General features: G+C 40.5%; 4 protein-coding genes across 5 annotated transcripts; 2 read left to right on the top strand and 2 right to left on the bottom strand.

Moving 5' to 3' along the window:
* Positions 1–6,737: 6,737 nt before the first annotated feature.
* EPHX1 (epoxide hydrolase 1) lies at positions 6,738–18,725 on the bottom strand. The gene is made up of 8 exons (XM_009954334.2): positions 18,546–18,725; positions 16,469–16,649; positions 13,996–14,223; positions 12,810–12,939; positions 12,115–12,329; positions 9,600–9,708; positions 8,498–8,623; positions 6,738–6,963 (listed from the first exon to the last, which is right to left on the bottom strand). The coding sequence occupies exons 1-8, from the start codon at positions 18,723–18,725 to the stop codon at positions 6,738–6,740; spliced, it is 1,395 nt and encodes a 464-aa protein (XP_009952636.1).
* A 19,028-nt stretch (positions 18,726–37,753) lies between these two features.
* On the bottom strand, positions 37,754–43,899 carry SRP9 (signal recognition particle 9). The gene is made up of 3 exons (XM_086460650.1): positions 43,793–43,899; positions 40,973–41,041; positions 37,754–38,852 (listed from the first exon to the last, which is right to left on the bottom strand). Exons 1-3 carry the CDS (start codon positions 43,862–43,864, stop codon positions 38,733–38,735), a joined length of 261 nt encoding a protein of 86 aa, XP_086316776.1. The 5' UTR covers positions 43,865–43,899; the 3' UTR covers positions 37,754–38,732.
* Positions 43,900–43,915: 16 nt separating this feature from the next.
* On the top strand, positions 43,916–174,253 carry ENAH (ENAH actin regulator). The gene is made up of 16 exons (XM_086460366.1): positions 43,916–44,372; positions 52,703–52,862; positions 126,262–126,427; positions 127,858–128,035; positions 138,490–138,501; positions 138,866–138,950; positions 154,035–154,354; positions 155,554–156,354; positions 158,190–158,497; positions 158,748–158,884; positions 159,296–159,350; positions 159,684–159,732; positions 163,205–163,271; positions 169,899–169,977; positions 172,994–173,051; positions 174,216–174,253. Exons 1-16 carry the CDS (start codon positions 43,916–43,918, stop codon positions 174,251–174,253), a joined length of 2,970 nt encoding a protein of 989 aa, XP_086316492.1.
* A 41,550-nt stretch (positions 174,254–215,803) lies between these two features.
* Positions 215,804–228,332, top strand: LBR (lamin B receptor). 2 transcript variants are annotated; one of them, XM_009955486.2, is made up of 14 exons: positions 215,804–215,833; positions 216,332–216,512; positions 217,778–217,966; positions 219,695–219,778; positions 220,416–220,593; positions 221,182–221,378; positions 222,157–222,211; positions 224,028–224,222; positions 225,547–225,650; positions 226,063–226,188; positions 226,285–226,453; positions 227,661–227,741; positions 227,844–227,966; positions 228,093–228,332. In XM_009955486.2, the coding sequence occupies exons 2-14, from the start codon at positions 216,348–216,350 to the stop codon at positions 228,251–228,253; spliced, it is 1,827 nt and encodes a 608-aa protein (XP_009953788.1). In that variant the 5' UTR covers positions 215,804–215,833; positions 216,332–216,347; the 3' UTR covers positions 228,254–228,332. The 2 variants fall into 2 exon arrangements, with proteins under 2 accessions (XP_009953788.1, XP_086318025.1); XM_086461899.1 differs by lacking the exon at positions 224,028–224,222.
* The last annotated feature ends 36,202 nt before the right edge of the window (positions 228,333–264,534 follow it).

The following is a 264,534-nucleotide window of genomic DNA, read 5'->3' as shown; positions in this document are numbered from 1 at the left end:
CCAGAATTTGTTGCTGTCTCATAGCATTACTGCTGCGTGGTTGTGAACCTCCAGTTTTTTTGTGGTGACACGGAACGGTGAAAATCTGTGATGGAAGTTAGTGACTGTTCTTGAAAGGTGTCTATCTGTTGTGCTTCTCAGATGTTTATTAAAAAAAAAAAAAAGCTGCAATACAGGAGGAAGACTGGGAGCAGAAGAAACTAAGAGAGGTGTATTTTTGTACACAGCTTGCCTGCCTTCTGTGTGAAAATCTTCCATGCATTTGGTGGTGTTTTATACCTGGCTTTTCAGATCGATTAGCTTTATTACAGTCTGCTCTCCTGAAATGTAAAGCACCAAGTTGTTTCTTTCAAGTGAAGATCTTCCATGTCAAAACTTACGTTGAATTCTAAATGACTTTTTTCTAAAGCAAATTATCAGTGTTTTTCTATAGACATAGAGAAATAAAACCAGCAGCTATCTCCACAGAGGAAAATGGGAAAGGAAGTGATTTAAAGAATTGCTAAGTACCATAATTTGGTTGCAGGCATTGAATTTTTTCGTGATGGAGTTCTAGCTTTAGAGAATGGAGTAGGGTTTTCTTATTGTTTGTTTGACAACTGTACCTTCAGAATTGTTCCTAAAATAGGAAGAATTCATTTCCTTGTGAGACCAGAAATCAGAATCTGCTGGGAAGAAAAGGGCAAAAATTGAGAAATCAATCAGTTGTGCACCTTTTAAGAGGAATAATTTAAGCAATTATTTCTGTTATTTAGCTTCAAAATGAAAAAGACACAGTGGTGAAGTTAGGAGAACTTCAGTATCTGTGTTTTGCAGTGGGTTCTTCTGCTCAGTTCGTGTGAGAGATGACATAATCCCTCTTTGTCTCTGTTTTTTTCTGAACCATTAAGAAAGCCGCCTGATCACTGCAAAAGGCTTTATCAGCCACAAAAGGCTTGGGGTGATGCAAAAAAAAAAAAAAATCCATTGAGACAAAAATGCAGGGGTGGACCTTAGTTCCCTTGAGGCTGTACGAGAATTCCTAGAACTCAAGAGGTACAAATGTATTGGATACAAAAGCACCCCCAACAGTGCAGGCTTGGTTGCAAAAGAGCTTAAGAACTGCTGGAAAATGGAGCTGCTCTTAGACTTTCCTCCCTTTGGGGAAGTTGGAAGGTTAGTAGGGGCTCGCTGAGCAGAGGTGGGATCCTACCAGGCAGCAATGGCTGTAGCCCAAAGTGAGTGGGACTGCTTAGGCTCGGCTGGAGCGAGGGATGCCGTAGTGGGAAGAATGCCAGCTGGGCTAGGCCTTGCCCTCTGCAGAGGAAGACGTTGACGTCCAGCGCTTAATGGATACCTCGGGGTGGGACACGTCCACATACTCTTGTGCAATGGACAACTAGGAATGGAGCAACGGTAGGTGGATCGTGTTAAGAGGGAAGGACGGGGTATTTACCAGGGAGCCAGTGGCAGCAGGACAGGCCAAAGTTGTTTTTTCCGTTGGGAGTGGAGTAGATACCAGTGGGGGACCGGTCAGGGACTGGGAGGAATTTCAGAGTTAAGGGTGCAGGTTTTTTCCCACCTGCCTCCAGGGCCTGGCCCCCCACCCCAGGCCCAAAGCGGGCTGCAGCTGCTGCTGCTGCTGCGAGGGGCGGGCAGCTGGGCCGTGGCCGCCGCCAGAGCCCCCGCTCAGCCTCAGGGGCAGGCGGCTCTGCGGGCAGGGTGCCGGGCCCCTTGCAGCTGCCGGGACAGGCAGCGTGGGCGAGGGGAAGCAGCCCTTGCCCTCCTCGCACCTCTGTCGTGCTGTTGAAACAGCCGTCAGTCAGTCTGTAGGTACAGTTAAGTCTGTCACGTGGGTATCTTCGACGCGGTGGCCGGGCGGTTGGGTGAGGTTTGTCTTCTCCTGTTTCTGTTCACCTTTTCTCTGTGCTGTGCTCCCTCTGCACTGATCATCTGCAGTGGTCTGAACCGTTGCTGCAAAGGAGGATTATCTTTCATTTAAGAAGATGGAAACTCATTACTTAAACCTCATTTTATTGTTCATCCTATCCTCAAAACTGCAGACATTCAGTTACTAAACACAGGGAGAGCACGAGCATCCTTAACATCTTAAAATCCAATCAGGAAGGTATTTTTGAAAACTGACGTTTGGACTACATCTAGCAAGGGGAAAGAGCTGTCACTCAGCACAGATCTGTTTATAAATACGGCTCTCAAGACAACTGACAATTGTAGTGGGGCTAATTCTTCTAGCAGCATTGGCATAACACCATCAGGGCTGTCTGGCACTGCACAGGATATTTCTTCCATGAAAGAAAACTAATCCTGAGCAAGATGGTTTTAGTGTGAGTTATGTTCCTTAAAGTGCTATTGCAGCAAGTAAAACAAGTGGCATCATTTCTCAGTGTTTTAAAATGAACTACCCTGAAATCAATATGGATTTATTCCTTGTCTCTTCCCACAGTATCCAGAAGATCTTTCCATTCCTCCTTCAGCCAAAAATGTATCTTCATTTAATGCATATCATGTATTGCACCTGCTGTAAAACAGAATGTACGTCTGATTGACTGTCTTGAACTGATCAGTCCCTGCCCCCAAGCAATTCTGGCTGACTCGGTGGTGATGAATAGTGCCCCTATGGATTTAGAGCTAACTGCGATGCCAGACTTAACAGATTCTATGTTTCACTAAATAATGGTTTCACTTCCTTTTTTGTATGAAAGTGTGATTTCTAGTCATATTTTTTTCATTCATAATCTGAGTAATGCCTGACTGTTTAATTTACATGAAGTCTCGCCTTGTTTAGTTGTATAAGATGTCCAAAGGCTGCCTATAGTGGCTTGGATTTTTCAGGGCTTTATGGTTTGTAGTTTTAAAAATCAGAAGTCAAATTTGGTTGTAGTGGGAGTTACACAGCTCCAGCTAGACTGAGATGATGACCTTACTAGTGTTTTTCCGTACCAGAAGCAGATACCCATGGTTCTGAACCTCTTACCCAGACTCTTTGTGGGCTGTAACTGGCTGATTAAAAAGCAGAGTTTAGGTCAGCTGCTTCTGGTTTCCATGTGGGATAAATGCATGTTTTGGAGCAACTTTAGGAAGCAGTCTTTGAGCAGAGACTTTGGGGCAACTTTGGTCCAGCAATGGAACTTTCACCAAGAAATGGCTCTGGAGCAAAACAAACTGTTTTGAGCATCAGAGTGTCACCGGATTGTGGGTTCTCCTGAAGACTCTGGCTACCGTTCCAAAGAACCTTATTCCCAAGAAACAGCTCAGCCAGCCCAACAGCAGCACCTTTGGCCTTGTTAGAGGAAACTTTCTGTCTGAATGGCAGGCGCTCAGCTGGCTCACTCCAGTAAGAACAAGTCTAACAGAGCAGGGAGTCTGTCCTTGCTGCTTATTACTGCTGCGATAATCTGATACGCAGTTACTTGCTAACAGAACTGTTACAACTATTTCTGATTATCTGACCGACTTTTGCACTGCTGGCTGTAGTAATGTACCAAAAAATTGCCCATTAGCCAATAGTAGAGTGTGAGTCTCGATTCACTCAGGGTGGTTACCAAATCCAAATCTCAGGCTTGTGGGAGAGTTGCTCCCTGCAGGAAGAGATGCACTAGCCCACAAACACTTCGTTAGTATGAAACTTTGCACTACAGGCAGTGGGATTGGCTGCACTTTGCTAAAACCAGATGATTATTTTGAAAAAGGGGAGGGGAGTTGATGGCAGGCTTTACAGCTGGCACATAGCTGAATTTTGTACTCTCATGTTGTTGAAGTGTTTCCCTGAATCTTTGTAGCTAAGCGCAGATAAGTGAGTGACGAACAGCTGCTGATGGCTGTGGGCTTAAGGTTTGAGAAGTGTGACATGGGAATTCAGAACAACCTTTCCTATATGAGAGGTGCTTAGTTATCATTTGTAAGCTTCTAAAGGCTATAGCCAGCACCTAATCAAACCCATTTTTTGTGCTGGGTTTAGTGCCTTGGTGCCTGTCTTCTACTCAGTAGAAGGGGCAGGATGGACAGCTCGTGTTTGGAGTAGGCTGAAGCGTGCTTACCTGGCGTGCAGAGCAGGGCAAGGACATGCTCGTTTACTGCCTATGCTCATTTACTGCCTCTGTTGGTTACCGCTCTCTCAGATTGCTGAGGCATAGCTAAAACCAGGAAGGTTCTACAGGCAGTTGCTTTTGGTCCGGCTCTCACTGGTGACTGAGCCTGGACGAGCTGCTGTAACGTAAGACCATAGAGCAGGGCCCTGATGTGCCTCCTTTCATCAAGGCTGGGCCCCTTCAAGCAGAACTGCTCCAGAAGGGAGAGAGGAAACGCTCCCACTGCCTTTATCGGTGGTGTGACTGAACAGCCCTGGGGAAGCGCCCGGTTCTATCGGCACAGGGCGGCGCTCCGTAGCACCGCAGCACGTGTTTGCCTGTGCATCAGTGAGGAGAGAGGATGATCTCCAGCTCTGAAATGGAAAGCCACACAGGGGGCAGAAGTAAGGCAAAGACAACTGGCCAGAGATCACAACTTGTGCAAGAGAGGGAGCACAGTGGTGCCTGTAAACAGCTGTTGTCAGAGGTGAGCGCCAAATGTGCAACTTTTTTTCAATATACTGCACCCGAAACAAGTTTGGAGATGGAAGGGCTGAGGGATCTGGGGCTGTTTAGCCTGGAGAAGAGAAGGCTGAGGGGAGACCTTATGGCTCTCTACAGCTGTCTGAAAGAGAGCTGTACCGAGGCAGGGGTTGGTCTCTTCTCCCAAGTAACAAGCGATAGAACAAGGGGAAATGGCATTAAACTGCACCAGGGGAGATTCAGGCTGGATATTGGGAAGAATTTCTTTACTGAAAGGGTTGTCAGGCATTGGAACAGGCTGCCCAGGGAGGTGGTGGAGTCACCATCCCTGGAGGTGTTTGAGAGACAGGTAGATGTTGTACTTAGGGACATGGTTTAGTGGTGTTGGTAGAGCTAGGACAAAGGTTGGACTCAATGATCTTGAAGGTCTCTTCCAACTGAAACTGTTCTGTGATTCTGTGATTCTCTGAGAAGAGTCTACTTTAGACAAAGTGAATTATTCTGTATTTTCTTCCTATCTCTTCAAAACAGACTGGCCTGAACCACACAGTATTTTGCAAACAAGAACAGAAATTTTGACTACTGAAAGCATTTATGAGTAAATGTAGAATTAGTGCTCTGGAAGCAGTTAGCTGGCATAAAGAATTCAAGTACAGCTTGAAGGTCTAAGGCAGCACCGCAGTTGTACCTTGTGGAGACCCGAGCGCCACCGTGCCTTCCTCTACGGGCACCCAGGAGCAGCAGCAGCGAGGCAGAGGAAGGGCAGCGCGGGGTCTCGTCTCCAGGCTGGCCCACAACCCATCTGCCCTAAGGGTTTTCTGCCATGGCGTAGCAGGTGGCTTTGCGCACTGAGATTCAAGTATGTCCAGCGGGAGCGTTGACTTGCCTTCTGTGAAACAAACTACGTGCTATCCTTGAGTCTAAAGCCCTGTGGGCTGGAGCAGGGCTCTGCTGGAAGGACTCCTACTTAACAGCTTCCATTTCAATTAACATGGTGCAATAATACTAATCCATGCAGGTGTGAGTGGTGGATTATATTTCCCCACGCTTGCAGGGGTAGGGAAGCGTATCAGAAGTGACTGGAGAACAAAACCATACTGAAATCAGTCATCTGGATACAGTTTAAGGGTGGCTGAAGCTCAACTGCACACACTAGGGACTGTTGCTGGCAAAAACATCGAGCCCTTCAAATTCAATTTTCTTTGAGCCGTTTGCCTTCAGGCTGACCTTTGTAACAGCTGCAGTACAGAATCGATAGTTCTGAATTGATGCTTCTCTCTGCTGTCCCCAAGCAAAATCTGTTATTCAAAATTTTAAAAGAAACACACAGGTATTACTCAAAATTTTAATGCAAGCTTCTTTTAATTTGGAATTAATAAAATGTTTATTCTTTAATGAAAGGTATTTACAGTACCCTGCAGAAGCAGTGCGACGCCACAGTGTTTTGAGCCTATCCAGGGGCTGTGCTTTTAGTTGAGTCCAAATTCAGTGCAGAGGTAGCTTGGGCTGTAATTATTCCCACCCAGCCCTTCCTTCTGGTCCGGGCTGCGAGTGCCTGTGTGTTTCAGCTGCTTCTCGCCTGTTGCTGTCCCAGGAGCCTGGCGCAGGGGAGCCGAGCTTCCCCTCACAGCCAGGAAGCTGCTTTAACAGCCCAGGCTGGAAGAAAAAGGCAGCCAGGGGCAGCCAGCTGGCTAGTTTAAAGGTACTGTAGATCTTCAATGCTGATTAACCGATGCCCTCATGCAAGCTGGGTCTTGCCAGGCTGCTGCCCCTTTTTTACATGAGGAACCTCACACCTACGCCAACTCAAGTTTTACTGCTGCCCTGAAAAAAAGCCCTTCATGACAATTAAACGGTTACTAGTTACGTTATTAGTTGTAAGGGCTGTTTTTCAATTTCAAAGCAAAGAGTCGGGAATACGACAGAACAGGTTTTAGAAGTCTGCTTGGGGGAGAAGACATCCAAGTAATCTTTGTGCTACTTTCTTAGCCTAGCTGAACAAAAAAACCCAACCCCAAACCAGAAGGTCCCTGCGGCAGTATCTCATCGAGAGATCCTGCATTTTTCTTGCTGTCCTCTCTTGCATCTGGTCAAGAATAAGATCTAATTACATGGATTACAGTAGACTTAGTAAGGCCTGTATATGTGCTAAGCTATAAGCAATTTCCCTGCTGTTTGTCAGGGGAGTTATTCTCTTTTCTTTCTCCAAAGTTGCTCTTTTTCTACTTTCCCAACAAATTGCAGAATATCTTCAGCAAGAAGTTCAGGTTCTTCCAAAGCTGCAAAGTGGCCACCTCGAGGCATGAAATGGAAGGAAACTATGTTGGTGTATTTCTTCTGGGCCCAAGCCTGGGGTGTGTGCATGATTTCATTGGGGAAGGAGGCAATGCCAGTAGGTACTTGTACGGTGAGCCTGAGAAAGGAGAGAGAACAATTTTCATCTTTCAAACACTTAACTCTGCAAGAAATGGGAAGTCCCAAGGAAATGCTGTTCTTAAACAGTGGGCAAACTGTTGTTAGGCAATTCAAATGTGACTTCCACATCCTAAATGTGAAGACTAGACAACACACCCATTCCTGGGGGGAAAAAAAATAAAATTTTTGCATATATTGATATTAAGGCAATTTTGCAAGGGGTTCAGGGCCTGGGAGGTAGGAGCATGGAAACTGAGAAGAGAGCCCTGGAAGGTGATGTGTATCGAGTTTCCTCATGTGCATTCACGGCTCCAGAGCCCTGTATCGAGGGGAAAGCACACAGTTTGACAAGGGCTGGGGAGAGATTTACAGTGAAGATTACAACTAGAACATGTTGAGCCTGGCAGGACAACTGGAGGGTAGGCAGGGGAAGAATTACCTTGAACGGCTGCAAAGGGGGAGGAATAACAGAGATTAAATCTAGACTGTTCAGAGGAAACATTTCTGAACATGAGACCTGACCCTGTAAAGTAGCTCTTGCTTTTAACTGGTACCAATGCACTCTACAGAACATTTTCGCATTAGTAAGCGTAAGGAAGCAACAGGATTTGAGGGGAAAAGCATCTTAGAAAGTGGAATGATCTGTGCTTGTTATAAAGAGAGCAACATTTTCTAGGTTTAAATATCCCATACACCTAAGCTCCATGGCCAGATGTGACAGACTTTAAAATTTAGATACAAAAATTGTTGGGCACATGACCACTGGAAGCCTGAAAACAGGGAGCCTAATTTTACATAGGACTTTGAGACTCTCTCCTCTAGGTCTGTAGAAGCTCATATAGCTCATCTCACGTAGGCAGAAGCGGAGCAGGATGCTGCCCACAGTGTAGCCACAACAGCTTCAAGAACTGAGTCAGTTTCCTGGGAGCACCTTTTCACAGCTAAATAAATGCCACGGCAGTGAGAGGTGGTTGCAGATACCTCAGGGCAGGTTTAAGCCTTTGCTAATACTCAAGCTGACACAAGTAGATGCAACCAAGCTGCTGTCTTAAGTGCCTGTGCAGCAGGAACATCAAATTAGCATTTGTCAGTATACTGAAGTTGCTTCCAAAGGTAGGACTTAAATCTTTTGCAGAAAAAGGCAAATTGTGTCCAGAAAAGTACTAGAACTACAAATAAACTGTAAACAAACAAACCTGACTGCGTGACTCAGTCACAGGCTGATGTAGTAACTGAAGTAAAGTCTGGAAGGACTTGCACATGCTTTTGCCTAGTTGGGTAGACTGTGAAGGGGAGGTCCTCAAGCGGCGCCTCCAGTCAGATCTCCCTACTGATGGTTCAGGATTCTGACCTAATTACCGTGTTTTCCAAGCACAACACCGTACATCAACTAACAGACCTGTCCTGTAGAGGAACACTGCGATACAGCATTACTTTTCCTCAGCATTCACAAACTTGCAGCAGTTATAAGACATGAGCAACCCTAACATTAAGTTCAGGGCAAAATATTTAAAGAAAAAACCCACACTTACCTTTCATGTTTCTGTGTGCCTATCCCCTTCTGCACATTTTCTTTGTAGAAACGCATTGAGGAGACTATACAGCCTGACACCCAGTAGATCATGATATTGGTGAGCAGATCATCCAGGTTAAACTTCCTGAATAGGTAAGCACAGAGATTGCTTAGTTAGAACTGAACACCATTTTGTGTTACTTTAGCAGGGAATTGACTTGGGTTTGGTTGTAAGAAAAAAAAGTTAAAGGAAAAAATAGTTAATTTGGTTAAGAAGAGTTGAGAGGCGAGGTGTGCTACTCCCCCTCTGTCAGTGACCAATTAAGCACGTTAAAGGCTTTCAGGCACAAACTGGGAAGTGACGTTTTAACTCCTACACGGAAGGCAGACTCCAACAAGCACTTGAGCAGCACAGCTGTCTGCACTGTCCGTGGACTGGGAGGGCGGGAGCAGAAGAGCACATGGAAGAGCTTGTGCCATTTATTATTCGTAACCTGAAATGCTGCCGTGAGCCTTCAGCAGAGCCATCGCACACCACGTGCTGTAAACGGTGCACGTTCCGTATCAGCATTAGCTGTGCCGGGCAAACACCCCATTCGCATCGGTGGTCACTGGACCTTTCCGTAACATGGCCCTTTGCCCCGTTCCTGCCAGGTACCCCTCAGCCGTCTGCAAAGCGGACTTCATCTCAGATTTCTACCCGCACTAAGAACGATCCTTGATTAGCAAACGGCAGGTAGATGAAGCAATGCTGATCAATCTAAAGCAAATTCATACAGAGTTAAGTATTAGTGTTAAAAAGAATCACGAGTTCTGTTCCTTAGCATCTTAATGCAGGTTGAACTTTCGTTTTTCTGTCCTAAATGAGATTCTGCCACCGAAGTCAGTTTTTAATACCCAGAAGTTGCAGGGTGTTATCTCTTTTCTAGGAGAAAAAGGTGGGAAGGGAGTCCATCAGCCTTCGTGGCCTGTTTGTTTGCTCCTTTGTGTGCTGTACTACACCATTTGTAGTCACTACAGGCTCCCTAGGAGGTCTGAGGCGATCAATTCAAACAAAGTTCTTTAGCTACGGCTCTGGGCTTAGCCACCTCACCCAACACAGCGTAAGAGGAAACACTTACCTCTCTAGTCCTCCATCCTCTAAATTACGGAATTCCAGATCAGTCCACGTAGAGAACTTCTCCAAGATGTACGCGGCCAGTCCTACAGGAGAGTCATTCAAACCACAACCTGAAAAGGAGAAGGAAAATTTAACTACCACTGCGATATCTGACTACTGAGCTCAGACTGTTGTAGAAGTGGCCCGTTATATATAACACAGGGTAGATAACGTTACAGAGCTGTTGCAGCAGCTGCGTTCTTAAATAAATAAATAAAATAGTAGAACAAGTTGGAGCCCTTTATTGCTGAATCATAACCTGACAGTATCTGCAAACCAACAGGCTCCCCATTAGCTCACACTGTACGGTTTTTGAAGTGCTGCAACAATATTGGATTTCTGCTGGCTTTTTTTTTTCTTGTAAGCTAATAAGATTAAGCTGTACATGCCAAGTATGGTTTGCTTCCATTAATCTGGAAGCCGTCGTGCATTAAACAGCATTACAGGGCCAAACCCCACATGCCTACACATGGCCAGGAGAATTTGCACCATTATCTAACAGCAAAAACATTTTAAGGATTATTAGAAAGTCATTAAGGAAGAACAAGGTTTTACTACAAGGTCCATCTTCTCAGTTAGCAATAACCAACTACCTTCATGTAGAACAAGGCTTAATATACTTTTTATAGTTTGTTTTGCTTGGACAGAAAAACACACCTGCCCCTGGAACTTTGCTAATACAACCTAGTGCTGTGAAATACAGGGACCATAAACTGTCCCAGCTGCTCAGAAAAAGCTTTTCCTGAGGAACAGCAATGTATTTGAAGTGGAACTCATGCAACCCAACCTTCCTGAAAGATGCCTAAGGCTACAGCTAGCACAATTTCTTCAGTAATTGCTATTGAAACATATTACTTGTTTGATAAGTGAAACTCAACTATCATTGATAACCAAAATACCAAGTGTTTGAAAAAGTTACACTGAGCACGCTTTCCAGATCTGCAGAACTAGGTGAGCAGTAGCCTGTTCTCATACACTTACTGAGAACAGAAGAGTACATCGGTTTACATACAGGGAAAATTGACATTGATCCGAACAGTACTTTGAATACAGGCCCTGCCTAGTGCAGTCACTTGAAAAAGAACCTGCTCCACGCATGTTTCCCAAGAAGTAAGTGTAAAATCAAATCCATGCAAGCCAGTTCGATCAAAAGCCAGCTCTGAAGCAATCAACAGTACAGGATTAGCAAGTGTAGTACATAGATCTCAAAAGCCAGAGACAATTTCCTCGCTTAGGAGAGCGCACAAGATAGACCTGTACCACCAGAAGTCTCAGGACGGCTCTGGTGGCCTCCATGGCTGTGCTTCTTCCAGCTGCCCTACGCTCCTTCTACAGAGTGTTCTATCTCCCAGCGGGAACCTGCCACCTGCCACACTCCTCTCTGCTTTGTCCTCAAAATTGCAGGAGTGCTCCTGCTCCAGCTCCCAAAACATGAACCGGCTGCTGGTTCCCAGTCCGTGCAGTCCACTCTGCCAGACCATACAGCACTGGTAGGGACAAGAACCAGCCAGAAAACCACAGCAGAAGGAGCATGGCTAGGCATCTTTTAGCTACTGGCTCCCCCATCTTTTCTTAAAGAACAAAAGGAATTGGAGACTAGTAATTTTTAGAAACCAAAACTCAAAGGAAGCAATATTATTTAAAATCCAAATATCACTTTGCCTGCACATTTTAAGGCTATACTGGCTTGTAGGTAAGCTTAGGGAAAACCATTAAGAAATCATTTCCTTAGCTATGTTTTTAATAAAACCCCTGAGTGAATTGCTGCTGCACTGCACTAAACTAAAATATATTCAGTATTCTTGACTCAGTTGCAAAAGATATTTTTAAAATAGAAACAGTTAATACTCCGATACTTAAAGCAGTCAAGCAATCTGAGTGACTAGCTCACCTAGAAAACACACTTATAGGTACACTTTTTTTTTTCCTTGAAAGTCTGCAAATGATTCAGAACAATGAGTGAAAACAAAATTTGATTTTACTTTTCAGGTATTACTTACGCCTATAAATAAGCTACATTGCCTGCTGAGACAGTTAAAAGCTTCTCATCTTTTACATCATTTGAGTGTGATCCATTCTCTGGGCAGAACTATCTTCTGCGCTCAGTGTAGCTGCATTTGAAATAGAATTACAGTCCCCGGTGACAGCAGAAGTGGAAAAGTATTAAATAAACTATTTTATTTGCAAAAACTGAAACAAGGTCAGTGGCACTTAGAGCATGCCCTATTTTTATGGGTGGATTTACCGCTTCTACATACAAAAGTCAGTGTAACGCTATATACCCACATGTAACCTTCTCTGACCTGGATACAGAAAAGGAGCCCACCTTTTAACACCTCTAACCTTCCTGCTTCAATGCCCCAAAAAAATATTTTCTACATATTTTAAGCAGTACGTTTTGTTCGTATGAAAGCAGAACTAAACCAAACAGACTAAGTATTCTGAGCTGAAAAGGCTGGTTTGTTTGTTTCTTTTACCAACAGTATCAGGCTTTGTAGCCTGTATGTGCGCATAGCCAGACTCCAACAAGATCCTGTAGAGCCCTTTTTCCAAGAAGGGAAACATCCGTCTAACATCTTCATCCTGGAAACCGAAGAGCCGTGGAAGGTGGCGGCCCAGCAGGATGGAGAGCAGGTGAATGAATCCCATGTTTGTAACTGAGGCTAGATTTAAATGGAGGCCTTTCACATGGCTGCAAACAGAAATGGAAAAAGCCCCCACAAATTAACAAAACCAAAATATGATTCAAAGTTGTTACCTTTAAAATGGTATTAACAAAAATGTAATTCCGGCCCGCTATTACATCATGACCTTAGCTGTACTTTGTAGTGGGGCTTTTCACCAAAAATGAGAAGTCAAAGGGGCAACTGTCAGTAATCAGCACCCACTTCTGGGCACTAAGCCACAAATCCCCTTTTGTTACAAGTACCTATCCCACTCCAGACCCCAGTGGGGAAACCACTGCACAACTGTTTGAAAGAACAGGTATACAGTATAAACCAAAGCGTGTAATTTTGGATCACTGCTTAACACTGAGCACTGAAGGGAGAAACTACACACTCCTTGTATGAGGACTTGGACAGGAACTCTCAAGTGCACAGGAAATAACTGTTCAAAGCCTAAAGCAGCTTTGCATGCCAATCATGCAGCAGTGTACCAAAGGGGTACTCACCTGGGAGCTATCTGGGCCAGATTGGTGCAGATGAGCCAGCCCCAGTCACCACCTTGTGCGTAGAACTCGTTGAATCCCAGTCTGAGCATCAATTCATAAAAAATAGAAGCGGCACTTACAGAATTAAAGTCTGCATTAAAAAAAAAAAAACAAACAAAAAACAACAACAAAACCACTGTTGTATTAATTCCAGCTACACTTCTGACTGTGCAGCATTTATTCTCCCCATAAAGGTAACGTCCAAGTTCCTAAAAAGCCAAGTCCATTTTTCCTTGCCTGTCTGACAGACTATATGCAAGCCCCTGTCACATCATCCAGATGAGGTCTAGAGAGCAAGCAGAAACCATGAGGAGAAAGTCCAGCCTTCGTTGCAGACTAGGGTTCTCCTAACGCCGCCAGCTGCCCACGCGCTTGCCCCCCCCACACAAAGGGGTTGCCAGGCTCCCTTTAAACCGTAGTCATACCCTGGCTGAGCCCTGCTGAGGCACTCAGCATCGCCCAGGGAATGTGCTTCCATTTTGTCTACTGTGAGCACAGTCTCAACTTAATGACAGCTGGAAACTTGCAAGTTTCCAGTAGTAATGCCCTTCACTGAACGCTGACCACATAAATCATAACCAGGGAAGTAGAGAAAAGCAAAACCAACCCTCCCCACATTGTTCATCTGCACACATAATTAAATACTAAACTCGGTATCACTTTAAATACTACCTTGCTCCAATTTGTTGCAGCTTGTGTTTGTGTAACTCAGAGCACAAGCTGAACAAGGAGGTATTTGGCTGCAGTCTACCACATAGATACACAAATTGGTTTGTTTCAACTGTTGCTTCTCACCTACCTGTATAATGCTGTTGAATATGGATTCCAAACACGCAAAAGGAAGAGTAACAAATTAAGTTTACTCTTCCTGCTCACCCACACACAATTCATTGACTCAATTACAATTCATGAGTTGTCACTTCATAACTTTTTAGTCCTTTGTAAATTATGGATACATTGCTCCTGAAACTACTTAGTGGTGTCACCTGAAGTCACACTCTTATCTCCCTCTTCACACATAACACACAGGATCTTTGTTTCTACGCTGGGAAAAGAAGAAGTGCCAGGAGTTACTGTTCTGCTAACAGGGACTGTCTCGCTGTGAGACTAGGCTTGTGCTAGTTCAGTTTCTTTTCACACATCATACCTTTTTTGTGGGGTGCTTCTGAGAAACCATAACCAGGGATAGATGGGCAAATGACTTCAAAAATGTGTTCAGCACTGAGGCCATGGCTTGCAGGATCCGTCAGGAGAGGGATAATTTTGTAAAACTCGTAAAAGGAGCCAGGCCAACCATGGACCATTAATAATGGCTTTGCAGACTGGCCTTCAGGCAAACAAGGAGGCTTTACGTGAACAAAATGGATATCAATGCCTGTAAAAACAAAATAATTAATTAACATGCCCAAATTTACCATGACACTGAAACTAATCACAGAACAGACTATGAATAAGTCTTTTCTGAAGTCCTTTTTTGGTGAGCCTGCAAACACACTGCACTTCTCTGGATCCATTTATCCAAGGACCTTTATAATGGGCAATTAAGCATCATGGCAGCCAAATGAGGTCGGCATATTTCTGGTTTAAAACAAATTATCAAATTAAGGCATAGAAGTGAAGCAATCTACTAACGGTAACACAGTGACTCACACAGCTTAAAGGCAGAAGAGATGATTACATCATTTAGTCCAAGTGCCCTTAAATTTCACCCAAATGTCCCTACACGGCACCAGATAGGCTTCAGCCAACCACAGATTTTTCTTCCTGAAAGGCACACAATTGCAACTTGAAGGCTTCAAGAGACAGGGAATCCATCATAACTAGCAGCTGTTTGTTTGGGGGTGTTAATCACTTTCCTTGTTCTGTGCATGCCTTACTTTCCATTTGAACATGTCTGGCTTCTGGCTTCTGCCTCCAGCCGTTGATCCCAATGTTACAGCAAAAGGAATTTAAAAAGCCTTCAGTAAGTATTCTCTGTCTATGGAGGCCTCCTGTAACCAAGTCACACATCTTAACTGCTGATAAATCGATCATGCTGAATCAAGGATTTGAAAAAGTGCCCTGCTAAAAGCGAGCTGAGGTGCTCAATTTTGTAGTTTTCTGCCTTTTGTCCAAAGCTTTCAGTATCTCTTTAAGTGAGTAAACCAAACCAGGAAACTGTTCTAGTACCAGTCTCCTCGTTGTTAAGTGAAAAGGTAAAAATTGCAGTCCTGTTTCCTTTGTGATCCTTACAGTATGTAAGCAGTAGGTTTCACACAGGGTTGCACTAGTTGCCTCAGGTGAACTGCTTTTCCTCAAAGCCATTCAGGGCTTTGCTTTCCAGGAAACAATAACTGGTTCTTAGTAGAGCCTCAATGCCTCATTTCTTGATGTAGTTAAGCACATTTTACTGACATCAACTCCAGCTCGACAGCAATCCCACTCTCTTTCGCTGACTCAGATTTCCCCATCCTTGACAATTCTGTGGATTTCTGTATTCTCTGAAAAACTTTCAAGTGATGACAGAAGCTAGGAATCTGATATACGGCATGTTTGGTCTTGCCTTTTCACATTTTCACATCTCATCTCTGTAATCATTCCTAACATTGAAACTTCTCTTCCTATTGCTACACATAGTGCATTGTCCTTAGCTTCTCTTCCCTTTCTTGTCTCAGACGATATATCTTTTTTTTTTTTTTCCTAAGGGAAGACTTTTTGCTTTTATCTTTCTCAGCACTAACCATGTTGTATACATTTAAATAAAATCTTTATGTTCTAACCACTATGTGACAACTGTTTATTGTCCCAAATCCATTTTAAGCATTACAGTGAACTGCCCTGATTGAAATAACGTATAATTATGGTGCAAGTAAAAACGTAATAGCATAATCTCAAGCTTGTATTTTGCCATCACGTGAGACAATTGCCTGCTGTGCTCTGAATCTACAACTGTACCCCAAAATGACCCCAGCACAACCCTAACTCAAGCATTTAAAATGTCCGGTCTAAAACGTCTCCAGCACCAGCAGTGCTCAGCTCAATGGCCTCTTTCAAAAGGTGTCTGTGCTTTGAGTGAAAAGACAAACCCTTCACTCACTCACACCTGGCAGCACGTCAGCCCCAAGGAAAGGCATTCTGCATTTCTAGGCCTATGAATCCTTGCAACGGTGCAGCAGAGCACACCTGCCCTGCCAAGCAGGGACAACCCGAGCGGCCAGCACACCCAGCTGAGGAGGGCTGCCAGACTGATGGCATCATCATGACAGCAGCAGCTTGGGAACTACAAGGAGCAAGAGGAGGCATCTGTGGGTATTTTTGCGTGATTGCACGCAAGTCAGGGAACACATGTACATCTTGAGATCCCGTTCTGTTTTCAAATGCCCGTGCTTGGCTCCTGTTGACATCAGATGACAACCGATCCATGCACAAGGGAATTCCATTTGTCATTCTTCATCCTAAAGGCTTCAGTTACGATGAAGGAGTTTCTCGCTGCTCCAGCAGCGGTGCCAGTGATCCACGCCGTGGCAGCCAGGGACAGAAAGTCCACGCGACACAACCATTGCATTCTTACCACTGAGATCCCTTGTGGACAAGATTATGTATTACTGTTTGCTTATTTTCTAAAGGAAAAAGACACACACCTTGAATCTTAGTTTTGAATTGTGGGTACTTGTTGAGGATTTCAACTTGTTTCTTCCAGTTGAACTGGTTTTTCCAGTAGGAGACAACCTTCCTGAGATACACGGTGTTAGTCCCATAATTGAAGCAACTGCTCTCCAGTGGCTCAGTGAATCGAGCCTGGTCAAGTCTCCTGAATAAGTCCTATAGGAAAAAAGAAAGAAGAGACATTACAAGCACTTGTGCCTGCCACCCTGTGCAAGCTCTACCGTGCGTGGTTTCTAGTTATTCCCAAGTGAAACAAGAACAATGAAAATAGCATCTCTGATGACATCTGTGCATTTTGCTGATGCTTCATAGCTGTTCCAATTCTTTTTCTCCTCCAGATGGCCACCTTCCTCTTCCATTTACAGCTGTTCTTAACACTCTGTGTCTTTGTTTTGCAGGGCTGGCTAATCTGTTTGCTAGGCTGATAACCACCGAGGACAATACACTCTTCTGACAGTACCATGGCTTCACAGTTTAAGTCTTGTTGCTTTTCCACGGTACCTCGTTCCCCAGGTTACCTGTGAGCCCAACGTCACAGTCAATGCATGGATCTGGCCCAGACCTTTTGCTCTCCTTCCCAAACCAGGGGGCTGGATGTCTTCACTGGGAAACATTGCGAGGGATTTCGCATAGTCACAAAGTTGGTGAAACTAGACTGGAACTGAAGTTTCCTACTCTAGAATAACTATGGAAGTGACCTTCCCAGTGCTCTTCGAGGTTACAGGGTTTACTGATGATACTGCAAAATGAGTCCAGCATCACTCAGCTGGCAAGGACAGCCAAGAGCCCCTTCCTACTGCGAACAAAGGCACAGAATAGTTGCAGATGGAAGGCAGGTCTGGAAATCTAATCCTGCTCAGACCTCCATGGGGTTTAAACCTGAACAGCATTTTCTAATATAGCAACAGAGACACAGCGCTCACTCTGACAAAGATGAGTTAGGTGCATGCACTGGCTCACGCCTCGCACTGAACGGGCAGTCTTGGTCTAGGCAAGATGTTAGGCTGTCAGCTCACTGTTTTGGCACTGTTTTGGCATTTAACAGTGTACTGTTATGAAGTTTTTTAACAGTGTACTTAAATGAAGTTTTTAACATGTCTTTACATACACACTTTTTGTCTGTGCTCGACACCTTTTAAAAATGTTTTAGTAATGTACACTAGCATAACTTTAACTCCTAGTTTACGTAAGAATGTATTTAGAATCAGTTTTCTACCAATGGATTATGTTGCAGTAGCTGTCATAATACAGAATTGCATGTTTCAAAAACATCTGTAAGTTAGAAATTACCTAGCTTTGTGTCGGCAGTGTAAGGCGAAAACATACTGGTGATCAATGTCCATTGATATTACTAAGGAGGGCAAACAAAGTGTTAAAAAACCCAGGCCTTACTGAGAAAATAGGAATCCATTATAAATTAATAATATGAGCAATCCCATGAGTACTGTTTCAATCACTACTCCACACAGATGTATGAAATTGTGCAATCCCCAACTTAAGCACACACAATCAAAATCTTGCTATCTAACAAATTCTGCAACGTATCTGTTTACTGTAATTACCACTGTGCTATTAGTGTTGACCAAAGCAGATCATTAATTACAGAAGAATCAGCATCCAACACAGCTGCAAACATAAAGCAGTCAAGAAAATGAGATATTCATAATTGCTTTTGAAAGAAAAAAAAAAAAAAAAAGACATTGTTCTTATTCTGGTCTACACAATCAAACTGAGGAAAGTGCACAAACAGGGACGGAGAGTTAAGTAATCTGTAATATGATTTTTATGTTTATTGGGCTTTGCAGAGTAGGTTTATTTACTAGCAATCTTGCAACAGCCAGCTGAGAACAAAATTGTATAGCAGGATGTGAAATCTGCCTATGCATACCTATCTTCTGAAGCACTGAAAAATCCCTTCACCCAAGGCCTGAATGTGATTGCTCATTCTCATAAAAGTAACTACTGGTTCAATTTTAAAATTATTTCCAAACAAGTTCTACATTTATTTGGCCATTTCTTTCTTCTTTCTCCCCAGTATAGAGATTTGCTTACGCTCAGCTCTTCTTCTGTAGTTTCCACCTTAAATGGCCAAATAGTTGTATCTTCTTCAGCATCGGGCTTTTGTCCCTTGCCCCACCATCCCTCTTCGAAGGGTAACGTCTCTTCTTTCTTCTTGGAAAATAAGAAGTAGATGACGATTGTCCCCAGAACCAGGAATACTTCAAGCAGCATAATGCCTGCAAGAGAAGGACAGAACTCTGGTAAGCCCAACCAGATAGTTCAGAGACATGCGACGTGCTTTGTAAAGACTGTAGAGGTTTACTCGCTTTTAAAGATAGGATTCGATCCACGTGATGTTCTGTCACTCACAGGACATCAACATTTCTGAAAAATTTCAGAAATAGGATGTTTTAACCTACAGAACTTAAATGGAGGCGGAAGTAAGTGTTTTACATAAAAGACACTTAGTAAAAACAGAACTCAAAGCAAGTCCAGAGATCACATGGCTTGGTAATTAAATAGTCCTCTGATTAAACACGCCACTCTGGCTTCCTCAGTGGCCGCTGATTGCTGCTGAACTTCAACTTCAACTGCTGCTGAAGGAGGTGACTGTGGATATAATTCAAGTTTAACGCTTTCTCTTCCTCTGAAGACCTAGATTTCCCACCAATTCCAAAGCAGAGCATCTCTTCAGTAAGGCTCACATATCTATTGTTACAGATTTGGAAGGAAAAAAACCCCAAGACATATCTAAAGAATAGAAAGTGAAGAGCGTGAAGGCAGCCACCTCGTGCCTCCCAATCAGCCTGGGGGAGTAGGGCAGGGATATATTTACACAACCCTTGAACAGCAGTGTAAAGGGTAGAAGGACCTTCCCTTTCTCCCTCTGAACAGGGAGAAAACAAGAGACCACATGCATGCTCTCCTAGCTCTAAAACAACCTTTCCCAAGTGAGAAAATTCAGTCAAAGTGAAAAACAACCTGATTTCACAGCATATCTGCATAACCCAACTGCAGGGCTGCTGTGCTTTAGTCAAACAGCACAGATTCACCAAAAAAAAAAAAAAAAATTAAAAATCTATGTGAACGGTTTCATGTTGCAAGTAGAAAAAATAGTTACTCAGACTCTCTTTAATAATTAATGTTTTCAAGTATCCCTTTAAGTATGAGAAATGTTTGTAACATGGTTTGGGGAACAGTACTGTCATCATTTTAATGCATAGTTTTAAAGAATGTCATGTTTCCAACACTCTTTTGCTGGAGAATTGAGAAGACATGAAGTATTTCAAAACTTCTGTAAGGCAAGCAGTATTTGTGACACAGAACAGTGTTCATTCTCTCCAGAGCTGGAAGGTTTTGTTGGTTTTGCTGCTGCAGAGTAACTTGATGTTCTGAAATTGCTCAAAGGTATTCCTGGATCAAAATGGGCATTGTAACACAGGTTAATGGGAGTTCATGTGATTGTAGCAGGAGTAAAATTGACCTGTCTTGTAAGTGCCCTTATGTGACAGGACACATTTTAGCCAACCTCTTGAGTTTAATTTTCTAATGCCTGACAATGAATAAATAAATAAATAAAATGGTCAAAATAAGCACCCACTGAAACATTTGTAGAGAAGTCAGGCACTATGCAGACAGGACAGCAAGCTACAGAAATATATTGCTTAGACATGCAAGTGCTACAGCCTTGAAAAGTGACCTGAAATTCCTTAATCCTCAGAGGCTAGAGAAATGGCAATGATAGGCACTGAAAGAACTTGATCTGTTTATTCATTTCACTGGTCTTTCCACAATTTCTGTTGTTTGAGGAGGTGCTAATTTTTCTCCACAATGTTCTCTGAAGCACATGACAACAATCTTTTCCCACCTCCACTAAACTCAGGCCATAACTTACCCCAAAATTTAAAAGTTTGTCCAATTTCAGCTTGCCTCAACACATAAACCAATGCAGTCTAGGAGCCTCCAGAGCACAATTAAATTTTACTGCGAAGCAGAACTGGAGGGGCTTTTAGAAACCTCAAAACACTTTACATAGAAATAGTACCTGCCACAGTATTTAATAGCATTTCTATTACTAAGTCTTCACAGAGAAGAACAGCAACTTCCCTGAAATCACAGCACAACTCAGGCCATGTCTAGACTACAAAGGTTCACCAGCATAACTATGTAAACACCACAATATGAAAAATTCAAACTCTTGGCCAACTTCAGGATGTTTACAAAGCCCCATGACAAGCACCCATGCCAAGAGAAACGAGAGCTGCTGTCAGCACCAACCCCGTCGTTCAGGCAGGATGGCTGGGGTACCTAGAAAAACAGAGGACTCTTTCTCCTGGCATATGCAGTATCAGCACCATCACCTCCACCAACACGGCAACAGAGGCACAGCACCTAACACAGAGCTGCTTTACCCTGGAATGGAATCCCCAGCCATTCTCTAGCAAGAAACTCACACGTCCTAGGTCACTGCAGTATCCAGGTCTACAAAAATGTTTATGCTTCCCCCATCTCCTCTCAAGGAGACTTGAGAAATCAGAATTTTTGCAGCAGAAGACATGGGAGGGATTGCATGTAAACATGCGTACCTTGCATTTGCCCTGGACTGTGTGTACAAAGAACTCACTAGGTGAAAAGATCCCCATTTTTCCAAACAGACTTTAGGATAAGCTTGTTTACAGTCCAGCAATAAGCACCAAAATCAGTTTCAGGTCTCACGTAAGTTCTGTCTTCTAGCATGGAGAATTGGGGCTGGTGACAAATCAATTTGCATGAGATGTCATTTTGACTTAGAAGAAGCCATCTCTGATACTGGTTGGATTATTTTTTGCTAATACAGAGGGATCCCAAGTTGCTCTCTATATTCAATCTCTTTCAGTTCCCTTGAAAGTGCCTGTAAAATTCCTAATTACCACGAACATAGGGGCCTAGAGCTCCAACTACACTACATTTTTTTCCAAGTGCATAGGAGGAAGAAGAGAAAGGACAAAGTGCGTCAGCAGCATTTTAACTTGCACCAGTTCACAGCACACTCAAAGGGGTTGCTTTGCTGGTGAAGAGTTACTGGAACACAGCACATTCCTACCAACCTCTCCAGCCTGTGCTGAGAGGAAACCACTTAGAGCAAACACACTCAATGATTTCCCAAGTTTGCTATTCAAGCCAGTTCTCTAAAACTCCTGTGTGTTGAGAAACATAAAGCTGCCTCAGTCGTGATGCATCTGCACTAGAATTTCCTCCCCTAGTCACTACTGAGCTGTTGCGAGATGGAAGTTGTTAGCCCCTTACACTTCTTCCATGATACTGCAGTATAGCACCACAAATGTGGAAGGAGAAACAGGTACAATAAAACTTTTCAATACTTGCATTTTTCAGAGATGTAAACAACAAAGTGCTGGTGTTTTTATTCTCCGAAGTCTCTCGATGCAACCATGCTGGCATGTTCCTTTTAAAAATGACTACTTCAAAGGGAGTTCATGTTTTGGTTTGGCTTTTTCCTCTTTTTATGCCACCAAAGGCAAGACCTTAGAAGGAAATATTTCCATTTATTCCATGGTCAAGTACTTAGGCTCCAAGACTTTGCTGTACCCCAGGGTGGATACTGTTTGTACACAGCACTTAAATACCTTAGACAGTACTTTTATCCTAAAGAGTCCAAGGAAGAATGTTTTTGTTTTGCTACTTTAAAAACAAGTTTTGAAAGAAAAATGTTGAAGTGTGATGGATCCAGTAAATAGCCCAAAAAGTAGCTGCTCTTGAGGAAGGCCAAGTGCATCTCAAGAAATACACTGTTTGCAAGAAAACCCCAGAACTTCCTTACAGTATCTTACTGCTCCTTGTTGAAAACACTCTTGTTTTTTTCAGCATTTTTTGCATTTTGGTTTGCACTGTCCTCTGTTCATGCATTAACAGCAGAGCGAATAGCTCCACAGGAACAGAGTGATTATTATTTACATCAAAGCTATGTCCTGTCTCATGCCCTGTCTTCATCACTATCCAGTAACAGATGCCCCAGAAAACAGGGCTATTTGTTTTTTAGAGAGGTCATCTATGAAACAGCTTAATGGTAAAATCCCCATCTTGTTCTACTAGTAATCATTGACCTTTGCCTTGCAGCATTAGAATCCATCTGAAACATGTTATCGGAGAAATAAGCAACTGGAAGGACTTTCAACCTAACATCTGGAAACCTGTTTTGGCCCAAACACTATACAGCCCAGCTACTATGACTTGAATGACACACAATACCCAAACTCTGAGTGGTGCTATGAAGCTGTATCAGTGCAAAACAGCTAGCGCGTGGGTGAGGCACAAGCTCTACGAGACCGTGCTGCTTTCAGACACAGGCCAGAGGTGATCATGGTTTAGAGTTCATAACATTTTCTCTCCAAGGCTGGTTTACTAGCAGATCGCAAGGTAGCTCAGAGCACTTAGCACACTCTGATGCTGTCAGATACAAGGTTTATTGATTAATAATTACTCTGCAGGAGAAGTAACAGCTCAATTTAGAAGTGATGTTTCTGTTTATTTTTGTTCAGTTACATAAACTCCCCCATTAGGTTTGCTGAAAAGGCACCCCTCTGCCACAGCGTCTTTGTTTACAGATCGGTTCATTTGAAGAGCAGCAATTGCAGGTGACTCCTCCCAACAGATCTGAAGGCAAAACAACCCACTGAAGGACTTCAAAAACTCATGGCACCTTAGCAGTGTCCCCTAGCGCCGACAACCCAAAAGGGACTAAGACATGGCATAGTCCCAGAAGCTTCATCCTCAGTCCACGTCCTGCCATCTCTGGGCATCACATTTTTGTCACTATGTAACACCAGAGACAGACAGAAAACCATGAAGTGAAGATGTTTGTGTAAGAAAAACTTCCTATTTATGTAGTTTATGGAGCATTATGACAACCTGCAAAATAGCTTAGCAACGCAGGAATTGCTTTGCATACAGCTGATAACATCTCCCAGGTGAGCATAAAATGATACTTTTGACGTTGTAGGAAAGAAGGAGAGGTAGGCATCCCATGAAATAAAGCATCCTACGCAGAGAAGCAAATCAAAGACAGGAAATCAAATCCACAGAGTTTCTGGCTTGTCTCGATAAGAAATTTAGCATTTACATTTTTTATTGCCATAGGGAGGTGGCACACAATGCTATCTCCAAAACAGCAGGAAGAGATGATATCATCCTGCTCCACAATCTTTTTCTAGACTGTTTGCAATCAGGAATTAGCCAGTACAGCAGGAACTTAACTAGCGGACTACAACCAAGGAAAGGGGTCACCTCCCCAAAGAAGGAGAAACTACACTCTCCCTCCCAGGGGGGCAGCTATGCCTCTCCCAGGAGCGGGGCACACTGCACCCGGAGCAAGGTTGGGGTTCCATCACCACTGAGGAACACCCTATGCCTGCAGCAGAGGCACTGCCACCTTGCAGCTCTTCATCTGCTTTGCCCCTTGGACAACAGTAACAACCAACAGAGAGCCAGTCTGTGGCTCTGGGGGTACCCGTATGCATCGCCCAGGACTTGTACTTACGGCAGTTAGTCCCCGAGGCACTTCACTCCAGGGGAGTAGCTGGGTACCTTACACAACGTATTCCCACCTAATTTCTCCTACGATATGATGACGGTCAAGTGGTATCATCTCTTCAGTACTACACTGAAATCCAACAGGCACTGAGACCCAAGCCTAGCTAAGCATAAAACAAAAGTAGTGTGGGAGTAAGTTCACTTGTTACCCACTTTGCCTCACCCAGAGGAGGCATATTTATGCAACCACTGGCCGGTCAAAGATCATATCAGTCATAATTTAAAACACTGCATGCCACATTTTAAAAAGGAAGATGCTCAATTTACAAGAACACATATTTAAGCAACATCACTTGCTCTTTCAAATCTGCGCCCAACATATTCTTACATGCTGCTTAAAAACACGTCTTGTTTATCTCAGTTTTCCTTACTTTGCTCCTATTATGCTTGAACAAACCCACTTCCTTCAAAGAGTCTAAAAAAATACTTTGGGTTACATAAATGCAGACTGGCAGAATCCGACCTGGGATCTGTGTGATACCTGTTATTGTGACCTGATGACTACGACCATGATTCAGGGCGAAGGAGATCTACTCTCCATCTGCAGTAATTTCTGTTTAGGACTCTACAGACAGAAGAGCTGCTAAAGGATTCTTAAATCAGCACTGTTCAGTCACAACAATTAAGGATGCAAGAACTATTTAAAATTTCACAATAATGCATTTGATAGCTACAAGGTTAAGGTTAGATCATGCAAAGATTTTATCCTATTTATCCTATCCAGCCTTCACCCTATTTATTGATCCTCAAATTCCAACAACAGTAGAAGAGGTTTTTTGCCTGAGTGCAGAGAAGCGACAGAAGCCTGGCATACAACTCGGGGGTGAACACAGCTGAAAGCGGGGTGTCCTAGACAGAGCTCTGTCAAGTTACATGTTACAGTTAAAGAAGGGAAGGATATCATGCCGTAAAGTTTTTAAAACGGTTCATAGCCACTGTCCAGCCAACTGAGTGACACACTCCAATAAAAGAGACTCCAAAGAACATCACTTTTAATTTCTAATGTCAGAAAAGAAATTAAGAATACCACATTGTTCTGTTTTGCCTTCCACCAGTTTCCAGCAATAATGAGGTTAACCTCCTCATCCTATGCCAGTATCTGCATTTCACAGAGAGGGGTGGAAAAAAGTGCAGATGAACCAAAAGAGTTAGATATTACAGATAAGGAAATGAGATCGAGGCCATTGTTCCTCAGGCCTTAAAGGAAATTCGGGCACTATTTTTAGCTTCACTAAATCCTCCAGTGTACCAAAGAGTAAAAGTCTGCCCTCCTCCCCTGTGATGGTATTATGGCCAATGTTTTGCCCAGTCTGATCTCCAGACAAGACTCAGATTCATCCCGTATGGCTTGGTGGTACGGCACAGCGTGTGTCCTTCTGTTTACTGTGGGATTTTCCATTAGTCTAATTCTCTTAAGGTTCTTCCATGAAATCAGAGAGGGAAAGATCTTCTTTAACTAGCAGCTTTACAAGCTTTTTGTATTAGCACTGTTAGAAAACTGTGTTACTAAAAGCTTTAGTTATTAACACATCCAGAATTGCCATGTATGTGGTGCCTTAGAGAGAGGAAAAAAAAAAAAAAAAAAGAGCACAAACAGTGTGAAATCTTGCACTCCAGAGTATGTAAGAACAAAGGAACAAAGTACACAACAATCTTTCAGTTAAAAGAAAGTTTGGAGATAGAAATGATGAATATAAAGACTGCCAGAGGAAATTCCTGGCAAACCGCAAGACAGTAAGATGAGGTGCACACTGTAAATTTAAATTAGGATCATGACTCCGAGTAGTAAGGGCAGCATGTACAAAAACGTGTATAAGAGTGTAAAAAGAAAAAAAATATTTATTTTTTTTTTTTATAAATTGTGACTATGGAAACAGGAAGAGATAGAAACTTGTTATCTCTCTATAAAGACTTCATTCTCAAAGAGAAAAGGAACTTCGGATGATGAGAGAGGAGGGGAACAGATGGTAGTCATCATTTTCTGTCAAATAACTGCAACACCAAAAGGATGTGCCAGAGTAAACATGTAACAAGAACAATTCTTGCTACTTCATCTCTCTCTTAATAACAACTAAATATTTAAGAACTCTTTGGATTTCAGGCCTTCATCTAGAAAAGTGCACTACCTGTACCCACCAGATTAGAGCAATTAACACTCGTGATGAAGCAGCCAAGAGGACTACATCCTTCAACAGAGCTTTATTTTTGATTCATAATACATAGCCTTCAACCTGACAGAAAGACTCATCTTCCGTTAGACAGCAAAGCATACCCAGGCTACAGATGCGGTGGGCAGCCAGGGCATACAGAACAAACTGGTAAAGTAACAGTTACATGTCTTCACTGCAGAGTTCAAAAGAAGAAGAAAAAAAAAAAAAAAGAAAAATTGACTGCTGGGTGCAATAAATACAAGAAGAATTGCTTGAGGTAAAGAAGGAATGAAAAAAAAGATTGCTAAGCCTTTATTCATCTTCTAGATTACACCTAATCATCTCCAACAGAGATGTTTCAAAAAAAAAGTTGGAGGAATGTCAGAGAATAGCTCGCTTTTCAGAGAAGAAACCTAGAAAACAGCTCCCATTCTTTACCCCAGCAGGATCCCTCCATAAACATGATCACTGATAATTTTGTCATTCTGGCAAATGCATTAGAAGACAATGTCGTACACTACTGTAAAAACAAACTCACAAAGCATGGCTGCCATGATTCCCACAAAAATATTCCCAGCCCTGCCAACTGGAAAGTATTTAATCAACAGTGTGCTTAAATACATAGCAAAGCTGATAATGCCTCTTAAAAAAAAAAAAAAAAAAAAAGGCAAAACAAAATCCAGGGTATATTGAAATCACTGTGTTAGCCATCCTGCCTTGTCTACCACGACCAAGACACTAAAGCAAATTCCATTTTTGAAGTAGATTTTTTGTGCTTTACTATTTACACAAATACCCATTTACAAACACAATGATGATTTGATGATTTAATTAAAAATAATGTGTTCAGAGGAAGAATCCAGGACTTTTTCAGCAGTAGTATTCAGAAGGGAAAAAAGTATTTTCAGCATTAATTATAAGCAGACTAAAGCTCTTCAGAGAGAAGCAAGATGCTCTACTTTCCAAGTGACTTTTCTTTAGGGACTTACACAGTAATTAGAGATCTATTTGCCACGTTTGGAACTCTCACATTAAAGACGACTGCCCCGGTTCTAGGACTGTGTGTTGCACTGAGAAAACACTCTTGCAGGCTCAACGAAGCAGTGCAGACTCTACCACAGAGGTAAGGCTTTACGTCTGCTTATCTGGCCACAAAATTTGAATACTCCAACTATAATACAAGAAATGTGCATAGGAATATCTAAGATAATCAATTCATTTTGCCTAGAGCTATAAGCTATACTTCACCTACCACCCCCATCCCTGCTTTGCTACTTCTCCACTGACAAATTACTTGACAAACTATTAGTGAAGAAACAAGAATTTCTGGGAGCATTACCATTCCGGAATTATTACCCCAAACCTTTTTATTTACCTGTTGCAATTACTGAGAACTAATTGCCCATGTATATTCTACTAAGAAGCCTGAACTTGTTTCACAATGCTTGCCATAATAAAACATTGCAGTTCAATGTGTAAAAATACCAGGTAAGCCTGAAAGCTTTTCTGAAACCCTAGACAAACAAACAGGCCAAAAACATGGTATTACCCCACGGAATGACCAAATAGAAGAAGTACAGTAGATCAACAGGGGGGAAAAAAGGCCCTTTAAAACACCTAGTAATCCAAAATCTATTTTGGGCAATTCATACAGACAAACTGCATGTGGATTCTGGCTGTGCTGGTTATTGCCAACCGTGCTCTATTTTGAATTATTTACTTCAACACCATGACTGTCCCTATGAAAAAAATAACAAAATTTGGAAGAAATAAAAAACAAGCAGAATTTAAGCAAATCATACACAAGTTTTTATGTACAAATTCAGGCTGGAAAAGATGTAGAACAACGTCATAAACTTGACACTGTGCCAGGACCTTCCCCACAAAGACTTCAGCTCTGACAAAGATCTAATCCTTGTCCTTGGACAACTCCAACTGTGGATTGATTTTCAAAGCTGCCTAATTGCTTTTGGTGCCTAGATCCCATCGATTTTCAGTAAGCATTAGCAATTTGTGCACTCAAGTCTCAGTTTCAGCTTACTTCAGACAGGAGTAATATCCGTTTCAGAGGAGAAGCATGGCATCTCAGAACAATGGTGCCAATCAAAATATTAACCCTGCATTTGTGGTTGTGTAAGTAAATTTAAGACACTGCCTTCTAAGACTGATCCTTTCTCGCAGGTTCACCTACAATAACTAGGCAAGTTCTCTCATTCTACACAAAGCTATACTATGAAAATAAGGGAAGAGAAAGCAGCCTAATTCAATAGAACTGGAAAATTAAGCAATATGTACTTAATTAGGGTACGTTTTAACTGCAGGGCAAAGACAAAATCTCAACCAAATTCTGACCAACTGAGCCAAACTTGAGGAGCGAGTGCATCATTTGCTTAGTTTTTGCAGATTCCTCAGTTATGCAACAAAAACTTTAAAAGGTTCTCTTCTCATCCCTAAAACGCTTGTTCAGCAAAAGGAACTATGTATATGGTACTCAAACAATTTTCAGTTTTGGCAAATGACCCATAAACAAAACCCAACCAATCAAAAAAAGTCCAATTTCATATCCCCATTTAGAGAGGAGTAAAAAAAAATCAAAACCAAAATCAGACTAAACCATTTATATGCCAACAGTTAAAGCCACTTACTCTAACTTACTGGGGAAACCTGGCCAGATTCCCAATGAACACTGAATAAAATTGTTGCTTCCCTAAGTATTGTCAGCAGCAAGGCCAGCTTATCAGGAACTTTGAAGTGGACAAACAGCCCTGGCTCCAGCAAGCTGCTGGGGAATGTCACACCTACACTCCCCCAGAAAAGCCGATTAGGGCCTTCCTGTTCCCGAAATCAACCCAAAAATCCCCACCCGGCCCGCTGCTATTATTCAGGCTTTAACAATACCCATTGTCAATGGTATTTTGATACTACCAGCTGGCAGAGGAGCGCACGCTCTTTAAAACAGCGGTATGGAAGACGCGTAGGCGCAGAGCCCACTTTCAAGAGCGCGAGTCCCCGCTCCCTCTCTCTCGGGGTTCAACGTCTGCAGGCTTCGGCAGGAGACGCCGCACACAGAATAACCTGTAAAAGTTATTTCATTTACGGGACGGAAAGCTCAGGCCCGCGCTCTCGCTTCACTCCCTCCTCCCTTGGCGGCGCGGCGACGAGGGCAGGGGCACCACTTCACCCCCTCAGGAGGGCCCCGCGGTGCCCGCCCGCAGCGCGGGACGGCCCTCAGCTTCGCCCGCCGCCCCCTCAGCCGCCGGGACACGGCGGAGAGCGGGAGCGACAGCCGAAACGCGCGTTAAACGCTGCGGCGGTCCCGCCGGGCGGCCGCGGTAAGGCACAGCCCCACCGCTGAGGGGTTTCGCGCCTCTCCCTGAGGCGAGGCAGCACGACCGCAGGCCTCCCCTCGCACCCCGGCCGGCAGCCACCCGCTGTTACCTGCCGCGGCCGGAGCGGGGACTGCGCACGCCTCGCCTCGCCGCGCTCGCCGCTGGGGCCGCCCACCGGAGCGCCGGGAGAGGGGCCCGGCCGGCACCGTGCCCCTCCGTCCGCTGCCCGCTGGGAGATGTAGTTCCCTGCCGCCGCGGCGGGGAGCGCCGGGCCGCGACCCGGGCCGCAGCTGAGCGGTGCGGACCGGCCGGCTCCGCGGCCGCCGCAGCTGCGGACGGGCAAGGAGACGGCCGCGAAGGCTTCACCGCCCGTGCCGCCGGCCCCAGAGAAGGGTCGCTGCCAGCTGCCGCCCCCAGAGCTGGTGGCTCCCTGCCCCGCTGCTCTGACAACCGGGCCGTGGGGGCCGACGGGGCTCCCCCGGGCTCCGAAGCGCAGGTGGTCGCAGGGCGTTACAGGCCTGAGGCCAGCAAACACCGACTCACTGCTGTAACGCCAGAATGAGGACTCGGCCAGGCAGCAGGTAGCTGTTGAGGAGCGCCCACGCGAGCCTCCTTATCGGCCGGTCGGGCCGGCACTCGCTGCACTGTACCGGGACTGACTCGGGAGAGACGCGCCCGGCCTGCTCCACCTCCCCGCTGCTGTCCTGGGGTGCTTTTTCCCTGAACCTCTCTTGCCCGAGGCCTGACAGAGAAACCAGAGCAAGCCTCAGAAGGTCAAGCTGTAACAGCTAATCCCATCAGTAAGAACATAACAAGCAACTTAAATTCCTTATTGGCTCCTCGAGGTTTTTCCATTCAATCTCGGTTTTCATCTATCACAGCCTACTGCTTCCTCACAGGGGGCAGTGGAAGGGGAGGTGCTGATCTCCTCTCCGGTGTCCAGCGATAGGACACGAGGAAATGGAATGAAGCTGCATGAAGTGGTCACAGCTCTAAGCCTGGCAGAGTTCAAGGAGCATCTGGATAACACTCTTAGTCATATGGTTTAGTTTTAGGTATTCCTGCAAGTAGCAGGGAGCTGGACTTGATAGTGCTGATAGGTCCCTTCCAACTTGAGATATTCTATGATTCTAAAGAAGAGAAAGGAAAAACATTAGCAACTCCATGGTCTGGTGTTCCTTAAAGTTATTTTTGCTTTAGAGTCTTGAGCTGAGGCAGAGGAACATTACACAGCACTATATCCACCCTTAAAGCAGCTGGAATTTGTTACAGCAAAGAGAAATCAGGGGGAGGATATGGCCATGACAGAAACTTAAGGGACTACTGGTGTGACGGGAACTGCAGAGAGTTTGACAAAGATTGATGTAAGCACAGAGAAACTGACAACAACAGATGTGGTTGAACAGTTTTTATCTTACAATATAAGCAATGATTTTTAAAAAGATATTGATGACAAATTATTATGGGGAATTCCTGATATCTAATCATTAGGAGTTGTAGACTGGTCATCAGCCAAATAAAACAATGTCAAGTAATATGCAATTTGCATTACAGAAAAGTAAATGAATTGCTACAATCTAGGCAGATACTCCAACACAAGAGTTTGAGCTGAAGAATCTTCTCATTTGCTAAAGACTAAGCACTCTTTTTGATATCCAGAAAAACTATTTTCTTATACCATTATTGGATAAGGAAGTTGGTCATGCATTTATTATTAATGCTTCTGTGACACTGTGTGAGCTGGCACAGGCAGGACACAGGAACAACAACAAAACCGTGGATGAAATGCAAAGGGAAAATTAATTTTTGTTACCTTGCCAGCCGGGGGACATCCAAGGCAGCACCTGGGCAGAGGCACACAGGTGGGAACACAGGCACCAGAGCTCAGTCCATGCTAGAGGATCACTCAACCTGCTGGTTTTGCCTGTATTGCAGGGATTCGCCCACATACAGTTTACCACTGTGCTTTCATCTTTCCCACGGCAGGGCAGGAATCTCGGGCATGTTCGATAGGGTTCCTCTGAGCCTATCACAGGCCTATGTTATTGAAACACAGATGTTCTACTTGTCCAACTCACAAGGCTAAACAACAATTACTGTGATGTATGTGTTTTTCTACACCTCAGCTGCAGGTCACTTGAGCATGTTTATAACACTCCTTGCCAATCTTCTGTAATTTTCCCACAGGCACCTACACACCTACTCTTTGCGGAGAATCTCCCTGTACCAAAGCTCAGATTTGAGAACGAAAACCTCTATTAACACCCACAAGTAGAAGATGGTAGGGATGCAATTGTGTAACAAGCCTCTTCCCCCAAGCCAACCAAAAAGCCACTATGATCAGCTATATAGAGGAAAGTAAGAGGAACATGTCTTAAAGATCTAAAGAGAATAAGTTTAAAACAAATGAAAAAGAAAAGAACGAAGTTTAATACAGAGGCCAAAAGAATGAGGAAGGAAAACACTCTGATCATGAAATCAAAACAGTCCATTCTGACCACCAGTGAAATCATATCCCATAGGCGTTTCCACATTTGTGTTTCAAGCGTTGGCCACCTAGACGTATTCTGGAGGCACCTTAAGAATTTATTGGTTTGCAGCTACTGCACACTGAACCATTACTATTACAGTCACATACGCCTTTCAACATGCTGATCCCTTCTTAAACCCCTGCCCCAACATCAGCGCCTTAAGAATGTTAAGAATTACAACACAGTTTTATAAATCCATGATATAATCTTCACCTTGTATCGTGTGTTCAGTTCTGGTTGCTCCATTTGAGAGGCTTCCAGAGTGTTACAGGCCTCTAAGGAGAATATCAATCTACAATCTTTGGTTCCACACTTTCTGTACCATTCATATGAACTAGAACAATACAGAAACAAATCCAGACGTACCTAGTTTTTAGGTAAATGTTGTATGGCATGTACCTTACAGAGCATTTAGTGGGACAGACAGGAGCTTTTTACCAGGAAGCTGGGAAATTACAAGGCGCAAGTTATTTAGGCTGTGGTTCCACGGCCTAAGCCAACCTAACTGCTGGTGCTTTTGCTCCCATCGTTCTCCTCACCCCTCTCGGGAGCTCTCAACCCTTCCATTTCACCTACTGTAGCACTCATTTGATGTTCTGTGAAGCCACCTGAGCCTACTAACCAGGCAGAATACCAAGCCATCAGCTCTCCAGAACACTAAGGAGTTTTCTGATGCACAGGTAGATAGAAATGGTTCAGCTGAGGCTCCGAGGCACACTAGGATCGGTGCCACAGAGGCAACAAGGATCAGCTCCCAGTTGTTATCGTGACCAAAGCTGGTACAGAATCCCAGTCTTTGCACATTTATTAGGTGATCAATAGGGAATATTGCTGCAGTGGTTAAGCAGCTGCTTGCTCTGTTAAAAACACAGTTGGTTATTTGCATGTTTAAATATAGTCATGTGTTATGTGGGTCTGCTGTGTGACCAACACAGAGAAAGGTTTCCTCTGGGCACAAACAAACAATCCCTGATGAATCTTCTTTTTTTTTGTTGTTTGGTTACTGCCCTCAGCCGTACAATAGCACTGCCACAGCAAATGTGTTTAAAACAAATTAAATAGAAAATCCCCAGCCGCCAATCACTCACTGAAAAGGTCAGTTTCCCTCCTGCCCCCAGATTTCCAAGGTATATTTTATGGCAATTTGAAGTAAGACATTGACTTTCACACGGACGTGTCTGAGGCATTAGTTCATCCTCCTGCCTCCCGACTCCTTAAAGGAGCAGATGCCTTCGGGAGGTAACATCTTTAAGCCACACACAGAGTTCGCCAGAGCTCATTTGTCAGTGCCCTTAGGCAAGCCTTTCATCTTCCAGCCACATAATGGTAGCAGAACTGTATTATAGATGGCTGCATTTACATGCATGAGCAATCCAGTTAAAAATATATATTTTCGCTAGCCCATGCGAAAGGCAAATTCTCATTTGCTCACTACCAGCCAGCAAAGCCATTCAGTACATTTCCAGAAAACTCAACCCCCTCTCCAAGAAACCAGTCTTTGAAATCTTGCTGTAAACATATGCCTATAGTCAGGAAGATTCTGCTTAGTAGAAGCAGAACAATGCAGATTAGTCCTTTTATGAACAGATACCACTTCTAGACAAAAAAAATGAACCAAACATGCAAACACAACTTCAAAGGAAATACAAAACGCAATCTTTCCCGGACCTGTCCGTACAGCTGATGTTTTACGTTCTAACAAAAGGACTAAGAATCCCCACAAAAAAAGGGGACAGAAGAACGTGAGCACACAATCAAAACTTGCTACAAAAACAAAGCAAAATATCCTCAGAGCTCGTCTTGATTCAAGTAGAAAACACTTTCATAAATACCAACATTACTATTTAAGAGAAACACTATACTCTTAGTTTCATAATAACGACAGCAACACCTAGGAGCTGTCTGCATGGGGAGTACTAATGGGTTGACCACACTGGTCCTTGCTAGAAGACTGGCCATTGCCACGTAAGAGCACTCAGAGATGGCACTCATGACTTAACTATTTTCTGCCATTCTAAAAACATCTTCCATTCCCATTACTGGACTCTGAGAACACACACCTATAACTGACTTTGGCACAGCCTAAGAAAATAAGCACATACCTTCACCAGAAACAAAGACTAAGTTCAACAATAGGGCCTGTACTTGCATGAAGGCAGTTAACTGCTATCACACTGTGACCATGTTTTTATTGGCTCAGTTCCCACTGACTTCAGTTTCACATGGTCCGGTTTAAGCCCCCATTCCCCTGGGAGCATTTAGTCTGTCAAAACAGTTACAGGACCCATACAAGTTTGCAAATAAGCAGGGGTTAGCAAACTACCATGCTTTGTATTCTGCTGAGCAAATAACCTGCTGCTAAAATACTGTGGTATCATTCTCATCTCAAAAATAACATTTCTACAGACTAAAAAAAGCCCATTTCTGCCTTCACTGCATAGTGATTCAAATTAAATACTTCAGCCCAGCATAAATATCTGGAAGCCAGTCTAAAGAGTCTACTTATCGTAAAAGCAGTAAGAGATGAAAGGCATATTTTTATGTCATCCCCAGCAAAGACAATTCGACTCTTGCTTGTATTTAAATACCAGTCCCTGAACTCTCAAAGCCTTTGCAAAAGATAGAATCTTCATAAACAGTTGTTTTGAGTTATGCAGCATCTACCTTCAAAGGGGCATCAGCTTTTCAGAATAGGCACCCCCACATCTTGAAAAGCAAATCACTAACTTAAGCAAAAAGCTAGATGTAGTTCTTCATAGACTAGCTTCCTTAAAAAAACAAAACAAAACCAAAACTGTTACCTGATAACTTTCTTGACCAAAACAGCATTGTTTCAGTCAATTACATTTAAGTTACCTCAGCACAAAGCATTGTGCAAAGAACAGTTTTCAGCTAAGCTCCTCCCCCCTGCGGTCACCCACTAATGCCCACAGACTCTGGATGGAAATGGGACCTGTGCAGAACCTGCAGTCTAAATGAGAATGAGTTAGACAGAACACCCCCCCCATTTGCTATACATTAATTTTTCCACGGTAGGCCACAAACTTAATTTAAAATGTGGCTACAGTATCATTTCTGTGGTATAATTTTATCTCCTCCTCAGCCAGGAACAGAAGTGAAAAAAGCTGAGGTGCATTGGGGGACAACAGCGTGTTTCCGTATGAAGCTGCATGAAGCGAGAGGATTTGTTCTGCCTACGGCAAGCGGGCTAACGCGCCTTCCAGCTGACGTAACCCTTTGAGATCAACCTGTGGTAATAAGTGATCGTCTAAGTCTTACTGACTGCATCTGGCAGAAACCAGGGTTTCTTCACATTTATTACAGCAAAATGCTGAATATTGACTACTTTTATACCACAGGAAGGAACTTACTGAGATGAAATATATTTTGACAAGTTAAAACATTTTTTAAAGCACCTGCTTGGCTTCAGTTCCATTTACCATTTTGACAGACTCAGGCACCAAAGCATCCAATTTTCCAGAATAAATCTGTCACTCTCAAAAGTGTTAGGTCGGGACTCCAGTGGAAACAAAAGTGTCTTTCATAAGGACCTCTGAAACAAAGACCTGTGACAAAAACTCTCACTTCTACAGATAATTTAAGGATCTTCCTGTAATCCAGAATACACTCAGAGAATGGACTAGATACAGAGAAGCTCGGGGTTAAAACCTCTAAAGGAAAATGGAAGTGATGTAGTTGCACATGAGAGCACAAAACCAAAGTCAGCTTAAATGCTGTGCACAAAGGATTGAAACTAAGACACTGAAAGTGAGAACACCAGAAAAACAAGAATAAATTCCATAGGTAAAGTAATCCAATTTCTTCGCCTAATAACAAGACCTATATTCTCTATTAAACTATTCTCACAGAACAATTACTGAAGATAGCTAACATGCAGCAACAAAATTAGCTATAGGAAGGGAAATATCCTCCTCCTCTTCTTTTTTTTTTTTTCCACTCTGCTCTGCTCCACTGCCCCTGCAGAGGTGGTTACCTGTCTGTAACGGCACAGGCTGCCCACCTGCTCCTGCGCTGCCCACTCGCAGCCTGGCACAGGCACACGCTCCCAGCTGGTGACTAGAAGCATTTGCTGATGCGCTGGGCTGCCAAATTCAGTGCTTCCCATGCACCGCGTTCCATCACCCCTCTGATGCAGCAGCCCCATTAACCTGATTTTTTCATCACATACCAGTGGATACATTCAGGTAGTTGGCAAGATGATGGACTAACTCACTGAAAGCCAATTAGGAAAGGGATCGGTGTACGTGTGCACACAGGCGCGCTCTCACCAGAAGTGTAAGCACAAAAAAGCAGAGCTTCGAGTTCACACCGCTGTTCTACCACCCCATGAACACACTATCGAAGCTGCTGAAAATTCCAGGATACAGTCAAGAAGCACCTGTCTTTCTAAATAAGTTTCCAAAAGCTTTTTCTTTTTTTTTCCTCCTTTTGAACAGCAGCTTTGTCAAGATTCTTGTGTGTTATGACTGCACAGAACTGCCCTAGTTTTTCTGTGAGTATATAGAGAACAAGCTTAACACCACATACTCTTACGGAAGTAGCATTAATATTTCCTTATGGCTTTACACAAGTAAATTCTGAATTCAGAAAACTAGAAATCCATTTCCCTGCCTCTTTTGCTTGACAACTGCTACTCTAATATATAGTGCTGCAACCACCCCCCTCTAAAACCCATGTAAGTACATAGCTTAAGCCTTTCAGCCACTTGGTACACCAAGTCTGTCTACAGTCCTTTCTCTCTCTCATCCTCCATGCACAAGCAAATACCACTCAAGCTTTTCTGTGCCTCAGCTCACAGAAGACATCTACATGCCAAACCAATTTATAAGATGTCCAAACATTACACTAAAATAGCTGCAGCCTTTTCACCTGCCAATTTAACAGCTTAAATCCTCACTTCATATGACTTCATGTAGCAACCATTCGTACTGCAGAACACGCTTTGGACAACAATGGTTAACTACTTAATATACTATATTGCAAGTATTAAGAAAATAATTTGGAGCATCAAGAAAAAGCATTACAGTATCTTATTGAATTTTAACTATGACAAAGTTTAGCCTTCTCTATGGATTTATTTGTATTTCAAAAGCCAATACAAGAAAAAGAAAAATGTTACATACGTACCAGTCAGTCCTGTAGACTAGAATTTGAATAGTCACTGGGCATTTAGCACTGCCGTATTTTCCAACAATATGCAACATGGTATGTTCAGCTGAAAGGCTGGGCTAATTGCAATATTCAAGCCCGGGTTTTTTTTTTTCCTGAGCCCATGGCAAATCCAGGAACTCCACTGCTTCAAGCAGCTCAATTACTTTTATGAAGTGACAGCAGGTAGCTATTTCAGTACATTGTTTTGTTATATATAAATGCCACTACAGACAAAGCTCTGTATGGTTCTGCTTTACTTTCGCAGCTTGGTTTAACCCAAAACATTAGTCCTGGCAAAGCCTAGTTATACCAATAGCATAATTACATTAAAATATTCAGCTGGGTTTAAGTACACAAGATCTAGTCAAAGCAAGTATCAATTTCAGCCACTGGGTTTTCAAGCGAAAAGCCTTTGGAAAGACAACTAAGGCTTCTACCGCCCTGCCAGAGGTAACAATGTGAAACAAGTCTAAGCCACAGGAGCACTGGTCTATTTTTGACAGTGGTATTTAAGTATTTATTAAGCTGGTTTTCATCCATTTGTTCAGTTGGCCAACATCCATCTGCCCCACGTAACATTTGAAAATACACAGTTAGCAAGCTGCTAAAATAAGGAATTTGGATAGTGTTTGGTTACATTTTTCCTATTGACATAATAGGCAAGAGCTCCCAGAATTTGTCTGGCCAATACTTCAACTCTGCCTCAAGCAAGGATGGGAAAAGGTCCCCCTCCTAGTATAAAACGGTTCAAGTATAGGAAAAAAGCCACTGACAATTTTTTAATAACAGTATTTGCGTAAGTTTCTCACCGATCTCCAGCAATATTCAAGCGAAGTGTTACTTTAATTTTTAAAATACAGAAGTTTAATTATTTAGCCAATATAACAGTTCTACAAACTGCATCACAGCTCTTAGACCAAGATCAATACTAAAAGCTAAAATCTTGCTAGCGACGGTGCTAATACAGATTGGCAATTTTAACATTTCAGTTCAGAAAACATCCATTCTTCTAAACCCCACTGATGTATATCATTTATGTAAATATTTATTAGATCCAGTCATCACGCTACAGTATTAGTCAGGTTAATAAACCTTCTCACTGTGAGAATACACCAGCATAAGGTATGAACACAAGGAAATCTGTATGAAATTTTATAGCAACTTTCCAGAAATATGCTCGTGGTCCATCAAATTCAGACTGTAGATTTAAAATATTTACTTGTCATCTTAGCATACCTAATGTGTAAGAATAGTTTCTTGTTGATTCCCAAAAATAAATATAAGCTTTCAATTGAAAGCATTTATTTTCCTAGTTTTCCAAAGTGGAGTCTGGGGGGGAAAAATGCTTCAGACTTGTCATCAGTCCACTTCAGTACATAAAAGCATCTTCTGTCCCAGCATTCGTTCAAATCCAAGAGATATTTTCTTCCAGTGAAATATGACTGGAGCACTCATTTTATTTCCAGCAATTCAGTCTGTTTCCATGGCAGCACTGCGGGATTCCTTCGCCACCATGAGTCGCATTAGCTGACTGTGGAATTTCTCGATCTTCTTTACGTCTTGCGCCTGGTCTGTTCTATACAGCAAACACTGGAAGAGAAAGTTGCTCAATATCAGATTTCACTTGAACTTGTTTTATTCTGTTTATAGTTGCAATGAATTTGTACTTAAATTCAAAACAAGGTAAGTACCTAAATGTTCATTTGTGCCATGCTGTTACCACAAGGCAGCACCAGCACATATCTACCCTGCTTTAAAACACAAACACATCTGTGTTTACATTTCAGTTTCTCCAAAAGGCTCATGCCTTCCAGCTTGAAAACAGAGAAGCTCATGATATATCCTAGTTTCTTGTCTCTCTCAACAAGGGTGCTAAAACTTGGGGTTTACAGCTATCTTAAAGACAGACAAAAGCTGTTTGTGTGGCCCAAAAACAGAACCAGATTTTAAACCTGAAATTACTTTCCTATTCTCCATATTCTGAAAGTCAGGTTATTTTGCCTTTCAGTCCTTAATGTGACACTGCCAGTGACATACAATCAGTTCAGTATTTCCCACTGAAGAGGATCCCCTCCCCCAAGTAAAATCTGTTTCTAAGACAGTCCTAAATAAGGAACATAGCGTCTGATTTAAGATGAAAAGGAACTCCTTCATGTGACAAGCCTGTAAATGGAAAAGAAATAAGAGTAATATGCCAGTGACTTATCACAGAAAGACTGCTTAGGGTTGGTTTTGGGATGTTGGGTTTTTTTTTTGCAGACCAAGTAATTCCTTACACCTGTACAGCTCAGTATGACTGCCCAGGCTGATTTAACAATGAAAAAAACCCCCAGAACGTTCCATTCTTCAGTGCCATCAACACAGCAAGTTTTGCCAGCATTAAATTCCTATTTTAATTCAGAGACAAACAGTAGGAAACAGTTTATTTTTTCCTTCAGCTATATTAGTTCTACAGACTGAGCATGAAGGAAAACTTCCCTCCCCACCTTTAGGAAAAAAAAAAACAAAAAAAACAAAAAAAAAAACCCGAACACACAACAAAACCAAAACCCAAAACGAAACCAATCCCCTGCCCTGCCACCAGTGTAACCTGCTTCCAGTCACGGAAAGCTGTAAGAAGGCCTATACCTGAAAGGAGTTCATGTTAGTGAATCACCTCACTCCAACCTCCCCTGGGGAAGATTTCAACTAAATTGCCCTCCATTTCCCCCTGTTACCAGTGCCCCAAACTCAACACCTCACCCACTTTAAGCCCTATTAGCGTATCAAGGGGCGTCACCACTGGAGTTTCACATCTCTCCCAGGTATTGGAAATACCAGTGCCAGACTGCTTTTCCTCGAAAGAAGGAACCTGATTTTTTCCAAGTCTGAAGGCAAGAGAAGGGCAGACTACTGTTGCATATTCCAGACTTCAGAAAAACAACAACTTGGCTACGACATCACTAGCACCAAGAACCTGCTGCTGGCGTGCACATACACTGATGCACTTCGACCTGCTGCCCACTCACCATCTCACATCCTATCCCCTCCCACGCTCCTGAGCGCCCTCCCAGACTATTCAGAACAAGGGCAACCAATAAGTGCAGCTGCTCCATCTCCACGGCAGCAACCCTTGAAAGGACACCACGGAGTTCCACCTCATGTACACGTTCCATGGTTTTTACTGAATGCTTAACTGACGCTGTAACCGCAGTGCAGAAAATGGGATCTCTGAAGTGCAAGCGAACCTTGCCATTCAGTCTCACAATCACTCCGCTGTCTCACAGTCACAAAGGAGGACCTTAACCTACAGCTGGAAGTCGTCACCACTCCGAGCAAATAAAAAGGACCACAATGACACTAGTAAAATCATCTGTTTGAAGATGCTCCTGAAATGCTTCAGCAGAAGCTACCAATGTTGTTCCACAAAGCATTTTCAGACAGAGAATTTTGTAGTGCTCATTATCCTTGTTTTCATAGAACCCTACACCAATTATGTCGACACCTGTAAAGAACATTGAAGCATCAGAACTTTTCCTGGACTGCGCAGTTGAACCACAGGTCAATGTCAGTCACAGACACCAGCAACTAAGAAAGGCTGAGCGCAAGTTTTTTAGAAAACTGTCAGGCACTCCCAAGGCAACAGCTAAGAGCTCCCAAGCTGACTGACAGCAAAATGCAAGTCTGAGAGGTACAACAAGCCCTGAAAGGGGAATATGTTCTGTACTTACAGCTACATCATCTGTTACTTTGATGCAGAGGTTCCCATCACAGTGTCGATATTTGAGAACAACTCGCACCTGAAATGACAAACATTTTAAGAATTAACATCTATAGCTTACAATTCTCAGAACATATCTGAAGTAAACCTGCCCAAACTCAGGATACCTTTTATTATAATTACATACTACTTCACATTTTCACTACCTCTGTGGTGGTCACTGATCCTGCGGCCAAGATGGTATTCAAGTTGAACCATCACATTTCCCTGCCTAGCACGTTAAACTGGTATTACAGCAGCATCACGAAGCTAAATATCAGGCATGTTCAACACCACTGTAAATACAGCAACGACAGATGCAGAGACCTCAGCGTCAGGCAAGATAATTCATAACAGTCATGTCGATACAAGACACCCCCTCACCGTATATCACACCTCAGAAAAACTACCCGGAAGCTTGTGTTTATGAACTTGAAACACTTAAAAAAATATATATATATATATATAGTTCTACATGAAGACTTGTAAGGGATTACCCAAGTGGGGCAAGCTCAACATTACTACTTTTTCTTCTATGGTACCTAAACTATTAGGTAAAAAAGTCATATTTCCAGTCACTACAGTTATTTCAATAGCTGCACTGCAGGCAGATTTGAAGTGTTCTCACATTTTTGCAAGTGGAAAGGGACAACAGAAAACACTTTTAGAGTAATTAAAAATCAGAGGACTGAAGAGATTTCTTTCAAATTAAATAGCTTTTAAGACTCAATAAGGCTAAATTTAAAGTCTGAAAGCAAGCATTCAACTTCTCACTAAAACAGTTACTACTGTAGCCACCCGCCCTGAGCTGTGCAAGTCCACAGTCCCTCTGGACTCTCAAATCACCAAAGTTCTCAAAGTCACAGTGATAAAAATCAACATCCTCAGCAACTGGCTGAGCATTAAATGTTTCCTCCTGAATGAAGAGCTGGCCACAGAGACTTTGTTTCTACTGTTTCTAGCCTCGGCTAGCACCAGTAACTAGGAACAAAGCAAGGTGTCCTTCCGAGAACATTCTGCACTCAAACTATAAACAGGTCTTTGTTGTACAGAGTGACCTGTGCTAACGGTCAACAACCTCCTTGACTACAAAATGTGTTTTGAAATTCCTGCTCCAAGATGGATCTCACCACAGATTTATCCTTCTTGTTTAACAAACTGTCATCTTCTGACCGCAACAGCGGTGTAACAGGCCATCTCTTGACTGAGCAGGCCCAAAAGCACAAGAGAGGCTGCCACAAACAGCAGGCACAGACTTGACAGGTAACTTGCTCCTGCAAAAGGCAACACCACTCGCTGCCTAGCCTCACCAGCCCACAAAGATCACACACCCATCTCCCACAAGTCCTTTTCTTCCTTCAGTTTCCTGACAAGCCCAAAAAAGGTCTTCAGGCTAGTTCTCCAGCAAATTAAAAGGAGGGTACTCATGCTGTGACTCTGGGGCCTACATAAATGCCTTCTACTGCCAGGGATGGGGAGTGGTTGCCTTTGGAGGGCCCTTAAGAAAAGGGGAAAAGCAAGTCCTGGCTGCATTGACGTCCCTCCTCTTCGGTTTAATGGAATGTTACGGAGCATAAGAAGCTAAAACAGGGCAATTTTATTGCCAGTAGATAGGTGGCAATTACACATGAAGTGGTTTGCTATGGTAATTAAAGCCAGACACTAAACACTACTTCTGAAGGTTCCTCCATGTCCCCTATTTCTGGTGAAGAAAACGAGGCCTTTTCTACTGAAGTTCTCAGGCACAAGTTCCACATTACCTTTTGTGCTGCTTTTTGGCTGAATTACAATGCTTTTTCTGAAAACTGAAGTTACTTTTTAAACATTTGCACAAACTACACGCCCAGAAGAGCTAGCAGAAACAAAAAGCACATATACCAACAAGTTAATTCCTACAGCAATTACTCTTTAGGAAGCAAACACCTTCCAGTCTGATATGATGCTGCAAGTGACAATGCAGGATAAGAGTTAACAAATGCTTTCTTTCGATTTTTAGGAAGACAAATTCAAAGACTACAGTCTTAAATGTTGTGAACTCATACAGTAAACCAATTCTCGATACACTCTTCATTCAGCAAAGCGCTTAATCCCCGTTTCTAACACACGGGCACACTGCAAATAAGCACTGAAGTTCGGTTCTCGAGGTTCATACCTGTCGCTGATACCAACCCCTGAAACACCGTCCCCGACGTACGTTTTTGGGGTGTTAAACGAGAACTTTCTCCCGTTTCGTGGAAAAGGAAGGTCAGGTGCGATACCAGCAAGTAACCCCTTCCCTGCTGCTGCTCCTTGCCTCCCCCGCGCAGGCCGCTAGAACCACACCTCGAGAAACTCTCCCAACCGGTTACCGCCGGCCGCCGCCAAGCGCAGCCAGCGGCGCACAGCCGGGCCCACCCTCGGGAGCGGCACAGCAGCGCTCCCTGCGAGACGCCGCAGCGGACTTCGCGGCCCGACTGGGACACGCGGCCTACCCGGGAGGCCGCACCGCCCGGCTCCGCGGCGGGCTCCACGGCGCGCCGGGGCTCAGGGAACCGCCTGCCTCCCCGGGCGGCCAGAGCACACCAAGAGAGAGTGCCCGAGCCACGAAGCCGCCCCCGCCAGCGCCCACCGCCTCACCAGAGGCGCTCCTCCCCAGGCCTACCGCGGGCAGCAGAGGCCCGACCGACCATCCTTACCGACCGTCCTTACCTCCCGCCCTCCCGCCCCCGAGGCCTCCCGGCCCGGCCCGGCCCGGCCCGGCCCGGCCCGGCCCGGCCCGGCCCGGCCCCCACCCCACCCCAAACCACCCCACCTTCATGGGATCGGCGAGGTAGAGCTTCTCAGCAGCGCGCGTGAACTCCTCCCAGGCCTGGTAGTAGGGCATGGCGGGGCCGACCCGGCGCGATGCTCCGCTCCCCCCGCCGCTGGCGGCAAGATGGCGCCGAAGGCGGGCGTCGCGTCACTGCAAGCTGGCACCTCCCATTGGCCAGCGCGAAACTCTCGCCCAATCGCGAAGCGGATGAGTCAGAGATTCCGGGCCCGCCGGCGGAGCGCGGCCGACCGGTGCAGAGAGGGGAGCCCGGCGGGCGGCGCGGTTGCCACAGCGACCCCGCCAGGAGCGGCGGGCTGCCGGCAGGAACCCCCGCCCCCAGCGGAGGCGGAGGCTCCCATTGGTGGCTGCGCCGCCGCATCGGAGCAGCGCGGGCTGGCGGCCCGCCGGCCCAGGGTCGCGGGTTCGAGCCCCGGCGGCGGTGGAGGGGCAGCTCGCCCGCTTGGGGCTGGGGCGCTCCGCAGCGGCGGCGGCGCCTGCGGGGCTCTGGCAGGCCAGGTGCGGGCCGTCTCCGCGTCAGTCGCCCAGTCTGAGGCCCATGGGCGGTGTTTGGGAGGCGCGGGTGGGCCAGCGTGGGGGGTGAGGGGTCCGGCGGGGGGGTGAGGTCGAGGGCCCGGGCCAGCCCTGGCCAGGCGGGCAAGGGGGCCCTGAGGGTGAGGTTAGCTCGGCTGCCGTTTACCACTGAACCTAGCCCAGGTTTCCCCAGGCTGGAAGGTCCTTTGTTAAGCTGGAGGTTGTCTCCGTGCGGAACAAAAGGGGACGTAGGAGCAGGTCGCTGGCTCCTCTGGGCCGCCGGGGCAGCCGCGGGCATTTCGGCGGGGCGCTAGGAGTAAAGCTGCTGGTTTCAGAAAGAGACTGAAAGTTTATAAAGTCGTAAAAATCCTGGGGAACCCTGCATTTCAGATATATGTGTGTGTGTATAAAGCATTTACATAAAACTGACTAAAATTAATTTCAAAAGAGAAATGAGGAAGTCAATCTACGATTTCTCCTGTCGCATTTTAAAATCCCACCTCCTGAAGTAAGCTGTGATTTTTGTTCCTTAATTGCACAAAGATTGTAGCTCAGCCAGTGCTGAGCTCTGACCACGTTACATGGCTTGTGTAACTGCTGCAATTACAGTAAACACGTGAAAATTGCAGTCCTCTATTCTGTATTTCATGGGGACACACTGAAAACCCAGAAGCTCCTGAAAATGACTCACAACTTCAAGTCAGTTTTACTGAAGTGAGCAAACCTCAATAGTGTGGCCAAACAAATAAACTGGAAGTTTAGGGATAGATCTGCATGTAAGGGGACGAATTATGCAGACTGTTCCAGTCTCCACTAGCACCATAGGGAAATACTAGCTGTAGTTTTTGTGAACAAAAAAGGCACAATAGGCACAAGGGAGAATGAAGAAACATGGCATAGAAATAAAAGGGTGGATGGGAGATAAGGGGAGAAAAACGAGAATGAATTTGCCTGAGTCAGTAAAGCAGAAAATAATTGTTACTGTGGGGATCAACTCTGAAAAAGTCCGCAGTGATTAGACTGCCAGACTTTAATAAATTGCGACTTGTGGGTGTTATGTGGTCTAAACAATTCTGTTAAAGGGTTTTGCACCAATATGAGTCCAGGCTATGAGCAGTGGAAAGACTTAGGACTTTTTTTTTCTTTCTAGAACTGCTCACAGAGTTCAGACGCTGCTGTGTCTGGGAACCCAGTGTCAGAAACTTAAGAGCTGTCTTTCAGAGAGGCTGATAATCAACAGCTCTGATTAAAGGTGATGGGTGTATTGACAGAGCCTAAAGCAATTATCCCAAACACAGAACATAACCTGGAGGGAGTGCTTCTCCAGTATCTTAGGTTTGGGGTAGCCATTTGTAACAGCAGAGTAGGAATTGCTTTTGGTGGTGTTTTGTAGACACGTAGGGGATGCAAATACATGAGAATGAAAGGTGTAGGGGGCACAAGCCCTGTAACACATGTAACATTTCACGGAACCATTGCTCACCAAATTTGGATCCAGGTTTTCAAGTGGGACATGGATATTTTCTTTCAGAAGAAGCAGTCCCAGTTTTGCGCTGTCCAGTCAGAATCAACTTAAGAGTTGCTTTTCAGAGGATTTTAATTTTGACTTAAATGTTCGGGACCTTTTATGTGTTTTTTGACACAAGAGCTTCTTAGGAGCTTGCCAATGGCCAGTTATTAGCCCTGTAATTCACGATTTCTGCAGCTGAGCTAATGCAACAGAGCAAGATTAGAAAACAAACCCATTTTGGTATTTCTTTTTCCTTAACCCAGATGATTTCTGTGATCTGGTTTAGGATGCAGCTTCTAAAACTATTATATATGCACAACTTTGGTGGTGACAAACTGCAGCAGCCAGGGGAAAGAACAGGGAGAGGGATTTCGTAATTGGCCTAACCTCTGAAGGAAATGTGATGTGTCGCTGTGACAGTTAGGTACAGCCTGAAACACAATTCTGCATAGCCTGTTCCTGGCTGCAGATCTTAAGAATTTCGTCTTCCCTGCCACCACCACCACCTCCACCTATGGCCCCATGGTTCTGCTGCCACAGCTATTTGTAACTCTGTGCTGGGGATCAAACCAATGCTTGGATTAAAAGCAGCACCGTTTTTATTAACACATTTTTTTTAACCGAGATCAATTTGTTTTTCTAGTTTACTGTGTGGCCTTACGTACTGTTGTGCTGACACAGCTGTTGAAAATGTACTTTTTTTGGTGGCAAGACAGGATATGGGAATTCCTACTGTTTTTCCTGGCTTGCCACCAGAAATGGGGGGGCTGCATGTGAAACCCCCAGCTCCCCTGAAAGCAAGTTCCGTTGCTGAAATCTTGGCAATTAAAAAGAGAGGCTATTTCTGAGCATCAGGGAATGCCTGAGACCTCTAGTTAGTGTGCTGCTTCGCTCTGTTGTTCTCTTGCTTGGAGTACAGAAAATTTTCTTGACACGTTTGAAAAGTAACTTAGACCTCTGCAGTTATTCAGCTGTATTTGATGTATGTCCAAAACTGTATTTTTCAAGTGAGTTCCAGCGAATGCAGTAATAGTAGAAATCTTTCAATGGGCTTTTTGTTTAGTGAAATAAAATGAACAGTTGTTTATCACTCTGTGGAGTGTTTGGTATCCAGCCAATAATAATTTAGTAGTTAGTAAGAATTCTGCTAAAACATACATACTTATCTTGCTTTCTTTTCTTGAGTTCCAGCTTTCTTCCATGCAAGAAATCATTCCAGTGGTCTTAACGGCCATTCCATCACTTGTAAGTGAAATCTGGAATGCTGTAAAACCTCATTTACCCTTTCCTCAGTCTCTCCTTGTATAGCCTGGTTATATTCCCTAGACCACCTTAGATAATGTCTTTTTTAGCCTGGATTTAAGGCCATAAAAAGCTATGAAGCAATAATGTAAGTACTTGTGTGATGGAGATTTTTCATGCATTTTTTCCTCAGGCCTTTTCCCCTCATCCAACCTGTATGTACATGATTAATGATCTCTCTTTGATCAAGCTTCTACATGCATTGCCACTGCAAGTTCTGCTTTGTGTAGTTACGTTCAGGCATCTGGATTCCACATGGTAATTTCTTTAGTTTTTTATCTAGTGTCTCTTTTTGCATAAATGACAAACTGAAAGAAAACAGTAGAAAAAGACCTCGCATTATATCTTAAAATATCATCCAGAGAGATCCCGAGTTCTTGCAACTCCTCAAAGTTCATGGAAGTTGCAGCTGCTCAGCATCACTCAAGGGTAGATATTTGGTTTCCTGTTCTTCACACTAATGCTTTTATTCAATCTACAGCAGGTGCCATATTCTTATTTACAAACATATTTTTCTTTCTTGGATAAGGAATTCAGGTAAGAGTATTAAATTCATTAAAATAGTTATCTGTCATCATGACACACTACTGGTGGGTAAAACAAGCTGGTCTTCCCAGTTAAAAGCAGCTTTGTATAGAACACTGGGCATTATCATGCTAACTTATAGATATGATGGGAAACAATAGGACAAACTCCGATCTCAGTTATGCTGCTGTAAATCCAGAGTCATTCCATTTATTTCCATGGATATTTTTTTTTTTGTATCTGTAATAGTTTAATTAAGTGGAGATTTTGGTGCTGAGATGATAATCCTGTTCTTGTACTAGGAGCAACATAAAGTCAGCACACTTATATAGGTCTAAAAGAGTGTTAATGAGGAGTTAGTAACAAGGCAATTATTGCTGCCAGGAATGCTTAATGCTTAAAGAAGGAGATATAGTCATTTCTTTCAAAATAGCTTCAACCCAGCCCTCAGTAAAGTTAAGAAGAAGGCATGGGCATGGTGATTATACATTCCATTCTTGTGTGTATGGTCTAAAACAGCTTGGGATTTGTACTGATGCAAACTTCAATCACATGGGTTATTATTTTTTTTAAAGGGCATTTATGTGCATAAGGATGCAGATAGATCTTGAGTACAGTAAGATCTGAGGTCTTTGACATCTCACTGGCTTCTGAATCTCTGTACCCATGAGAACCAAGTCTGCAATCAAAGCATTTTGTGCTCTTGGATGGGTTATAACATGCCAAACCGAACCACAGGTTTTCACTCCACAGCTCCTGAAGGAGCACAAAACATACTGCTCCTTTCTATGGGTTTCATGTTTTAAATAGCTTGGCTAATGGTTTTGCCAGGTTGAGCCATACATAGTTAATTACATTAGTGCTCATTTTCTATTTCTTTTGCATACAAGCATCTTATCAAGTGATTCAGCCTCATACTGTCCTAACAGGATAATTAAATATTGGTGTCACTTGGTTGTTAAAATACAGTTCATGACAATTAAGGCTGTATGTGGACAGCAAGATTCTGGGGCCCTGTCCCGGTGCCTGTCCCAGCCAAGTCACAACTTCAAGTCAGGACGAGACCTGGGTGCCTGTTACTATCCTCGTTCTTTTTCCCTGGTGCCCTTGCTCCTGTGAAAGGAAACACACCCCAAATGTGTTCCTGATCAGGGCCGCTGGGTAGCCTCCAGTCTTGGGCACACCATGATCCACACTTGCTATACATTTTAGCCATAATCTTTCCCAAGGCAGCATGGTTTCCCAGTTTGCTTTAACCATTAGAAAAAACCCTGTCATTTAATATGGTCTAATCTAATCTTACTGCATTGGGGAGCTTATACACGTGCGTGTCAATAACCATTACACTAGCAAGAGAGCTGTCCCTACATATGGCTGTGTTGCCAGCCTGGCCTTAATAGAAACTGCCCTTTCACATTCGGCTGCTGTTCTGACAGTGTTCTTGTTAAGCTGTTCACTTTTGATAGCTAGAAAGATGCATCCCTTCCTGTTAAGTGGTCAGTTTAGACCCTTCAGCGTAATAACGTATTTAAATTAATGTGCTGTCATGCAAGAGACATATGTTAGCGAGCAGGCTCTGTACTGTCACAACATTGACTGTTGAGATTTGAGAATGAAATAGCAGTCCTCATGATGGCCTTCAGGGAAAAGAAGAACACATCTGGCAGCCAGCTCATGAACCGGCATTTGAAGCACTCTGGAAGCAGACAGACACTCTCAGCATTAACTACTCATAGATTTTGTATCACCATTGCATGAAATTTCTGAGCATAATTAAGATGGGGTTAGATCATCTTCTGGCGCACATGGGAAGCACATTGATTTCTTACATTAATCTTTAAATAGAAAAGCTTTTTATTTGATAGGCATGTCTTAAGGCTGGTTTACCTGTGCTACTCATGCTGCCATGGCTGATGTAATTGAAGAGCACAAACCGCCAGAAGGGGCAGGTGAGATTAGATGCTTACAGCGATACCTTCCCAAGTCCTCTGGAGCAGTGTAGCTGCATCTGGGGTGGAAGGGCTTTTTGGTACTTTTAACTAAGTTGACTTCTAATTCTAAACTACATGTTTTCAGCCCAGATCAGGTGGAAATTACTTCCTTCTTAGTTCAGCCTGCAGAAGGGAAGACACGAGCAGTTCCTAGTCTGCTGTAATGCTAAAGCTTGAACCTCCCTGGCAGGTGAACCCTGCAGACTTCTTGCTGAAGTGAAAGAGTAACATGCTTCCCCTTTCCCCTATGCTGTTGTGAGGGCAGCAATATGCAGCTGGTGGGAAACTGTAAATTTTGCTGTTTGAAAAGTAAATTCATGCCTAAAGTTGCATGACTTCATTCAAGTGAACTCTTGATTTAGCTGTGTCAGTAAAGGAGGCTGGTAGTCCCAGCCACTTGTCATTGCCTTTTCCCAGGAATTAATGCCCTCTCGTGATGTGTTTGCAGAGATGCTTCTGTGAGTGCCCCTTAACCCACTTCAATCAAACTGCGTTAGCAAAAACCTCCTACTTAATCCATTTAAGCTAAGTCTGGCTCAGGTTGACCAAAGTAGGTTAGGGGGTATCCACACGAGCCACTCTGCAAGCAGATCTGAAGAGGTGGTAATTTCCACAAGAAGAAGTAGGACGGGCTGAGCAGGGGGAGTGGATCTGAATCAGCAGCTTCTCCCATCCCCTCAGCTGCAGGCAGGAGAGGACGCCAGCCACTGCCCCGTGCTGCGCACACACACAGGCGTGTTGGGCAGCTCAGCTGGCAGGCAGAACTTGGGAAGCCACAGCCATGCAGCTGTTTTCCATCTACCCCTTCCCATAGTTACAACAGTAGAAAAACTCTGTGGAGAGCAGCTGTTGCCGAGAATGCCCAGCAGATTAAAGCCTCTGCAGGCTCCTCAAGCTCTCCTGTTTGAGCGTTTGTCCCTGGTCAAGAGTTGGTGCAGGTAAAGGTCCAAATTACGGTTAAATCAGTGTCAAAGTGGATTCTCGGCATTTACATTGCCAGTCCCTGAAACAACTGCAAGCACACACATTCCTTTGATGTCTACAGTATGGCAGCTTTCTATACAAGCTCTATATCTGTCTGATACAGAGCTTGTGTAGCTCTTGAGCTCACAGGCCCACATAAAGCATATGTAAGAGCTGGGATCTGTGCTGGGAAGGGCTTCCTTGCTCCCAACAATGTGCTGCTGTTACGATCTTTGCCATGGAGGTTACAGGTATTTATCTGGCCCTTTCATTGGCTTGAGTCTGCAGAGAAATTTTAACCGCAAATCTGTAAGTTTAGCATTTTCATAAGATTTGGAGTATATTAAAAATACAAAAGGAGATCTAGGTAGTGTGTAGGAATGGGGGCAGGGAGAATATCTGTATAAATTACATGCCAGTGCTGTGACTTTCTGTCAAGGGGATAACTACTAACAAGATTTGAAATGTGTCCTAACAATTGCATTCTTCCTGAGGTGTTTTTCTCCCTCCATTAGCAACTTCTACCAATCTCTTCTTCTTCTTTTATTTTTTATTTTATTTTATTTTATTTTATTTTATTTTTAATGCATGTGAAGTAAGGCAAAAGTTGAAGTGATCTTGCTGCTTCAGGAATAAATGACAAAGTTCCTCCTTCTTTCAGATGAGGCAGAAGTTTAGAGGTCACACAGATACCAGAAATGCATATGTGAATGGAGAAGGAAGTATTCACTGCTGTCATCGGATTAGGGCTGGCAGAAACATGAGGGGCCTTCAGGCAATTCCCAGTCTGCTGCTGACCCTCCTTCCATGTCTGCCTGCCTTTTACCTGCTCCGGGCTGGGAGGGAGAGGAACTGGGAACAGCAGCTGCATATTTTCTGAGGAATCTCTGTACTAGATCTCTGTTTATAAGGATTCAGCCAATCTGTGTCCCCCTTATGCAGCACAAAGAGCTGAGGCAGGGTAGCGCGGCTGCTCATACATATTTCAAATCCTTTTTTTTTCTTAGGGTTGTTTTCACTTTTATTTTGAAACAGTTAGGGTAAATCTGGCTGCCCTAAAGCTAGCTCCTCTTCTATATAGTTTACTCTTGTTGATTTAAAAACAAGAATCATGAGAAAGATTTGCCAGCATAGCATTTGCTATGCAAAATTTACATGCAGCTGCTTTGAACTAAATTCCCAGCAGAAGTGAAAGGATTTTGAGGCTTCCAGATCTTAACAGACTACTGTTCTTTTGCAGACAGAAATCTGTATGATATGTACTTCTCCAGAGATCCTTTCCAGCCAGCTAGGACTGTACTATCCTTCTCCTACCCCACTGAGACATATTACCAGCTTTTGGGAGGGGATCCTTCTGGACCTAGAAAGTTAATTAGCTTTGCTTACAAATGTCTGCCACTGAAGTGACTGATTACTTCTTGGATGGAAGGAAAACTCTTGTCTCTAGAGTTAAAACCAGCAAAAACATGCAAATTTGTGTAAATCTTGATCCTGAATTCTCTTCTGTAATGTGGGGCAACACTCTTCTCCATATCTGGGGAAAATTTTACAGCAGTTTTAATTCATTTTCTGGAGTTGTAGGTTGAATCATAAATCTAGTCTTATAGATTCATCTCTAGATCATCTATAGATCTATAGATCATATAGATCAAAAACATGATCAGGAGTGTTTGAAAGCTGTTTGCAAACCAAATGCTGGTAATTTCAAGTAAGATAGTCTTGGCCTGCCTGACTCCAGCCTGACCAGTTTCACAGAAGCTGAGAATCCGTTGACACTGATAGTTTTTTTGGGCAGTGAAACCATGATCTAATCCAGGGCCAGAGCGGTAAACAAGTGGTTTGCTGTTTAGACATGTAAGGTAACTAACGCAATTAAGATAATGCAGGCCACTTACGGGTGAGGTGAAGATGTCTGGTGTGTTGACACAGGAACCTCCTCACTCCTCGGTGGCAATGCTAACTTCAGCGAGTGGATACTTTTCTCCTTAGGAGCAGGATCAATTTGATGCCTCATAAGTCTTACTAGGTATTCTGTTCGTTCCTCAGAGAAGTATCATGAGGGTTAATTATTTCTCTGCTCTGACTCAGACAGTGATTTTGTGCCAGAGGATTCTGGCAGTAAGTATAATCCTAGTGATACCCTCAGTGAGGAAACCATTGTTAATGATGTTGATGAGGAAGCGCTAATGGAAGCTGAACCAGAGCCTGATATAGAAATTGAGAGACCTAAGGCAAACAAAGGAAAGAGGTTGGAAACCTGGCTGTTTTCAGCCTTCCGCAGCAGATCTTACAAAAAATAACTCTTTGTCTTCTTCCCCCTCCCCCCCCCCCCCCCCCCCCCCCCCCAACCACAGGCTGCAGAACGGCTCTCCTGAGGCTGAGCTGTGGTAAAGGGAGGGAGGAGATGTGCTGCTGAAGTGCTGGTGCCGATTGTCATTCCCCAGGGAAGACGTACAGCAAGGAGCAGGTTTCAAATAGAGTGTCTCTTCAGCAAAACCGGGCTACCAGATGGGTGCTGAGGCCCTTGCTCACCCCAGGCTCCAGCAAGGCATCGCTCCAGAGCCAGTCGGCACTGTGAATTATAAATACATTGGCTGTGTAACTCTATTTAGGACCGGTGCTCTGGAGTTAGATGTTGCATGAATAAAACATATTTTCCATAGTGTTTTTCTCTATCAGTATTTTATAAACTCATGGTGAGAGACCAGTGGTACCTACCTGCTGTGTAACTGCGCTGTGAGGGGCAAAAGGGCTCCCTGCACCAGCACGCAGAGTTAAGCACAGCTTAGCCCTTAAAAAGTTTCCGTTGTCCCAAAGAAATTATTTTCCTCTCCTAGTCTCGTGTGGTTTCCAAGGCCCAGTTTAAACACATACAATGACATAGGATAGATAGCTATTTTCCATACATGGCATTGGTTGTTCAGCAGGAAGCATTCATTGCTTTAAGACAGTACTGAAAGGGATTCTGTTCTGCACTCCAAAAGAGAAGCAGGCAGGATTATCTTGGGTCACATCTTTCTTCTATTAGTCAAATGGTGAAACCAGACATCTGAGTTGTTTCAGTCTGTGACCTTACCCTGTGCTTCCTGACAGATCTCACAGCTTTTCAGTTGTCCCTAGTTTATATGCAGGCTTCTTCGGTCCCCCTGGCAATCAGCATTCTTTCTCGAGCTTTTTCCTGGTATCTTGGGCCCTTGGGAGATCACAGCCTCGCCTTGGTTTCTGTGTGGCTGCATAGCTAACCACTCCAGTAATTCACTGCCTTAGTCTGGATCCCTCCACTGAACAGGCTTAAAGGTATTAATGGCCTTCTCCAATGTTTCTTGATGCTATTCAGCCTATACAGCGTTCTTTCAACTTGCATTCTTCCTGGATGCCTCCAGAAGCAGAACAGCAGGCTCCAACATTTCCTGACACTGTGGCCCTTTATAGCAACCAGCAGTTTACACATTTGTCATTCAGCTCACAATCTGCTTCACTGTTTCTGGCATCTTACGGTTGCTCTCTCATTCCCTAACATGCTATAGCCTTCTTCAGGCTCAGCAGCTGCTCCAAGAAGGTTCCTAAGGCTGGGGAGCTTTTTGCTAAAAACATTTTTCAGATTTTCTCTCATGCTCTCTAGCAATGATTTTTTTTTCTAGTTCATGATATAATATGGTTTTCCTTGGCATATTTCTAATTGCTTCTTCATTTACCTTTATTGGTCCCCAATCTCCAGCATTATTCCCCATGGAGTCTGGACAGTCTGTGACTTTATTATTTCAAACATCCTTGTAGCTATACCCAGCAGTTGCAGCCCTTCTTGCTGCAATTGCATTCAGTAACATACCCTTGTGTTAGCTGGCTGTCTTTTGTGTCCCCAGCAGTTCTCAGCCTTCTCTGCTTTTCCTCGTCGTCCTGAGGCTTGCATCTTGTAGCATTGTGAGGCTTTCTCAGACAGCTCTGTCATGGTGATGTCTCCTCTGGTTTTCTGTATCACCCTGGGACCTTTCTTGGCATACATATCTTATTCAACTTCCCTTACATCCCACAGCACTACACAGGCTTTTCCTACATCCTCAGCAACTTTCATGGTACTCTGATGTCCCCTGACTGTTATCTGGCTCTCTTTGATCTTTCCCAGCTGAATCGCAGCACACTCTTAATATCCCTCTCTATATCCTCTATGATCTTCACAGGCACCTCTAGCTTGCTAATGGTTATTTCCACATTCTTTTTTAAGTTTGACTCAATACATTTATGCTCATCTACAAACGTTCACAATCATGCAGCCAAAAAGGACTTCCTGGTCAAGTAGCGGTTCAAGGGTTTTTTTACTTTGTTTCTCTGACAACATTCTTAAAAAGAATATATGTAGCTGTCAATGAATTTTGAGAACAGGAGGTTGTTACAGCATTTGCAGGAATATATATGAGCAGTCTGAGGCTCTTCTACTAAGTGACTAAATTAAGGTAAGGATTATACCATGGTGAGCTTGTTCCATGTGTAAAGACCCTGCAGAGAATAAGACTGGCAACACTCTCAAAAATTTCGTCCGTAATAACAGTGCCTTTGCTTCTCTTTAATAAGATGCATATCACTGTTCAATGCAAATTCACCTAGTTAATTTGTAAAGTACTTGAAATATTTGGGTGATGGGTACTCTGGAAGTTTAGACTGTTGCTAATCTTACGTTAGTCATCTCTACCCATAATGATTAATAAGAAAACCCTGAGCTGGATATGATAAAGCAATTTTTACTCGCCTGATAGATGGCCTCAAAATCTGTTTGAGGTTCAAAGTTTTCAAACAGAAAAAAGAAAACAGATGCTGAAGTTTACAAAGCTGTAGAATTGGCTTCATTCTGATATCTCCTTTTTTGAAAGTTTACGAGCATGAGATAATACAAGTTACATTTCTTATCAGCTATTCATGTCATAATATCATCATCATCAGACTCATAATGTAAGCCAATCGCACCCTTCTACATGGATATCATTATGGAGTGAATATTTCTTCATAAACTTCCCAGCTCTCAAGCATGTTTGTATACTTTGACTCTCTCCTTGTCCCCAGTGCTTTGATTGCAGTAAGAATCCTAAAATAAGTTTATTCATGTTGTTTGTCTTGTGCAAACATGCACACCTATTCCTGGCTTCCACTTACAAGGATTACAAAAAATTCCACGTGATATAAATCATACAGTAGTGCATTGCAGTTTTATTTAGTTCCTTAGTCAACCATGCTTTTAGTTATACCCAGCAGTAGACGCCATGTTTAACTGTGCAAGGGCTACATGCTTATGTGCTTACTTTATTTCCTTTACTGCTGAAGTTCTAAAGCAGTCAACAGCACTCTAAATACGGATTTATTAGTGCTTACGTACCACTGAACTGCAGGGGAGGGAGGATAAAAATGTTACCGAGTACAGTGGGGTCAGTTTCTTTTTGCATGAAAAGACTGTGTAGCAGAAGGGGAAGAAGCTGAACCTGGTGCCAGCTATTTTTGCACTAGCCAAGTCCTGTCATCAAAACTGCACAGGGGCTGTGCTAACTTAACTCTGCAGTAGAGTGAGGTTAACTTAAACTTCCAGATGTACACTTCCACAGACCCCTGGTCCTTCCTTTCCCCTCTCTTCACTTTGCTCCCCGCAGCCCGTTCTGGGACAAGTGCAAAGCCATCTCAGCCAGGTGGACATCATCAGGTGCTCTGTGATGGTTGTGACTGCTCTGGAGAGCCTGATTCCGCCAGTATCCAAATTCAGTTATGGCCTAACTGGGTATAATTTTTTCCTTTTTAACATGAAAGCTGAGCTTGACCTGATGGCTTTTAAAACCTGGAAGATTTGAGGGGAAAGGAAAAAAATACTGAATATAGTCTCTATTACTTTTGCATCACATAGATGTTTCTTCTACTGTTTTTCCTTAGTATGAATTTCCTCGGTGTGAAGGATTCCCCTGTGGGTGCAGAGCATGCATGACCGCTGTCTTTCCAGATAGAGGCTTTCATCATGAAGACTGGAGAATATCCATAGAATAATTCAGACTTAAATGGACCTCTGGAGGTAATTTGGTCCAACCTCCATTCCAAGCAGGGCCAAGTAGATGAAGCTGCTCTCTGATAATCCTTCTCTGATAGATGGCCCATGGTGAAAATAAAGCCTTCATGTTTAGATTAGAAAAGCAGTTCTTAAACTTCTTGTGAGCATAGACCTCTCCTGAATAATTTGTCTCCCCAAGATTTTCCTGAGTGCAGCACTTCTGCCCAGACTAGGGAACGGCTAACTTCTGCTAACTGATAGCAACAGCTCAAATTCCTCCAAGGTGAGGGAGTGAGGATTATAATTTGCTCATTTGAAGTGTGAAGATCCATTTCTATCCCTTGGAAGAACTGCACTGCAGTGAGCAGTTAGATGAGCTTGCATAAGTACTTGCAGCCAGATCTCATGGCCATATCCTGCAGGAAATGAGCAGCATCTAAGTAGATTAAATGCTGTTCTCTATATTGTTTTTTACGATATATATTTTTTCTTTCTGTAATTTACCTAAATTTATGGTTCATACTTCTCTGTTAAGAAGGAAAATATTTTTTCTCTCTCTGAAATGTTTCAGACTCCTCATGATTCTGTTTAAATCTTTTTTCATTGGAAAGGATACTCTGAACTATCTTTGGCCTAACACTGGCTAAGTACCAGAGTCAGAGAACTGCTGATTAACAAGCAGATTGAACATGGGCATTGCAAAATTAAGTTTTCTATTGCTTCTTATTTGTAGTTTGCTTCATGGTTGATGTAGCAGCATTACCTCTAGCAATGCTCATTCTCTCTTCAGCCTCTGTATTAGTATTTCTCCCAATAAGTGGGAAATCTATTTTTGTGAGCATCTTGTGACAACTGGCTCAAGTGACATAAGCCACTGAACAGCTATTGAACAAATCTAGGCTAGATTCGGAACAGTAAATTAGAGGGAGAAGTCTCCACATTCAAATAGCAACAACAGATTAGTCTGGACCAAATTTTTGCCCTTCAGCTTCTACTTTGCGTGACAACTGTCCACTTAAAATAGCGTCGAAATGAAAAAGAAAGGAAGCTATGAGAGTACTTTCAGTCCCCCTGCAGAAGGCATTGGATCACCCCTAATGCATAATGCACAGCCTCTCCGAAAGACAGTTCTCAGTGTCCACAATGTTATAAAGCAGTTGGGAAAAGAAAGGGAAGAATAACTTCTCCAAATGCAGCTAGAGAAAGAACTCTGAGAGAGCCCTGGATATAATTACCTGAGCTGGAGTCCAGCCAGGAGAATGCTGAGCTAAGGAACAGTAAAATCCTGACTCTGCACAAGGGATCCAGACAGATTTAAAAGAAACTGCAATAACAGAAGTGGGATTTGAGCATCTGGGAAGACGTTTGAGAGAGTGAATGAATACAAACTAAGGCCTCTAGGGAGTCTGATAGGAAACAAAAGGAGCAAAATCAAGAACGGAGGAGTGTAATGGTAATATATGTGGCACTGACTGTCTTCTACTCCATCAGTGCTACCTGGTAAAACTATATCTTGTACATGATCTAAGAGAACTAACTTCTCTGAGTTCATTTAACCCTCTACCCAAGCCAAACTACATGAACAAGGATGAAAATAAGTCAAGTTATCTCTGTTGTGTTCTTAAATAGCGATGAATAAGAACTGAGTCAGACCTGATAAATATGGTAAATCCTTAACGTAACACCAGGTTAATTAGCCACCATTAAAGGAAAGCTTGTGCAGGAAGAAGCATTTCTCTCTGTTGGGCTGCTCCCCAGCTAAGGAGACCTGATCTCAGCCTGGAAGGATTTTACCTTTAAGCCCAAATCCCTTAAAGGATGGTTATTCTAACACTTGGCCACTATTTCTTGCCAGCACTGGTATCAAACAAGAATTTCAATTTTCCTTCACTCATACTCTTTTACAAAGTCCTCACAACTCCAGAGCCAGCAAATTGATATACCCAACAGAAGGATGATAAGGGGTCTGCTATCGACTTTCATTTTATGGTCCTATTCTGTTTTTCTTAGTATTTGCTGGGAGCTAAAAGCATACTCATGCAGCTACTGTTGATCAGACCATGCACAAAGCTTTTTGGTACTTCTGAACTGTTCTCATTCAGGCACTCTAAATGGTTTATAAGGTTTGTCAAAGAGAAGTGGTTTAAAAAGGAATGCAAATGAAAAAACAGAGAGGTGATGGATGGGAGCAGGGAAAGTGGTCCAGAAAGCAGTGTTAAAAAGAGAAAACAAGGGGGGTAAAAAAAAAAAAAAAAAAAGAAAGGCTGGAGGGAAGGTGGAACATGAGGAAATCCAAGTCAGATAGAGTCTGGGGTTTGAAACTGCATTCTTCCCACTGGCAGGTTTTTTCTTACTGTCCCTTAGCTCTTTCTTTTTTCACACTTCTTTTCCCCCAGCTCATTTGTTTTATGTCAAGAAGCTTATTTGTCTTTCCTGGCTTATTTGTAGTGCATCTGGATTTAGGCATCCTGATAATTCAGTTCCTCTGAAGACTGTGATCTAAAAATGAATGCTGGGATGGATTTTGAGCTAATTTAAACTGATAAACATCTGATGAAGTGCCGTTTAGCCATGTAAAATTCCACTGCTTGAGCAAATGCATAAACAATTAACATTATTCCTCTTCAATGTGTCAGAAAAAGAAATCATCTGCTCCTTCCAGGGAGATTATTTTAAATTTGAAACACGTACCTATAACTGTCTATATTTTGCAGTTTTGAAAATCTAAGCATGGAAATGTATTATGTTAACACATACCACACTTCAAGAAATTGTCTTCTACTGAGCACATTATTTTTGAGAAGTGGGAAACCTCTCATTAATTTTATCTGCCTGAATGTATTGGTTTAATTGTGTTTTATTTGTTTCTATAATATCATGTGTGCTTACTGTGCTTTAGCAGACAAATGTAAGCGGGGGTCAGAGTGCAAGCTCAGACAACAGTCTGCAATTTTCAGCACGCTGCAGGATTCAGCATTTCATTAGTATTTTTTGGTTTAATTTTATTATTAAACACAGAATGAGAGCACCATAGAACTGATTCATTTTGGTCACTGTTCTTTTATGACTGGCTTGGAATTGAAAAAATATATTTTAGAGACAGCTTTGCTTCTGATCTCAGGGAAAGCACGGGTGGGAATTAGTTAGGCGCTGCTACTTTAAAAAAAAATGCAGATAATTAGAATTCAAATTTTAATCATGGTGCCCTTGAAAGCAAAACAAAATCAGTAACAATCTGAAATCATGTCCCTTGCCACTTTTCACTCTAGTCAGAGGATGCCTGATTCCTACTAACGCCGAGAGCGTTACTCCATGTTGAGAGATGAGCTCTGGTGAATTTTGCTGCAGCAGCTACAGAAGTCATTGCCCCAGGCTTCCCACCCGGCTGCTTTGCCGGAGGTTATCGCCAGCCAAGCAACGTTGGCAGAAAAGAGTATGTCACACCTCAGTTTCTTCGTGGAAAGCCTGGTTGTCTACTTAACTTTCACCTTGACTGGATTTTAAACTGGATTTGCACCGATTCCCCCATAGAGGCGGAAGCACAGGCTTCCTGCTGTGCACTCGGCCGTCAGGTGGAAACCTCCATTAGAAGGATGGGGCAGCTGAGAGCAGCAGCTCTTGATGCTACCACAGCAATACTCATCTGTCAGTGGTGGGGGAGCCAGCAACTCACTGGTGTATGGCAACTTTGTGGCAACAGCAAATTAGGCAAGAAAGCAATTAGGGACTTGAATGGCAAAATAAACATAAATACACATGTATAGAAATAAGAGAAGGGCAAAATGCTTTAAGATCCAAACAAGAATTCACAAGGTGAGTAAAAAGCTACAACTCGACATCTTCCTTTTCTAACAAATATTTTTCTCTCACTTCAAGCTACAGTCTGTGTTCTGCTGATTTGCTTTATTAGAAAGGAAAAAACCTAGAGAAAGCCACTGGATGAGCTGTGGGCTTTGCAATAGGAAACAGAGACTTTCACGTGTGTGTCAGCAGCTGCAATGCTGTCTGGGTGGATTTTGATTGTGTTACCAGCTAATGCAGTTCACTGTCTTCTGTGAAATGGCTCACTGATGTCAGACCAGGTCCTACTGACAGCTAATGCTGCTTTGCCACCAACTGGGCAGTCAGAGCAGAAAGGACAGAGGATGAACAACCAATGGACATCGAATTATAAAATTGCTTTCAAAATGGCAACAGATAAATCGAGTGGGACAAATAATGGGAATAAGCAGAAAAAGGTTTTCACTTCCATTGTCATATGCACGAAGGCCAAGTGCCACCACACCAGTGGTGCTTAGGCCTTTCGTTATCTCTGAAGTTACAAGAATTACACTTGGAATAAAAGTGCAAGGATTCTACAACCTCCACTGGATCTACCACCTGCCATTAGGGTAAAAAGCTATCATCAATTTCAAACATTGGGAGTTCAAAGGTACAGGCATGCCAGCCCTAACTAGCTGGTGTTAGTTCTTGTCCTTTAGTCCAACTGGACACCCAATGTTTAGATGTCTAATTTCTTAATTCGTTATTCACCTTAAACCTGACTAGAAGCAAAATACATTTGTCCAGCAAACTGTGCAGTTGCTCTGGGAACTGCTGAGCTCCTGCCTTTTTGGTGTGCTGTTGAAAATCAAATTATATAGCTTTAGCAACAGAAGTATAATTAGGGTCAATGGAAAACTGTGGATAGGATAATATTGTGGATTCTGCAAATTTTATCATGTTGCTCCATAATATGCCAGAATGCAGTAGTTTTATTGCTCCACAGGGCATTACCACTGTCAGTGAAACATCCCCTGCTTCCTGATGTGGAACTGGTCCTTCTGTGAGCACATTGCCAAGGCTGGCCTCAATATACAGTAATCCGCAACTGTGCTCCTCCTGGAGTCAATGGCAAAGCTCCTGTTGACTTCTGTAGGAGCTGGGCAGGCCTAGGCAGGGGAAATAGGGATGGATAAAGGAGATGATAGAGCAGAACTGAGGAGAAAAGAAGGCAGGTTATCCCGTTTCATTATAGTCTCTCCAGTTATCACTGGATCTCATACTGATATCACTAGGAGGTTTGTTCATAGATTAAAATTATGCGGTAACAAAAATTTAATCAGTACTTACTTTCCTGTTCTCCATCACACTAAGAAAATCTCCACTCTAGGCTACTGCCACTTCTGCCTCTGGGCTCTTAAGTTCCTCCTTTTCGTCCTCAGATTTTCTTCTGCTTATCCCTCATCCCCTCTGGACATTTTTCTTCCAGCCATTTCCAGATCTTGCCTCTGGGGGAGCTTCATTCTCTCCCCTTGCACCCTTCCAATCCCTGAAACAATCACCTGTGGGCAGGCTAATGTCTGACTGGGATGTGCCGTTGCTGGTCCTTTTAGCCAGGAGAATACTCCTCCTGAGATCATTCTTTCAGGATGTCAGCAAACTCAGGCAAATGTTACAAGGCTGATATCATAGTTGGAAGGCCGCCCAGAATCAGTTTTTATCAAAAAAATAATAAAGAAAAATAAATCAAGTTTAAACTTTTGTGACTATAGAGGTGGTCTGAAGACGTAACACAGGTTCAAATAATTACAAAGATAGTGCAAGATCCAGGCTCATGCTTCATTCCTTGTGACAGAAGAGGGAAGTAAAAATGGAGAAGGAAAAAACCGCTGAGCTAATTGTGGGAAAGAAGCACAGAAACAGAGGAGGTGGAAAGGAAAACAGAGATGGAGAAGTAGAGAATGCTCTCATTTTTACTGAAAAAGTGTGAAACAAACAAACAGAAAAGAAATACAAGCCTAAGGAGCGAAGAAAAAGTAAAAGGAAGAAGAGAAGGAAGACTAGTGAGATAAGCTGGGGGTTGGCGAATTCAGTTTCAGCACTGCAGTGAAAAGTTCCAGCTATGGAATTACAGTCCAGATTCTTTAGATTGTAAAGTTGTCCATGAAGAGACTGGCTCTTCTCTGTGCTTACACAACACCCGCCGACTTGGGTCCTACCACCACATGAATACTTTCTAATGCTAATAATAAACGGCTGAAGTAATTGTGCACCAGGTGACTTGGACGAACCTCTGCATGAGGTGGCAGAAATATAGACTGTATAAAAATGGAAGTGGTCAAAGCAGATGAGCAATGGCTGAGCTCCAACTCTTGTATTCTTGTATTTCCTATTTTCTGAATGCATTGGCATTACAAGTTCCCTTCAAACTAGTTTATGTATGTACATATATACACACTCTCTCTCACACACACACACATGTATAAAAGAATTTCTTAGCTTTTAAAGGAAGGAAAGTTGATGTCCTCTCACATGTCACCACTTCTAATTCCCTTTGTTTCACTGGAAGGGCTGGAATTCCAGATCCACAGATTGAAGCAGAGGTCAATGGACAGCTCTTACTATATAGAAGTGTATCATCCTCTGTGCAGGCTGCAAGGACACAAGGCATTCACTTTTTTAGTGGATCTCGGTAGGAAAAATAGAAAAATACTGCAGGTCAGAAATGCTGGATTCTATTCCAGATTCTGGGAGGAACACACCTAAGTGCAGAGTCAGCTCTTAACACAACTTTGAAGTGTTCAGCTCCTAGTCCCCCGAGCTTTTCTACAGTCCCAATTTCTCCTCCTCTTACCCTTACATCTCCCTGTCTCCATCCCTGTTTCTCAGTCTTCTTTCAGCTTCACATTTTAGTCCTCACCATTGCCACATTGCAGCTGCCAGTAGTTCCTTCTCCTAGTCCTTGTCTTAGGCCCCCCTGCTTCCAAGCTCCACGGGTCAGTCCCTGGTACTCCAGGTATCCTCTTGTATCTCACCTCAGGGCTGCTCCACCTGCTCTCCCACCCAGCTCTGTGTCATGCCACACAAGTTTAATCTGAGCCTGTCCATTCCTGACTGAACAAGCACAAAGCAATTTTCAGAGGTTGGCCAAATTGCAAGGCTCGTGGTATGAACAGCAAAAGGTGCCTTCTTGATATCAGCATTCGTGATCCCTTTGTCCTTCAGAGTAAGGATAGGCTAGGATTTCTACAGAAAAGGATGTGAATGTTTTTAAGGCAAAACAATATCCTTCTTTCTTGCCTGGGTTACTTTCGCTAGAATTACCCAAAAGCATTCAGGTGAGGTGGTTACCCAGCATGGCAACTTTCATCCGTTGTAGTTAGTACTTGCTAATATTGTAATACTGTAATTCAGCCAGCAAATGGTGACTTAAACAGAGAGTGTAAAAACCTCAGCTACAGGAAGCCTTATCTTTATTATCCATAATGTCACAACCTACTTTACAAAATAGCTACGTCTACTTTGAAAATTGCAACTGAAGACCTTGGTTTACCTTAAACACATTTACAGTCTCTCAGCCTTCCTAGGAGGGGGAAATTATTACCATGCGGGCAGAAATGGAGGCACAGAGGCATCAAAGGGCAGTTGTGGAGTGCCACAGGGGGGTACCAATGGGAGGGAGGAACAGATCCCATGTTACTCTGAATTCCCATCACACGCTAAATATCATAATTCTCTCCCCACAGTGTCAACTGGTTTAACAAATTAACAGTAACTGAAGCATAGAGTGTTCATTACAGGTGTGCGAGGAAAGGCAGTCATCAGCGAGGTCTTCCTGTGCTATAACCTGGAGAGACACATGCAGTTCTTTCCCCAAAGACACTTACAACCCCTTAGGATGCTGTTTGCTGTTCTATCAGTTGTGCCAAGAGTTAATTCATGTGTGACAGAGCCCAACCTACTCAAACATCCTTATGACTTGCAGGATCATGGCTTAACAAATGAAGTTAAAAATTAACTCATGATAGTTTTTTGCTGACTTCACCTCACCATCTTATTTATCGTTTAGCACATGACCATGGCCGTCATGGATTTACGTATGAAACATAAGAGAGGTTTTTTTCCTTAGATCCTGTATCCCAAGTCTATGCGTATGTAAAAGAGAGGAGCTCTGTTTTCCAAGTGTGAAAAGGAAATTGTTCTAACATGAGACATACATCATCGGCATCCCTTTCCCTTTGTTCCCAAACATGGCAAAGAGCAATAAAGCTGTTTGTGGACTATAACGTGACATCACATAAGAATACACAGTTCTCATTTTTTTATGCATATGTGTGTATAACAATCTCAGTGCAGGAATCCAAAGAATTAATGGTTTTGAAGTACTGAGCAACAGCAATGTATAAAAGGTGAATGACACACAGCAAAGGAATCTCCCTTCAAATCACATAGCACATGAAACCATTCTGGTCTGTGACAACTACACCACTACATTTTTTCCATGTTTATCCAAAGTAGCTTAGTAAGCATATCATTCATGCCATTCACTAAGTCTGTGTACCAAAATACAGAGTATGATGACCCTACGCAATGTCTGCAGGGCTTGTAAGCTTGTCAGAAAGGGGGACTGGCTGACGTTGCTGCTGCTGTAAAGTATTTATTTCAATTAATTTTTGTGAGAGAAGCAACAGAAATAGCTCCCATTCTACTACAGCTATTCAACTGCTATTTTGGTGGAATTATACCTGTGTAACTTTCCTACAAAAAGAGGTAGGAGTTATGCACATGTTCTGTAAGCTAATGAGACTTCAGAAAAGGTTGTCAAGAATGGCACAAGGCATATCTATTATTTTCGATTCAGAACCAACCCATTTATCTTTTCTGTTTGCTAAAAAGGGCAATTTCAGGGTTTTTCTGGTGACTGAAAAAAAATGTAATGCTAGATGCAGGCTTCCTTCTGTCCCATATGTCTTAAGTGTACAAAGCTTTTTTTAGAGAATAGCTTTCTTTCAGGGCAAACCAGTTCTTACTAAAAATAATTCTTATGAGATCAGATAAAATGAGAGGAATGTTGCTGGCAGATCCCGGTGCCTTATTTACAAAAAAATAAGGCTAAATCAGCCTAATCCAGGCCTGTAATACAAGGAGAGAGCTGAAGAACCTTCCCTGTTCCCCAGGGCCGCGGTTGACAGCCTGAAAGCTGTTTCGGTAGTTGTGGTCAGAGGATGTAAAAGGCCCATACAGATGGCTCCTCTGCTCTGCCTTAGCCCTGGGACTGGCCCACAGACACAGGCACGGCCACACGCTCGGGTTTTTGAAAAGGCACAGGGACAATCTGTATGCCCATCCGGGGACCTGCAACCACAAAGCACAAGAGCATCTCTTAGATTAGTAGGACCTACCCAGATAAACATCTGTTTAAGTTTAAAAATTCAGGTCTAGCTATGACAGAACTAGAAATACAGCAAGGACTGGCTGCATGCACAGAGGTGATTCTCCCTCCAGCAGGTCTTGAGGTTGCATCCAGTATGAAAGTAAAACTTAGGTGTTAATGTCCTCTTGACTTTGAACTTCACAGTCCTGTCTCCTCTTCCTTCATACCAATGACTTCTCTCAAGCATTTAGTATTGAACAATGCCAGGCCCGCCCTAATTTCTGGTGTTATGTATTATTTTCAATCTTTTTAGCCCATTAGTGAGGTAGACAGCAAGCCCCTGAGGCAGGGGCTTGCATCATCTGTTAAAAAAAAAAAAAAAGCTCAGTAATTATTTATGATTCATTTGTGGGACGAGATTGCAGCATTTGCGTACATTATTTAATAACAGATATGGACCACAACTGTTAAGCAGACAGACAGATCCAGGAAGACTGAAGGTGATTTTGCAGATTGCATGTGTTGTCAAATACCTACATCACTCAACAAATTTACTGCGCACGTACGTTCAAATCAAGCCAAAGCCTACTAGTTGCCTTTTAGTTGCTTAAATATTTGTTCACACAAAGCATTGTGAATTGCCTATCCGCATAGTTACTTGAACTGCATCAAACTAGACCAGATGCAATTGTGTGGTCTGGTTTTACATCTAGCTTTCTTTACTCTTCCTTTAAGAGCAAAACTGAAAGGTAGGAGAGGCATTGGGGTCTTTTTCTCCAAACAATGCATTTCCTTATAAAGAATTCATTGACTTACTGTGTTAAAAAACTGTCCCTCGATCAGGTTAATTTTATTTTCAAACTAGAAGAAGAATCCCAGGATCCAGTTGTTCATTTATAATTCAGCACTAAGCTAAAGAAACAAGAGCAGAAAATGCGTAGTTGTAAATCACGCTAGCAGCCACAGAACAACATAATGCCGAGCAGCCATTTTAGGTCTTCGGTTGCTTTATACTCTTTCCACATAATGAAGCCTGTTAAATGAATCCTTATGGGAATCATTCATGAGGTTTGTGTTTTGTACATGAAATTCCAAGTACAAGAGATTAATTTTGCAAATTAATGGTCTGTATTTTGTAAAAATTAATTCAAGGTACTTTTTTTTTGGAAAGGCTTCTTGCTTTCTACGTGTAACAATAGTATTATCCTTTTAATAAAATTTATACCTGTTCTCTCTGGAAAAAAAAACAGATTTCAGTGGGATTATTTCAATCAGAAGGAATAAAGGTGGCAAACACAATTCCTGGTGTATTTTCTTCAGAAGGATTCCTAGATAGTCTATAGCTAGATACATGGACCGGATCCTACCTTCTCCTCTATTGCAGAAATCTCTGAAAGAAACAAACTGATGCTGTTTCATTTCAATCTTCAAAGTGATGCCCTAACAGTGAATGGAATAGAGGCTCTACCTAGTAAACGTGTAATTCTAGCCCACTTTTTTCCTAACACTTTGTTGATGAAATTACTATTCTCTCTCTTCCCAAATTTTGCTTGTGGATAGATGCATTATTTTTCTCAGTAAGAAATAATCCAGGTGTCCAATCAACCCAAAGGTTGTGCATTCATTATGTCTATTTAAGTCAATTAAAATGGTGCAGATGCCCCTTCTATTTGATGATTTGCTTCCAGAGAAAGATTAGAGAATTAATTAAAATACACAATCTAATTGAACTGAAATCATAAGATTTTGTTTCTAGGAAACAACTTATGAGCACAGATGAATCAAAAGTTGTGCATTTATATCTAAGTATAGAACATATCATTTCAAGCCGCTTCACCAAAGTTTGAGTCTGAGGTTAGTTTTTCAGACTGCGAGTCTAATTTCGTTTCAGAATGGAGAGTACAGCTTAAGATTCCCAACACCCAGAAACCTGGGTGGGGGCGTAGTGGGGGAAACATGTGATTTTGGTTTCAGTTACTTTTAGATTTATTTCTGTTTATGAGATCAGTTGTCTATTTCTAAAAGTGTTTTCATTTTGGCAGACTCCTCAAATGAAAGGATTATTTCAAGACATTTCCTGTTGAATAACTGATGTTGCTGCTGCTGAGAGGTAAAGGAGACATATACAATGCTGAAGGGAATGTATGACAGCGTCATGGTAATGATAGGCATGAAACCAAAGACTGCCAAGATCTTTCCTTCCATCACAGAGGAGCTTAATGGGCAGCGCAGAGGGAGAACACAGTGCATAGCAATAGCAGATCTATCCCTCCAACCTTTTGGTTGAGCTCTATTAGCCATGTATTCTGAGCATGGATTATGATTTTTGTTTCATGTGATCATAGCTTCTAACCCTTCCCTTTTCTTGTGCAAAGATTCCCAGTCAGCTTTGCAAGGGATCTATTTTTGGTGAGCACAGGGATCCTTCATCATTTATTTCCGTTGTGCTAAAGACACCAGCAAAGCAGAATTCTGCATGATACTCCCATTTGGACAAAGCCATGGTAAAGTAAAATAGAAGTAAAAATTCTGTCTTTTCAGGTGAATGTTCCTAAATCTTGGCATTTTGATGAATTCTGGAAGACCACTGTACCCAACTAAGCATTCCTGTCTTCCCGTACTAATGACCAATGCTGTGCATTTACTCTGTACCCGTCTAAAACTCTTACCCGATTTCACAGTTGTAATAATAAATTTGCCATTTAAACAAAGAGTTTCTTTACATAATAACAGAAGAGACATTGAAGATGCCATACTGGACAGTTAAGATGAATCTTTTTTAAATTGCCTTGTGGATGTTCTGCTCTCATGTTTAAGTCCTTTGAATACACTTGAACAAACCTTTCCCTGGTTCTTACAGTCAGTCAGAACTCCTTCATATAGTTGCTGTAAGAATGGAGTAGCTGGGTAGAAATCCTTAAATGAGGGAGGTCAGCATCTCAGGAGAGTACATCTGCAGAACTTGATAGGTAAAAACTAGGTTATGGAAAGGTCTGAGCTTTTGAGGAAAACCTGTTGTGAAGGATTTAGCAAATGTACATAGTAGAATATAGGAACAGAAACACTGCTTGAGAGCCCTCACAGAAACCAGTAAGATGTGCAAGAGGTGAAAGTCGGAGAATTTGAGGGAGAAACGCTTATGAAGCTCAGCAATTTTGTGAATTGCAGCTAACTTCACAACATTCATACAGGAGGAACAAAAGCTGCAAGGCAGTCTCTTGTGCGCTTGTTTAATGTAATTAACTAATGCATTTTGAACTACTTTTTCAGTGCAAAGGGTCTTAATATAGCATAAAATTCAGATGTAATCAATGTAAAAGATCTTCATGTACATGAAAGTACGAGCTGCTATGTTTGAAACCGAAGGGAAGAAGAAATGCCCTGTTGTAAGGTCAGAGCTTCTGTGGGTCAGAGTCTCATCTAATTTGCATGTGCTAAAGATCCAGCTCACACAGAAAGCAACATGCTCAGATACTTGTGTAGCATATAAACCAGCATTACATTGTCATGGGTGAGACCGTTATGCAGAGATAATGAGGAAAATTTGCTTATTTCTATGAGTTAAAAGAGCCATTCCAAAATTTGCCTGAAAATACTACAAATGAAGAGCTTTGTAGAGTAAGTTCATTGATTGAGTTGTGCTCAAGCAGAGCTCCTGTGTCCAAGACCTTCTTGCAGTCTATACCAGGCTGATCTTCATGAAAAAATCAACTGCTTTGGGCGTTCCTCAGTGATCCATATGTAAGTGGAGGCAAGAACATCTCTTGCTTAGTCAACATAGTATTTGTTTACTAGGGTGAAATTTCCTACATCTCCATACAAGTCATGGTCAAAGATTCAAAATCAATGCTTTTAGTCTCATTTTGTTCATGTGTGAAGGCATTGCTTCCAGTGATGCGCTTTGATGCAATACGATCTGATTCATGTATAAAATACCCCTAGGATTCCGGCTAGTTCATCTTCCATGCTTTAGCTAGCTCCTCTTCATTCCCAAGCACAGCCTGCAGCAGCTTCCAGCCTGCTCTGAGTTACCACAAGCATAGTCAACCTGAAAGGACTATTAAGGAGCAGGAATCCCTGCACTTTGGTTGGTTGGGGAGCACATCTCCCCTTTCAGCTGTCCTGCAAACACACCATCTATTTCAGGTTGTGGAGAAGCACATAAAGTGAACAGCCGTTTTTGTCAAATGAACCTTGTAATGTGTCTTTTTTACAACTTCTTTTGAGTTTCTGTGATTAAGTTAAGAGAAGGAAGGGTGACGCATAGCAGTTTTATCAGAATATATAACTGGCCTTCTTTGGTTTTAAAACCAAAATTAAAATGATAAATGCAAAGCCCACCTCTACAAAGGCAGACAGACTTTGGTATTATATTTTCTCTGAGAACAGTCTTAGAATAATGGTCTATGAAACACTACTATATGGTATTTCTTTTAAAAAAACCCTACACATTCCCTGTCTTTGTAGATCCACATACTGTTTTTTTCTCAGGAAAAATGCTGATTAACTCCTACAGGGTTTTATCAGATTTTTAGCATTATAACCTCATCACCTTTTTGCTAAAGTAACACTTGTTTTTCTGCTTTTGTTCTCAGCCATTGCTTCAAAGGAGCACACAAGGATTTTCCTTGTTGATGGTTTTTAGGAACAGGCTTGCAAATCTTGCATTGCTTCTCATTTAGTTCTGCATTTTTCACCCTATCAGTCACCTCCTGTGGAAAAGGACAGGCTTCTAATCTTTCTAGCATTTCTTGTCTGTTCTCTTACCATCACATCAGCTCATATTACTGATGATTTTATGAATACACCAACCCTACCAGATGCTGATGGTTATGGTTGCTACCAGCTTAGGATGGTTCTAAACCACGAACAGGTAAGAGATGGAAAGCTTTATATTTCTTTGCAGATATGCCAATATCCTACTTGTATGGTTGTTTTAATAATAATAATAATTTCAAACATTACAAAGCTGGCACTTCCCCTCCACCCACTAGTGTAGTCACAGCAGAATGAATGGTTCATTGTTGTAAGAGTCATTTTGCTGCACAAGGCAACCTCTATTCACAATTAGAAGGTTAGAAATGTTCAGCCAGTCGTGACAATTAAATAAAATGATTGTCTGAGCATCCCTTAGGGTCATAAATCAGCCTGTCTTCACACAGTTGGTGCTACCTGGTTTTTATTATAAATCCACAGAATCTTTTAGTGACAACAATCCTAGTGGAAACAGCGTGGTGAAATGTGATTTCTGTTTCCATGTCCAGAAGCAAAGAGCAGTTGGCTGCGCTTTGAATAAAGACGTTAGTTTTGTGCACCCAGAACTAGAAACATCAGAGGAAACTTAGAACAAAGCTGGAAAATGATAGTGGAGGCTTTTGAGAAACTGAGCTATCTGAAAAATCTTGTTTAGTGACACAGAGCAGTTGACGTTTTAGGGATAGCTGATGTCTGAAGAAGCCCTTGATGAAATTTACAGCTATTTAGAAGAGAAAAATACAGGGAAGGTAGAATTTATCTAAGCATAGTAAGCCTAAGAGAAACAAGCAAAGTTTTACAAAGAACTTCCTGACAGTGAAATGTATTCCAGATAGTATAAGGTTGGTTTTTAAACAAAACTCTGGAAATGGTCTAGTGGGGAATGTTTCCTTATGGGTCTTTTCCTACCTCTTATTTATTTACATTCTCCAGAAAAGCAATGCTTTCTTACTATCCAGTTAGAAACCCCAATATTCAGTAAGCATTTGAAAAAGACCACATTCCTAGGAAAACCTTTAGTGTTTAATGTAGACTCTCCAGCAGCTCTTTTTAATGAGTGGTATGGTTGGAAAGCAGTTGGTTGACTGCAGTACTTGAATTCCTGATGGCACGATGCCAGTCAGAGGCAAACAATCGGTATGAGTTGTTTAGAAAATAACCTGTGAAATAGGAAATAGGGTATGAGACGGTTCTGTTCTGTTTGAGGCTGGAAGGGGCAGGAGAAAATCTATCACTGTTTGTGTGGTTGTACTTGTGAAACATGGGAGCTGAACTAACAGAGGAAGTGGAGCATAAATACTCAGCAGAGAGAGTGATTATTGTTGAGATACAGATCCCTAGTCCTGGAAGTGTGACTTAGGGCCAATTGCAAGGAATTCCTTCTCACTGATTTTACAGAGTATATCTTAATTTTGAAATTGTTGCTAACTAGTTATAGTAATAATAATGGCATGTGTTAGTGTTGTAATCTCTTAAGAGCTCATTTCTTCACGTCTTTTTATAGAAACACTAATTCATTTGGCAAACATTTTTTTGATGTTCTTTCTAAAATACTGAAGAAGAATATTTTTGCAACTGCTGCTTTGTGTATTTTGGGTCTCATGCATGATTTATCACTTACTAAATTTGAAATCCAAATTATGGAGTTGGCTATAGCTATTGCCAGAAAGCAAAATCTGCAGTGCTGGAAAGGACTAAAGAGGTTATCATCATCTTACTAAGCTTCTACCTTTATTGGAACAGTATTTGTACTGTAAGTTACTTCCAGCTTTGTAGTCCACAGGTGCTCACTCACAATAGCGAAAGTGTTGTCATTCATCTATAATTGGGACATTATTTTTACTGAAAGTTATTCCAACTTTGCAGTCAGTGGAAACTAACCAACTATAGTAAAAGTGTTGTCATTCATCTATAACTGGGACAGTACTTTCATCGTAAGTTATTCTTCCAAATTTGCTGTGAATGGAAACTAACCAGCAATAGTAAGTGTGTTGTCAGTCATCTAAAATAGAAGGGAGGAGAAAGGAGAAAGATGGTCAAAAGACAGAACATATTTGCAATGGAGTCAGAGTATTTCCAGGGTTTCACAACACATTTTGCAATTGTTTGTTGGTTTGGGTTTTTTGTCTGTTAAAGACAAATTGCAAAGTGAAAGGTAGCTTTAAATTGGTGAAATTTGGTACAGGCTTCTGACTGAAAGGCTGCACCAGCTCCTTTGGCATCTGTCTACCTGAAGTCGGACAGAATGAAGGGGTATGGCACAGCGAACATGCTCTGGTAAAGTCAAGTCTCTGCCGGTGTTAGTGTCAAGAAGTGAGATGAGTGGCTGCTTGCAGAACTCAATGCATTTTCAGCTACAATGCACCAGATAACTAATACCAGCTGACTGAGCTCAGTACTTTAAAGCTAGCTCCGGTATGTGAGACTGTGGTGTAGACATCCCTTTAGAATAACAGCTCTTTTAGGCAAAAAGCCTGCCCTTTTTTTTTAATGCTACAAGTGCACTGTAGGCACTTAAAAATTCTTAATAATAACTAATTAATAATGGCCCCAATCCTTGGCTGTGGTTGAAGAACTTAAAACATAACTCATCTGGAGTTGTAAGAAAAGATGGCTCAAAACAATCTTAACCAAATCCTGGGCCAGCTTTGTGCCTGGACTTTCCTCCAGCATAAGATAAAGCAGCAGAGTACAATTTGTTCTAAGACATTAGCAAGGGAGAGCAAAGAACATAATGAATAAATTTTATTGGTAATGCATAAGAAGAATGCAGACTGGTGGCAAATAAGACCATTAGGGGATAAGAGTATAAAATTAGATGGAAAGTAAGAGATGAGATTGGTCTATCGCAGTGGTCCTAAATCAACATGTCATCTCAGAAACCACAAAAGTCAGCAACTGAGTGGAGGTGAATGAAAGACAGGGGTCAAAACAACAATCATAATTTATCTGAGTGTCAGAAAAGCATTTTTACAGTTAGTACACAATGCATCGATTTACACTTGATAGACAGTATTTACACAAAAAGAGACTTCAGCCCTCACTGAATAGCCTGCAGCACAATACCAGTTATTTTCATGATAAATCTAGGGGGAAAAAACAATCCCTTTTTATTCAAAGAATTTTCACTTAAATATGAGAGTCTACTGGGAACAGACTGAAAGACACATACCATACTCCAGACTCATGTCTACAGAGGCTTGTGGTTAGATTTGCTGATGCTATTTGACGGTACAAGGGGCACTATTAGGAACCTTGGTGGAAAGCTGCACAGTGGAAAGCTTCAGCTGTTGTTTTCATTCCTCTTTGGAGGTGCTCGATGGAAGATCTATGAAATGTTTACTGCTATAACAAGGAGCAGGGTATGCTGGTAGGAAAACCGAGCTTCACATTCAGGAGTCAAAGGACTGTGTTTGATAGCAAAAGATTTGCTTCCTTTCTGGTGATGTTGTTTTGCCTTCTTTACAACAAACCAAAAATATTATACCATTAAGAAAAGACCTTGCTGGCTATTGTTGTCGTTATCTGCTGAGTCATGCCAATACTTGTTTATTTTAGCATTCTTTAAGAATTTTAGAGATAGTTTACTCCACCTCCCCCAGAAGACGGCTGAGAAATACTGCATAATTTCACAAATAAAATAAAGCTAAAGAGTTCTTGCTTGAAAGCATTTCCTTTAATGGTCTGCTATGCAACACTTCAGCAGTTGGCTGACTCATGGCTACCTGAGATTGAAAATGACTTGGGGGCAAGGGAAAGAAAGAAGGGAACAGGAAGAGTTACACTGGCCAGTATATTTTAACTATCTATATAGTAGTCCAATCCTCATCTTGTTCAACTAACCATGACCTCATGGAATTGGTTCAGGCGTCAGCTCTGTGTCTGGTCCAGAGCAAAAGATGTATTTATAAATTAGATTAACATAATCAGTGATGAGACTAATACATTAAATGACTTAATTCACTTCTGTTTTGATACACTTAGATGGTAACAGGAGCACACTGTCAGAGCCATTTTCTTTTAGTCCACCATTTTTGGAACGCCCTTCACTATCACCAGAGAAAAAGCTCATGCTTTGTTGTTGCAATTCTCTCACTTCTATTATATATCAAATTGCATTTTCTTTCTATACTTCTTCTATGGAAAATAATCCAAACAAGTGAAATTAAAAATATTTTCCTACATATTCAAAAACCAAATTCTAGACACATTGAGTAAAAAGAATAATAACCTTCAAAAAACCAAAACCACCAGAAAAAAACACTTCCCCCCGCTCCAGAAACCTCTCTGACTGTGTGCCCTGCATTATGCTATTTACAGATCATCAAAGGAGGCCAAAGTCCTGCTGTCCTAGGACACCAACTGCAGTAAGACATATGCAGATCTCAGCTACTTTTTCCTCTTAAATACAAACAGACTTTCCAAAGAAACAAAGACTGTAAAGTGGGAGATTGTTTGAGGGAAGATGGGGGAAACCTCACAGTGAGAGGAAGGATTACGCTGTTTTCTGAACCTTTTGGATTCCCTGAATGTCTCCAGAACATTAGTCATGCATCTTCCTCATGACTCTGTATTAAGTGTGATCCATGCGGATGAGATGAGATGGACTCGGCTGGTTTTGCTCAGGAGTAGCCTGCCAGGCCTCTTGCATCTGGCTGATACTAAACAGAAACACATTCTCTTCTGTTTTATGCCTGGGTGAGCCATTTCTCTAGCATTCAAAAAAGCCTTCATTAGTTGGGTTGTTTGGAGAGGAGGCACACCATACCACTCAACCTGAGATGGCTTAGCCTTTGGAAGCATCTGAGTTCCAGTCCTTGGTTGCAGCTAAGCAGCTGAAAATGCAAGGAGGAGGGCTGCGAAATGGCTTTGGGGTATTCTGAGCCACTTGGATCCAGAGGAAGGAGGGCATGAACAGGGTCCTTGGACATGGCTTAGAAGAGCCATTACGTGGCCCTGTCTCATAAGTTGTCAGGGGCCTCAAGTTATTAGTGTGACACCACCAGCTAGGAAGGCTTTCTGCCACATTGGTTTTATCTTTGCCAGAAGAAGGGAGAGCGGTGGGAGGTGGTGCGGAGGGCATTAACACCCATGCTGGGCTGCTGGAGGAGGATCCCATCAGTGAGAAAAATAACGGCAGAATCGCACAAAGTGACTTGGACACAGAACGATTACAGCTTGAGCACACGTGGGCCCGCTACAAGAGATTACAGATTTCTCAATGCATAATTCAGTATCATAAACATGTACATGACACTAACTCACTCTTCTGCTAGACTACTTCAATTTCTTGACAATAACATCGCTAAATTGACCTGGAAAGAAAAAGGCAGTCAACATTTATAATTGATTCCTGACCTATATCATTTTGGCTCCCCTCCTCCTCATGTAACTGCTAATATGAGTTCCTGCAGATTTAGTATTTTGTTACAGATTAATTCAATGGGATTTTTGACTAAACTAGCATCCAGAATGACTCTGCACTTGGGTGACACCTGCGATGCCAGCATGCAAAATGATTCTTCTGGCTTTTTTACAAATTCTGTTGTACCACAGAGTATGTCTTGAGAAATCCAGCTATGACCATATCTGATTTGGCTAAGAACACTAGGTAATATAACACAAATAACCATAATAGTTATTTTGCGAGAGTAACAGCTTCTGGCTATTTTCATTCCCTTTCAGGCAGACTTGTAGCCCAGGCATACTTTCATTGTTTTTTATATACCTGTCACAGTCCAACTTCTTCTAGATTTGACTAATATGACCAAACAGTTGTATCAGAACAGTCACATTATGATCCGGATTTTTTCTGGTATAGAACAACTAGAATCTTAGAACAAAATCCTTCTTTTTCCCACTGCCTCTGCCATTCCTTCTACTGATGTATCTGCTGAAGCCTATTAGATACATATCTTAGGTATATCTATATAGATACATAATCAGTTAGATATAGATCTTAACATTTGTATTTGGCTGCCCTCAAGATACTTCTCACTGTCCGAATGGCTTGCTTTTCAAACCTTTTGTTTGGAGGATGTTCTGGTGATAGGAAGCCCAGATCTTAGAAAAGTCATGATTCTTGAGGAACAGAGGTCCACTGTCAGTCATTGCAGTCCTCAGTATTTGCTGGCAGCAGTTAAGGTAGATTTATTTATCAGATTCACTAGTGTCCCCTTTTGCAGACTGCGTTTACGTTGTTGTCAAAGGTACCCACTTAATTTTTAAGAGTGTGATGCTGATTTTCTTCTGATTACTCATCTGCATTTTGTGATTCACCTCTACTGCAACATTTTCATTGACATCATCCCTATGCCAGTAAAAACATGTTAGTTTTCTTACTAAACTGTTATTCATTAGCTTCAGTTTCAGAGCCTGTCCTTTTTCCTGTGTTAGTATTTTCTAACAATTGACCATTTTTTTCATTGACTAGCTCCTCTCTTACTGCGTTACTGACACCAGGAATTGCCAGTGGATATCATACTGATCAAGGAAGAGGTTGCATGCCCTGTCAGGTAGCTGAGGTTCACAGTAAAAAAGCTTAAATGTGTGAAACTTGGATCAGAGATTTATAGAGAAGAGGTATATACATACATATATTTCTAAAATTCTTTACCTTTTTGTATCTAAAAGTCTAGAAAGTTATAAAGAAGATACATATTTTTATTTCTCATGTAAAATACATTTTTAATAACTAAATCATAGAAAATACTGGTATTTGTTAGGGAAAAATGAAATCGGAGATGCAAAAGCACTCAGATGCCTTAACATCATTGGGAATTGCAGGCACTTGCGCATCACTTCTGTGAATGGAGACGAAGGAGAACGGGTGTTCGGTGCCTGGCAGAAACAGTACCGTGCGCTGGGTCCGCAAAACGGGGCTCTGTACTGAGCACAGACGCGGGGCGGCGGGAAGATGTAAAGCTGAAGTAACGTTCCTGTATCCCTGAGAACCTGCCTTAGGCCACTCGCTTCCGAGGGCACAGCGGGGCCACGGGGAGAGCCGCACAAACCCAGCCGATCCCAGGCAGTGGGCTGGCTGCGGGGGGTGGTCTCTTCCCTCCACGCGGGCTCCACCGAGTGCGGTGACTTGGCCGGACAGAGCCCGGCGCAGGCAGCAGCGGGGCCGGGCGAGGCAGGGGAAGGGGCGGCTGACGGAGGTGCTCACAGCCGGCCTTGGCGACCCCGAGGGGGGGCCGGGACGGGGCTTTCCGGGAGCCCAGCCCGCCCCTGGCCCGCCCCACCGCGTCTCCCGGGCGCAGGGTCACGGCACGGGTCCCGCCGCCGGCACTCCCGGCGGGGCCCACCCGAGGCGAGCCCGTTTCCCCTTCCCCCGGCCCGCGGGCAAGGGCCGGGAGCCGGGTCTCGCCGCGGGGCCCTGTCCCACCTGTCCCCCGGGACAATAGAACGGGGCAGCTGCGGAAGGAGCTGCCGCGGGCGACCGCTTCTGTCGAGGACGGGCTGAGGAGCGTCTCCCGGGGAGCCGCCACCTCACCTGAGAACAGACAGACGGTCGGTCAGTCCGCCCGCCCGCCCCCACGCGGGGCCGCCGAGCCCCATTCACCCGCCCGGCCGACAGCGCGGTGGTGGGCGCGGCCTCCGCGACCCGCCCCTTCCTCCCGCCCCCCCACCCCCCCCGCGTCCCCTGCGCGCCGCCGCCGCCGCGCCCCCCGCCCGCCGCCGCTCCCTCCTTCCCTCCCTCAGCCCCGCCGGTGTCTCCGGCCTCCCCCGCGCTCCCCCCCCGCCCTCCCATTCTCCTCCTCCTCCTCCCCCCCGGCCCTTCCCGCGCGTTGGTTCGCTCCTCCCCGCCCCTTTCCCCCACCTCTCTCGTCCCCTCCCACCCCCCGGCTCCCCGCGGTGGTCTGGCCCGGCCCGGCGGCGGAGGGAGCGGCGGAGACGGGCGGGGAGGTGCTGGCGGACGGGGGTCTCGCTGTCCGTTGACGCGCCGGCCCCTGCTGAGCGGCGAGGAGCGGGGCGGGGGGAGAGAGCGGAGCGAGCGAGGACGCGGGAGCGGCTCCCCGACCCCGGGCAGCACCATGAGGTGAGGGGCCGGCCCCGGAGCGGGCGGGCCGGCGGGGGGGTGGAGGGGAGCTCCGCGCCCCCCGCCTTTAACGGTCCGCAGCTGTGAACGGGGGCGGGAGGGAGTGTGGGGGAAAGGCGCCGGCCGGCGGAGGGGGAGAGGGCCGGGCTGAGGGGAGCCCCGCGGTGGGGGAGGGGCCCATTGTTAGTGGCGGGTGGGGGGAGGGGCGGCCCCGCCGGCCCCGTCCCCCGCGGCGGCGAAGTTGCGCTCGGGGGGCGGCAGCGGGGCCCGGGCCGGGGCGGGGGGCGGCGGGGGTGGCCCCGCTCCGGCGGCAGCCCGGGGCGGTGCGCACCGGCACGGCGTGAGCCCCGGCCGCCCGTCTCCTTTCTTTCCCTCCGGGTGGTGGTTTTTTTTTTTTTTTTTTTTCCTTTTCCCCTCCGCCTCAGCCGCGCGTGTTGCATTGCAGCAGCAGCTGGGCTTTTCCCTGTGTAATCAATAAAGAGGCGTCGAGGCGGGGGGGGGGGTCCCCCTCTCGGCAGCCGGGAAAGTGTCGCGTTTGGAGGTTTCGGATGTAAACACAGAGGTGGACGCGGCTGGGGCGGGGGGGGGGGGGAGGAGGTAGGTGCCCGCTCGCCTGCTTTCCCGCCGGGGACTCCCGCTCCCCGCCGTCTCATTCATTGGGAGGCGATTTTCTGTTTCCCTGGCTCGTCCGTGTCCGTCCCGCCGTGTCCCCCCCCCCCCCCCCCCCCCGCTCTTTTTAGTGCCTGTTCTGTTTCCATAATCTTCTTTCTGGATTGGTGCAGGACCCGGTGAGAAATGCGGCTCGGTAGCCCCAGCGCTGGTCTGGCTGGTCGGGGACGTTGTGTTCCCTGTAGGCCTGTCCCTCCTTAAACAACCTGCGAACCGGGCTACTCTTTTTCTTGTGGTTTTTTTTTTGTTTTTTTTTTTTTTCCCCTCTGGAAGATGCCGGCTGCCTTGCAGTTGGATTTGAACCTTCTTTGTCTTAAAGATGACTGAAGTCGTGAGGTCCTTTGGGGTACAGCGCGGCAAGATTTGTGTGATGAAAATCAGCAAATTCCTCTGCTGCATAAAACTGACGAGCCGTTAGAATTCACTGTAAACTACAGTAAAATCCTGATTACGTTTTTTGAACTTTAAGGCTTCCCCCCACCCGATGTGTGTGCGCTTTCAATGGAAAGGGTAGCATTGCAGCGGGAAGCATGGGAACAATCTCCCTGCTGTTTTGTTTAGAATTGTGTTCCTGTATTTCCCTCTGGTTTTCTTTGTTAACTGTAGGTATTTATGTCCTATGTTACTTTAAGCTTTGTTTCGTCTTGTGATAATTTATTTTCACTTATTCATGTTGCTCATGTAGAAGTCAGATACCCTGCAAATAAAAAGTTAGAAAACTTACAGTTCGTATTCAGATCCTTTAAACAGAGGGGGTTTATTTTTAAAATTATCATCTTGATGGTCGTTAACACAACAAGTGCTGTTCATCTAGCAAGAGTTGGCATAAATATATTCAGAAGCCCTGTATAAATTCGGTTTTCTTACTGGCAAAAAGTACTTTAATTGTGCGGGTGATGCTGAGTGAAGTAAGCTATACCAGCAAGACTACTCTTTTGCTGATGTAACTGTATGTGCACTAGGATTTTTGCCAGCTTGGAGGGAGCACAGGTATGTCTCTTAACCAGCGTAGCAGCAAAGTGTCTACGTTGAACCTACCCTTAGGTTGCTTATTTAGATGTTTGAATAGTTGACTTGAAGCAATTAGCAAATACAGGCAAATGAATGTATGACAGGTCTGAAACTTTCTACCTGCTTGTGAGTGCAGAGCATTAAGCTGGTAAGAGGGAAATGTAGTTGCAAGTTGGATGGATGGTCGCTCTGAGTGGTCACTGAGTAGTTCAAAGACCAAGAATGCTCAGTTTCAGGTCTTTCAAAAAAAGCAGCAAACTGTACCAATTAAACTACACAGGCTAAGAAAAATATGTGGTTAAAGAAGTATTTTCTCTCTATAGAGGCACTATTAAATTGACTCTGTTTTGTTTAATTGGTCTGACTCCAGTACAATGGCAAGCTTTCACTGCACGCTCTCTCTTTGGACTTGTTTAGACTACAATTGACGGTATAGTTCTGAAACATGTTTAAACAGTATCTTCATGCTGTACTTTGTTCAGGCAATGCCTTTTAATGTCTGTTTGCTGGTCAAGGCAAGTTGTGATGGGGGAGGAATGACAAGGTGGATGGGACAAGTGTTTCATATATAGTTCCTCTATTTGCAGGTGGTGTTAAATCTTAGCAGTTAAAACTAAAAATAGAGGTTTGACACAATATTGATGGTCTCCTGGAATGCATAAACTGCATTCTGCCGTTGCTGTTCTGCAGGTGAGTATGCAGTTGGTGCTCCAAATAGTACAAAAATGAAATAAATGCTAGAAGTCATTCTGAGATGAGGTGGGAAAAAAAAAAAAAAGCCCTCAGTTTGTTCTGTCCTTTGGCACATACGTCTTGGAGACCATATTCTTCAGCCATTGCAAGCCTGAACTAATTCTGATGATTTTGTGTTAAGATCTTGCATCTTGTCTGAGTGGTTAGCTGGTCAGTTACCAAAGACCAAACTGGTTTTCCTTATGTCAAATAAACATCACTGTAAAGAGCATCTTCATATTATAAAATAATCAGCAATTCAGTAAGACACAAACATCAGTGGTACACAAGAATTAATTCTTGCAGAAGTCTGTTTTGTATTTGAATTAAAATGATATGCTATTTGAGTAGCATCTGTTAGGGGTTTTAGGTTGCTGATAAACTCTGAATATTAAATATCCCAGTTAAATGGTGTAGCTTAAGTATGAAGTTACTTGGTTCAGGAGCCAGCTTGAATAGGGCTTGTGTGTATCTCTCTCCCCTGCTTTAGGTAAACAGTTGGTTCCCATGAACACCTGTTGCTCTTGTTGTGCTGTGGTTAGCTGACTAAGTGCTGCTCTTCATACTGTTTCCTGAACGCGCTTATTTCATAGCAGGTATCCAGGAATAGGCATATTCGGTGAGGTTTCCATTTACTAGTTGACTGGAATGTGGTGGTGTGGAAAAGGTACTTAAGATCTAGGTAAGAGCACAACTTGGTGTCCCGGTTCTAGAAATAGCATAACTTCCCATCGTATTTGTACAAGAGCGTGTGTGAACAGACTTTTATTGAAGCATATGTTGAAATCTGTATTACAGAAGCTGATAAACGTAACTGTACTGTTAGAGCTGGGATTCTATGGTGAAGGTTAACTGAATTATCTTAAATTTTTTTTTTGGTATCTAGCTCATTTTGTATGCTAACTCCAATAAAAATAAATGAGCTTTCCAAGATACTGACTTTTTTTTAATCAAACTGTACAGCCTTCTCTTGGGATTACTACATCCATTTCTTTGTGTGGGAAAGAATTGTTTTTCATTAGTGTGCTAGTCAGAAAGCAGACTGCTTAGTCTGGTTTCATTACTCAATCGCAGGAACTGAGAAAGAAACAGTATTTTCAGAATTTTGAATTCTAATATTTCCAGACCCTAATATATTCGCTTGTGTTTACAATGGTCTACAATGAATTTCATATGTGTGAATGTTCATTCTGTGTTTAGATAGGGCAAGCAGCTAAATTGTTACAGATTTTGCCTTTTTAGAAAATCATGTCATACCCTCACTTGTGTTTTCAAGGTAAAAAGATAGCTAAATTTGTGGTCTCCAAACCATATTAAAATTTCTACCTACTTACATTCCACAGCTTTTCTCCTCAAGTATGTTGCTTTAGGATGTAATTCCTGTTATCATTTAAAAGTCAGTGTATTTTGTGCCTGGGTTCGTAAGCCTTCATTATATTTTAAATGTTGTGCTAAGAAATCCAATACCATACTCTCTGGGATTTTTTTTTTTTTTTACGTCTTTAATACATGAGTGAAAGCCTACAGCAGAACTAACAAAACATGCACCTTCATTAGGACTAGGAATTCTTGAAGGAACCCACGCACGTTTCCTAGGCTTTCCAGAAAAGTGGGTATACAGGAGCATTGTATTATTAGTGACAGTAGTATAGTTCAGTCTGCTGCAATAACTGCCGTTATTTAAGGTAGTAAAATACTGAAGTAGAAAAGCCATTAATTTCAACGGTGGCATTAAGTTATTGTGTACATTGGTATGTAGGGTAACATTTTGGAATTGTGTCTTTACTTTAGTTTTAATACTTGCACGAATAGGTTAGTTGAAGTAGAAAGCTTAATTTAGTTGAGAAGTATTTGACAAAATGTTGGGAGTGCAAGCAGGCAGTTAAATTAGACTGGATACGCATAAATGCAATCAATAAGGTCCCTGAAATTGCTTGTATCTCAAGAGTAAAATTGGTGGTGTAGGCAGATTTTGTTTTTCAGGTGGTTACAAGAATTCAGGTTACTTTCCTTGTTCTTAAGTAAACTAACAGATGGACTGAGTCATCTGTCTGATAGAATTGCAGTCTTTAGCTAGCACTTTGTGACAGTTGCAAGTAATTTTTGGACTGGTTGTTTCTGCCCACCTGATAAGGAATCTGGCAACTGTTTTGCCCTCAAGGTCTCTGGATAGTTTAGTGAATTATTTTGATAGTAAAAGTATAAGTCTTTAAAAGATTACCGTGTGATGGGAGGGTGCGGGAATTGGAATAGGTTTTTTTAGAAAAAGCTATTTATGACCATCTTAGCAGTTATGTTGTCAGTCTCTAAAAATTAGAAGTGGTCTAGGAGTGTGTATAATTCAGGAATGCTCTTTGGAAAGGTATGTACAAGTTTTTTCTTGACTCTGATTCAGAGCTTGTTGTTGGAGGTCAAAAACCAAGACTGAGTTAGTTAGGGTCCTACATCAGACCATGATAGCGTAAAAGCCTTTTTTCTACACTTCCATAAAAAGGAGAGGAATTACTGTTCCAGCACCTGTTTCAGTGGATGCTTTGCTAGCACACTTACACCCTAAGTGGCGTATCTCGGTGCTGCCTTAGGCATGTGATTGGAAATATGTGGTAATGAGGACTGCTTCTTGCTGTGCTGGTGCATTTCATGACGAACTATTATAGAAGTAGGTTATTGAACCACTGGGTAGAGTGATTTGCTTTCGTTACTAGAGAGCAAATGTATTTTGTGAAACAGATACTATTCCCTTCTTTACTTTGACCTTTCATCTAGAATTGCTCTTGACAGTTCATGCCTGCTTCCACTCAGCAGTGTAGAAATACATGTGCCAGCTCTCTAAACATCCAGACATATTTAGGTTTTAAGAGTGCTTTGGTGTTGAGAGAAAGCAGAAGATACCTGCTTTTTATGTTTGATTCAAAAAAAAATTGACTTTTAGTAGTAGCTACGAGTAAATGTAGCAGAGACAGAAGTCACACGAGCCTTATTGAAGAGCTTCAAGGTGTATGAGTAATTTTGCATGGTGCCTACCTTACTCTCCCACGCCACCTTTCCCTGTGGGTCCTTGTGAGTTGTGTAAAACTTCCTTGTGTTCCTGGGCTGTTTGCATCTCTCTTGGGATTGATACAGGAGCAAAGACACTTTGGTATCTGTCAGTATTTAAACCTGCCAGATGGAAGAGCCAATGTCGTGTCCCTGCTGTCCTTCCCCTGCCCTAACTTCCCGTGTGTTCTCACAAACGTGGAAAAGAGCAAGGTTTGCGTATAGGTTTTTTTGTTGAATAATGTACAGAATCTTTTTTCCCATTTTAGAAATGGCTGCACTACCTTATTTTAACTTTCAAATTTTCTAACTCAAGAAATAAAAATATATTATCTGAGTAACTCAGTCTGCAGTAGTTTTGCCTCGTTTTAAAATGCTCTCTACCAATACAGGTTTTAGAGGAAAATGTTGAGTGTTATTTCAGGTACTCTTAGTTAATTGTTCTAATAATTGATAAGCCTCTCCCCTGTTGTTACTGTTACAAGTCTCCTTCCCTGTAACTGTTTCACGACTAATGTTTAAAAAGTTCCAAAAAAAATGGGAAAATCATGCTTACCGCCTTCTGACAGTGTTATGCATGTGCTGCTCCTGATGTTACAGTTCTGTAGACACTTACGGGCAACTGATAGAACTGCTCCTTGGGAGATGATGTGACATTTTCCTGGGTTTACTGTCCAAATGCTAGTGACAGCCTGGTGGAGAAAACGGGACTGCTCAATATGATGTGAGATGAATTGTCAATCTAGTTTGGTTTAGCCTTTCCAGTTGAGCTGCTAGCACATGTTTTGGGAATCAATGCACAAGTTAATGTAAGTAAGTTGAAGTAAGATTCTCTTGCTCTCTATGGGTAATCTTTAGGCAGGGCTCATTAAAAGAAAACATGGTTAAAAAAAAATAATCTGCTCTTAGTTTCACATGTTGAAAATCCTCCAGGCAAAGCTGGCTTGCATAAAGGAAGAGGAGTAAAAACTATTTCAGTTTAGTCCACAACTAGTATGCTTCTTTGCTGATTGTGTAGGTTGGTGTTGTGGTTTTTCCTTTTTTTTTTTTTTTTTTTTAATTATGGTAAAGAAGGGTGCTGACACCCAGTGAAGTATGGGGGAGAGAAGTGGAAACTGATTGCACTCCAGAGGGTGATACAAAAATGCCACTTTGCTGGACTGGTGTGCTGCCAGAAATAACTCTCTAAACTTGTAGTTTGCAGCACAAACAAGATTGGAAGGATTTTGTTTAAAATGTTCTCTCATTCTTTTGTTATTCTTCACAAATTTGGAACGTCTTTTCTGTTTCCTGAATCAGGTTACAAAGTAATCTATGTTTATTGCAAATTCCATAAAGAAGGGGAGGTGGTTGTATACTAGCCATGTAGTTTAAAGGAGAAAAAGTTCTGAAACTTGGAATTTAGCAGAATAGCAAAAGAACAAGAGTAATCATAGGTACAGCTAAAGCCTCTGTTATGCCTTAGTTGCAGTTTTGTAGCAACCACAGAAATACTTAATTTTTTTTTTCTAGAGGAAATCTATTTCTATGTATGTGTCATTCTTCTTAAAGCAATTTCCTAAAATATAGTTTAGTACTTAAATTTTTTTTGGCCACTGATTGCTGTCATTTCATTGCAGGTTATCATACAGTGATACCAGAAGCACTTTGAAGGGCGGGTAGTTAAGGGAATGTTTTATTGTGGTCTCGTCTGGCTACTGGTAAATGGTTTTATATTTCAGTTCTATAAACCAGTATATATCTTCTTATGTGGTCATATCTGCTAGAATTGTATATTTTCTGGAGACTTCCATTGGAGTTGCATTTTTTTTCTTGTTGTATGGGATTGAAAATGCAAATACTAAATGGGAAGATGATTAGGATTCTGTTGTAGTTTATGTATTTCCAACAAAACTTTCAGTACTGCTGTATTAGTGGTATTTTTACTGGCATTGGTGGAAAGAGGTGGTTGGTATTTTTAGGTTCCATTCAGCTTTCTGGTTGGCTTTGCAAATCTGACTTAAGCATATGCTCTGAGTAAATCTGGGCCTTGAGCCTGGTAACGTTGCTGCTTAAAATCACTACCTCTTGAAATATCTTTTGTTAAATGTAAGTGTTTTTCAGGTACCAAGCTTCCAACTCTAGGCCAGTGAGAATTTTGCTTTTCTAGCTACTGTAGATGTTCATGTCAATGTGTTACAATGAACAATATACACTGCTACTTGTTTTGAGAACTTGTTTTCTCTGTATATTTTCCTGTTCTATAAAAATCTCTTTCCCCTTCTTTGCTTTCCTTTAAAAGCTTAGAGTGTTTTTATAAACAGTGCATAGTGATGTGTACACCTTGTGCTTGCTCTCCTGTGTTGAACTCCTGTTGATATTTGAGGGAAGTATATGATCCTTTTGGTGGACCTTGGTCTGTTAAACAATACTGACTCTTCTATAAAAGTACTCAGTCTAAGTTAATGAAACAGATTTTTTTTTTTTTTTTTTTGCTTGTTGGATTTGTACTTAAAATGGAGCATGGTGAAGCTTTGCTAGAAAACTTGTACTGTGTTCTTGAAGATGTTTACAAAGCCAATTTTTAGAAATTGCAGTTGGGTACCGTGGATTAAGTTAAATGGACTTTACAAGTTCAGAATAAACATTGTTATCTATTGTCTGAAATAGATGGTGTGGCCAGACTGACAAAACAGTGAAACCTAATCCAAATGAACCTAATTATGGCAGAGATAATAAATCAAAGTAGTGAATGACAGCACTGTTACGAAAATGATTAGTGCTGAAGCTCAGCATTTGTGTTTGTAAGTCTATCACTGAACATATTACTTAAAGCAGGTGTAGTTTCGTTGTGGTCATGTACTAGGCTAGCAGAAATATGAAATTTTTTTAAAATTACATTTAGAGGTACTTTTTTTGTAGTTCAGAATATTTCTGCTTTGATAGAAGTCTCTGAATACAGTCAGAACTCAAGAAACTACTATTATATTTTAATTTATTGTTATACACTGGTGTATTTAGTTGAATCACTTTGGTGGGAGTAGGACAGGAGGATGGTGCAGGAAGTAGCTGATACTTTGTGTCTCCATTTGGTGTGTATAGGTATATGAAATAAACATATCTTGAACACAGGACTGCCTTAGTCAGGTATGAACTACCTGGTCTGAAACTGAGTGTGGTGACAGTGGTCACTGTATATAGTAGTCACCACTTTTCTCTTGGTAGAGCCTGCTGCTTGAGGGGTGACTCAAGACATGAAAGGCCTACCCAGTTCAATTTTGTTCTGACCAGGAGAAGGCTGAGGAGATAGGTTCATCTTAGAAAGCCAGCAGGAAATCCATGTCTAGTCGTGGTAGAAGGAAGAGCAGGTGAATGGCTAGAGTACTTGAACAGTAAGTTGTTACTAATAAACTTCATCAGAAGTTGAACCTGGTACTTCAGCTGTTCCTTCAGTGTTACAAGTTTTGGAGGATACTTGAGAATGAGGTTTCGTAGCATGTCAGTGGTCTCGTTGGGTTTTTAGCTACTGAGCGGAAATGCAGTAGTGAGTTTCAGATGAAAATTTTGAGTTGAGATTGAGGAAGACCAAGGCATCAAATACATAAAAGAAGTAAATTAAACAAAATTTGCACCCTAAAGATCTTGTCCTGTAATCTCAAGGATTGTGGTAGTACCGTTGTTCTAGTTTCCACAATAGTGTGATGAGTCCGGTAGCCTTTAGTTTAGTGATCAGTTCAGTTAACTGCATCATATATGAATTATTCTCAAAATTATTACTGCTGAACTTTACATCTGACCTTACAACTAAGTTGTGAGGTGAAGAAATCTGGACTTCTGGGTTCAGGGACTTAATTTTGTGTTTTGTCAATATCTCTGAGTAGTCTTTTCATAAAGTTTGGAAGAATAATGGCTTTTTGGCATACTATATAGGTTACTTTAAAACCAAAGTGTATTAAAAATTTGGTATATGTTTTATTTGCTGTACATTTCTTATTCACCAATATGTTCCTGTAATTGCCGCTGTTTCCAACAGTAGCTAAATCCAGGAATGGATGGCAGTAAGATAAACACAAAAGTTGTCTTGCAGGTTGTGAATACTGTTGCTGTAGCTGTGTTGCTCTAAGGGTATAAACAAGACAAAGGTTTTATAAGGAAAGGCAATATCTTTTATTAGATCAACTGCTGCAGTGGTGAGGAACAGGACACGGGCAAGCTTTCAAACATTCAAGTGCTGAGTTCCTGAGAAAGTTATTCAATTCTTTGGAGACACCATGTGGAGATTTTGTACTGTGTGGATTGTTGCAGACGCGTTGCAGATACAGGTAAATGTTGCTGTGCGTTTTATTTTTTATAGGTAGGTCATAGTTTTGATGTCTGACCTAGTAACAATATTTGGTATAATTCTTATTTCAAAGAGTAGGGAATTAGGTGCTTGAAAACAGGTAAGCAGCTGTAGGATACTATTTAAATTGCCATTTGTTTTTGCATTACTCTGCAAAATGATGTCTGCATAAAGGAAGTGGAGATTGCATTGCAGAGAAAAATGTCAAAAAGTAAAACTGAAAATACTTTTCAAATGAGGCTGTTCCTATGTAAAGTGTGAACATGTATTTTCCTTTGAAGCATCTGACTACTGGGAATCACTGAGAGAAAAAAAAATTCTCAGAGTGCCTTGTTTGAGAAGGCAGTCTGTGTTATTTTTGTGGGAACGTGGTCTTGGTCACTAGTGCAACTTGTGTATAGTAAATCTGTAAGATGCAGATGAAAGTGGGTTGCATTGCAGGGATTGCATCTTTAGACATGACTAATGCCTAATAATACTTAATAGTAGGACTTTATTTTTGCCCTGTTGAAGTCCCTAGTTAGTCATCACAGGATAGGAGAGTGTGCAGTTAAGCCAGTTCTGAATACTCTGAATATCTTACCTTCAATTCGTGTGTATCCTTTTCTTAGGGCAGTTGGATGCAAAACAAGCAACTTGTCCTCTTGCTCTCCTCCCTGCCCCGAGAATAAAAAGAAAACACTGCTCCTGATATGAACCGTTAACCTCTGTGTGCTGCCTGTGTATGAAGCTGTTCACTTGTTTAGGGTTTCCAATATTTGATGCACAATCTTCACCTACGATCAGGTATCTGATTTCTGTCTGGTCCGTTCTGTGGGCTCACTAGTTGTGAATAAAGAGGGAGAGAAGTGACTGTATAGTATGAGAAATCCTTAGCTGTTTTGAATTGGGAAGTGTTTGTAAGCTTGTTGGTTAATGGTATGCTGTACGTTATCTGGACCTTACATAATAAGGCCTTCTAACTTTTTTCCTTAACTCGTTCTTCTAAGTATATTGCACATATTTTGTAAGTGATGTTAGGATGAAGACTGAGCTGTCAGTGTAACTCTTAGGAATGCTTTCAGGCTTGGTGATCTATGTAGTAGTAGTCTCTGTATTCAACATCCATATATTTGAAATCCTGTGTGTTTTCCTTCTGAATTGAACTGAGCTCCCTGTCTTCAAGTACGTCTGCAGCTGGGATGGGCGTAGGGAGTGGACTCACCCCAAAGCCCAGTCAGTAGCTATTTTGGTTGTAACTCTCATGGTGCTTACCATGGTCTTGTCTGGGAACGGGGAGGGTATTTAAAAAAACCCTAATGAAACAAAAAACCTGAGAGGAATCTCCCCAGTTTGGTGTTGCGTATTTTCATATAACTTACCATGTAACAGTGCATCAATTTACTAACCAGTTGAGTGATCATAATTTTCCTGTTCTTTGGGGAAGGTGGAGAGATTTTATGCAATTCATGCTGTCTTACAAAAAACTTTCTCTCCTATTAAGAGGAACACAGTTTAGATGTCCACACATAGTTCAGCTTCAGAATTCATAACAGAGCTTAAATTCGAAGTAGTATGGGTTGATGCTTATTTTAATTCTTTGGTAAAACAAAACCAGCCCCCCAAACACACACACACCCCCCCCGCAAAACTATTTAGAAATAGAGCAATAGGCTTTTCTTCTAGAATTTGAGAGCTTTAATTTTTTTACTTAGTACGGCAAAAACCTGCTAAAAAAGATGAACACATTCAACACTAAAGAATGGAAATTTTATGCATCTAAGAACTTTTTTGTGGATATTACTATGGAATTAAAATGTTGCTGGCCATATGCACTGTAGCAATTAATTTTCTTTTAGCAGCACCATACCCTACAACCATTTAAATGTACAGAATCATTTAAATGTAAAACAGAGTAAGTGTTGGACATGGCATCTGTGGTTAGATTGGTGATGAGGGTAATGTTTATGCTCTGGATATTCTGTATCTCAGGAAGACTAGGGTTAACTGTAGCTTGGCAAGTAAAAAAAAAAAGTTCCATATTGTTTTTCTGCAGTAGATTCCTGTTGCTATGCAACAAACAGAATGTCACTTAGTACAGGATATATTAAATTTGTATTCCCGGCACATATCTCTGCACGTTCATTTTATACTGTAATGGGAGGGTATGGTTCTGACTTCCTGTAGGGCTGTAGTATGAAGTGTAGATTTGAGTTGCTATTCTGGTGCTTGCTGTAGCTGCGGTGACGTCAGCGTGCTTGCAGAGCCTTTCTTTGTTGTCGCATGGATGGGACACCTGTGCAACACAGTCAGGCTTCCAACCAGACAAAAAGGGGTGGTGGTTATCTTCCCTGAGGTGGGGTGGTATTGCCAAGCAACATGTTAAGACTTCAGAAGGGAGAAATTTTTTGTATGGAAAAAATCTTAGGCTATGAATTCTGAAAACCTTTAAGTACGATGCAGAGGAAGTTAATGCAGATGGCAGTGTGTGAATCTTTAAACCAAAAGATCCAGTTAATTTTTAATGATTAGAATTAACTTTGCTATTTGAATATGTCGATACCTCCCCTCCCTACCTCCTCGCTCCCCCCAGTGCTAAACCCAACCAACCTCAGCATCCAAACTCTTCATGCTTGCTCTAGATGGATTCTGGAATAAATGTTTAGGGCGTGTTTGCGAAAATTACCTTCAGTGGCTCTGGAACCAGTAATTAAGTAATGGACAAATGACAACATCTGGTAAGGCACTAATTTATAATCTAGTTAGACTTCTGTAGTGGAAAAGAAGGCAAAAATAATATTTGAAAGCTAGAAGGATGTTAATGTGATCTTTGCTTTAAAGGCTATAATGCAATATAGATGACTGAAATACAGAAACTTGAAAGCTGTGGATTTTTAATACCGTGCTTTTAAGAATAAAATGCATGCATTCTGTCTTACGTGCTGTGACGTTTATCCTGTATAATAATCCATCTTATTTTAAGCAGTTCTCTGAATTTTGCTGTGGATTTTGAAAACCAACTTAGAAAATCTAAGCTGAAGTTAAGTTGGATATTAAAATTAGCAGGTCAAATACTGTCCCTTTTTCTGCTCTTGGAATTGATATATGCCATTGTTTAACATCTCTTTAAATTGTCAGTCTGAAGCAGATTTGTAAGTAGCTGGGTTTTTTAAGGTGATTGTAAATTTATTTGTGTGGCTTCTTAGTGAAGCAGAAGTCAAAAGGAAGAGTCAAAATGAAGTTAGGAAAGATTCAACACATCTCAGTACTGTTCTCTTGCTCATTTTGCCAAGGGGATGCCTCTAATATATTAAGCATCATCAAAGGAGCAAGCAGCCTTTAAATAATACCATTTTCTTTCTTGTAGTCTGCTTCTGAATTCAGAGCTCAATGCCAGAATGTTCTCCTGTTCCCAAGCGGACCTAAAAGCCATTTCTCTGTCTATACAAAGAGAACCCGATGCAACCCCAAAAAAACCCTCTTGTGGCATTCTATACTTGGCGAGATCAAACTTGCGCTCTGTTACAGAAATGGTTTAAGGCCATGGATGGGGATGCTTGCAGGCTTTTTGCTTTCTGTTTTGGGAAGATGAATCTTTGCTTCTGTTGCAGAACTGTTTGGCGCAAATGAGAATACTGCCTGTGGCTTCAATGCTATGGTGACTTGTTTTAATGGTATCTTTTGGCACAGGAAACAGTAGGAATTTGTAAAACTGCTTCCTCTTCTTGCGGATGGGGGCAGAACATAATTTAATAGCGAAGCTAACAGTTTTATCTGGAACTTTAATGAAATGAACATATTTTAATGTGTTGAATGGAGAAGTTCTAGAATATGACAGAATATTGGAATTTCCTTCAAGTTTGGTAACAGCTATGATTTTGCTGACAGCATCCAGGGCTAAAGAAAATCTCCACAGAAATTTTCCAAGTATAAATTTGGGATGAAGGGGTCAAATGATGGAGAGCAAAAAAATTAACATCTAGGAACAAACGCTGTTTAAATTATTTTTTTCTTGTTTCCCTCCAGTCTTTTCTTCCTTTTATTTTTTTACTTTGAGGGGTTTGTACTGTTGTGCTTCCTTGTATAATGGAGTACGATCGAAAATGAGCAAAAATTCAGCAGGTAAAGCAACAATCCATTTGCATGTTAATGGTTGCCAGATGAAAGTAATCTGTGTGGGTAGTGCATACTATTTTGATTTTTTTTTTTGAAGCTCAGGTGCTATGCTGCTATAAATAGTGTTATTACAAAACAGCTTTTCATATCCATCATGTTCTCCCCAAAATTGAAATTAAATTGGGGCAAATCCTGTCGATTTGATACAAGTAGTTCAGAGTTCTGTTTGGCTGTTGGGAAGAAATTAATACATTCTTTATGTATGTGTGCTCAGTCGCACTAACCTACTGGCTCTTGGCCGTTACTTAATACCTGTATGCATACACTATATGCAGAATTGTGTAAAAAGGATGTTGAAACATGTGAACAATTATTTGCTATTTTCCCTCCCCTACAATAGAGGCCAGATTCTGGTTTGCAGGAAGAATTAGGTTGTGGTTTGAAGGCTGCTTTATTCTGTTTTAGATTGTCTTTGTTGCAGAAGTTGGAAAGTCTCTAATGAATGAGGTAGGGATCTGCTTGAAGAGAAGATGATTTAGTGGTCTCAGGTCAGTGTTCTCCTCAAGAACTGACTGCTTTTTATTTTTCAAAGAGTTTCTGTCCTTTGGTGCTAGTGGAGTTGTTCAGAGTTGTCAGGGATGTTTGTTAGCTGTGTTCTGACTTGTTTTCTTACTGGCTACCTTAAGACTGTGGATCTGATCTGTCAAAACATTAAATTATTCAGCATATACTTTAATCCTACAAAGCACAGAGAACATTATATGGCCATTGAAGACAAAGGGCCCTAGATCATCTTGGATTAAATGATCAACATCAGAAGACTCAGCACACCCAGTTGTTGTGCTTCAGCTCTCCAGTGGAGGAAACAACTTCCCATCTGTTTCTCCTTAACTTTTTTCCAAAAAGTTGTTATGCTAATTTCTTAAAAATAAGTGTGTTCAAGTTTGAAGCTTTCAGATGCTGTATTTTATGACACGGTGCTTAAACTGCGAGTAACTTCTGAATTTGGTATTCAGAAAGTTTTGATTAATGTGCAAAAAATGTCACTACATATTGAATAATGAAGAAGCCTACTAGCTGTTCATTCCTTAGTCCATCTATCCTAAGTCAGAGGTAGCCTGAGAAAAAAGGTAGGAGGGGTGGGAGGAGTAAGTATGTAAGACCTTTTTAATGATTTTACAACCATAAGTCACTCCTTCCTCTCATACATAAGCAACCAGAACTTTGTCGTTCTTAACTCTTGTGTTTTTTTGACTCTGAAGGTTGTTTTTTTTAAACCATATTAATAGTGTAATGTCTCATGTTCTTTAAACATTGAAATAATAAGCCAAACATAGTGTGCCATGATATGGGAACATAGATTTGGAACAGCTAGATTTTCAGCTGCATGTACTACCTAAAATCAGTGACACTCTTGTGTAGTTCTTGTCCTGCTGGTAGAGCATGCACGTGAAGGAAACAAACTGTGATTACAACAGTGTGTGCTTACCAGAGAGGAACACCGTAACTCCAGGAATCCATGTTCTGCTTATACTGTGCTTAATCAGAGTCACTAACTTCAACCAAACTAAGATCCATCAATATTTATCTGTCAGTTTTTATGGTAGGACTAGGGGGATCCTTGACACTTAGCTCATTGTTCTTGTGGTTTTTGTGGGTAACACCATGTGGCTTTTTCTGAAGATGCTTTGAATTGGTCTGTGTTGCTCTCTCCTTTACCATATAACTAAAAGACAGGTAATGTCTTATAGAATGGGACAGTCCACTTGGGTGACTTCTTTTAGATACTTGGAGGTGTAATTGCTCTATAATGGGTGATGAAATGGGTCGCTTCTGTGTGTTTTGTCTACACGGCAGATGCAGGCCTGGTTGTTAAGGAGGGAGGTGGTGTGGTACCCTCTGAGCAGCAAGGAACAGGTTTTCAAAATAACTACATGCTCTCTGGCTTTACCTTGGGAGGCTCTCGGGCGAAGGTGATGCCAGGGAGCAGTCTGGGCAGACAGATTTTTCTTACAGACTCTGGTCTGTAGGCTGCAGTTTGAGCACTTTGTTCACTGGGTTGTATCTGAATGTAGACCTGAACTTTTTTCCTCCAGTCACTTTTCCAGTATGTTGGTATTGTTCAGAATTCTTACCATGTCCTCCTTCCTGCTTGCATCTTCTTCTGGGCTTCTGTCCTCTCTGATAGCAAGCATTCTTTTCCATCTCTCTATGGTCCTGCTGCAGCACAGGCATCACAAAACTGCACTTCGTGTGTTTTCTCTGAGTGTGGCTATCTGAATATGGTTTTCAAAACTCCTTTCTGCTCTCTTTACAGTAATTTTTGTGCAAATCTTTCTTATGAAAATGCCATGTAAGTTCTGTCAAGACCAAGTCATACTACAGCATCTGCTACTTCTCCCCAGTAACTAGCATAGGACTCCAGAAGACTTAAAGGAAATTAAACTTGTTTGGCATTATTAGTTCTTAAGTAACATTGAAGATGTATTTGTTATCTGTTAGCAGGTTTTTACTACTAGTTTGTGGTGCTATTTTTCTTAGGATTCAAGTTAAAACATAGGCTCTTCATAAACCTGACAGCTTGCTTCCTTCCTCGTTCAGAACCTCGCATCTGCTCTGAGGTAGCCACTGGGCCACAGGCTTCTGCAAATCTGATTGATTGACATCCTTTCATGGCCTGAGGTTCTGAATACTAGCTGAAAATACACTGGTATTCAGGGAAAATTTTAATGAGTCTTTCCTCAGCTTGGAATGGAATTTGTTTAGTGTAATCCTAAAACTGAGGCTTGTAGCTATGATATTCAGGGTTTTTCTCACAGGGGAAAGAAATCCATAGTAAATGCAGACACAAAGTATACAAAAAAGTAATCTGTCGTAGTTGAAGCTTGCAAATTTTTATACAGTTGAAAACATGAGCTTTGTGGGAAAAAAAATTAAAAAGGAGCAGAGTGGAGCAATCTGTTGCTAGCATCACTGATAGTATTGCAGAGAAAAGACTAAAGGGTGAGAATGGGACGGATTCCCTGGTAATTTCAAGACATCGTGTTGAGGATTACCTTCTTGGGGTCCAAGTAGGGTGTAACAGTTTATGGTGTAAGATGTTGGGCTACAGCCTACTGATAATAACCTAAAAGAGGGGCTGAAGTTGATTTTGCAGGAGTAACCCTCTTTTTACCATAACCTCCTGTCTTGCTGTAGTTACACAATTGTAGTATGCTTCAGATTTCATTCTCTTACCCCTGGCACCTGTGTGTTACAAGTGCCTGATTAAAATCCTTTCAGTTTGACCCAGGTTGTTGTTTGCTGTAGTGGATTGTAGCCAAGTCCTGTACTGAATCTAAAATGCTTGAACTTGCTTTGACTTTCAGAAGAAACTCCAAGTTTTCATCGGAATGAGGTATATCATTGTACAGAATTCTACATAGTTTAAAAACCTTCAAGGAAGTCTAGTGCATTAGAGAATATTGTGTGACTTATAGTCAATATGTTCTTCTCCTACAGTATAAGCTAATTGTTTTTCGAGCAAAATGTTTTACTTGCAAATAAATCTCTGATTGAAGCGGTTTTGTTCTGTACTGTGAGAGTTAATTTTGCTGAGATGTAATTAGCAGTAGTCGTGGCTTCTGCACCTAACAAAAATAGTACCTGAGAAGATAGGCGCAGTTTGCTGTCTCTGTACGTGGCTCATTTGTGTTTCATAACAGCCTGAAAGTGTTGGAAATACTGCTACACAGTGTTATCAAATACTCATTTTTCTGTGTAGCTAGTTGGTACACTTAGGGGATAAGCTGTTAAACTGGTAATCATGGATTGATTACTTCTAGAAACTAGCTGAGTTTTCATTTAAAATTGTCAGTACGACAACTTCTGTCTGCCAAATGGCTCAAAAACATGGAAACCTTTTCATTTTGCTTTCCTTTTGTGTTGCAACAAGCTACTATTTGTAGTTATGGTCCTTTCATGGAGTTCCTTTAAACTACTGTACACTGCTGAGTATCTTTAGGTGTAAGTAACTTCATGCTGCTTGTCTCCCTATCAGATGTTAGGCTTAAAACGCTTTGTGGGTAACACAGAAGAACAGATCAGAATGGAAATGGGAGTGGGGAGAGTGTCCAGTCTTCTTATCCAGCTTTAGCGAATGCATGTTCAGAAAGAATTTAACTTACTGTACTATGTGAAATCCAGAGGTGTGAGGTAAGTGACTGTTTTTCCTAGCAGTAGCATCACATTCCTTTCAAAAAATGAGTGCTGCTTTTCAGTCCCACCTGTACATCTTAACTAGTGGGGCCAGCAAAGGCACAAATGAAAATCTGAAACAGATACTTGCATTTTAAACCTCTGTCAGTGTAGTGCTTAATGAAACAAATGCTTTCTCTGTTCACTTGGCAGTCAGTGTCTTTCTCTTAACTCAACCTGCCAAGTCTACTTTCCAGATGATTATTGTGGGGTTACAGATGCCTGTAGATGGGATGATCAGGAGAACATCTATGAGACCATCTTTATAGCTTGAGTTTGTAGCCCAGAGGTGGTGGAGCTGCTACCAAAAAATTTAATAGGGTAAAAAGGACTTGATTGGTAGTGCAGTTTTCAAACTTGCATGTAGCTGTTCCTGTTTTGTGTGTTTCACCTTAATAACTTAGCTCCGTTCAGGGTTTTGGAACTTAGTTATGCTTGGTCAAAATAAATGTTATTTGTGAAGCTTGTCAGATGTGTGCTTTGTCTAAACGTCACTAAATGCTGATGACCAGTGTCTAGCAATTGCTAAGATTGTAGTTCACTGCAAACTTTGGAGAAATTAGAAGCAGGATTGTATTTTTTGTCTAAAAATGTATTTTTTTTGCTGTTATTTTTGTCTTAAAAGTTTTGAATTGAACATTGTTATTATTGAATGTTATATTTTGTAATGCCAATTAAAACTATTTTTAAAATGCTGTTTTATTCTTATAAAGATCTTTAATTTTTTTTTTCTTCTGTGATTGGGATTAACTGGACAAACTTCAGCCAAACTATGAATGCTAAATTCAGTTTGCAATTTTAAAATTTTTTGATACATCTTATTTGCAAAATAGGTTCTTGTCTAAGACGGGAGCTTTTGTTTCGTAGCTTTAGAATGCCTTGATCTACACTTTAGGCAAGGCTTGGTCAACTCAAACCACTTTAGAATCTATTTGCTTGTGCTCATTTTCAGAGATTATAATCTAAAAAGCCATTTTAAAAAGTGGCTGCAGGCTACAGAAGCCCAAGACTTCCCCCAGTATTTCCCCAGTTCGGGGAGAACTTCAGTGACAGCCTACGTACTCCGTGTGACGATGGTGAAAAATGCTGGGATTATTTGCAGCTCTATTTGATCCGTGGTATGCACTGCATCTATTGTTAGCTCTCCAGCTGAAGCAAGAGCAGGAGTTGTTTTTCTCTTTTGACATTCTCTGTCCAGACCTGCTGCACTGCTGTATCAGTCTTGAGTAGTTAAGGGTGATAGTATTGGCAGGCTTCCCATCCTTTTAGTAGCTGTGGAGGAGCTGAGATGTGGGAGACCATAACTTAGCATGGGTGGTTTTGCTTTTAAATTCTTGAGACGACTGCAGGCAGTATATCTCTAGAAGCCTATAAAATTCCCTGTGTTCAGCTTTCCTGTTCGGTTTAGAGTCTTTTGGAAGTGTAAGTGCTCTTCTTGGATAATTCTTTACCACGGAGATTAAATGCTCTGTGTTTGTCTGTGACAGTAATGAGGACAAGATTGTTCACATCTAGCCTCTAAATACAACAGCGTCACTAATCCACATATGTGTGCTTCTTGGCTGTTGCCTGTTGCAGAAGAGATCATAGTCACCTTTTTTCTTCAGTGTAAAATTTGGATACTGAACTCTTCACAGGTTCATGGGTTTGTCTCAAATTCAGTCTTAGACTGCATTGTACTTAAGCTTGTTGTCTTTTTAAATTTCTCACATCTGATAACATGCTATTACAGGGGCATATTTCTGATGTTGCCTGATGACTAGAGAACTGAGCCTTTAGGGACTTGATTTGGGTTGATTGCTTTGTTATGAAATATTAGATAAGATTGTATCAAAACTAATAATAATAGATTACCTATGAAATCACGCAAATAGGTTTGAAAGCTGTTGCATCTGACATTAATGTCAGGTTAAAAAAAAGAAAGCTTGCAAAGATTTCCCCAGTGTTGAACTCTGGGCACTGTGGCTGTTTATTTAAACTGGGACTTCCTTCTGACTACTTAAAAACAATAGAAAATGAGTCTTAATCTAAAAGACTTTGCTTCCTATCTTAGATTTAACTCCCTTGATAACAAACCAAAGAAAACAGGATATATAATTTAAACAAGACAGATTTCCGAGTGCTAGGATTCCCTGCCTGTGGAAAGAGTTAGGTTTTGTGTGTACTAGACAGATTTCAGTGTTTAAAGTAGCATTAAAAATGAGAGAAATGTCCTGTTGGGGCAGACCAATGGTCGATCTAGTCCCGTGGTCTGTCCTGGAGAGTAGCAGTAGGAGAAGCTGCTTGGAAGAAGCTACCTGCAGCCACTTGGTGATCCCTTTTCCTCTTCCTCTGCCAGCACCCTAGAATCCATTGTTTGAGGTATTTTGGAACATGCATGTTGATTTCTTTTATTTTTTTATTTTTTTAAAGAACCTGTTATCCATGAATTCTTCTAATCCCATTTTAGCTTGCTGATCTTATCTGCCCCATAACTTCCTGTAGCAACGACGTCCAGAAATTCACTGTCTTTGTATGTAACTCTTTGACCTTTAAGGTGGTAGGGATTGATGTTTAGTCAAATTAAAAGTTCAAATTTGGCAGCTGGCTTCACTTTCCCCCCTCACTGAGTTCTGCTTCTGTTAAGCAGTCTGTTTTATGGTATGTAGTACAGTATAGTGAATGTATTTCTTTGCAAGTGAAATGAAAAGGAGGAGAAATTGTGTTGCTTGTGCTACTGTATGGCCAAAAGAGCATTGTTAACTTTCCTCAGTGTGGATTAAGTGGATATGCAGATACAGTAGTTCAGACTATCAAATAGCACCTTCCAATTTATTCCTTTTAGCAAATAAAGGTCTGCACTAGTAAGGAAAGATATTTCTAAACATTTTGACAATTTTGACAGGTTACTTTAGTGATTGCTCTAGCAGTTTGTAATATTTTTATGAAACTGTTTCTATAAAAATATTCTTTGTGAATGTAGCACAAAGGCAATATATGTTGCATAATTTTTATGGCTGGAGGGAAGAGCTTGAAACTTGTACAGCTCCTGTGTATGACTTGCATTACGCAAGAACAGGGCTTCCTTGCAGCTATTGCTTGAGGTCACTGTCCTGCTGTGTACATTGTTTGTTACTCATGTTACAGGTCAGCATAGTTTTGCTTGGTTTTCTTTCTTCCTTTCTTTTTTTTTTAACTATACCTAGGTAGCTGTGTTTAGAACAAACCACAGAAAATGGAAGTAGCAATCCCATGACATAGAGGAATGTTAAATTTGCAAGCTTAGTACCTGTAATGCAGAAATGCTAGTATCGAGTCTTTAAACTCACAGAACCCTTGTATATCAGGAGGAAAGTCAGTAGGTTTTTATGGTGTAGTAGTATCAGTTCACTCTTTCACATTCCTCCTTGTTATGAGCTGTAAAAACCAGACTGGAGAAAACATGGTGACCTCAGAAGATAGTTATGGTGACAGCACTCTATATAGTGTGACTTTTGTCATGCTACTTGACACTTGAGGTTTCGGTGTGTTTCTTGCCTGGGAAGAACCCCCACCCACCATCTATAAAGTCACAGTTAAAATCTAGTGAAATGCTTCAAATTACTCCTCTAAAGTTGTATGCTGGCTATTACATTCTTTTTGCTTATATTTGTGGATTGGCATACTTTGCATATCATGAATGTTGGGATTACTCTGGGAATTTTACCATAAATTTCTGGATGTTTTAAGTATTAATCTGACACTAATGAAGGTTTTGGTCTTGATTTCTCTCTTACATACTGTGTTATCATGAACTGAAATAGTACTTCAGTGATGGAAGGTGGCAGTTTTGTGGGCTTTGGAAATTGAAGAGGTTAACAGTCTAATGTTGAAGTACAAGTGAGAAACTGATGAGTAACTCTTCCTGATTTTGTTCTGGGGAATCAGAAATGCTGTTTAAAGAAGTCCACATCTAGTGTACACACAGAAGGTGTATTTTATTTACAGCAAAATCCTTATTTATTTGTCTTGACAGTTGCTAGCTGTAAAGAATGAACATAGCTGTATGTAAGAAAACGTAGTTGTGTTCTGGTTCATTCAAAATTCAATTAAGTTTCCATGTCAGGACCAAGAGCTGTCTTTATTTACACTTGTAAAGCTTCTGTTGAAAGAAGTGGAGGTTATGTACTTTAAATTTAGGCCAAACTAGGTTCTCTTGGATGTTTTGGAACAGTGAATGATGCAGAAAATGCCTTACTTGTGTTGTATGTTAGAATTGTGAAGGGGTAGCACTTAGAATATATGCTGACCCCAAGGCGGTGCCTTTATAAGTAATTTGCATAGAATGCGGTTTTAAGGTGGGTAACTTTTCAAATACATAAAAAGTCAGCCTTTTGTCTCCTTTAAAAACTGTTTTGAACTTAATGAATTATCTGTTTGATCCAATTAAGATGCCAAACTTTGTATTTGACTGTTTTGTTTCTCTGTGGTATTTTTGCAGACAGCTAGCTGCAGAAATTAGAGTACTTAGGTGTTTTGAACGTAACTTCTTTTCATGTGCTTTTGTTGTCCTGGGAAGCAAATGTCTTGACTGAAAAGGTGTTAAAAGTGTGATTTTTTAATTTTTTTTTCATAAATTAATGTGCTATAATTTTTTTCTAATAATTGTTTTCATAGACATATATAATACCATAACCTAGATTAAAGTATGAAAAAATACTGCAATAAATCTGAATTCCTACTAAAATTGTAGTGACAACAAATTGGTACTGCAATTCTGTTTATAGCAACTTGCTATTATAATTGAATCATTTGGTTGCAGTTGATATTATCACTGGAGTACTCAGAATTGAATACTGATGAAAGGCAGACATGATTCTGGCTGTTGTTGCCCCATAAATGTTGCAGAGAACAGCATTTCTTGGCTGTTGTGATTCTGCGTTGGTGTAGTGAAAACAAACAGAACAAAGTGTTAAATCAGAAGAAATATTTTTCCAATAAAAATCAAAATGATGGGATTGTTAAATGTAAGTATAGACATTTCAGGTTCTAGACTACTAAACCTAGACTACAATACTAATCATTACAGTACATATTTTAATGCTATGGTTTTCTCTTCAGAGAAAGTGCTGGTGTATTGAAATTCTCCTTTGTAAGTGTTCTTGGCTGTTGGCAGGCTTGTTATCATCCAGAGAAAGGGTCTGGAGGGAGCTTTCAGTCACAACTGCTGCCACACCCAGGCTGCTCAGCCTAGGTATTAGGAGAAGTTTCAGTGGATTCTGCAATAGCTCACTATTTAAGTAGACAACACTTAAAACTATGCAAAATGTGGTAAAAGAAGTGTGTGCTTTGGCTTCTGATCATAAAGAAGCTTCAGAGGCATCAGAAACTGAGAGCAACTCTTTGTTTAAGATATAGGACATAATGGAAAGTTATTTTAAACAGCCTCAGGGTCAAGAATGTGGGGCTCTATAAGGCAGGTTTTTTCCTGCCAACATTGATTGCTTTAGAATAATGAGTAATGTTATGATATCAAAAGTATTTTAAGTACTCCTGAAAGTTTGGGGAGAGAGAACTTTCTTTATTCTTTGAAGTAAAGATATATTTTTCCATTCCAGCCATGTTCATGCAAACTCAAGACAATGTATTCACTAATGCAAGGTAAAAATTGGTATGCAAAAAACAAGGACCTGTTGTCTCTCAGATTGCACTTTAAGTCAAGTGACATGCACAGGGCAGGAATTTGAGCAGGCATTCTGCAAACAGACCTTGTGTACCATCTGACAGTTTTTTTAATTCAGTTTGTTAAAATGTAACCTTCATATATGATATATGCTGAAGTCAAAACTTTCAATAACCTAAGTTTGCTGTACGTATCTTGATGACTGCAAATATTGCTGATATATGCCAGTTTTAAGTCTGTCTAAGCTTCCATTAGCAAGTATTCCTAAATATGCGACTTTGTATATGAAAGAGGAGCATGGGTAGCACCAACCTAACTCTGGGACAAAGAACATCCATGCGAACTTCCCTACACAATTTTCATCTCTCTTTTCTTGCAGACAAATTCAGCCCAATCTATTACAAAAAGAAGAAAAGAACGTTCTTGTCATCCTTTATACATATTTATGCACCCAGCACGAAAGGGCATTCACAGTGGCTGAAGCTTTGGAGAGCAATCAGCAGATTTCAGAACCAACACCAAATACCACAAACCCAAAATGCTCTAACTTTTTTAGGAAGAGCGAGTTAATAGTTGTTCAACCTTCAGCAGTCAGTTGTTTGAATCTAATTGTCAGAGTTGTCTCAAGGTGTTAGAATTTATCTGAATACTGTAGGATTACAGAGAACTAATGCCAGATTGATTGATCAAGCATTTGTTACTTACTGCTACGGCAGTAGTGGCAGCTAGAGGATAAACATCTGAAGTTACTGATAACTGAAGTTAAGTTAGACTTAAATATGGACTGCAGCATCTGAGAAGCTAATGCATGTATGCTGCTGCAGATGTGCTGCAGAGACGGCATAACCTCTGGTAAGGTGGTGAACAGACACGATGTGGCCGTAGCTGTAATTGCCAGGCACCTGCAGAGGTTTGTGCTGGCTAACATCCTTGGGTTTCTAAACAACTCAAATACAACAGAGTGTTTTAAGCATTTCGGTAGCAAAGTTGACAGTGCACTACAGGTGAAGAGAAGCTGTACATGCTCAGGACTTTAGGAACTATCTGTACCTCAGAACTTCCAAAAGAAGCAGATAAAGATCCAGACTGAGGGGAAAAACTTGCACTTTCTTATCAGCTGGGACAAATACCATTTGAGTAACTGCAGTGGAATGAGTTTCACCAGGCACCTTAGTAATCTGAAACAACTGAAACTTTACTAGAATAATAGTAAAATGAAAATTACCACTTTTACTGTATTAATTGTTGTGAACTGCAACCAAGAGTCTGTTCCTAGACAGTTTAGGGATTGGTTGTTTCATTTTAAGAAAAAATTACTGCTAAACACTAATGGGTCTAGAAGTGATAAAGACAGATAACACTTGATGTTCAGTATTCGTCCTCACCCTTCTCCTTTCCCAATCACTCATCATTTGTGAGGGCCACCTGTAAGGTTATGTTGTAGTGCCATGTGGAGTATCTCCTGGTTCTCAGAACAGTAATGTCGATGCCTACTATGAGGGAAGTTAAAGGAAGAATTTCTGTTTTGTTTCTTCCCTCCAAAGAAGTTACCGCTACATGTGCTAACATACGTAATACCTGAAACTTAGAATGAGAACCGAACATAACTTGTCTGAAATCTCTAGGACGAGTGCTGCTTTTTGACCTTGAAAACATACAATTTAGCCTCTTTATCAGCATTTGAGAAGCACTGAATTAGGACCATTATTGTGCAAGTACTGCCCACTCTTTTGGGGGGAGGAGTTGGTTGGTTGTCAGCAGCCCTGAAAGTATTTGATGTGTCTTGTGGAAGTCATGTATCTAAGGAGGCAGAACATTCTGCTTTAACCATAAAGAGCTCAATCTGTGATTTGTTATCCTGGGACTCAGAATTAATCAGGTGCCAATTCATAATTTACCAGGAACATTTCTAGACATGACTGCATTTGAGGAAGTGTTTATCCTGGGCAGATAAGCCAAGTACAAATCAGTTGGAGAAGGGTGAGAAAAAACAGTATCCTTGTAAGGATATAAAGCTGCGTCTCCCTTGTGTTGATGAGGTATTCTGAATTCAGTGTGTATTTTCTGAGAAGATTCTTTTCTATTTCCTAAACTAATAATGTGAAAGGGTGAGTGTCTTAGATCCTTACTCAGCTGATTTCTTACATATAACTTTGTCTCTTGAATGTTAAAGGAAGTTGGGATATTCTGGGCATCCAGCTTTTTTACTGCTACAGATGCTGAGGGCTGTGATGCAGAGCCTCAAATGACACAGCTCGGTGGTTTGGGCCACCAGCTGGTGCTGGAATTGCAAATCGATTAAGCTGTAGCTTCAGATCCTGGTAAACTTATGCATGCTCCTTGGGTGTTTCTCAGACATGGGACAGGAGCCATGGTCTGGGAACATCCGAGCCAGACTCATTTGGCTGATTGGTTCTTACTCCATACCTTCCGAAACAGCAGCTTGCTGATCTGAGAACAATAAAACCAGCACCACCTAAGCGCTGCAATACTCTTAGTAACTCTGCTGGATCTTGACCTTACTTTGCATAGAGCCAGTGTCGGTTTCTTCCGTGGCAGGGTTCACCCGCAGCATGTACCTGTGAGCCAAGTGAGCTGGGGTGGCGAAGTCGCTGGCTTGCATTGCTGCCCAGGGGGTCTGTACAAATGGGTCCTGTCCCTTCCCACAGAGGTGTCAGAAAGGGGTGCTTGCAGCTTCTGCCTGGAAGCATGCTCTGGAGATTGCAGGGCTCAAGGGCTGCCTGCACATAGGGACGTTCCTAAAATACAGAGTTGAGAACCAAGAATAAAATAAACTTGCCTTGATGTGTCTAACTTTTTCAGGATCTTCTGTGAGACTTCACAATATTTCTAAATAGTCTGTTCTAGTATTTCATTGCTGTTACTGTTAGGGGAATTTTCCTGTTGCTCATTCTTGTTCATGGAGGAGGTTGCTAGTACGTTCTCAGGTTTTTTCTTCTGCATGGAACGGTTTCTCTTTTATTTTGTAACCCGTGTGTCTTTTTTGATGCACTTCTGCCTTTCCAAGTGTTTCCCCAATTTGTATGTCTGCTGTAGTCCAAAGTGTACTACTTTGTGCTTACTTTTTTACAAAGCTAATTGAAATTACTTTTTCCTTATCCTTTAGATTTTACATCTGTCTCCATTTTAGTAGTTACTTCCATGGTAAAGTTTTAGATATCAAACACATATAAACCCATATACTTAGTGTGCAGTGCTTTTTTTTTTTTTCTTCTTTTTTTTTTTTTCTCCCAGAGTAGGCTGGGTAAGGATGAAAGGTAGTACCTGTCTCTTCTATATAATCTCTTGTCCTTCCTGGTAGCAAGGTGGTACTTGACATATAGTCTCGTGTGTGCCTGCATTACCTGAGCCAGGTTATTACAAACAGTTCCCAAATGACCACTGGCAGTAACAACTTTTTTTTTTCTTTCTGCATATGCTATTTCATGACAAGCTACTCGTCAATAGATTTCTGGCAGAAAAGGTTGTAAAGTGCTAAATCTCATATTCTACAGGTGACTGGGAATCTAGGTTTTTATGAGCATGTTTTTCATACTTTGGGGAAGATTTGCCTCTCAATAGGAAGTCCTTGCTCTTGGCAGATTCTATTTGAATTGTTTTGGCTAAGCCAGTGTTAACATCTCTAGATCTTATAGCATGAATGCTGGTTACTTAATGGAGGTGAAGAAACTGTTTTGTACATCTGGTTTTTGTACAATTCTTTTTTTACCTTTGTATAAAGGTATTTCCTATTGGCTTACTCTGCTATATAAAATACTTAATTTGTATTTTGATGAGTCTGCTCCATAAACTGAATGTCTTTACCTGATGCCACAGTCGTTCTGGGTAGTTCAGGGTGCTGCTTCACCCCCTTGAAAACTTGCTTTCTTTAGCTGTTGAGGTGAAGGAAGCCGCAGTGCTCGCGGTGGGTCCCACTGTATGCTGTATTTTGTGAGGAATAGTGAGCAGTATTTGGTCCATGCCCAGACTTATCCAGTTGCTTTGCTCAAAATGTGTTGACTACTTTTCTGACCATTGTTAGGCAGGAAGAGGTAAGACTGCATGCTGGTTCTTGTTATTGTGTTTTCATTTGGATATTTTTTTAAAGTGACTATCAAAGTTTCGGGCTTTTTGTGTTGGTTTTGGTGGTTTTTCTTTTTTTGAGAATTCTTGCTCCTGTGAACATTTGTGTGTGCATCTACTTAATTTAACAGATATTAGTTGTTAAAGAACATTGCCTGATGTCCCTGCTAGCAGAGGGAGCTGTGTTGTCACATCTAGATTTAGATAAACTGTGTCCTGCTTTGAGTGCAGATGATGCTGTTAGTCTGACTGAGTACCATAAGGAAAACAGCTGCTGACATTCAAACCTCTGTTTTTAACAAGGCCTGGATTTGATTAGACTGCCTAGGTCACTGGCAGCCTTTGATTGCTGGAATAAAAGCTGAAGTAACTTGTTTCTAAACTAAACCAGAACTTTGGATTATTCAGTGGATTGTGCTGATGGGGTAGCTAGCCGGTTTGCTGGGTTTTCTTTTCTCCTACGGTCTGAAACAGCATTTCTGTAGCTTTCTGCTTTGTTCACTCACTGCTGGCAATCAGAACCTTGAGTCCCCCCTGCTTGTTTTTGCTTCAGATGAGTCCATTTTTCTTAATTTAAATTTTGTAAAAAGCCATGAAACCTTTCTGAAGCAACTTGTGTGTTGGTGCTGAAGCAGAAGAGCTGCATGGAGTAGCATGTGCTTCTAATAGTTTATGCTTACATTATCCTCTCTGGCATGCTGGTAGATGGGTTCAGAAGTAGTGTGCGGTCTGACAAAATATGATTAGTCTGCACTTATTGGTACACGTAGTGTCTGGGAAACCCTGATGTAAGTCTTGAAAGGCTTTATCTCAACAGTCTTGCTTGATAGCCTTTGGGAGCGCTTTTTTCAAGAACAAATGACTTGCAGCCCTTAAGTACTTAAGAGGAGGGAGAACAAGCAGTTTACCTTTCTGCTTTTAAAGATAATAATAAACTTTAAAAACAAAATGAAAACCCCACAACTAATGTGCTGATGTAGGGAAGAAAAAAGTTCATAGTTCATAATGGAAAAAAGTTTAAAGTATATAATTTTCTGAAATGTGTAACAAGCTTCTTTAGTGTTTTCTGGAACATTACCTTTTCATTTTATGCATGCAGAAGTGTAAACTAAGTTCTGTTGACTTTGTTTCATGTTACATTAACCAAATTTTATTGCTACATTTTGTCACATGCTTTTTGAAAAGTGGATTTGGACAATTGAATATGCACAAATGGAAAATGGGTTATGCTGTATTGCAGACCAGCTAACTGAGCTGTGGTTCATATGGCATATAAATGATAATAAAACTTACCTTTTCTCTGCGTCTGCCCACAAAATATATATTTGAGGTTGGTAGTGCAGTCTGTTTTTCTTTGCTTACCTTAAGTTTACAGTTGATCACATAATGTATTCCAGAATATGAATGCTTAACTAGTCTGAAAATGCAATGTTGTGTTAAGCCTCTTGTTTTCTGCATTGCTTACCTAAAAGAGTGCTTTTGTGGGGCAGGTAACAACTGAAGATAACTAAATCTTGTTGAGTGTGTAGCTGGTGTTATCAAACTGATGTGTGCATACTATGTGACTATAGCTTGAGTTAAAAACATCTCTTCCCTGCCCCCCCAACCCAAGATAAACAAAAACAACCCACCAAAAAAACCCCAAATGAAAATCCCCAACTGCCTCAAAAACTCTTTGTTTGCAAGCAGAACCTGAAGGCACTGGTTAGAGAGTAGGATTCCCAAAGCTTCTGTTAAGAGGGGAGATGCAAGACACTCCCTGTGTGGTTTAAAGATTAAACTTCTGAATGGACCTTTTAGAAGGGCATCATGACACTGGAAAAACCCAGCCTAGTAGTAAATGCTGCAAATAGCAGAACTTTGTCCTGTGGCATGAGGATTAAGATATCTTAGCACTTACATGACTGTCATAGACAGTAACATGATAAATTAAAATGCTGATGAAAATAATGCAAGTTTGCCCGTAAATGATAGTTTCTAAGATGAAGTTATAGCTGGAGAGGAAAGATAATACAATGGTTGGACTGTTGATCTAGAGTAATGAAAGCCACGTCAAATTTCTAGCTCCGTAACGGCCGTCTTGTACAATGAGAGAGGCCCATGGGATGCCAGCTGGATTGTGCTGCTTTTATACTTTAAAATAGCATTTTCTGATAATTACTGCTGGATTAGCTGAACTAGTGAAAATCCTTGTTCAGATAAAGCTTTCTGGCACTTGCAGTTAGCACAAACCTAAACAATGGATATGCTGATAAGGAGTCTTAATTTTCTACTGTGGGCAAAATCGTTCTTCAACTCACCTTTGTGTTATAGTTACTCCACTAAATAATTTATTAGCACAAATAATAAATGAATACATAATTATGCTTTTAAATATTCTTTTTCCAGTTGGAGCTTACAAATGATTTTTTTAAAATTTCTGTGGTTGGAAAGCAGTGATTAGTATAGGTCTCTAGCTTTTTATTCCTCTGATGTATTTTTAATACTTTTAATATTAAAACTGCGGAATAAAAGTCTTAATTGGCTAGAGCTGCTGTTCTGTTTGAGCTGTTTGTATTGTTGCTTTCTGGACTTAATTTATACTTTTAATTTAATGAGAAGTATTTGCTTATGTAAATATTCACTGAAGAAACTTAGGTAAGAAATGATTAGCAGAAAAATTATGTACAATGTAGTAGTAACCTATGCACTACTTTTGGTTTAAATACTGGGCTTTCAATGTGAGATAGGATATAGTAAGTTACACTCCTTAAGGAGGAGGGGATCAAATAGCTGACATCTGCTTATAACTAATAATAGAAAAAAGTGTCTAAACATCTCTTCCAGTTTTTATAGTAATGTAATAAATGCACTTAGATCAGGGTTTTTTTTATGTTACTGCTGTTTTGAAAACTTTATTTTCCTGTTTTTCTAGTAAAGGAAGCCAGTAACTACTTTTCTCCCTGCCCTAAAAGAAAAAAATATTTTTGTCAGAACTTTAAGGGACTTCCTGAGTAGTGCTGATAATACCATTGTGTATAAAAGACTTATACAATGGAATTTTTTGATATAATGCATTATGTGTACAATATAACATATGAAACTATAAAAATTCGTAGGCTTTTTTCTTTGGAGTAATGTTGTCTGCAGATTTAGCTCACTCTGGAGTCAAATCTTGTGCCCAAATACGAACAGAAATTCCCATGCAGAGGTTTAGATTTGTTGAATAATTATTTGTGCTTGTTCATGCAGATATACTTAAACGTATGAATTGTCATGTCTGGGAAAGTTTTAAAATGAAAGGACTCCTGGGAAATACGATCTCCTTTTGCTGCTATCACCAGTAGATGTGATGCAGTTTGTCCTAAAATGTGGGGGTAGAGGTAGGTGGTGGTGTAATGGAACAGTTCTTCAAGTGAACATGGATATATCCTTATTACTGCAGATCTTGGTCTCTAATGGATTACCATATTTAAGATTAAAGTTACTGTGAAACAGAGTTGACTTTCCAGTCTTAAAATTCAGGTTTTGTCTCAAAACATGAGCATTTGCAAAGTAGAGAGACAGCTGAATTGACTAGGAATTGAGACAGGGAAATCAAGGCAAACACAGTTTCTTACTGTTTAACTTGGTAACCTTTTCTGGTGTGAGGGCAAATACCAGTGACAATATTTAAGAAGCTAGCAAACAAAACATCCTAAAATGGGGGAAATAAAGTATTGCAATCGTAGACGATAATTACATTGTCAAAAGGTTTGAAATACTAGAAGAGCTGCTCTCTGGAGAAACAATGTGTAATATGATGATGTTGACCAATTTTATAAATTTATGAATTGGCATAATAATTTAGTCATTTCTTATATATGTGTGTTGTCTGCTCTGGAGTGAGATTGCTCTTTGTGTGCTGTGTTGTGGGGGGTTTTTAGGTTGTTCTTTTTTTTTTTTTTTTTTACAGTGTAACCACTTTTGTAGAGTTTTGATAATAGACCTATTTTAGAGAGCCAAGATATGTTGAAAAATAGTTTTTGTTTTAGTCATTGAGATGACAACTCAAGTGTCCATTTATACTAGCTACTCTGCCTGGATAAAAGCCCTTCAAACAGGTGTTTAGAGCACACGTCTGCATTGGTACACCTCTGTTCAAGGGCTGCGTGCTTACTGCCACTTAAAATCATAGGATGGTTTGTCTCGGGAGGGACCTTGAAGACCACCTAGTTCCACCCCCCCTGCCATGGGCAGGGACACCTTCCACTAGACCAGGTTGCTCCAAGCCCCATCCAACCTGGCCTTGAACACTGCCAGGGAGGGGGCAGCCACAGCTTCTCTGGGCAACCTGTGCCAGTGCCTCACCACCCTCACAGTGAAGAACTTCTTCCTAACATCTAATATAAATCTACCCTTTTTCCATTTGAAACCATCACCCCTCATCCTATCACTACGCTCCCCACCTTTCCTGTAGACCCCCTTCAGGTACCAGAAGGCCTCTAAGAGGTCTGCCTAGAGCCTTCTCTTCTCCAGGCTGAACAACCCCAACTCTCTCAGCCTGTCCTCATAGGGGAGGTGCTCCAGCCCCCAGTCATTTTTGTGGGCCTCCTCTGGACCCGCTCAAGCAGGTCCATCCCTTTCTTGTGTTGGGGGCCCCAGAGCTGGACACAGTACTGCAGGTGGGGTCTCACCAGCGCAGAGTAGAGGGGCAGAATCCCCTCCCTCGACCTGCTGGCCATGCTTCTTGTGATGCAGCCCAGGATGTGACTGGCTTTCTGGGTTGCGAGCGCACGCTGCTGGCTTATATTCAGTTTTTCATCCACCAGCACCCTGAAGTCCTTTTCTGTGGTGCTGCTGTTGATCCACTCATCACCCGGCCTGTATTTGCACTTCAGTGTAGACGCTTAATTTTTATTGCAAGAGATGCATGAAATAACTGACATTGTGAAAAAATCAAATAGCTTCTACTCAATGGTTCATGGTGCATCTAGATCATCCCTTTTTCTAGGACAGAACATTAGATGTAATGAATGCACAAATGTTAATGTTAATTATTAAATAGATTGAATTAGTTACTGCTTGCTGTTCAAAGTTAAAAGTGGGTCACCAAGACTCATCATACTTTTGCAATGATTTGTGGCACAGATTTTCATATTTCTGCTTGTGTTTTTCTTTGGCTACTGATTTGGAGAGGAAGAGTAGAACACTTTAAGTCTTTTGCTTATAGCCTCATTAATCTAAAAGTAACCTGTCCCTTCTATTAGAATGGCAGTAGCACATATATTACAGGACAGAACCATCTGAATCCCTCCACCAGCTCCTGAAAAACAAATTTCTTTTTAAATCAATCATGGCTACCATTAAACAGTGGTAGGTTTTTGGTTGGGGTTTTTTTGGGGTTTTTTGTTTTGGTTTTTTTTTTAGATCAAATCATCTTTACGACCTTATTGTCAAAATCATTAACTGATGGAGCTAAACTTCAGACTTTGGGAAATGTGAGATTTTTTTACTGTTTGTTGTTAAATAGCACTGAATGAAAGATATTCAGAGGAAAAATGATCACAGTTCTGAATGATTATAGGTTAATTTAAGCTGTATTTAATGGAAGAGTTATGAAAGTGGGTTTGTAGCTAAGGGACTAGATTTTAAAGACAAGTCTTAGTACCTTGAGGGAAGTGTATTAGTAAAAATTGCTGGAAGAAGTGAGGAATTGGTGTGTGTGGGGAGTGAAATCAGGACTTCTTCAAGTTAGAGGCCTAAATCTTGACTGAGTTGAAGTCAAACTTGGAAGAAGGGCTTCTGAAATAGCTGTGTAAGTAACAACTTCAAGAAGGATATTACTGATAAGTAGGGTATAAGAGGAGTGAAAAAATAATTGCTTGTTTAAAAAGTGATTCTTGGAGATTAAATGATGTGGGAAAGAAATCAGTTATTAAAAATAGGGCTGAATTAGATTTACCCAAATGTAATTTGGATCAAAGAGGAGTGAATGAACAACTTGCTATTCAGTGAGTAAATGCAGTAGTTTGGCATGAAAGTTGAATTCATATTTTAATGTAAGTGATAACTTTGACTGTGTTCAAAGGCAAATGTAAATAAACCATAACTGAAGTGGAAGCAGAATGCTTCCAGATTGCATCAACTTGATGATAACCTCTCCTTGAATTGTGGTGGAATTTGTATGTGGAAACCCATGCTTCAAAAGTGGAGAAGAGCTCTACTGTATGTAGATAGGTGTGTAAGTAGAAATATAGTATTCCTTTGTTTTACAGATTATCATAAATGTGTATACTGAATACAAAACATGAGAACACTCACTAGATCTTCCTGTACAAGGAAGCAGTTGTACTAGAGTGATTTTTACAGATCAGTGTTTGCTTACTAGACTGTGACTGGTCTTGGGGCTGCTCAAGAATTCACTGGATTAGAGTTCCTTGAATAAGGCCCATAACTTTGCCTTGTCCTGGAGCCCTCAGAAGTAAGGACAGGATTGTCAAGAAGTGTGTTTATATTTGAAGTATTTTGTAGTACAGATTTCAGAAATTCATTAATCTTACATGCTTTGTTGGGAGGAGTGCATGTAAGAAGTAAGGCTTGTTGCAGGAAAGGCTGTGCCTTTTTGTCTTGTTGACCAACCATAAGTGATTTTACCACAATGTTATTCACTTTTGTTGTCTCAGGAATAATTGCTAAAAATTGTAACATTTTGTTTAACATTGATTTAGCCTAATTTTGTCTATTTAAGAGAGTTCTACAACTTGTTAATTTAGTATTATCAATTATGCTTCTAGTATTTCCTGTTTGTTTTGTTTTAAAGGCTATTTTGGTGTATAATATCAAATCTAAAAATGTGAAGTGTGTGTATTGAAAATATGTGTGTGTGAGACATAAGGAACTGGCATGAATATTAGAGCAGTTTACTAAGGTGCTGTGGTAAACTGCCAGTTTACTTAAGTCTTTCGAGTAGAGAAAATTGTTGCCTCTTGCGTATGCTTTAGAATACATGCATTGCTTTCTAAAGAAGAATGAGATAGAGTAGAATACATATGGCACAACACTAAGCTTTTAGCAGTACATTTATTTTAGGGAACAAAGTATTTCAAGATTGACTTGAGAAAATTGAGGTGTTGCTTTGTCTCTGCTGCTTTTTGTGAAGAACAGAAAATAGCGCTTTTCTAGGTATGGTATAGCTTTTCAGAATACTAGGATTACTAACACGATGAGTGTTTCTCTGGTTTTGTATAAAAAATATACAAATATAAAAAGAGTCTCGAGGTACTGAAAGAAAGTTTAGTACCCTGGTTGTTTTTCTTCTAATTTTATAATGGTTTTAGAAAATGCCATTTGTCTTTAGGAAGAATCTTTGTCGTAGTCATAAGCACATCTGTGATGTTTAGTGTCATCCAGCATCATTGCTTGGAAACAAAATAATTTGACTATGATGCGCTCTGCTTTGGAGGTGCTAATCTTGCTGCTAGTTGGTAGTGGTGGGGGTCATGTGTGATGAGATGGGGATGGGTGAGATCAGGAAGCACTGACACGGGTGAGGAGCAGGAGTTAGTGGGTTTGGTGATGAGGCTAGGTGGTCTTATCTGGAGGAGTGAGAATGGCACCTGTCTGGGATTAGGGGGTTTGAGGAGTCAGTCATGTTAACAAAGAGCTGTGGAGTAAGGGCAACCCCTAGGGCAAGAAAGCATAAAGTAGAGGAGGGAGGGAGAGGGGAGGTGAAAGAGTGGGGCAGTTGCAGCAGGTAGCACAGTAGACATGAAAAGGGAAAGCATTGCGTGAGAAACAGAAGGAAGGGGAAGATGTGGAGAGCTTTGGCATACAGGAAAGCTGGACTGATCTAATCAATTAGTGTTCTCTTGGAGGGAGGAGGGGAGTAATGCTGTGATCAGCCTTGACAGGTGTTTGTCTCTTCTGAAAAAGAATGGCAAATGAAAGGGGATTCTAGCAACTCCTTTGTTAACTGTCGTGGAGCATAACCACAGTTACAATAAACTGCTAATGTTTGACCAAAATTTGTTCTTAAAGCTTTTTTCTTCCTTTTCCTGTACATGATGTACACCTTCATTTTTAAAAACCACGTTTTACTTTTTGTGCCTTACTGCAGTGGGAGTACTAGTTTTGATTCCCTTCTATGCATCTGCTGGGTGCTTGAAAAAGGGGAGGGAGGGGGGGAGTGAGTGGGCCACATTAGGTTTATGTAAGTATTGCATATAAAGTGTTTGGAGTAGTCCTTCCAGTTTACTCTGAGCAGTGTCTCAGTGGAAGTAATGTGCTCAAATTTCTCTGTCTCCTGTTACTATACCTCTGATAGTTTTGTGGGGTATTTTGGTTTACTTAATAGTAGAGAGAATGATGAGAAGTTTAGGAAAATTGGTGAAGACTGAAAAATTGGTTGGCTTGATGTAGAAAGGAAGATACTGAGGGGTCTGCTTTCTCTTGGCTCTTTACTTACGAAATCTTTGAGTTCAGTGGTTTTTGTTTCACTCTCCCTTATTCCATCCATAGTTGAGAACTGTTATGTTTTGTTTCTTTCACAATCAAATTCAGTGAATTATTCTGCTAATCATAACAATCTAAAAGTTTAGTAAAATGCTGTTTTAAATATTCAGACATTTATTTTGTAGTACTTGTCAGCGATAGAAATACTATGTAGTTTATATAAACCTTGTACTTTTAGACATTGAACATTAGAGGTACTACTAGTGTTTAAGATCTTTATTTATAGGCTACAGAAGGAGAGGCTGGTTGCAACTTGCAACTGTGAAATGCATGTTGTTATTTTTGGGAAGAACATTCCAATGAAACAAGGTGCTAAGGCAGTAATTGTCATAAATAAGGTACTTAGGATATGTCTGCAACTTAGTGGAATCTTCTCAAAGGAATTTTATTCCTTCTAGAGCCATAGAATGACTTAGTCAAGATGGGAGCTCTTGCAGTTCATCTGCTCCAGCCCACTGCTCAGAAGGGGCCATCCTCTAAGTTAGGCTGGCTTAGTCGGGGCCTTGTCCAGCTTAGTTTTGAAGTCTTCAAGGATAGAGATTCCACAGCTGCTCTGGGCAGCCTGTCCCAGTGTTTCACTGCTCTCTTGGTGTGACTTTTTTTTTTACCTGGTTGAAAGCTCCTTTTTTGCAGCTTTTGACCATTACCTCTCATCCTTCTGTTGTGCACTTTTGAGACAATTCTGACTCTGGACTCTGACCCATTGAATAGTTGAGAATGGCAGTTATGTTCCTGCCTTAGGTTAAGACTGAAAAAATGCAGCTGTCTCAGCCTCTCCTCAAGCATGTTTTTCTCTAGCCCCTTTTTTCTCAAAAATCTATTTGATTTGCTCCAATTTGTAAAAGTCTTTCCTTCAGCTGGGGAGCCCAAGGCGCAGTATGCCAGATAGAGTCTGAGTAGAGGGGAATGATGACCTTCTACAGTGTGGTGGTTATTTTGTCCCAGATGCAATTTTTTGCTCTTTGCTTTAAATTTCTTGAGGTTTCTGTCAGCTGTTTTCTCCAACCTGCTGAGACACCTCTGAGCAGTAGCTCTACTGTCCAGCATATCAGTCTATCCCAATTTAGGGAAGGCCATCCACAGACTTACTGAAGTTGCATTCTATCCTGTTTTTCCTGGTCACTAACAAGGATGTTAAACGGTATCAGAGCCAGTATTGACCCCTGGGGAATTCACTAGTAATACCTTACCAGTGAGATGTCCCTGCTTACTGCAACCCTTTGAGCCTCTGGCTCCGTGAACCTTGGTTTGTGCACTGCTGGAGGATGGCCATGTCATTTCCCATTTTCCAATTGTCAGGACCTTGTCTTGATAACCTTGTAAAACCGTTAGGCCTCATGATGTCACCACCTAGCTACCTCCACCCTTCTTGGGTGCATACTGTTCAATTCAATAGACTCTCTGCATCCAATTTTTCTAACTGGGACCCTAACTTAATTTTCGTCCACCACAGGTAGTGCTCCAGTACTTATGCAGACCAGGGAAGACTGAGAATAAAACTTGCCAGCGGAGGCCAAGGCAAATACGTGTTGCCTTTTGTGTGTCCTTTGCAGCTAGATAACCTGTCTCATTTCTGCAGTGGACCCACATTTGCCTTGATTAATTCCTGTAAATGTCAACTCAGTGTTTAAAAACAAGTGCTTGATTAACAAAATGCGATTTTTACTTTCATATTTTTAGGTGAAACTAAGTTTTAGAATGCACTTCATACAAGAATTGTTTTTGTAATGAGCTGTGAATTGCATATTCATATATTAACATTGGGCTTATAATGTCTCAATCAAAGATCAGCCACGTTCCCTTTACACAGCTCTGCATCAGAGGCAGCCATTATATTAAATAGGTAATGTAAAAATGCTGCTATCTCACTATTCCAGGAGGAGATGGGCATTCTTCATCTAAAAGTAAAATGAGTTACATGATCCACAGCGATGGTAATGTAATGATAGATTCTGTTGCAGTGTGTGTTTGGGAACTCAGATTGCCCAGGGAATCTGAACTCTGAAAGCTGTGATTTGTACCATGTGTCGAAAGCTTAAGAAATAACATAATAAGGTCACTTTTTGTTAAAATATGTATAGAAGATAGGAAATGTATGTTAAGTGGGTTTTCACAGGAAATCATCAACTGTCAGTCTAGTTACTGAAGATGATGATGTTTTTCATGCCCACTTAAAAAGGCTTTCCACAGTATGACTGAGCTCAGATTCATGAAATTACATAGCAAGGAAAGCATCAAAAATAGACTGTTTGTAGGAAAGAAGTGATATATCTGGCTAGCTTTTGGCCCTGGTCTTTAAGACCTTTAAGTTAAAAGATTTGAACTTTTAAATCTGTCATGATTGTTCCTGTTAAGTAAAGGTATTGATTTTATGGCTGTTAGCTTTGTTCAATTACAGCAGACCACTTGTGCTTACAAATTGGTTCATTCCCAGATTGTGCTGTAGAGCTTGTTTTCCACTAGCTTTGTCAAAAGGTAGACAAATTGAGAAACTGATTTTTCATAAGAATCTGTCTTGGAGATGGATGAAAGATCATGGTAGGCGTCTTCTCTCCTGTTGTTCGAGTAAAATGGCTATCCAGGCAGTATTAGCCTTACTGTGGCAAAACCTTTGGCTTGCAGTGCCACTGTATGGAATCCGCATTGAGGAAATGTAATCTATTTAAATTACTGCACAGATTCTGCATAACCTTTTAGTATAAGTAAAGTAGTAAATGCCCTTGAGAAATATGTTTAAAGAATCAGTGGAAAAATGGATTTGATTATAACAATGCAGTATTTTCAGGAAAAATATCTGGATAAATTACCAAAAATGCCATGTCTTAGAGAACAACCTGTGTAAAAGGATAAAAGAAAACAAGAATATGGCTGAGTGCATGGAGGAAGCATAAACTGAATTATCTTATTTCATGGTTCTATGGAGGCTAAATGTAAAACTTTATTTTACCAGTGTGAAAATAATGGCTGGAAAGATTGTTGCCCCTCTCAGTGCAAACACATTATAATGAAATAGGCAGCCTCTGTGTAGTTCTGATCCCCCCCCCCCCCCAGCATCTTTTGGAAACATTTATTGAAAAAAGTCATCTTTATGGGATGAAAAAAATAGAAAATTCTAGAAGAAACTGGGAAAATACTGGTTTTGTTTCTTGCAGGCTGTTTCATGGAAAGTCTTTATCTCAAAGCTAAATAATGAAGGCTTTTAATAAAGTATTTCTGTGAAGTTATCACCAGGTTTGCATACAAGGCAAGGACCAAATCTTGTGTATAGAATTCCAGTGTATCCAAGCTCTTACTTCTCCATCTCATAACTTGGAATTTTAATTAAACCTGGTATTTTTTTGATGGTCAAGTTTGGACAAACTTTATAGTCTCTGGTTGTTCAGAGTAAATTCCCCACTGAGATTTAAAACCTCATGTTTTGCTTTAAGCATCTAAAGTATTGTCTGTATTAAGGCTGAGCATGCTATTTAGACATGTCTAACATTCTAGTGCTGCGTTGTTTTCAGTCCAAAATTAGTTATGAGGGACACCTTGAACCTGAAGTGCAAGCTGTGGAAAGTTGTTCCTCTTAACAGACACAAAAATAGATAAATAACTGGATAGTACAGTAATATGAACAAGTAAAGGAAAAAAAATTCAAGGTTAGCAGGTAACCTATGGAAAATTTAGTGATGGAGATATTTGTCAGTTGGATCATGTTTTATTTTAGGTAGTTTTGAACATCTGGTTTTCTAGAAGGCAATGTGTATTATGGATGATAAAACTTAAGAATTTTATTCTTCCTTTTTAAAAAGGAAGACAGCAAATAGTTGTTACTTTTGTCTGCTGAAGTAATTGGTTAAAAAATGCACGTTCCTTTGTATATTAAACAATTGTAGTTTCTGTTCCTGTTTGAAAACTGATACCTGGTTTTGGGTAATCATACAGTCTCTTCAGTTTAAGATTTGAGAAGTGACTTCTTGTACTGGTTAAATAGTTCCTTGTCTGAAATATATACCTGCTAGGTATCTTAATGTCATCTTCAGTTTGAGATGAAAATTGGGAGGCTGGCTTCAGGGAGTATTTATGAATTTAGGTTTAGCATGGAGATTGTAACAAAATAAAATGAGGCAAGTATGTATAGTAATATATAGTAATATATTAATATTATAGCATATTATGTTATTGCTTATTATATATATGGTTAGCCATCATTAACTAGTGTCATGCTATTCAAAATCCATGGTTTTCATTCTGCTGATATTAGTTCCTGTCAATCCTTTGTGTTTATTAAGATTCGTTTCTGTAGTATGGCTACTTCTTGTTTTGACTGTCATTTTATTCACTCTTGGATATCCCTGATGACCTTTGAGGGAGTAGGTGAATTTTTATGTGAATCAACATATGACAAACCTAGAGACAATATCAAGTTGCCAACTCAAAATTACTTTGTCCATTGTATGAAATACTCTTATGTTAAATATGGCGTGTGGAACTGTGTTGAAAAAGAAATAAATCCTGGGCTTACAAGTTTGTAATTCTATGTGAAAAGTAGACTTTCATTTGGCATCAAGCTGTTGTTTTAAGTAATACTTCTTTTTCTGCCTGAGTGTCCTGCAATGATTTCCTTCACCCGTTTGATATTCATCTGCTGCTCTGGAACAAGCTACAGCCGCAGAATTGTGAAGGAACAGATTTGTAGCAACAAGAGAAATTTGTTCTGGAAATTGCACTTGCTCCAAGAACAGACTACTGTTAAATTAATGTTAAATGCTTTTATACATGAGATGAAAAGCAATTTTCTTTCAGTGGAAGGTGCTCATTGAGCAAAGAAAGTTTAGCTTCAATAAACTGTGTACCAACTAAAACTCTGGAATGGAATGTTGCAGAATTCTGTGCTGAAAGCAAAGCACCTTTGCTTTGCCAGCTGTTAGTCCCTGTGTTTAGATTCTGTTTCTCCTGCTCCTCAGCAGTAGCAGTTTTATTTCTAGTTTGGACTTTTCCATGCAGGGTTTCCCTCTGGTTCTGGTGTTGAGCTAATCTGTATTTTGAGTAATTCGTGAGAAGAAAAAAGTGGGAGAGATGAATGAATCTCAGTTATCAGAGAGAAAAAAGTGGGAGAGATGAATGAATCTCAGTTATCAGAGACAAAAAAGTGGGAGAGATGAATGAATCTCAGTTATCAGAGACAAAAAAAGTGGGAGAGATGAATGAATCTCAGTTGTCAATCAAAAGTTTTCTAGACACAGGCAAGTAACTCATTAGCAGGAGAGCTGTCGGGGAAGCAGTCTGGAGCTACTGCCTCCATGTTCACCTCCTATTTGAACAGCGACTTGTTTTGAGTTTGACCTGCTAAAAGAAATCAACAACCACTCTTTCCTCAGAGGTTTATAGTGTCCTAAGAAGAATCTGTGTGAAGACCAGTCAGATAAATCAGCTGGTCTCAATTTAGTCTTATTCTAAAACCTGAATAGCAAGTAAATTCTGTACTAGCTGAAGCATTGGAGTGGGCAAGCCACATCCTGTGAAGCTGGATGCAAGTAGCATAGCATGGTGTCATTTCTTCTGCTGTACGAAGCGCGTAATGTTCCCCCGCAGCAGCATATTCAGCTAGGTTTTAGTATTTTAGTAATGCAGAAAAAGTTGAGGTTGTTACCTTTCAACTGAGGATGAGTTACAGAGAAAATTAATTTATTCTAAGAACTACTATGTTAACCCTTGCTGAGCCCAAACGGATTATATTTTTTCCTGTTGGTGGCGTGAATGCTCGTCTAGTTGGCAGGAGGAGGTGGTTATACCTAGCTTCCTCTGAGATTTGCTTTTGGCTAAAGTTCCAAAAAAAAAGTGAAATTAAAGCAGTGGAGTGAGTTAAAAACTTAAGTGACCCAAAATTCTTCCCTTCTACACACTCACATCACTGCCCCCCGCCCCCCCCCCCCCCCCCAATCCAAACACCTTCCCCTACTCCCAAAAATAAATAATAAACTATGTAGTTAAGTTCAGTCTGGTTCTCAGCAGCCTATAGTGTGAGAGGCATATTTGAGGGCTTTGGAAACATTTTTGTTAACTTTAAGATGCTGACAGTAGCTTAACTGTTGAGATAAGTCAAATGAGCAGCTTAGAATACACGACAACTTTGTCTAGAAAGTGTCTGTTGTAGTTAATAGAAAGTAGTGGTACAGTACAGGGTATGTTGTAGGAATTTTTGCTGTTGATTGGTTGGTGTTAGTTTAATAGTGAAGTGGAGAACACACATTTTCACTGACATGGCAGTCGGGGGTCAGGAACAAGCAGGGAAAATCATCTTACAAAACACCACTGCCAAGATATAGAACTTGATATCTGGACCAGCATTTAGCTACTTTTTCAAAATATATTTTAAGATGTTAGTATTAGAAATGTTTGGAGTTTCTTTCTAGATTTGTGCCACATGGTTTGAAAATCCTAAACAGGCGTTTAATGAATCAGCGTCTCTTTCCATTCCTTCTGCCCCACAAAGGCTGCACATTTAAGAACATGTTGTTATGTTTCTGTAAATTGAGAACATAGCAAAGGAAAAAAAACCTCACCAAAAACCTACCCAAAAAATCCCAACCCTGTATCACCAGAGGAAGCAGTAGTGGGATATGATTTTCAAAAAACTTCATTGTTAGATCACTGACAAAAATAACAAAGGTTGAGAATCAGAGCAATCACAGCTTTTCCTTGCTCTTGTTAGTATATTTAAATGATCTTTTCTGTGGCTGTAATCGTGCTGTTTTGCATACAAGTTTGATCATTTAAGTCTGTTTATTCTTTTTAGTTTTTGAGAGAGGAAAACCAAGCATCCACTTTTTGGGGAGAGGGAAAAAAAAAAAGGCTTAGGTCAGCAGACTGCGCACTGGTGTCACTGTGCATTGAGCTTAAGAACTTGGGATGTGAAAGAATGAACGCATTCCATCTGGGCGAAAGAATGATGTCTGTTAGGGTTCAGTTTGCTATGGTTTTTGAGCTTTCCGTATGATCTCATCACTGGAGGAGGAAAATATATTCTCCCATAAGAATAATCTTATGATTCATTACTACTGTGGTTTTTTTGTGTGAGCCTTCCAAGTGCCAGACCTCCCCCCACTCTTCCACCCCAAATAAAAACCAACCGCCCTGTCTCTAGCTTTATATGGTGTTGCTGTAGGTGGACTTATCCACAATAATGGTTTGCTTTAACAATCAGAGCCTTACATCCTTACATCTTTGTCTAGAGAAAAGAACTCTTCCTAACATGTTTATGCAGCTATTTGTTAAGCTTTAAATTTTGGGAAGAGAGCTCGTACACTTTGTTTCCTAAGGTTTGGTAAGGACTATTTTGCATGAATGTTACCCTTTATAAATTTTCCATTTTCTGCATATAATTTCATGTGCTTAGTTCGGTAAGTTTATTTGGGAACAGACAATTTCTTAATTTTTCTTGGTTAATATTTAGATTGTCACTTTAGTTTCCCCAACCCGCTGCCCTAATAAGTTAGCAGTCAGCTCTTTGAGCAGCTGTGTGTTTTGGCAATAGCATTTGAAGCTGGAGATGTATTCCTTCGCTTACTCTCCTGCATCCCCTAATGAACTCTCATGTTGGGAAGGTGCAGGCTAATCCAAGTGTAATGGATTCTGGAACCATTACACCAGTACAGCACACCAGAAAAAAAGAGAATTTGTAGATAGGCAAGTAAACCCTGTAGGATGCTTTTGAAGGTCTAATGATGTGGCAAATAGATGAAGACCCTTTTTCTTTTCTCTTGCAACGTGACTGTAGATGAGTTGTTTATTTCCCACTAGTGCTGAAGTAATCTGTCTGTAAAAAAAAAAAAAAAAGAAAAAAAGGCATTTGTGATCAGATCAAAGTGATTCTGGTGCAGTAAGGTAAGTCATCCTAGCATCCTACGGCCAGTTCCTTCAGTCTAAGGGACATGTGCATTATAGAAGACCCTGTGAACTGTGAAGAGTTCGTGTATAAATACTGAGATCAGTGAAGACCTGTTTCCTGTTAGAAGTACAATAGGGATGTGTAATAAGCTTGAAGAGCAAGAAATATGATAACTGATACTGTTCTGATTCACTTGGCTCTTGTTCCTTTGAACTGAAGCATAAGTTCATATATATTTGTAGAAGAATACAAAGGGCACTGGCTGAGGTTCTAGTAACAAGTCTGTGTGTTAAACTTGGTATTTTCTTAGGAAAAGGTGGATCATGGAAGGAAAACTAAACCTTGTTTTTTCACTAGACCTGTCAAAGTAGTAATGAGCTAACACCATGGATTTTTGCTTTGGTGTAGCCCTTTCAAGTTAGTGGAGTTCAGGTATGCCTGATCTTTAAAAAGTGGATTTTTTTAAAAAGACTTAAATACTTACTTTACGGTGTCTAATTGCTATAATATACTATATGCTACTTTCGGATATTAAACTATCAAATGGTCATTGAGGAGCAGACCGAAAGGTTGTTCTTTGCCAAAGTTCATGCCTCCATGCTTTTCTTCAAAACAAAATGCCATCGCTTTAGAGTGCAGAACTTTTTACTAAGAGAAAGAAATTGAATTAATCTCTCCTACATCTTAGTAACGTGCAATTATTGAACCCCAGAAAAAGGGTAGCACACTGTGATGGTTTAATTTGTTTCTGGTAGTGATAGCTTCGTTTTTCCATCTTATTGCTGCAGTCTGGTAAGCAGAGTGATGGGTGGTGGGAACTGTTGGCAGGAGGGGAATATGTCACCTTCAAATTCATACCTGGATATGAAAATTACAGACTAGGAACATTAAAATTTTAGTTATAGGATTTGTGTGAAATGAAGGCAGAAGGCTTATTGTGTAGTGATTGAATAGGTCAGCTGGAAATTGTTTGTATTTGTCATTTTTTAAAGTACGTGAATCATCTTGAATCTTTATATGGGTAAGAATAATCCCCTGCTATTAAGAAAATTCTTTTATTTTAAATGGGGCATGAAGTATTTCAGATCTAGACTTGTGTAATATTTCCAGTTACAAGGCATAGCCTGAGAAGTGGAACTAAAAATAGTTTAACGGTTGTTAAAAGCTAGAAATTCTACTCAAGGTCATCTTATTTGCACTTACATGAATTGTGCCACTTGAATGCCAAATAGTTCTAAAATGAGTAGGGGTTTTGCCTTGTTAAGTTAAATAAAATGTAAAAACCTTTTTTTATAAGGCCTTAGGCCTGTGGAAGGATCATGGCAGGGCAAAGAGTGAGAACGCTCTGAATAAGAACGTCTGAACTTGATGGTCTGTCCTACTAATTAAGTCTTCTGATCACTGTACCATTACTCAATCACTCTGGTTCTTCATTGTAATTGGAACATATTAGCTTATACTCATAGTCTCAATTTTTAATAGGATCTAGATGATTTCTTTTATCTGTCTGACACATGATTGAGATGAAGTTATTTTTTGGCAAGAACTCTGCAGACCACGTGGCTGTGCTTCCAAATCAGTATCTAGGTCCTGTCACCAATGGTTTATCATGCCTGTGATTGATCCAAATTCAAACGTAGCAAAAATTTGTTTGGGGTTCAGAAATTTCCGAAGTTTTCTGTAATACTGTTATGCATTTTAGAAAAATGACTACTGTTTGTCATATACTTTGTGAACAGTAAAGAATGTTTCTAGGTTTGAACTTGAAGATAGCTGTGTGCCAAAATACTCTAAAAATAAAGAAATCCAGTAGGTTCCTGCATTGTCCTCCCCTCAGATGAAGGAACATTCTTATTTACCTGTGGCATATTTTTAATGGGACTGTGAAACACCTGAAACTTGTAATTAATTTTATTTTCTTTGCGTCTAATCTTTCTTCTTGGATCAGATGTGGTTCTTTTGGTCTAAACTGTAAACGATGCTTAGAAGAGAAGCAGTGTCTGTATGTATATCACAATTTTACTATCTCTGTATTGAACTAACTTCTGGCTAGAAAAAGGTTGGTCTAATTAGAGGTGGTTATTCCATTCTGATCTAGTTGTTGAATAGGTGATGAGACTAGAACATGTGTGTTTTTGAGAATATATTTCTGCATCTGATCTTGAATCTCTTGCATGATCTCAGTATTCTCTCTCTCCTCCTCTAGCCTTGAAGAGCATCCCAGTGCTGAGTGCTTTTCTAATCATTAAGAGTGCAATGGGAAGTGTGACAGAAATTAATGACATTTTTGAGAAAACATAGCAGTATTAAAAGTTAACAAAACAGCTGGATACACGACAATTTTCTTGTGCTGGGAGATGGAAATAAGATATTGGGAAATTCAGCATGGTCCTTTAAAAAAAAAAAAAAAAAAGAGAAACAAACACAACCCCCTCCCAAACCAACCAACTGACCAATAAAACCCCACCAAAAAAAACCCCAAGAAAAACTGGGGGGAGTAGTCTTCTCCCTCCCTCGTAAAATATGAAGAAATATTTTATTACTTTCCGTTTGTAATTTATGAAGAATGCATGTCTTCAGCCTTCTCAGTTTTCCACATGGCAGGCTACATTCCTTGCAAGCCAGGCATCACGTGCTTTCTATAATGTTGGATGTGCTGGAGTGGTATGTTCAGAGAATTTGACATACTGATAAGAAATCATTCCTTTCTATTTTTATTTCCTGTGTGCATCTGGACATTTCCCATAAAGACAACTTGTGTAGTGTCACCCTCTCCTCTCCTAATAGATAATGTGTTTATGGTATGTTCTGCTTTCTTGTGTTTCTAATAGGATGATGTTCATGATATGCTCCCTTTTAACTTTAGGCTGTGCGTTACCTTCCAGATGATTATGATAATCGGGATTAGCTACTGATAGCAATCTCCTGATGAAATCTGCTTTTCATTAATCAATAGAACCTGTTCTCAGGGAGAAGATCTTCCATCTAGGTGTTAACTGTTGTAAAATATGTCAAAACCAAAAAGCAGGTGATTTTTCTTATCCTGTATGTTTACTTCTAGGTATGTTAAAAGGCGCAAGGACCTTCTAGTCCTCATTTTTTGTAGAAGTAGTTGCTGCTGCAAGATGTACACTGTATGAAGTTAGTGCAACTCCATATTCTTTGTTCTTCTGTCTTTGCAGAAGACTTGGTGTATGGTTATGGCATTTAATTAAAATTCATCATTGATGGTGAGGGGAAAAGAGGGGAAAATATCCCTGCAGGGGGAAAAAGTGAGAAAAAAAAGAAAAGGAAATCTCTTCTTATTCTCTTTCGTTAGTAGTTAGGCCTGTTTGTCTTGACCACAACTTTTCAGAACACCTCTAAGCCAAATGTCAAAGCGCTAGCGTTTTTGTATTTAGAAAGGTGGATGTTTCAGCAAGTTGCAAGGACTATTGTTTTAACATTTTGAGTTTAAAAAAAAGTTAACCAAAAAGATGATTTGCCATAAGTAACTGTTCTACTCTAAAATACTTGTATTTTAACAGTGAACAGAGTATCTGCCAAGCACGAGCTGCTGTTATGGTCTATGATGATGCCAATAAGAAATGGGTACCAGCTGGTGGATCAACTGGATTCAGCAGAGTTCATATATATCATCACACAGGCAACAACACATTCAGAGTAGTGGGCAGGAAGATTCAGGATCATCAGGTAAGCGGATCTGTCAAAATTTGGAATAGGAATCTTAAACTATCTTTGTGATTGTTTTTAACATTAAGAAATATGTCTTCAGTAAAATTATGGGAACTGTAAATAAGAAATTTTATCCTTTTGAACTGAAGTAGCAAAACTATATTATGGCTTTTTCCCCATAAACTAGGCACTTCACATTTACGTACCTCCAAGGCGATAGTCCTTGTGCACTCTTACCTTCCTACAGAAAGATATAAAGGCTAGTGGTGTACACAGAAGTCATCTGATTCTCTTTAAGGCAAAGTGGCAACCTAAAACCTCTTCTTCCCCACTCTATGCTGTTAGCTGCAGTCTATGTAGGTACTAGCAGTTCTTTTGTAGCTCTTGCTGTATTATGAAAAGTGGGATACACAGTATCTCATTTCCCCAGATCATTTAATTAAAAAAATCTTCTAATGTTTGGTAATGCTGATCATCTACCACTTTGAGAGGTTGATAAGGGAGCAATAAAAATTACATCTTAACTTCCTTGATGAAGTTCCTAGGTCTTGATTAAATGGCAAACTTAGACTCTGTATTGAAATATGCTCTGCCTTGTAATACTTGGGGTGGTGTTGAACAGCTAATCTTTTGGGTCTGCTTCTATATCTATTTTCGTCTCTCCCAGCATTTCATAAAATTCTTTTGGTCTGTTTTTGTTCATTTGTTACACACCTGAAGCATAGACTGATAATATCCGATGTGATTTGTCGTTAAACAGTTATTCCAAGTAATAAATGGTCTCTGTCTGAGAACAAATGTGGGTTTTTTCTCCCGTTATTCAGGTGAAGAAGGTGAGGTGATAGTTATCCAAGTGCAACGGGATCCTCTTAGTGGATGGCTTGTAATAAATGATTGTCCTGCTAGCTAGAATTTATCACCTTTTGTGTGAGCCATAACAGTCTTGCAAAATGATACCTTGTTATGCATAGTCAAGTGCACATAAACTGCTGCTGAAAGGGCTGCAAGCTAAGGGATGTGGCAGCCACAGGGAGAAGCTGGTAACTTGGTTACAAAATATAATTCTAACAAGTATTCTGAAGTTAATGAAAAACTGAGTTTCTGAAATCTAAATACATATTCACATCAAGTAGTCTGCTACTAAAAGTCAGAACTGTTGATATTACTACACTGCTGTTACAAAACATCGCTGTGTCTTTTGAAATGAGAACACTTAAGGTACAAAATTTGATACAAAATACCTCACTAGTCCCCTTGTGTATTCTCGTCACTGATTTCATGTGGCATTGGAATTAAAACTGAAAAGGTTATGTGCTTCAGCACTGTTATTGTACAGATTATGGGTCTTGGATTAACCCACGTGATTAAGGAACGAAATCTACATGAAGCTGAAACTTGTGATGAAACAGCAATTTTAAACCTAAGTAATTTTTTTTTAATGATTACAGGTGGTAATAAATTGTGCCATTCCGAAAGGGCTGAAATACAATCAGGCTACACAGACCTTCCACCAGTGGCGTGATGCTAGGCAGGTGTATGGTCTGAATTTTGGCAGCAAAGAAGATGCCAATGTCTTTGCAAGTGCCATGATGCATGCCTTAGAAGTATTAAATTCACAAGAAGCTGGTAAGAGACTTTTAACTTTTTTTTTGAATGTTCAAAGACAGACATGGGAAAAATTCAAATGTTTATGCATGAATTCACTAAGTCTTGTTTCTAATCAGGATTCAGCCTCTAGCCATTTTAATTATTTGGGTCTTTTGTCTACCTAATTACTGGTTCTTAATAGTGATTCTCAACTTGACTACCATCCATGTAAATGCAATTCCTAACAAGTAAATTGATTTTCATATTATATATTACATATAGAAACTTGCTGACTTTGAGTGGTTTTTTGCCCCCCCTTTTTTTTAAGGAAACAATGAATGAAGAAACACATACCTCTTGGTCAGGGTACTTTTCAGAATTTCTAGAGACATCCAGCGTTGTTAATTTGTATTGGTATTTTTACTTCTCATTGAGTTAGTACTGTTTTATTATGAAACTGTTAGGTTTTTTTTCCCTCCAAACTTAGCAATTCAGGTCATCCTCTTTGGCAGTTGTTACCGTACAGAGTTCTCTAGCTTGGAGACCTTGGATCCAGGGCTAAAATTTGGATGAGCACATATAACATAGACAACAGGATCTGTCATTTAATTTGTTTGGAGAACAGGGTGACAGAGGGTTTAAAACATTGGTGGAAAAATGAGTGGGTTTCAGTCTTCAGGTGATGTCTGTGGTATATTCTAGATAGGCTCTACATACAGCAAACTGATCAGTTTAACACTGGGACACACACAGAGAGCATTTTTATTTTAAAAGAGACTTTTGTGTTCTTGTAACCAAATAGAATTCTTTTGTCCTCATTAAACTTTAGAGATTGCCTGTGTAACAAGAGATAGTACTTCTGTGCCAGTTTTCTTTCTCTGGTCTAGAAGACAGGCTGTAGATAACCTTACTAGGGCTGCCTCAACTACAGCAAAAAAGGGTGACTTTATTAAGTTGCTTTTCATTCTGGTAGTTGTTTCAGGAGTTACCTTTTGAAACTAAGCTGTCTAGACCAAGGATGATACATTCTGTGGTGCTTATGCTGTTATGCAGCATATGAGGCCAAAATAGAAGGGGTAGCTAGAGGTATAAGGGCTTTTTTTGCCGGCTAAAATAATCCAGTTGTGTATCCCATTCTCCTACCTCTCAGCTGGACATTTTCTCTTCTAAATCCCTCAGTTCTCTGTTCCCTAAGGGTTACTTGGTTGTAACCATTTCATGCATTATGACTGTTTATTATCTATCTCTCAATCAATATTTGGGAACACATGTAGTGTTGGTTTCTACTCATTTGGTGTAAAGTCTGAAAAGGCCTGATTTATGGTAATTACCACAAGTTGAGGGTTTTATGTTGGTTATTTCCCATTATCTGTACTTGAAGAGTTTGATATAAGTTTCATACAAGTGTGTATGTGCAAATGTATATTTTCATCATTTCATTTAACTCCTCCTCCCAACACTAAAACTGAGCTACTAGAGAGGCTGAAATGACATAGGCAGGCATGACAGTGCTCTTTTTTTTAATTAGTGTATCTGTGTTTTCATTTCATGGATTGTTGTGGTTTGCCTAATGACTAGTTCTCTTGCCGCTTTATGCAAAGTATATGAGGGCTAACAGCTACTTTGTTATATTATTCAGTAGTAGAAATTTTATTGAACTAAGATGCCAATTCAGTTTGTGAAGACTTGGATAAAACTAAAATTTCTTTAAATGGAACTTTAGTAATACAACACATCATTTGAACAGTAGCTTAGAATCAATGTAATTCCACGGGAGCAAGCAATTCAATTAAGATAACTTTTTGCTGTTGCATCACTCCAGTAATTTCTTAAGGGGTGAGGGGAGCTGAGCTTTGCAATGAGTCTAAAAAAAAAATTAAAAAATCCCTGTGTTTAGAATTAGGTCCTCTGCTCATTCCAAATTGTGAGTTCTTCCAAATAATTTTGCCAGTTGTCTTTTCATTGATCTCTGAAGTGACCCTGCAGTTTGAGTTTGTCTGCTTCATTCAATTTAATACCAATTAGTCTCTGATGATTGGGGGGTTGTTTTGTTTTCAGGTGGATTTTTGTGTGACTCATTTCATGACTCGAGTATGACTAATATCATGTCCTGGTTGCTGGCTACAGTGCTGTAGTCTGCCTAGTTTGTTCTTAATGGTTTTGAGATATAGGCCTGACAAGAACATGAATTAGGCTGTGTAATTATGTTTGATAGTGACTGGTTGTAAACTTTTAAGTTTTCTGAATTGTAAGATGGCAGCTTTGTTTCTCCTTCTGTGATTTGACTTGGTAGTAGTAGGTACAAGTCAAAATGCATTGATTGGCTGATAGTCAGAAACTAGCTGTGGACACCATCAGCACAGGAGGAGATAACTGTTCTTCTGTAGCTTCTGTCAGCCAAGGTCTGTAGCTGTTTAAGATTAGGGTCACTTACCTATTTCACAGCCATATAGGTGCTCTAGCTTCCATCAAGGTGAAATAAAAATAAAGCTTAACATTATCAGCATTGCTTCAGCAGACGTCTGAAGACCGGTAGTTTTGCATTACTGCTTGTAAAAAAAAAAAAAAAATCCTAATTATGCATATAGAATTGCTTCATAAGCCCATTACCATTTCCAGACAGTGTTTAAAGATAAATGTTCATAATATATCTTAAAATACTGTCAACGAGTGTTCCAAAGTTTTCTCAACTGGGAGGTTTGTTGGTATATGATGTACATATTACTTAATTTTTCTGACCTGTATCAGAGTAAGAAGTAAACTTGATCAAGTACCTTTCTGAATATGCTTGCTTCGATAATGGAAATAGCATACTAAGTAGTTTGCAGTTTAGAAACTAAGTGGACTCCTTGCTCAAAGCTGAATGCATTTCTTTTCTCTCTAGTTGGTATAATTTCCTAAGAGTAAAGCTAGAAATTAATCTTGGTGTTAATTTTTTTTTTTTTTTACTAGCATCTCTGACATAGCTGAATATTTACTTAGGTCACTGACTCTGAGGCTCTAATATTAGATCTTCATTTTAGGAAATGGACTGCAACTGCCCCCACCCCTCCTTTTTTATAAATTAGCCTTTTTTGAAAAGGTATTGAGGGGGTATATGTTATGAACGGAACTTGTGCTAATATGTGAAGATCAGTGCATTATATATTGTTAGTTTTGTTTCTTTCAATTTGTCTGCTAGACTTTTAACATACACAGTCGTAGTTGGTATTCTGATGATACTGCTTCAAAAATCTGTGCCTCGAGGACAACTTGTCTCTAATAATTTATGTAAATTGCTGTGTCTCTTAGTACATCTAAAACAGTGTATAGTATCTCCAACTCAATTAAAAATAAAGAAATCCCATATAGTAACTTCTTTTTTACTCTGGAATTGCTTACAATTAAAGTTTGATTCTTGCAGAATCCTTATTTTCTGCTCTTGTTTTCTCATTTTGGCAATTTCTTTCATTAGCTTGGTTATTTTAAGTTGTATTTTATTCATAAAAGGAAAGCAGTTTCAATGTTAGCTGAACATACTGTTCAGGAATTCATAAAGCTGTAGGTGGATTTTAAACTTTATGCAAGAGTTCTCAGAAATATAAATGACTTCTGAGGAATAGTAAAGATTTTTTGTTTGTTTGTGAGTTAGCTGTTACTTATGGTGCTCTTGCTCATTTAAAAAAAAAAAAAAGAAAAGAACAAAGTCATATAATCTCCTTCTCTTGCATATATTTGAAGAATGTCATTTCATTGGTCTTTGGCAGTTGGCATTCCCAGCTGTTCTACTGCTGCCATCGTTTGAGGCTGGTTAATTTAGAATCTCCCTCTAGTGGACACACAGAAGCAGAGGCGAAGGTAAAAGTCAAAGTTTGCATTCTGTTCTGGTTTGAATGATTGCATTAGCTAGTAGTTACTCAACCAGACCCTGTTTTCCTGCTGGCTAGACGAACAGATTGTAGGCCACCTGCAAATCCAGAAGAGAAAGACAACAGAGGACTGCACTTTCTCCTGGAATTTTACGGTAGACTACTAATGCTACAAGCTCCTGCCTCATACTGTTTAGGAGATGTATTGAAAATGAACAAAGATTTGTTTCTGGCACTTATTTGGGGGCATTTTGGAAGAATTGCTCCTTTCATTGAGTAATTGTCCAAGGTGGTCAAAAGTTACGCCTTCATCAAATGACAAGTATGTGTCATCAGTTTAAGAAGTCATTTGAAGAGGATTTCTGGCTTTAAGGCTGTGCGCAGTGTGTTCAGGTATTCAGTAATTGGTCTTAATTGTCTGAAATAAAAATAGCTGTTTTCTGTGAAGGTTTTGCATTGCATTAGAAGGAATATTTTCATCTCTGCATTAAGTAGAGCTCATTGCAATCAAAGTGACTCTGGAATGAGAGAAAAGCCTCAATGACGGGAAATTAGATGGCTGAGAAAATTCTCTGATGTGTGAGAAAATGGATTATCCTTTTGAAGGGCAAGTAAGGGAAGTGTGCGTCAGGAGATGGGAGGAACAAACGGGTATCATACTCTGTTTTACTGCAAGAAGTACCTTCTAGTTCAGCTGGAATTGATGTTGTTTTGTGTGGCATTTGTCTTCAGTCTCAGGAAAGCTTTGCTAACAGAATAAGAAACTAAGTATGAAATTTATATATGTGTAATTTGCATTTGGGAAGGTACTTTGAGTTGTTCATTGCAGAAGATGAAAGCGGCAAAAGAACTGAAGGATGTCATACAACCGTAAATAAGTCTATTCTAATTTTTGCTAACAGAATTACATATATGTAAGATTTGTGATGGTTTTTTGTACTAATCATGAACAGTTATATATTGGTTCTTGAAAAGATTTTGAGATATTTTGGATATAAAGGCTAGGAAAGGCTTCAGTGGAGCTGTTTCCAGGTTTACTTTATTTTGTTAGCCTAATCTTGGGAAAAAACCTTGAGGTTCAAGTTCATTGAAATTATTAGTAACCTTAGAAGGTAAGTTGTCCAGTTTATTTAATAATGAAACCTTTATGGGGAAAAAAGATGCATGCTTTTTCCACAGCTGTATACTGATGTGCTGGTTTTATTCTTACAGCAAAGACGGTTCATTAAATTTTGCTGATAGGGGAATGCACTTACTCATATCATAGACTGAATAATTTAGTGGTTTTTGGAAATGCAAACTGGAACAAAAACTAGGGTTGCCTAATTGAAGTATATGTAGAGACTGTAGAAAACTGAAATGAGAAATGTATATGCGGGGCTGGGAGTGATCTCAGATGCTTCTCCTCATACTGTTTTGGTTCATGTGATGGTAAAACTTGTTTTGAGGGGGGAAAAAAAAGAAATTCTACTGCAATGAAGTAGTTATGCTGTGTTGGTACTCCTTGGCAAGCCTCTGGAGCAGGCTGTCAGTGCTCCATGTCAGAATGGGAGTAACACGATGTGGTGTTATTTATTACCTGTGTGTCGGAAGTTGGATATCGTCTCTGGTTTTGCTAGTTTTTTCTTTTCTTTTCTTCCCTTTAAGTGTGGGATTGATTAAAGAAATTTTTTTTTATAGCTACTAGATTTTATAATGGCTAATCCTGATTAATATGCCAAAATATTGACCGAAAGGAAGTTTTAACTGTTTATTGGACAAAATACTGGCATTTTAGTTGCATATAAGTTTGAAAGCGTAATCAGTGTTAGTTGTGGTATTTGGAAATGAAGGGAGAGTTGCTAAGTTCTCACTTTTAAGAGTTGCCTCCGTGGTATTTCTGATTTGTGTGGTTCTTCGGTATTAGTGTTGTATCAGGTGAAAGCATTAAAGTTTGGGTGGGCAACCCAAAGAATTTCATTAAAATTTGGTGGCTGGTCTTAACTGCATGGCAAGCATACATAAAGGTACGTTAATTTTGTGGATAAAGTTTTGTTTAATAAACATTGGGGAACGTTAATGTATTTTTCTCTTGAAGGTTCATATTGTTGTCTTAAAAATATTACCAGTAGAAGTCATAGCTGTATTAAATCTGCTGCTTTCTGGGAATAGGGTGTTGTCATAAGATCATGAACAGAATTGTGGAAATACAGCTTTGTTAGGCTCATTTCTGTAGCATTATACACAAACAGTGACAGTCATAGTCTATGACATTGCTATTTAAAAAAATTTTGACAGAACTGGGGAAAAAAGTAGCAAGTGTCCTGCAGTAGATGGTATTGATATATTTAACTTTCCATACTTGCTTTAAGATTGTGATACTGTAGTTTCATTAAGCAACCATAGTACTTTACTGCTGAAGCTATGTCTGTGCTTCCCACTGCATAAAAGCCTGCTTGAGGTCACCCAGCAAGCTAGTGCTGAGCCAAGCCTAGCACCCAGGTTATTGGTCCCCTGTTTCTAAGGCTCTGCTGGCATTGATAGGAGACTTCTCTCTACTTAAATTCAAATGTATTTGAACAAATATTTTTGTTATTCTTGTCCCCTTTTACCTTGATCAGGTAAAAGTGCTTGTGAAGTGAAATGGAAAGCATTTACTTTCAGTATAGAAATATAACATACTTACTACTGTGCTAAAATAAATCAAATCTGTAATACAAGTCTCCAGGTTTTGAGGAGTGGTTCTGTTTTGCTTCTGCTGAAGGCTGGTTAGTGACTTTCCCCGGACTTTGTTCTGTAATGTCCTAGAGCAGGACAGGCTCTTGAATAGGAGGAGCTAGAGACAAGTGAAAGAGGTTACTTCACCATAATAATTTTTCTTATTATTTCTTAGCATAGATCTTTGGAAAAGCCTGCTTTCCATTCATTCAGAAAACCTTTAAGCATTTAGTAAAACACTTCTAAAAAAAAGTTCTTACATTCTGTAACAGAAATAGGTCTTCGCTGTGGTTTTAAACTCTCTCCTGGGGTGTGTCCTTTGCTTAGTAGGTGTACTCAGACTGTCCTTAATGAAAATCTTTTCTGAAGATTATAATTAGTCAGTATCCTTATCTTTGTAGGATACACATATATAAATTAACTTGCTATCTGCTTTCAGTCCATTTTTCCTTTGAAAAGTCAGTCATACTTTGATTTGGACATCAGACTGTGTAATTGGAATGTTACTTAGTTTTGGCACTAACATAGTGAGAAATGAAAGGGTAGGAGCTCTTCATTACTGAGTTGTTTATATAAACTGTTTCTCTGGGGGAAAAATTGAGATCTTTCCCTCAAACTAAAATTCTCATGTGTGATAGTTGACCACATTTTTCTAAATGTACTAGATTTTTTTAAAAATTAGATTTTGCCTTTTAATTCTGTACAGTAATTGCAGGAGTGGGGTTTTTTGTATGTTTTGGCTTTCTTGAACTTCAAGATATGTGGGGTTCTGAGGAAGATTTCTCGTGATCCAACTGCCAGCGGTCCCCCCAAAACTACTTTGCATGTACTTGTGTTTCCAGCTCCCAGGAAAGCTTGTCCAGCCAGATGAAAATACATATTGTAGCTCAATGTATAACCTGTAGTACATGTATTGTTCCAATCTTGAACAGTAAATACTTGGGGTTTTTTAGGGCTATTGCCTCATAGGAATGTGATGTCTTCAGTGTCAACCACGTGCTATGTCAGCACTGCAAGTACAAGGCAGGTGACATTAAAAGAAGTGGGATGGAGAGTTTGGTATGAAACTCCAAAGCAAACAATGTAATTGCAAGATTGGAGGAACTGATGCACCAAAAGGCATCGAGGGAGGAGAAACCATGTGTTTCCATCTCCAGCTTGCTAATTATACTTTCATAGGGTTGTGCAACTGAAATTAATTAATCTCTTGAATGGAGATGCAGAGGTAAGAAGTCAATTTGAGGTGAAAATGAAGTCAAGGAGTTTGATAAACTACAACTCTGGTTGTTGTTTAAAAAGGTGGTGTTGGGGATGCTTCATTTGGATCAAGCAGCCCCCAGCAGTCTGATGTTATTCTCTGAGCTATGCCAGCGTAGTAGTTTTTGTGACTGCATAAAGAACCAGAACTGGTCCTGATCTAGCTGTTGAAAACACTTCTTGCAGGCTTTTTTCCCCTGGGATTTTTAATGTATTGGATTTCCAGTCCATCTCTCACTACACAGTGGCATGAACTGTCACAGAGGAAGGGTGATGCAAAGGTGAGAATAAGCTGAAAAACAGAGAACATTGAAACTGGAATGGCTGCTGAACAAATTAGTATGGAATTATATCCCCTGTCTGTTAGTGTGCTGCAGAGTGCACCATCTGTGCTTTCTTTAGAAAAAGAAAGATGTTAGGTTTTCCTTAGAACTCAGAATGAATAGACCATTCAGCCTCATCTCTTACTTGGCTTGTACTGGTCTCTGAAGATAAAGTGAGCCTGTAGAAGGATCAGACTTTTTTTCCAGGCAGTATCTGTGAATATTTCTTCTGGGGGTTGATGTTTCTGAAGTATCTTGAACAGTTCAAAAGCCTCTGAGAGCGCTTTTTATTAGCTAGCTCCTGCTTACTTATCTATTATACTATCTGTCCCACTATCCAGACAATTGTGTTTTAGCAATGAAGTTTTGGCTTGCTGTAATAAATTTCATAGGATGAACCACTTTTCCACCTGGTATGTACCTTTAACTTGCCAATGTCCATTAGCATGGTGGTTGTTAAAAATCTATGCTTGCAGAGAGGAATTTGTCAGAGAACAGGCCAAATCCCTTGGTAGCTGAACTTTTTTTTGTTGAAAACCTTTGGTATACTCAGGTTGCATTTCAGAATGGCAAAAATGAGAAATACTAGAACCACCACATTAATTGTTAGCACGTAATCGTGTTTGTGTCTTGTATATATAGCTACGAGAGCAGCACATAACTTACTGGAGTAGGGTATCTTGGCTTGCTGATGGTTGTGTTCTGCAGAATTGACAGAAACATGGTTTTCTGACAGGCAGCAGTCTAGAACAACGTCTGAGGCTGAGAATAGGTTTTCTGGTAGCTGGGCTGGTTGAAATAGTCAGTGCAAGTGAAGCTAAATGGTTGGTGTCCAGTGCTGCTAGCAAAAGAAAGAGTTGGGGGGACTCTGGTAAAAAGGTTGTAGAATGGTGGTCCATACTGAGCTAATGCACACAATAATACCTTGTTCAAAAAAAAAAAGGACCTAGCACCTTTAAGCAGCAACACAGCTGCTACTGGATTGTGGCTACTTCTGAAAGCCCATGAAAGGCTGCAGCACGGTGCAGACAGCAAATAGCCTGGCTGCTTGGGAGCTGCCCTCATGGCTTAATGGGCATAAAAACCTTCCACCTGTCATGCAGGGGAGACGCCGGAGGAGGATGTGTGACTTTGGAAGTTTTAAAGCAGAAAAGTTTTCCAGATGAGTGATGACAGATGTTTCTTCTTATTGATGACTTAATTACCATTGTGGTTAAACCTTTTGCATTAAAGATAATGCATACAATTATGCATAAAGTGTATCTGTGGTATCTCTTGGAGATACTTCAGGCAAAAATAGTACAGCCAGGGCAACATCATGTACTTGTGTATGAGGACCTAATGCTTTCTGAAAAGAATAAAGACGAGACAACCTCTGTGGTACACTTCCTGCTTTTTATCTTCTAGAAGTATGTTATTGTGTTGCTTTTTAACTCTACAGTACAGTAAATAGTACATGCTTTTATAATTTTCAGGATACTCTTTCATAACTTTCAAATGTTGTCTTTATGACCACGGTGGAAACAGTACTCTGCTGTTTTGAGTAAATGAACCTTTTTGTATAGCCTTTAAACAGGGCACTTATTTGCTGAGTCTGAGGCATATCGCCTGTCCTTGATGTCTCAGTATATCACACATGTTCTCTTCATGTTTTTGGATGACTTTCACAAGTTCAGGTGGCAAACAAATTTTGTATTTTGATATTTGAGATGGGGGAGATCTCATTATAACTCCATCACTCTAGCTAGTTTGGTGGAATCTCAGCAAGAAATCACGCTTTTGCTTTGGGACCTTTTCAGAACGCGATACGTTTTTGTTGGTTTTAATTCTGCTTGCTTATAAATTCCATAATCTTAAGTGTAGCTATAATCTAAACAATTTCCTGGTTTACTGCCCATTTTTACAGAAACAAATGCATTCATGATCTACTGTATTCCATTCCACACTTCTTCACCCTTCACTTGTTAATTCTTTTAAAATGATTTTGTGCTGTAAATACATTTATGAGGAAAATGGAAAAGCCTCTTTGTTTTTAGATGAAGGATCTAGCATATACTATTTGAAAGATGTGTGATTAAGAATTGCCCATCAGTAGAAGTCAAAGATAAATTTTCATGTCCTTCTCTTTCGCATTTCTTGTGCTCAGCAGAATGCACAGTTTATACATTTGTTACATGCCTCTGTTCCTTTGGACAAGTACTTACTTATCCAAAAAAGAATGTCTTTGATCTGAGTTGACGAGGTAAAATCTAAAATTTTGGCGTGACCTGTAGAAAAATACTGTATCTTCCTTCTCTCGATATGATAAGCTTCTGATGTTTTTTCTCCTGTTCTTTTGTTGTTTTTTTTTTTTCTTTCCAATTTCCAGTGTTCTATTTAGGTGAGTGTTTTAATTTTTTGAGCCTTTTCTGTTCCTCCAAGAATACTTGTTCATTGTTTTAAGAAAATTTCAGACTTTGAGTGCTTTTCAAAGCTTTTGTCAAGTTCTATTGTATATAAAATTTATTTTGCATTTCTGTGAAACCTTTTCATCCTTGTGAAATAAACCCATTCTGTGAATATGTAAGGTAGCATTTGTTGCAGTTTTTGTTTGCTGTATTATGTTGTTGAGCTTGTTTGGCTTAAAAAGCAGAAGTAAACAGCTCTTAAAATGTCATGTGATGGCTGGCCTTTTTCCTTGATTTTGTGCTTTTTTGCATAGTAAAAGTTCAGATCATTAATTTACTGTCTGTTTTCGCTTTTAGGTCCTACATTGCCTCGACAGAATTCACAGCTTCCCTCCCAAGTGCAAAATGGTCCATCACAAGAAGAACTGGAAATCCAGAGAAGGTATGGTATTATAAGTGAACAGCTGTTCAGTTAAAGAATGTAGTACCTCTTCACTAATGATGAGAAATTAAATGTCAAGGACTTACAGTTACTCTCTTACATTAGGGCAGCATTTGTATGTGTGCGGCTTTCCTGTGTAAAAACTTTGATTGTAGCTAGATCCCTTGTTTGTGATCTCCACCCAGTCAAACAGTGCAATTGCTATTGTCCTGTCATGAAACAGTTGAAGATCAGATGGGAAGCCTTGGAAGATTCCACTGCTGTCATTTTCAGCCAGACTAATTAATTTTCCAGTGACTGTGGTGTCTTCAGTTTTTGACACGCGCTTATAAAGAAGAAAGCAGTGAGCAAGGAAGGAAGTTTTAACTTTTGGAAGTAGAGAATTAAATCATTGTGGAGAATGACAGCTTTTCTTCCTGAATGTGGATGCACTAGATCAAAATATTGTATTGGAAAGCTTGTTCACCTTTATACTGTATTAGTTCTTTAGCAAAGAAACCTGTCATTTTCTGCTGTTAGTGTATACATTTATGGAACCTTTAGTAGTTTAACTTTCAGCTGTGGCAATATTGGTTATATTTGTGCTGCCCTCAGGGAACAGTCCATGTTCCCCTGACCAGCTGGCACTCCTCCAAGCTAAGCTGTTCCCTTCAGTGAAGCCACTGTACCCTGTCCCATTCCTCGTGGGATATTTTTCAGACCTGTAGCATTTTTGACATCTGTTTTTTTTTTTTTCCAGTTCCTTTTAATAATCTCTATGTATGAATCATGTGCCCAAGTTCTGGGAACAAACTTTCTAGTTGCTGTGTTCCCACTTCTGTTGTGTAGCAGTGTGGGTTAGTGCTGTAGGTTGAGTGTCTGGGATATGGTTTATGAAATGGCAAAGTATTCTAGGACAGTGGTATCAGACTGGGTTCAGTGAAAACAGCAAGACCTTGGGCTGGCCCAAGCATACTGCCTGTGGTGCAATCCTGGATTATTTTACTGTGAAAATACTCCCAGGAGATTAGCTGTTCCCTTCCCAAAGGGATGCTGGGAGTGATTGAGGTCACATGCAGTACAGGTGCATGGAACAGGATCCTTGAATAAATAGGAGGTGGTCCAGGTGTAAATGCACTTAATCGCTTTCAATGATACCTGGAAAAATATTTTAACATGTTGGGTCTAATTGGCATTGAAGTTTTTTTCTATTTTGGTATTTTGCATTTAGTTTGTTTATGCAAAGGTGAGCAGAACCAGATTACTAATTTGGGGGTAATTCATATTATAGATTTCATTAACTAGCTATATGTGTTGAACAGACTTTTCACATCAAAAACTGGTCATACTTGTCCATCTCTCTTCTGCAGTATGTTCTTAAATCTAGACAGGGATGGCTTTATCTGAAAGTTCCCTTGTTTAAAAATAAATAGCAAGAAGCTCATTACAGATATGTCTATTTACATGCAAGTCTGTCGCGATAAAAGTCCTTTATGTCACTTCTTTTGACAGACCTTTAAAAAGCTTTTTTCTTTTGATTTGTTTTTTTGTTTTGTAGTAGTGGCTTTTAATATTTTTTTCCCATCTGTTCCTTTAGAAGGCTGTATTAATTGAAGTTTATAATGCTGAAATACTTTTCAGAGAAAGATTGTAGATAGATGTGTCTTCAGAAAAAAGTGCTGCCCCGTATTAAGAGCTCTGCAAGTCTCTCTTGAAATGGTTTGTGTATAAAGGACATAGCAGATGGCATTCTTATGTCTTCACTTCCTCATTTGATCAGTGTGCTCTACTTGTTTTCATCTAATATAATGTCCTCTTTGAAGTCTGGTCCTTGTTTTTATTTGTTTTCTCCCCAAAAAAAGGATAGAGAACTGGAATGAGTGTTTACTCATGTTGCTAGCAAGCCAGGTTGTCTGTGGAAAGCCTAAGAAGAACATGTGATTTTGTTAAAACTTTTCACGAATGCTTGTCTGGTCTCTTTACTACTGCAACTATATGGTTATAATACAGTTCAATTAACTCTAAGCTAGAGTAGTAACTGTATTGCAGCTTTCAGACTGTAATAACAATAGTCTTACTACCATAATGTAGAAAGTAGTAAATAGTTGGGAAGAAAAGGTTTAAGTATTACTTTTAACTTATCTACAAGTGACATTTCCAGTCTCAGTAAAGGGTAAAGGCAGCGTGGGCAGGATTGAATTCTGTGGGGAGCAGTAAGACTACAGGGAATGCAAGGGAAGGGAATAAATGTTACTGTGTAGGAAGGAACATGGGGTTTGTGATGGATCAGTAGAAAGGCAGGCTTTGCTAAGTCTGTTGCTCATGAAATGTGTCTGGGGGGTGAGGGTTTTGTTTAATGTGTGGCTTGATAGTAGTTGTCTTTAAATGCTGCTCTTGTATCCCTCCCGTTAGGTGTACCTGGATTCAGGAGTGTTTGACTGACTCCAATGTTAACATCAGGAAAATGCGTTTTGAAATTATGCCAAGTCTGAGAAAAAAACTTTGCTTATGTAAAAATTAAAGTTGAAAAAGAGACCCTATGGAGGTCATCTAGTCCAGTCCTCTGCTCAAAGCAAGGACTAATTTTGACGTTAAATTACGTGGCTTGTAGCTTCAGGGTTTTCCTAGGCACAAATAGAAACATTTCCTCAGAAATGTTTTGCCAAAGGAGTGACTGTTGAAGAATAGCATATTAAAAAGGAGCTCTTCAACTGAGCTGATGTTTTCCTTCACTTTTAGAAGCAGTGTTCAGGAATCATGGGGAGATTTGGAACTGAAGAATTAAATTAGACCATTGCCAACAAAAGTGTATTATTTTGGTTCAAAGGTTTTTCTCTATTTTAGAAAGGATTTAAATACCTTACATTTTGAGTAAAAGTGCAAAAACAGTGCTACTTTATTTTTCTGCAGAGCTTGTTACTTGAATATTTGCTTTGTTTACTGTGCAGGGATGACAATCTGTAAAGCCACTAGGACCAGATGTGCGATCTAAAACATTGAGGTTTTTATGAAGCAAGATTATATATATAAGGTGGTCAATGATATGATTTTGTCTGGTGAATTGATAACTCTGTTACTGTCTTTTAAAAAGCTTAACAAATGGCATATGCTTTCCCTGTCAGGGAGTACCTGACGATAACTGTGATTTTTCCGGAACTTGAACTCATTTAGGTACAGTAATAACAAGCTTTAAAACACTCCAGCTTCCATTTTCGATCTTCAAAAATGAAGGGATTGTTTTCTTATATGGGTTATTTTTCATTTTGTCAGGGTGGTAGGCAGGCAGTGTTTATAAATTCCACTGGTTGTTTGATAATGAGCCAACTTCAGTTGACATATGTATTTGTTAATAATTTCAGAGTTACTTAATGTCAAATACCATTTTAAAATACAAGATTAGTTCATGGCATGCCTGTGTGTGCTACTCCTGCATGTAAATTTACCTTCTCTTCCAGCCATGATATATTGTCAGGAATGTGAGTCACTGAGTTGGTATCTAACATGATGCTTGGGAATTTAATGAGTTAATGTTTATAAATAACATCAAAATCATCACTGCTTCATAAATAGAGCAAGGACACCAGAAGCAGAGAAATGGTATAGATTGTAAGGAATAATGAAGGTGTACAAGCCGCCTCTTGTCCTTCAGGGACGTAATGGACCAAAACTTGACCGACTTCTGTCGTAAGTACTGAAAAATGTTGGAAGTTTACAAAATGCAACAATGGAATATTAGGGGGTTTTGTAATTGTTAAGTACTTCAAGTTTGCTTACAGTTTTAGTTTATTTCATGAGTTGGGATGATATTGTTAAAGAAAACTTGGTGTGTGACTGCTGGAAAGTAGTACTGATATGGTGTGGTTTTCGTAACATCTTTTGGAAGGCTGCTTAGTTTTAGATAGTGCAAGTTCAGAGGCTGACAAGGGTAGCAGTTTCTTATTTACTAACAAACTTAAAGGAATGCCTTTTATTTTACAGATTAAAAGTGGGTTTTTTTTGAGATTTTGCTAGTCTTTTAACTATGGTAAAAGAATTTTTTTTTCTCCTGTAAGTTAGTAATTATTACATATATAATTCCTGAGCTATTTTGAAAACGTGTAGAAATACTGAAAGGCAAAAAAAAACAACTGCACCCCACAATTCAGTATCAATGTAGCTATAATAATTTAAAGGAAGGAAAGTTTGCCTGTCACTTTCTAACCCTGGTAGCCTAGTTTCTACTGATTTCCCACTGCCTGTAATCTTTCCCTAGTTAGTGGCCAGATGTACTGTTTCCACTTTTCCTTTGCTCTTGAAATTGTGCCATTTATCGAACAGCGTATTTTGAGGTAGTAGGATTTCCTTAAAGGCATATGGATTGATTAGATTATAGCTAAGCAAACAGTTCTAATCTGAGATAGGCATAGGAACATGATAGAGTGGCTGGCTTTTTGGTTTAGGGTATGAGAGTGGTCAGTGGAATACTGTCATATAATTGTATTGTGTGCTGTGCATGTTACAAAATCTGCATGAAGTTTGCATCCCAGAGACATGGTTTAGATGGTATCAAAGGGTTTTTTAATGCCTAACTTAAGAGTTTCCAGCAGATCAAAGTCACATCAGCGTAAACTTTTCAAGTTAAGCTTGCTGAGGTAGTTTCATGGGACAGCCTGCAGCCATTTGGATCTCTCCAGCTTCTACATTGCATAGTAGGATGGGAGACAAAAGGAGCCAGAAGCAAAAAGACCCATCAGTCAGTGTTGTTTATTTCATCCTAAAGACTTTGTGTTTTTTTTTTTCCTTGCCCTCAATGTTCTGGTATAGTATGTTCTGGTATAACATAATAATGACTTTTGTCTTTTTTTGTCTTTCATTTTCTTTCCATTCAGTTTCTTCCCATTCACAGTAAAGTTTATCTTAGTTCTGTCAAGTCTAGCTTTCAGAGACTTAATAACTGGCTGTATGGAGAGGTAATGGGTGCTGTCTGGTTACACACTGAATAGCTGTAGATGTTGGGTAACATTGACATGTTTTGCAGACTGAGAAGAGCTCTCTTCCATTAAGCAGTCTTTTGACTACATTGGCAAAATTGCTGCCTTAATTGCTGCAATTGAATATGGATGTTGTTTGAAGGATGGTTCTGACAAGTATCTTAGTTAACACTTTTAAAAATGTCTCTTTGAAATCTTGCTCTTTCTGCAAAATTTTCAGTTCTGTGGTGGTTTTTTTTCTGTTTAATGTAAAACATGAAATTGGGATTAGAATCTGTTCTATGTGTTTTCAGATTTTTGGTTATTGTGGTTCCCTTTTATGAAATTAGCTCTATCCCAACCATACTCACTATAATATACCATTGAGAGGGAGTTGCCAATGAAAATAGATTTTTCTACTGAGATCCTTATTTTTTTTTCTGAAATTTTATGTGCACAGATGATTTCCTGTGATCTGACTTCTGCCAGAAAAGTTCAAATGTTCTGTTAGTTTACAGAATGTATTGAAAAGGTGAGGAAAACTAGGCTTGATGAGGTTTGGTCAAAGAGCATTAATATGTCTTTGAGCTCTTTGTCTATTAGAACACCTCTATCTTATAACCTTTAGATTTATAGTTTTCTCTTCAAGTCTTTTTCATGGACGCTGGTTCTAGTTTTTGCTTGACTGATAAAACCTAGTTCTTTCTCTTATTTTCTTATTTCCAACTAATGCTGTTTGAGCTTATAACATAAAAGCTTGTTGTTAGACCTTAAATCCCTTTTGATCAAGGAAATAAAAGCCTGTTAGTTTGACTTTGGTAGGGTGAAAAGCTTTAGAACTACTTTTGAAGGAAAGAATAACTAACCAGGTAAAACATAGCACAGTAAACAGTACCTGGATAATATTTTCTTTTGCAAAAGCAGGAGGGCTGTTCATGCAACGTTCCTGGGCTTCAGTAAAGTGTTTGATGGATACCAAGAGGGAATTTCCTAGTTAAGGTAGAAGAGAGGAGGATTGCTGTGGAAGTGTTGGGGGCATAAGAACAGGCAGGTCCTCCTGCATCAATGGGAGTGGGAACAATCAGATTCAAATTCTATTTGGTGTTTTGCTGAACAAAGCAAGTCCTTGCTGCTGATGCGAGTTGAGATACTTGAGTACAAAGTAGAACAGGAGGCATTTGACGATGCAGCAGGTTTTGATGATCAAAATGGAAGGCGAAATAATATGTAGCAAGTGTCCTCATTTTAGACATTTTTTTAAGGGTGAAAACCTGCCAACTTGTAGACCAAATACTAATGTTCAAGATATCTTAATACTAATGTACGGGGAAAATCAAATCAACAATATAGAAGTGTTATATGCAGTGGTGATTGATCGGGGGAAAGCTGCTTGAACATTGGAAATAGCTATAATGACCTCTAGATTTTCTTAGTGTTTCAAAATCAGGAATCCACATAGTCAATTAAATGCCTTTATAATTTTGCATTAAATTAGATGTAAAGTGTTATTTCATACAAATTTTAAAAGAAAGACATAATTTGAAAGAGTCTTACCTTTCACTACTGTTTAAAGAACCAGAGATCCACCACTGTTGAAACTGGAAGCTGAAACTAGAGCATATACATAAACTCACTTCATAAACCTCTTGCCTTCGAACAGTCAAACTTTGCAGATCATCTGTTTCTTGTTCATTTTATCAAGTTGACTAGCTTTTGTCTGGATTTCTCTGAAACTATGTGCAGTATGCTCAGGTAGAAGCTGTCCGGACTGTCTAGCACTTGGAAAAAAAAACACCAAAAATGCTAACTTGGTAAGAGTTTTAGTGAGAACATACAGCAAGAGCTCAGATTAGATGATGCAAAGTGCAGTTTGTGCAACTGAGAGAGTTTAGGAAGATGTGACGAGGTTAGATATTGATTGCTTCTGCTGAGGGTATGTTACTGGTGCACCAAGTGTACTTTTTATTCATGAAGACTCTGGTCTTGGGAGGCTGCCTCTGTTTGGAAATTTGCAATGTGCATTGACATGATTTAGTCTATATTTTCTCTTTGTAAATGAATTACAAAATTGGAGGGTGGTGTGTGTTCATTCCATGGTACATAAGCATTAATGTGTAGGCCCTGAGGTACGTATTCATTAGGTTTACGTGACCATACAGGAGAGTGAGCTCTGTGGTAAACGCTGGATTTTGGAGTGATGAATAAATATTTAATATTAAAGATGGAAGAGCAAGTTTAATGTTGATACTCAGTTTTTATTATTCAAGTGAGTTTCTGCAAATTCCAAGCACCGTAGCAGACATACCTTTCCCTTTTCTGAACTTGTGCAGAAGATGAACAGAGGATTAAGCTAAATTAAAAATAAACATGTTAAATACTTTTTAGGTTTTTTTTCTATAAATGGTTTGAACGGTGATAAAGTAGGTCGACTGTGTCTAGTTACAACTGATTGTCTATAGAGTGCATGCAGTTCCTTGCAGTCACAAGGTAGCTGCTCTTCTGTAGATGACAACGTGCTTCAGATGGAGCTGAGGTCACCCTGCATCTGGCGCTGGTGCCTCTAGCTCAGCTCTGCATTGTGTAGCCTGTTTGCAGCCAGCTGCTCTATTTGTTGCAGTGACTCAGTGGTGGGAGGAGAAGAGCCATCATGTGAGATGTATTCTAGTAAGTAGTGACTGTTGCATTAGATAATGCTATCTGTGCCCACATGCTGGGACTTTCAGCATTTTTGAATAAAGTTCCAAACATTAGTGTCTTGTTTATTGCTCTATAGGTTGAGGCAGGGTTAGAGGAGCCCGTACAAGAGCTCAGAGCAGCCTTGAAAGCTGAGGCATACTGAGACTCAAGGACTGGAATACTACAGACATTTTCTCATAGCGCTAGTCATCGGAATGAAATTTTTAACTTGGTGAAAGTATTTTAGCGGTTAAACATATTTTAATATTTATTTAATTAGTAAACATGAGTTTAATGGCCAGATCAACAACATAGTTTGAACAGCTGCATTGGTTTGGACTGATGATTCCGGGTTTAATTATAGTTGATATCATACGCTTATTTTTAGAACTTTGACATAGTCATGTTATTCCTGGATTTATTGTTTATGTTGGGTTGTAAAAATTTAAATTTTTTAAAAAACTAGTGAAGCACAGAATGAAAGATGCATACTTTGTGAATACTTTTATATGATCACGTTTGGTTTCTTATACAGAATGTCTTAATGGTAACTTTCAGATCAGGATATAGTACTGCAATGTTTTAAGCTAGCAATTGTCTAGCAGCCTTTTGGCTATCATCTTTGTGTCTGTCTTCTGCCATGCCATATTTGTTTTAGAATAGGTAACAGCACAAGCGAGAAACTGTTTTTCAAAAAAGCAGAGAACACCGTGTGGGACACAGACCTGAACATGTCCCTTCAAGAGAATCTGTTTCATGATTTTTAATTCTGGGTTATTTTTTAGCGGTTCAAGTGATGTTTTTTGGTGCCCTTTCAATACACTCAATTATTAGTGATTTTTTCACCCTATCCTTGTTGTTGTTGCACCTTTAAGCAGGCAGAACAGGGCTAGTATTCCTATTGATCTTTCGGAGTGGTTTGATGCCCTGCTTTGACACCAAGTTTTTCAGCCAAGAAAGAATGGAATATGAAATTGGTGTGGTCATAAATGATGACTAACAGCTGTCAAATACTGTGTGTTATCTGCCTGCAGCTGACTTCTTCACTTAATGCAGCAATTACTTCAGTCAGGTCTGTTCATCAAGATATTTTGTTTCCTGCAGGCTTTGTTTTCTACAGTGAGTTTTAACATTTAATACTTCAAACCAGTTTCTGTTCATCTTGGAATGTCTGTCAGCTCAGTGCCTGTTGAATTTGGACGTGATACAAAGATGCTTTTGTCTGTACTGTTCATGGAAGTACCTCTGTTTTTAATGTATCTGGCTTCGTGACAAGAAGCCTTTTGGGTTTGTGGCTGAATTCTATTATTCAGGTTGATATATGGTCTTAGTGGAGTTTCCTATCATCTTTTTAGGAAAAAATGCAATGGCTTGATCTTACATCCAAGGGCAGAGCAAGCCAGTGTTAGAATCCTGAAAATTTATGTGAACATACAGAAAAACTTCCACTTGAGGAAACCAGGTGACCTGCCAGAGCAGACAGATACTCGCTTTTGCAAACTGTTTCAGCAAGGATTTGTTACTTGTAGGTTTTTTTTTTCTCTTGGTGCCCCTGTGACAGCAGCTCTGTTTTTTGACACAACGAGAGTTGCCTAATGTTGGGGCATACTGTCTCTAGTGGAAGGACAGTCTTTCCAGAAACCGAGACACTTGCAGGAACTCTTCTGCAAATGACCAAGGCACAGGCTTAGATGTGAAAGGTGTTCCAGAAAAGGACGGGTTCTCTCTGGCTATTAAGTCTGCTCTGATGCAGAATACTGTTTTACCAGTAAGCACTGAAGTTTCTAAACCTAGTTGAGATCTTTTTGTCTTCTCTTCAACCCATGTCATAATGGCCATATTTTAAGAGAATTGATTGAGGCTTCCATTCTTTTAATTGACTGTATTGAAGTTTTGGGCAAAAGGACCAGAGGATCTCTGTCAGGCATTCACCTTTAGGAGCGGAGGCTAAACAAACCACCTATTCCCTTCCCCTGCCCCACCCCAGTACAGATCTAAAGGTAATGGACAGTATTAATTTAGGATAGTTTCGTAATTGCCTAGTTGATCATCATACACACTAATTGTTGAATGTAGTGATGTCACTTGCTAAAGGCATAATAGAAAGGGATCTTGATGTGCATGTGGTATCGGCTCATTTCATATAACATCAAGAGGTGAGATGCTGCTTAAGTGTTACTCACTTTATGATGTGATTCAGAACAAACTAGGAAGGCTTTGTGTGTACCTAGATAAATTAACTGCATTTCTGTTTTGCAGTTGTGACATAGGAGAAATTCTAAGCGCTTTCACCATCACAGAATGTGATGGGTTTTTTTTTAGCAGGGATGCAACAGTGTGTACTTAACTCTGCTCATTGCGTTGTTGTTCTTCTGTTATTTCAAGAATGTAGTCATGCTCCCGATTCTTGGCTGCCCAAAGAACTGCAGGATTAATGCTGGTAGAATTAAGAGTCACAAGTTAGCATTACAAATATGATTCTTCATCTTCTGACAATACTTCCTCATACCTCCTTAACTAGAGGGGAAATAATTTGAAAAGCTGTTACAATATCAAAGTAAGTTATTTAAAAATAACACCATACACACAAAAGAAAAAAATCAAGACCACCCCCCCCAACACTCCGAAGTGACATTTTGGAAGATTCTTTTGGCATGAAACTAAAATCCAAAAAGAAAATTTTATGAATAGGCTACGTGGTGAAGGTAGCGGCTCTTCGGAAATTCTGAAGTTAAATCTGAACCCGTGTGCAACAGTACCTTGCATGTGACTGACGTGCTGTACAGTTTTATAGCAGTCTCAGCTATTCAATGTAAATTATCTCTTAGATTCTAGTAATTCATACTTTTAAAATAATTAGAATCACTTTGCCTTATCTTACAGTGAAATGCTAATTATGCTAGCTTTCTGGTGCAGTTTTAGTACCTCTTTAGCTTTTTCAAATGTTGTCCTGGTAGGTAGATACTGTGCTTTATAAGGCCGAAGGGTTTTCATGTATTGCTTTCACAATGTTATTGAACGTTCCTGTGCTTTAGAACTACCACAGTCTTGACATTTCAGAAATGCGTTAATTGATGTGTGATGATTCTTCTCAATCTGCTAATGCTTTTGCATAATATAATATTGATGCCTGACAAAAATAAAAATAAAATCACATTATCTAATGCTAAATAACAAAACCAGGGGATTTAATGCAAACAAATTTATCCTTTTTTTTTTAATAAGTAAAATGAGCTCTTAATCTTTTTAAGCTACCACTGTAACACTTGTTAACCTGTAGTTCTTTCTTAGTTTATGAAATTCATCCTTGCTTGTTAAGTTGTGTTAAAGCAGCTTGATGGCATTGCTGGCATACTGATGTTTTGACCTGTGCCACTTGGTTTTCTGTTCAAAAGGTTTATTAAATTTGGTAGAATGACTGTAAAAATGCAGTGCATTGCAGTGTGTGTGTGAGGTTCGGTTTTTTTTTTTTTCCTTGTTGACAAAGTGATGCTTCAGCAATACGTAATGGGAATAAACTTAATTATTCTCTGAATGGGAATTTTATGTAATATGAGTTTGTACAGTATTTTGCTGCCCTCTCTTGGTAGAGCATTCATACTGTAAGTAAAGTGCTCAACTGTTCATTAGTTTTTGTTTGTACATTTCAAAAAATTCTGGGTTTATTCCTTTATTTCCTGAAGAAAGTGAGGATTTATTTAATAATGAGAACTTTTTTATCCAGGTCCTGTGTAGATGAAAGTTGTTATCTTGCTGCCTTTTATCTATATCTTGATAGATAGCCAAATACAGTTTGATAGAGTTGATTGACTGAAATATTTTTTGCTTCAGATTAAGTTTAAAGCATATAAACCCTTAGGTACATTTTGTATGACACATGGGCATTGTGTGTCTTTATGGCTATCTGAAGAGGAGAAAACCCCCAGGTAAGCTTTAGGAGCGTAACACATATTAGGAAAACTAGTCAATCCCAAACAGTTTGACTTTGGCATACTTCTTACGCTTCTGCTAAAATTGCAAGTAGTTACATGCTATATAGAGACAGAGTACACGTTTGTATGCACTCCCACCCACAACTCCCCACATGTATAGTACATACTTATACACACATGTGCACTTACCCCTCTCAATAGTTAGAAAAGCTTTAAGTAAAATCCCTCTGGGCCAGGGCAAACACATAGAATGCTTCCCTCTGCTACTCCCCCATCCTCTGGGCATTTTTGGTTCAACAGCTTCTTGTGCATCATGCAATTTCTGTTTTGTAAATGATGTCCCATGGTTTGTTTTTTTGTGTGTGTGGTGTTTTGTTCCCCACACACACACACCCCCCACCGCCCCAAGGGCTTTTTCCTACTCCTTCTTTGAATCACTCTGGCAAAGAGTTCCATAGCTCACCTGCTGATGTGCAGAGGTGCTCTTTTCTTTTCAGCTTTGCTCTTACTAGTTGCATCGAATCTTTCCTCCCAGCTGTTGCATTAGGTGTCCTCATCACTCAGGGTTTTATAGATGTCTTCTCCAACATGCAGAATTCCAGCTTCTTTAGTTATTTTTAAATGGAAACTGTTTGGTACATTTGATCGTAGTGTTGCTGCTCTTTGAACCTTTTCAGTTCTACTGTTTTCCCCCTTTTGAGGTGGGAACAGAGATGCAGGATTTGTGAAGCAGGATGATGGTATTTTCTAGGTTGCTTCATAATCCTTTCCTAATGTGTAGCATCTGGTTTCTGTTTTTGAACAGAACACGTCAACGAATGGATGTTGTCGTAGAACCGTCTGTCATAACCCTAATATCTCACTCCTGACTCAGTAGTCGACTCAAAGTCTAGCATTTAATGTACAAATTTAGCAGGTTTCCCCTCTCTGCCCTGCATCATTTCAGTTATATCTCAGTTGAGTTTTATTTGCCAGTTTTATTGCCCAGTTACTTGGAATTAGAAGATCTATCAGTAGTTCTTTGTAATCATCCATTGTCCTTGCTATCCTGAATAATTTAATATTAAGGAGCTTAGTGAAGAGCAGCTTGCTGTTTCTTTTCCAGGTTGCTTATGAAAATATGAACTGGCACAGCTCTTAGTATGGCTTATTGCAGAACTGCCTTGGTGATGCTGTTATGTGAGAAGTGACCTATATCAAGGTTCTATTTCTGTAAAGAAATGAAGAACTTAAGAAAAAATTTAAATATATGGCAGCTGCTTGATGTGTTGTTAAACCCAGTGACTTGATACCTTCTAGTTTTATAAACTAAATATAACATGAAATGTTTATAACCTCAAATGCCTTATCTAGATTTTGGGTTCAGGATTAACAGTGTGTACATTTCTAGGTAGAATATGCTAATTTCTGGCAAATGAATGAAAAAGAATGAACAAAATAAACAAATCTCTGAATAGCCGTTTAGCTACAAACATATGTGCATCCACATCTCCTTTACAAAAAGGGAGCCTAAGATGACCAAGCTGAAATGATGAAAACCCTGCTTTCCTGTAATAACAGATTTTATCCAAAGGAAAAAGAGCACAGAGTAAAACTAGTTTTGTACAATACAGAGCAAGCAAAAATGTAATACCAAAAATATTTTTAATACCTCTTTTGGAGCTTAAATTTCTGTGGTTTATATTGTATTCTCTTGATACTTTGTAGAAATCCTTGACTGGTTCCAAATATGTGTCAGTCAATTACCAGACTTTTTGGTGAACTTCAGGGGCTAAAAATCAAGCATTTAACAAGTTGAGTTGCAGCCCTAATTTCTTAGTGACTGCTATTACAACTTTGTTATATGGGAGAGAAGGAGCTGAGGGAAGAACTGATAGAGGAGCAGAAGTATTTTGCTGCTTCTGAGGATGCTGCGTAACAAGTTTAGTAAGGAAAAGTCCTTTTGCTGTACATAACTGGAACTTAATTGCTTATAGGAATTACAGAATGTCAATATTTACCAGGCTTTTTGTTTATAAAGGAAAAACATTGATCTGAAAGAGGGCGGACTTCAGTATAACAGTACAACAGTGCTGGGGTTTCCAATTCTGCCAGTATTTTCTGGGCACGAATAGGAATGAAATAGCTGAGGTTCCCTTAATTTTCAGACTTCAGTTTTAAATGGCTTTAAGTGTATAGTATAGAATTACTGATTACCTTTCCAAATAAGATTGCCTAGTGGCAGTCTATAGAAAACGCATACCTAGTAGCTTAAGGTGTCAAAATTTAGATCTCCTTTTTGCTTTATAGTTAAAAGCTAGCTGTGCTTTGTGTTTGTTGAGAAGCTATCTTCTATTTGCATCTGAAGCATGACAGGAAAAAAGGCTATGTGCTTTATATACAAATTTTTATTTTTAAAAGTTGGGTAGTTTTTTGTTTGTTTGTTTTTTGTAAGAATTCAAATACAGGACGATAACTAACACCCTTTTCAGTGATATGTACTGACAGGAACATACTGGCCACAGCTTGAGGAGGATGTGCCCAATTTTTGTTCTAGTAGTGAGTTCCCCCAAGACATGAGAAAGCTTTGAAAATGAAAAAGCTGTATTTTAGCCAACTAGAAACATGTATCTTTAAAAAATATAATTTAAAAAAAAAAAACCTAAAGAAAATATGTAAGACATTGAGGAGAAAAAAGCAAAAGTGTTGTTTACAGCTTTTCCTGCTGTATCCATGCAGGGAAGTCCTTTCTTTCAGGAGACTTAGTGGCTCTGGCAGCAAATTTTGCATATTTCCTTCTTACGCTTAGGAAGTTCTTTATATTTCCTCTGCTTGGCTTTTACTTGTTTTCTTCCTTTCCACGTCTTTCCTCCTCTGTGCTTTCCTTTGCAAAGACTCCCATGGGCTGGAAACCCTGCCAGCTCCCTGCAGTGTTTCCTTGGCTGCTGCACCCTGGATTTTTTTCTGACTGTGTCCAGTTTTCCCCTGCCTTCAGGGTGTTCTCGTCTTTATGCCAGTTAGGAGGTGTGTGTGTGTAGTATTATGCAAGTGGAGAGGGACACGTGTACATCTTAATGCTTCTGTAAAATTCAGATGCATGCTAGCTGACTAGTTTATCTCAAATATGTAACTTGCTTGGGGGTGGGATTTTTTAGTGGGTATTTGTGTTGCTGCTATTTCACTGTACCTTTATTCACTGCTTCAAGTATAAAATACTGTGCGAAGAACAAATGTAACTCCATATCCCAAACAGGGAAGATTACATCAGTTAGTAAATTATCAGCAGCAGCTTTCTGTTCTTACTTCTTGAAAGCTGTCTCTCAGAATGTTAGATTAGTTAAGAGGAAATTTGACATATGATTCTTTTTGCTGTAAACATAAAACTATTATCCAGCTCAGAAAAATGACATGTAGAATGAAGAATTCCACGTAGGTACAAATGCGGTGCTTTTGTTCTCGCTGATGCAAAGATTGTTCATTAGTTTATCTCTTCTTTTGCTTTAACAGTTCCTTGATATTTTTGGTTTTTGCTTTGCAGCTTAGTCTTTTTCCTTTTTTCACAATTGTAGACAGTTGCAAGAGCAACAGAGGCAGAAGGAGCTGGAACGGGAGAGGCTGGATCGTGAACGAATGGAACGGGAGAGGCTGGAGAGAGAGAGGCTAGAAAGGGAAAGACTTGAAAGAGAGCGCCTAGAACAGGAGCAACTGGAGAGAGAACGGCAAGAAAGGGAACGGCAAGAGCGCCTAGAAAGGGAGAGACAAGAGAAGGAGAGGCAGGATCGAGAAAGACTTGAACGACTTGAACGGGAAAGGCAAGAAAGAGAACGGCAAGAACAGTTGGAAAGGGAACAATTGGAATGGGAAAGAGAGAGAAGAATTTCAAATGCTGGTAAGAATTTAAAAACTGAGTGTATTCAAGTACCAGACTGCTCTTCATGTGTTTAGGTGATGGAGTGGGAGAGAAGCAACAAAGGGCAGTGAATACAGTTGTATAACAACAGTCAAAGCTGGAATTGCTTACTTTTTTTTTATGGCAAGAAGTCCAAGAGCTTTGACTTTGCTGTCATAATTTTCCATTAACTCAGGAATAAATTTGTTTTGCACTGTTTGCTCACTTCATTGCCATACCCTCTGATTGCTTGAAGAACTTGAATCATATTCCTCCATAACCTCCAACATTGGTTAAAGTATGATGAGTTAAAATTTCTAAATACCTTATTGTTTGATCTGTTCAACGTGCTCTATTTATTACGTAATTTGGAGGAAAAACCTAAACGTTATCAGGTTGACTGTGTTAATGTAGAAGGTATGTACCTATATAAGGCAAAGTAATAGTGTGAGAAATGCCTTTCAGTATGAAGTCTTGCTTAATTTATCATTGTAGTAACATTTCAGTGAAGCGGATCATATGTATTTGTAGGTAAGATAATGCACTGCCTGCGGAAATGTACTCAGTGAATAAGTGAAAGCTTTCTCATTTTGGTGATACAATGGAACATTAGTCAAGCACTTGGTTGTTCTTTAGTAACAAACTCAATTTACATAAGTCAGCTCATGGTAAAAGTCAAGGAATACTATGCAAGAGACAATAGTTTTAGAGCAGAGGATTTTATTTAAAAGAGGATACTTTCAAGTTTGCGATGGAGCTTTTTCTGGGGAAGAGAATCATGATACTTGCTGCCTATGGTATGAGTTTTGTTAGTGGAGTTGTAACAAATGTTAAGATCACTACACTTGCTTGCAGTTTGCAACCAAACAAGAAGATAAAACCTTAAAACCTGATAAGACTGATTAATCAAGCCTATATCTAATCTATCTCACAGATGGAATTTGAGAAAACTTACTCTAGAATGTATGTGTAAATTCAAATGTTGGCACAAAAATAGTTGGTAAAATTGAAAATCAGCTGTTGATAATATGTAAAACTTTCCTAACAGTATTTTCACTTGTGCCTAATCCTCTGGTACTAACTGTAGTCTACATTTATACATTTTGTTTGAATGCTGGTTTTGTTGCTTCATTAGCTCCCTTTTTCTCTTTCTCCTTTTTTGATCCTGCCTTTGCTGCTGCTTTCCATCTTCTGTCCAGCTCCATCTTTCGACAACTCCCCGTATAGCACTCCACTTCCTGAATACTCCAGTTGCCAGCCTCCTTCAGCACCTCCTCCATCATATGCAAAAGCAGTCTCAGCACCAATGTCAGAGGCCACACCGGAGTACGCTGTAGTGACTTCTGCGCCACCGACTTCCACTCCCCCTACACCGCCTCTAAGGCACTCTGCATCACGTTTTGCTACATCTTTAGGCTCAGCTTTCCACCCTGTTCTCCCCCATTATGCTACGGTTCCTCGTCCACTGAACAAAAGTTCTCGGCCCCCTTCTCCTGTCAATGCCCCGGCGACTTTGCCTCCAAATACAAAGCCTGTTGCCTGGTCTGCGCCCAGTTTTGCCCCTCTTCCCCCATCTCCTCCAGTAATGATAAGCAGTCCACCAGGCAAAGCTGCTGGTCCGAGACCTGTCCTCCCAGTGTCGGCTTCTAATCCAGTGACCCAAGTGTCAACGTCTCCCACGGCTCCTAACGGGCTTCCTGAAAACCTGGCTTATCCAGTTCCTTCACCTTCTACCTCAGGTCCAACTCCGCCTCCGCCACCTCCTCCCCCCCCCCTGCCTTCCTTTCCGCCTCTGTCACTCTCTGGACCTCAAGCTTCTCCTTCTCCCAACTCCCCGAATGCCTCAACTCCCTCATCCAAGCCTAGTGTTCTCCCTTCTCCCTCTGCAGCTACCCCTGCCTCTGTTGAGAACTCTCTAAACTCTGTGCTGGGAGACTCCTCTGCTTCTGAGCCAGTCTTGCAGGCAGCCTCTCAGCCGATTGAACCTACGACCCAGCAGGGTAAGGCTTTCTGTTATTGCTACTAATGCACTAATCAGGAATGCAGTTGAAACCAATTGGTATCAAAGCCTGTAACTGCCCCAAAGAATTAATACAATGCTTCCAAAGTTGCAGTGATCTTAATAGCACAACAAAATACCGTTTGGAAAACTGGGGTAAAGAAAACTCTAAAGCTCTGTGGATAAGAGCCGGCGTTCTGTGGCCTGTCATATGTAAAATTCTGATTTCTTAAGCTCCCGCCTGTCAAGAACAGAGCTCGTTGAACACTTGCTTGGCAAATCTTGCACTGTTAGTTTATTTGGAATGTGGTGTTAATAGGCAGCATCATTAGTTTCCTATTGGCAGCCAACATGGAAGAGTGTATGTGTGGCTTTGGACATGTGAGTGACCTTAAGCAAGGAATAATCTGAACCACTTTGCTAGTCTGAGTAGTTTTAAATCTAGAAAGTACTATGTAACACCTACAGCATTTCCTTCTATACAGTAGTTGTATTTTGATATATGGCTGTATGCGTGCATATATATATATATATATAAAAAATAGGTCTTCCTGTGGTATTCTACCAGCATAGCTAAAAGGACTTCAGAAAAAAAGTTTGGTAATCAGGTGGCAGTCTTAATGGATACTCTACCAATATGACAGAAATGTGTTTTACATGGATGTAAATGTCTGTTAACCTGAATCCTGCTTTTGTATTGTTTTAATAGGTTTAGGTATTTGTACATAAGTCTGCAGGAGCTTAGCTAAGGGTGTGGGCAGGGGGCCTCCTGGGGGATGAGCAGACTGTGGCTTCATCAAACACAAGCCATGCAGATAGAAACTGTTTATAACCTCTTGTCTTAAATGAAAGCGTGAGCCACTCTGGGATGGAGTGGAAATAGGGTAAACGGCCTCACTTGTAGTATGGAATAAAAGGGTGCACTTGGATGGTGAGTGACGCCAAGAGAGTTTAAAAGGCTTTTAAATTTACGCAGTGGTTAGCAGAGGAGGAAACCAGGAAGACTTGTGTGTGAATTTCCTGCCCATAGAGGTTGCCTAAGGTAGTTTCACAGCATTTTTAGTAGTTTATGGCAGTTTGGGTGAGGTGGGGGGAGGATGTGTGGGGTTGTTTTCTTAGTCATAATTTCTGAAATTGTTCCTATAATAATAACACAGCGACCGTCAGAATATTCTTTCTTCAAAATGCGTTTTTTGTGGCATATCAATGTGAATTTAAAGCATTAAAGGAGTCATAGATAAAAACCAGAAGAGCTTGTTCTCATCAGCTCAAAATATGTCAGTCTTCTAACTCACTAATTAAATTGTATTAAATTGTTAAAGTTGATTCCTGGAATGTTTTTTAGAGGCAAGATTTTTCTACAGCTTAGAAATTAGCATTGGAACTGAAACAGTGTAAGGGTTCAGATGTTTGGGTGGTATGTTAAATGCTTGTTAGCACAATGAAAAGTCACTGTGTTTAGCACCATTTGAACACATGGTATTGTTCCTACGCAGTATGATGCTCATGCCTTACTTGGCTCTCTATAAAAGCTTTGACTGTTTCTCAGTGTAAGATTCTCCTTGGTTGCAGTGCAGAACCTGACTGGAGGGGTTTTGTATGTAAATGTCTCTAAAGCTGTCTGATCTCTTGTAGCATACTATGTAATATTTTTAGTGCATTTAATAAGAATGCTTCTCTCCTGATGAAACTTGCAGTGTTTTCTTGCCTATAAAAAGGACCCTTACCAGTCTTAGTGTCTCATACACTGCGCAAAAGAACCAGTATTTCAATGGTAATAAGATCTTTATTTTCTAAATCCTTAATAGAGTCTTTTTGTTTTCTCTCTGATACTAGGTGTTGCCCAAGGACCACCTGCACCTCCTCCTCCACCCCCCCTACCCCCTGGCCCAGCTCAGTCTTCAGTAGCAGCCCCCCCTCCTCCCGGCCCACCACCACCACCTCCACTTCCACCTTCAGGGCCACCACCGCCGCCACCACCACCTCCTCCACTTCCTAGCCAAGTTCCTTCTGTTCCCCTTCCACCTCCCGCTCCCCCCCTCCCTGCTTCTGGATTTTCAGTGGGATTTGTGTCTGAAGAAAATCGCCCTTTAACTGGACTAGCAGCTGCACTTGCTGGAGCCAAACTTAGGAAAGTCTCACGGGTAAATACACCTCCTGTTTCTTTTTCCGAATCCTGTCTTCCTGAACTGGTTGTAATTTTTGTTCAGTATTAATAGCAGTGACAAGATGTTTGGGGTAGGCTTAATTATTTAAAAAAGCATTACAGGATGTACTACCAGCCCGTCGCATTCTTTATACAGTTGTTTCTTTCTTGTATGTGAACTTTGCTTCTTTCATTAAGCCAGCTATCGTTTTATTTGCACATCTGCTGTTATTTTGTGTATTATGAAGGGTGAAGACTCCTCTAGTTCAAGTGGAGGAGGAGGAAGCTCTGCTTCATCTAAAACAGACAGTGGCCGTGGAAATGGGCCACTTCCCTTGGGAGGCAGTGGGTTAATGGAAGAAATGAGTGCCCTGCTGGCCAGGAGGTAAGGAGCTGTTTCTGCTGTGCTCTGGCAGCTTAGTCATTGTAGAGGTAGGGGTTTGCGTGCCTGTTTGCAACTGGCTAAGGATCAAATAAACGTTGGCTTGCTCATGTGGTTGCTTTGTGAAGTTGGTAACATATTATGAATAGCCATTTTTACTTGAGTGTAATCGAGTACTTCTGTGTAAGTCTTTATGCAGCAGTAGGGGAGGGAATACAGACTTTAAGAGGAGAAAGAATTGCACAGTTGCTTTGGCAGGAGGGGTTTATCCTTGGAAATACTTTGAAAGTACTTTTTTAAACACTAATTTTCAATTATCTACCTGTCAAGCTGTATATGTCTTTAATTACACTAAACAACATTCTTCCATCTTAAAGCCTTGATGATCTTAGTAACTTCTGTCTCTGCTTATAGGAGAAGAATTGCTGAAAAGGGATCAACAGAACCAGAGCAGAAAGAAGATAAAACTGTGAGTTGAGATATTTTACCTACTTCACATTATTCATAGATAATAGATTATGAGATCTCATAGATTATGAGAAAGACTCTACTGGTGTACATGAGATTATACTCTGTGTGTGTACATATATATATGTATACACACACATAACCACTGTTTTGTGAAGTGCATACTGCTTGCACATTTTCTACATACAATTGAGTGGAACCATTTAAATCTATATATAAAGTGAAATAAATATTTAAACAGTTGAGATTAATCTGTTAGATTCACAAGAGTCAAGGTGTTTTTTTTTTTTTTTCCTCCTCTCTTCCTCCTCCCTCTCTCCTTCCTTTTAATCAGGAAGAATCAGAGTCTTCAACTTCTAAGGTTTCTTCAACAAGCACACCTGGTAAGTAGCACAGGTTTGTGAACTCTGACTCTCTAATACTAAAATGTAATGGCAAATCTCAGTCAGCTCTGCTGAATTTTGGAGCCTGTCTCTTCTCCCATGATTACAGCCTGGCATTTCGCAGTAGAATGGGTCATGTTTTAGAAGATCACAGATGAAAAGAACATCCACTGGAACACTGTGTTTGGTATAGGGTCCTCCTTTGTTGAACCTATGGGGCTGATGCACAGAAAGCAGTTGGTAGTGGATGTGAAAGCAAATTGTCTCTGTCATTGTAGAACATGAGTTGGGACAGTAGTTTGTTTCCGTCAAGGCAGATGTACAAGACTGTCAGGCAGGCAGAAACAGTTACTGTTTCCAGGTACTGTCGGAAAGATTCCCTCACATTCAAGTGTCCTTTCTAAATCAATATAAGTGCATGGAGTAGAAATCCTTTAACCACAATTCTTCTGCTGAGACATGCGTGTGGCAGAGTTTGGAGCTGTGTAGCCAGCACTTCTGCTGCAGTTGGTAAGGAAACCTTACATCTCGCCAATTCTGTAGTTGGCCAAGATGTACTGTCAGCATGCATGTGTATTCATACTGTAAACACTTGTGTTACAAGGACTCAGGTGACACTCAAGACTTTTTTCCTGTCCTTTAGTGGTACCTTCTTATACCCTTAGCTTACCTGGCCACCTCCCCGCTACATGCATACAGAAGCGGGAAGATGTGCCATGTAACCTGCGGTTTGTCATCCCAAAAAAATACTGGAAGCAGAAGGAACATGACTGGGTAATGAAAATACCTGTATTCAGTATGTTCTAGCTTTCTCTGTTGATTGCTTGCCCGTGTGTATACTTCATCGCTAGATGATTCAGCCACTTGATGGTGTGCAGGCTTTAATATTGAAAACTACTGCTGTGGTTAAACCACCCAGGTGGCCACTGTGAGATAAAAAGGAGACCTAGGAGCTAAGTGTGTCTGGAGGGAAATAACTGGAAAACTGTTAGTATTGAGCTACAGCCGGTAGTAAAAAACAAAAACAAAACCAAAAAAACACTAGTAAAGTATTGCAAGGCAATAAATGACACAATACAAATCAAGTTTTTCATCCTTTCTTTCTCCCCCCCCCCCCCCCCCCTCCCCGTAGCTTAGGAGTTTGCTTCATTCTGTTAAACACAGAGATCATATTAGCCTTGGGGAAATGACTGCTTTTGGAATGCTTCTTTATAATATAGGCCTAAAAGAGGGAAATCAAAAACAGTGGAAGTGGTTCCTTTAATTGGTTATCATGAGAAGAAGCCTCATCAAACTTTTAAAATGTCAAATGCATCCAGAGGTTTGTCTGTTTCCTTCCAATGGAGAGATTTCACTTCATTTCTTGATAATGTAAAATGCTCTGGTAATTTCAGTTAATATAACTGAAATTTTTACACACAGACTTGCTAGCATTTACCTCTTTGGCATTATGCTTACCCTTCTGATGTGCTGTTGTGGTGACCTATCAGAGTTCCACATTCTTTGTTAGGAGGAGTACGATGTTGAAAGGGGAGACGTTTTTCTTCTGTTCCAGGCTTGGGTCTCCTTGCGTTTACTTTGTTATATTTCAGCTCTGTTAAGGGGCTGTACTCTGTCTCTTTCTCCTATTGCTTGCAGAGCGAGTTACACCGTGATTACTTAACACATATTAGTCCTTTTCTGCATATGGTATATTCCTTTTAGGGGAAGAAACACACAGTAGCATAAAGCTAAATAAAACATAAGTTAAAACATGTTAGGTAATAATATAAACAAAACAAGCTCAAAACCATGAGATAGGCAACAGATGTATGACCTTTGGATAATGTTGCCGTTTCAGCTAGGTAAAGATAAATCATGTGGTCCTTGAGCAAGCTGCAGCCATAGCAAAAGTTTCTCAATTTTGTGGATACAGCTAAAATCCTGCTAAAATTACTCCTACGGCAGGCCAAGTCCTGAAGCCTCGTATATCAAATTAAGCTTAAAGACTTATTACTAGCACTGGCAACCTGTAGTTGGCTGGGTCATAGGCTATGCTAGTAGACTTTTGCAATTCAGATACTCTTCTCAGTATCTGGCTGCATGCCAGAGAACTTCTTGGTCAATATGAGACTCCGAAAGGGCATTTCTGCCTCTTGGCTTGCCCAGCGTAGATGAGCTGAGCGATGCAAAAGAAAGGGAGCAAAACAAACAAACCAACCCCAAATCTGGAATAAGACTAAGATCCAGTGGCATGTTAAAGTCCTGAGTAAGTAATGGTAGCAAGTAAGTAATAACAATTTACACTACAGAAAGACTGTTTTAACTTGTGCAGATTTTAAGGAATGAAAACCTGATCCATCAGGAATGAAGTGTTTGTGGTGATAGCTATATCCTGAGGAAGGGCTTAGGTGAGACTGCTAAAGGGGAAAAAAAAAAAATCTCATTCACCATGCAAGAACACAAAATAAGCGGTCCTTAACTGAACTGTTTGCCATGTTTCAACTGTGATTTCTGTCTGTCTGCTGTTGACAAACCAGCCTGCACAATCAAGCTGGCTTTCACGTTTGACTTTAGATTGCTGTAATAAACTCAGGATAGCGACTCAGTTTATTGGAGAGGATTCTAAGCAGAACTGAAAGCAGGCTCCGTAACGGAAAGTGAACCATGAGCATGTATAAAATAGATTGGGCTTTTTAAAACTTGACTACAAATGAGACTTGTGCCTGTAGACTAGGCCCAAAACTCCTCTGCCGCAGTGTATAATAGAGCGCTTGCCCGTAGAGTATAAGCTGCTGAGAGGGCAGAAGAGATGCACAATAAAACTTTGTCTAGTATCACAGGTGGTAAGTAAGCTACAATCTCTTCTGGGTCCTAGGGCACTGTACCTTTAGTTTTGAGTCTGTGTTATTTTGAAAGGGGGAAATGATATGTTGCAATTTTAGAAGTATCTTTTTGTGGACAAGACTCTGGAAAATAAAAACCTTGTTGCTGAAAGGTGTTCTGGTTGTGTGAGGTGGTATCATCCCTGCTGTCACTTCATTGAAATGGACACTGAATTAATTTTATAAAATTCATTGACAGCTCAGAAAAACTTCTTTAGCTTAAAAACATCTTTCCCCAGTATTTGAAGCTTGCTATTTGGTTATAGTTCCAGAATTCCATGTTTCACAACTGGAGCAATCAGATGCGTAAAGTGTAAGCAGACCTTCCCAGCTGGATTAAGAATCAAATGGCATTTACAATGTCGAGAACGAAAGTGAGACTTTAAGATGCTATCACAACATAAATGGTAGTAGTATGACTAAAAATAAGATGAATACAACAGGAGGTAGCTTAATATGGAAGAACTAATGCAATGTAGTAACAAAAAAAAACCACCCCCAAACCAATGGTTGACTTAAGTTGCCACCAGGTACTTGAAGTTTCCTCATGTAAATTACACAATGCATAGAAAAAGACACTTTTTAAATCTTCTTACTATGTTTTCCAGAACTAACAAGAAAGCCTTGGGAAAGAACAAATACAGTGAATGGAAGCAAGTCGCCTGTTATCTCCAGGTACTCCCTTTTGTACCAGCTATCTTTTCCTTAAATTTGCTGGTTTTGCTTGTGTTGCTAAAAATACAGGACTAAAATAGCAAAAATCACCTTAATAGTATTAAAAGCAAAATGTATGGGTTTAAAATTACTACTCTGAAACTGCTTTTGGAAGTTTTAATTAGGAATGAAGAGTTGCTTTTAGAGAATGCTAGTAAGTGAAATTTTTGACTATAGAGTCAAAAGTAAAACCCAAAAAGATTCCTTCAACAATTGCTCGTGTATAGCTTCAATTATTAAGGTGTATGTTTGCCTACAGCAATATTTAATTCTTTCTATTTCTTTACATTTTAAAGTCTGAAATTTCTTGCAAGGGAAAACCAAATTCAGTGCAGTGTTTCATATATTCAGTAGTAAATCCAGTGAATAGTTTTTTTTCTCCTTTCTATTTCTGTGCTAGTCATAGAATGGTTATTTAGATATTTAAGCTCTCTTGGTAAGATTTGATTGTGACAATTTTCAGTAGCTACTTCACACCAATCCAAGTCTGTCCGTCCGTCCTAAAGTAGCATAGAAATACTATACATCCTTCAGTGCATTAACCAGTCTTTGGTAACTTGTCAGCTGGAACTTTGGCAGGCAGTGGGTGTTTTGGTAGTCATTTCAGTAATGCAGAAGAGAGAAATGGCTGCTTTAGCAATTTTTTTTTTTAAATTTTGAGGTATATTTAATTGCCATTTCCATTAAGCAGAAGGCTTGTGGTTCATTTTAGAATTCCTGTATATTCTGCGTACAGAGGTTCAAGGATAATCTGACAAAGTTACATGAATTTCTTGAGAGAAAACAAAAGAACATGGTAAACTTGAGAATGCTGTGTTTGAAATAACTTGAATTCTCCTTAAAATTCTGGCCTGTTGGAAACAGCTATGCAAGATTTGATGACTAAAGAAGAAAACCCTATTATTCTCTAAGTGGTGTCACTTGTGGTTGAGGTTGCCATCAAGGTCTTCAGTTTTGAAACGCAGCACTAAACACTCTCAGCCTATATCAGTATCCTTGTCTGTCTGTCAGAAATAAATATGTCCAGGAGCTTAAAATGTCTGCAGCCTTGATTCTGGTTGCTTGGTGGTTTTTGTCAAAAAGCAGGTGACATTGGTGGTGATGTCCTCTCTGCACCCCTTGGTAGGTCTTACCTGCTTTAACTGAGGTCTCTTGTTTTTAAGCAGATCGAGGTATCAATAGATGGCATTGAGGCGGAACTTATCACAGAACTAATTTGTTTAAGGAATCCTAAAGAGCATTTTAGATTTCATATTGTTTAACAGAGTTGCTAACCTGGCCCTTTGCCTATAGATACGCTATGGATAAGCAATAGAAGAAAGGAAAGTGAAGGGATTAGTAAATAGGGCAACTCTCCATATCAGACTGCTTGGTGATTCTGGGATGTCCTTAAGTCTTCATTCTACCTGTCCCTACAACCGTAGCTTCTTGTAAACTGTTTTATGCACCCTATTTCATTGATCTTGTTTCAACCAATGAAATTGAGGTTAGTGAGGTCTGTTTAAAAATGTTTTCTGACCTAGAGGAGTAGAGAGGAGTTTTGAGACTGCTCTTGAGATGTATTGAGAAAAATCTGTCAAGCTTTTGTCTTCAGTCATCCAATGGAAAATGTTGGTAGAATTAGGCTTGATGAGAGCCCCACTGGGTGTATACTCTAGAAGTACTTCCAAAATAAGAATTCCATATTTGTCAAATGTCAGTATTATTCTCCAGTACTGTCAAGGTGCCGTAGCATATATTTTAAGACTGCAGGTACAGTTTTCTAGTAAGTGTTGATGGTTTGCCCTGTGAGGATGAGGAATGTTTCCCGGACCAAGAAAGAAAAGGTATTGGTAGAAGTTTCTGTTGAGTATCTGTGGATTTTTCTTAATTCTGTACAGTTGCCAAGTCTGTCTCAGCAAGCAGCTTGTTAAAGTAACTTTCTTTGAGTGAGTTAGTCAAAGGGTGCTGCTGTTGGAAACACTAATACCATGTTTGCTGGAAGGGGTTATCTTTCACCTGGTAAGGCTTTAAGAACGTGCTTCTGACCCCTACAGAGAGGGCAGGAGTCATTTACAGGGATTAAACAAAGTATACCTAAGAAACTGGCAAGCAAGCAAAACTTTCTCTTCAGAGCTTCCGAACAGGTAGACAATGAAGGAGTTGTTGTTTAGAATGAATGTTCTAAGTGTTTTAAAATAACTAGCGTCCTGTTTAAAACCAGGCCTTTTTTTTGTAGCAGACTTTGAAAAGACTGAAACATTCAAATAGAACTCTTGGAACACAACTAGTGAAATGCCATGGTATTTAAGGTGCTAAAAATGAAGAAAATTAAGACCTATTATAGCTTGTTAAGGTAGTGTTTCTCCCCTTCATAGACGGGAATCTCCGTGGAAAAATCTGCTTGCTTCTGAAAACAGGTTCTATGATTCATTAAACAGGTATCATCCTGTTGGGATTGAGCTTTTGTAATAACCATTTTGACCAGTTCAGGGTTGGACTTTTTCTACGTGGATTGGTAATCACCACACACACCACATTTTGTTTGTCTAGTTGAGCCCATTTTTGGACTGGTTAAAAGCAGATGCTGTCAAAGGCAGATTGAGATGGCTTAAAAACCAGCTATTACTACATATTAAATACTGGTTTTCTGGCAGTCACCACCTGCAAAGGTACAAATTCCTGTTGGATATACCAGGATTTAGTGAACCATTTGCAGTGTTTTGAGAAGCAGGTTTTCAAAAATGTAAGTTTCGATGCACAGAAATAGCAATTTTCCAGGTGAATTTTCACACCTGCTTTTTTGCAAATTAAATAAAGATAACAGATTTTTGCCTGACTTAAACATCAGAAAGAGAATTTTTTTTTTTAAAAAAAAGGACTTTTAAAGCATAAATTAGTGTTTCTGTTAGAATTAATGTCATGTGTATTTTAAGCTGTAGATCTCAGTTTCACTCTCCGTAGTGGTAGTCATAAAATACTGACATTGAAAGCCTTCGAGTTTTAAGAGCTTTCCACAGGTAAATGAGTTAGAGCTCCTCAGAATTACTGATTCAAATTCCAGCTTTGTTTTTCATGAAGGCACTCGCTGTGGTGACTACTTAATCTTTTGTATGAAAAGTTCCCCTTTTAGCTACTTATCTTGGGTGGTGTATTCTGCATGTTGGCATGAATAAAATCTTTATCTTGCATGCTTGATTTAAGGTGTTTTAGGGACTACCGAGATTGCCTCACTGTCCTGTTAGGCAATGCTATGAAAAACCACACGGGAGAGCTCTTTAACCATTTTAGGATTGAATGGTTGGGATGTTTTGTTCACTAAATTTCAATAGTTAATGTTTCCCTTAATGGCAACTGTATTCACCATTAATCTTTTTTCTGAGCAAGTTGAAGTTAAAATAGGGTAATGGGGAGGGAGACAGCTAGATTTGCCTGAAATTAGAAATGATCTCATTTACAATTTACTGTCATTCATAATTGAATGAAGAAAGTTGTACATTTCAGAGAGCAAAAATGGAATACATTCTTAAGGCTGAGTGGTAGAGCTATAAAGAGGCTTTCCTGTTGAGATTTTTGACAGATTGCAGGAGTATATAGTGTATGATTGGTAGAGCTGTCTTTTATTCTAAAGATCTGAAGAAAAAGAAACGTGAAGCAGTCTGTCTGTGGAGAGCTCTTTAAAGTCGTCACATTAAAATACTAAAATCATAAATCATTTTATTAAAATATTAAAGTCTATTCTTGTTTGGGTTCTTCCATTAAGGCAGGTAGTAGGTACCTGTTATCCGTTGCCAGGAATTGCATTTGATAGGATGTCGATTCTTCTTTCAGTCATGTTGGGTAAATGCTGTAATAGTATATGGCAACACAGCAATAATCAATGCAAAGGATCAGATATATGGAGAATCTGAAAAACTCGTGCTGTTCTGCTTGGAGTAAGTCAGTGTGCACAGTTTGAGGTGCAAGTAACACTTTAAATATCAGGTACATGATGAAGCAGCAATTATCAAATATTTTGTCTTGATGAATGTTTTTGAGCAAGGAGTGCTTTCCTAATGAACTAAGCACTGTCGATAACTAAAGAGTTTTGTAAAAGATCCTAAACTGTGGTTTGTCTTTATAGCATTAGCACACAGTCTAGATTTTCTGATGGTTGCAAGGTGAATTCTATTTTCCACCTTCTCCCACTGTCAAGTTAATGAATATTTCATCTTCTGTCTTGGTGGATCATGTATTTCATTTCGGTGTGTTTCAAGTGATAATAGTGTTAGCAATTTCTCTCTTGGACCTTAGACACAACCTAAACAGCTGCAGCAATTGAGTATTGTGATCCTAAGTGAAGAACTGAGCTGGTATAACAACACAGGATGTTCCTGCACCTCTCTGCTTTGATGCAGAGTCCAGCAGCAAAGGCACTGTTAATACAATCCCTTCTGCTGTCTCTGTTTTGTGTGGTTAACTGCTGGCAGTCTTTTCCTAAATTACTGCCACTAGACTTGACATAACTAACTTGTCAGTGCACAGAAATAATTGTGAAACATTAAAAAAAACTTGAGAGGTTTCTACCACCTACACTGGAGTTATTGCCTTTTGAAAAGACACATGGGCTTGGGTGTACCAATTTAAAATGTCCCATCACCAGAATTACTCAGTAGCTATGAATGTGGATGGAGGTTTTTGTGAATTTTTTGAATGTGCCAGGCTGTACAATGACACAGGCCCTATTACAGGTTGGGGAGGGGAAATAGGCAGCTCTTGTATCCCATGTTGTTTCTTAAAATTTTTTGCACTGGGAACCTACAAGAGGTAAAAGTATCTGCTGGAGAGCACAAACCTGAGAAAGTTTTTGTAGCATCAAAATGACATTTTTGGTGTGCATGCCCTTTTCTGTTGGGAGTTGCATTTTTAGTGTTTTCCTTCAGTTAGCAAATAAGAAAATAGTCCTGTCAGTTTATAAAAGTCAAGACAATCCAGTATGAGGCTCATTCAGCTCATTCAGCTCTCACTGAGCAAAGACAGTGTAATCAGACAACTTCTTCATGGATTAATTGCTGTCTTGTAAGGGAGGATGCATGAAAGCTTGAAGGTAGCAATTTTGTAAAAACAAAGAAAAAAAAGGTTCACTGTTCTTTTTCTTCTGAGTGAGAACACAGCTTTTTTTTGTTAGCTAGATTAAAAATAAGTAAATAAATGGGAAAACTAAAGCAATACGTATACAGCTTGTGTCCCGCACACATTCTGCTTTATTCTAAAAAAGTGTAATTTTATCCTGTGTATTTGAGAGAAGATAAAGCACAGAACTGTGCTTTTCCAGCTGATTTGTCTTTTTTTGTTCATGGCCACCTTCTATCATAATAAATGACTGCACCTTCAGGTAACATGTCCAGAAAAATGCTGTGTTTAATGAATTCCTCCTATGTAAGAATTTTGAAGTGAGACCCTGAGTTTAGGCCAGGCTCTTTTGTTTAGTGATGCTGCATACAAGGACAATGAAATAGGACCCAGTTTAGTCTACTGATATCCTGCTGTTCTTTAATATTAGCCTACTGTGATAATTCTAAATATTGGGGAAACCTTGTGACGTGAACTGTCAGCAGTTTTATCAAGAGCTTCTTTTTGGCTTAACATTTTATAGACTAATAGAGAATGTTAGCTAAGATGTAAAAAGTAATTAAGAGCAGCAGAACATTCCTCCCTCTTTGTCCCACTCCATCCGTCCATCCCTGCTTTGGAGAACTGCTTCTGTATTCCTGCTGTTAGCATCTAGGTTCTATCTCTGCTCATAGCTGTAGGTATGCAAGGCCCTGTGGAAGCTTAGTGGGTACATGAGTCTGAGTTACACCTTGTATAAACAGAGTGGATCAGAAAAGAAGTGAGAAGGTAGAAATCCCACTTCTTCTGGAACGTGTGTTAAAAATGCAAGATGATCTTGGTAAGCAAGTTTTGGTGTCTTAAGAGAGTATTATGCAAGAAATGTTGAGCATGACATAGTCCAAAACACTAGAACTTCCTCTCAAGTACTATCTTAGAAATCTTGCTGCTGTTACTGTACTTGCTTTCAGTAGCTTTAGAAAGCAATTGATGGAATAATTTAGGTTGGAAGGGAGTTAGATAAGGTAGCTCAGCCACGTCCTGTCAGATGTTGAAAACCTGCCAGGGTGATTCCACAACATTCATACAGTTACAGCATCCACATGTAGTCATTAGTTAGTGGGAGGGCCTCTTGAAATGAGAAAGCGGTTGAAAAGGGAGAAGGGAAGTATTTGACATTTGACGGCGTTGAGCTTTTCATGCCCATTATGAAAAAAACAGAAACCACTGACAGTGAAATCTGTCTGCTACTTGAAAAGTTCTTGTTTTGAACTAATAACTCTTATTTTTATGGTAATTAATAATTCCAGTGTGTGGAAAATATTCTTGGTTGTTGCTTTCTATTCTGTGTGGTATTTTGGGTCTGCCTCATTTTCTCACCCTCCCTCTCCCAACATTTTTTTCATTCTGATTCTTTACTATGTTTTCAATAGAGAAATGGTAGCAAGTATGGAAAAGTCCTATGTGTCCTGTAATAATGAGTGACCAGTAATTCATGGATATGTTTTTGTACTGCAGACCAAAATCTACACCAACGGGGCAACCCAGTGCCAATGGAGTACAGTCAGAAGGTCTAGATTATGACAGATTGAAGCAGGTATGTATATAATACTTTGAACAGAAAACTTGGGTATAAGGACTTGTAGCTTCCAATACTAGTTTTTAACTGTTTTGTTAACTAGTTCTAAACTTAAATAATGATTTAGTAATTATTAGTCATTATTTTTCCCCAGATGTGTTTCAGTGTTCTTAGGAGCTGTAACTGTAGGATGATGGCTTACACAGCCCCATTACTTTGTCACAGATGCTTGTTCCTGCTTTTGCATTAGACAGCACACACAAGATGGTGTTGACACTATGGATGGAACTGGGAAACTGGTTTACCTGGAAAAGCTTTCATTCTCTTCTCTCTACCCAAACAAACAAGCCCTCAGAGCAGTTCTGGCAGAACAAGTATCACCATGTTTTAATATCAGATGTGAGCACCCGTGGTCATGAGTTTAGTGGTGAAAGAGCATCCAGTGATACCACCTTTTGTGTAGCAATCCTGGCTAAGAGCAGAGGAGAGCCTTGTGGGAAGAAGGCAGCACCGCCTGCTGTTAGATGAGGAAAAGACGTTACGAGATGCTTTGGAAATTGTTTGGTAACAGTTACCAGTAGGTGACAGGCCTTTGTCAAGTACACTCAATAGACAGGCAAACCTGTGCAACCAGAGGCTTGGCAAGGGATCTCTTGTGTCTTGTATGAAGACAGGAGCTATCAGTTAAGAGCATTGGTGATCTGTAGACTGAGCAGACATTCCACATTCCTAAGAACAGCAGACCCCAGAGGAGCAAGTTGAGTGTAAGGTGTATTTGTTCCTCAGACTACTGAAGTCCCCCGTTTCTGAGGAGGCCCCGAGATGATAATCTTTGCTTCCGCTGGTAGGTACTTTCAGTGCAGGTGTCCTTTTGAGAGCAGTTGTTGCCTGAGGCATTGGGCTTGATGCTGACCTGAGCAGACTTCCATAAGGTGTTTGGAGCTGTCCATGTGTGAGAATGCTACTGTGGTTTTTTGCCCTGTTGTGCTTCATGGTGCAGCTAGTAATCTTTAGGGCCTTTGGGAACTGCAAGGCAGGGAAGCCTGATGGCTGTGGGTGAGCAGTGTTTCAGCATGGTGTCCCTGGTGTAGGTGACAGTCTTGAAGAGGGGTAATATAATGGGGGTAACTGGCCTGCTGGTGGCTTGCTCAGTGATGCCTGGACAAAAGCAGTACTGTGCTTTCTCAGTGTCAGTCTGAGTTGTGTGGTATGGGGAGTCATGTTTGAGGTCTTGGTGCTGGTTTTTCGGCCGCATTTGTCCATGCTAAGCTGATGGAAGCTCATTTTCTTGGGGAGCGTGTAGAGACGGTGCTAGTTACTTTTCTGGAAGAGACTATGAGCATGTAGTGTGTTGTGGGTGTGATCTGCCTCTTTTCCAGGCAAGGCTTGAAAAGGGGAGTGGTGTGCTGACTGTTGCTCTACATTCAAGAGTCTTTAGAGCGGTGATTGGTTGTACAGCGGGTGGGTTCCAGACTTGGCGGGTTCAGGGGGTGGTTGTTTGTAGAGTCATGGTGGTGTTTGCAGCACTGGTTTCTAGAGGGGTGTGAATTGTGGAGTTGGAAGGGAAGAATCTTCCTCAAGTGGCATTTGGATCCACGGGCTGGTCCCTGAGTAGGGAGGGAGGTTCTGGAGCAGGTTTTGGCTCAGTCATTGGTTCTAGAGCAGACCCCAGCTCAGCAGTTGGTTCTAGAGTGGTTCTGACCCAGTGTGTGGTTCTGGAGCGTGTAGGGGGTTGTTCTAGAATCTAGTTCAAGGGGTGCTCCTCGGGAGGATTTGTGGTGTTCTTGATACAGCTTCTGTGAAATGCTGATGATGACAGCAGTCTAGCTGCCTTTTTTTTTTCCTGCCTTTTTTTTTCCTGAGGTGCCTTTTTTTTTTTTTTCTTCTCTGTGGTTCTTTGAAGTTGAAGGCACAGGGGATAGGGATCCTGTCATCCCATAAAGCACAGCTCTCCCCAGTTTCCAGCATGCTGACTCTCGCTGCCTCTGTTAAGATAATTGCTCTGGAGGCAAAATTGTCTCACACTCTGTTTCTACTAGACACATGGCAGGCTCTTATTTGCCACTGCCCTTCCCAGCAACTAGTGGCCATGCCCCTGCTCCAGGGCTTCTTGCCGTTTGTCCAAGAGTCTTGTCTAAGGCTTGGTGAATTGGGAGACCTACCTCTGCAGCTTGGGTACACACTCTTACGCCAGGAACGACTTCAGGCAGGGAAGGTGTGTCCATGCGTGTGTCTTCCACCCACAGCTCATAAAGGACTCGACAAGTCTAGAGTACAGTGGAGTGATTGTACACTCAGTTGTGAACAGCCTGCTAACCCCGAAGCTGAAAAAAACAGCTGAAATCTTCTGGATGAGTTTCCTGCTGACTGCAGATTTGGCCAGGAGGTGGCAGTCTCCTCTGCAGAAACAGACTCTACCCATACTCTGCTTGTAAAAGCATTGTCACCAAGTCGTTGGTTAATGTCACTTAGATGAAAGGATGGAGAAAACAGCAAGAGGGGGACGGCACTTCACTCCATCACCTTCATTCCTTCACGTTCCACTTGGCAACCGGGAATAGCTTGAGAACTTGATCTCCCTTTTTTTTTTCCTTTGAATATTTCCTTGGCTTGTGGTTTTTAGTTAGCTACTTTTTTTGCATTCCACATCACATTTCAGCTGTAGCAAAGCCTTCTTATTTCACAGGGATGTGCAAAGTTTGAGGGTTTTTACCTTTTTTTTGTTTAGCACTTACATTAGTGCAATGTTCTAACTTAAGTATATCCCTTCTCTTCTCATAAGGTCTACAGGAATCAATTTGTAGGACTTCTACGGAAGGTTTTTTCTTCATTGTACCTGCAGTAAGACTGTTTTAGGGATGCTTTAGGTTTTGGGGATTAACTTGGAAGCTAAAGGGTGGGTTATGCATTTCAGAAGGGTTAAAGTTTGATTAAAGGTTGGAAGAATTTTGACTTTCTGCAGAAAATGACAGGTGGCAAAACTAATCCGTTTATGTTGCAAAACTAATCTATTATTTATGCTCTGACACCATAGGACATTTTAGATGAAATGAGGAAGGAGTTAACAAAATTAAAGGAAGAACTCATTGATGGTAGGTATTGGTCTGCTTGCTGCTGTTGTTCAGTCCTAGAGTAAGTAGCTACAGGCGCACAACAATGCAAATATAGTGCGTTTCTAGCCCAAGAATGGTAGGTTGGTAAAAGTAGCTTTGTTCTTAGTGTGGTGGCATAGTTTCATTTGTGCCAAACCTGATGTGATTAATGTCCTTCAATGCTTTCTGTCCTCTGTGTTTTGTTTTAATGGAACATTGGCACCCAGTAGCATCTTTTCAAAGTGGTTGGAGGGATGCTGTATTTGAGTGATTTGCAGTTATCCTTAGTATTACGTGGTGGTAGGTGGGTTATTCTTAAATAATCCAGAGCTGCTGAGGTGCATATTTCAAAACTGGTGATATTCAGACCAGAATTGTGCTTCCAGATTTCAGTCTTCGCCTCTTTGGTCTGTAACATAAGAGTCAAAGAAAAGAATTCTCACAATTTTAATTTTTATTTTAACAGAAGGTATTTTCATAAGTAGTCTTATGTAGTTAAGGGAAATCATTGAGAAAGCATAATCTTAAAGGTGCACCAGTCAAGAAGTAAATAAAACTGTGTGTGATTCACTACCTTGGTGTGGATGGTTTATTTTGCTTTGTGTAAAGTACCAAAATAAAGGGGCAGGGTGGACGACTCATACTAAACTGATACCACCGCTGGTAAAATATCAAATGTCATCAACTGATGTCATAGAAAGAGCTGGCTCATTTGGGGCTACAGAGAACGCAGTGCTTTTCCCTATATTTTGACTGTGCTGTGTACAGCAGCCTTTTAGAACAGTACGATGCAAACAAGGGAGGCTCTGAGGCTGCTTTTAAAACAAACAAACAAACAAAATAATAAATAAGCCCACACATAAGCTCCTTGATAATTCCAGTGATAGTGATTATCATCAGGTGAGGTCAGAAACTTGCTGGAGATGCAGAACTGAAAAATATAGATGCTAACAAAAATTTTACAGGAGGAAAAAAGGTACTCCCTGGGTGAGAATAACACTTGTCTGAAGCCATACGAAGCTGTCTTACGTATAGGTTATTCACATTATAAGACTGTTGGAGCAGGGTGAGCCGTCTTTAAGGGGTCAGTTGTGTATTCTGGCTTTTTGTCTTGACTTTGACTGTTTGATTTGTTGACTTTTCTCTTTCTCTCTTTCTCTCTAGCTATCAGGCAGGAACTCAGCAAGTCGAATACCGCATAGAAAGACTAGTACTAAGCCGATGTGACTCTTTAACTTGGTATAAAACTGACTACGTTTTGTGAGCTCTTAGAAGAAAACGGAGACAGACAGACAGACACTTGGAAGGAGGGAGAAACAACCTATTCTGAAAAGCTTCAGACACATCACTCTGGTGATATGCTATTCCCCTCCTAGTTTGCAGCTTTTTTCTGACCTTTACAGCAGGGTGGAAAAGACTCTTAAAGTTACTGTAATGATTATGCAGAAATTCCTCCACCTATCAGACAAGATCACAGTGCTTTGAAGTCTACTCATGTCAAGATAAAATTGCACATGTTTCAGAATTTGTTGTTAAGACAAAAAACAGGGAAAAGCTTGGGAAGGCTTTTCAGAGAGGTTTTCTTTATTAATGAAGGAGTTAGCAAGTTATACTGTTGTACTTCAAATGTATCTCAGGTTTGTCTTCCTATCATATCTGATATTTCCATGAATAATTTAAAAGATCAGATGTGTAGAAGTTCAGTTCACAAAACATGGAACAATTAGAAATGCGTGCTTTTAAAGGGCAATATTTGTAAGTGAATGGCCTAGACAGTGATGACATATCAAGATTTTGGAATTTTATGATAGGAAGCCTCTCTAGTTAGCCTTCATGCAATTTTATAGGAAAATTAAAAAAGCAAATACAGTCCAGAGGTTAAAGATGTAGATGCCTTCCTACATTGTTACGATGCTTTACCAAATCTAAGACTTCTACATAATGCGAATCAGCAGTCAAATGTAAATCATTAGTATGTTGTAGATTTACAGTAGATTTTGGGGCTTTTTTTAGATTTATGCATGTGGACATTTTTGTAATGTAACACAACACAGCCAGCTTTTTAATTAAAAGAAAAATTGCATGTCACAGAGTAGCCTTTTCATTTGTAAGGCTTAATTTATGCCCAGAAAGGTGTGGGATGAGGGAGGGGGAAGGTGACACATTTTTATTACTTTCTACACTTTTTCTTCATCTTACATGCATGTGTAATAATGAGGAAAATGTGACTTTTATCAGTAACCATGTTAATGGAACCAGGTACTTAATCCTTTTGTATCTTTTTTTCAGTTTTCTATTTGAAGTTCAGTAATACTTCCATAAGGGTTCTGAAACTCCCGTGTGAACCTAACTCATTTCTCGGTGAGAAAACAAACATGTAGGCATCTGAATTACTGGAGGATGCCCCTGTGTAAGTGCGTTGTCCTTTACCTTTTTACCATGACCCTCTGCTTCACTCTTTTCTGAGATTCCTTTTTTGATTATTTAATGAAACAGGACAGCAGGTAGTTACCGTAGAATGACGGAGCATCAGGTCACAGTAAATGTCCCCTTCTCTTCCTAATTTATCTGCCACCCTCCTTCCAAAAAACTCAAAACCAACAAAAAACTCCACAGCTCCACACAACCCAACCCCTGAAAAACAGCAACGGTATGCCATTGGTTTTGGTTAACAATTTGAGAATCATTTTTAAGGGAGATGATACCTTTCTGTTTACCAGGGGTTTTGGATTTTATGCTTGTACATTTTTAATTTTTTAATTATTTTTTTAATGTGGTACAGTTCAGTGGAATAGAAATTCTGCAAATTGGATCTGTAGTGCTTTGGACAAAGAACATGGATCAAAATCTTCCCTTCTGCTTTGCACTGTCCATTTTTCTGAGCTGTAACAGTGCCATATTTGCTTTGGGATCTGTGCTGATCCAAAAGAAAAGTTTACTTACAACTTTTGGAGAGATTAATGTTTTAGCTTAAAAGTATATGCAGCTCCGTTCGTAGGACAAATGCTTTCAATAACATACTGTCTGAAGTGCTGAACACCAAAGCAAAACAGCACTTACAGCTTTGGAAAGGCTTCAATGGGAAATTTTTCTCCAATTCAAACGTTTCCTGTTTCTATAAGTTCAAATTCTAAGAGAAGACTACGGTGGAAATGTTGCCTAACTCCATTTATTAATAATTTTTTAAAAAGAAAAAAACACTTTTCTGCATGCATTTACTGAAGGCATTAAAAAAAAAAATCTGTAGTAAGCTTGTGAAGTACTGTTTTTCTCAAAGCAAGAGGAGGCATTTTCATCTTTGTTGATGTAACTTTTTGTTTTACACAGACTTTTTGAGCATTAAGGAAGTTTACCCTTGTCAGAAATCGTTTGATTTGTTTCTAGGAGAGTTCAGGAGTAGCATAGTGGAATAGCGTGAGTGGGTATAAGTGGTCCAAAATTAAAGGCTGAACTACTAGATTGTGCAAGGAACTGGCTTATGCACTAAACGTTTTGTGCCTTGGTCTACAATTAACATGATTTCTGTTTAAAAGAAAAAGGAACAGATGTCGTCTTTTGTGCTGCTTCTACATAGATACTTTCTGTAATCCCAAACTGCCGAATTGGTTCTTTCCAGAAAATCGGATTGAATTAAAGATTACTGTAGACATTTCCTGTCCTACTGACAGTTGCACCGTTTCCAGAGATTTCAGTATTGAAAGTGAACCGCGGAAGCTAAGATTATTTTGCTTATTGGTAACTAAGTTCTTTAAAAACCATGTTGTGGTGGTTCTGTGCTTTTGTACAATGGATGTCTTAAGCTGAGGGCAGTTTAAGGGGTCCTTTCTAATGCCAGGGAGGCGTTGCTTTCCTCAACACTGTGATCTGACCTGTGATAAACCTGCACTATAGACAAGTGGCTACCAAGTCAACTGCAAACCAACTGAATGTAAAAATCTTAGTGCTGGTGCTGAAATCTCTTCAGATAGTCATAATGATTTCCAGTTCATTGTTTTAAAAAGTTATTGAGCATCAAGTGTCAATCAAAGACTGAAGATGATCACTAATGAATGTTGACTCTTCATGCATTTAGGTTTACCTTCTTTTTAGTTTCTCAGTTCATTCTCTGCTATTTTTATCATATTGTCATTTTAAATTTCTTACATGCTAACGTTTTGTTTGAGCGAATGAAATAAAATTGCAATATATACCTGTTGCCACCATTTATTTCTGGAACTTTGTAGAAAACACTCTGAGGTTTACTACTTGAATTCCCAAAACTTTTAATGACTCTAGTTATTCCTTACTCCTTGATTCCACTCGTCCTTTTTGTTTCTCCATCAGAAAATTCAGTAAAGTGAAGACTTCCCTTACAAAGAATGTAGTTGCAGGGACTGTGTAACATTCATGAACAGTAACTGCTATACCTAAATTAAAATCCATTTTAAATATATGATTTATTTATGTTCTCACACAGCATACACTTTGGTCTCTGTATCCACTGAGAACTTCGAAGGGAGGGAGAGGAGAAGACGGGGAAAAATAATTGCAGTTACTCTGACTTTTTCTCTTGCTGCTTTTATGTTCATGATTTATTTTCAATACTGGTAATAAAGAAAATCTACCGTGAAAGATTAATATAGCTTTCTGTACACTAAGGACGGTTTTGCTCAATTTGTCTTACAGCGGAATATTGAGAGTAGCTGTTTAAATGTCCTTGACTTAGCATCCTGAAAGCTGTAATACTCTCTGCTGTTGTTGTTTGTTGTTCTTTTGTTCAGAGAGATAATGGGATAATCCTGCTTTGGCAAACCATTGGACCCAGTGCCAAGTTTGGCACCAACCTTAATGAGCTATAAAGGGGTTTTTTTTAAATAAAATTATCACTAGATTCCAAAATGGTCTGCTGTTATTGGGGTAGTGTTTAGGCTACAAGTATAAACATTTCTGATTTAAATTTCTGAACAGTGTTACACAATCTGTCGGTGTCAAGAGCTATATGTATGGTATCTACCTTCTAAAGTTGTGTGTTACAAAAGTAGAAAGGTGGTCTGTGGTTGATCAAACTGGTGATTATCAGCACTTCGCATAGGCTCTTCTGAAAATATTTAATTGGGCTCAGTTCCAGTGCTAAATATTACTTGCCAACATGTCTCTTGGGACAAATCATACAAAGCTTGCAAGATCAAGAGAGGATTCCCTCTGGTTTTGGTAGGTGAACATGACTGGGCTGATGGGGAGCAAGGAAGGAGTTTCCCAAACTGGCTCTGTACCCAAGACGCAATTCTTTGGGGGACTGTAAATTTTCCTGGCTCTAGGCTGTCGCTGTGGGGGGGGGGGGTGTCGATAAACAGCAGGTGAAAAGGGAAGGAGCCAGTGACTTCAGTGGAATTGGGGCCAGTGCAAAGTACTTGAACAGACTAAAGTTCACTTAAATCGCTTGTCTTAGGGGGTGATTTTTGGGTGTGAAAGTGCTGAGGATTATTTAATGCTCAGTTATATGCTATCTATGAGAGTCTTAATGGAGAGAGAAGTAGTAGCTCTGTTAAATCAACTGTTACTATATATTTACACATTCAAAAGTGTATCTTTGAGTCAGCCCATATTTAGGCCTGATGGGAGTTAAATATTTATTTTAATTCCATGGAGATGGTCACCTAAGACTGATGGAATTGATATGTCACATCAGGAAATATATTCAAGTTTATTTGGGTTTATAATCTTAATTTAAAAATGTGTAATAGAACTTGGCATAGTTGTCCAAGATACAGAAGAGATGTAGTTCTAGATGTTCAAAAAGCTCATCAAAACCTTGGTCAGAGCAGTAGTGTCTGCATGTTATCTGTCATTGGCACCATCATTCATTGCACAGGGGTTCTTCAGGTAGTTGGTTGTCACAGTGATGCTGAAAGTCAAAGAGCTCTGTAAAATTATCTCCATTTTATAAATGGGTCCCAGCTGTACTCTGTGGTTTTTAATGTTTATTTTGTAGAGCTTGATGTCCTGAATCTTAGTCAATAAGTAATTTTTATCTGGTGTCCTACCCTGATAAACTGTTACATGGCAAAGATGTGGAGCGACTACTACAGGTGAACTGTATTTGCTGCTCTGGCTGTTGCAGCTGTCACTTGCAAGCTGACAGTTTTCTTGTTGGGGTGCTTAATTTTGCCATCATGGTTGTTCAGTTACATGAACCACCTTACCCTCCCTTCCCAAGCTATTTTGGAGCTGTTACTGGTGTGATATTTTCATGTCTCTTTGCAACTGCAGGTTTCTTCTGCAACTGCTTAAGCACAGTAGAGTTTGAAGTGGTCTCCCGTCATCATCATCCTATGTTTACCATCTTAAATCTTAAGTGTAATTTTTTTATCGCCAGCCAGCTGGAGCCACTTAAGTCCCTATGTACTCTCTGAACAGCTTTCAACTTGGCATAAGTGTGCTGAACTGTATCCTGGTTTTCCTTGCAGAGCCTCTAGGAGTTAGTCCACGAGCTGCTCAAACAGGCAGAGAAAAACATAAACAGTAGCGAGGGAAGTGGGTGTAAGAAGAGAAAGTGTAAGGGAGTTCTGGAAGTGTTCCGTGTAGGCCGAAATCCTGCAGGGAAGGAAGCAGCTAGAAATGAGGGGGGCTGCAAGAGGGCTGAAAACTGGCAAACAGGTTTCAAACCCAGTCTGGATGCTGCTGGAATCTGCAAATGGAAATATCCAGCAGACGTGGCTTTCTGGGCAATCTTAAGGCGCTTGCCTGTTGTTTTAGGCCTAGTAGGTTTAAAAAAAAAAATTACCCCTGTGTTGAAGGTAAATGATCTGCCGCTTGATGGTTTTTTGCCTAGTACTGTATTCTGAAAGCGGTTTGACTCCATGTAGTAGCTCGGTAAGTCCTGTGATGCTGCGGAACCAGCCCCAGCAGCTGAAAGGTAGTCCTGAGGACAGGGGGAGTGCAGACACACTCATAAATGCCTCCTGAATGTGGATCTAGGGGAGTCTGTCCCTGCAGCGAAGCCTTGTGGCTGTAGCAGATGAGAAACAAGAGTTCTAGGTGGCTCTTAGGCAGAGACCTTTATCTCTGGCAGCGAATGATGCTCATGTTTGAGTCAAAATTGGCTAAAAACGTGCCTTCTGTCTGCTCAGTAATTTTTGCTCTGCTAATAGGAAAAGCTCTTGACAGGCTGACAATACACTACAGTGTAAGAAGCGGAGAGGGGCCTGAGAGGAGTCTAGTCCTGATGGAGTTGGTCCATCAAGGGACTTCACAGGGTAAGTGAAAAATCCTTTCCCTTTTTCAGAGTGAGCAATTGCAGAGATGCAGCCCTGAGGACTACTGGCTGGTACTGCGGGGTGCCCATGATGCTAGAAAGTCAGTGGCATTCATGAAAGGCTGTTGGCACGTGCGCTGATTTTTGTCAGCGGATCTTCAAGAATAGCTGAAATAATCTGTTAGTGCAGTGCTCCTTGTAGCCTGACACAAAGGGCAAGGCTTTGTGTTCTGCCTATAACATGGCCTTGAACATTATTTTCATTAACTCAGATATTGGCCAGAGTGTTTGGATTGTCAGAGATGAGAACCTCTTTAAGTCCTACTGTCATGTTACATGTTAGTTGTATGGTAGCGGATCTCTCGGTTATGGAGCCAGTTTACACATTCAGGCTCCCAAAAATGACTTTTGAAGTAGAAGATAATCACACAGAAAACTGAAATCAGCACTGTTATGTGACTTAATGGAGCCTGTTGAAAGAGATGACCACCACCGCACCCAGAAGCAGTGGGGAAGTTCAATCCTGTTCAGACACTGGGAGTTCAGGTGCATCGGAGGTGCGGTACCTAATAAATACTGGGTACCCAAAGGGAGAGCACAGTTAGCTAGGGATGCGCAGATTCAGGATGCTTCTGATGGTCAGGAGGCCTTATTCCAGCAGTGAAAGGAAATAAATGCTTGTCACCTTTCCTTTTGTGGGGTGGGTTTTTTCCCCTAAAGTCTTTGTTATCAAACAGCATAGGAAGTGACACTAAGCAAAGTCAGAGATTGGAGTATCTGACATGGCAGGTCAATATGTGGTCAAGACATTTTTGGAGGCAGCATTGCGGGATGAGGCCTCTAAATGTACTTTAATTTTGCTGTTTCTAGTTCATGGGGGGGAAAAAAATACCCTTCAGACATTTAAATACTCTCCTCAGATACTGTGGAGCCAAGCAAACATTTGTGAAGTTGTGGTGACAAACTCATACCAAGTCTTCACGAGGTCACAGATCTCAAACTACACGAAAGGGGAACACATAGACTGCATACTAGTGACAGCTTTCAACTACTCTTTAAATCAATATATATATATATTTATATATATACACCACCAACAACCTCTTCAAAGAAGACTTTTGTAAAATCGTAACTTGCAAGCTGAAAACGTGCAGGTTCTGCAATTTACTGGTTGCAATTGAAAACATGAGTTTTCACTTCTTTGCTCAATCTGTTGGTTTGTATTACTTTTCAAATATGTTTCCATCTCTTTGTTTCACTTGTGTAGCACTTGGTGAGGTGCTACTTGCTATAGTAACTTTATCATAGAGTCAGCAAGGTGCGAGGTGCTCTCCTTTGGGCATGAACAGTTTCGTTTGAGTTCTGCTGAACGGCTGGGCTCAGTTACCCTCTGCAGCTGGCAGCACAGGGTGATAAGAAAGGAAAAACCCTCGTGTGAGCTATTTGACATGATGTAACAGAAGTGCATCTGAAAGTCATCTGAAGGTAGAGATCTCCAGAGATGAGCTTAGGGGTGGGAATGGGATAGTGCACCTTGCAGGAAAGTAGGTAAAGAAATCACAAGTCCACTGCAGTGGTAGGCAAATGAGAGGACTCCAGAAGAGAGGGTTTCTGACAGCCAAACTTACAAATGCCTTCCTTGAAAATGAAGGAGTGGAGTTGCAAAAGGCTTTGAAGATGGTGGCACGTTTAGCGTGGTCAAAGCAATGAATGTTGGTTGGAGCATCTGCGTTTCGTGTGTTCCCAAGCATTGTGTGTGAGGAAAACCAGAGGTGACAATGTTAATCGTTAATCAAGAGGAGGGGAACGAGCACTTCATAAAATACTGCATTTTCTTGCTGTATTAAGTTTTGTTTATATGCTTTTATTTTTTCATTGACAACATAGAAGCGTAAGGTGAAATACATAACCAAAGTCATGTCTTTTACATATTTGATTAATATAAAGGGAGTGGAGTTCAGGTGTGAAACGCCGCTCCTGAAGTGTGGAGCCTCGCAGGGTTACAGCTTGGGGTCTGAACATTGTGCGGACAGACCCAGCACAGCCTATCTGTGAAGCCTTGAGCACAACCAGGGCCTACACCAGCAGTGAAGTCTTGGCTTTTTCACTGCACAATAAACTGTTAATTACATTTTATATGTTAGCTGAAGGACAGCTTCATTGCCATGAAGTCATAGGTCTTCTGGGGAAAAAAACAATGCCTTTATGTCAGTTGGTCAGTCTGCAACCTTTACAGCAAATAAGTAATTTTGTATTTACCCTCTGCGTTATTCTGAAGGCAATAGGTTTCGTGCTTTGTTTGCCTGGACCCAAATCGCAAATGTTTCTCTGTGTGCTCTCGGCTATCATGAATAAAAACATTAAAGCCCTGAGTATTCCTAGCTTCTCTGAAGTCAGCCGCATTGTGTCATAGAGTTTGGTCTTTTTAGTTTCCAGCCATCAGATGTAAGTGACTTGTATTTATACAATCTAGTAAATACTGTCCAGCATTTTTTATGCATCAATGAAAAAATATGTAACCAATAAAATATAACTCGAATTACAGGGAATGGCTATTTTTACTGGAGGTTAGGAATAGCTATAGTATGATATAAATAAAGAATAAAAGGTATTTGGCAGTATTTCTAAAGTAAAAATGATTTGCTGAATAACTGAGATATAGATACTGAGTAAATAAATAGCAATTACTGACAAGTAACATCTCCTTTTTGAGTAAGGAGCTGGATAGCATTGTCAGCTCATGCAGTTTGGAGCCAGGGTGATGCAGCTGTTACAAGTGTTAGGGGATTTTTGGACTCTGCTACTGAGTTTCAGTAGGACTAAATTTGCTAGAGGTAAGGAAATTACAAAGTTATCTCAGAGTCTCTTTTTCTTTTAATGTCATTGTGAAAGCTAATGCTTACAGAGGAAAACTTTAGTGCTGCAGGACAGCATCACAACTGGGTTGACGTTCTGTATTGCAAACAGTGACTTAAAAACAATCCTTTGATATTTTATGAACTGCATATAGATTTCATGTTCCCGTTTAATTTCAGTTTTTTCTCTTGAAAATATGTTGATTTGGAAAGAGGGCAGAAATGTAATTGAAGTGCTTGAGAGAGGGCAGAGGCCAGAAAAGTCTCTGCTCTGCAGTGGCTTGCTTTTAACAAAAGGATTTAGGTGCCCAATGTGTAGAACAATGAGGAAAATCAAAATGGGTTTGTTTCAGTCGTCATAGTTTCAGCCTAGGGGCTATCCTACGGTGCAGTTGAAGCATGTCTGAACTGTTAATTGAACTGTTCCCTTCAAAATCTGGAGAAGAACATCCTTCCGGTGTTTTTAGTCTTAAAATAGCTTCAGAAAAGGCAGGGGATGACTCTTCAGCCATGGTCTTTTTAGGCTTAAATTCATCTTCAAAGGCGGACACATGGATATGGATTCATGTTCTTCCTCCAGGCTTCCCAAAATCTTCTCCCTCAGCAGCCTCTTGCTTGCCTGTTGACCAAGGTTGTCCTCTCCTGCCGCACACATGGCAGAGCCTGAGCTGGATTTTGAAGCAGGAACACAGTATTTCAGTTTCACTGGTCTATTTATTTTTTCTTTTACCTACTTTGTTTCTGCTAGCTGGTCTGGCATTTGATCAGCCCAGACTGCCAGGAGATGGGAATAACCTCTTAACATCTTTGTGATTGGGCCTGGGTTTATACAAATAACCACCTTGTGAAGCAAACCTTAACCTTCCTACCAAAACCTTAGACCTCCAGATGCCTGAGGAAATGCTAAATGTGAAAAATGCTTTCCTTCCTTTGTGAACTTTTATGTCCTTTCTCATGTGTATTCATCACGTAGAGCTTATTTCAAGAAAATACAACTTACTTGCACCATACTACTGAGGGAAGAACTCAGATTTAACCAAAGCAAGAACCTAACAGCAACAATAGTGCTACTGAAACATTAATTTCTGCATAGGGTACAGTAAGAAATAATTGTAATGGTGATTTCGGTCCTTCCATACTGAGCTCATCGGCTCTTTTTCTTGAGCCTGCCATCATCCAGCAGTTAGAGACAGCATAGCCAACTTCAACAAAACCGTGTTTATGTCAGGTGCAGAGACTAGCCCTGTTGGCCTGAAGGCATTTTTATTTAAGTTAAAAAGGCTTCTTTATAGTTAAAAGGCATTTTTGGTTACCGAATGAAGTACTTGTAAATTCAAAGTTAGTTGTGGCTTTATAAACTTGTATTCTGTGCTGCAGCTGCCAGAGAGGAGGACAGAAGTTGTCTGACCTCACCTAGGAAACAAGTGTTGTGTCAAGGATGCCCATTATGGGTTCTGGATGGTGCTCCTGGCTTGTTTGGCACAGCATCCTTCCCCCAAGCCAGAGCGAGCTGGTTTGTCTCAGTACTTCCATTGCCTTGATTTTTGTAATTGAACAAAAGCAGATGCACACCTTTCTGCTGCAGCATTTCAGTTTCACTAGTGATTGTGAGCAGTGTTACTAGACTATTGGTGGGGCGCGCTCTATTTTCATATTTAATCTTGTCAGAAAACGGAACATAGAAATTGGATGTGGCTGGTTTATGTGCCAGCTTTTCCTCCAAACTGCTTTTGTGTTACATGGCGTGAGCAGAGAGCTTGTAGGGAGAGCAGAGCATCTAGTGTGGTGCTAAGGATGAACTGTCCCTTTCACATCAGCATTTTGCCCATGTTGCCTGCTTGGTTGTGAGGGTTGCAGGAATCTCATTTGATGCCAAAAGACATCACTTCAAGACTAGTACTTTTTTCAAGTGTAGGAGTCAAATCTTTTTAGCCATTGGTTGTACATTTGAATTTTTTTCTGGAGATGTGAACATCAAGTCTTCAACTCATCCAGTTAAGCACATTGTAAAGGTTGTCTGTCTTTTAATAAATGTACAATACATGGGAATGTACAGGCCTAACTGTGCTCGAAGAGGGGACTGAGTTACTTCACTCAAAGTTTGCATGGGTTTAAAGAGACTTTTAAGTTTACTGTTTTCTATTGCTCAGTTTTCACAGTTGCAGTTTTGTGGTGTCCTTCACTAATTTTATCTAGGTCTTCATCTTCCCAAATAGAATCAATCTTCAGTATGACAAAAGATGTGAAGATTTTTGGAGGACAGGCTGAGCAGCGAATGTGACGTGGGTCAAGTAAAATTGTTTCCTTGCAAGTCGTGCTTAAAATTGATCAGTTTTGTCACATGTGAAAAATGCAAAGCTTATAGTAGGGAAGAGTAGAGAATCAGATACCTGAATTTCTCCCAGGTGCTGTGAAGATAAAGATGACTGTTACATAATAAAGTGCAAAAGCTCTACAAGGCTAATGTACTTTCAGCATTTTTTTCTTTCCAAAGCAAATGGAGCTTGCTGGCACAAGACAGGTCTGGAGTTGGAGGGTGGGTGTTTGTTGAAGATCTTTAAGCCATCTTGATTTCTTTCCCTTGCAGTGTTAAGGCCTTATGGATAACACATATTATATAATTTTCAAGTTGGATCACTGTGCTAAATAGCAGAATATACTCTAGAAATTGCCACGAATTGTGCGGCTTTGTTGCTCAACTATCAAAATATTCCCCAAAGACTTTTTGTAGGTTCTTGTGAACAAAAGATTTGACTTGTTTTGTTGGCCTTTTGAGATATGGAAGAAATACAAAGTCAATACCACAACAATTTACAGAAATGTACTTAATTTAATGAAGTCCAGGCTGCTGAATGAAAGTTTCTATTTTATTTGATCTAGAACTATTTTCCAACCTTGAACGTAATCTGGAACCCGGTCTAGAACCAAAAACATATCCAGAACCTCCTTCCCCTACACTCGGGGGCTTGCCAGTTCACCCAAATACCAGTTGGTGAACAGCCCTCACCTCCAACTCCATCCTTCGGGCTACAGAGAAGGCAGTGCTTTTCCCTATGCTTCACTTGGGAATTGTCTTTTTGCTATCAGAGATTATTTCTCAATTAGTGTTTCGACCGAGCTGTGTACCGCAGCCTCTTAGAGCAGCACGATGCAAACTAGGGAGGGCTCCGAGGCTGCTCTTGGGAATGATGCTTGTCTGAAGCCCCATGAAGCTCTTTTACATATAGGTTTTTCACATTATGAGACTGTTGGAGCAGCGTGAGCCTTCTTTAAGGGGTCGGTTGTGTATTCTGGCTTTTTGCCTTGACTTTGACTATTTGGTTTCTTAACTTCTCTCTCTCTCACTTACGGTACTTAATACCATTAAGTACCTAAATACTGACTATGGAGTTGCATTCTTTCCTGCTGCTGACTCAATTACCCTTCTCGCGTAGCATGGTTATTTTCTTTGTGTGCTGTACGTTTAATTTGTATGTTTTAGGCAGGATAAAGGGATCTGTACAGGTTTGTACAAAGAAAGGGTCTTCAACTCAGACTTTAGGAACATGTCTACACTACCGATCATATGTACGAGCTTCAGAGTCTCTTTCCTCCTCGCCTCCACCTATGTACTCCGGTCCAGAGTTTAGTATTTCAGAGTTACTGAGCTTTCAATGCTGCAGCAGATGCAATGTTCTGCTCACTTCAGGGTAGAGGTGGGGATTTTCCTGGTGAGCCTCATCAGCCATAGGGTGGTTCTGAGCCTCTAGATATGGTGCTACTTTGCAAATCTTTGCTAAGGTGATGTGGGTTATAGTAATTAGGTTTAGGTTCCTGAAGACCTGCACCTCACCATATTTCAATGGGGCTTTTATTAGCAATTATGTACTAGTATTGTGTTGGTTCCCTACAGCTAGAGTCCCACCATATCAAGATTTTCTTCAGTTATATCCAAAAATAGAGATGCTGTAATCAATGGGAAAACAGTCTGGCTGCAGTTATGGAGGAGGGAGGAAGAGGCAGGCAATATGGACTATGCTGCTTGGCATAATGCTCTCTGCCATTAAACAAGTAGAAAAAATGCCTGACAAGCCTCAGGACATAATAGTACAAACAACCAAGCATTAATTCCAGTATCAAGAATGCAATTTGAAAATAAAAACATATGAAATACCCCTAAGAATGCTCAAATGGAATATTACTCACATGACCATATATTAACAAGCAAATAATCATTTGCTGTGAAATCACCCAGCAAAGGCAGCAGCTGGAGTAAATTGCAGGGTGATTCCACTCCAGATACAATGCCTGATATTGTGCTATGTCATGGGAAATGTGCAAAATAGCTGGAGCCAATGAAGAGGAAAAATAAGGTCTGTGGGAACAGAGGTATTAATTGTAAGGAGGGGGGGGTGTTTACACTCTGCTAGCTTCAGCAAAAATACAATGGGGCAATCAGGAGAAGACGTTCTTGAATATGATTCTATTCCTAAACACACAAAATTCTGTTTAAAATTTAAAAGAAAAAATGAACAAAGGTCTTTCTGAGATCTCAGGCTAGAATGTGATTGTTGAAACTGTAGTCTGCATGGGATATAGAGAGCCAAAAGTATCACTGACAAAGCTGGGGCACGACGGGTAAGGAAAAAAGTCATCACTGGCAGAGACAATCTCACAAAACAGTATCTGGGAAGCAAAGATGGAAGTGTTTGAGAGCTGAAGGAAGGGTTGTACCCGTTTGGGGATAGGGCAGAGGACGTAGAGGGTGGTTCTGTCCTCCCAGCTGCACATCAGCTGGGAGGACAGCAAGTACAGCCCCTTGCTGCCAAGTGGCGGGTGTTGTTGGTCAGTGCTGTAATTCATGTTCAGAAGCAGCCCTGGAGTAAGGGCTGGGTGTTTTAACACCTACTTAATTCTCCTATTTAAAATGGCAAACTTCTTACTTCTTGCCAGCAGTTCCTTTTGACTGCTTGCATCTGTGTTCATAATTTCAGTTTCTGTATCCGACTGTAAGCAAAGGTAGAACATTGCACTTCAGTTCAAATGCCTTTATGCTTTTGGGAGGGCTTTTTTTAGTGCCTGTTGTCCTGCAAAGCCAACAATGTAATGTTAAACTACAGACTGGTTTCTGCATTGCCCCCAGATTTGTGAAGTGGGATATTTCCAGCTGTGGGATTACTACTGCTAATAAAGGTTAATTGCTGCTGGTAGTGGTGCGGTTCCCAGAAAAGAAACAGCTGACTTCCAGAGGCAGGATGAAAGTTTAGGACTGACCATTGGAAGAATCATCTCTCAGTCTGTAAAATGAACAAGTCATAGAAATATTGATGCAAAAAGCGTGGTGCTGTACAATGCTCTTAAATCTCTTGCAGAACTGCACTGTAAGCAGCAGTAAAACTGTATGGGAAAAGAGGCTTTATTAAGGCATGGTGGTATTCTTAGAAGAAAAGATTAACATCATTGTAGCTTCACAGCCTCTTTGTCTTACAGCATGTGTTGATAGGTTCCAGAAATATGTGATTTGATGTTTGAACGTAAGTGATTGTTTGTTTAAAGCTCTGTCTGTGCCAGCCATTTTTGGTAACACAGTCTACACATTACCAATGAGGAGAGAGTTGAAAGAAGAGGACTGGTGGGATTGTGGACACATTAGTATATCTTCAAGCCTGAAAAGATGCTGAAGTTATTAAAGCGTGTGATTGTAAGTATTCAAAGTCATTTCGTTTTAAAAAAAAACAAAACTTTTAAAAAGAGCTATTGCGGATTTGAAGAGAACAAACCTATCCAAACCATTTCCTTGAATGCGGTCATCTGCTTCATTGATAAGGAGGAAGAGCTCAAGATTGTGTCTTAACTTCAGTGATGCTCTGAGAGTGCCCACAAGACCACATAAGGGAGTAGAAAGTGTAGTCTACAGCTCACTGCTGTTACAGTAATGGCTCACACTGATTTGGAGGAAGAAAGGAAGAAGATACTTGCAAGGAGTATTTATTTCCCTGCCCAAACAAAGAGGGAAGAAGATGTGCTGTCAAGTGCAATCCAGATGAACACATGTCCTGGGCTTGCCTCTTTTAGTAATTTTAAATAAATGACTGAGAGCTCAGAATAAGTCTGATAAATTGAAGAGATGGCCTAAAATCTAAATATGGCATTCAGTGCAGATGGACTGCAGAATACTTGAGTGTGAGGGAAACCCACAAAGTGGTTGTGTTACCTTCACCTGGTGCTGTAGGTGTGGAGGTGGGGGAATGGGATGCTGTGGGGAAAACAGGGGGAGTAAGCTGGGTGTCACACCTCATGGGAACCTGTGATGTAATGTGTGTTGAAAGACAAAACCCCCATGAAATAATGGAGAGGTATTTAAAAGCATAATATACAGAAGGCATGGGTAGTATTAACTCCATCCTACCTGGAACTGGGGAGGAGGGAAGCAGATTAAATTAATTTAGTCAAGGGCTAAGAGAGATAATGTCCTGGTTTGGGCTAAATCAGAACTAATTCTGTTTTAGTGCTTTAACTTTTCAGTTAAATCTCCTCTAACTAATGGCATTTTCTGAAACAGCAGCTTGTTTTTCCAGACAGTGACTTCTCCCAGCAGTGATAAGGCCTGATGTTTGTAGTTCATACCAAGGAATGGGATGCAGAGAGGCCCTTGCTTACACTTGTTCTTACAGCGACCAAGGTCACTGCTAAATCTTGTACTCCCTGTTGGGGTGCCAGGAGTGAAAAGGGTCACAAGCATGTAGAAGGTCACACCTGCAGGGAGGAGCAAACTGGACAGGTGACCCAAACCTGACCAACAGAGTATTCCATCTCATGTACGTCATATTCAGTATAAAGCTCAGAGATCACGAGGCTCTGTCTCTCTTCTTCAATGGCAAACATCTGAGGAGGACTCTGTCTGTTCTTGTGTCGTTGATCCCGATCCGTGCATCCCTGAATCCAGTGCCTGAGTCCAGCTCCTGCATCCCGTCCCTGTCTGCTGCAGAGTCCAGCCTGGGACTGCCCCAGTGCCAGCCCTGCAGCGTGGTGGTGACGTATCGTCATCAGGGTGGGGGGAGTTGGGTTCGGTGTTGGTGTTGTATATATTTGTACATATTGTATATATTTCATTATTTCCTTATTATTATCTTTTCTTTTATTGTTATTATTTCATTAAAGCTGTTTTAGTTTCCTTTTCCAAACCGTAAAGTCTCTCTCCCTTGTTCTCTCTCCTTTTCCCTTTTGGGAGGGGAGAGGGGTTAATAGAGAGCGTCTGTCACTTGTTAGTGGCCAGCCCAGCCTCAAACCTTGACAGATAACAAGCAGATGGGAGAGCTAGAACGACCTTCATGGAAAATCTGAAAGAACCGGTTATGTTGATTCTAGAAGAGAGACGACCAAGAAGGCACACTGGTTTTCCAACATGAAAGGGTTGTTTATAAAGATATGAAGATCCATCTTCTCCATGGCTGCTTTTCAGTAAGATAATCATCTTTGTTAGGTGCAATGAAGACCTATTTTATTGAGAAATGTTTTGAAGGTATTTGTTAGAATTATTTTAAATTAAGTTTAAATTACTTAGTGAAGCTTTAAAATTATTTCATAGGGTGAAAGCCTGAGATGGGTTACCAAAGTCTTGCATTCTTCTTCACTGGAGAATTTTATAGTAAGATCTCAGTGATGTTACCGAGGCTTCCCTAACCTTGTCTCACTACAGGAGTTTCACTGGATGATGCCTGGAGGTCCCATCCATGCCCACATTTCTGTTACGTTTATGGAGATTTTGTCTATAGAAATTCTAGGCAAAAACACAAAGTAGCCTGTGGCAATAAAGAGATTTTTATTAGGGGATCTACTCCTTTAGACCTCATGCAAAACTGAAGCTTTGCTTGCACAAGGACTGCAAGGTTAGACTTTCAAAAGCAGTTTTTCATGCTCATGTTAAATATTACTCGCAGACTACATAGGGGATATCACAAGAAACTTATGGTCATTCCTCTCATTAAATCAGCATCTGCTGTTTTCTTAGTCTAGCAAAGCTATTTTGTTCTTGATGGGCTTTTCATCCATAAACCTTAACTCTCACTTAACTTAAGCCCCGAATTATAATGGCTCCTGTGTTTGCAAGAGTGGAAAAGATGCAGGTGAGCAGACTTTAAGTTCCTGGGCAGGAAGACATACTCTGTATGTTTATTCTGCTTTGCCTGTGGCCCAAAATTTATTTTGAGCATGCACAAATACCAGGCTGTGTTACAAAAGGAGCAGCTGAAGCATCAAGTGATGAAGGTAGAGTACCATCAAATACCAATAGACAGTGGGAGGAAAGGAGAAGGGGTCTGCAGCTGCTGCTTCCATTCTGTCAAATGCCCAGTTGGTGCAAATCAGCGATGTTTTTACTCAAGTGCATTCATTCTTGTAAGTGATTTTATTGAGAGATTCCTCTGCTTCTTTCATTTTACTCCAGTGACCGAATGGCTCTTGACCTCAGTCCTTGGTGTTATGTTCAGATAGAATTTTCTGAAAGGTAAAAATAATCAATAAAAACAGAAACAGTAAAAATAAAAAAGGCATTTTACCTTCTAACAAAAATCTGACAGTGACCATTGTATTTGTAAGAGCTGATCCAAAAACCTGCTGCTAAAATTGCAAGAAAAAAAAAAAAAAAGAGAAGGAAACCTTCATTCTCCAGTTTGCGTTACGTTATTTCCTGACATGAGGCAACACATTCATGTGTCATTAATCTAAGTTCACAGACAATTGCCTTGTGGAGAGCTGCTCATCCAGCCAATGTGTTCAGAATAGAGATGTACGAGCGGTACCATCCCATGGCCAGCAGAGTTTGAGGCTGGTAGAGCAAAAAGGTGTTGGGAAGTCAGTAAAGTTAGAGTTGTCACTGACAGGAGCCTGGAAATACCATTTGTTTAGCTGAACGTTGGTGTATTAACACTGTATTAGCACAGTGGTGTGTGCTGGGGAGCTACTGTGCCCTTAGCGCCTTGCTGCAGAATCTACGCTATCTCCGGTCTCCGTAAAAGTCTGCTCTGTCTGCAGAGAGACAGAGGAGTGCCTCAGGAGTGGTGCTGAGACATCCTCTTTTCCCAGGTGTGACCAGAGGAAATCACTGCCTCTTGTGAACAGGAGAAGGTCGGGAGTGTTAATTCCCAAGGGCAGTGCTGATAGCCCTAAAGGAAACATACAGCTTTAGGAGTGGTTGGTATACCACCTCAGTTTTCACACCCACATTAGACCTTCTACTCTAAACTACTCAGCCCAGATAATAGTTGATGGAGAGAAACCAGCACCTCCAGAGGATGAAGGGTTCATCTCTCTCAGGGTGTGGCTTGACAATACAGGGGCAATTGGGCCATAGTTGTTCAAGGAGCTCTTCCTTTTGGCTCCTTTCCTCCCATGGAATTTGTTCCAGTTCCCCAACTGCTGCGCAGCTGGTAGTTTGGGTGCTGTTATAAGTAGGTTTCTATAATCCGTCTTGAGATCAGTGAGATTACAAAGGAAGGGATGCTTGTTAATCAAGGAGAGGACTGCTGTGGATGTGTCTCCTTCCCCAGGGGCATCGTGAGCAGAGAAATTCCCTTCTGAGAAACCCAAGAGCCCACAGAGACTTCCCTGTCTCTCCTCCTGGGAGAAAGTGCTTTTTTCCTGTGTCCTTCTCCACCTCTTTCAGAAGATGGTTCATAGGATGTCCAGGAACTGCATGTGGACACCATGTTTCTGTTTAAGGGTCTTGTCTTGTTCCAGTTCCCTCTTCTAGGTAAGGCCATTACAGATGTGTTTTCTTGCCTTCCTGTGCCCAGCACAACTGTCTCCAGAAGCAGTGATACCTTTATTACTGCTCTGCGACTTGAAGGTCCAAGTCATTCAACCTTTCTTATAGTACATAACCTACTGTACATTATCTTTCTCCCGCCTCCTTTATGGTGCCTTTGTAACCATAAATTTCATTTAAAAAATGAAGCCAAGATCCTCCAGCAGCTGTGGGGGGTTGGGGCGTGGTGTTGCCTGCCTTGCTGCTGTGGCAGGCTGCTCCTTGGATAAGTTTTAGGCCAACACTGGCAAGCCCCAGCACGGCATTTTGAGCTTTATCAGGCTTCTCAGGCTGCCTAACTGGCAGCAGGCAGGAGTGTTTCTGCAGCCAGGCTTCTCCTATCACTGAGTAACTGTCTCTCTAGCTAACATAAGCCAAGAAAAGCAGAAGGGTTTTTCCACCACTTCTCTCCAGCTTCTTCAAGGACAAACATGTATTGTCTGTCCAGTTTGCCTGCAATAGCACTGCTCTTTCCTTCTCTGAAAAGTTCTAAGGATGTTCGGAGACTGAGAGCCAAGCAGAGACCTCACCAAGAAAATACTCCAGCTGAGGTGGAGCTTGATCTTCCCTAGACATGGCTGCTGGTACCTACTGATTGCTGGCTTTCAATTCTTCCACCTGGCCAGGTTTTCTGTATCAAGAAGCAACAGTTTATGGTGAAACTTTGAAAACAAAACAACAAAAACCCCAAACCCAAGCCCTTTTCTAGTCCCTTCCTTATGGAAGGAGCTGACATGCCTCAGGCTGCCTGAGCACCAGCAGGTCTCTGAGGATTCAGGCAGTACAACCTGCAGGCAGGATGCTCCAAGTGTGGCTGTCTTGAGGTTTCTGTCTTGCCCCTCGTTATCTGCCTCAGCACCTGCCAGGGTGGGTTAAAAGCAATGATCAGCACCTGCCATGTTCAGCCTTTCTGCTTGCATTAGGCAATACCTTCATGCTTTGCAATGCTGTAGTTCGGTTTGTGCGCTAAACCTAAGAAAACTCAGTCCCCTGGGAGGGATGGTGGAGGTGCAGGATTTGGGGGGATCTTAGTCCAGTATCCAGCTCCTGATTTAAGTAATTCTGTGAAGCTGCTGGGTAGGTATCACAATGTACCAAGGAACAAAAGGTCTTCATCTTGACTTTTCCATGAACAAAAGCTCTTCATCTTGACTTTTCTATGTATTTTACTGTACTGGCATCTGCTGGCAAGGCTTACAACTGCAGCGCTTTCAATGATAATGGGATAGCTGGGTATTAGTGCAGGCACTAAAGAATGTTTTATTGACCTATTTAAAATGCCATATCAAGGACATATAAAGCTCTGAGTGAGCAGGCTTGACCTTACAGCTGACCCTGGCGTGAGCCAGAGTTTGGATGAGGCAGTCCTTGGGTTTGTTCCAGATGGAATTCCCTTTAATCCACTTTACAAATTTAATTCTTTGCTTTAAATATCATGGAATAAACTCACTGTTTTTTATTTACATATTTATTTTAAGGATTTGCTTTCCCTGACTCAATGTCAGTCCTAGAACATCTCAGACCTTCTGAAGCCGCATTTCTTTGAGGTCTGGCACAGGTGAGAAATGGCTGAACCACATGAATGTGTCTCCCTGGTCAGGCTAGGTCATTTCAGTATTTTTCACTGGGACACTATGAAAGAAAGCAACACATCATCAGAAAGGAACAATGTAAGCAGAAGGAGATACATGAAGAACACCGAGCACATCCCCAGCTGCGCGTGTAAGCATTTCCTGGGTGCTCATCCATACGTGTGCAGCCTCTCAGAGCTCGGTTTAAGTCATTGATGAGGATGTGTAAGAGAGAGCAGATGTAATGCAAATTACTCTTGAATTAATGTTGCTGTGAAAACCCATCAAATACTATGCAAGTTTGGGGAATTTTATTTCACCACTTGGTACTCAGCTTATTTCAAATGCTGAAAGAACTTACTTTTTAGACAAACATTCAGTGATTTAAACTAAACAAGCAAAACTCTCCTTTATTTTCCCCCAAGGCTCACCATTAGAAAAGATATAGGATCATCTGAATTTCACATGTCAATCGAAAGAATGCATGTATGTGATTTTTAAACACCGAAGGGATTCACTTTTCTGGAGGTAATGTAAAAAGATGCCTTCAGTTAACACAACTCTCTATATACAATGTTAGTGGTAAATGAGAAGCAGTTGTATTAGGAGCTTAAAAGTCCTTGTAGCTTGTTTTATCACATAATTCAAAGCAGCACTGTCTAGTGCTGAAATCTTTTGAAGACTCAAATTGTATGGTCCGTTTCAAGCTGCGGATTTAATCTAAAATGGCATTAAATATATTATGTATAGTTAAGCAGTTGCGTGTAAAAAAACAAAACAAAAAAAGGAATAATCCAGAAGATATCTTTTTCCACTAGGAAAATTTTAACTTGTCATACTAGACCTGCACAGATACTCTTTGGGTTCAGTGTTTCAGATTAGCATAGAAAATATATACCTATTTTTTAATATAATTGATAATTATAGTAGTGAAAGACTAAATGAGGTAGATGGGTCTGCTGCTGTACTGCATAATAACTTGGCAAGTAAACATATTGTTGAGATATAAATCAAAGGCATCATAAAAATAATGTTTACCTTTTATCTGTAGAGTTGCAAGAGCCCTTAGTACATGTAACTTACTCTCTGCAGCAGGAAACAATAGAGAAATTACACAGCAAAGAGCTGATGAAGCTTTGAGAAAATTGTTGTGCACGGTCTTGCTGCTACATAAATAAAACTGTTCTCTGTGTCATGTTTCAGAGCTGCAACAGCACAAACACAGCGCAACTCAGACTATTTTAATAGTCAGAATTTTATCCTAAGTGGTGTCTGAGGTTTTTATTGAGGCAACTCAATAGGACAGATGCTCTGACACAGTATATAACACTTTGGGAATATTACAAAGGGATCTGTTTTGGAACACAATAACAAAAGGCATAAAGGAGCTTAATGTTGACCTAAATGATCCAATAAATCATTTAAAAATAACTCTGGCTGTACCATCTGGGCATTTGATTCCTGACAGCTTACTGAGACTACATCTGTTTTTTACAAAACACCTCACTTCATGGTGAGCACTTGAACCCTAATGCGGAGAAATGAAGGGGCTGTGGCACCGCACAGGAAACAAGCTGAAGTGCAGAAACCACACTGCTGGGACAGACAGTTATGTGCATCAGCCATAGCACCAAAAAAAACCTGCCAAAAAAACCAGACAACCCCCTGGCTGTTTCCTCTCCACCTTTCAGATGCCACCAGCTTGTCCCGAGGGCGAGCAAGAGCTGAATGAAGTTGAAAATGCCGCTGCAGTCCTTCACGCCAGGTCCCAAGCATGGGCGTCTGCTTGGCAAAGCCTCGTGAACCCCAGCAAATTCACTTCCTTCTGATAAGGGCTTGACTCCGCATTGTGTCTGGCTCCACCTGGAAACCGAAATGGGCGTTTTATGTGAACTCTCACTGAACCTGAATTGTTGTTTTCACATTCACCATCTCTTCTGCTTTGGAGTAGTAACATCCTTTTTGTTCATCTGGGTCCTGTGGAAGAGGGTCTGACTTCATGCAGCCCAGCAGCTGGGGTGCAGAAATGGGTGCAGGAGCCCTGGAAGAACAGCCGGTGCCCATGCGCACATTATCTGCACCTTTGTTACACATCCAGTGTCCTACGCTCCACCTGCAGCTTCTAGACATGCTGGTAGGGGAAGATCTCCATTTTATCCAACTTAGTGAACTCAAAGCAGAGGCAAAAAAGCAAAAAATAAAGCTTCCAGTCAGGAAAAAAAAATCGGGGGGTGGGGGGGTGGGCTGTGTAGGTGGGAGAAGAGATGATTTTAAAAATTTTATTTATTGCTCAATACTTACAAGGGAAAAAAGCCCCGTTGCTGGGAAGGTCCTGCCCTGGTTGTTGAACTGTAGGAGTTTAAATATATGACAACCAAAAGCGTGCTGTTTATTTCGGGGGAGGTGGGGCTTGGAAGGAAAGCAGTAAATGACCACCTATCTACAGAGGACTATAGGTATACCTGCGCCCAGGAAGCCTGCAGGGACACAGCTGGTTTCTGTTCCTTTTTTCTAAGGCATGTACTGCAAGAGCTGATGCTGTTTTGCTGCATATTTGTCTAGAACTATCCACCATAAATGGGATACAATGAAAACTGGCAGGCTTCAGGATTTAGCAGAAAATGCTGTATCTCACCCCAAAATCAAAATATGCACAACCTGCTACCAAGTGCAGTGGATGAGGCCACAGGTATAATGTCAAAGGGATGCTACTGGTTTTTCATGTGTAACTTCCAGTATGTTAAAACTTTAGTTTTCTGAAGATAGTGAATACTTTTAAAAACTCTTATAAAGTATGTATTTCAATAATCAAGACTTAAATTATCATTCTGCCCCTCGGGTCTAAGGTTCAATCAGAATGATTCCTACAGGTTTTGCCTACCAACACAAAAATGGTCTACAGAAAAATTCACTTTTAAACATTTCCAGAACTTTATATGCTTTCACATCTTAAAATATTTCTAGCGAAGCTGAGGTCTGAAGTGGTCTAGCTCAATTCCATATGTGAAGCAGTGTGGTGTGGGCGGGTGTCTGTTGGTAGTCTGAATTGGGCCTAACCCTGCGTGTATAGGTTATAGCTGAGGTTGAACGTGAATCAAAAGAAATGCCAGTTTGATTCCCTCCTGAGTTGATCTTTCTACTCCTTGAAGCATATTTCAATAACTCGCTTGTTATCTTCCTGTGAGTTACCGTATGCTATTATTGTTCTTATCTATACATTCACTTGATTATGGGACTGCCTTCTGAGCCTGTCATCACTGTTGCTGCTTCATAATGCGTGTAATTATTTCTCTGTGGGCTACCAGACCTGCTAATGATGCTGCGTCGGCTGTTGCTTCTGCGAGAGCTGAGGGCAGCCTGTTCGCTTCTACGGAGCCTAATTGAAGCTGGAGCGTAGATGGTAAGAGCAATGTAGGTCAGAGCAGTCTCGGGATTGCTTCCTGGGGGTATTAATGGTGGCTAGGGTTTTTGCATCGAGTTCACACCAGCTTACTCCGTTAGGGCCCTTGGAGTTTCCTGGGCTTTCACAAAAAGCGTATTCTCATGTGTTTATGCTGCAGCTTTTGATTTGTGTGTCACTCATAGCTACTGAGGAGATCTGCTCCCTCAGGGTCTCCGAGGTTGGTGGTTTTATGAACTCTCTCCAGATTAAAATTCAACTGCTTGTTCCAAGTGCAATGCTCAGAACTGGATGCTGTTTCCTGATGAGTGTATCCAATTAGTTCCTCTGATTTACCAGCCAAAGCAGCCTTCCCGGCTTCCTGCATTATCTGTAAGCTGACAGTGAATCCAGTAAGCACAAAATCAATCTTTTCTGTGCTGCTTAGTATCTTCGTATGTGAATTCGCCTATGTGCAAATAGTAAATATCACGATGTTGAAATCACAGATAAAAATTGAGATTTTGTATTATTCCAGCTTGAAATTACTCTTTTTAAACAGCAGAGAAATATTTTTGCATTCAGTTTATGATTTGTGTCTGATCAAGATCAAACACTGTAAGTTATTTCCCATGAACAAGGGTGGGGAGGAAGAAAGAGGAGCAATGAGAAATGCCTCAGCCTCAAGATTTCTTCTGCATAGCCTGTTTAAGGCCAACACCTAGTAAGTCAGACCTGGTTTAACTTGGGTAAGCAGGGCATAAGCCCAAGAACGACATCCAAAGTAGGCCAGGACACAGTCACAGCTGTGTGCTGGGGAAAACTAACCAACCACTGGTCCTCAAATGCACTTACACACACACGCTCTCTTGCTGTACTCATCTCACTGTCTCGCATCCCTGTTTTCATTAGAGGGGGCACTTGCAGGCTTCTGGCTTTGGAAGTGAGCTCAGGGGTGTGCTGGAAGCCCCGTGTAGGGAGGCTGTCCTTGGCTATGCCTTGGCGGCCGCCAGGTCAAACTGCTCTGTAACACAGCGCTGCTGTTCCCAGCTGATGAACCTTCAGTGATCTGCCAGTGACTCCAAGGAAAACACAGAGGAAAATGAAGAAATGGAAGTCTTTTGTTCAGAGTCCTACATCTGTGAAGCAGTGGCCTCCACTTCCACTGGAAACAGGAAAAGAAGCTGTGAGATACAGGCAAAGTCTAGCAAGTTAATGGAAAGTACACCCACCCCCGGAAAAGACAGCGGCGGAGGCCTTACAGGCCATTTTTCTCACAGGCCATTGGTATGCTAATTGCGATGTGTTTAATACACACCCACTGTGCGGGGTCAGAGCCTACACCGATTGCTTTGCTTTCCCCTGGTCTAATTGCAGCACCTCAAACCAGAAACAACACATTCACAGGGCATGCTGTAACGTGCGCGGGAGGTACCAGTAAACAGCCCCTTGCACTCTGAGTGCGTTATTCTCTCTGGTTTTGTGTGTGAGGTTGCTGTGGAGGCATGCCGCTTAGGATTTTGGCTGGGAGAAGCATAATTTACCTTGAACTCTCTCAGTGCTGTGTGGTACTGCCAGAAAGGGCTGCTAATGGTGCGAAAACCTTCCCACAGCCCTGACATTTACAGGTTGGCTGCGTGCATGCATGTGAAACGCTGTTTCAGCTGTTTTTTTTAGTGAGGGGAGTGAGCCCAAGAATGAAGGAAGCTCCCTTGTGTACCCCTCTGCCAACCTGCTGCTTTGGGTGACCTGAAGGCTATTGTGGAGCGTTGGGGTTGGACACAAAACCACCTGGAGCCCATCTCTCATCCCCAGATACACATTTTAAAAGAGCAAACTGTGTGGCTGTTTTAACACTGAGAAATACCCTTTAGGTAATAATATATTAGCAACACTGGCACAGGGCAAACTTTCTCAACTTGTGCAGCGCTATAGTCATCAGCTTGTTAGACAGGCATGACAAACGAATCCTAATTTTCAGGTAGAATGTGGGAAAATAAGTTTACCAAGTATCATACCCCTGTCTGTGTGTGTGTGTGTCTGTCTGTCTCAAGTTGCACTTGAGATGGCTTTCAGACAGCTTCTCAAAGAACAGAAGAAAGAAATACACGTATTGAGAAGGGGCAGATGCAGGGTTCAAAAAGTACGTCATGCAGCCATCTAATTCTGGTTCAGATAAATGGTAAATTCTGCAGCCACGGAATTGTGTGGTTTTATCCAGTGATAGGCATTTCCCTGCAAGCATTAGTAATGAAAGCTCTTTGGATGGAGAGTTGGAATGGCCGCTGAAGCTGTAACAGACTGAATTTGCTGCTACAATTTCAATAGAACAAATTTAGAGGAAACGTCGTGTAAGCACTAGATAAAAATAATTTATCAAGGTAGTGAATCAAGGCCTTTTTTTTTTTTTTTTTTAAGTCAGAACAATTCCTGGGTTTGTCAAGATACCGGGACGAGTAACCTGTGGCATAAGAGTTGTTCTTTCTTCTGCCTCCCTGAAAGATTTTCAAAGGGGCCTCAGAAAGCTCAGGAAAGGAAGAGCTGGCTGTGGCAGCGGGAAGATGCCCGCCCAGCTGGATTCCAAAGTCCTCCCCCGTGCCCAGTGAGTCCCCAGTCCAGAGCCATCACTTTGGGCTTGCAAACCACTCCCCTTGGTCTAGCGAAAGCCTCATAACAACCTGATCCTTCAGAGTTCGGGTTTGATTGGACTGAAAACTGCGGAGGGGACTGGGCTGTTGCTGCTCACTACCTGATGTCCCTTTGGGAAGGAGCACAGTGACGTGCGTGCGCAGACGGGACGGCCATGCGTGCAAGTGCTCTGCATCACCTGTCGCCTCTCAGAGGGCCTCAGGAAAGAAGGACATAAGGGGACAGCTGAGAGGAGCGACTTTGAATGAAGGAAAGGGAAGAAACCATGCCTTTTTCTTTCACGTTGTGAACGCTGTGTGCGCTGTTCATCCCTAAACTGAGCCCCAGCCTGTAGTAGCTAATGTCCACAGGGAGCCCGTCCTCAAGGCAGGACTTCAGTGGAAGCACATAAAGACAGGCGAGGGGGCTGTTGGTATCTAGCTCAGTAATAATCATGCATAAACTACAGCAGCTGAAATCCATACTCCAAAGGAATGTCAAATTATAGGAACACCAGCGAGGCGTAGAGTAGCCCACAGCCTTGGTGTCCTATTGGATACGGTTAATGGTCCCGTGTTTTTTGCCAGCGTAACACAAAGGACTCCAGCTTCCACCAATTTAGGTGAAGGTCTTATTCTCATCACCAAAAAAAAGATTCTTCCTTAATGATCTGTGTATTTGTTATTTTTACCCCTAATATTTTAAAATTATTTTGTTCTGTGTCATATATAACAAGAGCAAATACATCCTCGATTAGACTATGTAGACTAGACTGTAAGGGTCCAACAGCTGTGAATAAACTAGTTGCATTGTGCAAGAGATGGATAGTTCACTGTAGAGTTTCTCCTCTCTGCCTTGTCCCATTTTTCTCTCCATCTGTATGATCCTGCAGTAAACCAACCCCTGAGACCGTAAGGTGAAGACCAGAGGCAGCTCACCATGATCTGGGTGTCAGTGGCTCTTTGAGAACACCTCTAAAAGGTATTTCTACTAAGAGGTAACAGGTCGCATTAAAAAAAAAAAAATCTCTTCTAACTTGTGGGGCTTCCAGGCCCCAAATGGATGGCCTCATTATGTGTTATTTTTCCTTTCTCTTTCCTTTCTTTCTGTATTTTGTTTTACACTTGCACTGTGGCACGTTCTCAAACTGGGTTATTTGCAGCAGCTTAGGAGAAATTGCTGTGACAAGCAGGACCGTATCTCAGGATCGCCCTCGCTAGAGCAGCTGCTGAGGATGCCCACAGTACAATACTTTTCCTGTCTGAGGAGAAAAACAATAAGGCTCAGACATGTTGCTTCTGGAAACACTTGCTTACAGGCAACACTTTTACACGTTGAATGTGCTGAAGCTATAAACTAGGTTTTAACTGCGTTGTGTAGATTTCAGGTAAAAAAGTACTTTCTGCTCATATCTGGCTTTACCAGGTAAAATTTTTTTACAAAATTTCTGAAGTGTTTATATTACATATATGTAATAAATGGGGTTTTATAGTACAAATGCCATAATTATAAATTATACAATTGTGCATAATTGTATAGTTATTAATTCTATATTAATTATATATCATGGGTTATGTGCAATGTATAGCCTATATAATTATATAAATTCACACTTATAAATTCCTTACGTATTTATAAACACAGTTTATTACTTTTTTATGAGCCTGTAATCTCTGATTTGCTTAGCATCATTTGTTAACTATCAAGTTAAAGAGGGCTTCTCTCTGGTGTATGACTCATTCCTCCCTGGCCCTCTGGGAGCTGTGATACCTTGTTTATTTGCACGCACACAAACGGCGGCATTGCAAAGCTGAAGCAGAACAGTGTGGCGCATGTGCCAGCTCTACCGTGCTAATAGAAGGTAAAAGAAACAGGGTAAGTAGGCATGTGCCTCTAAAGACTTGCAGAGCTCTCATTTTGCAAAGGCAGGTCAGTGGAAATCACTGCTGCTGATTTATTGAGAACTGGGGAGTGAGGAGGGAAGCAAACCAGAAGCTGGGCTCCCTTTTGCAGTTAAGTGCTAATGTTAACTCCTTGTGCCTGCTGCAGCAAGGAAAGGAAGATTCAGACACATACAGTTAATGAGCCAAGCAACTGAATAAATAAAAATTAGTATTTTGCGTTTTTTTCTTTTTGGTCTTCTGAGAGGCTGTATATAGTGTAACCAGGGGATAGACTGCAGTGCAGGGAAGGACTCGGCGCTTTGAAAAGCGGAAATTCCCCTCTCCCAGCGAAGGAAACGTGCTGCGCTTGAGAAGGCGCAAGAAGCAGTTGGCAGCTGTGTGCAGGAAGAGAAAATCATCTCATCTTGAACTTGAAAGCAAAACTGGCTTTCAAGTGAGAACACTAGAGCAGCAGCATCACTGGCAAAGTTTACGGTTTGGGTGACCTGTACAGTTTCTTCACTGAAATGTAAATATCTAGATGAGAAAGGCCTTTCCCCGAGGTTCTCTTTTGAAGCAATACGAGAAGCCTCCCCAGATTTTGTGCATTTATGAATTAGAACTTTCTAAAGTGAGGGTTGCAGAGGGAAGGTGAAACTGTGAGTGAGGCTGGTTCAATAGCTGTCTGCAAACCAGCTTTAGTGGCCTGAATGCTGTAAGGTGTTTCTGGATGCCTTGAATAGGAAAGTTTTTGCCACCCTACCCTACTCAGCCTGTGTGAGCCACCGGGACTATTGAAAAACATATTTTCACATCAGCTGATGCTGGTTTATACTCTTCTGTTTGCATAGAAAAAAAAAATTCTCTCCCTCAAACTTGAAAATGCTTTAAAACCCCAGCTTTGAAGCAAGGCTTGAGGACGCAGTGATGATCTCCTGATTTCTCTTTAGCCTTGCCGACAGCCTACCTGCTTCAGCCTGCAAATGCAGCCCCAGCTTTTTTGACCATCACCAGCTGCTCCGTGACTCCATCTGGGTTTTATTTTTTAATTCCTCTCAAGCGAAAGCTCCCACGGTGCCTCAATGCCGAAGTGGCAGGCGAACACGGGTGGTTGCTGCACCTCCTCAGGGCCTGAACCCAGCTAGTCCAGGAAATGGCTTTGCAGCCGGCTGCCCTGCGCCGCCACAGCTTCGCCAAAAGGCCGGCACAATGTCGGCAAAGGTCGACACTGGGGGAAATGTGCTCCCAGTAATGTTTTTATATATAGCAGAGAGGAAAAGAACAGAGAAGTAAGAAAGCGAATTGGATATTTTTAAGATTGCAGTGTGTTTTCCCCAATCGCCTTTGCACTTGCGAGGTCCTCCTGCCTCGTGCCATGTGCTTTCATCAGGAGTGTGTGTGTGTGTGTGTAAGATCAGTAACATCAATGCTTTACAGGAATAACCTCCAAGCCACACAACAGCAGCTTCATCTTAGAGAAACAACGTGAGAAAAAGGGAAAATAAGTCCAGCACAGCCTGGTTTTACACGCTTCCAAGACCCGTGGGTCTTCCAGCATGTGGGCTTGGGCACCACCGCAGCTCTGGCCGCTGCAGCAGGAGGGATCCATCCAGACCAGGTCAGCCAGAGTAATTTTGAAGGGAAAGGACACTTTAAGAGTAAATAGAGTGAGGCACGTTGCCTGTTGGCAGAAACACAAACACGTAGGAGCAGGAAGCATCTTTGGTTTTGTGCACAGGAGGGTGCTTTCAGGTTAGGTTATCGCTGAGGTGCATTGCCGGTCAGCAAAGTAACGGCTTGCTCCAGCAGTGGGACTGTCCTGCCTGGCAGCGGGGAAGCAATTTTGTGCAGCTCAATATCAGGCATCTCCATCTTTGGGTGTTTTCGTATTTAACAACAATGAATCTTAAACCAGAATCCTGCCACCTACTGCCCACGAAAATGCTAGATGCATTGTGTGCACAGTGGTCTAATTCTGGCCTTAAAAACCTCGCCAAAGCTCTCTGGGACTGGTCAGCTCTGCACAGGCTGGGAAAAATATTTGTGAGCCACCCAAATTGCCATACTGGGGCATTTAGCCAATGTACCGATGCCTGTGGCAACGCTAGCTTTCTTTGGGAACAAAGCGCAGTTTCCTTTTGTGTGCTGAACAAACAAACATTGTGTGGGAATTGGTCATAACAGAAAAACTTTTTGTTTTGTTTTGTTTTGTTTTGTTTTAAATATCTGAGTCACTTGTATCAGAACACTGACCCATTTTTTGCTTGGGAATGCCTTGACTGCTATCTGAATCTTGAAAATTACAGCGGTATCCCTGGCAGGAACAGATGACTACTGCAATAACAGTAGGGATGATTCCATGTTTAAAATTTAGCACAGAAGTGTGTGAAAACTGGCAGGCTGCCTAGTGCCAGAATTAATTACTAATTCAGTTTTTAGTGTAGTTTAGGCTAGAAACCATCCTAATTATCCCTTCTCCTTTCACTAAACGAGAAGTCTGCCATTAGCCTCTGCCTCCTGTAACTGATGTTTTGGGCTCAGCTCGTCCTGCCTGGCAAATGGGAGAACTGGAGAGAAACGGGGGAGAGAGGCAGGGAAAAAGAGAAGACTCTGTGGTGTGCAACTGTCTTTGCTGCTTATCAGTCTCCAGGTACTGGCTTACTGAAACTTTTCACATTAATATTTCAGCTCTTCAAGCTGTTAGCTACTCACTGCTTAACCAAGAATTTGGAGGTGAATTTGTTGTTGTGTTATAAATGATCCACATATAAAGTGATGGCCAGAGTATGGATACATAGACTGTAAAATGTAGGGAGGGAAATAAGAGAGATCTGTGGAAATGAGTGAGGTGTAGCCCTGTATACGCAGATTCTGCCCTGAGGGGTTCTGATTCATTTACTGAAATTGCTTCTAACAAAACTAACTTTATGTGGATATTTTTTGCAACAAGAATTTTACAAGTTGAGCAATGAACAATACCTAGGAAGGATCACACATAGATGTTGAAACTTTCCTCTAATACTTATTACTAATACTTCTGAAAAGGCAAAACTTGATACATGAACGTTAGTTTGGTTTTTAGAAAACTTTTCTAAAGTAAGAATGCCACACCTGAACGAATCTTCCATTCTTTTTGTTTGTTTCTTGCCAGGATCTGTTTAAATCCTCCATCTTCATAAAACACAGTGGAAAAATGAAGTCCATGTATATATTTTAGTATGTAGGTAGAAATATAGCTGCTGAAGTTCAAAGAGTTAATTAACATTTAAAGTACCGTATTTTAAAAAACCAAAATAAACAGGACTAGTTGAACAGGTTTAATTAGAGAAGAAGTCAATTTAATTGAGAGTAGATATGCAGCAATACCAGCTCCTAAAGCCAAGGTATGTGAGCTCACCTTTTGCGAGATGCATCAACCTGATTTCTTCATTTATCACTTCTGTTTTGGGCCTGCCTGTTTCAGTAATCAGATTATTTTTTTTTTCTAGAATAAGAAGAGGAGAGGTGTGAGGATAGCAGTAGCACCACAGACAAGAGACTGAATATGAGTGCCATGGTAAACAAAATAATTTCTTTGGTGTCTGTACTCTGGTAAGAAATTTATCATCTATTCTAATGTTAGAAATACGTGTTACAAATAGTTGTCCAAATTATTTCCCCTAAATATCCCCCCTGAAGTGCTTTCCCTTTTTTTGCAGCAAACTTTTAATACAATTTTGAAAACTGGCCACGGGTGCAACACTTCACCCTGATGCAGGGCCTTGCATGCGGCTAGCCTGGCCCTGTCTGCAGCCTCGCTGCTGAGTCCTGCCTGGCTGAGCACCAGCAGCTGCGCCGCTCGTTCGCTCTGGACCAGCAGCATGTGCCCCTCTTCAGCTCCTATTACAAAGCCTCTTAAATAATACTTTCAGCTACTGCACGGACTTGCACCTACTGTCAGCCACGGGCATAAAAATCATTAACTGGTTGCAGAAATAAGGCTGGAGAGCCAATTGCTCACTCTTTATACATATACATGTATGTATATATGAACACACACGTATACATGTGTTCTTGCTTGGGTTGCCACTTCAAAGCCTTTGGGTTCTCTCTGGTTGGCATTTGCCAAGGGTTTTGTTTGTTTTTTTTTCCCAGGTACCGGAGTGCCTTCATGATTTAGGGATGTTAATGTGCTATACGTGGGGATTGAGGCCAAATTTCTCCCTTCACCCAGGGCAGGCTGTCACACAGGAAGAGGGGAAGGTATGTTCTGCCCCTCCCATCCTGCAGAGATCCCAGATGGCTGCAGTGTCAGCTGAAGTCACCCTCTGCTCTGTAGCCTCTTTCTGAAGACTTGAGGATACTGGTTTAAAAGCCAAAAGCCTTCTGTGAAACTGCCTGTGATTCAGGGGGTGTCTGGGAGGCAAGAGTGGCTTTTCTTCGTCTTTTAAAGTAATAAAATTATCTATATTTCTCTAGAATTACTGTTTAAACATTATAACTCTTTAATGCGCATACCACTGACACATCCTAGAATTAATTTGAAATACTGTAGGCTGGGTTTTCCATAAGCCTTCAGAAAACGGACTGTTTCAAGGGCTTACTGCTGGAGTATAATAGTCATGCTGCAAAAATTGGAAGGTAAGCGGCCCAGCAGAAGATACAGTAGCCAAAAGTCTTATCTCAAGACCCATTGCTTGAAGAATTGCATCAACTTCCCTTAGTCAATAATGAGTCTTATTTATAAATTCACATACAATACAGAAAGGAAGCTTGTTGCACTATTGTGGAGATCAAAGTTTCGATGTGTCTTTTTTCTCCTTCTCCTGTTTAGGGAACTGAAGGCAGTGTGCATGTGCCTGTATCCCTCTCCTTGTTGCTGAGCCCAGCACAGTTGATAGCCTTGGGCATTTTTTAAAGCTGCTTTGAAAGATAAACATTTTGCAAAAATTCCCAGAATGCAAGTGCTCAACTTAATTTACCCAGAGCCATACTGTTTGTTAGCCGTTCCTTTATAGGGGGGGCTAAGTTCCAATTCGATGTATCATAAATTAATATATAATGACAAACTTCTTCCATGGTCAAGGGCAGAATCCCTGCCTTACTGAGGTCTGCTCAAACAAAACTTCTGTTGATTTAGTCGAATTAAATTCACAGGTTAATCCCAACTCTCCTGCTCCTTTTTTAAGAACCATTCTATCATGGAAAAAATATGAATAAAATTACATGTACTAATCCAAACAATCCCCAACATGCCTGAGCGTACACACATTCTTTACTCTTCACGACAGCATTAAAAAGTGGATTGTCCTTGGCTTTTCACAGGCAGTCTGAGAAGCAGAGAGGAGATGGTTTGTGTCAATGTGCAGAATTCAACCTGTCTTTTCTCCCAGGTTATGCTTTGTGATCTACAATAGACGACACACGCGCTCATCACCGCCTACTTGCTGCAGCAGGTAACTGCTTGGCTGCATCTGTCACGAAGACAGCTGCCAGCTAGAAGATTTCTTCTTCTTGTGCAAACAGCAGAGGTATTTTCAATAGGCAGGCTAGGATGCTTTGATCATCTAGAATGCTAGAGAGAAGAAAGCATATAGTGTGTGTATACGTATATATACTATATTCTATAAAGTACATGCATATATAGTAGATACATATAGTACACATCTGTATAAATACACGGGGTTTTTAACAGAATACAACCCACCCCCCACCTTACTATGAGTCTTACGGGTGTTTTCTTCCACAGAAGCAAAGGGCTAATCAGGAGAGGAAACAGGAGCTGATGGCCCCACCCACCTCCGAAGCCTCTGCAAAAGCCATTTATCATAACGTTTCTCAGCCTTTTGAGTTGGCAGCTTTATAGGAGGATTCCTTTCTGCAACCTATAAAAAAATAACGGTAAACTCACCCCAAAGTAACACTAATACTTCTCTTAAGCACAGAGATGGCTAGGTGTGTTATGGATATGTGGGAGTTCCCCGGACAGCTAGGCTGTTAGATCTAGCTGGGTGACTGAAAAAGATCAGCTTTGACCAGAAATGTTGTAAGTATTTCAGAGTTAAACAAATTTAGGGGAGTTCATGGTCAGCTGTTGCTGCTGCAGTGTGTTGTAGTTCCTGAATATTGGAAATATTTGTATACTTTTCCCTTAATGCTGCATAAGTGGTTTGGTGAATTTAAAGTGGATTTAGTTCTGTGAAAGATAGTTTCTGGTATCAGAATTGTCTTTTTTAATATTTATATTTTAAAAAATCAAAATCTGCATCTTATTATATTAAAAGACAGAAGTAGAGAGACAGAAACAGTGTAAAAATGAATGCAAGAACTGTATTTGCCAGGTCAATGAAAGTTTAGTTAATTTTTTGTTCTTTAAACTGAATGAGAACACTTCTGAGATGGGATTTATTTTACTTGATAGCCACAAACATTTTCATGTAAAATGAGAAACTGGAAGGGTGAAAATGCAAGCTAGACATTGACTATGCAAACATTATTATATAACAATGAAAAACAAAGGTAAAAGGATTTTTAGTAAAATTTCATGTTTCAGGAAGCATTTACAGATCATTAACTAAAATAAGACAGCTTGGATATAACCTGAATTTAATTCCATAGACATGACTGCTCTGAAGGATCTACTGTGAGACCCGAGTTCTCATTTGGCATTGAGAAAGCACACAGTTAGGAGTCTCCAGATGTATTAGCTTAAACAGCAGTACACACAGTACTACCAGTAATTCATAATACCACAGGCAGCAATAACCTAGTTAACAACAATTCAGGGGACTCAATGGTCACCAATTCTGAACTGTAAGTCTCGGGATACAAAGTCTAGTTAGTAACCCAGTGGTTTTTTAATATCTTTTATTAAATTGTAGATAATACGTTGGGATACTAAATTCAGTGCCTCCAGTCTTAGACGAGTTCATTGCTTGGAGAGAGGTGCTCCGTAAAGCCAAGCTGTTCTCCCAGGGCCAGTCTGTACAACTGGACCTCCTGGGACTACTCCAGCATGTAACACCACACAAGTCAGCGTGGCCCGCAGAGGCCTTCCTAGCTGTTGATTGGAGCTGTTTGAGACTTCAGTCCTGCAGAAAATCACAAATTCCACTTTGATGACACTCAGATTTTTCGGAGTACAGAATAATATTACTCATATTAAATTTCTACATAGCCAACTATTTTGTATTTTCTCTTAAACTGAAGCACTTTTCACTGCCAAGTGGATGTCCTCAGGAGACTTGAGAATCATAACTTACGTCTGAAGCAATTTTGCCTGGCCGTTGCTGGAGGAGAGTAAAATAATCCCATTTTTGGTTATCAGGACTGTTTTCCACCATTCTCCTGAGCCTTGTCACAGTTAATACCCACTGCCCAGTGCCTTTTTGAATGGCTGCTTCCCAAACCCCTGCCCCTCTTTCTACCTCCAGCTGAAGAGTATTTCAGAGACAGGAATCGGAGAAGGAAAGGTGGCAGGCAGCCTTGGTGGGACCAGCTCCAGCACCAGAGACCTCATACACTTCTTACTGAAATCAAAAGTTGAACTGAGAATTGAATTTTGAAGGATCAACATCTTACGGGGACACAGCTGCTTTAGTGTTCTCAGATAGATGTGATCTTGTGGTCCTTATATTTATCGTTAAAATGAAAGCCTGGAGAATTCTTTTCTCAGTTCTGTATTGTGGGATTGAGATGTTTTATGTGTAGATTGGCAAATTTCTCTCCTCCTTTTTACAGACACTGAAAACTGAACTTGCAGCAGTGCACGGGTAACAGAATTTTGATGGGGATGGTCTGACTGCATTTCACATTTGTCCCAGTTAATAGCTGACCCATGATGGTCCCACAGATATTTCCGAAATAATCTCTCAAATGTATACCAATTATCAACAGGTTCACTGGCAGAATTGCAATAAACAGTTCTTAATGGCCCAATATCTTTCCAATCCAGGTTCAATAAATGATCCCAAAACCAAAGCATCACTCTCAAGGCATGTTTATTCTCTAAATCAGATTATAACTGAAAACCTTCATATTTAAGCATATTAATTGTAGGCCTCTGTTGACAACAGAATGAAGCAGGCTCATTTCAAGCATTAGTTGCTGTAATTAAAACATCTACTGAAAACAGTTCTTAACGTTATAATTGTAAACTGTGCAATAGTAATAAAGCAAAAATCATCTGGAACCAAAAACATTCATTATCTGAAGCCAGAAATGAAGCCTTCGTTCCATTCCTTTGCATAGTAAGTTATCAAATGTCTTTCAGATAAAAGCTGATTGCCTTAACACAACTAAATAACACATTTATTCTGACTGCATTTATTTAAATCTGTGCATAAACTGACTCTGGTTTGCCTGAGTAACTTTTCATCTCATTTAGACATCTCATATTGCATCATGTAGTGAAAAATATAACGAATGCATAAGAAAATACAACCTGACCTGTTTGATATTAAAAAAAAAGGGAATACAAAATTTAAAAAAAAAAAAAAAATTGCTTGGGAAAATTAAAAAGTTCACGTCCAAACTAGGAAGAATAAATAGTAAAATATATATTTTTAAAATAACCCACATATGAAGGCCCACTTCCTGCATTCATTTACTGAGGTAAAAAGCTTGCCATACTCTTAATTCAAACCTTATAGCTAGAAACTTTAAAAAAAAAAAAAAATTAACTCACAAATTCATGGGCAAATAAATCAGTGAATCTCAGACAAGTTAAGCCCATGGTTACCATAGGCCCTGTTTATATCTGTTCGGGTTTAGTTGTGGGGTTTGGCAGGGTTTTTTTGTTTTGTGGTGATTTGTTACTTTTTTTTTAATCTGAGATTTTTGTTGTGTCTGTGTGGTATTGCCAGTCTCCTGTACTGGAAAACAGTGGTGTTGTCTTTCGGGAATTTTCCTTGATTTGAGAAGGCCAGAATATGACTTGTCAGCCTGTGTCCAAATTTTGACAGTTTGGGAGGTCCACAAAGACTCTAGAAAATACACCTGTATTTCACGCTTAAAGGACTTAATCCATTTTATGATCCAAACACTTGAAACAACTTATTTTGCACGAAAACTCGCTGCGCAGGACGACCCGTTAACTTTTTCACAACCTGTTTTTCTTCTGCCTGCTGAAATATTGCTTCGACTTCCTGATTTCAAAATCTGCCAGCAATTTAAATGGCCTTTCTGGAAGAATTGCCTCAAAAGGACAACGGTAACCGCCCACCGCTGCCTTTTATATTTGGAAAGAGAGAGAGAGAGAGGGTGTTTTTACCACATTTCAGCCTCGTCGGGTGCACATCTGCTAGGATCATTCGTGCTCTTGCCGCCACAAACGCCGGCGGCGCTTCAGGCGGCGAGACCACGACGCGCTCTGTACACAAAACCCCCGTTTTTTGTTTACGGCGGGGCCCGTGTGGCGCAGGCGTCCTGAGCCAACCCCCGCCTCCCGAATGGCGACCGCGGCCTTCCATCCCCGAGCTCTCCCCCGTTATCAACCCCGCCCCATCGCCCTGAGGGAGCCGAACCGCCCCGCTCGGTTCCTCTCACCGCGGCAGGCCTCGGGCGGGAGGACCGCGCCATCGCGCCGCAGCCAATGGCGTGCGACCACCCACGATTCAAACGGCGCGTCGTAGCCAATAGGCGCGGTTGGCGGGCGGGGCGAGGGGGCGGACCGTTGCGCGGCTGTAACCGTCGCTCAGGGCGGTTGTTCCCCTCAGCGGAAAGCGCCGCGCTCGGGCCTGGCTCCCGCTGCTCCGCGGAAGCGCCTCCTGCCCGGCCCAGTGAGGGCGGGCGCCAGGTAAGGGAATGGCGGCACCGGGGCAGGCGCGGGCAGGGACACACCCCCCTCCGCGGCTTTCCCGGGGGGAAGCGCTCCGGCCAATCGCGGCCGCCGCCTCTCTCCGCCCCCATGAGCGGCCGTCGGGCAGCGGCCACGCTTAGGCCTCTCTCCCGGTGGGCGGACGAGCGGCAGCCTTTTTCCGCTGACCGGGCCGTTTACTTGTGCCCTCGGGGTAGGGAGGGTGGCCTGGGCTCCCCCGCTTTGTTCAGGATGCCGCCACCCCTCCCCCTTCCCGCCATCTACGCAGGGACTCCTGGGCCTGGTGCGGGGAAACACCGCGGCCAGCCGGTGTGACGGGGGCGCGCCGTGGGAGAGGCGCAGAGGAGCGGCCTGGCTTGGCGGGGCCCCTCCCTTCCCCCACGGCGGAGGCCCCACGCCAGGCCCGGGCCGGGAGTGTGGCCGGGGCGGGGCCGCAGAGCGGGGCCAAGGGGCCGGGCCTTCCCCCTTCCCCGGCACGTGGGTCCTTTCCTGTCAACAAGGTGCCGCCGCTGCCTTCGCCTCGCCGCGGCCTTCGCCCCGCCACCTTTCGCGGCCCGGCGTAGGGAGTTCAAGATCCTGACGCTTTCCCTCCGCTTTCAGTGCTTCTGGTGAAAAGCCTTTTTAAAGGGAAAAACCTCGTTTCCCTGCCTGAGGATTGATAGGTTTTTGTTTTACCTCGAGGTTTTGTTTGTGCTTGTTTTGAACAGTGGTGGATGCCTCCACCATGACGGAAGAAAAGAGCTAGAAACGTGGAATAAGTAATAGCGATCCGGAAAAGACCAGCTGGGTCTCTTTGGTGCATTTAATAGTAATTTTCTGTGTAGGAAGCTGTGTCTTGTTAGCCTTGACTGTCGATGTTTTTTTTTTTATTTTCCTGCATTTCTTCTTTTCTTGCATTCAACTGCCTCCCTCCTCTGACATACACAACATTATCTACCAGTGGTGTGATATCAGAATTAGCAAGTAGCATCACTGGATATATATGACCTTTGCTCTTCCAAGAGGGCAAACTTTGTTTAGTGTTTTTTGTATTTAATTCTTCTTAAAACTGTGCACCCAGCTTCTGATGATGTGGTCTGGTCTTTCAATGACTACAAGCTGGCAGTCTTTTTCTTATTTTCTTGACAGGGGTGAAATACCTTTCCATATATGTAGTGAGAGGGTCATTAGGAAAGACCAGAGATGGATGTATGGGGCAATAAGTTTCTCTGCAGTGCTTCTCTTTAATTGTTTCATTCTTGGTTGAGTCAGCAGTAACTTTCCTGACCAGCTTTTTAAGCTCCAGGGAGTTTTGTGTTAATTGTCTTGGCTTGGTGTAGGATACAAAATCCTTTTGAGCCATTCTTTTAGAGTCTGGGTTCCTAAAGGAAAACCATAATGGTGCAGAAAACACAGAATTTCATCTTTGGAGTCAGGGAATGTACTTGCAGTCAGGTATCTGTACAGTACAGGGTTCATTAAGAAATAATTCTTTTGAGGTAGCTTGGATATGTATTTTGAAGCCCTGTGAATTAAAAAGTTTGTGTAGGACTACCATGAACGTTAGGCTGCTGCCAACTGATACGCTGAAAGCTATCAGGGACGTGTATAGAGCTTGAAAGAGCAGTACATTCAAAATGTGATTTCTAAACTGTATTTTTTTAAAGACTTCCTATCTTTATTTTTCTTGATCCCAGTGTGGTTTTTGTTACCTGGACAGATGAAGGCTGCCTTTAGAAGGTGTAGCTTTTTGAAGTGAAGTTGCAAACCTCCCTTTCAGGAGGCACAGGGGTGCAGCACAAGGTGGTGATTTTTGGTAGGAAGTAATATTTACTTTTTTTAGTGTTTAATGTTTGATCTCATCATTAAGCTTTAATACTTAAGGAAAAATAAGTAGATCTTTCCATTAATAAGATTGTTCTTTGCTTTTGAATCACAGGATAATATTTTCACTTTCTTAAATTTATTTATTATTTTGGAGTTTCATATTGCTGATATCTACCTCAGGCTGAATTACATGACATTGATTTAGCTTCAGGTCCTTGAACCACATTTTCCAGCGTCTTGAAACTAACTTCAGCTCCTTTTGAGAGCAAGGTTGGAGGAGGGGAAAGTCTCTCTGCCTTTAAAAATAATTAAATCGTCAGGTTATCTTTTCTTTGAGCTGTGCTTGTGTGCTGGGTTTTGGAAGTTTGGCAGAGAATTGCAATTCATTATCCCTATGAAATTATATCTAAATTTTGAAGTTGTTGCAAATCATAAAAATCAGTTTACATGTCCTTAGCATCAACTTTGTGAAAAATTCTTTCTCTCTTCCAAAAAGGACCTAAACTCCCAAGGATTCTGATTTTCACAACTTTGTACTAGGATCTGGCAGCTTTGTCCTGGTCAGTCTCTGAGTTTACAGATGATGCCTGAGGTGTTCCAGGTTAAGAGAAGAAACTGTGGCTGGAGTGTAGGAAGTACAACAGCAAAGAGGAAATAAAGTTGTAGGTCAGGTTATGACATTTGGTGAAAGCTATGACTGGCCTTGGTGGAGGACTATTTATGGAAGAGGAGGAAGAAGCTGTAACTGTGCGAGAGTCTGGGGAAAGAGCAGTAGTAGATGTGGATCTCCTAAAGAACTGTCTTTTGGGTGGGAAAATTGGACAAGGAGACAGAAGGGGACTGAGATCAGATCTTGAGCCCAGAGAAAAAGAGGAACTGGAACTAGTTTGGTGAACAAGGGCAACAGAGGCGGAAGAACCCCAAGGAATTAAAGGGGGCTAAGGAGAAAATGGAGAAGACTTTGAAATGAAAATATGGAAATTGTATTTCACGAAGTCGTAAGAAACAAGGCTATCAATTCAAGGGGGTTAAACTGACTAGGGTAACTGGCAAGTATCAGTGAAACCAAATGATAAACCCTACTCTTTTCACTGCTTCAGATTTTGTACAGGAAAGGAGATGGCCAGATGTCTGGCCTGAAGCAATTAAGAATGTTAGCAGTAAAATCCACATGAGGGAGTTTTGCAGAGTTTTTGGTTACTTCTTTGACTTGGAGAGCTACACAGGTAGAAGATCTAGCAACAGCAGCAGCTTCAGGAAATGCCAGAATGGAAGTTGACTGAAAAGCCTCACTTAGCCCCAACCCCCAATGCGCTATGAGGGTCTGTGATTGTTTAGTAACAGTATTATTTTTGCCAAAGAATCTTTTCGCTGCAGGTTAGTTAATGTGTAATGAATGAGTGTCTAGTTAAATACATGTTTTCACTTCATTTTGTGTGTCATCAGATCTTATTTATAGCAGACAAGTTAGCATGCTTTGAAACAAAAACATTTGCTGGTTGGTTTGTTTTTTTCCCCGCACTTTTCTAAGTTCCTATGTTCATCATACAAATGGTGATAGTACATACGTTACTAGGTATTTTACCTTAGACTTTTAAGATGCCCTCATTTTATATGTTGAGACCTGAGTCATGGAAGTTCAAGTAAAAAGACGGGGATAGAATTTAGTTTTTCAAGATATTATGTGATTGCTCTGATGCTGTACTTTGTTTTCCTACAGGACTCTGCAGAAGGCATTACATGCCTTGTGCTAAATAGGTGGAAATGAGAAAACATTCAACCCAAACAGGAGCCTAAATTCTGGTGTTCCTGACTTTTCAGTGTTTTGCATAATAAATTGGAGAAAGTATGTGATGTGGCTGTGTGTTTTGAATAGATTTGGGACACTTTATTTTAACGTTTAGAAATTATCACTTCTGTATTTTTGTAGAACCACAGGAAAAGAGGGTTAGAGGACCCTTAGATACCATCTGATTTACTTTTTTCTGCTCTAGATAAGATAAACTTGTGATGTAATTTTGGTCAAAAATATGCTTTGCCTGGTTTTGATGGTCTCTGATGAAGATTCTATGTCATAGTTGAATACTGATCTAGATGTACAATTAATACATTTGAACTTTTTTTTCTGTAACACCCAACTCTATTTTAAGCCAATTCTGTCTACTGTTAATTGGGAAAATAGATCATTGCTTTTCTGTCTTATCAGGCAGCTTTTTGACTGTTATGGTGAAGAGTTGTTTACTTTAAAGTTCCCTTGTTCCAGCCTAAATGATACGGGAAGAGAGTAGGGAAGAATTAAGCCTAATGTTTAGCTGTCCTGTGTATTGATTTATTTCTTTCCTAGGGATTCTTTTTGGAAAATGCCAAGCCGGAGGTTTGCTGATGGCGAGGTGGTAATGGGCCGCTGGCCCGGAAGTGTCCTATACTATGAAGTGCAAGTGACCAGTTACGATGATGTTTCTCATCTTTATACTGTTAAGTACAAAGATGGGACCGAACTTGCGTTGAAAGAAAGTGATATAAGGGTGAGTACACATTTGTATGATTATCAGTTTTCTAATGGAAGATTATATTGATTTTTGTGGTGTAGATAAAAATACAGCTTACAATTGAATAGTTGCCTTGCAAGTTTTCATTAACTGTCTTCAAGGAATTGGTGCTAAGTAATAGCTCTTTCCTATGTGACACCTCAGGTAGAAGTTCAGAATGCTTACCCTGTTTTTAAAGAAGCATGATTGGGTTTTTTTAGCATTGAAAAACCAGTGATAGATTTGGGGAAAAGTCGTCTGGTTGTTCAGGAACTCTATAGCATGATTGTTGATGAAAGTCGTTTTTTTGTAGCTTACAAAGCTAGTAATCAGGGGGTTGATGCTAATTGGACTTTTTTCCCACTTCTAAATAAGAACATTTGAAACCAAATGCAAGCATGTAGTTAAAGGATTACTGTAAATAAACATAGAGAAGAAAAGCTATTTGATTGTTTGCTGTAGTTGATTTTTAAGGCCTGTTGTGAAACCTGCAGAAGCTAACTTGTGTATCTTTCTGTGAACTGGAGTTTCACTTTTTGGTGGCAGTGTGCATGCCCTGTAACAGGCCTTTTCTTTGGGACAAAATGTTTTACCGCTTTGAGACTCTATAACTCGTTTGCTTCATACTTGCAGGTTAGCAAACTCAAGCTGAGAAAATACCTTTCTTTATCATAAAGCATTTGTGCCTTATAAAAGGTGTGTTGTGGAAATTTTATTTGGGAAAATTAGTACTGTAGACTTCACAGAGAAATAAAACTGAATACTTTTGTGGGAAACTGTTTATGAGATGAGTTATCGTATCTAATTTAATGATTTAGCTGACTTGGTTTTTTTTTAATGTTGAGTTGAGCTGTGTTGCCTTAAACAGATCATTGCATCTTGATAGGCCAAATGTATTACAAAGCTAAGTAGTTGAAGTGATAGCTGTCTCCTGAGGCTTAAGAGATGGCTATCAATTCATTTACTTATGCAAAGGCTTAAGAGGGTAGTAGGCTTAAGAGCTTGGTGCTCCCATTGATAGCTTGCATAGCATGATTTCTGTAGCTGTGACAGGAATTGTCAGCAGCTGGACTTGAGACAGGGTAATGGGTATGCTGTAGCTGTTCTTTCTTAACAGCCTTTGTACAGCATCAGTAGAGGAAATAAAAGACAGTTCTGTGGAACTATATGCCAGAGTCCTCATCACAAAACCCCCAGGTTTCTAAAATTGTTCTTTGGAACGTCTAAGGTTAGATTTTGCTTTCTTCCCCACCTTCTTTTAGTCACAGTCATCGTTCAAGCCCAGGAAGAGCCAGTCCTCTTCAAGTTCTCCCTCCAGAAGAAGTACTAGCAGATCACGATCTAGATCTCCTGGTCGGCCAGCAAAAGGCAGACGTCGTTCTTCTTCCCAAAGCAGAGAACATAAAGATGACAAAAAGAAAAACATTCAGGAAACCAACTTAGCTCTACTGGTATTAGATTTTTTTTGTTTGTTCTTTGTGCGTGGATTTGGATTTTTTTTAAAATCCAATTTTTTGCTATTTGCAAAAAATTAGTTTTACGCGTACTGCATTTATTATTGTAAAAGGCAGCTGTAGTTCCTGTTCCCTGAGCAACTTAATTAGCTGCAAAAGTGTATCTCAGAACCGCCTTTTTTGTCTTTGAAAATAGGCTTTCTAGCTTGCAGAGTTGTGAGGAAATTCTTGAAATGTAAACTTACGTTGTTAAGTTCCATTTGAATTTGGTGGTACACAAAAAACACAAACTCAAAAAGACTCAAACACAAATTCTTTAATACTTTAGTACTGAAGTCATTGTTAGCCGTGTGCTCCCACTTGTGAAATGGGGCAAAGGAAGTTAGCCTACCTTTTAAGATATATTGATCAATACATAGCAGGTAGGTATTGGAATTTGAAATAGAGTTCTGTTTTCATATGTGGTTCATTAAAATAGTAATGGAAAACATGTGAAGCTTCTGTGGGAGAATTGCTGCAGAATTTGAGTGTGGAATACATATATGTGTGTGTGTGTGTATATATATGTATATATATATGGCCCAGCTGATTGATAATATTGTAGAACTGTTTTCATTATAAAACCTATCCCATAAGAATTTGTAAGTTTATCAAATACCTAGTTTTTAGCTGAAATTTATCATGTTTGTTCTTGACCTTTTTGTGAAGGTTGTGTTGAGCACTAAAATGGATCTGGTGTTCTGTGAGGCATAGTTGAGGTGAAGTTTCTCTATTAAGAGACAAACAGTATTTCTTCTGTCTCTTGTGCCCTTGAGATAGCTTCAAGTGATACTTGTCTGAGACAGTCCCTTGAATTGGAAATGCCTTATGCTGATCTATTGAAAATAGAGGGGTTTTAGTTAGGTTTCAGCTAAACTAAACCAGACCAATCTAAATGAAATACATAGGTTTAGTTTAGTAAATTGCTACTACTAAAAGTATCCTTTGGCCCTAAAATTGCTGTGGTTTTTGCTTTGCAGTGAACTACTTTGAGCTGTGTGACCCAGTGCGTAACCTGTGGACCATACGCTCATTTAAAGTAGTTTGTAGGCAACAGCTATGCTTTGCTTTGGACAAAAAGGTTAAACTATCTTTGGTGTTTTTTCTCCTGGCTCCTAATTGAGGAGAAGGATTGATCTGTTGGTTGTATGACTGGAATGACCTGGTCCTTTTCAACAAAGCTTGAGTTGAAATAAAACAAAACAGATGAATTGTGTCTTCTCAGAGCTGTGTAAGCTAATATCATTAAAGGAATTTTTGAAGAAAATCTGTTTCTTAAAAAGGTATTTAATGGAAAAACCAAACTTTCAGTCCTGCAAAGCAGTGTCATATATAGGACTAAATTTCCTCTGCTTTCCTGTTAGAATTACTACGTAGACATGCATTTTTGTACTTGGCAGTTCCTGATGATGAGTTAAAAATGACATGGAAGCTGTATTCTCTCTTAATTTCACTGTTAACTAAAAAAAATTAGTAACCTTTTTCTTAAATGAATTTTCTTCCATTGTTTGTGAGCTGAAACTGCCCATGCTTTGGATATTGACACACTTGTTTTCCTGTGGAGAAAACTGGAGCAGTTGCAGTTGAAAAAAATCTAGATAGTGTACTCTATCGTTACAGATTTATGTTTAATGCAGCTGTTATTTTCAGAAAGCTAAAAGTATATGTTTCTTTTCTTTTAACCAGAAACCGAGTGAGAATAACACCAGAAGGTACAATGGCGAACCTGAGAGTACAGAAAAAAATGACACATCTTGCATAATTTTGGAGGTATGAACATTGTATTTACTCTTAGTTTTATGTTGCATTCTAACTTAGCTTTCTTGGAAATACTTAGAAAAGGGCAGTACAATAATTGAGGAGAAATAGAATGCAACATAAAACTTAGAGGTCAAAGAAGTTTACTGTTCAGTTAACTTAAGTTCAGGGAGGAGGGAGATGAAGTTGTCAAAAGGGAAGAGTACTAGAGCTGCGTAACATTAATTTTTCTTGGGTTTTTTCTGTCAAACCCTCACTGGTTACTTGTGTTCATTTCCATGCTTTTACAGTGTGAAAGTTTGGCCATAGAAACTGATTTTATTAATTTATTTATTTATTTTTGCCAAATCAGTTCTCCTGTCCCGATTGTTAGCTAATGCACAGTTTTGGCAGATAGGAAGGGAGGAGGGTGGGAACGGGTGATCTGTACTGGAACTGCTGCTGACACGTAATCATGACCTAAGTGATCCCAGTGAAAGTGGTTTTAGCGGTCTCATATAAATGCGTACATTTAAGGACCATATAGAACACATTGTATATTGGTATGTTGTAGTGAATAATGCGCTCCTAAGCATGAAATGTTGGAGTAAAATAAGGTAACGTCACTGGGATTTTTTTTTTTTAGTAAATTCCCTTCATTCCTTACTAGCAAAAGTTGAAACCAGACCTGGAAATAAAGCGTGTGCTTGAACAGTACAGCTTGCGTCCAAGAAAAGAAGAAAAGAAAAAAGAGGAAATATATTCGGAGAAAAAGATTTTTGAGACAATAAAAACAATTGAGAAAGCATCATCAAAAACAAAGGAGCTAGAGTTTGGTGGAAGAATTGGTATGTGTGCCAGTTGTCTTAGTAGTTGAAAATTAGTACTTTTATGTTTTTTACTTACCATACTGTCACATCAAGAACTGTTTTTCTGATTTTTGGACCCTAGTTGCAGAATCTAGAGTCATGTGACAGTGCTTCATGTAGTCTGTGCTGGTATTGGTGGCAGTCAAAGAACCGTTACTGCACTTGGTTGTCTTGTGAAATGTAGCGAAGATCTTGAGCCTTCCTTGCACAGTGAGATTTAAATATTTCCAAATTAAGTTTAAGAAGTAACTAGCAAAGTTTTTACATTTTGAAAAGCTGTATGCTGCTTTGAACTTGACAGTTAAGTGTTATTTGTACAGTTTTTTGAACAGTTTTAGAGGGATGCAGTGGGTGTGATCCTTCAGTTTGGCTATATGACCTGTACAGGAGTGAGAGGAATGTCTCTGTGTCCCATTATGTGACGGGGGGATTGCTGCTGTCTTGCTTCGGGAATAGATAATGACAACCTCTTTGTTACTAAAGTTAATATTGAGCTTTATTAGTGGGATTGAAAGTACTTTTATTGTCTGTGTTTGTCTTCTAATACGGCATGATACCTGTTTACAGGGACCTTCCTGATGATATTTTTCCTGCCTGCTACTGTATTCTACTTGCTATTGATGTGCAAACAAGATGACCCCAGTCTTTTGAACTTCCCTCCTCCTCTCCCAGCACTTGAAAGTCTTTGGGAGGCAAGGGTGTTTGGTGTTTTCCTTCTGTGGTTTTTCCTTCAAGCTCTGTTTTACTTACTGCCAGTTGGAAAGGTAAGCTTTTCAGTAGCAATTGGGTCTTTATGTATAATTAATTTGTGCGTTAGGCCAGAAGGTAGCGTATGTTCTTAATGGGGTGAATTTGAAAGCAAATTAATTAGTTTTCCATATTAATCTGGAATATGGCTACTGCAGATTTCTGTAAGCTTAAAATAGCACAGTTTGTTAAGAATTTAATGGCTGTGCATTTCAGTCTTACAGTAGAAAAGGCAGAAGGCATTATATAGGAGTTGAAATCAAAGTATAGATAGAATTTCCTTGATAGAATTCTAGAAGAATTTCAGGTATCTGTCTTTTAAATCGACAGACTGTTTGATACTCAGTTTCTTACTGCTATCCAGTGGTTTGGAATGTAATTTTCAGTTAGAGGAAGCTATAAAGCATTCTAGCCGGCTGCGTATCAGGCAAGTGCCCTGCTTCCCTCTTTTTGTGACTTGAGGGTACTGGCAGATTCTGAAAGAACACTGTAACAGATCATTCAGTCATGTTGTTCTGTTGCCATACATGTTTACAATGATTGGAGCTGTTCTGTTTTCTTGAGGCTGGTTAGGAAGAGACTTTTTTAAAAAATGTTTTTATTTGAAACTGTTACCCTTTTTCTTTTGATATCCAAAGCATGCTTTCGAGAACAATGCATGATGTTCAGATTTGAATGTGTCCAGCTGATCACCTTGATTGAGTGTCTTTGTGGCAGAGGTGTGCTTGATTTCCTTCCCTTGCCAGTGCCCCCAGAAAGTGCTTTGTTGAAACACCAGTATTGTATTCTTCCTAGGTAGTGGAAGGCCTGCCTCTTTCAAGTGGAAGGAAACTGCAGTACCGGATAAATGGTAAGCATGTTGCAGTTGCTGATTCTAAAATTTGATACCACGACCTGATTTGCCATGCTCCGTACCCTGAGATACAAATGATGAAAGATAAACTCTGTGGTCAAACTAGGTATCTGTTGTAAATCTTTCGTAAAATAGGATGAGCCTTGTCTTGGAAGAACTACCCCAAGAGCAACTACACTATACAGAGTACCTGGTCTGCATCCAGTTGTGACTGGTGACTCCTGTCATATTCCTTGTGTAATTGCCTGTCAGAAGTGTTAGTAATGCTCATGTAACGAGGACTGTTGCTCTGGAGGAGATGTTCAGGAGTGATCTGAAGAGATCTTGTCCCATGTGTCTAGATCATCTTGGACATCTCTAGTTTACAGACTAATAAGAAGTGTATTGTAATTGATTTAAGATGTTGTTATTCTTGCCTGGCAAAGAACAGTTTTGAGCCCTTACTCAGATCTGATTTCACTTCCTTTGAATGGCAAGTTTCTCATCTAGGTTTAGAGTACGGTTCAACATATTTCAGCAGTCCTGCTTTTTCAGGCTTAAAGAGAAAAGTGTACTTTAATGCCTTGCAGGTGTTCCAGACTACCTATTTGATTAATTAGTTGGTGCAAGGATGCTGTCTGGTGGTAGCAGAATCCAAATGTTGTATTAAAAATTTGTGTGGGGTTTTGTCATAGTCAAATAAGATGCACCAATTTTAAAGTTGGCATAGACTATAAGTCATAGCAGCAGAGTGAATTACATCCTGCAGAAGTGAGTCATATTGGGGCTGCCTCATAACTTTTTTGGGTTTTGGTCTTCTGTCTTTGGTAGGAGTACAGTCCTGCTTTTTTTTTTTTTGTGTTCTGATAAAGGAAAGAAAAAAGCTATGTGATTTGGATGGTTTAAAAAGGAAAAAATTAAAAAAAAAAAAAAGCCACCTTGCTGCTTCAAAGGCTAATTCTCAAAGGAACTCTGAAAGCCTTCTTGAGGAAAGGAAGATGACCAGTGACCAGGGCCGAGAGGCAATGGGCACAAACTGAAATACAGGAGATTGTCTGAATGTCAGGAAATGCTTTTCTGTGAGAGTGACCAAGTGTTGGTACAGGTTGCCCAGAGAAGTTGTGAAGTCTCTGTCCTTGGAGATACTCAAAAGCTGTGTGGGCGTGATCCTGGGCAACCAGCTCCAGGTGGCCCTGCTTGAGCAGGGGGTTGGACTAGATGAGCTCTGGAGATCCCTTCTAACCTCAGCTGTTATGACCCTGTCAGAAGGGTTCACAGAAGGTACTTAGGTGAGAGCTATGTAGAACTGCCTGCTTATATTTGGGCATCATTCCATTCTACATGATTTTATACTTCCAAAGTACAAAAATTTTGTGGTCAAGTTTTGACTTTATAGTTACTGTAATACTTCAATTTCCCCTATCTATATGGAGGAGTCTATGAAGATAACCATATTTTCTTCCTTGAGTTACCTGCACTGTCCCACAGATTAGATGCTGTGACCTGCTGTCATTATCCAGTAGTAGTGTCAGTGTCCGTTTTTCTATTAAAATCTGAAATTGGTTCCTATGTTCTTGTAAAAAATGTAGGAGTACTCAGCGTTCCTGCCTCTTGTCCTTTTGATGAGGTGCACAGGACATTTCAGGACATAGCTGGAATGTCTTGGGTATATTGCTGTGCCCCGAAAGTTTGAATCTCAAGTGTGTGGGATGTGTAAGACATTATTGGAATATAGACAAGTCTTGGAGGAAGTAAAAATGTAGAAAGGCTGGACTAGTTAGATTCTACTGGAATATTTATTTTGGCTGATATATTTTTCTTCTATGTCCTTTAGGGTTTTATGCTTTTGTTTTGACTGCTGCAGCTATTGGAACTTTAGTATTCTTTCAAGTTGAACTTCATTATTTGTATGATCACTTCATGCAGTTTGCAGTGTCAGCTGCAGCTTTTTCTGTGGTGTTGAGCATTTATCTGTATATTCGGTCCCTGAAAGTGCCTGAGGAAGAACTAGCACCTGGTGGAAATTCTGGTGAGTTATAAATATTGTGGATAATTTCTTTCCAATTGTTTGCTACAGTTTAATTTTTATGAATTAAAGGCTAGATTTAGGGCTGGTTATTGTAATACTGTGACTTTTACTTTCTACCAGTGTAAAATTCATGTGGCAAGTTAGAAGGCAATTTTTTTGTTCACACTCAGATACTGTAAAATGCTAAAAATTTTAGTTGTCTTATCTTGAATAGCTGACTCAAATATTTTGGCTGGTCTAGTCCTCTTTAGATGAGAGGACAGTTCCTCCCTTTCCATCTTCAGCGTTTGTGTAAGAGGCTGGTCAAGTTGGCTTCATAGTGCCCCTGCTGGTGGGCCTGTCCCTGAAACAGCTGGGAGTGGGAAGGAGAATGGAAATCTGATGTTTTGGCAGTGGGAGGTCAGGCACTGAACTTGAATTTATGGTGTATTTCTGAACTTTTATTTTGCTGTGCACTTTTAAATCTAGTTAGGTGAATGGAGTTTTCAAAAGAAGTTTTGATTCAGTCATGAGACTGCCTTCTTGGAAAGTGTCAATGGTGTGCATATGTTTTTGTAGGACAAAGGATAGATAGGGAAGTCAGTTAGCATTAAATATTAAACAAACTGCTTTTAAAAATTATCACAGGCTGGCTAAGAAAGGGAGTTTATGGACAGACCATTAGTATATTAAAATGAAGTATTCAAATATCCTTAGTTCCTTTGTCAGTGCAGCGTGTATGTGTGTGAAGGGAAATAATAAATGGTCATAAATTGTTTTTTCTTTGAAAAGTGCAGTTCTAGTCTCTGTAAGTGGCATAGTAGCATTCCATAACTGTCCTGCGAGGTGCTTGTTATTTGCTAACTCTGGGCAGGGTATATCGTAGTCAAGGTATTGTGTTTTCCTTCTTGTCCATCTCTCTTGATGGACAGGTAATCATCACAGCTAAAGGAATTCTTACTCCCAGAGAAGAGCGGTGAAGGAGGAGGAGAAGTAGAATTAATTAATTAATACCATAAGATCATGTTCATGGAAACTCTGATGTGACCTCCAGGGCTGAAAATAAAGAAGGAACCAAGTGTCAAGGAGAAATAAGCCCACAGCAACTTCTAAAGTGTTTAGTCCTCTGAATTAGTAAAATACTTGGGCCTCTTAAAATATAAACCATGTGGGGTTTGCTTTGTATCTTGCGTATACTCTCACATTTTTCTTGCCAATCTAAAGGCTTTTTTTTTGTTTATAGTGAGAGGACTTTAGTAGAAAGCAGGAACTTCTTTATGGGGAGGAGTGTGGTGGCACATGAAAGGAAGAGGATTGCTAACAAAGACTTATGTCTTGTCTGCAGGGTACTTTGTTTATGATTTTTTTACTGGACATGAATTAAACCCTCGCATTGGCAATTTTGACCTCAAATACTTCTGTGAGTTGCGTCCAGGATTAATTGGCTGGGTAAGTCAGTAATCTTAGTTACTATATTTGCTTAAATATTACACAAAAGGATTTTTGTATTTTTATATATATATGGTATTAAGGATACGATATGTGTTTATAAACAGGAAAAAAGTACTTGTGAACAGTTTAATGTTGCCAGATTTTTAATAACCATTTTTATCTACTTTACTACATTCCAGCTTCTTTGCTTTGTGGAAAATGAAAACCCCTCTTAAAGCATTCATATCTTGAGGTTACACAGTTTCAGAAATGTAGTTAGTGGCAAACTGTGGCTTGTGAAACAGGTGGTTATTTTTTTTCAATTTAAACATTGGTCAAAAACATCTGTATCAAAATGTCCTCTAGTGTAATAGAAAAGACCACTTTCTTTTACCAGGAAAAGTTGTAATAAAATATTTTTCTCAACTAGGTGGTTATAAACTTGGCAATGCTCTTGGCTGAGATGAAGATACACAATCAAAGTACACCATCTCTGTCAATGATACTTGTGAACAGCTTTCAGCTTCTGTACGTGGTAGATGCTCTTTGGAATGAGGTAAAGGACAGTCATGTTAAACTGATGCTGTTTCTAATTGCAATGTTAAATGAACGAAGCTTTGTAAACTCTAAATTCCTTCCTCCTTGCTCCTAGGAAGCTATTTTGACAACCATGGATATTACCCACGATGGATTTGGATTCATGCTAGCCTTCGGAGATTTGGTGTGGGTTCCGTTTGTCTACAGTCTGCAGGCCTTCTATTTAGTTGTTCATCCTACTGCCATTTCTTGGCCTGCTGCTGCTGCAATTACTGTTCTGAACTGTAAGTTGTAGTAAGTGTTACTGGTATGGGTAGTAACAATGTAGTACTGGTTTTGTTTCTTTGAGTTGTGAGGTGAAGCTTTAGCTGAAATACAGTGATCGTATTTTCTGTGTTACTACAGCTGGTGGAAGCATGCATCTGGCTGCTGTTTAATACAAAGAATATAATAAATTCTTGTTTTAATAAATGAAGGGTAAATGAGACACTGGACACCCAGTTGTTCTGTTGAGAGGCATCCTTACATGGGTGCTGTCTGGAGTTGAAGTGACTTAAAATATTTTGAATGAAGTGTAGCAGGTGCCTTTTGTAGTCAGTCTGAGTGATGACTATGAGCGAGTCTTAAAGAAGTCGTCAGTGGTTGTTGGCTGTGCTTTACTGAACCTAGGGGAAAAGAGGGTGGTTTGTTTAACACTTGGCATTTGCTTCCCTGATGCCCATAGTTACAAACTCGTGTCAATGGAAAACATCTCTTTTTTTCTAGCTGAATGCTTTGGGAAAGGACCTTTCGTCTTTAGGGGACCTTAAATTTGCACCAATATGGCCTTGCAGTTTGTCTCTTTGATTGCATTGAAGTAGTGAACCTAAAAGAAAAAGGTTTTTTGTAGACGTGACGAAGAGTTTAAACACTTGGAAAGACTATGAAGGCATACAACTTAGTATGTGCAATCTTGAGAAAGTCCAAATAAAGATTAAGAAAAAATATTAACTGAAAATGAAAAAAAGGTGTCTGTGTTGTGGTCATCTTTTTTCAGTACAGCCTTGCAGAAGCAAGTTTAAGCTGCCTTGTCTGGTTCTTTTAATAATGTGAGCTTGTAAATAGTTGGTCAACTTTGGAGCAGGCACTGTAGCAAAATACTGGGCTGCTGGTGGAGCTATAATCTTAAAAACTGCAGCATGTCACCTCATATGAATTTCAAACGTAATGTTACATTAATAAGCTAGAAGTTGGATAGAAATGTAAAAGTAGATGTGAAAATAAAGCTTCTCCAAGATCTTAAAAATTAGTAATGTGTAAAAGCATATGGAATGCAGGTTTCCAATAGCATTTCTAGCTTGTTGGAGCTCTGAGAACCAGAAAATATCAGTTACATCTCTGAGGAAAAGACTTCGATGTAGTAAGAGTGGCAGAGAGCATGTGACTGCTTTAGTTGAAGGAAGGAAAACTGGAAAATACTGAAAACGCACAATAAATAATATTTATTTTCAGGTATTGGGTATTACATATTCCGTAGTGCAAATTCGCAGAAAAATAGTTTCCGACGGAATCCAGCAGATCCCAAATTGGCCTGTAAGTGCATCTTTTTATTTGTTCAATTTCTGTACAATGTCTCTTTGTACTGTGTAACCACGCATTTCAGTTGTGTTATTGACTACAATACTCTATTCACAGATCTGAAATTTATACCCACTGCAACTGGAAAAGGGCTCCTTGTCACGGGTTGGTGGGGTTTTGTTCGTCACCCTAATTATCTTGGTGACATAATCATGGCTCTAGCATGGTCCCTACCCTGTGGTAAGTTCTTGAAACTAAAGTGGATTTTATCAAAAATCCAGTCTCTTTGGAGACACGTTGTTAATAGCTAAGATTTCTGACTTTTTTTTTCCTCTATTTAAAGTGACTTTCTCACTTATTCCACAGGTTTTAATCACATCTTACCGTATTTCTACGTGATCTACTTCATCTGCCTGCTTGTTCATCGAGAAGCTCGTGATGAACATCATTGTAAGCAAAAATATGGCTTGGCGTGGGAGAGGTATTGTCAGCGCGTACCATACCGCATATTTCCGTACATCTACTAGACCACTCCACATGCCTGATTTGCAAATTACTTCTAAGGTTAGTTTCTTTGCAAATAAAAATATACCTCTTACCTTTGCACTTGGTCTATTGTTATTTAGGCTTTTGGGGGGGAAAAAAAAAGTGACCAAACAGTGGAGTGCATCAACAGGTATTTACAAGTAACCTTAAATATGTGAGTTATATGAACTGACTGTCTGTGACTTCAATTTTCAAAAAATTGTGAATTTTAAAAAGTCTTGGAGCCCTAATTTTTCGAGTTAAATTTTGTGTAGAATCCTGAGTTTACATTTGTTTCATTGCATTTAATTAAGCACTGTGATGTAAAGTATATTATTTTCTTAATACAATAAATACAGAAATTCCATCCAGTTAATTTTTTAGTGTTGCTTGTACCATCTCACTTCAGATCTCTGACTTAGTGGCCTGAGCCGGAGGAGCAGCAGGGTCGCCTTGGTCAGTGGAGCTGGCAGCAGAGGGTGTGACCCACACGAGGGGCCCGTGCCGCTGGCAGCACTACCCTTGGCCCCGGCCCCGGAGCGGGCACAGCTCAGCTGGGTGCTTGCCCCCCTCCTGGCTTTTCAGTAATGGGACTTTTCGATCAGGGAGGCTCAGGTGGCCCCTTCTGCCCTGCACCTGCGGGACAGCCGAAGGAATGAGACCGGGAGGAGAAGCGAAGGGGCATGACTGCCCCCTCCCTTCTCATCCCCACATTCTTGAGGCAGTTTCAGCACTGACCCAGGGGGACTGAGCTGCCGCCCAGCAGCGCCCCTGACCCCCGAGAAGAACCACGCTGCTGGCTCGGACTCCTGAAGGCAGATGGTACAAGCGCTTGTTTCGGCTGTGGAAGCGAGTAGTGAACCCTAATCTCGCATCTATTGTTGAACACGGGGTGGGTAGCAAAAGGTGCAGTGTGTGCACGTTTGCCAGGAAGGGATGAAATGACCACAGTTGGCTTGTTCTGATCATTGTAAATTATGTCTTAATGTACCATAGCGCTTACCAGGTGTGTAAAATAAAGTCTCTGCGTTTTTGCTGTACAGTGTTTGGATTTGAAAATGCGATAGCCTTTTTAGAACAGGGAGAAATCAGTAACTCAATCCAGTTCCAGTAATTTTTAAAAAAATGTTCATTGAATAAAGAAAGGTTTTTGTAAATTAATGTATTAATTCTTGAAACAATTGAAGTGTTCATTTAAATATTTGTATTGACAGGTATGCTATGGAAATACAGGAAATGCTCCTCAATCCAAAGTTGTTTTTATGTTGATTTGGCATTGCTACCTCATATGTAGGTTTTGCCTTTTGTACTGTTGCAGATAGAGAAAATAGCTATTTTTTTGCTATTGCTATTTAAAACAACATTTTTTACATGAGCCTGTGGTTAAACTCTACCACTTTCTAATATATTTTTGTATATATTTGACTTTTTAACTAATGTATGTGTTCTAGTCACTAGTTGTGTTCTTTGTCTAACTGGCTGTAAATCGGATGCCCTTGCAGTATTTACTTCACAAGTAGAACAATTTTCTATTTTGCTGAAATAATCTTGCATTAATTAACTAGCTTTTATTCTGTCATCACAACAGAGAACTTATCACATAGTTCATACATGAGGTTTATAGCACAAATTGTCCCAAAAAGCTTATTAAATCTTAAATACAGTGCAGGTACCTCTACAGTTGTTTGCAGGAAGGTTCGTAATAAATCAGGATGTTGCTATTATTCATCAGTTATTCTCAGTTCTTTTAAAATGATGTAATTGAAATCTAGCACAAGGTCATTTTTTTAATAAAAGAACCCTCTATTTTGTACACAGGCATTTTTTAAAGATAATTGTACATTTGAAGTGTATATAATGTAGCTTGATTGTGACGGTCTTCTCTGAAAACCCGTATGTTGGTGTTGTAAGGGAAATGTTTTAAGACAAGTACTTTGATTCCTGGGAGAAAATAGCATTGCCCATAACTATGCAGAAGAGCCTTTGCTCCTGTGAAGCAGCAAGTTAAACTGGGTTTGTGGCAATAGAGCAATCATGTCACCGCACCAGTTTGCGGCTGATGTTTTAAACTGTGCTGCAGGGGACAAAGTTTCACTCCTTAGCCTGCACACAAGGAGATGCTACTGCCCTCCCAGTTTTGTCTGTTTCCATGCAAGGTTCAGAGTCACAGAATACCAGGTTGGAAGGGACTTCGGGGTTGTCCGGTCCAACCGTTCCTGGAACAGCGCGGTGTAGATAACATGGGCCGGCACCCTGTCCTGCTGGATCCTGACGGTGTCCCGGGTTGGGGAATCCAGCACTTCCCTGGGCAGGTTGTTCCCGTGGCTGATTGTTCTTGTGAAAAACTTTCCTCTTGTGTCTAAGCATTACCCCTCGTCTTCTCCTATGACTCCCAGTGAAAAGGGAGTCTCCCTCTACGTTGTAGCCACCCTTTAAAGACTGGAGCATGGTGATGAGGTCTGCCCTAAGCCTAAGGTCGTTAAAGCGTACTTCAGAGCCCTTGTTGTTCAGAAACAGATCTTGACCAGTGATAACTTCAGTTTATTTACCTGCTGAGTTCTATGTGAATTTGATTTTGAAGTAATTGTTTTTAATACAAACAAGCCTGTAAACAAAAATAAAGCTTTTGCTTAAAATTAAGTAGTGCTTTTTTTTTTCCGATTCATGGGGGTGTCTGGAAAAAAAAAGACACTGATTTACCTTATGAAGTAAAGATGCAGGTTTGCTGGCGGTGGTGTTGTGTCTGTGATTGTGGGTTGAGCGTTAGGAGCTCATGTATGGTGTTTGTCTTGACCTGTCTGGGAATTTCCAGGAAAGGAGGTCTCTCCAGTTAAGAGGAGAGCTCCATTTCTCCCTTCTCTTCTGCTTCTCTTTGTGCCAAAGCTTACGGATCCACTGTTAGCCTGAGAGCACAGTTGTTCTTTGAGTCAGCTCTGTCTGTGTCCGCTGCTTTGCTCATCTGCCTGGACCGAAGCACGTCAGCGCGCTCAGACGTAGGTGCCGTGGTGGGGAAGGAAAAGCAGGCTCAGAGCCCTTGGTGCGTAGTAACTTCAGGCGTTACTAAGTTGGGAAAAAGTGATTATCTTACTGAAGAAGGTGATGACTTCAGAGAACTGAAGTACTCATTAAACGTGTCTGAGAAGTGTCGGTCACGGAGCTGGCACAGCAGGGCACCTGCTTTTGTGACTGTGACTTTGTTCCTGCTGGTGGGGTAGACAGACTGCTGTTACAGTGACTGGTGAGCCTGGAGCTGACGGTACCCCAGGCCCTTTGGCAGCCCAGATAAGTGGGCAGGGCTAAGGCATTGTTTCTCTGTCTGTTAGTCCAAAAATAAAACTAATTTTAACTGGAAAAAGGGCAAATTAACACTTGCGTTGCCTGTATTGGATTTATTTTTCCCCACAGGTTCTATTAAAAGTTAAAACCAAACAAGAATTCCATGTCACTGTGGGATACAGCCGAAGGGGCGCTGTGCAGGAAACAGATTCGGTGCTGATTTGACCTAACATGGACAAGACTAGTAGATATGATACGTGACCAAAGGACCAGTAATGGTGACTTTGCCTGCAGAAAGTTACTTACCACAGGCAGTGAGAGCCTTTGCTTGAATTACTCGTTAAAACCTTACCAGAAGCCCAGTCCTTGCCTCCTGTGGAGTGAAAGCCACTTCGGGGAGTGGGTGTAAAACCTCTCTGGTGTATGGAGGGAGAACACCTTGCGCTGTCAGTATGGAACCAAAACCTCCCACACTGTTTTCTGGTGGGCGAGTTCCCTTAAAGGAGAAGAAAATACTTTGATAGTGCTTTTATGTTAGTACTTCAGAAAAGCTAAGCACTGGATTTTCTTTTTTTTTTGAGAAGATTTTTTAGAACACTGGTTCTACCTTTTTGTAATTAAAAAGGTAACCGACGACGATGTTATGGAGTACCATGAGAAAAGTATTTCATGCCCCATCACAGGAGCAGGGAAACCTTTTGAAGGAAAAGCTGCCATTGCCAACCCACGTTGGTACTGCAGCTTCCTTCTTTTGTGTGGGGCTGTCATATTCATATCATGTCAACATACCGCCCGTCCTTCTCCTCAGACGACTCTCCGGTGCCACCGTAGCCCAATGTTTCAAGTAATGTTCCTATTGTACCTTGAGGCAGGTTGTTCTCCTGCCCCTTGATAGCAATAGGATAGGAAATGCCATGATCCGTTACAGGCACAGGCAGGCGGACGACAGCAAAACGTTTTTGTCTTACAGCGTTGCGTAACGCATTGCGTACGCTTGGTGGAGCAGGTTAGTTACCGGTTGCCTGGCACTTCACAGTGTCGGCTCCGCACGCTCACGTTAATGAACAGCATGCCTTGCTGTTGGAAAGTTTTCAGTGCAACCGTTTGCTTCTCTGCTCACCCTCTGCATAAAGGGTCGTCAGAGGGTAATGGTTCAGCAAGCCCACGTATTCTTCTGTTCCCTCCTCAGCCTCGGCCGAAGAAAGGAAAGCTGGACATGCAGCAGAAATGCTTTAAAGAACAGCCATTGGATCACAAACCCTCCTGGGGAACTATATAAAATGTAAGTGGAGATGACTTGCGATTGAAAATGGGGAGTTGTGACGCAGTAATATTTCACTTGTAAAATACTTCTTGGGGAAGATGCAGATGCCAAGAGAATTTCAGTCAGTCCACACAACAGCCGTGAGAAATGTCTCTGTGGATGTTCAGGAGCAATATTTAACAGAGATGCCAAGGGTGAGAAACACAACTGATCGTACAGTCATCGGTGGAAACGCACTCCAACATTTACACCAATATAATGTACACAATGTCTTGTTCACTCTACACAACCAAACATTGATGTGATCAGCCTGTCTCGAGATCCCTGAGACCTGCGCTGTGCAGACATGAGCTTGTCCACTCTTCCAAGCATAAGCTTCCCAGGACTCTTCCTTACGGTGCTTGTATTCCCTGTTGGAGCCGGATATCGCGAGGTTTGGTCAGCCTGACTAAGGACCTTCTTACTCCTCTCTTTCAGACTGCAGAAACTTGGAAATGTTACTCAACTGACCATAAAGAGAATCCATTTAAAGCTTAAAATCACATCAGTTCCTGTGAAAAGTAGTGTAACACCTGGTAGATCCTTAGGAATATAAATGGAAATTAATGAGCAGAGAAAGGGGAAAAAAAGGAAAAAGGTTGAACTCGAAGCCACATTAAAATTCAAACCATTTGCCATTGGCAACACAGCTTGAAAAAAAGCCTGTACTGTAACTATTAACAGAAAAGGCTTTCTACTGGTAAGGCAAGTAATGCTCATGCAAAGTTTCTCAAATAGAAAATTATTTAAAAATTGTTTTATGTTTTTTTCTACTTGTGATTTTTATAATCTTGTCAAGACTCCTCTGGAAGCAAACTGGTACTGTAGACAAAAGCTAGACATTGGAATCGTATGGCAATTTCTTTATGTTTATATCTGCTTATCACAGCTTGCAGGGAATGGAACTTTGCCAGATTAAAAATTCTCAATTCCCACCAAAACAAATGGGAGCTGGAAGTCTTAGCAGCTAATATGGCTGAGTCTGCTGAAGTGGAAATCCAAAACCAATCACTAAGGACTTGAACCTGAGCATGTTCCGCAACAATCCTTGTTTCTACAGGAGTGATTTCTTCATCGTACTTAGCAAATGTTCAGATCTTTTTCACAGCTAGTGAGTCTGTGCAAATTCCACAATGTCTTCTCTCTTCTCTGTCAGGAAAAAATCTTTTTGGTAGGAAAACACTTTCTTGACAGAATTTTAAGAAAACATGGCAGATTTACTGGATGACTGACATCTCCAAAATGAGCCAACAAGCAATGTCACTGGGTTTCACTGTGACTGAGTCTCTTGCATGGCGCACACACACGCGCACACACACACACACACATATATGTATATATGAAGAGGGTGTTCTCTTAGATCAAACAGATATGTCTGAAAAAATACAGAGGTTTGTATACGCTATTGGTTCTTTAGCCATGAAATGATGGGGAGGGGGAAGATTTTTAATTTTAATTTTTAAGAGCAAGCCACAGAGCTATGCATAGGAATTAGATTTTGTGGTGAAATAACACAAGATGACACTGAAGTTACGGAAAGTTACTGAATGAAAGTAACAGTGTGTTTTGGACTACCATTGATTTTTGTTCTAGTTGAAGACCAAGGACAAGTAACTCATCCTGCATTTCTGCAACTGAAATGTTGCTTCTATGTTTGGTTATTGTTATGAAAACAATCCCTAAAAATAAAATTAATTGCAATGTGCATTTCACAGTTGTGTTAAGTTTGCTACTAGAAATAATAGCCCAGATTCAGCTCACCGTTTTGACTGGCTTTAGCACTGAATAACATTTGCTGCCGGGATGAAAGCTGAGGATCTGTGGCAGTGGAAAACTGGCAAAACTTCCTATCCATCAGCTCAGACAGCTTCATGATCACCTGCACCCCTGCGGCAATGCCTGCAGAGGTAACCGAGGACATTCATCTGCTGCAGTAAGTCAGAGTTGTGAATAATTGTGTGTGTCCCTGCTCTTGTTGAATTATAGGGAGATACAATTTAGACAGGCTTAGCTACTTCTGCCTAACAAATGTGCTGAGGCTGTTTGCAATACCATTTGGGGATAACCCTGAATGTGGAGCTGAAGCAGTGATTAAATGAAAGGTGGGGGTTTGGGTGCTTTAAGGAACAAATAGACATTGAACTTGGCACCGTGGAGGCATTCATGTTCCACAGTTACCTGCAGTAAACTTTAGTCGGCTCCTCCCTGCTGCACAATATTGGTACACATGTGTGGGCAGGTTTCATGGAGAGATGAAGTTTCTCTCTGTAAAGATCAGGCCTGCCTACTGCAGTACCACCGGGGCTCCACGGCAAGTGTCACGGGTAAACGATGCTGGCTTGTCACCAGCAGAGGTTTTGTTTCTCATATCTGCAGTCGTCTTGAGAAGGTACCTAGGAGCTTCAGGTGGCGACTGGGAAGGACTTAGTCCCACCTTGTTGTGTCAGTGAAGCGGTTCTTCGTTATCCCCAGCGTGCTTTTGAGGGTTTCAACACACGCAGTTAAATTTTGGAATTCAGGTGTGCTTTAGATTTAAATTTAAGTGATACTGTTACATCCACTGAAACATGCTATATTAATATTTACGTTAGGCACTTTTGTGCTAGAGGAATCCCATGTGATTACTGACAAGAAGGTTAAGCAATATAGATGGCTGAATTCTGCCTCTGGTTACAAAGTGATAAAAATGAGGCCAAATTGCAATAATGTACTGCAAGGAAAAAATCTGAATTACTGAATTTAATAACACAGCTTTGGGTAAAATACACACTGATGTAGAAAATCAAGTCTTCTCATCATTAGTTTTGGAAAACATAAAATTTCACTTTACGCTGAATGCATGCTGGTTGCATTGTCCTTTGATAAAGAGAAGCTTTGTGCAATAAGTATATTTTTAAAGTAAAAAATATTTTTCCTTTTTTTTTTTTAATGACATTTTTAATGACAATCTTGTGTCCTGTGGGCTAGTACATTCACCTGGTTATATTGAGATTACATTACTATAGCCACATTGATTTCCATGGAATCATTTCTGATTCGTACTCGTGTAATCAGGCCAAGAAGAATCAAGTTTTCCATTTAAACCATTTTTTAACTCAGTTGTAGATTTTCATGTGCTTCTAGATCTGAGTTCTATACTAACCATAAATGAGAAAAAATGTAACTGTGAAGAAGGAAAGAAGGAAAGAAAGAGAAAAGATACACTTTATTTATACCATCTCATTTCGATTGAAAATCAGTCATGGCCAAGGCAGGTTTTTGCAACATGCAGGGTCTTTCTCAGGCTAGTTCTCACAGCAGTTACATACAACAGCCTTGGGTTCAAAACAGCTTTTTAGTTGCTTTTGAGAGTATATTAAATTTACCACTTTTTATTAGTGTTTAATTATAAACAATTTACAAAATGAGGTGATCATTTTTAAATCCTGCACTCCCAACTATGCAAACCCATGGTTTGAAACATCATTTACCTTACCTGAAAGATTTTAGGGTAGGCAACTTGAGCATTACTCATGCAAATGTTGCATCTGCTTGAAGCGGCCATAGCAGGATCTGCAGCTAGAGTGGCAACATAAGTATTTTAACCATATTTCTGGCTTCTGGATCTGAGGGTCTCAGAGGAGTAGCCTGCAAAGAAAAGCTGTCAGTCCTCAATCGACTTCAGATAGCCAACTCAGCCTTTCGCTAGATCAAGAAGTAACCTGAGCCTTAGTTGAGCCTAGTGCTGAACCCACAGTCCTCACAGTCCAAACTAATGAGCAACAGCAAAAGAGCTGCAGAGGTTCACTGCAATCACCCTGGCACTAAGGAAAACGGTATAAGGTGCCTTCCTTGAGTTCCTAAAGCACAATCCATGCTGCAATGCTGTCATCTCTCCTTTAAGTAAATGGGACACTTACTTAAAATATGAAAATCATGCAATGAATGTTTGTTCAATAAACAGACCGGGTGCCAGTTGCATTTCTTATCGTTTACATTTTTGATACTTTAGACTGAACAGATGTAGCTGTTCCACAGATTCAAAAGTGCTAATTTAGTGACCAAAAGTGCCAATCCAGAGATCAAAAGTGCCAGACTGCAACTTCTTTCTGCTCCTTTCAATCATGCAGTAAAGAAACAGAAAGTCTTCAGCAGTGCCAGAGAGGGTAAAGTTCTGTACAAATGTCATTATTACTAATTATTTCTAGTTAATTCTGATCACTAATTATTGTAAGCACAAAATTATTATTAAACCTGTAGTTAAAACTGCCTATATTCTAATTTCTTTAGATTTGTTTGTCTTGATCTCCATTCAAAAGACAAAATCCACCAAAGATGCATTTAGCCCCATAACCAGATACAGGAGAGCAGATATTACAGCTGGAATGGTAGGTCCCCAGGGGTATTTGTCTCCAAAAATTCATGGCTCGAAGACTTCTGAAATTAAAGACATTATCTTTGTATTTGATAGCACTCAGTAAATTTTTCTTTTATGAGTTTTCCCAATCACTGTTTGAATCCGTATAAACTCCCAGTCATACGTTACTGAGGTTTGAAGACACACAGGAGAGAGCAATCCAAAAGAGAGCGATGCTCTCAAAGTGAGCATCAGGCCAAGACTCTTAAATCATGAAAAGTAGAGATGTTATCCTGTTGAAGCATCAAAAAAAAATCCATATAGTGTCTTTATTTTATACAGTGAGAATTGCTGTGCTCCCGTTTAAATGGCAGCGTTTAGGTAGCATTGCCCGTTTGTTGGCCATGCCCGGCAGAGGGCTCTGAGATATCAAACTTTATTCAAAGGCAGCTCTGTGCAAATCTAGAAATGGCAGTCGGAGCAGTGCACGGCTGCAGCCCAAAGTCCCCGTCCCCACTGCCCACTGTCCCCATCCCCGCCGTATGGCCAGAGGCACGCCACCGACCCGGAGAGGTGCTCCTCAACCTAAGCTTCAGCCTGGGGCAGCTCTGAAACCCTTGTGGCAGGGCTAGTGCAGGGATGAAGACTTCTTTCTGGAGAAGCTTTGCTTGAGTATTTTTTGGCTGCTTTCTTCAGCTGGTGCTTTCTTGTGTGGTGTGAAATGTAGATATCTTTCTTAAATATCTTTATTAAAACTAATAAAAATTGTAATTCTCACCATTATTTTAAGAACAAACCCAGAAATTTCCAATCTCTCTCTTTAGCTCCATGCTTTACCTTGTATTTTTATGCACTCATTTCCTTTAATGCAGCTGATATTTTATAGAGCAAAAGAAATTGCTTAATGTCCTTATAATTTTTGTCAGCAGTCTAAACTGTAGTTTACTAGAAACCTCACTAACTTTTAAAGTAAGGGCTTGACTATATCATTTGAGCCACATTAACTGTACCTTATGAAGTCCTACACTTTTTGGCTGCCGTGCTCCCCCAATGCAATCTATTCCATTTTAACGATCATTTTATTAAGCATACCTGGCATTGTTTTATACCATTTAGAAAATGTAACTAAATGAAACAAAACTAAGTATTTCTTCATGATGTTATGAAAACTCACCATTAACGCTGAAATGGTACTATAGATAATAACTATAGATTGCAGCTTACTGAATTACAATAGTGTAGCATTTTGAATGCTATATTTAAGACCGTGTCAGGTCTCTGCATTATACTTTTATATTTTGAGAAGTTACAGAGTATTAGATACTAGGGATACATAAGCTCCTCCCTTTGTCTAAAATTTCTTCCATCAAATTAGTCATGTGTTGTGCCTGTGTATGCTATTACAGAAATACATAATTTTCACAGCTTCTTCTAAGCGAAGTGTTGAGTGAGAAAATAAGAAAATAGGGTAAAAAAATCCTGTCAACAAACCCAGCTTTTAAGTAGTAATGGATTAAAATAGCAACTGGCAGAGAACATGTGAAATAGATGGTGAAGTATTATATCTGCTTGGTTCTCCCAGTCTGCCTCTCCTCATAAATATCTTTATGATATCCACACCTAATTTGTTCAACCGGCTTATTCTCAGCTGCTGGGCGAGGGAGAGCCCTGCAAGGCCCCTCCCACTTCAGGCAAGTATCATCACAGGTCAGTAATATGATTTATGTTCATAAAAAATAAACTGAAGTTGATGTCTTCGGTCTGACTAGGTATATATTTATCACTGGGTTTGTATTACTGTAATAATTAAGAGTCTCATAATGCTGGGAGAATATACATGTAGCAAAACCATTAAAGTCTACAAGATTTTGTGTTCTAAAATAAACAATAAATGACAAAATTTTTCATCCATTTTTACAGAAAATGAATGTAAAGACTAGAACAATTGCTGTCACTATCTGGATGCCCATGGAGATGTGTGGTTCATATAGACATGCGCATCCAAATACCTCTTTTGTGGAAACACTGCAGCAAGGAGTCCTGCTGAAAGCTTTTTTGCTTCATAAATAGAATGATTTGGCATATATGGCATTGAGGAAATTAAATTATGCTCGAGCTGTCATGGTATAAGATCCAGGAAAGACCACCAGCAAATTAATTCCTGACTAAGGTAAAATTCAGAGTCCACCGTAGGGAGAAACTGAGGATGCATCCTAGGAATAACCATATCCCAAAAGAGCAGATCATCAACAGGAGCCTGGATTTTTTCTTGCTGCTTTGGAAGAGGCAGCATCAAGAAAGGACACTGACAAGTGAAGTGAGAATGAGGGGCTTCCCAGGCTGGCTAAAAGAAGTGAATTTAAATTTCCTGAGATCAGATCCTTAACTGGTCTGCATTGGCTGAGCAAGCCTGCAAAGAATCTCACTGCGGTCAGATAAAGAAAGTGCCACTTTTTTCTGCAGGCAGGTGATGAGCAGACTTGGCAGTGGAATGTACCTTAGCACAACTAATGAACAGTGGCCCCAATTTTAACTTGCTATAATTGCTGGAAGAGGTCACAAGAAGTGACAGAACCTTCCTGAGCATCCCACAAAAACACTGCACAAAAGAGACAGAGTGGTTTGACGTTGAGAATAAGCCAACATCCAGACAGGCACCAAACCAATGGTAAAACTGTAGTCCTGGTTTCTTTGAGTTCAGGTTTGTCTTGTTAGAGCTCGGTGGGAGCATATTGCAAATTAAGAATTAAGTGGAGTTTCAAATGGCTGCTTTGCAGTTTCTGTCTGCAGGCATACTCCATGAAAAAAAAAAAATTAAAAATCCCACTTTTGCCTGAGCTCTTACTGAATGAGCCCTGACCAGTGCAGAAGAGTTTGCACAAGTCATTTGTGCCAGGCAGAAATTCTCTTCAATGAAATATGTAAATCTTAGGACTTCTCAGCATCTGACACTAAAAGATAAGGAATGCATTTAAAGGATTTTGTCTCGTTGGTATAAAAAGAGATAGCACAACTAATAATCTGTATATGACAGCAAGCTCCTACAGTGGATTCACATGGGCTTGGAAGAAATCACAGGGAAATTAATTTTGTGACTCACTTGGAATATGGATGCATGCAAAATTCTTGGAAGTGTTCTGAGGGTTACTTCATCCTCAACAAAACAGTACAAAGAAAATCAGCTATCAGAGGTTTGATTTTTTTTCCTTCTCTAGCAAATATAATTGCTATCAGAAAGACTAATGAAAATGGAAAAATTTTGCCAGGGGTATAAAAGACTTTCCTATTAAGAAGTAAACAGGATTTCCCATAAGATTAAAGTCCCATTGGTGGACCAGATTAGAAAAAAACTCTAATCAAACTCCTCAGAAATGTACTGTGAGAAAAATGGAATAGTCTTCAATCTAATCATAGAATCACAGAATGGTTTGGGTTGGAAGGGACCTTTAAAGATCACCTAGTCCCAATCCCAAACCCTAAATCTGGAGATACAAGGCTGAAAAAGATGCAATCTAATGGAAGCATGATCTTTTCAGGTCTAGGAGGTATTTTCAGTTCTAAGAGAGTCCAGACTGGACAACATGAATGGTAACACAGAAGGATGCCATCTGGTTGTAAATCCTGCCATAAAACAGCCAATTGGACAAAAAAGGTTTTCTCAACAATTTTGTGATAATACTACATGTTGGTAACAGAATTATGGCTGCTCTGTAGTAAAACCTGGCAGTGTTCAGCACCCAGGCCAGGAGGAGGAGAAAACACATTCCAATGTGCAGAGAAAGGTCTGGCAAAATATCTCTGGGGCTCTTGAACTCACCAACCTGTGAGTCCTGGAATAAAACCTGGGCCAGGTGGTGACTAGCAGGATCAGCAGTTTGCTTTGGTTTTCTTTTTTCTTCTGGTGGGAAGCAGAGAAATTTGAATAGACTTTCCTGCCATAGGATCACAAACAGATCTTGAGAAGGCAGTGATTCTGGAAAATACTATTGTATTGTGTGTCTCTTACTGATCTCTGAAGAAAAAAGCTTGATCCTGCAAGTCCTTTAATCCTAAAAAAATGTTGTTCAAAGATTATTGCAAATTTCCATTCATGAAATGGCAAAAACTGTTGGCCAGAAATGTTGGGTCTCTGTGATACTGATTTAATTAAATTGTGGGGTTTCTTTTATCTTCCTAACAATTTACGAATGTGGGGGTAACTAAAAGCTAGTCACTAAGATACACTTGGCTAAAGCGAGTGCAGTTTAATGCAATTAAATGCCACCCAAGATTTCTGTACGTTTTTTCACACTTTTCATCCATGCCTCTGCTCTTTCAGTTGAGTGTCTCACACACAAAGAATGACTGTTGTGTTGAATAGGTACAAGCTGCAGAGGGGCTCTGTGACATTTATGCAGGGGTACCACTGGGTGTTTTATTAGCATCAGGACACAAATCCGATACAGCATAAAAAATTAATCCACCTAAATTCCTTCTAGGAGACAGTCCAAATTGTGTAGTGCATTTGGCTCTGTAACTCACAGTGATTGAGGGCGTTTTGTCTCAAGATGGGATACAGTTTATCAGAAATATCAGGAGCACAGTGAAACGTACGTGACCAAGCATACCTGCGACAACCAAATAGCACTCAGTATATGCTATTTCAACCTTTTCCGTCAACATTTTGGCTTAAGGAATTAAAAGTTCCAAAATACAAATAAACCTGATTGATTTTCATAACAACAGATTTTCAAACTTTAGATATCTTTTCAGTGAAACAACATCTAGTTTTTTGAAGTTATTTTCAGACTTTAAAATCTTCATCGATGGTGAGAAGCAATTTGAACACTGTCTTGTATGAGAAAATTTTCTCACAACTGAGACATCTCAATCTGTTTTGGGGAGTCAGTTGAATGTCTTTCTGCATTTTATCCTCCAAAGTTGATTCCTTAATACCTGAAAGCCCTCCCTCTTTATTATACAAAGAGTACATACAACTGCAAAGTGCAATGTGAAAAAAAAACAAACTATATTTTGCGCAAAACATTAGAGAGTATTCATTCTTTTTTTAAGTAGCCATCTGATGTGCTAATTCCTCCAAAATATCTGACCTATTATCTGCAAAACATGTCACAAGGACTGTAAAGAAGGCGGAGGGAGAACTAATGTGCAAAAATATAAGAGAAAATGGTAACTGATCTTATTTCTTCCCTCGCTTGAAGAGGCACAGTCTGCACCCAGGGAAACATCCTAGGCTGCCTGTGGATAAAGAAACAAGAAAAAAAAAAAAAGAGAAACATAAACAACTGAGCTAACATTTAAAAAAAAAAAAAATTTTTAGAAAACAAAGTGCAATTACAGCTACACTTTTCTACTTTTAAATCTTCTTCTTACTCCATCTGGAATAAATTGAAGTTTATATCTGAGAGAAGATCAGACAACAGCTTTAAAAAATTGCCTAAAAATGTGTAAACTTCAGATTGAATTGGGGAAGAAAGAAAAGTGCTTGGACATAATAAAACTGTTCAGTAATAACTAATTAATTTCACTTGAAACATTTTTCGGAGTAATTGTATACTTTAACCTAATTCTGAATGCACAAAACCATTAATATTAACATAAAATGTTAACATATTAACACAAAACATAATGTTTTGCTCAAAAGCTTGCTTTAAACAAAGGATCTATAAGGGCCATAGATAATAAAGTCAACTAATGATGTTCTATAACTAACTCCACTTGCCAAAATGTGTGTTTAGCCAGCCTCACGCTGACTCCTGCGCCACACGCAAAGTTAAATGTTAAAATAGAGCTGACAAGCCATCGATCTTACTTTCTTCATTGTTTGATTATATCCTCAGTATTCCACTACCACTATTTTCCTAACTGGCAAAAAACTCTAAAAGTCAAAGTTTGTTTTCTTAATTCTGCTCTGATTCTTGTATATGGTTTCCCAGACGACAAGCAGATAGATATTTTACCAGTACTTTTAGCAGTAAACATTTTCAGTGTATTCCTTTCCAAAATTACAGTGAAGTAGGAAAAGTCAGACTTTTTAAATAATCACTTGCACTACCATTTGCATTGTCACCTTCGTTAACCTAACTTAAAGGACTGTAAAACAATATTTCTCAAGATTTCCAGCTAATACACCATTCTGTGATAAAAAAGATAATGTAAAATCAGCTGGCTGCCAGAAAGAAAGAAATTATAGTGATTCCAACTTTAACTATAAACAACGGTGTTTTTCTACATGTAGACAAGAATTGCTTCATGTCAATCTGTCATTTGCATTTCTCACATTTATTTAATCTATGCCAAAACCATATTGATCCGGAATTCGTAAACCCCAAAAACCCATTGTTTCAGTTGCTATTTTCCCTCTAGTGTGGTACAAAAGCAGAAGATCGAGGATAGTCTTTCAATGGTCTCTGATATTTACGGTCATCACTTTGTTGACTTGTCTGTGACTTATGATTAGGTCAAAGTAAGTCTTTATGCTTTTGCTCTCTTTCAGTTCCCAGAGATACTCAGGAGAAGGACAGGAGTTAACCTCTCAGTTAACCCCAAATTTCTCTGACACACAGATGTCCAATGCTGCTGGTAAGTGCTCATATGAATAAATAGGAAAAACTGTTTATGATGAGGAACAAGCAGAATACAGATGATGTCTGCTTTATATTGTACAACCTGACCACAGCGCCACTGCAGTAACCATTTGACAGGTATGCCTGGTGTAGAATTAAATTTCCAGGATGCTTAGCTGCGTGTCACAAAAGCGCTTCATACTAAACCTCTGCAGAAGCTACTCGGTCTGCTAGTGATCTCACAAATATTTATATTTCATAATAAAGATATGGCGTAGTATTACCTAGCAACATAATTTCCTATGATCATTAGCAGACTTAAGACCCAGATTTTTAAAAGAAGTCATGTAATTGATAAACCCATGATTTTACTTACAAATTTAAATGCAAGTGTGAATGCAATAGCTGTATTGAAAATCTGATTTTAAAACCAAGTGTTTTTCATAGCTTCTACTGGCACCAGTATTTTCTTCTGGACACATTGGACTGTATGAGTTGTTAAGCACAACTTATAACAAAAGTTATTGATTTAATAATTGCTGCTTTGTGAAGGATGTTCATCGACTCACAAAATATATCATTCAAAGTAGAAACCATGGCTGATATAACCTAATGCTCTACCTTTTCTTAACCATGCTATTAATTCGAATATGTCTGTGTCTAAGCTTTATAATGACAGATATGGTTTGTGGAAGACAATCTGCACTGAATTAGAAAATAGAGAGAGAAATACTCATTAGATTTTCTTCTTAAATGTGCAAAATCATATTCAAACAGAAGACTTTAAAAACCAATCATGCATATTAATGGAAGGTTTTGGTCTTGAAAAAACTAAATAGCATATCAGAAACACAATAATGTTAATGAATGATGTGTAATGTTTCATATAGAAAAAATATGAAGAGGTGGTTCTCCTTCAAATTTGTCATGCACAAGATTATTGAAACTAAATATAATTTCTGCAATTTTCTTACAAGTGTAATGGATCTGCGTGGCAAGGTTTTGGTAGCGGGGGGGGTTACAGGGGTGGCTTCTGTGAGAAGCTGCTAGAAGCTTCCCGTATGTCTGATACAGCCAATGCCAGCCAGCTGTAAGACGGACCCGCTGCTGGCCAAGGCCGAGCCCATCAGCGATGGTGGCAGCGCCTCTGGGGTAACAGTGTGTTTAAGAAAGGGAAAAAAGTTACTGTGGAGCAGTAATTGCAGCTAGAGCGAGAAGTGAGAATATGTGAGAGAAACCTCCTGCAGACACCAAGGTCAGTGCAGAAGGAGGGGGAGGAGATGCTCCAGGCGCCGGAGCAGCGATTCCCCTGCGGCCTGTGGTGAAGACCATGGGGAGGCAGGCTGTCCCCCTGCAGCCCATGGGCGGTGGAGCAGATGACTGCCTACACCCCGTGGAGGGCCCCCACGCCGGAGTAGGTGGATGCCTGAAGGAAGCTGTGACCCCGTGGGAAGCCTGCACCGGAGCAGGCTCCTGGCAGGACCTGTGGCCTGTGGAGAGAGAGAAGCCCACGCTGGAGCAGGTTTGCTGCCAGAGACCCCATGAGGGGGGCTCACGCTGGAGCAGTCGGTTCCTGAAGGACTGCACACCATGGAGGAGACCCACGCTGGAGCAGTTCGTGGAGAACTGTAGCCTGTGGGTAGGACTCACGCTGGAGAAGTCATGGAGGACTTTCTCCCGTGAGAGGGACCCCACATTGGAGCAGGGGAAGAGTGTGAGGAGTCCTCCCCTGAGGAGGAAGGAGTGGCAGGAACAAGTGTGATGCACTGACCGCAACCCCCATTCCCTGTCCCTCTGCACTGCTCGGGGGTAGGCGGGGGAGAAATTGGGAATAAAGTTAAACCTGGGAAGAAGGGAAGGGCAGGGGGGGGAGGTGTTTTAAGATTTTATTTCTCATTACTCCTCTCTGAGTTGATTGATAATAAGCTACCTTTTTTCCCAAGTTGAGTCTGTGTTGCCTGTGACAGTAAATGCTGAGTGATCTCCCTGTCCTTATCTCGACCCACAAGCCTGTTGTTATATTTTTTCTCTCCCCTGTCTAGTTGAGGTGGGGGAGAGATAGAGCGGCTTTGGTGGACACCTGGCATTCGGCCAGGGTCAAACCCACCACAACAAGAGTTTCATACAGGGTGTTTATGCTGAGCAGAGAATCATCTTCTCATCCCGAAACACTTCCAGTTGCCAAACTAAATGCAAATACATTAATTTTCCCTGATACTTCCTGCAACTTATCAGCATGCTTTTCCAGAACTTTCTTTTCCCCTGAAATGAAGGAAAAAGAAAAAAAAAGATCAATAATTTAAGAAGATTGTTATCATCTTCAAATATTTCACTGTGATAAACTAACATATATTACAACTTTTCAATACATTTCACATAGTTTTATAAAGATATACACTAGTTGGCTGGCATTTTCAGTAGTGTTTGCTTACTAGAAGCCAAATGGAACATGAAACATTAAATCAGTATTAAGAGTAAGATGGTAACAGCTACTGAAATTCAAAATGCATGAAATATGAGAAATATGGTTCTAGTTTCGTACTATTTCTGAATAACTGTTCTGCATTTTCAGGTGGGGAAAAAAGTCCTGCTATAGTCCTCCACTATAGGTGCACAGGCAGCACATGGTCTTAATCTGTTTGAGGTTGAGTTTTTTCCTGGTTGGGTTTCTTTTGGTTTTGGTCCCACCAGTGTCCACACTGTGTATGTGCATTCTGCTCTTCCATGTTGTTTTGCTAACATCATAAAGGATAATGCACATCATCTGTTGGGTTTTTGGGTTGATTGGGGTTTTTTTTTCCAGCTGGAGCATCCCAGGTTGTATCAACTGTCATGGAAAACCAGATAGGGGTGGAACAGACTGCGGAAAGTGCAAAGAATGTGTGGCTTAGGATCTTATGGAACGTACTTTAGCCACATCTGGGCTTCACCTTTGCTCTCTCCCAGCATGCTTTACAATCATTAAAATGAAGAATATCTAGAAGGTGAATCTTCAATAAAACTAGATTGAGTCAACGGAAATTACCAGATACCATGGTTAAAACTACCAAATAAAAGCAAATTTTTTACACAGCTGTTAATTAAATTGCAGAGCTCATTTACTTTGCCCCAGGATGCTCTGAAAGCAGAAAATATAACTCTCTTCTCAAAGGGATCAGACAAGTCCCTAGAAGAGAGTTATACCTTTAGCTGTTTGCTGTGATGTTCTGGATGTAACAAGCTCAAGAAGTATCTTTGTGTTGCTGACGTCAGAACAGTGGGCAGTGAGGATTCTTGAGACAAGGGTAGTTATTTTGTAATTAGAAGGATATATTTTCTCACATGATTTCACTGTGGTGTAGGGAGCAGATATTGCTATGACAAAAAAAAAATCTCCCAATTTAATAGCAAATATTACACATACCTCCACCTATAGATATGAACTAGAAGGCTAATTAATTCCAAGTAGCAGAAGTCTGTGTCCACAGAAAATGATTGCATGCTGCCAGCAAAACTAGAATGGAACAGAAATTCCTTGAAGTCTGATTTGTTCTTCAAAAAAGTACAAAATTTGGGTCTTTACATGCTTCAACTGAAAGCATCTATAAACAGTCAATTAACTGACTTAAATTAATATTTCAGTTTGCATACTCAACAGGTTGGAAAAACCTATGTATCTCTGAGAAAACTCAATACACAACATGTAGGAGATAAATCTGTCAGCAACTGTTTGGTATGTTGGTAAATTTGGAACAAACCAGTAGAAAATCAGAGGCTTCTCTCAAAAGATAGGAAAGGGACTTCATAAGCCAGTATCCAAAATGCCAGGCTGGTGTTATTCTGAAGAGTGCTAGGACCACACATGCCATGGAACACAGCATTAAGAAACTTAATGCAGTAACTAAACTCCACCTATTTTAATGGCATTAATGAAGATCAATGAGTTTTCTTTATCCTTCAATGATAAGAGCTTACTGCAACAGCACGCACTTTTATAAAGAGTCACGTAAAACTGCAAGGCAACTCCTAATCACCATTGTTAAAAGGAATTTACTTGTTTACTATTTACTTAGTCTGTCCAACACCACCATCAGAGATTCTCCACAATACCCTTCTGATGCACAGAAATGGCTGCATTTTTTGGGTGTTTATCTAAGATATTTCATCCTTTTCCAAACTTCTTTGAAAAAAACTTTTATGTTGCTGTGTAACTATTCTTGGAACTTTTAATAGACTTTTAATAATGAAGGGTTCCCATCCTTCATTATTTTGATATTGTTAATGAAAAAGACTGTGCATTTTTTCATTGTATCTTCATTTATAGTCTGTATAAATACAGACATATAGTTGGGCTTAATCTTGCTCCCTTTGAAGTAAATGCTTACTGTAGTCAAAGATTCTAAAAAGACCATGAACAAACACAAGTAAGTAATTAGACACCAGTTACTTAAAGTCACTGCATTAATATTTACTCCGTAGTTTCAACTAGTAATTAGAAGAAGAAATCAGCCCACGCCTAGCTTTAATCATGCTATCCCTTTGCTACAGTGTTTAACTGTCCCTTAGGGCATAGTAGACCGCCTTTTATAGAGAGTAAACAATAAAATTGCTACATCATAACACAGTAAAGAAAAAGCAGGACAAGACCTTAACACAGATCTATGTCATTGAGTGACCGTGTTGCCTCGTGCTACTTCTGGGATGTCTGCTTTTACATTTCCTCTTTGTGACTTCGGTGATAGCTGTGCTCGAGCTGGCAACGTGAACACAGAGTCTGCAAGTCTAAAATTGTAGTAGCAAAAGAGATTATTAAATAAAAAACCCCACAGATGCATGTATTTGACAGAGCAAGATGGTACACGTAAATATCAGAGAAAGCACAAAAGCCTGAAAATCCCATTAAGTCACGAATTTACACGAGACTAAAATTTTTGTGTCTTTTACTGTCTAAGTGTCTTGTCTGCACTTTTACCTTTAAAATAATAAATTCTTGTTTAAAACAGGTACAGCCTACATTCTTAGTGCAACAGTGATTGCACAGCTACTAACAGCAGTACTGAGAAGTACTGAGGCTTGAGAAAGACATCCTACTTCAAACATCATTCTGAGTTTTGATGGTAAAATTTTTATATATGTATACACAGACATATGTATATAAATGTGCCTACACATAGGTACATATATCACAAATGTATGTGATAGACACCAACAGCTTACGAGCAGCAGAATCTGTCTATAAGGTAACAGTCTTTTAGGTATTGCAAGTAAGATACAGATAATTCCGTTACTAAAAATTTCTATTCTATCACTCACCTATTTGATAGCTAAAAGAAGGTACAGAAAAACATGCTTTTATAATGCTACTTGTAGAAAAAAGCATGCCTTTAGAATGCTTCTTTTATAGAAAAACATTTTTTTCTAATGCTGTTTCTAACTGAATGTCATGTCCTAAGAGAGATGAGATCCATCATAAAATAAAGGTGCCATATTTGTCATATTGAGAAAAAACGCTGTGTTTTAACGGTTTAAAGATTTTTATTTAAAAATACAGTTGTCAGAAAAAGCTTTTTAAAAGCAAATGAAACCATTCTGCAGGGTTTCCTGCTTGACAAGACAATTCAAGCTTTAAATTTAGTATGTGTGATTTACAGTCACAAACAGTCTTTTTCAGCCTTGCTTCAGGTGTTGTCTATAGAATCTTGTTATTGGAGCCAGACAAAGTCTATTAACATATTTGCTGAAATACATTTCCTTCTAACTTCACTATTTTTACTAGTAGTAAGTTTTATAACACATTTTATAATAAATTTTCTTAATTTTGGACACAGAGTCTGAAAAAAGCTGAAAAAAAAAAAAAAAGACAAAAAAGCAACCATTGAACCACTAAATCAAGCCTATCCTAGATTTGGAAATGAGTAATTTTCCACTGTTACCACTGACAGAAAGGACGTAACTATTGTCAAAAACTGCAGTAGGTGACAGGGGCCTTGGAAGATCATAGGATTTGTTCTTCAGGAAGAAGCACATCTACCTACAATTTTTAAAAGATCTTATTTTCTCAGAAGTATTCTTTATAAGTAAGGCTTCTAACATGCATGCCTGAAAAGGAGGGTTGTAGAGTATTGTAGCAGCTCAGGTGTAGTGCCCAAGGATATAGCTACCTGCTCCTTGTAACAGGTTGTTATTTTCATAGCCAACCATCAGCTTCTGCTAAATTTCTCCCAACTCCAAGAAAATAATTCTTTTTCCGCTATTTAATAACATGCTTCTATGTGTGGAGTAAGTTTCTATTAAGTATACATAAAGCCAGCAAAGCTGGTCTTTTGAGCACTGGAACAGGCTGCCCAGGGAGGCTGTGGAGTTTCCTTCTCTGGAGAAGTTCAAAACCCACCTGGACACATTCCTGTGTGACCTGCTCTAGGCAGTCCTGCTCTGGCAGGGGTGGTTGGACTAGATGATCCTTTGAGGTCCCTTCCAACCCCTAACGCTCTGTGACTCTGTGTGATTCTGTGACATGATCTTGGGCTTTCCAACTGAAGTATCTCAGTAAAACTTAAGCATGTACAAATTCTGGCTACATCACTGTGGAGAGGGGAGGAAAAGAAGAAGAAACGAGCAAAAGTCAAGTAAAGTTATTTCATTAAATGATTGACATTTTTTCCATAATTACATACAAGCAGTAACGGTGACCGTAAGCAGGCTCGGTTACTTGCTTGCTTCTTGCAGTCATGATGGTGTCAGCCTGACCTAAGGTGTTCAACTAGAGTAAATGACAGTAGTCAGTAGTGCAGTGTTATGAGGGAGCTTACAGGTTAAACATTCAGACAACGTATAAAATACAGAATATTTAAAACATAAAATCTGTTTTTATCAATACCCTGAATTTACCGTACAAACTCCTTATAGATGCTCTAACTTTGGAGGATAGTAGAACACAGGCATTTGGGTCCAAAAGGTTTTTTGTCCTGGCACTTACATAAGGATACATCCAAGCCCTTTCCCCCACCTTGACATGTTTGAATGCAGGTTGGAGCACAGTTCTAGACATTAAGTTTCTCTGATCGTGGAGATTAAGAGCAACACTGACCTGCAAAATAGAAGGGAAGGAGGGATGTAGTATAAGACTCCAGCTATTGGTAATATCTTTCTCTACTCTGAGTAACAGTCTACATATCATGATTTATTATATTAAGTATATTTATTCTATATTTAGTGATACCAAATTCCATAAAGACGTAATAAATCTTGGAACTATTTATACAAACACAAACCTTGGCACGCTTTTGCCCAATACAGCATTGACCCTGGATAACACACTGATTACTCGATGAGAGCAGAAATCCAGGTGGTTTGAATATATTTAGGAAGGAATAATTCTTGGGCAAGAATGCCGACACAGCTTCAGCTCCGTGAGGTGATTATTTGGAAACAGATCATGACATAAGTGGTAATAAATAATACGGACTTAATGCAATTTAACAGCTTCTTTACAGACATAGTTTAGCTCTTCAGCACTTAAATGAAAAGATTCGGGGCAGCATCTGAAAGATTTTACCTTTTATGTAAAATGACAAACTCCTCTTGATGTTCACAGTATGCAATGATTTCTCCACTCTGAAATTGTGAAGTCTAGCAGAAGAGGAAAAAAAGCTGAAATAATTAACACATTATCAGCAGAATAAAAAGGGACATAAAGAACTACTCAGCAACAAGATATTTGGTGAAAGGAAACATCCTTACAAATCCTAATGTAGTTGAAGAAAACTGGAATGGAGAAGAAAGGAGGATTTCAGAATCTCACTAGAGGTTTCTGCTAACTAAATGTAGTCCAAGCTCATGGACAATCTAAATTCTTCCAGCCTATTCAGGGAATCTAATATGAGAAGAATCAAGATCTAAAGCATGGACTTATATTTGGTAGAAAAGTATCAAAAGAAGCTATTATACTATAGCCAGCTCATTATATCTAGTGAACTGCTTTCTACTGTCAATAAATATTTCCATTTATGTGTGAGACTTGTTAGGAACCAAGATTATTAGTTATAATGTTATAGACATAAATTATGCAAGTTATAATGTTAAGTCTTCCTCTCTATGTTAGCATATCTCATGGAAGGAGCTGTCCCTGAAAACATCCTCCCTTATATTCTGCTAATGATCTGAAATGAGCTCAGCCTGTTTGTCAATGTGCTCCACACTGCTGGTGAAGCAGACTATTGAGAGTCTAAAACTGAAACATCACCCAACAAACCAACAGCTTTTCAGCAGAGAGCAAAGGATCTTTTCCCCATCGTGCTTCTCGGTCTAAGGTGTTGCAGTATGACAGCAGTCATGACTCATCAGTTGGCTTCTCAGCGTTCTGAGCTCTGGAAGAGATATTAATATTAAGGATATCTGGATATTAAATCTCCTCTATTTCCTGCATGTCCTGGGTTCTCAAGCCAACTATGTGGCATCCAGTTCAAAGACCAAGGGACTGATCATCGCTGACCTGCATCAGCTAGAGAGGGTTGGGAGGACACAGCAACGTGTAAATTGAGAGGGTCTCTCCAGTACTGTGTGACAATGTGACGACTCACTAGAGTGACGAGGTCTCTTGGAGGAACCATTGCATTTATGAGGGTCAGAAGATAATGGCAATAATCACACCTTGAGGTAGGGAAAGAGAAATATGAGATTAACTGAAGCAGAAGAAGCCAGAACAGCCTGGCAGTGACTTTGATTTTACTTTCTCCTTCAAGTTTCTGATGGTAAGAGGGCTGTGATGGTAGAGACACCAGAAACAAAAGGTATAGACCTACTTGGAGGAATCCCATGGGCTAGGGTTCTAGAAGGCAGGGGACCCAAGAGAGCTGGTTGCTATTCAAGCACCACTTCCTCCAAGCTCAAAAGCAATGCATTCCTATGAGGAAGAAATCGAGCAAAAGAGGCAGAAGGCCTGCTTGGATGAGCAAGGAGCTCCTGGAAACACTCCAAGGGAAGAAGGAAGTTTACAACATGTGGAAAAAGGGACTGACCACTTGGGAGGAATATAGGAATATCGTCAGAGTGTGCAGGGATGCAATGAGGAAGGCTAAGATCCATTTGGAATTAAGTCTAGCTAGGGACATCAAAGACAATGAGAACGGATTCTTCAAATACATTGGTAGCAAAAAGAAGACTAGGTTAGCCTCTGCTGAATGAGGTGGGTGCACCGCTGACAGAGGAGGCTGAGTTACTGAATGCCTTCTTTGCCTCAGTCTTTACTGCTAAGTCTGGCCCTCAGGAATCACAGACCTTGGAGGTAGGGGAGGAAATCTGGAGAAAGGAAGAGTACCCCTTGGTTGAGGAGGATTGGGTTAGGGATCTTTTAGGCAAATTAGACACCCACAAATCCATGGGCCCTGATGAGATGCACCCACAAGTGCTGAGGGAGCTGGCAGATGCTGTTGCTAAGCTGCTCTCCACTGTCTTTGACAGGTCATGGAGGACAGGAGAGGTGCCTGAGGACTGGAGGAAAGCCAATGTCACTCCAGTCTTCAAAAAGGGCAAGGAAAAGGATCTGGGTGACTACAGACCAGTCAGCCCCACGTCCATCCCTGGAAAGGTGATGAAACAGCTCATTTTGGCTGTTATCTCTAAGCATGTGGAGGAAAACAAGATTATCAGGAGTAGTCAGCATGGATTCACCAAGGGGAAATCATGCATGGCTGGGTGGATGAGGGGAAAGCAGTGGATGTCATCTACCTCGACTTCAGCAAGGCTTTTGATACTGTCTCCCACAACATCCTTCTAGGTAAGCTTAGGAAGTGTGGGATAAATGAGTGGACAGTGAGGTGGATTGAGAACTGGCTGAAGGACAGAGCTCACAGGGTTGTGATCAGTGGTACAGAGTCCGGTTGGAGGCCAGTGGATAGCAGTGTTCCCCAGGGGTCAGTACTGGGTCCAGTCTTACTCAATATATCCATCAATGACCTGGATGAAGGGACAGAGTGCACCCTCAGCAAGTTTGCTGATGGTACTAAACTGGGAGGAGTGGCTGACACTCCAGAAGGCTGTGCTGCCATCCAGCGAGACCTGGACAGGCTGGAGAGCTGGGCAGAGAGGAACCTAATGAGGTTCAGCAAAGGCAAGTGTAGTGTCCTGCACCTGGGGAGGAATAACCCCATATACCAGTATCTCCTTCCCTGGAGATAGTCAAAACCCACCTGGCAACCTGCTCTAGATGAATCTGCTTTAGCAAGGGAGTTGGACTAGATGATCTCCAGAGGCCCCTTCCAACCTCTACCTTCTGTGATTCTGTGTGATTCTGTATTGTAGACGTCTGAGTGTGAGGACTCAAATAGCAGGAAATAGTTCAGGGTAAGCTGCCTGCCATTACTTAAAAAGCTAGGATGATTTGATTTGTTTTGTCACTGAAAAAACTCAGTTCTTCTGAAGGGACAAGAACTGTCTGCAATTTTTCAAGAATCCTGCGAGAGAGCGCCAGACTTGCCAGGTATACAGTTGTTTTGTCCAACACACAAGAGACTGTAATCAGCATCTATGACAGCCTGAAAGGAAGGTTGAAGAGAAAGCTAGGAGAGCTGTCTCTGGAGCTCAGTGATATAACCTTAAAATGTCATGACATTAAATCCAGATCTGCCAAAAAGCTTTTGATAACTTGCAAGTCTGAACTTAAGAAATCAAAAGAATAAACCCAGTACCTTCGGTTGCCTGAGCCGTTCTCAGGTGACTTTGACCTTTTCTTCGCTGCAATTACTAAGGAATGGAAAGGAAAGGAAAATCAGTAATTTTCATATAGATCCAGTATCTACTATCCAGTCTTTTGGCACAGAACTACAGTGGGCAGCCTGTCAAATTTGGTGCACAGTTTACAAGACATTCAGCTTTATGGTTCCAAGAAGTCCTAAAATCATCCCTTCTGGAGAAGTGATACTATTTTCAAAGCTAGATCATATCAGCAGACAACCTCCCACTGGATGGTTGTGAGCATAAAGGGAAGGACCAGTGCATGGATGGCTTGGTACCAAGAACTATGTTATCCACTTTGCTGCTGAGTAGCCTGAGTTTGGAGCCAGACTTCTCTCCAATATATTCTCAGGTACTGACCGAGCTGCTGGAGCTCCCCAGCTGCATACTACAGCGACTTGAGAAAACGCCCTTTTCTCAAACAGTACAAAGGCACCTGCAGTTAGAATGGACACGTACCCTATGACTTGAAGACAGAAAGGTTGTGCTCTGCCCCAGTTAACCACGTTGCTATTATGAATCCTGTGTACAATTCAGAATATGCAAATATTATTTAGAAGAATAGGCTACAAAGTGAAACTTTTCTGGATGTCTTATTTTAGCATTTTTGCCAGAAGTATTTTTCCTCGTAGGCTACAGCTGTCAAATGGCAAAGAAAAATAACTGCTGGAGGTGGAAAAGGTTACATAGCATGACTAGGACTGCTAATTTTGGCCTGTAAATAGATAGGAAATTTAATTCAATACAGAATGTCATTGTGGAAACATTTCTTACTTTTTTACATGAAAATTTAATAGGAAAAAACCAAAACCAAAACCAAAACCAAAGACATAACAAAACAAACTCTATTAGTCTTTGCAATCACATTGTAAATTTTAGTTAGACGATGCTTCCTCTTCCCATACAGCTTGAGTCAGCTCTAGCATATTTCTATCAAGTCATCATACACGCACAACTGCATGGGCAAAGAAACATTCTGCAAATGAGCAAGGTGCAAATAAAGGTTTCAATCCATTCTCTAACAGTAACTTGACTATTAATTTTGGGTTTTATTGAAAGACAGATGAAAGTGCTATTTTTTCCTCCAGATGCTTTAGTTTAAGAATTTGATTTTCAAAAAAATGTATCACACTCTAGGAACAACCAGCACAAAAATTGGTAATTGTGAAACGCAACTCTCATGTCCATACCTGAGCTCCCATTACCAGCATCATAACAAAGTTCATCATCAGGAAAAGTTATGAAAGACATAATGTTTCTCATGGTCAGACATTTCAAAGTTTTCTTTTGACTGCATAACCTATTACCTCAGAAATTTGCACCCCTTCTAGAGATTTCCTTGGACACATTAATAAGCTGGAAAGTACTGCTTAGTGCTGGTTTCCAAATGATTATACAAGAGGAGTTTCTTATGCTCATTCTCATTCCAGTCATTTACACCAGTCGAGATGGCTGTGGCAAGCAAAGGATTTAAGTTCCTAATCTCATCTGAGCTGGGAAATTCCCTGTGATAGGAATAACACAGTCAGAAACCTTTTCTTTGATTTTTTTTTTACAAGTTTTGGCAAAAGTGACCTGCTGCAGCAGAACAGGATTGCCTGGAACACGTCTACAGATCCTAGAATTTTAGGGTCCCAAAAAACACATCAACTTTGGGGATGCTGATAATTAAATTATTAGGGACCATATCTAAAACAAGCTTTCAAGTCTGACCAAGTAACACTGAGATCCATCAAGAAAACAAAATGAACCCTTACAGCCAATCTTAGCACTTCTCCTCAGAAAGCAGAAACATTTCTACATCCATTTTGTGAAAGAGAGAAGCTGTTCAGATGTCTAGATACTTGCAGTGTCTGCATCCATGCCTAGAAGTGTACCGTGCAACATGTATCAGGTATCTGCAGCTTGAATAATTTTTTGTAATTTTGCAAATTTGGTATTTGCAACAAGGAGAAGAATAATAGCTAATTTGTTATTCAGTTGTCTGATTTTTTGTCACTAAATATTTTATAATTTTAATGCATTTAAAATCAGAAATTTGTATTATCTAGCTGTACATATGTTTTCATTTACATATCAATACAGAATGTCATTGTGGAAACATTTCTTACTTTTTTACATGAAAAGAAAATCCAAAAATCAATGACATGTAACAGAGAAAGATACATCTTCAGTTTCCAAGCTTATAATTTCTCCTCTGCTTTTATATACATGTACTTCCTTTCATCAAATTGAATCATTTTGTTTATATTGTGTAAGATTTTGACCCTAGAGAGATCTGTATTTTGGTGTAACTGAGTTCAGTGGGTTATCACACGTGCTTCAAGCTTGTATTAGTGTAAGCACTGCCCAAGTCCTAAGTGCAGGAATGTATTTTCACAAGCGCTCTCAGCAAGACCACTTAATCTTAACTAAAAAGGGCTGGACAAATGTTTCTGTCTACACACACAACTCTCATCCCTCAGAATATTTCCCAGGACAGAAAAAAAAAATATGCAACCGTGTTTTAAATCTTTATGTATATTAGCTCTGTAATCTTGACATTACCAGACAGTTTTTACTATTTTGTTTCTAAAGCATGAAAAAGGTATGAAACATTAAAATAAAATCAATCTTTTATTCAATAAATATTGCACAAATATTGCTATCACGAACACATGTCTCAGCGAGAGTGTAAGATTACATAGAGGAATTGCTGAAAATGCAAGCTAAGGGAAATCCCAGGCAAAGATAGGCCATGTGAGGCATTCTGAGGTAGATCTATGGAACACTGTGGGAATTTATTGTGATAAAGAAGGGGGAAAATGGAATGTGGTGTTTTTATCACTTGTGATTCCCGACTTTACCTCTGAGATTCCTCCTTTAGTTATCACAGAACAGGCATCTTGTGGAACACACAGAGGGATACAAGGTATCTCAGTCGTAGCACGTGCAGAACCACACATATCAGAGTTATTCTGAGGTTACATGAAGGGGGGAGAAAGTAGGAAACGTAGACTACAGGCTTCAAACAATAAAGCTACTGGGCATTACTTCCTTGAGCAATCAGCATTCCCAAGACAGGTGGTTCTAAAAGTAAGCCTCCAGACAACTGTGCTAAGCAGCTGGTCCTGGAATCCTTCACAGAAATAGTTGTAGGACCACTCCATTGAGTTCTGTATCTGTGCTGGATGGCTCAGAAGTGGCACAATATTTAAAGAAGGCATGGGAGGAATCACACGTGGCTGAGTCATTTGAAAAAATGTAGACATGAAATGGTCTATCACTACTCAGCAACTGAAAGGAACTAGAACGACTCTGTCTTATTTCTCATGTATTCAGGAGAATGGGAAGTGAAGCATCGGTGTGCCCACCACAGACCATCCTAATGAAAAGTCTTGACAGAGCAGACACATGCATATCCACTTGATGAATATGCATACAGCCTATTCTACATGTTGCTCCGAGACAGAACCATGACTTAGACAGAATGCAGTTCAGAGTGCCAAGAAGAGATTATAAATGTCTGGTGACATCATTGTCAAGATGATGCGTTTGATTTCAAAGTGTCACTGAATTTTAAATATGGAATACAATCACATAACATATTCTCATTTATCTCCATCAGTATTTATGTCTTACCAGCTATAAATACACTTAATTGAAAGGGATGTGAATTAATTTCTTCAATTTTATTATTCATAAATGTGTTATATTAACCAAATGGAAGGGTGTCAAAATATGGAAGGCAGGCTTTCTGATAGTTAAAGCTTTTGACTTTGATCAAACAGATATGCTGTTCAGTAGTCATTCCTACACTTTATTTCATAGCTTTTGTACACTTAACTAGAATGTTCTTGAAATCTTCTGAAGATACTTTCTTTCATTGTGTTGATTTTGATGTTTGCAAAGTTAGCATTATTCCCCATGCTAAGAGGATAATATAAACTGTCTGCTGTAGCAGTCTACTTGTGCCACTGAACTAAGAGAGAGAAGACGCGCCCTATGTGAATTTAACATTGCAAGAGAAAAAAAGATTAAGTTCTATTCTGTACAATAAAAATGGCTAACTCTTAACTGCAACCACTTGTCTACTAAGAATTGTTAGGATTTTATTAGAGTAAGGATTACTTTAACAAGTTCTACTTGCAGTTGCAATGTTCTTGAAGTATGCAGTCATACGTAAGATGAGACAGAATAAGCAGCTCAATTTCAAGCAGTTACTTAAACACACTGTAAACTATTGCAGCTCTAAGAAATAATGTTATCAAAAAGGCAAACTGCTGTAAAGAGCACAAAATTGTATTTTCTTACATTTATTCAATTTGTTATTCTGAGCAATCATTTTAAACTATTTCAAAGCGTGCCTAAAAAGTCTTGGTTTACGATATCAACATTTTCAGTATTACTTCCCTCTCAGGTTCTCCCTCAATGTTTTGTTATTATAACGTTAACTTTTCAGGATGGGTATTGCTTCACTTTATATAACAGTGCACACACTTCTGGGGCTTAAATATAGGCTTTCTGAAATTATTCTTCTACAGTTAAAGTACCATTGCCACTTAAGCTGCATTTCTTAATCTTGTGACACATGCACTCTTTTGGTAGCACAGGTCTGTTCCTACAAGTAGTTCCCAATCTGGTCATGGTTTAGACATTTTTCTTCATTGCAGCCTTCATAATAAAAAAATCACAACACGGGTTCCTGTAGAGCTACTCAAACCAGATGGAGAAGGTTCACGCACCAAAAACTTCAGCCTTGCAAACTCTTGGGGAATTTTCTCAAGGGATTACAGTTACTGTACAGAAGTATCTTTTCTCTTACATACTCTCCTGTTCTACTTTTGTGCAGCTTCTGTATACAAAATTAACATTTTGGTCTGGAGCATCCTTCAGGATACTGGTTGTACTGTGAATGTCCCTGAACCTTCAGCAAACAATGTAAAAAGCAGGTCGTCTTCCTTTACCAGCAAATAAGGGTGGTTGACATGGGTTGCACATAGGTCCCTTGCTGAAGTTATATCACATGACCAGCAGTTAAGGATTCCAAGTCATTTAAATACTTCACTGTAGGCAGAAATGTGTTAAAAAAAGCTCCCCAGTATATAAGCAATATACTAGAGATATCACATATCTAATTCACACATCCAAAAAAAACACCCCAAAAACAAATCCCAGTTTTAAAATTCAAAATAACCAAGACCCTTATGCTTGAGACAGAGAAAGTCCTAAATAAGAACAAAGAAAGAAAATGTTAATTGGAGGAAGCAGAGCAACTGAACAACTGTCCATTTAACTCTGTCGATGTTCCCAAAATGTTATACCCAAAAAAAAAAAAAAAAAAGAACAGAGAAAAAGCCATAGCATTTGTCAATTGGAACAACCAATTAATTGCCCTGAGGTTGTTAGGAGACTGGTGATATAGTGGATTAGTAAACAGAGAAGGGAAAAAAAAAAAACCCACACTTGTAAAAAACCTTAATTTCTTCCTTGATATGGTTCTTGTTAGAGGGGTAAGAGAATTATCTCTAACAAAGCTACAGCTTGTGTTATTTTGATTTGAGACTAAGTAGAAACACTCAGAGGTCTTAAACCCTATTTATTTAAAAGTACGCAATATTCTTATGATTTCAACATGGAGGAACTTTAGTTATTTTCATCTTTGCTGACATTCCAGAAAAAGAGCGTCAGAAAGGTCTGAACAAGTTCATTGACCGAAATGCCAGAAGATTTGGGGATTTTTCATGCAGGGTTTCTTCTAGTACTATTTGTGGCAGGAGTTAACCTTCTCTGCGATAACAAATCTTAATTTCACCTTCAAATATTATGGAAATTTTAAAAGCGAAAACTTAGAAGAATCCCAATTGATAAAATCATATCTTGTCTGGAAGACAATAATTGGATATTTTTATTTGTACTGTTTGTTGGTTGTTTTTTTTTTTTTCTTACTAGTAGTCTTTCTTATTGAAGAACTTGTATTGTTTGAGTCTTTATTTTTACTTGCGGGACTTCGCTCTATTTGGCAAGATTTTTTCTGAAAACTGAAAGAAAAAAATTTATGGACTCTATAGAGACTATGCTCTCTTTCACCATCTTTATTTACAGGAACAGCTCCCTCACAAATTTATTTAAATGCTGAAGCATTTGACTAATGTGGAAAGCGTCAGAACTACTTTCTAGTTTACAAAAGGATTAGAGTTTAAGGTCACATGATTTCAGGACAGAAAAACATTTCAAAAGACAAACCTGATTTTGACAAAGCATACTAAAAATATTCTATAGTCAGGTCATTTAAAGTGCCCCAATTGAATTTTGATGAACTTGCCACCTACAAAAAATCTGCTTTTAGGGAAAGCGCTATGTGTCTCTTAAGCATTAATGTATGAATTAATGAACATGTCTCTGACTAATGCCAAGCAAAGAGAAAACATGATTTTTTTTCCAGAAGCTGACTCATCATATATTGTTTTTAATGATACATTCCACAAATGACACATCTCAGATTTTATACAGTTAAAAACCCTGTTTACCTTTCTTATTTCAGTAACTAAAATTAGACAAAGGGATACCTGACAGTTATGCCTTTCCACTTGACTGTTCAAATGGAAGAAAGAGGCCATCAACCTTTCCCAGTTCCTCACCCCTAGGTACAAGTGAAAGACCTAATCCATATGCTCTCAGTATGAAGTTAATAATTTTGATATAAACTCCAGAAAGAAGTCTCTTCCTAACTAAGGGCTAATTGAAAACCTGTAAGAATAATCTTAACTATAGGATACATTTTCACCGAAGGGGGGGAAAAAAAAATCTCTTGTGAAGCGTTAAGGATGTCTTTTTCAAACCTATACAATACAAATATTCTTTACATACCAATAAAGGATGGCCTTAAGGAGAATAGATGAAGTGTGACGGGATTTTGTTTACTCACCTCAATATACACACTGAATTTCATCTTCTCATTCAGCTCATATTCAGTCTGGATTTGGTGCGACCACTCTCATTTTACAATATGACACTCTATTAACTATTATTTTCATCCCATTTATAGCAAAAGTCCCTAGTCATAAAGCAGACTCCCACTGTGCTTGGCACTAGACAAACATCAAATTAAAGCTCAGGTTTCTACAGATTAAAATTCCAGGCTGCTTCACAGCAAGATAAAAGTACCATAAAATTTTATTAGAGTAAGTCTTCCATGCTGTTATCAACAGGTAATCTGGCATTTGTGTAATGGTCTTTGTTGATTTGTAAAGTATTTAATGAAAATAACATACATATTGGTAAAGTGTACAGCAGGAGGTGAAGTATTCTTTAATTGCTTTCCCATTAAAAACTTACATTCAAACTGACTTGGCCTTTGGTTCATCTTACTTCTTCTAACACTGATTTTCCAGACTATTTCCAGTATTTCTTCACTCTAGAAGCAACAGAAATAATTATTTATGCATGTGGATTTTACAGACTGGCACACCTGCTGTCACAATGGCTCATTAACAGCACTTAAGCTGTTGGGAGACAGATGCAGATCTATTTAGCCGATTTCCATTTTCTAAAGCTGTTCCTAAACATTTCCTCCACACCTCTTTCTCTATCTTGACAGACACATGAGGAGTATAGCTAAAGCAGAGGCCTGCTGTACCCACGAAAATACACTAAGCAGACATTAACATTAGCTCGATTTAAACCCAAACATAAGCATCCTTAGCATACCGCAACTGTGCAAGCATTTTTGCACCCAGTTAAAATAGCATTGTCATTGCCAATAATAAACCAAAAGCTTTAAGCTAACTGTGCGTGATGCTTGCTGCACCAAGCCCCTGTCCTGGCCGGTTCAGCTTGTTACCAACTTGTTCTGAGAACTTCCTGTGTAAACTGGACCTTGGCAGCAGAGGTCTCTTGTTGGCATGGGGTTAAGCACAGGATAACAGCAAAGGCCTTGAAAATATGGCCACAGGTTGAAAGCGAAAGATCCCAGAACCCATGACTCACTGATGGTCAGTTACTGGGCAGTGATAAAACACAACCCCCAAAGCTCGGCAAACATTACTTTTGCTTTAAGAGAAACAGCAGCTAAGGAAAAAAAAATAAAATCAACAAACAAACAAAAGCCACAACAAACCAGCCAAGCTACAGGATGACGCATCTGCTGCAGCCTGGGAAAGTACCCATTAAGTTTTTATAACACACAGCCCAGAGGCAGAGGCCAATTGTTTAGAAAAAATACAAACACAATACATTTATAAATGAGTAGGTTCCCCAGTGTGCCTGGGCGAGAAGAAGAGGTACAACATGTTCATTATTGTTTCAGCTTCCCTTGGCAGACAGGTTTTGAGTCTTACGACCTCAACCTCAGTGATGAAGGCGATCAAGAACTGTGCTATACACACTGCATCAGCTCTGTGGCACTGTGTACTCACAGATAGAGACTGTGAAGGCTTAATTGACTATGGAGCACTAAAGATTGATAATGGATGTGAACTAAGCATTAGCATAAAGTGCGCCGTTGGAAGATGTCAGTTTAGTAAAATTTTGTTTAGAAGTTGAAAATTGGCTTACCTGTCTTCTAAACATTCCTGTCAGAGCAATCTTTAATTCTCTAATTGACCGATGTACACACATACTCAGTAACAACAAAGGTTACCAAAATTTTGTGGAGCAATGTAATAAGTTCATGATTACTTTGGTTGATTTTTATACATGGAATGGGGCACTGGCAAATATAAAATACAATTTCGAAGACGTGTGAAATTCGTGATGCCATCATAGTGAGGACTGATGCCCACACAAAAAGCTTGGATACACAAATCCAAAATTTGGTCAAATACCAAAACCAAACAACTTCCAGCAATATTCCATGGATGAAAGCCAAAAATAAACTAGAAACAAGCACCTTCCACTAAAAAGTAATAGAAATAAAATATTGGAACAAAAGTGTATGAGATGGATGCTTAATATTTGTCTAAGCAAGAAATTAAAATCCAGCTGATGTTTCCAAAACAGCCAGACAGAAGAATGTGACAATTTCACCACTAAATATTTTCTTCTATTTTACACTACATAATCTGCTTGAGTGCCTTCTATATAAGGTGAACAGTACCAGTTATTTCATACAGTCTGTATCACTTGAAAGGGAAAAAATGGAAGAATCATCTTGCCTCCTGAAATTCAGTGTATAGGAAGATATTATTAGAGATATTCTTACTTTCTATAAGATTAAATAAAGAAAAAGAAACAAAACAACAACAAAAGAGAAAAGAGGATGTTTAGTTCCTTTAATTATTTAGACATAAGAATCAAAAAGATTGAGTAGTCTTTAGATATTGTAATTCTTGAAACTCTTGAATGCCTGTGCAGGAATTAACACAGTATTAAGTTGGCATTTTATCATACAAAGATATTGAAAATTATTACTGTAATTGGTTAACCTCAATTATTTTTCAGTTACTTAGCTGAAATTGGAAAAGATATTCAAATTGAGTAACTTACAATACAGCTGTCTTTCATGCAGCCATTGTGGCACTGCTGTTTTTTCCATTTCTACTAATTTATGGCCTGCAGAAAACTAGGCAAAATAAGAAAAAAAATATACAAGTCCTTTTCAAAAAGAATTTGAAAATTGTTACCAAATCTTCATTATCAAAGACAAAAAGCATGAACACTGATGACCTCTGTGGTGGCAAAATTCACCAGATTTTATTTTGTCTACCAATGTAGGTTTTGTTTAATTTTGAACAAACTTACAGTTACTACACGTTTTTATTATTTTAAATACTAAGATGTTTCTGTCATTCAAAAGATGTCATTATATCACATACACACTATTCAGGAAAGTATTCAGGCAGATGTCCAAGTCTGTCCATAGTTAGGAAAGCCCCTCAGCATGTTTTAAAAACCATTTATTTAGGTCCACTGAATATCCTTCTCACTTAAAAGAAGCGCTTTATTTCACAACAAATATGTAAGAAGGAGAAATTTGAGCGTACTTATTCACTGTTAGCAAGTAAGACTATGGAATATCAATTTTTTCCCATCACTGCAAGATACAATACTGAATAAGAGCAAAAGAGAATTAGACTTATGTAAATATTTCCAATACAATGTGGGTAGATACAG

This window comes from Leptosomus discolor, chromosome 2, assembly GCF_034619465.1.
Source record: "Leptosomus discolor isolate bLepDis1 chromosome 2, bLepDis1.hap2, whole genome shotgun sequence".
NCBI classification, from domain to species: Eukaryota; Metazoa; Chordata; class Aves; order Leptosomiformes; family Leptosomidae; genus Leptosomus; species Leptosomus discolor.
Note: the sequence above shows the minus strand (reverse complement) of the source record. Positions and strands in the feature narration are given on the sequence as shown.

Excerpts from the sequence above, each read along its gene's own strand:
- EPHX1 (XM_009954334.2), bottom strand. The coding sequence starts at position 18,725 with ATGCTGCTTGAAGTATTCCTGGTTCTGGGGACAATCGTCATCTACTTC. Across the intron at positions 12,940-13,995 it reads AGAAGCACCCCACAAAAAAG|ACTTTAATTCTGTAAGTGCC; the intron begins GTATGATGTGTG and ends TTTTTAATGCAG. Across the intron at positions 9,709-12,114 it reads TACAAAGCCTGATACTGTTG|GTTGTGGTTTGAATGACTCT; the intron begins GTAAAAGAAACA and ends TCTCCTTTTCAG.
- SRP9 (XM_086460650.1), bottom strand. The coding sequence starts at position 43,864 with ATGCCCTACTACCAGGCCTGGGAGGAGTTCACGCGCGCTGCTGAGAAG. Across the intron at positions 41,042-43,792 it reads ACCTCGCCGATCCCATGAAG|GTGCGAGTTGTTCTCAAATA; the intron begins GTGGGGTGGTTT and ends TTGTCATTTCAG. Across the intron at positions 38,853-40,972 it reads AAGTAACAGATGATGTAGCT|TGTTTGCTGTATAGAACAGA; the intron begins GTAAGTACAGAA and ends TTTCTCTTCCAG.
- ENAH (XM_086460366.1), top strand. The coding sequence starts at position 43,916 with ATGGCGCCGAAGGCGGGCGTCGCGTCACTGCAAGCTGGCACCTCCCAT. Across the intron at positions 158,885-159,295 it reads AGTGCCCTGCTGGCCAGGAG|GAGAAGAATTGCTGAAAAGG; the intron begins GTAAGGAGCTGT and ends CTCTGCTTATAG. Across the intron at positions 159,351-159,683 it reads AGCAGAAAGAAGATAAAACT|GAAGAATCAGAGTCTTCAAC; the intron begins GTGAGTTGAGAT and ends CCTTTTAATCAG.
- LBR (XM_009955486.2), top strand. The coding sequence starts at position 216,348 with ATGCCAAGCCGGAGGTTTGCTGATGGCGAGGTGGTAATGGGCCGCTGG. Across the intron at positions 216,513-217,777 it reads TGAAAGAAAGTGATATAAGG|TCACAGTCATCGTTCAAGCC; the intron begins GTGAGTACACAT and ends ACCTTCTTTTAG. Across the intron at positions 224,223-225,546 it reads AGCACCTGGTGGAAATTCTG|GGTACTTTGTTTATGATTTT; the intron begins GTGAGTTATAAA and ends TCTTGTCTGCAG.